Source organism: Apis florea, unplaced genomic scaffold (genome assembly GCF_048593485.1).
Source record: "Apis florea isolate Af1SG1 unplaced genomic scaffold, ASM4859348v1 contig_2980_pilon, whole genome shotgun sequence".
Classification (NCBI taxonomy): Eukaryota; Metazoa; Arthropoda; class Insecta; order Hymenoptera; family Apidae; genus Apis; species Apis florea.
Window position 1 is genome coordinate 791 of NW_028256683.1, and position 288,358 is coordinate 289,148.

General features: G+C 35.1%; 2 protein-coding genes across 2 annotated transcripts; one reads left to right on the forward strand and one right to left on the reverse strand.

Annotated features, from left to right (window-relative positions):
- Nucleotides 1-2,330: 2,330 nt before the first annotated feature.
- LOC100864914 (protein O-mannosyl-transferase TMTC1) lies at nt 2,331-239,239 on the reverse strand. The gene is made up of 15 exons (XM_012489393.3): nt 238,700-239,239; nt 139,635-139,812; nt 115,256-115,329; nt 106,624-106,755; nt 105,405-105,477; nt 99,756-99,859; nt 68,705-68,894; nt 49,914-50,035; nt 49,287-49,451; nt 48,152-48,265; nt 22,397-22,537; nt 19,394-19,593; nt 19,078-19,213; nt 9,276-9,405; nt 2,331-7,081 (listed from the first exon to the last, which is right to left on the reverse strand). The coding sequence occupies exons 1-15, from the start codon at nt 239,014-239,016 to the stop codon at nt 6,896-6,898; spliced, it is 2,262 nt and encodes a 753-aa protein (XP_012344847.1). The 5' UTR covers nt 239,017-239,239; the 3' UTR covers nt 2,331-6,895.
- On the forward strand, nt 52,170-66,185 carry LOC147657678 (uncharacterized). Its single transcript, XM_086907839.1, has 8 exons — nt 52,170-52,205; nt 52,620-54,329; nt 55,782-56,085; nt 56,314-56,682; nt 57,025-57,038; nt 59,319-64,609; nt 64,757-65,651; nt 65,764-66,185. The coding sequence occupies exons 1-8, from the start codon at nt 52,170-52,172 to the stop codon at nt 65,944-65,946; spliced, it is 8,802 nt and encodes a 2,933-aa protein (XP_086763965.1). The 3' UTR covers nt 65,947-66,185.
- Nucleotides 239,240-288,358: the final 49,119 nt, after the last annotated feature.

Below are 288,358 nucleotides of genomic sequence, written 5' to 3' on the forward strand. Positions count from 1 at the left end.
ATTATATAATCGATATAAGTAATATTTTCCCGCAAACAAGCGTATTCACCACATAGTTTAGCCTAAAATTCGATTAAATCGTATTAAAAGTAAGAAAACTTTGAACCGCTATAACTTCGAAGATAATCACTTTCGGTCGATGGTTAAAAAACCATTAGAAGCGCTGAACCTTGCCCTTTAAAATGCTTTTTGAATTATCCCGATACGATTTCCGGTTCCCGAGATATCGTCGTGTAAAGACGAAGGCATTTTTTAATCGTTTACTATCACCGTCCTTGTCACTTACTCGGAACTTTCACTCGCACCTCGTCTCGCTGACCTATTCCAAACTCCAGACAAGTGACAGACGCGATTCTTGGAAGAGCGTAGTATTTCCAGGAAAAAATGTAGGTCAGTGGGTCGCGAGTCCATTCATAATATCTTACCGCGTTAAGCGCTATGTAAACTTTGAGCCCCTATATCTCGGTAACCGATTGAGATATCGGGATAAAAAAAAAAGCGAATTCAATGGTATGGTTTGCTCTATTTTTTGAGTGGATTTTAATCCCAAAATTTTTAGTTATTGAATTGTAAATTATATAGAGATAGATTTAAAATTTACTTTACACAATAAGAACATATTTTCAATATATTAGTTGAATATTTGAATTCGTTTCAATTGCATAAGAATTTATAGTTTAGTGATAAATATATTAACATTCAGATTATTGAAAGAATTCTAAATATCTAGTTGGGTCCCTTTAATAGTTTTGATTTTGGTTTATCGCAGGATTGCCACGTCCAAAGAATTTTTCTTGCTGACTTTTCTCATTTGCTTCTAATGAAACAAACTGTGCAATGTTTGCAAAACCTTGACGACAAGAATCTTTAACAGGAAACTATCCAATGAAGCTAGGACCAATACGACATATTCTTTCCACTTCTTGGCTACCTCTCGAGATTCAAATGATAAATAAAATCAGATAAAACGAAGTAATAAATTATTCATATTATGCGATGTAATTTGCATAAAAATATACATAAATTTTAATTCGAAAATTCTTCCTTAATTTCAACATTATAAACGTGTAATTTTGTCATAAATCTTATTCCATAAAATAATAAAATAATAATACATCATATTGAAACTTTGTATTTCATTTTTTCATGTTAAATTTATTTAAAGTTACATGCACTACGAAAATTAGAAATACAAATTAATAATATTCTTCATTTTTCCCAATCAAAATCAACTTTCTTTCAATATAAACCAATAAATCGTATAATTCTCGAACGTGCATTTTTATGAAATGTATAGATGTATAGATAGTCTTCGACCAATTGCAACGAAAACAGTCCGCAAATTCGCCCTGTCCGGATCATCGAAACCACAATTTTGACCGAGCAGCTGTAATTAAACGGGCTAAAACTGGATAATTGATGAGGCACGTGTAGGACGAGAGGATCGGCAATATTGACGGGTGGTCGGATATCCGTGCATAAATCGAACGAATACTCGGTACATGTATATAAACATACACTTTATTATGATAATTTATAATTGCATTCGTATTCACAATGAATATGCGCAATAACGTATTGTAATTAGATGTACAAACTGGTCTATGAAGTAATAACCTAGACTAATCAAGTTTTGCGACTAATTATATACGGCCCACGTACAAATTAGATTCCAAATCGATCCGTCGTATCTACAAGTTATCGTTTTGTTTTTGAAAAGAATCAAAATCTTCGATCGAATAAAATTTCATTTCATGTTATAAATTAATAAAATTCTTTCTTTCTCCTTTCTCCTACTTTTGATGATTTTATATAACTATATAATCATCCGTCGAGATCGATCCGGAATCCCGTCTCGTTCGTTCGTTCACATCGTAGAATTCCAACGACAATCGATTCTTGTGGAATAGTCGACGGAAAACTCGTCAATCAGAAACTTGTTCGGGAAATGAAAATGCAAAAGTAACGCGACAAATAGTTTCTTGCGAATCGTTTCGAACTCTGTATTCCCCAAAAAACTGGTAGGAACTGAAGTGATTGGCAATCCATCAACGTACCTCGAAATGTATCGGTTTCGCGTTTTAGAAGCGTTGAGCCGTTTTCACAGACTTCTGTTTCCCCCCCCTTTTTTTTTTATCTTTATCGTTTATATCTTTTTTTTACAATATTAATTTTATTCTTTTTCAATTGTTTATACAATTTTCTCCTTTTATCCTAGGCTTTCGTCCTGTGTCTTCAAACGAATATATATATAACAAATATCTTCGGGAGTTTTGGAACGTTTTAAAAAAATTCGTATCTTTGTATAAGGATTCGTATAAGATTGAAAATGAAGCCATAATTTGTTTCTTTTTTATTAGTGTTGTACTGTACACAGTAAGCGATGAACAATCTCGTATGTTCGCTTATTTGCTGAGCAATTATTGTAACAATTTCGGTTTACCGGTTCCGGTAATAAAGCATAGCTATATAAATACTTCTCCGTTATCTATTCGTTACGATAATAAAATAACGTTTACATCGTCGTCTCGAGGAATTAACTGGATTTTCTTATTAAATTACATCGATTTCACTGCAATACCGTCTTAAAATGAAAGATATCGTCGTATCAGCTTCTTCGAGCGTTGAAACGTTTCAATTTACGCGCGCGCGCTACTTTTAAACGTTAATCTCGCTTCGAGGGCGCAATATTCGCGTTTGTGTGTACACTAGGTGTTGCGTGCCTGGACCAATGACGATATTATTCTTCGGCAAAAGTTGAAGATATTAATTACTGTCCATACAGTGTCGATAATAAAAATGAATGGAAAGTAATCAATTAAAAACTAATCATACTTGACAAACGTTTCTTTAAAAAAAGGCTATAATATATCGAGAGTTTTATCAAAAATACAATTTCTTTTTCTTTCTTCTACGACGATTTAATAATATTACAAAAAGGAGAAGAGAAAAAGAAAAAGAAAAAACGAATCCATACGATCCTGTTTCGAGATATATCCGATCGAATCGAGTTTTCCACGATTCAAATTTAAATCTAACGTAAACGTGATTTCCCGAAAAATATATCATCCACGCAGCAACACGACCGAATCGAAGCAACGTCTACGCTCGTGCTACGCTCGCACGTTTAAAAAAATATTTCATCTTGAATCGACCTTCATCGACCACCAGCCACCCCCTATCAACCTCTCTGCTCATAACCAAGCAACGAGATCGATCGTGGGCAGCGATTTCGTGAGGTAAATTGCTGCTTGGCCAGTGACAGTCTCTCCTCTTCTATTTCATCACCAACGTGCTTCGATTTGAACATTTCTCGACTCGAGAAAAAGGGGATGGGGCGGGATGCAAGGTCACGGGGGGAGAAAATAGAACGCATACAACGAAAACATGTTATATACAAATTCACGTCGTCGTTTGTGCATCTTGACGTACACGAATCTTATTTGAAGCTTCCGTTGCACGTTCTCTCTCTTTCTCTCGCACACACGCACCCACACATACAAACGTTCTTCCACTCGCTCCGCTCCTTTTTTTTTTTTTTTTTTCTTAACTCTCGAGAGCAATCGATTCGACGGCCACGCGAGAAAATTCACTCGAAAATTGTTATTACATACTCGAACGTACAATATCGTAATAATAGAGAATTATTCAATAAGCATCGCCAAATGTTTCGATGTCTGTACGAATTTTTGTTTCCGTTTGTTTTCTTTGTTAGTATACAGCGTATATACATTGGTCTTCTATTAAGTTTTGGCAACGTTTCGATGAAGGCGTTCGTTTTTTTAAAGCGACGATTCACGGAGGGGGTGGAGATCAACGAAGAAGGGGGATGAAAGGAGCAAAAGGAGACGTTTTTCTACGTCACTTTCGACCTCGTTCTAAACTTGGACATTCTGTCGGATCGAAAGATACACAAAGGAACTCGCCACGATCAAACTTCCTTTTAATTGAAATCCGTTTTTCGTTCTGACGTTTTTGTTTTTTCTTTTTTTCTTTTTTTTGCAACAATGTAACGGAAACACCGATGTCCCCACCGATTTACCGGTGGAAAGACGTCGCCACGATCGATTCGCTCTCTTTAATATAGGATGTCGAGCGAATCTCCCTTTCGTTTCGATTCAACGGTCACGGGTTTCATCGGTTCGTTTTAAATGAAACTTCGGCTGATTGGCCATGTTCGGCGACCTAGATTAAGACAGATTGGGTTGTTTTCATCCTCCAATAATCTCTGATATCATGTTTGCTATTCGATTAAGAAGTGAATTTATTAAATTGCTTCGAATGCTGAATATCGAAAAATTGGTAGATATATAAAATTATGGTATTTTTCTCCAAGATTTTTTTGCAAAAACGTCTTCGTGTTCAATATGATTCCTTATTCCAATTTAGTTTAGTAATAGTTTCTATAAAATTACAATTTAACTCAGAATAAAATTGTTTGTAAGCAAATGAATAAATATAACTGCATAAATCTTTTTCAACATTTGAGGTTGAGAATGTATTCAATATTCAGTTGAATAAAAATATTAATGGAACAAAAAAAATTAATCGACTATTCAACACGAATTCTTTAATATTGTAAGTACAAAAGAGATAAACGTCGAACAGGAACAGGTAAGTTTTTCATGACGAAGAAAAAAATATACAAATTCCTTATTGCTTAATAAAATACCACAAATATATATATATATATATACACATATACGATAAAATCTCGAGTTGCAGCAAATCGTGCTCTATCCAAACGAAATCGAAACATTGCCGAACAAAGCTCATCGAAGAAATGTCGCACATAATTATTATTATCCTTCCTTCCCCTTCAATCAACTCACGTTTCCTTAATCGATTTTCTTACAAAAAAAAGCCATATCAAACGGCTAGAAAACGCCGATTCACGTTTAATTAAACGCTAAATATTGGCACCGTGTTAATTACATACGTGCGTGTCCTGGTCATCCTAAGTCAAAACACGTAAGAAGGGAAACGATTACGGCTATAGGCGAATCGATTGTGTCTCTGTACGTACGCGTATATCTTTATACCGTCCTTCATCAATGCTGCTGTGAAAAATAAATTCGAGAACTATTATATCGACTCTCTCGATTATTCGTCGTCTACATCGTCTCGAAACGCGGACCAATGTAACGAGTCAAAGTCCATATTTACACGTTCACCAAGGGTTTTTCTGGTCACGGTTGTTCGTGAATGAAGGCATATTTCCGTCTCGTATAAATGAAATAAAGAAATAAGAAATAGTCTTCGAAACGGTAGGGCGGTAAGGAAAGCGCAGATCGGATGTTTTTATCCTCTCGTGTAATTTTATGCCGTCGATCGATCGTGTGGGCTCTTCAATTTTTTCCACCACGATGTTTTAAATATCGAAAAAAAAAAGGGGGGGAAAGAAAGAAAGAAAGAAAAAGATCGTTAAAATCGGTGAAGCTTTTCGAATCGATTCGCGGTTCAACTCGCTTCTCCAATTTCATGGATCGGAAGTTTGTGTACACTGCTGTTGCATTAATTTTTATTCCATACTTAATTAATTTGTATCGTAGAAATTCGATATTTCACCATATCTTTTTAACGATTTTACCGTTATAAAAATACACAGTTTCTTTTCAATAACAGAGTAATAAATCAGAGAGATTCTATATTTATTGTTTCCATTAATAATAATTCTATAATTAATAATTCTCTCATAGATATTTTTCCATACACTATACCAGTAAATATTGTTTCAATCTATGGATAAATTATATTTCAAACTTTCATTAGAACCGATATTATTTATTTTTATTTATTAGTTTAAGATTCTCGAACAAACTCAATTACCCAAACTCTTGATCGATGGTTATAAATCGTATTTTCGAATCTCTCTTTTTCTACGACACGTCTTAAGATTTTTTTTTGGGGAGGGGGGGGGGGGGGAAATCGAGGGAAAATTACACGAAAGGAACGCAACGACGAGTAGCATCGCGACGAGAGCTGTTTCTCTGAGAACGTCGAAAGCACACTCGAAGTACAGCGAATATTTATTTAAAAACATCTCGACGCTACTCTATGCATAGTAATAATTATATTACGGCCGATCCATAACATGTTAAGTGCGCGTAACGATTATCTCGAACCACGTTACTCCCCCATCATTGTTCCGTAGAACCTTTTCTTTTCTTTTTTTTTTTTTCCCTCGCTCGTATCGCTTGGTCCTTCTCCTCTGACAAACACGCAACCTCTCGATCGATCCACGATTTCACGGAATAATTTAAAGTACTTCTTTTAAATCGTGAGATTTGTCCCGAGACGTGTCTCGCGTCTAGTGATGAGATCAGACTGTGAGATAAGAAGAAGCATACACTTTATACAGAGCGGAAAGTAATTTCGAGTAATCTCGATTTCATGACTAGTCGTATTCATATATTCATCTCGAAACAAATCTCATTTCGTTCGAGGATCTTTAATCCTCTACGTTACCCGTGTAACTAATATTTCATTCTTATTTGATTTTCCCGCTGATGAAATTTCGTAATCGAAAGTAATTTGTTCGTAATAATTTGTAATTCGTGTGATTTTTCACTCAAAACTTATTTTCAAAAACTATAATAAATATATAATAAATATAATAAATATTATGATAAACTATTATACAAATAGGAAAATTAATCCAAGACTATCTCGACAAATCTTTTCTCGATCGATCCCGAAAAAGAAACGATTTTTGCGAAGAAACAAAAAATTCCTTTTCCCCTTTTGCTCGCATCGTTAGAAAGCAACCAAGCACGCCAACAAGTCTTGGAGTTGTTCGAGAACTCGTCGAATCCTTCGTTCAAAGCGAGACCGGGGGAGGAGGATGAGACACAGAAATCACAGGGGCGAGGGGTTAGCCGAAGAGTCTCGCGAGCTAGAGGGTCTCCAGGAGGTTCTGGACGAGGAGGGCGGGAGCGGTCACACGTGCCTTCCCCTTTCTCGACTGTCTACAGGTACGTACGTTGCAACGTGGCGCCCGCTCAAGCTGCTCCGACTTGTTGCTGTCCTGCTCGAGCTGTACTGACACACTGGCGACACGCGGTGTCGAACAGCCGCCCTCCTGCAACAGACAATTCGACATGTTTGAAGGGGAGTAGTGACGTTTACCCGCCCCGTCGAGCGTACACAAGCTGAAACACGCGTCGAGGGTGCTTAGATCGTGAATCGTGGCTAATCAACCCCGCATGCGGATCAACGCCTTTGACTTTTGTGCAGTGGCGTGTAATCGAACTATTTTTGTTCCTCGTTGCTCGCGGATAATTAATGGGTAATTCAAAAATCGGGTGGATTGTTCTGGATTGTGGATAACAGATATCGAATATTCTTGGAATTGGGAAATTTCGGAAATTTTGGAACAGAGTTACGAGAGAGTTAAAAAAGATTCTTGGGTTATTATTCGCAAAAATTAATTATTTCAAAAGTTTCGAAAGTTTATTCGGTAGACTGGAAATGGGGGAGAAAAGGGGGTTGCGATATGACGATTTTAAAAGGTTTAAAAGGTAAATGAAATGGATTTTTGAAGCTATTATTCGACGAGAGTGTAAATTTAAAATGATCGTAGAAACAAAATTATTCTTCTTACAGAAGAATCGATTTTATATTCAATATTTAGGGAAATTTATCTTTTCGTAATCGTGTTTGTATTGTTTCTTTGAATATTATAAAAATGTTTGCCATAACACAATAAATTATATCTTTTTCCAACATATAATATCTTTATGATATATAAAAATGTTATGTTATTTCATGGAAATATTATTTTAAATATATTGTTCGTAATGTTCTTTTAAGTCAAGTTCTTTTAAACGAAAAAAATTGTAAGAAAATACGTGTCTTAATTAAGAAAATTGTTTTACTAAACATTTCTAAACAAATTCTTTCTCGTTTAAATTCTACCATTTGACATTCGCAAAATAATTGCTTTTGTTTACAACAATTTTACCAATTTACTCTTTATCGATCACATTTCCAACAACTTAATAATCCATCGAAGTCACTTCGAAACCAAATCAGAAAAGAAAAGTGAGAAAAGGATAGATAGAATCTATAACGACGGGGATAAAAAGGGAAGGATATCCGTCGAGCGATCAATAGGAAACATTTTATCGAGGAAAATAAGGAAAGAAAATATAATATAGGGAAGATGGAGAAGAGACATCGATTCGAAGTGGCCAAGTTTCTACGAGTTGAATCGTTTACGACTGGAACGAATTGTTCCGCGAATGGGCGGAATGGAATACAAAAGGGGATGGAAAGGAGGGTCGAATCTATTTAATTAGAATTACAGCGATGCGAATATGACCGAGGAATCTCAATTAATCCTCGAAAGAGTTTAAGAGGCAGGAAGTGTGGACTCGCGGTATCCGGCAGACTAATTTGTTCGATTACCTTCGTCCCTTCGCTGGTACAGGGAAAAGCCCTGCACCTCTTACACGACTCGAACACGAAATGAAGCCGAGAGAAGAATGGTGGAAACATTAAAACGAGAGGGATCAAAGAGAAAGAGTCATAAAGCGGGGATCAACGTCTGGAAACTTGATAGAGACATAATATATAATATTGTGTAGCTGATCGTGTCATTTCATGGTGGAATCGATTCTATACGTTGAAAACGTGAACTAATAAATGATATTATGAATCGAAAGTTTTACAATTTAGCAGTTTAACGGGATGGGAGCCAGTGATTATTAATTATTGTTGTAACTCTGATGTTACATCGTGATGGCTCGATGATGTAGTTGTTTCATTAATTCCGTTGCACAGTGTTTCCGTTGTACAATGTTTCAACTACGTACTTTATGGAAAAATATAACGTGTATGTGTGCATTGTACCATGAAACAAATGGATAATGGTTTTACTTATACTAATGGATATATAGGGATAGAGTGAAATATATTATATTTTATACCTGAGTGTATTGAATTAAAGGAAATAAGTAACTAATTGATTTACGTAATTAATTTAACAGCACGAAGGAGGAAATTTTGTATATTTGTGTCGAAATGATATAAAAATTCGTATAATGAAGCATTTCTATTTTAATAATTGAAATTTTTGTTCATAACTCAAATAATGAATCCTTAATTAAGGTATCACTCTATATACGAGCTTTTTAATTTTACTTGAAAGATAAGTGAAACATTGTACATCATGAACATCTTATTATACAATATATACTTGATCTGTTTTTAACGTTACATTTATTTAAAATATACTAATTGATTTTTTGTGTACGAGGAAAAAGATTACTAACCGACAAGCAGATATTTCCTTGATGCTGATGCGCACGACGACGAGATTCACTTTGCAACTGCCACGCGCGTATGTAAAGATCACCGCGATATACGAGGCCGCCCCTTTTCGCTCGTAACATCAGGTGCCATCTGAAACGTAAATATACAAAATATATTTCAATCTGCCCCAAATACGATCAAATTTAAAATGATCTCTTCACGCGCGACAATAAATATTCACCTCGGCACATTATTTATGAGATCACCAAATTTCCCATATTTCTAGGATTTAGGATACATTCGTCCTCACGTGTCATTTGATATATTCGATAGAAGAAAATATTTTAAATTGAAAGAAATTATTTAATATATCATTTATGTGTAGATTTCAAATGTAGATGTTGTTCGGTATAAATCGATCGAGGAAAATTTTTAAAAATTTATATATATAGAATACATATATAGAATAAAGAAATCAAGAGTAAAGTAACAGTAGAATTTAACATCAATCATTTGTGATATTTAAATGAAATATTTTAAACTTAATCGTAAATTAATCCTTTCAATGTTTCTATATCATACTTTCTCTATCTGTTTTCAAAAATTTTTAAAAATTATAATATATATTCCGTTCCTTGATCGATTTCTCTCTCCAAAAAGATTTGAAGAAAGAGAACAGTATGGTTTATGTTCGTGCAGAAGTAAAAGAGTCTTTATTCATTTTTCCGATTTCGAACCATAAACGAGAAATTTCTCAACGAGATCGATGGATGATGATAATAATAATAATAAAAAGAACGCGAAATAAATTGCCATAAGATTGCAATTTATGCTCGCGTACACGATGATGGAGCTTCTGACGAGCGTTCACACCCTCTCGATAAAAATAAATTCGTAAATGACACACCCTTTTCACGCGTCACTTCCGCGAGCGCAGTTCATTCTCTTTTTTCGCGGCCGAGCGGCGTGTTTACGAGGCGGAAAAGAGGGTGAATATCAGGAGTCAATAGTCGAGGAAGGCAGGGAGGAAGTGTGCGCGATCCTTTATCACATAGTTTGCTCGCAACATTAACCTGGAACTCTTGATACTTTCTAACCTGAGAACGAGTTTGAGCGGAGATGAAGATTATTTAAAATCTAGAGCCTGTTGCATCCACAAATTATTAAGATACAGCTATTACAGCGAAGAATAGACTTTATATCTTTTGCTTATAAATTTATAAGAATTTTTTAATAATCTTTATCCAAAAGTTAATCGTTCTAAATGTTTAAATAGAAATATTTATAATAATATTGTGCAATTAATTTTTAGAAATAGAAATTCACAGGGACAAAATGAAACATTCTTTTTTTTCATCCTTATATAGTGTTTCATTTTAAATGCCTTTCTACTTTTTTTTATTTCTTTGATTCCAATCACTATCTTCTCCTTAAAATCATACATACGAGCTTATATTAATAAATAATCTGTAGATTTCGTTTTTGCAAATTATTATTATCATTAAAATATAAATATCAATCGTCACTTCATTAATTTCAATTACTAAGTAAGAAATCATTCGAACAAAAAGGATCCAAGAAACTTGCCTTGCTAAACGATTCATAGATGACTTTTGGGATGGTCCACGATAATTTCCATCGATCTTCGAATTTTCTCGAGCGTTTCATGTCGTACATTTCATAAAGAAATAAAAGGCAAGTGTATTCCAGCTTTCCTCGTACCATTAATTCCCACCTCCTCGTCGTTTGTTCTCTTCAACCTCTCAGTCGCCTTTTGCACATTGTTACCAAGTAATTGTTCATTGCTAACTATATCCCAGTTAATTCGCCCTCGAGGGAGAACAGTTACTTCCACGAAACACTTGAACTTTGCGTCACGTTCCTCTTTTTTCCTATTCCTTTCTTCCATTTACTCCATTTTCCACCCCTTTCGACACGGTCATTCCGGACCCGATGTGAAATTACTCTTTAATCCCACGAGCGTGCTGCCATCTCTGTAACGCATTCAGTTGAATAATCCTGATCGTTATCAAGATCGTTACCATTTATCCGGGAACAGTTAAGCTAACAGTTAAGTTTTCGAGGCAACGATGCCTAGGGTGCTCCTGTAATCGAATCCATCGCTAGTGAACGCCATTGCACATCCGTATTTCCCGCTTTCATCGCCATTTTCGAAATTTCCAACCGGTCGTTCCGTTAACTATTCAATTTATTTTTTCCCCCCCCCCGATTTTGCTTCCTCTTTGCTCGAGATTTCGGCCTCGAACCACGTGGATTTGACGCTCGATACGGAAATGTACGAGGAGTTTCGTTGGAGAGATTGTAGATAAGCGTATGATACGACAAATGATACGACAGATATTGAGTTTAAAATGTTGATATTCCGTAACAGATAATAATAAATTGTTCAAATAATGATATATAATCGAATTTAAAATTGAATTGAATGTAACGAAATGGTAATTGCTCAAAAATTTATTTTTTTTTCTTGTGAATCTTTTCATTCTTTCTTTCTTATCCTTTATTATTTTTTAATATATACAATAATGAATGTTCCTTGAAATTTTAATTTAAAAAGTATTCTTTTCCTATATTACAAGTATAATAATATACATAACACAACTATATTTATTAAACAATTTTTCAATCTTTTAATTATAAAAATATATTCCTCTTTACTTATCATAGATCACATAAAAAAAAATGTCATCAGAAATAAACTTGCCAAATTTTCTCTTCTAACAATATTCAAATATTTTCACTTCGAATTAGCAATTAAGCACCTTCGAAAACAGACGTCACGTAAATCAAAATTCGAGAATCAACGCGAAATAAATATATAGTAGAACGGCGATCGTAACGAAGTGGCAACGTGTAGTTTCGTTAGACCAAACGATATCGGCCATTTTGCAGCGGATGAAAAAACACGATTCTTCATGAATTATAAAATTGCCATTTACAGATAAAAGCTGCGTTCCGATGTAACGTGAGTGATTGAGCGCGAGATGATGAGAATGATGAAGTGCACGAGAAAGAAAAATAGCAGATATTAAAGAAGAGGAAGAAGATCACAAATGAGAAGAAAAGAGAAATAATAGAATTGTTAAATAATCCGATATTGTGTTCTTATGTTGTACACAAGTATTAATTACATTATATTTGTAAGAGAAAACGAATTGATTATATTTTTGATTTTCTGTATTTTATTGCTTTGTCAATCGTGTGAAATTTAATAACAATTCAACAATAAATTAAAACATTGAAGAAATATTGTTTTCATGAAGTTTAAGTCACTTGAATTGTTGTATATGTAATACTCTACCATTCTCTTATATTATGTTTAAATCGCTCAATAATTTCCTCATTTTTCTCTCAAAAATTTGGTTAATATTAGTAAAAAATATTAGACATATTGAAACTGTTAAAAAGTTTAAAATCACCAATGAGAAATCTTCATTGAAATTTAAACTTGTTGTATTGGAAAATCTATTTCGTAGAATTTTAACGTTATTTATTATGTTATGTATCGAAAATACTTTGGAACCATTTTTTCCCCGGTGTTTTCTCGAAGAACAGAATTTCGTAAATAAATTTTCCAAAAAATCTGCTCGCGTGAATATGTGCACATGCGATTTCAGGCTCGGCAGGACGAAAATACAGAATCGGAGGTAGCGTCAGTAAATTCCCGATTTATCAGCCCGACGAGCGCTTAACGCAACGGTGACGACGTTATCGTTGCCTATGGAATCATCCTCTGACACGGTGGCTTTCCTCGGAATTTATACGTTTAAAAAAGTCACGATACAAAGAGGAAGTTGCACGTCCAACTGGAAAAGCTTACGCCGCTTCTGGATCACATTCTGATTTATATTTTATACTCAAAATGTAGATCTATAGATATTATTTCGTTGTTTTAACGGAATTAAAGATTCATATAAATTTTGGCATTTTTGATAGTTCGTTTTTGAATTTTATTACACTATAAATAATTAATATTAAATTGTAATTAATGTTTCTTTGTTTCATATTTATTTCAAAGTACACACAGTATATTATTTATTATATTTCGAATTTTTCAATAAATAATAAATATTTAAATACGAGAAAGTAATATATATTATTTTGACAGAACAATGAACAATTATTTACTCTACTTAAAAATTTTAATATAACCAGTATGTGTTTTATTATTTTAAGTGTATTCTTTAAAAATATTATGATTCTCATGTTATTCTTAAATTTATGAAAAATGTCATTTATTAAAAAATAATTGAATCCAAAATAATTCATTTATAAATAAATATTGCAAATTATTAGTAATTATATTTGGCAAATCTTCATTCAATTTATATATCGACGTATTCGATTCTATCACGAATATTCCTCTGAAAAAAATTTTTTTAAATCCAAGAATGTGTGTGGATTTCAAAAAAATGTTTGAAAAGATATCGAACTAATATTGATAAGTTTTTTAATTTATCAGATAGTAAAATCATTTATATACATGGCATAACATAGGTAAACACCAATCATATTTTTGATAGATATCAAATCAATTTTCTCTCATATCATAACGCACAGAAATGTGTTAGTTCAGCACAGAAATGCATCTCCGATCGATATTGAATGTTTTTCACTGATTGCTAATATATAATTCTCGCTGTGAAAGAATAGATTCATCAATTAGACTAGAATAGATTTCCCTGCAAAATTTACAAGTGCAAAAGTTATATATCTCAACATAAAAGCATCGTAGTGTTGAAATTTCATGATATATCGTGTAAATTCTTATATTGTTTTTATCATAGACTTCAGCGAAATTCTAATATATATATGAATTACAATTTTTAAAGTTTTTGTGATTAGTATTTTTACATGACTACGATTTACGATATTTTTCACGAAAGAGTAAACAAAAATATATATATTTTTGAAAATCTATCCAATTTATTTGTATTATGTTTGTACTTTGAATTTTATTTTCGAAATAAATAACGTATAAAATATTAAATTTTAATTCTAGAAATAATCCTAATTGACATTAAATTAATTAAATTATCATTAAAGATGATACGAAATGATGAAAAAAATTTTTACATTGTGTTACAAATACAGTTGAAAAAAGCTGAATGATGAAACATCCTATATTACCTTTTCATTTGGAAGCATAAAATAAATATAAGTATATAAAATAAATATCGAATGTTTAAATGAAAATTTGATATGCATTACACAATATAAATAAATTTTTTCAGTAATTTAATTCCACATTGTGTAAATAGAGAGTGAGAAAATAAATTAGCTCGTGCTATACAATAAATCTGAAACAGTAGCTGTATATTTGAAACGTAAATGGAATCTGGAGCCAATCAACGAAAACCACGAACGATTTATGAGAAGTTAATCTGACACTTGTGCAGTCACTGCAAAAAGGAATCCAATCTATTGTGTATCGAAATAAATAAAATATAAAAATTTCGATAGCGTATCAAATTAATAACAATTCGACTAATCTAGAAAAATATAAAATCGGATATTTGGAAAAACCTAATCTTCCATATTTCTTAGACCCATCTACTTACATATAATAAATCCCCATAACACTTAACATCTCCTTAAATTTATAAGAAATAATATAAATATCTAGTTCTTATAAAAACATAATATGATGAATACATCTAATTATTTTCATAATAATATTTTAACCTTATAATAAATATTACTTAATATGTCGATACTTCTAGTATTAATTTTTTTTCTTAACATCGTAATAACGATTTTTTATAATGATATTATTCCATTAGCTATTCCTTTCTTTGTACATTGGGTAGAGAAATTTCTTTTACACAGTTCGGTGATAAGCATCGTTTAATAGCGCAACTTGCGTAACGATTACGCGTGCGATGATTTGTATTATATACAACAGAAGGCTCATAGTTAAACGTTGACCAATTCCACACTTCTTCTCTGATGAATAATTCATTCGCATGAATAAATCATGAGCCGAATGTAGTGAACAATGAAATGGTCGAAAATGCGGTGTAAGATTTGACAAATTTATCGTTTTACGGTTTATTTACAAGCGTACGTCACCGTGTGGTGGTTAGAGGCGCAATCCACTTAAACAATCAATATTTTCCACATTCAATGTGCACCAGTCTCTACGCTTCATCGTATTGTTATTATTATTATTATTATTTTATTATTATTGCACATCGAAATACCACGACGTAAAACCACGAGATCGTTTCCAACTTTTGATTTTCTCCGATCACAAAGAAAAAATTACTTTGTTTGATTGAAATTGATCGATTGTTATTATTGCACTTTTAAAATGAACAATTCTGCTCGAAAATGAATTTAGATAAATTTGAATTTTAAAGAGAATTGTTTTATTCATCCCAACATTATTGGATGAAACGGGGCGAGAACGATTACTTCATAGGCTTGGTCTTCTTTAAAGATGTCCCTCGAATATGTATGTATTGTAGGGATAATATTTATTCGTGAAGATATTTCCTTTGCAAATTTATTCTGGAATTTTTGATCGCCCCTAAAAGAAATTCATCGATGAAAGTCTTCAGAAATTTATTCTGGGATAGATAGAGTTCTTTTAACGTGTGCAAGAGAAATTCGTTGAATAAAAAATCCGTCCTCATTTATATTCTTCTGTAAATTATATTGAAATTTTTCTAAACATTCACGGTATAATAAAATTCGGTTTTAATTTTTTTTTTTTTTTTTGAAAAAAAAATTAAATAAATAAGATCAAATTTATCTGACGAGGAAGACACTGTTCATCAAATATATACCTAATAAAATTTCTGCAGAATACATTCAACGCCCAGAATACATCAAGACATTCGAAATTCCCGAGTACAGGGAACAATACAGGTTCGTTCGCTGCAATCCTCTAATCAAGATACAACCTTTAATTACTGTACCAGGCATTTTCAAACGAGGATTATCCTATTATCAATACGTGGCTCGATTCTTTGAAAAAGGTGACGGGCTAAACGAAACGTTGGCGAGATAAATCAACAAAATCTCTCTACCTTCTTCCAACGGTGATTAAGCCGATACTAATGAAAAAGATCTCTCGTAACTATCAACTGGACACAAACTGCACGCGCCGTTCCCTCTAATATAGACCTCCACGGCCAGAAAACAAAGAGGCAGACTATTGTAATTACTCTGTTCCACGAAAACTCGCATACACACACACAGAGGTGGAGGAACGCGCGAAATGGTTCTTCCACCGTTGTACGCTATCCGTTCGCACCCCTTTCGAAACCTTCGCCACCCCAACGCTGCTCATACCAACCCTGCGGTCTGCATGGCAGATTTATATTTGCATTTAAAATCTGCACGCTGTGGCACATCTGTCAAACGGTGCATATTGAAATCTTCACGCGTAGTGGTAGTTACACCGATGGCGTAGGTGTTGCCAATTTGGTTCGCCCTCTCCCTCTCTCTTTTCCTCGTCACTTTTCGCGTTGTTTCTCCAAAATTTAACCCCTCGACTCGTCCACCCTGGACCATTTATGGGCCAACTGGTTGACCACGCCTACGTCACACTGCGATATTGTACCGGGCTCGAGCAATTCTTGTATGATTCCAAACCCTCCCGGATGGGCCATCATGACTGTAATTTTTGGACGCATTGCGATGTTAAATTGCACCGCGGTTTTTTGGCCGTTCAAGGAAAAAGGAAATAAAGTTGAAAGGTTTGTAAACGTTGGTTGATGGTACGAACGTGTTTCTATAGCTCGTGCACATCCTATGTGTACACATATGGACAATGGAATTTACAGCTTTTTGAATTGTGATTCGTAAAAGTATCATGAAATTAAATTTTGCATAATCATATATCGAAAGTTAAAAAGTTTATGATTAAATATTTTTGTATTTATCTTATAAACAAGTCATTAAAAATAATGATCTATATCTTCATTTGCCAATCTTACTATTCAATCTTTCGTAGAATTCCTTTGTATCTACGTATATAATCATCAATGATTTATCTATTTCTAATGATTAATCATCCACTAATCGACACACACGCTAAAACTCTACATATTACTATCAAATATTGGTCAATCACACCCTGGTTGACACGAGAACCATCTCGTGAAGTGATTAAACTGGATGGGAACGAAATTTTTCATCGATCTACATCAAACATCTAGGTTTTCAACGTCAATCAACAATCCATAAAAACCCACTAATTGAACGATGCTCGTTCCTCATCCTATCTCTGACTCCAAAAAAAAAAAGGAAGTCAACGATATACCCAATCCTCTGAACTTATTCGATATAAAACTGACTGAACCACGTTGGCCTTTTATCGATTAGCGAAATTCGGAATCATAATTTCGGTCAGCAAGAAAGAATTGATTCTGCGTGCTTGCAAAAACACGATTCGTCGCTGGAAAATTTACCGTGGCTTTTTTTAAAGATGCTATTATATAAGATGCGCGGAAATTATGCAATTAGCGATGGATTCGAGTGTATCGCGAGTAAATTTGAACATTAACCAGATTTGTATTTTTTTATTCAAGTAATTCAAAGAAGAAAGGAAATATATTTCCAAGCAGATTCGAAACTTAATATACTTACAAATATTCATTCAAAACTATCACTGTGAAAATTAAATACTTAGCAAGTAACGAACAAATCGTTATACACATAAAAGTGAATCCTTGAATCGAATTTTAGATTTATAAGTAACTTTATATTGATCCCATCATTAGTCTCGAGTGTCGAGAAAAGGTAGAAAAGAAGAGGGAAAATCGATGTCGACACAAGATTAGTATCGACCATCCTGTAACTCTGTGTTCGGACATATGTATATGCGCGTGAAAGCAGAGGGTTGGAAAACTGAGCAAACGACACGATTGTCATTCAGGGATGAAAGTTTGTCGTCAACTTTGGAGAGTTGAAGTTGCTAAACTGTTCTGAGAATTTGTTTGCGCGCTTATAAGTGGCTGTATCGTGGAATTTTTCAGCAAAAGGAGATCAAAGAGGTTCTCAAGATTTCGTTTACTTTTGATAATTTATCCTTGAGAATTGAGGCTGAGCGATGATGGCAAATTATCGTTATTTTTTTTTTAGGCAGTAAAGATATGTTTACACATGGATAATTTTCGCGAAATATATCGAGTTTTGTGTCGTTAAGATATTAATTTTTGATACAAGTTTTTAATAACTGTACGAGATGCAAAATTCAGAATGATTAAATATAATCTTTTCTTGAAGAAATAGAATGGAAATTACATTACGAATTAAATAATGTTATAAGTAGAATTTGTTATCAAATTTTTGATTGATATCATAGCTCAAGTATCATTCGATTAAATTAACTTAAGATTAACAACGAGACGAAAAATTATATCCTTAATTATAATTTGTCAATTATCATCAATGTTCAATTAATATAATAACAGAATAAATTTAAGAGAAAAAAATTAATTTATATAATCTTTTCGTCATTTCTATATAATCTATCATTTTCAGACATTAATCATGAATGTCAGAAATTTAGAAATAGAAGAAATTAAAGTAATTCATGAAGTACTAAATATTAGAATTCATTTCTCACTCTGAAAAAGAACAATTATAATTTTCAAGGAACAAATGATAAAATCCTTAACGTGAGATGAGATTAAATTTTAAAAAAAACATCTACACATACAGCTTCAATCGAAATTCAACGTAGTATAATCAACCCCCTTTATCTCTTTTTCTCTTTCAAACTCATTATTCAATTCACCAACATATTTACAACAACGAGAATTGCGAAAATCGCAGATATTCACTCACCTAGTGATGAGCTGATGCACCCTTGGCCACTGACCCCGCGACCTCAGTATCCTGACCGTTCCCAGAAGCGACGATCTGTGCGAGGGCGAGATCTCCATGGCTTTGAGATAGTACTTGAGGGAGGGCAGCCATTTGCCTGAAGAGACGAACGACGATTTGGCGTGAGTATAAAGCGGTGGTCGTTACGCGGCCAGAGTTTAGATGTTGTTTCCTCTACTTTAAACTACTTTAACCCCGTACTTTGGACCGTCGCGACGGGAACCGTCGGCCTTTATCCCATTTTAAGCCATTTAACCGTTCCACCACTGTCACTTACCATTCTGGTACAGCCACGAAGCATATTCCGTGAGATGGTCGGGGCTTCGTGGTTGTAGCCGGACAACGTGTCGCAGAAGTGCGCCCGCTGTTGGACCGGTTGCCAACCTCGCCAGGACCAGATAGGCTGGTGTGTACGCTGGATCCAGGGATACACATTTTTGCAACATCCGTATACACTCCTCTGTCCTGTTCGTTTTCCTGGAAAACGAAATCATATCGTTTTAGAAGATCTTTAGGATTTTGTTTAACAGAGTGGTTTAATAGAGGCGATGAACTTTATATTTATTAGGAATCGAAATGAATATTCATATATATATATAGTGTCGAAAAATGGAACACCGATGACGTTTAAAATAAATGTAAATAAAGAAAATATAGAATTCTCAAGTTCCATAAGGTTGAGATCAATAAATTTGAAATTGGGTTGCGCTGAATTTTTAATGGAACCAATAATGGATCGCGAAATCAAGGCTCTAAGTTGCTCGATATAGTTATACTCAGGTATATAGTGGCTTTACAATCTATCAAGTGTTGTATTATAAATAGGCTAGTACAGTTCTTTTAAAAATAAATATCAATTTAAATGTATTTTGAGCCTATAATTTAAAAATATATATTTTTTTATAATCAAATTTCCAATTTCAGAGAATAAATTATAATGTGATGGTATTAGATTTAATTGAAATAGTTAAGTGTTGCTCAAAATACAAGGAATTTAACAGGAAACTTAATAGTCAATTTAATTTGTAAGTTGGTATAAATATAATGCAGTAAACTTATTAGTAAAAATTTTATACTTTATTCTTTTAACATAAAAAATGAGCACATACGGTTAATTTTGTAAATGGAAGAATTATGCAACTCGTTTGTGCTCAGTAATGATTTATTACCAATTACATTTCAGGCATGTTTCAACTGTGTTAACTATGACGACCTATTCCAATCATGTATGACGATCATTCTCGCGAACTGTAACATGATTACAATCAAGATATGAATGTCTGTACTTGCTTTTAACGCATTATGGACATCCCTGTACATCATTGTACATTCTGCGTGTTTCACCGTTCCGTGAAATGCCACTATCCATGACGCTAATTTCGCGTGAACTGGTTAATGCAATTTTCTCTAAATGACCAGCGGATTCCAAATAACCTAATAACATCTCTATGCTACTTGATCAAATTATATGAAATGGTAAAATATGATGTGACTAATCTTCATTTCGAAGAATAGAAAGTTATCTTATTTTTTTAACTAAATATTAATATACTCGATTATTTTGAAAAAGAAGTAATATAATTAAAGTAATCGATTTTTATTAAATTCTGGTATGGATTTATATGATATTGAAAGATGCGACGTATATTTATATATTATTATTGTATGTATTAGTTATGTATGTATTAATTAATATTGGTTATAAAAAATAATTAAATTTCGTTCACGTGATTTTGGTTTCAAGCGAATGACGTGCTAATATAATGTGATTTCAGTGATTTTCAATGATCGAAGAGCGTAAACAAAATCATTAAGATTATAATTATGATTAATATTATACTCTAACAGAAGCATTTTTCTTGTAAATATTTCGCCCGTAATTATAACGAATAATCTTTTTAAAAATATTGTCTGTCCATAAATCAACGATGATGAAAAAAAAAAAACAATAAGCGATAAATAAACAAGATAAAAATAAAAAATTATAACACATGCATTAAAACCAATAAGCGAGCTAATTCTTATTAAATCATTTTTTTAATAACAATTTAAATTATCGTACACGAAGAGGCATTAACATAAAAAAATCGAAAACTTCAAACCCCAAAATGTCGATTTTTCCATTTCCCTTTGCAACAACAATTCACCCACTACTCAAATCCTCATTGCTTGGCAAACTGAGAAACTAGTTTCACGGTTTATCGGCGAAACTACGTGGTTATCAATGATCTGCGAACGAGCTCGTTTCATCAAGACTTCGAATCCCGAGATACGCAACACGCTTCATAAGCTTGGTAATCCGCAGGCCGCGCTTCCAGGGATTTAACGGCGTAAAATTCCTTCGCGTTGGAAGGGCGAAAAATTTATGGGCATTGTTTTCCCTCCAGAACCAGACGAAAATAGGGTATAGGGGGTGTAGGGCGGCATCTAGTGGACGAACTATGGCGGGCGTACGCACGCACGCCTCGCCCCCACCGTCAATTAAACTTTAATTTATCAGGCAGGAGGCGTTAATTAAAGTTTAATTTTGACCACGCCGCCAGAATTACCTTGCCACGCTAAATTTATCGCGGCGCGTGTACTTCGGTATACCATTGCCTCGATATATCATTAATAAAGTGGAACGGCGGTGGATTTGGAATTCTTCTCGTAATTTTGTCCGCTCCGCGCGACGGGGGACTTCATTAGACCTCGGGGCATTCGGTCGAATTATCCTAGATTTTAACTTGTTGTTGTTGTTTTAACCGGTGCGCCTGTCTCTCTGTTTATTCCTCGCTCGAATGGATTAGTTTAGTTAGCTTTCGTTGTAAAATATAGATAATATGTTTCACAATTAAGGGGAAATTAAGAACCTAATGCGAAAAATTCGACGAAACTCTTTGAAATCCACTTTTGAATCATCTAACGAGCGAAACATCGAAAATAAGAAACTGTTCTGATCATATAGTATAGTACGGGTATAAAAGCTGACCAAATTATTGTCGTCAAAGAAAATAGCAAAGTAAAGAAGAAAGATAGACTTTTTTTTTATCTAGTTGAAAGTAACAGAAAATATAACATTTATTAATGAAATTAAACTTGAATTTGTCAAGCAAAAGAATATCATGTATGATCTATTTAAAGACACACGTTATCTTAACACGAGCCTTGTCCAATCAATTATTGATGAAATCATTTCAACTGTTAAAAGAAAACAGATCGAAGAGAGAGATATTCCGCATTTAACTTAATTTGTCGTTAAATTTATCAACGTGATAACTTTTTCGTTTTAAAAACTGACCTGTAAAGCTGGCCAAGATTGTAATGAGCGTTCACGTGGCCCGGTTGAGCGTGTATTGCTGCCAAAAAGTGTTGCTCCGCTTGATCGCCCACCGTGAGTGTTCCGAGGTTGTTATGCGCACTGGCGTACGTCGGCCACAGCCTGTAATCAAATAAACGCCGCTTATTTACAAAGTGATTAACGAGTGCATTGCCATGCATTTAATCGTAGAAGGGGGAGAGGGAATAATTCCGTTTTCCCTTCCCCTGCCCACACGAGCACATGTGCTCGTGTAATAATCGGCAATAGAGCTGATCATTGGAACAATTTTCGTCCTTTTTTGAAAATTTGCAAATTTGCCCAGTATCGTGAAAATATACGCAAACACAGCGAGGGATTATAGCGATTTTAATCTGGAATCGAGTTAACGAGAAGTAAAATTACGCCACAGCTGGAGAAGATAACACTTTTAACATTGGATTTTTATCGCACGAATACGTAATTTTTCGATAGGAGATAGATCAGAATAATAAAATAAATAAACTCATCTTACTAAATCATCGTAATAGGTATCGTGTTATTTTCATTTTTTGATCTTTATACATTTGTTAAAAAGCATTCTCTAGACAGGTTATCATTGCTACGAATCGAAAAACACGAAAGATCGTGTAAAATTCGTCATCAAAGTGAAACCATTACTAAGTCGAATCCGAATCATATTCACCCGAATTATTATCGTATCCGTTGCCCTAATCGATAATATCAGGTTCCCTGTATCGTTACATGGTGGATTGCTCGCATCAACCATTCTGTTTGATCAGGTAATTCCCAAACAACGTGACAGCGATGTTTTCGCTAGGACAAACCGTAGCAGCTGGTTAATTAACACAGCCAACCGGCGGCTTGTGCGCGGCCAAGGTGCAAATGGCTAACGAGCCGCCACCATTGGCCACGCTCGATAAGAGATAGCATCGTGCGAAGTTTCTGGCCACTCCAACGAAATTGCCTCCAACTTCTCGGCTGAAAGGGGGAAAACTATCGAAGAGGGAGGGGAGAGGTGCACTCTGAACCATAGAGACAAAGGCGAAACAGCGAACTCTCCGCTTTCAATCTCGCGGATTGAGGATTCGGGGGCGTATGTGTGTGTGTGTGTAGACACGTGTGTGGAAGTGGCATCGTGGTGGAATAAAAGGCGAACTTGCAATGGCGTGAAAGGTGAATTAGGTAGTTCTTTCGAGCGAAACGATTCAACGATTCGACTCTTCCCATGTGGACAGGATATTACGTTTCGTGGAAACTCCCTCTCGAAAATTTCCTTTATTACTGGACGCCCATACGGTTGACTGGATTTCTAGAAATGGATATCTATTTCTACAATATAATTATCGTGGTTTAATTATCGCGTTTGAATGGACGAGGAAATTAAAACGGCGAGGCTATTGTGATTCTTTGTAAATGAAAGTTTCGATCGTGTTCTGAATGGAACAGGTTTCAAAGATTTTTAATTTTAAGAGAAATTAATACCACGAAATTATCTTCTCGTGTAAGAAATTTTAGTTTATCATTCAGTAGTTTTCGGAATAAGAATAATTATACGCAGTGTATCTCGTTTATATCTATTATTCCAAAAAATATTTCGTACGAAAACTTTCGAGGGAAAGTCTCTTTTAAATTTATCACAATATATCTGCTTATTTCTCTATCCTTTTTCTATTATTATACGGTGTACATGTATACACGTAGATGTGTACAAGAAAATGTATGTACAACAATGGCCGGTATTTAAGAGCGGAATTCCACCTCTTATTTAATTCCACCGCACCCCCCTCCAATCCAATTTAGAGGTAATGCAGTTAGGGAAAATGTATTACGGTGGGAACGCGTTCTGACAAAACTTTCTTAACTTTCTGACGAGGAACGTATATTCTGACAGTCTGATTCTTCGAAGCAACGCAATTCATAACGCGAGGATTATAGAACAATATTATATTTCCGTGGGTGGAACGACACGATCTCGTCGTGATTTTTCAACGGAACTTCATGGAAACTGAATTAAACTTTCTTATCGAAATATAAAAGAATATTTCGTGGCTAAACAATCGCCGGAAAAACGAAACGAAGGGAATGGTCGACGTTTCTCAACGTTAACTGTCTTATAATTTTAAAGAAACACAACTTTGTCTTGTTGTTTAATTTGAATCGAGAAAAAAAAATTTAATTTATTTCGAAATTAACTGTTACTTTAATGGAAATTAACTTGGATGAAAGTTTAATTATTTTTGTCTCTGTTTATGGGATGTAGCTTATTTCATGTTATTCATTAGAAAAAAGATACGTGTTAAAATCCACTTCATTTTAGTTTGTTAATAAATATGATTGTATTTGTTAATATTTATCTGTTTCAATTTCTCGTTCAAAAGTAGAGTTAATATATTTATATAATCCCTTTTTATCCTTAAAGAAAGTAGAATAAAATTTGATTGCGTCCTTCTGGAATACTCTGTACTTTGAGAAATAATTTCCTTTTGAAGATTAAATAATTATTTAAAATTTGTTCAGAACGTATCGTAAAGAAATACATAAATAAAATTTGATAGATTAAAGTTTATCAAAGTTATATTATACATTTTTTGTAGATTCAAAGCAGATATAACTTTTTCAAATGTTTTTCGATTACTTTTTTATACATCAAAACTTAATAAAATACTCAAGAAATTCGATTTTAATAATTCATCGTTCGTTGTCACGCACAATATTCTTTTTTAAAATAAATCAATTGATAAAACATCGATTATAATATACTCAACTAATTCGAAGTTCTTCATTGATAATAAATGTTATTAACGGAATAATATTAAATATTATTTGACGAAACGTTTAATCATTAAATATTGAAGAATTTAACACATTTGTAAAATCAGTGATTTCATATGCAACAATAATACGATGATTTATTTATTTAAATCTCTTTAGAGAAACAAATAATGCAATCACACGAACATAATATAGTTCAAGCTCAATTAAATCACACCTATAATGGTGTACAGAGTGTTTCAAAAAAGGAGTGTTAAGAAGAGGAAATTTCTACAGAAATAAGTCGAGGAAAGGAAGAATAAAATTTTTCCTTTTAAAAAGTTAATTTTCAAAAAAGTTTTAATCCACATTCAATCCTTCTCTTCTTTCCACACTTTTCAAAATCCTTTTTTTCAAAATTTCAATTATACCAACACTGTCATTTTCAAATTTCATTTCAATTCTCTCCAAAATCAAAAGTCTCGAACAACGAAATCCTTTCTTTCCTTTTCGATTTAATTTTTGCGCGTAGAGTTAACCCCTTTCGAACCACTTGTTTTGAGAAATCCTGTACAACATACGTTCACGTCTGCAATCGGTAGAATAAGCACACCCCCATAATGAAGCGTTACCTTAAAGCGATCTTGGAGCAACGATACATAATTACAAAGCGTAGGAACCCGCGAACAGGCATAGGGTACGGGTAATGGGTCCAAAATGAGACCTCTTTAAATCACCGGCCACCTTACAAGATTCGAATGATTTAACTGCACGTTGGTGGCCGACATGAAACTTCTGCTGCGTAGTGTACACCTAAATCGCTTCGAAGCATGAAACTCTGCACTTAATAAAATGTCACTCGCACCCTTTCAGTTGCAACCCGTTGCTCGTAGTCAAGCACAGCGTAACCAGCTTTCATACGGGGAAAGTGAAATCTGGAGTTCCTTGTCTCCATTACAATTTAATTAACGCAATTGTAATTTACGTGGTGTTCTGATCGTTTTGATTTCGTCGATCTCGTTTATTTCGTTACGCATAAATTTGACATCGGTTGTTGGAGGGAGAAGTTTGAATAAAACGAAGAGAGATGAAATCAGTAAAAAAAGGAAAAAACTTAATAATTCATATTTTGAAATATAAGTTTTCACAAGAGAGTAATTCTAAAAAATGAAATTTTCCATCTTGGAGTTTATTAAATGTTTTCTCAATTCAATATATATTCCGAAGAAATGAAATTAGATCTGAAATAATAAATCTTTTACTGCAGATAATAACAATGACAAAAATCAAAGTAATAATATTTCGTGAATCATCCTACTATAGGTATGATATTAAAAAGAAACATAAAAAGAAATATATCTTGTAAACCATGAAATCATCTTACTATTCTCCTAAACTCTATCCATTACAAAAACCTCTTCCTACGCAATTGAAGAATAAAAGAACCTAAACCCCCACACGTGTTCCCCAATCGCGTGACATCTGTAAGCAGCAAATTGACTCGATCGAGACGTCGGGCAAATGTCGTTCCCTTATCGGCGTAATATTCGATATTAAGGGTAGCATCGCGACATACGGATCGTAACCACGCGTAATATCAGAAAGAGAGACGGAGAGAAATGTAAAACCGGTGTACAGGGAGAGAAAGGGAAGAATTCCTGGGAGGATATCTCGAGGATAGTTGTTTCGTAACGATGGAGGGGGAGAGAGGGTTTGTCTGCGAGAGCTCAATAAGGGTGCGCGCGAAGGTCGAAGGAGAAAGCGTAGGTGGAGGAGATGGGATCGTCGCGCGTGCAAGTTACACACAACGAAATGAAGAAAGCGGATAAAGGGAGGACGGAGAAAGAAATCCGGCGTGAGTGGATCGGCCAGCGTCGAAAAAGGGAGGGTATAATCCGAACGGGTATTCTATCGAGTCTGTGATGCATGTTCACGTTCCCGCGGTGAATCCGTTTTATTCGACGCGTTTCGGATGAATCGCATGTATATCCCTTCCTTTTTCTCCCGTTTCTTCCCCTTTTCTTTGTTTTCCTTCTTCGTTTTCCTTCGTTGTTGCTTCTCCTCTTGCATATTGCGCAAGATACGAACGATAGAATTTCTAGAATTAATTTAGAGATGAATAGTATTGGTATGTATGTAGAATATTGTATGTGAAATATTCTGTGTGTATTTGGGATGAATTTTAAAATTATCGTAGAATGAGAATCTTTGATATAGGATTTTTTAAGAATGTTGATTATGAGATTGAAAAGTAATTCCTCGAAAATGTCGAGATTATGAAGTGAAGTACAGGTATATATAATGTTTTTGATCATCGATCATATTGATTTTTTCGAACGAAATATTTCGAAATACAGGTTTTTTTCCCCTTTACCTTTGGACATTGTTCGGGGATTTTTTCTTTCTAAAAGTTTTAAAAAAGAGATTCATTGCATCGTGAAAATAAAATTGCGCGGAATTGTTCGCGAAATCCTATTAGTCCTGACGTTTGATGTGTATAGTTTAATCTGTTTATACGAACTATTCTTTCTTTTCTTTGAAATTTGCAAAGAACAATAATTAAAAGTTAGAAAATGAATTCAAAATGGATTTTTCAGATTTATTCAGAATTCTACTAATTTTTTTCTATAGTGGAACAGACGAGACGAATTAAACAGGTTTTTTTTTTTTTAATAAGAATAACGAAAAAATTAATGGAAAGAAAGAATAATTAGGAAGACGTAAAATGTCCTACAATTTTTCACGTGATAAATTTTACCAATAGATATTAATAAAACTAAAATGGTATGTAACAAAATACATTAATCCTTTGAGATCTAACTCTCTAGTCTTGAATAGACTCAGATAAATAAAATTTTAAACAGGAATTTAACTTTTATTGAAAAGTCGTATTGGCAGAAAATGAATTATGCAATAAGAAACTTTCGGCGATATTGGATTTCTCAACGAATATAGAAGTGTTTGTTGCTAAAAAAAAATGTGATAAATATTAGATTTGGGGAATATATAAATACCATATATAATTTCGTAAACCTCTTAATTTCTTCGTATCATTATGAAAAATTTCGAAATACAGAATCATTAGATAAACAAGAAACGATTACAGTTTCACACGAAGTAGAAACATTGAAAATCAACGACAGTAACATAAAATTATACTATCATAAATTTCATCGATAAATATACACGAGATCAAATTTGCCACATTCCTAAAACAATACATAACTGGATAACCATATCTCTGATTATACACTAGTCAATAATATAAAATAATTTTAGATCGTAGAACTATGCGTTATAATTTTCTCAGACAGCGTGCCAATTTTTCATGATATATGGTTATTGAAACTTTGCGTGAATGTGAGCGGCGAAAATCAATATAATATTAGTATCTTGGTCGCACTCCATATTTCTTATTTCAAAAAATACGTACTTGGAGAAGAAGATTGCTTAGAAACGAGATTTCTTTCCAAGGATCAAACGCAATCTTTAAAAATGGCACGGTTGAAATCTACGTACCAGGCGAGCCTGTAGAATTTTACATGCTAATCTTAATGCATCGATGATTCGAAATTCTGAAAGTGTCCCGTATAAATGTGAAAGTCGATAAACATTAAAATGTCTGATGTAGCTTTCGAATGCGTTATGCATGAGGTTAGTCGATCAGATCTATGAAATATCGAAAATTTGAGGGAGAAGTATATATGCTTTTATTTATAAATCTAATACAAGATGAATTTTTGGGATATACATAAATTTGGAATAGCTGCGAGAGGTCTGAATAGAAGAAGTCTGAAGATTATCTTTAGAGTTATGAGGGTTTAAATTTTTTGAAATTTTATTAGAATGAATCATGAATGGAAAAAAGAAAGAAAGAAATCGAAAGTACAATTGTTCTCTCTCTCTCTTGATACTATTTTTGTATTCTTTCATACCATTTTAATTTAAAGATTAAAACATTTAATTAAATTTTTAGATATCTCTAGCCAAACGTAAAAAGATTATTTATAAAATTATTATATTATACACTTTTTTGTCTTTCTCGTAATATTGCTTCAAAGGAAACATGTGAGAACTGGAGGGTTTCTGCCCACATTCATATAGTAGAAAGCATTAAAGCTTATCTTACGAAGAAGCGAGTATTTTCATTACGTCTTATCTCTTGACCGCTCTTCACAAACTCTGCTTTTACGTTTCTCGAAATGCTGTATTTCAGTTTTTGAAAACTTGAAGGTCTATTTCGAAAAGACCGTTCAATATGATCAAGATTATTTCGCTTTCGACTGATTACCGCAGAATTTCGAAAATTGATCGTGACAAGAAGAAGGAAGGGAAACATCATTTCAATGAGAAACGATCTTCAATTTTTAATAAGTATTTTCGCAATGAATTTAAAATGGAAACGAATGAAACGTATGAAACGGTTCTTAAAAGCAGTTTGAAAATCGGGAAGGGGGTGTCACTTGAAAGACTTTCTTAATAAGTTCAATTAAAGACGATTAACTACATTTGAAGTGAAAACTTTAGTCAGAATATTCTTTTCACATTTTTCTTCCTCCCCTTTTTCACTTCCTTTATGGTAAACGGTGAAATATCGTTATTGAAAGCATACTTTTCCATCTGAAAATCTTCTTTCACAGATATTTTTAACTAATAACTTCATATTTACCAGATCTTCTCAATCAATCTTGTGGAAACTTTTAATCCTATTTTAGTCAAAGAAATTGGAAAGAAATTAAAAATGTTTCATTTCTTAAATCCATTTTTATAATATATATACTGCATCTGAGGAAGAAAAGATATCATAAAATTTTATTATTTTGAAAAGGAATCCAAGTAAATATAGAAAAATTAGAATTCAAAATAATTTTTCAAATAAAGAATTCAACAAATTTTCAAATAAAATTATGTTCTATCAATAATTTCTGTATTAACTTATCACTCAGTAAATTATATAAAAAATTCGTTACATCAAAAATAATTAAACCATTTGAATTATCTAACCGAGAATTGTATCCAACTGACCGATAAAATATTTTAATTGTTCTCTTTAATAAAACCTGTCTGGTCTCTTTTCAATAAGAAAATACTATCGAAATGCACTTGACTTTCGGGAACATGAAGATTATAAATGAAATAGCGGAACCGAGGAGTCGTAAAACTTTAAGATTCCATCGGTTAATTTAACCTGTTCATTAAACTTCTTCATGATGCGCCTTCCCCATGAAAGATCTTCGAGGCTGGTAGCATGCCCGGGAGAATAACTTGAGATCAAGTTAAGAGAAAATCAATCGGCTGCAGTTCGAAACTTGGCGGAAAGTTCGCGCATAGAACACGCGTAGCAAAGAAGTTAAAAAGACGCGACAAATTTGTGTAGTTTCTTTTTTGCTAAGTTTCGTGATATAATTTTAAAAACGATTATCTTTATTTAATCCTTAGTTATTCATTAGAAACGTTCGTTTATTTCTATTTGGAAAAGATATTTATTAAAAAAAAAGGCAGTGTGTATATCATTTTTTAATCGCGTTCAACATTTCAAAAGAAATTTGATATCGTTCATTCCTTTCAATAACTTTTGAATATCGAATAAATTATCCAAAGTAAATTATGAATTATTAATTTATGAATTTCAATTTTTGATTTTGTTGTTGAAACAAAGCTGAAAGAGATTCGCGCCATAATATTGTTGATCATTTACAATAAGCCTCTATTATATTTCAATTGTATAAAGTACAAAGAGATAGCAAGTAATCACAAACAAGATTTAACAATTCCATACCGATTTTTAAATTTTTATTTAGTAACTATTGTTATGTTCACCTATTGTTTTCACGTACTATTGTTATATTTTTCCAATATAACACGATCCATGATGTTCACTGCTAATGACAATAAATGTTCCCATCAGTTAAACGAAACGAAATGAAACTCCAACAATAAACAGCAACTATTTTTCAAAGCTTCGTCTCCCATTTTTTTTTTTTTTTCAATTTCGTTGAATCAATGATGCATACAATATTTCAACAATATTATTTAAAAGCCGTAAGACTTAATCGAAGGAATTTATTTGAACTCGCCTACGAATGAATCAATTAATATCTTGTATCTTCGTTTCATTTTGTGCAAGGTGATAAGTAAAACGTCTTTATATATTCTGTATGATTAATTATAACTTTTTTAACTCAAAATTATACTCAAACAGATTGAAGTTTGTTGGAGGGATGCAAGAACTCCATATAATCCCAAATGAAATAAAGAAAAATTTGTTCTCTAATTTTCTGTATTAAATCACTACACCATACATTTACACTTCTCTCGATGCTCCAATAAAAATCTATATAAAGCCAATTTCTTATCACTTAACGTATCACTTTTCCCTCTTTGTTTCGAAAAATCGAAATCTTCGCAAGTTTCGTTCGAAGCATCGGTCAACTCCTTGCTTTCAACCCTTTCCATGAACTTGGAAACTGCTTATACATCTGGCCGAAAATATCCCCGGGCTGTATTCGATTCGTTGGAAGTTTTAATTAAATCCGCTTTGTCAAGCTTTCCAAGAGTACACGTCTTCCTTCATCGTCTTCTTTTTCCTTCCCTCTCGCGTTGGATAAAAACCGAGGCGGCCAGTCAACGAAATCTTTAGGCGAGATACGATTATCCGCGAGCAATTTAAGATATTGCAACCGTGTCTCGTGTTGCGATCGTTCTCTGCAATCGAACTTTTTGTTCCGCATGCGCGCACTCGCTCACGTAGTTGATCGTTGAATGCCACGAAACAGCGGAAGTTCAAGAACGGGTGGAACTAAGTCGTTCAGCAGAGAATCGGGGATACCGAGATCCAACTTAATACGTGACTCTTCGAATACAGGAGATCTCGATGTTGTACCATTTAGAGGTGAATTATTGGCGAGACAGGTTCGAGAAGCGTGCAACTTGGAATTGCAAGGCTACATCGAAAGTTGATTGTGATGCATATCGCGTGGGATGAATTGGTTATAGAGCGTAGATCGTGTAACGTTAGTATGTATACGTTAAAAGAGCTTATACTGTTTTCTTTTTATTATACTTATTATTGGATAACATGCGAAAGGAAAATAAAAGGAATGTGTTTCAGAAAAGAAGGATATTATAGGAAATAAAGGAACTAAAAAAGGAACGAGTAATTTGTTATTAATCCGTCGATTAGATTACAAATATATTAATACTTATATATCCAAGAGTACATAACACTTTCAAACGTGAGAAGATTTGATTTTATAAAATTGAATTTGAAGAATTGATTCACCATTATACATTTGTAATTAAAATTAAAATTAAAATTAAAACTCGAATTTTTCGTCTAAGTTAGATTATATTACAGCAATTATTGAATGTATTAAATATCTTCGTATAAATTTAAAAAAATTGTAAAAGTTGGTTGAAAAGTATTAGAAGCTGTTCTCTCAGAGATCAATAAAGATGTCGATTTAATTTTCCTTTTAATTAAATGGTAAAGAATTATTCTTTTAGTGCGCTGTAACTTTTTTTTGGGGGCGACTGTTAATGGAAAGGGGGGCATATCTTTTTAGATATTTCATTAAATAGGATAAAATACAATGAAAAAATTCTTTTCGAGAAGAAACTTTAGATAATGCGAAAAGAAGGCGAAGAAAATGGAAAAAGTCAGAACAGCGTTGCTTTACGAAAATATATATACTTGCAAAATAATATTCTTGAACTTTTAAACATTTATATTTAAAACAAAACTTTGGTCTCTTTGGAAGACTGACTCGCTTTCTGAGACACTTGGTTTGGTTACGTCACTATGCTGCAACTTCTCTTCGTAGCACTTCATAAACTAAAGAAAGAACGGAGTGCAGCGTTAATTATTTGAATGAAAGGCAGATGTGACAAAAGCTGAGAGCCCATAGAGTGTTATTATTATTGTGAGGCGGCAAGAGGCAGATTCGTAATTAGGAAAATGGCCTTGGCCGACAAATAATATATGACTTCACTTGGCAAACACATTTTTCAGAATTTAAATCGTACGAAAATAATATCGTGATTGATATAAAAATAGTATGAAAATTTTTTTATTACACCGAATACCTCTATGTTTATAATTTTGATGAGATTGCAAAATGATTCACAACAAAATCATTATGAGCCATTGCTTCGTTAAATTTCAATTTTTTAAAATTATAAATCTTTCCTTATTTAACGATGGATATAAATCCTCCTACTTCATAATATTTTCTTATTCTCCATAAGATAGTTATCATTCGACATCTGAAATCACAGTTAATGCAATATTTATTTTGAAATGTTTCCAGATGGAATGAGAAATACGTAGTATAGAAAAGGGGTGTGAAAGATAAAATGTGTCTGGCTACTCTCAGGAGGGAGTCACAGGGAAACCTCGATATTTACACGTCAGAGGATACAACCCCGGCAAAGTATCCGCAAGGGTGTCGCGTACCAGCAGTGTCTCTTTATTGGATAATAAATAACCTGTTTCATTTATAAGAAGGAGATAAAGTGTAGCGGAGTGTGTGTTCGCCGCCCCCCATGTCTCATCCCTTTCGCATACTTTTTTACATGAGTATTGAATAAGGGATACCATGTTTCTTTAATATCTGTTTATAACACGAACGGTTCAAACAGATTCGTACGATATATTTTAATCGATCTAAAAGCTAAAAATCGTGGATACACAAAGCGTGGAAAATGAGATTGAAATGAAATTGAAGAAAGAAAAGAATCGATAATGATTAAAAATATATTAAAAGTAGTTATTTAATTGATCATCGAACATGTTAAATTTGTTAGAAGAAATAATTACAAATTACTTATTCCAGTTTTACCCCGGTGTACGATTTTGCACGAATTTTTCCTTTACTTTTCAACAGTAATCCCGCGTTCCATTTTTCCATTTCCAAAAGGAAATTACGACAGGTTGTTCATTAATACAGGTTGGATGAAGTTTGAACGAAGTTGAAAGTGGACAATATGCATCACTTTGATGCCAATATTCGCATGAAAGATGAAAAATTTTTCTTGATAATAGCTCCATGTAGTTCGGTTCTTGGTGGACATCCTGCCGTAATTTTCGATAGAACGAGTTTATGGTTGCAGCAGATCGTAAAGTTAAAGCAACGACAAAGCTGGATAAGAGGACGGAAAGGAAGACGACGAGAAGGGAAGGATTGGCTGTATCCGACTTCTTATTATGATATAACGATGTACTACCATCGTCGTGTTATTGCGCATCAGAAACCATATTGAAATAGAAGGAACGAGTGTTGTGACAATTTTTCAACCACGTTTCACGTCTATATTTTATCGAATTGAATTGATTTTTAATCCGTTTCGAATCATACTTAATAGACTTTCTAATTTTGATATTCTAATGAAAATTTAAGAAATTTTTCGACAACTTCTCCACTTCTTATTGATAAATTTAGAAGCAAAAATTTGCAAATTTATGGTTAGCTTAAATTATTTGAACATTTCTGAAAATAGAATAAACGTAAATTCAGAAAGAAATAAAGACGATTATATAAACATTTATGCTCCTACTTAAATTTAATATTATTAGATTATTATTTCTATATATAATTTCGTAATTAAAATCTTGCATTTCAAATCCCGCAAACAAGAATATATATAATTAGAATTAAATCGGAATACAGCGTTAAAATGTTGGAAAGGGTTGAACTTAAACATTATCTCTGCCTGACAGGCAGATTAAACCTCCCCGCCTATTTATTTTAATATCCCCCTCCCCCCCCCCCTTGAAATTCTATCTTCTTAACGTTACAAATTCTAAGCCATCTATAGAAGATCAGTTATTAACAACGAAAATGAACTTTGAAGATTAAACGATTTTATAAAAATTATTTCGAAAAATAATAGCGGAGAAAACAAGTGGAACAACGAGGGGGAAGAAAATCGATGATTATTATCCGTCTATAATTGATAATCAATCCTCCCTTGTCACACGTAAAATGGATCATTGTCGTATTGGAACAATGATCAATGCGTGCCCTCTCGTGCTAGAAAAGACCGATGAATGTGTTATAGGCCTCTATTGTTCGTCCAGCGGAAACGCCGGTGAATAAATTGGCCTCACTGTTTCCACGACACCATACTATTATCCTGTATTGCCCCTATACATTCATCGTGCACACGTTGATGCTTAATATCTCGCGATTCTATTTGCGCGATACGATGGAATCAATACGTTCGATGGTAATTATTCTTTGGTTTTGTTCAGGAAACAAGGTGGCCGACAAACGATGGAAACTCGATTAACGGACGAAAGTTCGAAGGTGTGTATATTCGCATTGGCCACGATTAAACTCGTTTGTATATTCATGTATCGCTAATGTGATACGTGCCTCCATGTATCCAGCGTTTAACGTTTTAATGTTTCCATCCGTGTAAATGAGTATATCGGGTATATCGGATCGTGTCATCTCCTCCAATATTTATTGATATTAATCGTCGTGAATATTTATGGGGATTTTAAAGCTGCTTTAATTTGCTTTCCTTTCCAGAGAAACTACGTATCGTGTGTTTGTTACATTCACCCACGATTTTGCATTTAATAGTTGATTAGAAAATTTGTTCCCCATAAGAAAATAAGAAACATGGATCGATCCACAATTTACGCGATTACGAATAATACGAATATTCTTCGAGCCCATTATTATAATAAAAGATTTATCACTTTCAACTTCGTTCAAACTTTATCCAACGTATTGACGAACAACCTGTTATAATTTCCTTTCGTAAATTTGGAAAAACGAAACGCGCTATTTCTGTCTGAAAAGTAATGAAAAAGATTTTTTATATTTTTCGTCAATTTCTAAAGTTATCAATTTCGAAAAGTTAAGTCGAGATCAGACAAGTCGATAAACAATAAAACCCGTTGCATTAGTATCTCACGGGCAGAGTAGCTTTTCCGCCTCCACCTGAGCACACACAGCCACGAACGACAGTAACAGGAATTTTTATCGCGGCTCAACGTATTCGGTGGATTCTCCTCGCGCTTGATTTACTACCAGGCCACCTATATTTTTACACAGCATAGGTGTGCCTCGCGTCCCGAATAACAGTATAAAAGCGACGTCGTAAAATCGCAATCGTATAATGCGTTATCGCGATCGTAAGATCGCGTAATGCTCGTGTAAAAATTTTCCCTCCCGATGTATATCCATTTCTTTCCTCGTTGATATGCAAGCGACAACACGATGTAAACATCTCCCCTTTTCCCTTTTATTCCACCCTCTCCTTTCTCGTAAAAAGTGTGGGTGACGATTTACGTAGGGACACAGGTCCCCAAGACCTGTTACATGCGTTTACGATTATTGCCGGTGATCGTGAATTCACCTCGCCACGATCCACACTTATCGGGCTCGACGTTTAAAAAATGGCGACGTTTTAGTTGGATGAAACTTGTTGAATAAGTTTCGTGAAATCAGTGATACAGTTTCTCTCGAATTCCCCTGCGCTGCTGGAATTACTGTTTCATTATATATTCGGTGGGTGGATTAATTTCATGGAAAAATTAATCTTATATTGTTGAAAATTTATAATTGAAATATATTCGTAAGTAATATTTTATTCTTATTCGAGTAGAGATTTTAAAGAATTAATCATTTCGTAACTTTTCTAATTTTTGTTTGTTATCGTTGTAGTACTTTTTTATTAGCTCTCTAGCTCTTATTTATACAATTTTTCTTTTTATTTAATGAGAAATTATTCCATTTATACCTTTTCTTTCCTTCGTGACTTCATCGTTAGCATTATTATCTATACTCAGTCACATCAAAAGAGAATCATGATGTAAAATATCGATCATTTCACTTTCCAATTGATATAACAACAATAAACAAGAAAACTTCGAGAATAGATTTTATCATCCCTTAAATTTCCGTCCCCGATTTCCACCACGTCGAATTAAAAGCGAATTAAAGGCTCCCCTTCGATAATTTTAATTTTCGAGAAATAAAAATGAGAAATCAGGTCTGAACAAAAAAGAGAACACGCACGAAGACACGCGAGAAGAAGAGTTTTCCCCTGCTTCTGAAGCCAAGTGAATGAGATAAAGAACGATAAGAAAGGGGAGGGGAGACTCGTTCAGAGAAAACAGGGCAGCGCTTGACGTCGAATGAAAAGCAAACTCGAGTCGCCTCTCTCTTTCTCTCTCTCTCTCTCTCTCTCTCTCTCTCAATCCTAGCGGCGTTCCATCGATTGACTACGTATTTCTCTCCGTCCAGAACGTTTCTCATTCCTCCCCGACAATTCTCCAGACGCCTCGAACCCATTTCTTTCCCCCTCCGAATGCAATAACAGCCATCGAACGTAACCTAGAAACTTCTACGCGAGCGAGAAACTTCGATCACGCGTTCTTCTGCTCTCAATTATTACTGGACCACCGATCCGGTCAATCTCGGGCTATTTTAAATTACTTAGCCGATGCGCGGCTCCCCGCGGTGGGCAAAACTTGGCCGAATCCCTCCTTGGGGAAATTTCGGACGGCTGATCGAAAACTAATTCGTCGCTGTTGAGCGGATCGAGGACAATCGGCCAGCTTAGGGAACTAGATCCCCGCAGATCAAGGCTAATTTTAATTAACATCCGTGCGAAGATCGCGTCTGAGAAAGGGTAGTTTCTGTATTAGTCTCGTTCGTAGATTCAGATCATGGAACGAGATCTTCAAAGTTTTGTTTCGATTTCGAAGCAATAGGGTAAAGTCATTATTTGAATTTCATCGTCCACAGAAATTTGTAACGCGACAATTTTTTCAAAATTTCATTCGCTCGAAATAATTTCCCAATGGATTTATATTCCAATTATATCTTTCGTTTCGTTTCACTAGCTATATCATTCAACGACGCCAGTACGTAAGGAAAGTTAGCCTTCGATTCGCAACTCAGAAGATTCGATCGCGCTTAAAAAGAATAATTCGGTGGCCGAAAAAATCGGCGGGGTCGATTTGGCTGGAACGAAACAAGCGTAGGAAATTGGCAGTTAGTCGAAGGTTCAATTTTTCAGAGGTAATATCGCTCGACCAGGTTGCGGGCCGACGGTGAAAGGGCACGGGCCGGCAGGAAGTAGACAAAGAAAGGCCGAATGGAATGAATGGGACAGTCGGTGGCCGGCACCGGCCTAGGAAATGAGATCTGCAAGCGAGAGAGAGAGAGAAAGAGAGAGAGCGTAGAGGTCCAAGTGCAATTTTCATCCGGGTGCAGTCGTTCGCCTACGTTGCAGCTGCTGCTGTTCTCGCGTCTGCATCGTTTTTACCCCCCTCCTCCTATCCCGGGCCACGCTCTTCCAGTGTTTCTCTTTACTTTTCCACCCCTTCCGTCGTTGTGCTCCTCGTTCATTTCCACCGCGCCTTTCCTTTTTTTCATCGACGTCGACCACGTTTCGTCCGTGTTTACCGGATTGATTGCATTTTCGCGGGCAAATATTGCGAGATCGAGGGGTGAAACCGAAGATTAGCCAACAAATTGGATTAGAGACGGTTGCGGGGAAGGATAGTTACTTTGGATACTTTCGATCTTTTGAATCTCGAGTCGATATTTTACCGAAATTATTGTAAATAGTTGGATAGTTTGGTCGAAACTTGAATTCGTAACTAACTAGATCATTGAAATCAATTTAAAACCTACGTGTTTGAAAAAGGAAATGTATTCTCATCGGGAGAAATCATTTTTTTTTTCTTACTTTTAATATAATATAAATATTACGTTGAAGTTCTTGATTATTCTTCGAAATGTGTACTCTTCGCTGTTATCTTAAACAGTTAAGAAATTCAATTTCTTAACTATTTTCATTGATGATATATTTTTAATTTTTAAAACGTCAATTTCAGTAATAAATATTAACAAAAGTCGAACGGATCTTGTCTGATTTCCTGAGGTCTCGTTGCTTAGTGAAATCCAATTATATTCGTATTAAATCGTTCCCGTCAACGAATTAATGCACGCTACGAACGGGAAATAAATCTTCGTTCGTAGAACCTCGTTAGCGCGGTGAAACGAAAGGTTTTTAGAATCGCTTATATCGTGATATATGCACCACTTGTTTTACAATTGTTCGCGCTGATCCCATAACGACCGAATAATTTATTTTTTCGAAAATCATCGCACTGAAAATCAATTTTACGTTGCCATGAATTATAGATATTCATATTGCTGTAAATTGTAGCCATCGATATCTGAATCTGTTTCTTCTACAAATGTATAATAATATATAATCACATTTTTCATATTTTATGGGAAGATATATCCATAAAATAATATATAAATTTTGCATAATATTAATTATCCCGTTGGATTTTAATGAAACTTCTATTTTCAAAAAGCCCATATACCGTTTCAGCCATCAAATTAATCGAGATTAAAAAATGAACAGAAACAGATTTATCATCGCATTTCTTTATAAAATAAATCTTGTTCATCGACCAATTTCTATTATTTCATAATGCAGATTATCGTAGTACTTGTATGGTACAATTAATCATTAATGATGAAATCAATAATCACGTTATCCTCGACCAATTCAAATTTCTTCCATCGATTACTTATCTGAAGATATCTTAAGATACTTCGAGGCAATTTCCGGTCAGACACGTTGCCTTATGCGTTAAAACGCCGTGCATTAGCCGTGGTACGGTAAAAGGGGCTTAAGAAGTGGCTCGCGGTGTGCCGAGAAAGGGAGAAAAAGGGATGAAAAATGCCGGAGACCGACCCAAGGGAGAATAAGGGAGAAAAAGAGCAGAAGGGTCGAACGTGGAGAAAGGAAACAAAGAAAAAAGAAGAAGCGAGGCCACGGTTGCCACTTCACTCTGTGGCTAATTAATGCACTTTTGTTGGCTTCCTTGGCGGCCTTGGTTTAACGATTGCACCTCTATAATCTGGCGTGGTTTTAAGGCACGTCGCGATAAGGAAACGATAAGAAAAATTTGAATCAGTTATTTGGTAATACTAGAGAACTTTGAAATTATTTACAGTATTTACGTATGTAATAAAGAGTCAGATTTGAGTTTGTTCCAATTGCAATTACTTTCTTTTCTAGATTCTTCTTATTGGATCGTTGTTATTTCTTAATACTTTTAAACATTTCGTGTTTAATTTTTAACATACGATTCTTCGCCATTTATTTTATTTTTCTCTTGTTGAAAAGTTGAATAATACGTATGCAATGTGTTGATTGATATATTCGTGGGACATCTTTGGAGGATTCTGAAATGAATAAAGAAATTAGTATAGGAAAACGTTGATTGAAGTTTTTATTTAAACTTTTTTAAAGGAGATGAGGATATATATGAGATAGGTTTCTCTCTGTCACGCCTGTTGTCTTGCTCTGTCTTTTTTCATCAAACTTTAATTGCTTATAATTTAATAAATAAACTTCAACCAATTCTGTTTGGTTTACTCTTTAAAAAATGTTCCACGAATATACTATTTTCTCTGTTATTAATACACAATTTTCCACAAAATATATCGAATATACAATTTAACCAGGTATTTATTTGTAATCAATTGTATGGAAAATTGCTTTTTAATTAATTTCCCCATCTGCGTCTAAAATAAAGAAATGAACGTAGAATTGTTCATTTATTACATGTGGCATCAAATTAATTATATAATAAAAAAGAATATATATTTTATGTTTTTGAAATGAATTGAAAGAAATTGAACAAAATTGAATATTAAATCTGCAAATGATTAACATTCAGCAATTATGCTTATAAAAATCAATTCAGATCAAATTAACACTCGTTGAATTAAAAAATATTATTCGAAAGTACAACAATTTCAACATTAGGGAACATCACACCAAATCAAACAGACTCGATCAACATTATTTAATCACAAATAAAATTGTGTAAACGATATCAACTCCATTTGACAACGTGTTAATTAGCTTGTTACAATGCACACACACACATACACACCACTCGTGCACCTTTAATGAAAAATACACGGGAAACGAAAATACAAAGGAGCATATCAAGAACGCGTCTCATAGTTGAATCTGGTGAATTTTTGTCCTCGAAATGGCTCTCCTTCGTCTCTTTCTCGCTCTTTTTTTTCTTTCACAACTGCTACAGAGACTCGGATAACGAGATAGCCACTTCGGACGCACCAGTCCATGGAATGTTTCACAACGAATGAATATTGTGTACACAGAAACGAGGATGTTGTGTTTGTTCATTAGATGATTTAGAATGCGAAATGCAGTAGAATTGAGTACGAATGGAAAAGGAGGTTAACTAGACGAATTTCCTCTGTTTTAAAATTCTCACGATGTTTTTAAAACAGGAAAAATAATTTCGTTAAAAGATAAATTTATTATCGATCGAACCAAACGTTAGTTTATCTCTTCAAAATTACGATTAACAATCAGTGGAGAATTTCAACAATTTAAAAAAGAAATTTATAATAATCCGCAACAATAATTTGCAAAATAATTCTATGTACACATTCCTTCGTTTCGTGTATTAATTTACTCGATGGATACTCGATCTTTTCGAATAAAACATGACGTACAGTACCATAATACAATTCCACGAAATGAAACTATACTAAAAGAAAAACTAACAGACGATGAGCAAACATTATTAAACAAAGTCACAGCCATTCTTCTTTCCGATCTCGATTTGTTTTTCAATTAACTTCGATAGATGCTCTGTTTCATTAATAAACATTGTCTTGCACGAGTGAGTTCTGCAATGCAAAAGAACACGAGCGATAAAGCCGTGCAAAGATTATAAAAATGTCAATTAAAATTCTCCAGAGGAACTAGAATTCTTCGCTTTCGCGAAGAGACAATGGACTTCTCCTTCGTGTTTTCTCTTTCTCTCTCCCTCCTTTCCCAAAAATGATGACATCCATAGTGATGAGAGCTATCCCGAAATAGAGGCCAGGCTACGTCCATTCGACGAGGATTTTTCACAAAGGAGTCGTGTATTCGTGAATCGATTGCTTCGTTTCAAATTCGATCGAGAAGATGCTCGATATTTTTTTGCACGAGACTCGAAATCGAAGATACCACTTTGATTGAATTGTCACCAGCACAAACGAGGTATACAATAATAAATCGATTTTCTTTTAATAAAATGTGGAAGACAGGAGGAGCAGAAATATTTAGTATTTTTCTTATCGATGACACGTTCTATAAGTTGGCTATTTTAATAAGTTTGATTAAAGAAAGATTCTAGAACACGAAGAATTTAAATAAAACTTTGAAGAAAAAATGTTCAAAGTTTTTAAGTTAAATATCCACATATTGATACAAATAGTGTTATTAAAATGAGAAAGTTATTTTCAATTCTTTGTTCTAGGTATGTGAAATATTTGAAATTGTTGTAAGATAATTATATTGAATAGTTGTTCATATTTAAGATTTAAGACGAAGAAAGAATTGAGATAAGATGAAAATAAAAGAATAGAATATAGGACAAGCGTTTCTAATTCTAAAGTATTTTCTAATTATTGAATTGGAATTTTTGATTTATAAATGACAATTAATTAAGTGATTATGATGAAAATTATTCGAATATTTTATCTCTTTTTCATTGTCAAAATGATTGATAGAAATGAATTTTATCATAAATTTAAATTTCTTTAATGCAATCTCTTTGTATTTCAACGAATAATAATCATACCGAGCACAAAATTAATTAAATTTACCATAGCCAGGACAAAATTAAAATTAAATTTAATCAATTGCGTGTCATTTGAATATTTAAATCTAAATTTTTCCCCCTATATTTTAAATTTCGTGAACAGATCGAATCTTTTTAGTAGTAGATTGAATAATACTTTTATTATCTCAATTAATTTTAATTAATAAACCCATTAATTAATAATGTGTTTTCAAAAAAATATTTATTATTTATTAATATGAGTTATGAAATAATTATAAAAAAGAAGATTCATTGATTCTTAAACAAAGATTTTTCGTAATCTATCGATAAATTGATAATTGATTAACGTTAATATCGAATCGATATTCCGCTTAATATTATTTATACATAATTATTAATTATAAAAAAACAATATCCATCCATTAAATATATTTCAAATAAAATTTTTCACAATCATAAATACTTTTAGCGAACGGAATCTTCCCATTGCAGCTATTTTTTCAGAAAAAATCACGAGTGAAATATTTATTATACCCGGATCCAAAAGAGAGAGAGAGAGAGAGAGAAAAAAAGTCCAATTTTATTTCGAACTTCCATTTTCCGGATCGCAGCAAACATATTTATTTTTCTATCCTTTTTCATTCCATTTCCTTGTTTCTGCCCACCCTCCTTCCTTCTCGTCTTATTTTCACACACGTGGGTATATACGCTGTTCTCCAATTAAAATTATTCGTTACTCAAATATCATTCCCACGTTGAATCGCGTTTTCCACTTTGGAACAGCTTGTTTCGTTTTCCTTTTATCCATAGCGCCAGTCCAATCGTAAAAGTTTGATGTTTACTCTTCCAGCATTCCTCCTTTTTCTCATTCCACCTTTCGCATACGTGCTCCACTTTTTAAACAGATAGATTATTAATCAGAGATACGATCCCGCTATTCGTTACTTGATAGATTATTCGGTAGAGATTAACTTTGTTTCTCAATCAGTGGCAATTAGGAATTAATGCACGATAGAACGATCGATTTTCCGATATATTTTTATATTCATCTTGAGAGAAAGAAAATTTTGTGATATTATAAGCTCAGAAATAAGAAAGAAACGAATCGAATGCTGGTTTTCCATGTATCTTATAATTAATTTAATTATAATTATTCTACGTCCACGAGTTTCTATATATACATTTTGTAATAACATCTATCATAATAATAACTCAATTGCACCATATAATTGTACCCTATTACTTGCACATTTTCTTCTTGCCTACTTTACACTTGATTCGCTCACTTCAGACAAACTACGCAGACAACTCTAGGACACGTTCAGACGGGTCCACTCAAAATCTTGAGTGACCATACCTTTCACGCCTTCAAAAGGCGAACTCGTTCCAGACGGAGGGTCAACTCATTCCTGCAGAAATATTCATCCCTTCCTTCGTACAACTACTTTCTTTAATTACATCCATCCATTCTGTCACTTTTTAATTGACAAACATTAGCTTACGAAGTTAAAGTTTGTGAGTGTAACAATGTATTACACATTCTAAATGATATAATTTCAGAAATAATTTTTATAACAGAATAATGGAACCTTTATACAATATTTTATAATATTTTTCGTGTCATTACATTTTAAAACGTATAAAAACCTGTTAGTCGAATTCACTCGAAACTTTAAAGTAAAAGAAAATCCAGTGAAATCGTTGTTGAAGAAAAATACAGGATATATCTGTACAGAGTGAAAGGTGAGCTGCAGGTATCGAGATATCAATCGTGATTTTCTTTCGACCATTATATTTTCGCGTGCATTGAGCGCATACGTTGGACGCGCGCCGCAATACCGATCCTTCATCGTGCCGTCATGCTTGAATTATTTAATTGGACTCTGGCATTTTACTACGCCTGTAAACCGGCACACTAGAAACACGAGGGAGAGCCGTTTCGGAAATTCACGATTCGTTACGCTTCCTTCGTGCTTTCGCTTCTGCAAAAATGCAACGAAGTCTACGGCTCGAATCTCGAAGCAGATCGAACCGGGGAGAGATTTTTATCCTAGTGTCCCGTATTTTAAATGAATTTCAATACATCGAAACTTCTTATTCCAACTCCGATTTAATCCTTTTTCTCGATATATCCACTATATACAGTTAAAAAAACTTATTTTCTTCAAAAACGATCACGACAATTATTCGTATAACTTGCATCTCACCGTTTGATCGATCAAATAAGTTTCCTCGATCAAAAAATAACATTCGAATCGAGGAAAGAGGGTGGTAACGAAGATGAACGCGGGTAATATTTGGTCAGAAAAACGGATTTCTTCCTAACATGGAAACAGAAGGGTGGAAAAGAAACGAGGTGATGGCCTGGTTCGCGGCGGGAAGAACGCGGGATCGGTTCATCGAGGCGGCGACTTCAAAAGGATTCGCGCGAACGGGGAAGTGGAATTTTCATTATCGGAATACCAGTCACTGTCAGTAAACCTTTTACCGCTTTGATAAGCGTGGTCGAGCCACGGTGAAAGAGGACACTGGATGTAAAAAAGGAAGAGGGGGAGGAAAAAAGAAAAAGAAAAAGGAATGATCCGATGGATAAAGCTCGTCTTGCTTTTCGTTCTGACTAACTTTGAAGAGAAGCGAAGAATTCGTATTCTTGATTCGACGGCAACTGTGTTCGTCTTTCGTCCAAGGATGATCGAAAGGGATGGTCGCGCGAATCGAACGAAGATCGAATGCGTGGGACGCGATGGAGGAAACCTGGTTGTGTTGAAAAGAGGAATTTGATGGTGGCGATATATCGAAGAGATCTTTTTTAAAAATATATTTGTCAATCTTGCTACCTTCATCTGAGATTATCTTTAATCTTCTAATTTCTATTTTCTCGATTCAACGGATTGCAAGTTATACTTTGTACTGTGTTTATATTATAATTACACGGATTTCAAAATAATTATACTTATCGAAACGATGAAACTGTTGTTCTAGTGTATAGTTTCTAACTAAAGCTTTATTAATCGTGTAATATTTCCTATATCGTCTCCAAAGTTGCGTTTGAATTACATAACGAACAGTTTAATACATTTTATATAGTACAATATAAAATATGTGTACTGTACGATCTTACGATTGAAAAATTGTTAGAACACTTTATTTTCGAATATGTTTCGTGAAAATAAAATACGTATGATATTTACTCAGTTGTCTCTCACGAAAAATAATCTACAGACGTATTATTGTCTCTGTACCCGAACAACCATAAATCAATCGCGAAATCGCGATATATACGAAATACACGATTACGAATGTGTATATGCACGTACACGGGAAATGATCCTTCTTCTGAACGATTCAGTCCACGCCAAGATTAAGAACCGCGGTCGGTTTCGAGCGATTTCGGTTTAATGCAAATAAAAGTGGGCAGCCGCAAGCCACGAGGAAGTTGGCCGTGGCCCTCTTGGGGAAAGGAAGATCATAAAAGGGAGAAAGGATGATGCGAGTCGATACTCGTGGTAGCCTCTGATGGGGAAATTGAAAACGTTGTATGCGCTGTTGCTCGAGGAAATGTAGGACAAGCCGTAAATTTGGCCGGATGTTAAGCATGTGTTCCATGCCTCGGGAGAGGAACAACTTAAAGGATGTATCGAAATAATGACTCGAGGATTAAGAGACTAGGTAGAAGGGATTGTAAATCTTCTTTGTTTTTCCTCTCTGTTTTGCTATAGTTTTGTTAGTTTTGTTACGAGATGTAACGAAATGCATATTGAAAAAAATTTTGTGGGAATGTTTTTTATTATCGTTTTTTTTTTTGTTTTGTCTTTTATCAAGAGATTCAATGGAATACTAGCATGGTTATTTTGTAACAGAGACATGAACGCAATGAATTCTAGTTTCACAAATAAAAATTCGTTGCAAATATCAATAACGTTTTTTTTTTTTTCGGTCGTTTGCACCTGAAAGGAATATATTCGAATTTTAAATAATTTTTTTGTCTGAATTTATTCGGTCTATCATATTGATTAATATTAATGCGCAATTTCGCAATTGCGATTAAAAGGAACGAGACTTTATTGTTATGGAAACTATGCCTATATATAACTTTGCAAAAAGAAATTTTCTTTGATTTGAAATTGACATAAATGGCAATTGAGATAAATTTTTAATTGACAGGCAATAATTCGTCAATTTTAATTTTTAAATTCGTTCACGTGATTTCAATTACAGTCTTTTCTTCTTTAATATCTGGAATGCCAAAAAAAAAATGGAATCTGGAATGTCGAAAAAATAAAAAAAATATTTTTATTCATATGTAGGTGGATCTAGATCGTTAATGAAGCTTCCTCCAAATGAGCAATCCTCCAAATTATACGAATTAGTTTAAAATTGTAATGCTGGATTGCAATCCTCCAAATTAATCTGTACCCGAATAAGATGCATAAAGACGCGAGCTTAATTTTAACTTTTACTCGAAAGATATACTTCCGAACTAATTACGAGTCACGCCCAAATCACGAGGAAACAGCAGTTAATTTAAAACTTTCTCGTATGTACGCTACACGTAGAAAATCTTGATCTTCTTAATCTATTTTTTATAATCAAAGTAAAAATTCTGTTAATTTTGCGTTAACAAGATGAAAATCTTATTTCAATATTTATCATTTTAATATTCTTATTATTGTTCTAATTTTAGATAAACGAATTAATAATAGTTATTTATATAAGAATGAAAATTAATCAATCCTATTCACGAACGTGATGATTCTAAATAAACAACGATATAATTTTTAGGAATGAATACAATTTCCATTTAAATAAATCAGTCAATATATTTATCAATGCATTTTTATATGCTGCTTTTCATAGAATAAAAAGAAAAATATTTCTAAGCAAAAAACCAAGTATAGTAACGTGTGATCCTATAGGCATTTCATTATTTTACGTATGTCGATGATATTGACAATTTCTCGATATCGCTTTGTTCCTTTAACAAGCAAACGTGACAAATTTTCAAATAACGATGTCTATTTCTAACTATCTATGTATTCTCATCACTTTTTGTTATTGATAACAATAAACACTCCTAATTTAATATTAATATACCTTTCGCATTGAATTTGATTTCTAAATTTCGAGACACGCGAATTAAACTCACAATCAAAAAGGTGTATACACCCTCATCGAAGAATTATCTTTATTTGGTCTTCGTGCAAGCATATTGAAAAGAGAAAACTTAAAAATTTTCATCTGCTTGAAAAAAAATCTTCTTACCTTAAAATAATAGAATTCGTAGCAAGAAAAATCACATCTACGAAATCGTCCAACGTAAATTCTCTCGGGATACTCACCAAAGGGCCAATTGGTAATGTAGAATCGCACGGTTCGGTTGCGATGTGTCTCGCAGAAAGTTGGCAAAGTTGTAATGCATCTTAGCGTTGTGGGGAAGAGACCGTAGACCAGCCCTGCAACCAAGTGATTCGAGATCAAACAAGAGAATGATAAAGTTATCAAAATATTATGATAGGGGAAAAGAATGCAAAGACAGGATGAACTGTGCCTCCTTGATTGATGGATTCGATGCATTAATTAAAGTCGATACTGAATTATTATAAATTCTTCGTTCAAATGTTGATATAATAAATTTTCTTCCAAACAATCGTCATTTTCAATGATTCTTTTCCACGCTAAATATCTTTTATTACAAAATGTAACCCGTGAAACATCCATTACCGTGGTAAAAAAACTTCATATTCTAACATTTTTACAACCCCCCCAGATAATTTCTTTTTTGCGGTAATAAACTACTGTAGCGTTTCATAAAATGTGGAAATTTCTTTCTTTTTTCTTTTTTTTTTTTTTTTATTTTTCAAAAAAATTCCGCGCGAAAGCGTTTTCTCGGCGAATTTTAAAATATTCATAAATTCTTCGGATGGCTCCGCGAATAATAATGTACTCGGAACATTTTCCCTTTCGATTGAAATTGTTGGAAGTCAAGGTGAAATACAATTCGTTGTCGATTAATAAAGTATAAAAAAGAAATAAGATATAATAAAGAAATCGAATTATTGAGTTATCAACGAACATTCAAACGAATTTATTTTCTTCTCTATTGTTGACGCCATCGTTATCAGTCGGATGTTATGACAGCTTTTAGATACGATGAAAAATAATCACGTCTTGTTTCGATTTAAAATTTGTGCGTGATTATTCAAGATTATCCTTAGAAAAAGAAACGCCAATGTAAAAGGAATATTTGTAAATATCGTTCGCTCAGATGTATCATTAGACTGCAAATATTTATGCAAAATTTGAATGTACAAAAATACAGAATGCACATGACAAAATATTATGTATTTGAGGAATAAAATAAATCTTTATTTAAGCTTCATCGTAACCCATAAAAATTTGATTTTGTATAAAAATTTCCAATCTTTCCAATTTTTTATTTATACGCTAGTTTCTTAAGAAGATCGATTGACAAACCTGATCAGACTCTCTCTAGACATCCAATCTCTGTTTCTCAACACCGTTTTATAGCATCCTAGGAGTAGAAGAAGAACGATTCCCATCGTGATCAAACTTCTTCTACGTGGAATAGCCGTCCAGCTGATTTGCATCCCATACACGACCAGCAGGATCCACCCGACACTGTAAATATTTCATTTCTATGTTAATTCATCTGTATCTTTACAAGATACATCGTACTTTTGAATGAAAGATTCAAGAAATCGTATCCATATTAATAGAATATGGATTAAATTACATATAAATCCCATATATACCAATAATTATATATAAAAACAATCACACTACTTTAAAAATATCACTCTTAATATATTTCTCTTAATTTATTTAAACGTCGTATCGTGCTATCGACATAATCTCGCAATACATTCTCTCGTATTAAAATTATAAATATTCGATCAAAGAATTTTCAATCAAAAAGACTTATTATTCGATATCAAATTTCAAAAAGAAAAAGTAAATCTAAATATTCGCAAACATCCGTTCCACAATCTATTACAATTTTACCGAAATTCAATTGTTCTCTTCTTTCGTGTAAAAATACGTCACAACGATTACGACGTATGAGGAGAAATTGTTAATTACCTGGGCATGTAGAGTACACGTTCCGCGACGACGAATCCAACGGTAATAAAAAGATTGGATGCGGGCAGGAACGGTAGTACCAGGAACATCCAACCAAGAAGAAGAGGCGGATGCCTCTGTTGCTGAAAATGAAACGCAAGTTGCTAGGTTAGACGCGGTGAAAAGCGTTCTGCCTTGAAACGAAATTGCGTTCCCGTGGAATGTTGTGTCAGCCAGTGTAACCGCGTATTAAATAAACTTTCCACGAGCAAAGCACGTAATATCCGCGTATACATCGACGACTGAAATCGTGTACACAGACGCGTCAATAACATTTCGAGTATTTATCTTAAGCGTTTCGAGGAATATAACACATTGTACGACGTAAGAGAAATAAACTTATACGTTATTTATGAATTGTTTATTTCGTACGATGTTTGATATTCTGGAGTTCATATTACGCATCTTGAATCATTCTTAATATATTGTACATAATATATTGTACAATATAATGAGAAATGAGAAAATTCGTTTGATAGTTTTCAAAATTCTTAAAAATGTATGATTCTTCTCGATGATTCTTTTTTTTCCTTTTTAAGATTTAGGAACAATCATATTTTCCAATTTTTCTAATAGGTGACCTGTCCAATTTTTAATATTTCCTTGTAAAATAATTGTATTCTCTCAAGTTTTTTAATTTCGATGTATTAAAGCATTTCCTTCCATTTGATAATGCAAAAAAAAATTCAAATTTCGAAAACTTATCAACAATGTAGAAACATGTTGCTTAATATCTAATAGGAACTGCAAATTGATTTGCATTGAAACGATATTAATAAAGAACAAAAATAAACGAGATGAAAATAGTTCAATAAACGTTGACGTAATTGTCGTTGAACGCAATATTAATTACTCTCATATGATCAATTTCACAGGAAATGTAGATATATGTACGTAACGTATATATAATTTGCAAAATTAAAAAATTAACAAAGGCAAAATTATCCGTTTAATTAATTTCGTAGATTGAGAATTTACCATTTAAGAATAAAACTTCAACAAAGAAAAATTACTGCAAAATATTCGATGATGAATGGGAGCAAATTATTTCGCTTTCAATCTTAACATTTGCTTCTCTCATTTATCGCTTTAGATTAAAAAAGAAAGAAACAATTTCTTGAAAGAACTAATTCGAAAGCTTCTTCACGATTCTCACACTCTGCGAACAAATTTTCCTTTTCGCAGCAAAATTTTAACCGAACAAAGCATAGTTAACCCGCGAAACGTAATAACGAATCTTTCGACAACAGAAATTCTATTTTCTTGGCGGATACAAGGAAGGGATACGCTTCAAGATGGAAGCTACACTTCGTTAGATCGTTCCATAATTCATCCTTAATTTCCTTCGTTCAAAGAATAATAACAGAAACGAAGAATAACAGAAAAACAGAAGATGAGAAGATGTTACGAAACCTGCAACAATACAAAGAAAAGACAAAGAAAAAACTCGTCGACGGATAGACCAATCAAGGAATCGAAGTACACGAAACGCAATATCGGAGGAGGAGGAGTTCGACGATCGCGATCTCGAGAGGATGGAACAATAACGGACAAACAATAACTTGTAGAAAAATTAATTTCGAATAACAATCGGAGCTAAACGATCCACCATCCGTTTCTGGAACAACATTCCCCTGTATTCCACCGTGTTCCAGACTGTTTGTACAATTGTACGATCGGCCGGTGTATATAATCCACGTATCGCAAATCGAAACGAGTAATAGCATTCCAAGTTCTCGAAGAGAGATGAGGACGCCCGTCATCCTTTTATCCTCGCTCCTTTTCCACTGGGCGGCCGCCTCGCACGGGATTCGAAGCGAAACCCAGCAGGGAAGAGGCGTGAGAGAGGGACGGTTGGAGTGGTTGAACATAGCCGAGGAGGAGAGCAACGTCTCGAACGTTGGGGGAGAGGAGACTTCTTTGGGGGATGGACGACAGAAATCACGCCCGGCCAGGGCTGGATTAACCCGGCGGGAAATAGGATCAGTGGAGGAGGCTTGGAGAGGAACTGATTGGGGAGAGTCCTCGCTCTCTCGCTTCGCGGATAGACAGGTATGTTTGGACACGATGCGGATGATCAAAAGGCTCGCCTCCTCCCACGTTCGACAGCCAGGCACTTGATTTTCTTCCGGTTTGTCGGATACGTCGGAGGATACATCTTTGAAGCGATCGTTAAATGAACAGACTCGTGTTTTTTTCTTTTTTAAATCTCGTATAATGCTGGATAAAAGTCTTTGGACTATTATTTTGCGGGCAAATTTATTCGATATAAAAATTGCAAAAATTATCGTAACCGGCTGTACAGAGTGTTATTTATGAGACACGTATATTTTGGAAAATCGATTTTTAGGATTAACAGAAGTTTTAAGTTTAAGTATCTTTTTATCTTACATCTCTTAAAGATGTGCCATGAACAATTGAATATTTAATTCGTTCTAATTCAATCAACAATCGTAATAATTATTGTTTATAAAAATATCGAGATTTCGCTTAAAATAAGATTTGCAATGGAAAATTTGATTTATTTGATATACAACAACATTACATTATCCTTATAAAAAAAAAAAAAACATTTAATATACACACACAAGCATATATATTCATTGAACCGAATTCAAAATCACAAAACTAAACTTAAAATACACATAGAACTTTATTTAAACACAGGAATTGGATAGAAAAAAAAGAGACACGCCGCCTGTAATCTCTTTGCTGGGATCGAATCTCGAAGAAACGGAATTAAAACATGGAGATCGGAATCGGAGGTCATTGATCTCAGATCCTCAGAACGAGGTGGCGATTCGAAAGATTCTCGTGAACGCGAAGGAAAAATTGAGCGACGTAAAATCGAAAAGCACGATCGACGACGATTGGATCTTTTTCGTATTGCCGTCGAGATCAGGAACGCTGACGGAATCGTTATTCAGGCCGGCCAGCAATGGCCCCAAAATTGGGGGGCAAAGTTGGCGACAGAATGAGAAATGGTTGGACGACAAGGAGTTTCTAAACGCGAATAATAATAAATTCGACTACAACGAGGACGTTGTTGAAGCGAAGGGCGATCCTAAAAAATACGACGAACCCCCGCTTTCGGATTGGAATATCGACGAGAAAACTGGTGGGACGAATTTTGCATTGACGAAAGGGGGGAGGAATAAGCAGAGGTCGAGCAAAAAAAATGACGAAGATTATCGCGGCATAAAAGTCAACGTTGACGCGAAGAATGGGGAGACATATGGCGATATTTCGATCGATAACACAGTGAGTGATAAACCGTCGGCTGCAGAAATATCTGTGAAAATACCCGAGGCGCGATACAATAAAGCGACGATCCGAAATAACCGACCTTCGAACGATAAATCGCGTCTCGTTTCGGATCCGTTTGTTTTTCTCGCGGAATTGGAAGGCGGAGCAGCAAGACGCGGGGATAAAGGATCGTCCCGTGAATCAAATCCCGTGATGAGGGCGCGTCAAAATTCGGCTGACGGGAAGTTAATCGAGAGCAAAGTGGAGGAGAGGCGTGTTGGGAAGCGTGCCGAATTCTCGAGCGATGAATCACGTTTGAATAAAGAGAACGGCGGCAGAATGAAAATGGACGACGAGTTGTTGCGGATCGAGGAGGCGAGGTTGAAGCGGGGGGAGAGAAATTATGGAGAATTACAAGTGTCGCGATTGTTGGAGGAATTGTCGAATATGAGGAACCAGATGGGGAGGAATCAGAATCTGTATGAAAGGAATGAAAGGAATCTCGGCTCGAATCCCTCGCGTGTCGAGAGAATAGACGCGAGGGATGGTATCCGGGTGAAGTATGATAAACAGAAGAGCGCAGCTGAAACATCGATTCCTCTAGACGTGAACGAACGTGGCGGCGTGAAACGTCGGGAGCGCGTTGAAGAGAGATCGACGGTCAAAAACGGAAAGGTGGATGGCGAGTGGAAAAGGGAGAAGGAAGGCGATGAGCCGCGGAAAGAGGCAGTGAAGGGACGTGACGATTACGATTCTGATGAAAATGTTAAAGTCAAATGGACGTCTTTGAAGGGAGAGCGAGAAGCGATAGCTGACGTTGATAAAGAGAGATTGGATAAATTGGGGAAAAAGACGGTTGAAGGAGGGAATTCAGAAATAAGGGGATCGCAGCAGGTCGATATAAATAATAAGACAAATTTGAGAAAAGTTAAATCTGATGTGGAAAATTTAAAGGAAAAAGATAATCAGAAAAGAGAGAAACAGGATTCTAAGGTGGAGTATGAGGTGAAGAATCTAAAAGTGGATAACGAAGACAGACGAAAAGATGAGTTAGAAAATGTAAAGGGAGAGAAGTCTATAAAAACTGAGAATAGAAATGAATATGAGGTACCTGGCATAGGGCAATTGAAGGTTAAAAATGAAAATTCTCGAGGAAAATTGAGAGAGAAATTTGATAAAGAAAATTTGAAAAAAATAATTTTTGGAGTGAAAATTCCAAAAATTAAGGGAATTGAAGATTTTAATATCAATAGTGAAGATTTTAGATTAGAGAATTTGAATTGGATAGAATATAAAGGAGAAAATTTGGATACAGAAGATAACGAAGGAAATTTGAGAAGAGAAAATGAAATCGAGAAGAATATTGATAACAATTTAAACAGAAAAAATTATGAAAAGAGAAATAAATTTAAGATAAATGATGAGCGAGGACAAAATATTGAAATTGATAATATAAATAAACATATACTTGGAATTAAAAATATAGAGGAAGAGAAATCTAAAATAGAAGATAACAACGAAAAGCGATATAATACAATATTAAAGAGAAAGAAAGCAAATATAAAACTTCAAAATCTTCCGGAAGAAACATTTGATAACAAGAAAAAAGAAAATGATGGAAAAAATTTAAACAGAAAAGACATTAAAGAAAACAATAAAGACAAGAAATACATTGAAGTCAATAAAACAAAGAGACATGAATTTGAATTAGACGATATAAAGAAAAAAGAAATTAATAAGGAGGACAAAAATAATCAGCAAAATATTATATCAGATGTAAAAAAGAATATTAAAACTAAAAATTTGGAAAAACAAAAGGTCGATGAGAAAAATTTAAAAAAAGAAAAGATAGATATAAATGATTCAGAAAATAAAAATCCTGAGAGAATTAACAAAAATAAATTTAAATTAGAAGATATAGAAGAACATAAGGAGAAAATTTTGAACAACAAACATATTGAAGAAGAAAATTTGAAAAGAAAAGCGACAGAAAATGAAGAAAAGAAGGATGGAATAGATAACGTAAAAAGACACAGGTTAACTTTAAAACGTATACAAGGAGAAAAATTAAAAAATAAAAATATAAAAGAATATACGACATTGGATAAAACAGAAACAAATTCAAAAATTGAAATTCCACAAAATAATAACTTTAAAATAGAAAAATTGAAAAAAGAAGGATCTAAATCTATTAATCCCAAAATTGAAAAATTCAGGAAACTTGAGATAAATGCTAACAAATTTCAAACAGATAAAACAAAAGGCACAGACTATAACGTAAACGATTTGAAAACGAAAAAGAGCAATAATGAAGAAATTATAGACAAAAATAAAAAGAAAACAATTGATGAACAAGAAAAAAGTATTGAAGTTGACAATGCAAAGAAATACAAATTAAATAATGTAAAAGATGAAGATTTTAAAGATGAAAAGACTAGTGTAAAAAAAGAAAATAAAGAGAAATATGATAACTCAAAACTGAAAGAAATAATTGAAATTATAACTCCACAGAATCAGAAATTTGAAACAGAAAATTTGAAAAACGAAAGACTTGATATTAATATTCCAAAAATTGAACTGAAGGAGGTTAAGAAAGATGATAACAAACATCCAATAGATAAAATAAAATGGACCGATTATAACAAAGACAATTTGAAAACCAAAAAGAGTAATATTGAAGATACAATAAAAGTAGATAAATGGAAGGGAATTGATGAACTGAAAAAGAATACTGAAATCGATACTAGAAAGAAAAACAAGTCAGATGAAATAGAAAATGAAAGGATTAGTGTAAAGAATGAAAATAAAGAGAAATATGATAATTCAAAAGTGAAAAAGACAAGTACTGAAGTTAAAACTCCACAGGATCAGAAATTTGGAAGAGAAAGTATGAAAAACGAAAAACTTCAAATCATTAATCCAAGAATTTATAAACTTAGTGATATTAAGCTGGATAATAACAAATTTCAAATAGGAAAATGGACTGATTATAGCGTAGATGATTTGAATACGAAAGAGAATAATAATGAAGATACATTAGAGAAATATATATGGAAGGGAATTGATGAATTGTTAAGAAAAATTGAAATCTATAATGCAAGAAAATCCAATCTAGATAATATAAAAGATAAAAAGATAAGTTTATGGAATAGAAACAAAGAGGGATACAATATTTCAAATGTAAAAGATAGAAATATTGAAACTAATAATCCAAAGGAACAGAAAATTCCCATAAAAAATTTAGAAGAAGATAAAGACGAAATCATTAATCCAAAAATTGATAAATTCGAGAATATAAAGGTAGATGATATCAAATTTCAAGTAGGAAAGTGGACGGATTATAACATAGATAAATTGAAAACCAAAGAGAGTAATAATAAAGAAATTTTAAAAAAAGATAAATGGAAGAGAATTGATGAATTAAACAAGAATACTAAAATCGATAATACAAAGAGAAATAAATCAGATGATATAAAAGATGAAAGTATAAAGAATGAAAATAAAGAGAAATATGATAATTCAAAAGTGAAAGAAGCAAATACTGATCTTAGACCTCCACAGAATCAGAAATTAGGAACAGAAAATTTGAAAAACGAAAAACTTGAAATTGTTACTCCAAAAATTGAAGCAGAAGATATTACGGCAGATGATAACAAACTTCCAATAGATAAAATTATAAAAGAAGATAAATGGAAGGGAATTGATGAACTAAAAAAGAATACTGACATCGATACTGCAAAAAAGTACAAATCAGATGATATAAAAGATGAAAGGATTAGTGTAAAGAATGAAAATAAAGAGAAACATGATAACTCAAAAGTGGTAGAAGCAAATACTGATGTTAAAACTCCACAGAATCAGAAATTTGGAACAGAAAATTTGGAAAACAAAGAATTTGAAATTATTACTCCAAAAACTGAAGTAGAAGATATTAAGACAGATGATAATAAACTTCCAATAGATAAAATTATAAAAGAAGATAAATGGAAGGGAATTGATGAACTAAAAAAGAATACTGACATCGATACTGCAAAAAAGTACAAATCAGATGATATAAAAGATGAAAGGATTAGTGTAAAAAATGAAAATAAAGAGAAACATGATAACTCAAAAGTGGTAGAAGCAAGTACTGATGTTAAAACTCCACAGAATCATAAATTTGGAACAGAAAATTTGGAAAACAAAGAATTTGAAATTATTACTCCAAAAACTGAAGTAGAAGATATTAAGACAGATGATAACAAACTTCCAATAGATAAAACTATAAAAGTAGATAAATGGAAGAGAATTGATGAACTGACAAAGAATACTGAAGCCGATACTGAAAAGAAATACAAATCAGATGATATAAAAGATGAAAGGATTAGTGTAGAGAAGGAAAATAAAGAAAAACATGATAGCTCAAAAGTGGTAGAAGCAAGTACTGATGTTAAAACTCCACAGAATCAGAAATTTGGAACAGAAAATTTGGAAAACGAAGGACTTGAAATTATTACTCCAAAAACTGAAGTAGAAGATATTAAAACAGATGATAATAAACTTCCAATAGATAAAATAAAATGGATAGACTATAACGTAGATAATTTGAAAACCAAAAAGAATAATATCGAAGATACAATAAAAGAAGATAAATGGAAGGGAATTGATGAACTGAAAAAGAATACTGAAACCGATACTGAAAAGAAATACAAATCAGATGATATAAAAGATGAAAGGATTAGTGTAGAGAATGAAAATAAAGAAAAACATGATAGCTCAAAAGTGGTAGAAGCAAGTACTGATGTTAAAACTCCACAGAATCAGAAATTTGGAACGGATAATTTGAAAAACGAAGGACTTGAAATTGTTACTCCAAAAATTGAAGTGAAAGATGTTAAAACAGATGATAATAAACTTCCAATAGATAAAATAAAATGGATAGACTATAACGTAGATAATTTGAAAACCAAAAAGAATAATATCGAAGATACAATAAAAGAAGATAAATGGAAGGGAATTGATGAACTGAAAAAGAATACTGAAACCGATACTGAAAAGAAATACAAATCAGATGATATAAAAGATGAAAGGATTAGTGTAGAGAATGAAAATAAAGAAAAACATGATAGCTCAAAAGTGGTAGAAGCAAGTACTGATGTTAAAACTCCACAGAATCAGATATTTGGAACGGATAATTTGAAAAACGAAGGACTTGAAATTGTTACTCCAAAAATTGAAGTGAAAGATGTTAAAACAGATGATAATAAACTTCCAATAGATAAAATAAAATGGATAGACTATAACGTAGATAATTTGAAAACCAAAAAGAATAATATCGAAGATACAATAAAAGAAGATAAATGGAAGGGAATTAATGAACTGAAAAAGAATACTGAAACCGATACTGAAAAGAAATACAAATCAGATGATATAAAAGATGAAAGGATTAGTGTAGAGAATGAAAATAAAGAAAAACATGATAGCTCAAAAGTGGTAGAAGCAAGTACTGATGTTAAAACTCCACAGAATCAGAAATTTGGAACGGATAATTTGAAAAACGAAGGACTTGAAATTGTTACTCCAAAAATTGAAGTGAAAGATGTTAAAACAGATGATAATAAACTTCCAATAGATAAAATAAAATGGATAGACTATAACGTAGATAATTTGAAAACCAAAAAGAATAATATCGAAGATACAATAAAAGAAGATAAATGGAAGGGAATTAATGAACTGAAAAAGAATACTGAAACCGATACTGAAAAGAAATATAAATCAGATGATATAAAAGATGAAAGGATTAGTGTAGAGAATGAAAATAAAGAGAAACATGATAACTCAAAAGTGGTAGAAGCAAGTACTGATGTTAAAACTCCACAGAATCAGAAATTTGGAACAGAAAATTTGGAAAACGAAGGACTTGAAATTATTACTCCAAAAACTGAAGTAGAAGATATTAAGACAGATGATAACAAACTTCCAATAGGTAAAACTATAAAAGTAGATAAATGGAAGAGAATTGATGATAATATTATAAAAGATGCATGGAAGGGAATTGATGAAGTAAAGAAGAATATTAAATTTGATAGGATAAAAAAATATAAATCAGATAATATAAATGATGAGAAGATTAGTACAAAGAATAAAGATATAGAGAAATATGATGATTCGAAAGTAAAAGTAACTGAGAATATTGAAACTCCACATGAAAAGAAATTTGATAAAAAATATGTGTTAGAAAATAAATTAGAATCTGACGATGTATTCAGACCCAAATTAAAAAATGTAGTGGAAAAAGAGTCTAAAATAAAAGATAATAATGAAAAGGAATATATATCAAATATCAATAACGAAAAATTGGAAGATGAAAATACTTCAGAAAAGGAATTTCAATTACAGAAGCTGAATGAAGGAGATAAATTGAAGGATTTGAGGGAAGAAAAAAATGATCGGAAAATTTCTGCGGAGGAAGATTTGGAGATTAAGAATTCAAAAATTGAGGACAGAGAGAAAGAGAAATTTAGGTTGCAGAATAAGATTGGTAATCTAATTCAGAAGAATGAGAAACTTAAATCAGAGGGTTTGAAGGTAAAGGAAATTGGATTAAAAAATTCAAGAGAAAAATATATTTTTAAAGATAAAAAAGAATCTGGGTCAGTGAATTTGAAAAATGATAAGAATCAGCTGTCAGTTATTGAAAAATTCAAGCCACACCTTGATAATAATGTGCTATGGTCTTCCAAGGAAAATGATAAAAATTCTGACCAATCTGTTGTGAATGATTCGAATGCATCTCCAAAGAAAGAAGATATAATTCGATACGATGATAAGTATGAAAAAGAGGGAAAGAAATATGGAACTAATGAAAATTTTGAAGATTCATCTGTTAAAATTAGAAACGATAATAACTTGAAAGAAGATTTCTCGAACAAAGATACTACATATAAGAAGGAAGATTTGTACGTAACTCGTGATAACACGCTTGAAAATTCAAACAAGAGAAACAAATCAGGGAAACAGGATTATGAAGTGATATCTTACAAGAAGCCTTTGAACGAAGAACATAAAATATTCGAAAATAAAAGTACAAATAATAATGAGAAGCTTATTTCGAACGAAGAAGTAATATACAAAGATGGAAATGCTGATAAAATATCTCAATATGAAAACAAGTTAAAAGAAGATCTCATCGAGAAAAACGATGAAAATAGAATAAAGCAAGCAGAACCATCATCTGTTAAAGAAGGAACAAACGAGACAAGTAATATCCGTAAAAAGGGAAATGAAGAATTTGATAAAGAAATCCTTAAAAGTTCAAAAGTAGAAAATGATTCGTTAAAAGACGATGATAAGAAGAAAGATCTAAAATTGGAACGAACATTCGACGAAAATACATTGACGACGGATGAAAATAACGTATTAATAAAGAGAGAGGAATTACAAACAGTTCCTATATTATCCGAGAAAACAAAAGTTGCAAAGAAAAAGACATTTGGAAATGCTGGAACGAATAACAAAGATAGCGTGTTATCAGAACAAACAAAATTGGAAGATAAGAAACCACTTAACGATTTTGAAATTCATACAGATAAAAATAAAGGATTGAAAAATAACGATATAGACATCGCACGTGCAACGGAACAACAGAAATTTAATAAATTATCGAAATATAAGAATGATAATACGATAAAAACGACAAATATTGAAAGCAATCGACTTCCGAATGATATCGTTATTAATTCAAGACAAACAGATTCCGCGGATAAAATTACTGAGATATTAGGGAAGAATGGAAAGGAATCGAATAAATTTCAAAATTTAAATCGAACAACAACGGACTCGTTAGATATTACGAACCCTCGAGCAGGAAGTCTTACGAATTCGAAAGGAAACGAGGACGTATCTGGTGTGACTACAGTAGCACACGTAGCGAAACTAAATGAAAACAAAGCGCTTCACTCAAGCGAGGATGACACGTCTGAAGTGGAAACCAGCACCAAGAATAATTCTGACACGAGTGCAATTGTAAATAGAACTGCTGATAAAGGCCAAATCGAAATTCGTGGCTCAAGTGTGAATTTGAGCGAGTTAAGTGATATAGATGTTCATCCACCTGAGCACTCTGATACGCTTGGCAAGAAAGATAATCCTTCTCTTGTATCTCGTACAGTATCTGTGGACGACAATGAAATTGGTGAAAATAAGATTCCAAGAAATGAAGGATCATCAAATGTGGATGTTCGAAAAAAGTCTAAAGAGAGTAGGGAAGAAACGGGAAATACGAGAAAAGAATCAGAAAATATATTACCTTTAAACGATTCTAAAAAAATTGGAGAAGAATCTAAGAGAGAAAAGAAAATTGGGATTCAATCAGTGAATGAAAGTACGACTGGTTTAAGCAAAGAGAGTAATTTTGAAAAGATACATGATACTATTAACAAATTTGACGATAAACTTACGGACTCCACTATTCAAACTGATACGAAAGAGACGCTTAAGAAAGCAGATGACACATCGAGAAAAGAGGAAGGAAATTCGGAAAAGACAAAAGAAAATGAATCATCGGGATTAAATTCAAATATTGATATTTTACCTAAAATATTAATTGGAAACAAGGAGGCAGATCTGGTGGGGCAACGTGAAACAATGCCAAACGATGCAAACTCGAAACAAACAACCGTTTCATCCTCTACTTGGGGATCCAAGTTCCCTGGTAATAATGGTACCCTGGGGGAACGTAATATATCATCAAATGCAATTAATCAACCAGCCGAAGAAGAATTGGAGAAAGAGAAAATAACGTGGCGCGACGCGGCTGTAGATCATCCGCCTGAAGAGAATGATTCTGAAATGATTAATTTGTCATTTACCAACAACAGCAACGACGATAAAAATAAAATAAGGGATGAGAAGAAGGGAGGAGCCGATGAAAAATCGAGAACCGATGATACAAATTTTTCGAAAAATATAATCGACTTGTTGATAAAGAAAAATTCCAAGGAGCTAGAGAATTATTATAACGGTCGATCGATTGATAAATATGGGACAAACGAGTCGAGAAATCGGCTCGAAGAATCAAAGATCGATTCGCCCTCTTTAAAAGATGTTAAGAAGGAACGAGTGACGACGACGAGGAAGGATGGATTAAACGAAAAAAGCGGAGAAAAAGATGTTTGGGACGAAAGTGAATCGATTACGGGGGATTTGAATAAGAAGAAGGTGTTCAAAGAGGGATCCAACGGAGGGATCACTCAGGTGACTGAGAGTAATGATGTCACCGGAGAAAGTGAAGATTCATCATCCCCGTCGAAGGATGAAGTTTCATTGTCCGATTTAAGCGTGGAAAGTTTCGGGAAGAATGATAAATTGGGAAAGAAACAGCTGGATCTTTCGATCAAGGGCGAGAGAAAATCGGAAGATGGAGATGAAATTATCAGAAGCGGCACGAGGGGGAGTAACAAGACGCCATCTACAACGCGGCAATTAATCGAAGATAATGAACTCGAGCAGTTCCTCCCAACGAGTATTCAAACTGCTTTGAATACCAAAACAACCAGCCAAGTTTACCCTTCAGACGTGGATGAAAATCCAATTACATCTCGTTTACCTCAAGATGTAACGGCACATGCTTTTAATTGGACTGATAACGAACGATATAAAGAGTTACCGAATAAGGTAATTGCTCGGATACCCGAGAAAACACAAAATAATATCCAAATTTATGACAGTGCATCCCGTTTACCTAAATTAGAAACTGGGGATAAATTATCTAAATTGGCAAAACAGACGGGTGAGAAGAAGGTTGAAAACGCAAAGGAAAATGATGAGAAAGGAGAAAAATTCGATGTGACGAAGTTGAAAAATGTAGAAGAAGAAAAAGAGAAATCTAAGAATACTCTTAACGAATCTAACGATATTGGTATTAAGAATAATAGAAACGCATACGTCGATGAAATTGGGTCACTTAACGAAAGCAAGATTGGCAGTGATGCAGAAGATAACAGACGAGAAGGGAAGAATTCTTTGCAGGAAAATGATAAATTGAACGTTCAAGGGAAAAATATAGAGAGAAAGATAAATAATGAAGATTTAACTAATAATTATGATAAAAATCATAGATCTGAAATACTGACAGATGAAAATGTTGCAAAAGATCGGGATAATCTGTTGAAAAATACCAAATTAATTGGACGTAACGGCACACCTGAGAAGGAAGAGAAAAATTCTGTGTTGAAACTTTTATTAGGTAAAGAAAAAATAAAAAAAGTACGGGACGATAATGCTAAAAAATTACGTATTGGCGATGATAATAATGATAAAAGAGACGAGTCTAAAGAAGAGTCTAAGGAAGAAATAAAAATTATACCTGATAAATTAAATAAAGAGACGTTTAAGACAAAATTAAATCAACAATCAAAAAATTATAAGGATAAATTACCTTCTGCAAAATATAGAATAGCAAGACCCAATGAGAATTTAGATGAAATATTGGACGATGAAAGAGAAACGCAAATACAGAAAACTTTAACTGAATCTGAAATAGCGATAACTGAGTTACCTCGATTAAAACAGAACGAGGAAGAGAATAAAATAGAAGAGAAGGAGAAAACAAATTCTAAAGTGGGACGTACATCAAATGAAAATCAATCTTATAAAGCAATATATAACGCAGATAACGAAACAACAATTGAAAATCAAAAAGAATATAATATTGTTTCAAACCAGTTACATTCAACAGAGAAAGATTTGAAGAGTAAAGATGAAATATTAAAAGAACATGAAATTGAAGATAAACTCAATTTAAATACTGCTCCTAATATATTAATCAAACCTTATCACATATCTACTGTTGATAAAAATGATTTCGTAAATTCAGCACTGAGTGATTTAAATAAAAAGATCTATGAATCAAAAATAAAAGATCAATTGATCAATGATCAAACAAATTTAAAGAAAAATGCTGATTCAGATTCATCTATTAAATCTGATGCAATTAAAAATGGCTCCCGTTTAGATGACTTTAAAAATACTATACCTGAATCAAATATAAAGGATGCATTAAATTTTAACGTAAAAGACGATGCTCGCAATATTTTAATTAAATCTACAGATGCATCCAACGTCGCTAAAAATGAATTACACAATGAATACAAGAATTCAATTTTAAGTGATTCAAGGAAAATTATACATGAGCCAAAAGCAGAGAATGAATTAAAAATTGATATAAAAGACAATAATATATTTAAATCGAATGATACATCTACTACAATTAATAATAACTTAATTATTAAAGATGAAAATTCAATTTTAAATCATCCAAAACAAGTGAAGAATTACGAATCAAACGTAAAGGATCGATCAAGATTCGATTTGAAGAAAGACATTAATTCTGATATATTAATTGAACCTGCTACGATTAATGATTTAAACACCGATTCAATCTTAAGTGATACAAAGACTTATGAATCAAAAATACCAAAGGAATCGAAACTTGATTTAAAAAAAGATACCGACTCTGGAATACCATCTATCAAATCTCAGCACACATCTGCACCAATTAATGATTTAAATACCAACAATTCAAAGGATTCAAAGGACTCAAAGATACTTATTTTCAAATCGAAAATACCGAACGAATCAAAGCTCGATTTGAAAAAAGATATTGGCTCTGATACATCAGTTAAGTCTATCGCGATTAACAATAATTCCGATAAACCGACCACTTTCGACTATAAATCTAATTCAATTAATAATTCAATTAATAATTCAAATAAATACGAAGGAAAAGGTGACTCAGAAAATTTAAAACCAGTAAAGAATACAGACAATGATAAGAATTATGAATCGTTCCAAGCAGTACGAAATCAAGAAACACCTAATATTCCTAAACCTCTCGATCAACATTGGACCAGGATACTGCTCGATCAATCATCACCGACGAATAAGATTGCGACAAATAATCCTGCGAAAATTCCTTCCATTTCAAGCCCCGTACGTTTCTCCCTGGACGAGAAAGAAAGGAATCTTAAGTCGAGAGGCCCTTTGTCCCGTGTTTCTCAAACGACGCCATCCAACGAGATAAGCGTAGAAATTCCAAACGCTAAATTGGTAAAGAAACTGCAGCCCAGTTTCTGGAAGTTAGCAAAACCGCAGACAGGAATCGTGAATAAGAGCGAGCAGCCCGTCCCTGTATCTTTGAACGAGTTCAAATCGCGTCCCGATGAAAAAGATTCTGACAGATCGGTGAAATTCTCATCTTATACATCGCCGGGCAAAGTTTCGGGGGCCGGGGCTAAGAATGACGATTTATACACCGTTCTCAAATCTCTTTCCCTGTTTACACGTTTTCGAGACGATTCAAAGGATAAAAAAGTTCTGACCGCAGCGCACGAAGACCGCGTATCGACCACTGAGGATGCGCCAAAAGTTGGCAGCGTTGAAAGGATGAACGATAAATCTTCGAGCATACCTCAAGTAAGTATGGTTCGAGAAAGTATTATGATTTTTCTCTATTAAGAATCTTGCGACGCAGGAGCATTAGCAATTTGTTATTTGTTTTTTCGTTTTCTTTTTCTGTTTTGCAAAGGAATCAAATCGAGTGGATGTTTACATAGTGAAGCAAGCTTCCGAAGGACCAGTAAGAATCGCGCATATAGATAACACGAAACCTCTTGTTGTGACCAGCGAAGAGATTTCGAGAAGTTCGTACGAAAAGGTGATCGATATATTGGAAAGAAATGGAATTAAAACTGATATATCGGCAGCGTAATGACAAATGTTTTTGATTAATAATAAAATTGTTATTTCATGTGCTTAGCGTTTGTTTAGCAGTGATTATTCTGAAAATATACGAGTGTTATGATTAACGAGTCGAAAATGTAAAAAATCAGTTTCGCTTTTGCTTTAGTTCACGTTAATTAAGATTAATGGAGAATAATGGATTAAATCGTGTGTATTTTACGCACCATTAAACGCTATATTATACGTATCGCATTATAACGACTAAAATGTCGATTGTGTAATTATAAGTATTCGTAATTACGAAAAAAAAAAAATATTAAATTGTGTAAATGTTATTAATAAAAATTATAATCTGCAAGTTAATGAAAATACACTTTTGAAACTTGTCCTTCATTATTTTCCACGCATATCATCATTACCATAAATACAGAAATTTTAAAATAAATCAAAAGTAATTATTCTAGAAACGTAAATTAAATTTTTTTCCATTATATATATTCGATATATTCAAATTTAAAAAAATTTTTTTTCTTTCATACTAAAATTCGTCGAGAATAAATAAGGCCGAAAAAAGAGGAATACGAAACGAATTGAAAGGATTACAGGGCAGGAAATGCAAGGCAATGATAGCCAATTGTCGTATTTCAAGGGTGTGTTAGGCGCGAATCAATTTTGGATCAGCAATTTCGTGATCACAGGTTGTGTGTGCGTTCCAATTGATTCAACGGGATAAACGGGAAAATTATTGTCCGACATATTTGCATATCGTTCTATAATCATGGTAAATTTATAGCCACATTGATTCCGTAAAAGACATAAATGTTCTCTCTCATTGAAAAAGTGATTTATGTTGAATTCAATTTTCGTCTCAAGTATTATATATTTACGATTATACTCGTGCAAGAGTATTCTCCTTACATGTACAACGTGCATTCCCCATTATTATTTATTACAATATATTTATATTCGTGCACAAAATTCAAACTCGAAAAACGATCCAATTCCACATACTTTCTCGTCCAAACTTTCTCAAGACGAGAAAAAAAATCGCAAAACTACTGCGTGCACGCCGTAAAGAAATCCATTTCTCGATCCACGTCTCGAGAACCCTTCCCCAAACGTTTCCTCGAACCGCTTTACCCCCGATACACCACGAAACACTCCCCGCCATCTTGAAAGTGTGTCAAAGATGTGAGCTGAATGCAGACAATATAGCATCGAGAACAATGCCGAGGGGCGTTATTACAGAAACGTCCCTCAAAATCGGATGTTAGGTACAAAGATTATTGCGACGAAAGGGAACAAGGCCTCGTTCCTTCCAAGAAGACGATCCGCTTGCGGTTCCATCAACGTCACACCGTGCGCCCCCGATCACGATTGTTCTAACTGCCACTCTCATTCGTGTAAAATGGAGATAGAGATATACGTGTATGGAGAAGATGACGTTAAAACCACGCACGCTCTGGATGGATCTCTTTCGAGAAAAGTTGTCGCGCACGTTCTCGAGTTTAAAGGGGGCCATTACCGTTGAACGCTCGGCATTATCGTCGAACGAGCCGGAAAACCGTCGAGGTTGACCAGACTCGGGTCAGCCAGGATATATCGTCCTCTCGACGACGGGTCGTGGCCATCGTGAAACTTTCTTTATGACTCTCGAGGCAAGTACAGCTTCATCATAGGCCGGCTCGCCCGAGGGGGATCAGGGCGAAAGTTTGCGGCTCGTTGGCTGGCGTATTCGTGGGCGAAACGTTTAGCAGTGGAATGACTTCTTGCGGGCGATAACTGGCCGGTCGTTTAACTTTGCTTGTTGTTACATGCACGTGTGCGGCATTGGTACAACAGAGCTGTTACATCGTGGGGTCAATTAACCAACTTTCTTTTCGCCGGCGATGCGGAGGGGGATGCGGAAGCGGACGATGAAAGTTATTAATTTCGCGTTATTAATCGGTCGAGAGCCGTGTAATTTTGTTACGTTGTACCCTTTGAGGGTTATTAGGGAGGACAGCTGACAGCGTGAATATGCTCGTGATGGCTCGAGTTCCAAACAGGCGGGGGAAAAAATTGAACTCGCCTTGTGGAAAGTTTACCTTGTGGAAATTTTAATGGAGTTTTTCTTCAGGGAACAGGAGATGCACGATAGATTGCATTTTTATGGGGAAATATAATAATGTGTGTAATAAGTGATTTGTTGAATAACGGGGCACGATACTAAATTTTGTCTTTGTATACACCTTGGTTTTGCTGCAGCTAATAAAAATCTTGTACAGATTGATAAGGTGTTAATACAATTCCGTGCGTTCGATAAAATTTTATGAAGAAAGATACTATACAAAATTCCAACTTCTCTGTTTCCTATTTTTTTAAATTAAGTAAATTGGATATTTCTTAATGTTCATCTTCTTTATATTTTCTCAATGATGTTTAATTATATATACATGTTTATAAATCTTTATAAATTGTTCTATTTCAACGATAACGTGCCTTTAATTATAATAATGCAAATATGAACGCTCTCTTTTTCGTTATATTTCATTTAGGTTTACGGAATTTTGATAGAATTTTTCAGATTTGATCTGGTACTTTTTCGATTTCAATCAGTTTCAGATTTAAAAAGCTAATTATCGATCTTGACTCCATATCTAATCAAAATCCAATGTTTTTGCACAAAAACATACATCATTGATTTCCCTTTCAATACCGAATATTTAAAGAGACATCCGATTATGATATTATTCACGAAAGCCAAAGCGTATTTTTTTACCATATTTTTACATCGATATTCTTACCTCGAAGTCCGTGAAGGCTTTGTAGGTTAGGATCAGGCAACCGCCGAAGAATAGACAGGTGGCCAGATTTCTGGTGTCGGCCAACGAGGCAACCAAAGGAACGGATCCCATCTGCCAATCATGAGACAGCGTCGCTGGACAAAGTAATAACCAACAATGCAGGGCTGCCAGATAGCAAAACGTCAAGAATCTGAAACGAAAAAACACGGGTTGTTCTCGTTAACGACCTGATCGATAGCCTGGATGGAAAGGATAAATGGAGGTAAAAAATACAACATTGATATTTCGTATACGAAAGATTCTGGCTTGCATGATTTTCGCGAAGTAATCGCATTTCGCTGCGATGCTTGTGTCGCCGCCATGCTTCTGGCACGTACAGCTTATTACTATCCGAAAACGTCAATCACGTGTCGCTGGAGTGCTTGGTCGGACGTGTCAAATCCAGATCTCTCGGGACTGTACGTTAAATAGCACATTTTGCATGAATCCTTTTTTGCTCTAATTACAAAATTAATGCATATTTTATCTTACCCTTGGATACGGAATTTTCTCGATCCATGTTCCACTGTAATCGAATTAAAATGCTAATAAAAAATTAAAATGAACATCTAATCAAATTAACAAGAAAATATGAATCTCTCTCTCTCTCTCTCTCTTTTGAATTTTCTTGCGTTATTATTTCATATGCAACGATTTGATCATGATTATATCAATATATTATAATATATATATATACATATTCCATTTGAACAAAGAGAAGAATATTTTCATTAATCGAGTTATCCAGGCACATCTCGCCGTATTTAAAACCGAGGACGCGATCGATTTCAACCATCCGATATTCAAAGCATCCTCGATTCACGAATGCATTGAATACTCATAGTTCGTAATCTCATCATTCCACTCAAGCAATTATCTTCGATACTTGAACGATCGCCCAATTCAGCCGTCCCTTTGTATTCGAAGCTAGAAATCGATATCGCCTATCAACGATTGCCTGTTGACCACAATCTAACCTTTCTTTTTTTCTTTTTTCCTCCTTTCATCGCAGCTTACTCAACATCTTTCCTTCTCACCCCTCATATATCCCCTCCACGGTTAAATTCGTCGACGACACTTCGCGGAAACGAGGAATATTCGCGGTTCGATTGGAGGCGACGTTGAAGAGGTCGAACAACGCCGTTGAAGAGCAGGCCTCGAATGCTGACGCTGGGCTTCCATTTTCCCCGCCATCAGCATCCACCGATATAATCACCGATATAATGGCTGCTGGGCGTCCCGTGGCAAGTATCTCACCCATCTTCGAGGAGGTTAGCCTTAGTGTATCGTCGCGCCTACCGAGCGGCTTACTCGGCAACTCTATTGTTTGGTGTACAGAAGCGAAGGCACGCGATGCGCTCTTAAATATTCCCCCCTCTTCCAAAGATCATTAATTTCCTCGTCGTTGTGTTATTTTTAATTGTTGTAAGATACTGTGAAAATTGGTGGTGAGGCGATACCGGATGGATGGATTGGAACAGTTGGAAGAATTATTTGTGACTCGATCGTAAAAACATTTTGGAAATGTCATTTAGGGGGGTTGAGAATCATGGAAATTATTTTGAAGAATTTATAATCTAAAAGTATTTCAGATAATTATGGAATGAAAGAGCTGATATTTGATTTTTCCTTTTCATATTTATTACGTCATCCTGTAAGTAATGTTTATGTAAAATTATAATACAAGTTTTTATTTACATATAAAAATTTATTATGAATAATTATGAAAAATGAGAGATTCTTTCTTTTATTCCAAAACACCAATTTGTAAGAAAAATTTTAAAATAATTTCATTTCACAATATCTTAATTTTGATTTAGATTTAATTGGATCACTTCTGAAATGACACGACAAATATTATGCTGTTTAACGTGTCGTTATTATATACAGATAATAAATTTCACGTATGTTCCGCTCATTTTCTGAATTTAATAATGATTTAATAATTAAGCTAAGCAACGTCTATTATATTACATTTAACTTTATGACAGGATATATTGTACCAAAATACTAGGGTAGATACAATTATTCGAAACAAAAGAAGAAATATGAGAAAAGAGAGAAAGGAAATACAAATAAAGCTCGTGTAAAGTGTTTCTTGTTCTCGCTTTTTTAATTATTTGCTCGCATGTCGTGCAAGAACGATGTGCAAGAACAATCTCATTATACGTTAATTTAACAATAGAAAGTTGGTCGTATTTGTTTTAAAAGAGCTTTGTTTTTTGGATTATTAACACTCTACAAACAAGAGCGTTTATCTTCTATTGAAAGGGAAACACTAGTAGCAGTTAAAAACGTACACACTCATCATGTTCAAACATCACAATCCTCCACTTGATTATATATATTGGAATGCAGTTAATAATCCGCTTCAAATAAAAAGCGTAAACAGAAAATTTCTATTCAATACAGAAGTTTCACAGAAACTTCATTTTTTTCGCTTGTACAACAAGCAAGTACAACGAGCTACTTTCAAAGTATACAAGCCAAGTTTCTCATCAGAGAAGACTCATTCCATCAAATTACAATTTTATAAGTTTTACATTAATCTTTGATTTTCAGTTCGAAACTTCTACCTTAATATCGAATACTTATGTAACGTTGAGATGCTCTGTAGCTTCCTTTTTCTTGAAAGTAGAAGAAATAACGAAGGGAAAACTCATTTAAACATGCACTGTCGTTGCGTTTCAAAGTTAAAAAATTCCTTTCCCTCGACAATACACAACGAACCTTCTTATATCCTTATAAAACTTGAAGAGTAAATAAAGAACACGAAACTTCTTTTCAATCACTATTGAGTGTTAATTTTCAGTAAAAAATGATCATCATTTATAGCGACAATTTATAGTCTTTCATCAAAAATCGATTTGCATTGATCAATTATACTCTCTCGAGTCGAAAGAGTAGTATTCTGTTGCACCAAATTGGATAGAATTATGTGCTAAACAGCAACCAAGGATACGTGGTGCACGGGATACACGGCGCGGCGTCCAGAACTGCAATGCGGTACACTCGACTTCCTGCCGAGTAAAGATGACCTTCCGACTCAACTTCCGTCCACGGTAAACCGATCCGAGTTTGACCTCGTACAACGTGTCTTGTATTTACCCTTTCGTGGGTGGGATTTCCTTAATTTTCAACGTTCCATATTCCAGCTAATCCCTCAAGTTTGCTCTTGTTTCAAGACTAAATGCTACGATGAATATAATGGCGAGATATCGCGTTACATTTCTTAGGATGGTACGAGTTTTCGAGTCACGCCATTGTTAAATTGGAGGGATGATTTATATGAGAACAAAAACTGTATAATAAAGTTTAAATAAGAAGCTTCACTTTGTCACAGATTTTGACAGATGAGGTGTCTTTATGTATAAAAAAGGGAAATCCAATGATGCAAATTGTCGCATAAAGTTTTTGCGAGGGAATTTTCGATTTAATTCTGAAATCGGTGCAAACGATTCTGAAGAGAAATGCTAAACAAAATTAAGAAATGCAATGGAATAGATTCGTGTAATTTTGAGTGACAAAGAAAATTATTTTGCAATTTTTATTATTTACTAGTACTCTAGTAAATAATACTTTGTTCACAAGGATCGCTTATCTTGAATATAATAAAATAAAAAGCTTTTCACAGAACCATTCTTAATCTTGGAGTAAGTAAACGATGCGCAAAGCAAGACGAGACTCAATGTTTTTGTTTTACAGATGAAGATAGATGAATATAGACGGAATTAACTATAAGTCCAATGAAACGGACAGCTCTTTTATAAGATTTACTCCGTTTTGTGGAGAAATTGTTCTTTTCACGGGAAAAATGAACTGGACGATCGCAATTCTGTTGTTCTTTTCACGACATGCTTTATAATTAACGAGTTCTCGGGTGATATACGAGTTCTTTGATTGCCAGAATTATCTATTGAAACGAATTTTCGTACGAAATAGAGAAAACCGTTACTGCATTAAATTTTAAAAAAGATTCTTAAAAAATTGAAACATGATTGGAAAATATTCAACGTATCTTCTCTCACGTATTTCGACTCGATTCTTCTACTTTAAACATTTTTAAAATGAGAAACTTGCAATTTGTAAAAAAATTAGTTAATCTTCCGATAAAATATTCGAGCTTTTCCTTCGCTAGAAAACTATTTTCGAAATCCTCGCGAATATTTAATCACACAGTAATTAAAGTACACGAATTTTCTCGCGTGATTATTTTTTACATAACGCGAAAGAAAAAAAATAAAGTTAAACGATACACGAAAAATTTGAATATCTTCGAACGTGTTTAAAGTAATTTACGAATCTTTATCCGCGCAGATACTCTTAATAAATCGAGTTTCCCTCCCATTAAATCTCCACGCAGCCTTGCACGAGCGCCATTTTCAGCGGGAGCATCCGCTGTATTAAACACGAGTATTCCGTCGTAACGCTTTAACAATGCGTCTGTTCTTCAAATATTACGTTCTCGACCTCGTGCCAAACCGCACCGCCATATATTACCTACAATGGCGCGGAAGCACGATACACGTAGAGCACGCAGGGGATACGACGAGCAAGGATTTAGAAGGAAACACAACGACTGTTTACCCTGGTTAACGCTACGGGGGGGAGGGAAAAGAATTTTCGATGCAAACATTCCTCTCATCGGGGGAGAAAATGGAGCCAGATTATATTCCTCCATTCTGTTCTCTGTCGAAGATTAATATTTAAAGGCTGCCTGATATGGAAAACGCTTCGAGTACACCCCTGTACTTCAAGGATCTAAAATCTTTATGAAACCGGCTTCCGAATTCCGAGGAATTATTTCACTCTACACGGAAATTCTTTCGAGAATATTGAATTCAGTTAAAGTGTATTCCAAGTTAATTAAATTATACATACAACTATTTATTTCGTTATCGATAATATGTTGATATATGTTGATTAAACGTAGATTAAAAAGATACGTTGAATTTTGGGGGAATGTGCTTCGAACGATAATACGAGTGTTTGCATAGGTAAGTTAATGTGATTGATTCAACAACCCGTTTAACTTAAAAAAAAGAAAAATTTGATTCAATTCTAAGAGAGTTATTTTAAAACTAATCCGAGAGATTGTATATTAATATCTCAATAATTTTACCAAGAAACATTTCACACGATAATCGAAATACTCGATCCACCGCCATAATGAAACACGGAAAATTTCACTCGATGGAATATCGCGCTCGTTCTATAATATTTCATACCGCCACTTTTATTATGAAACAACCAATTCCAAGAACGAATCACCAGAAGGGAACAATAACTCTCAACTTTTCACGAACTTTTTAATGAATTTATTCCCCATATATCTCAGATATACGCCGTTCATTGATTTATTCGACATAACCCAGTAAACCACCCTTAATTCTACGTACACCGATCCGATCCACCGCGTCACCGGCATCCTAATTAATGTCCCCTGCCGGTGATAAAAAGCGGGTGGAGCGAAAGGGTTGCAAAAAAAAAAGAAAAAAGAAAAAAAAAAAAGAAACAATGACAATAATGTATTCCACTCGAGAGTGGAAGAGGCGATCCCCCTGCCCCTCCCCGGCGTATCATTTTTCTCGGCCTCCATTTTTATTTTCGTCGACATGATTAATGACCGCCGAGCTTAAGAAGCGTAGGGAAGAAAGGCTGGCCCGAAACGTCAAAATAATAATTCGGGGGTATACATCAAGCGCGTACGTGTCGGCCGCGGGATTTTCTTCGAACGTGGAGGGACGTTTTTACAATTCGTGGCCGACAACCAGTACGTTCACGTGCTCTGCTGGCCGTGATTTTTGCGAATACACAGGCCGGATATTGCAGGGAACGCAGCCGCGAACATACACGGGGGATTTATAGGCTTTTACTCGTTATTTGGAACGGATGCATATTGTTGCGCTCGTTTCGCGCCACGTATGAATCAAACGCGCGTGGAAAACGAAACATGAAGGAGAGAGAGAAAGAGAGAGAGAGAGAGAGAGAGATGGACGAGCGGAAATTGATTTATTAGGATCGAACGGTCTTAACTTTGGCGGAAAAATTTTTCGAGAAACTGTAGGAGAAATTATTTTAAGGCGAAGGATGGATGATGATTATTGCTATTTTGTTTTAGCGTTCGAATAGTAATTAAGAAGGTATATTTAAGCAGATATATCTAAGATTTAAGCTTTTGGTTTCTTGTTTCTAATTTAAATTTTCGAGATAAGGTATAATAGTAGAACGATTCAAGTGATTTTATTTCCAGAAACTTGTGTTTCGAAACTTGATGAGAATAATAAGATAATTATAAGAAATATATTATTTCTGTTAAAACTCTGTTGACTTCTTTATTGAAACTTATCTTGTGGATATTTCATAAAAAAAAAAAAAATGGGATACGAAATATTACAAATATCCGTGAAGGGATATAATTTTATATATTAAATATTTTATGTTTAAACCTGTACACGATTTATAAATATACCACTTTCTTCATGTTAATTAATTCGATAAAAGCAATTTAAATTTGTTATAGCTCTGCAAAGTAATCGTTCCTCGGATTAAATAAATCCGTAATTTAAATTTTTACAGTTTGACAAGTGTATTTTAAGGAAAATGTTTCAAAAGTAGTACAAATAAGGAAAATAAAAAAAAAAAAACAAAGAATGACGTACACACACACACACACACACAATAACTACGGCGACACGCGTTTGGGAAATTTAATTTACTCGGAACTTGAATTGCGCACGCTGGTGAAGATTTAATTTAATAAAATCTTCCGTGTCGGCGGGGGTAAAAATTAAATTCTTTTGTAATAATTCGAATATCAGAGTTCAATTGTATGCAGGTATTCGCAGATCGTGCGTCAATTGTGAAAATTCTTTTCAAACGTTCTTCTCGTCGTCAAATTATTAAATCAAATTTAAAATACTGAGGGAGTTCCGTTTAACTTTTAACTTATACATCGATAGAATCGTGCAATTTTAATTTAATACAGAGCGTGCAACGGAACGTCTGTGTGTACACAGTGACGATTGTAAATTTTCTTGATTAATAAATCTCGACTTCTTGTAAAATGAAATCCTTTTTTTTAAAATGACTTCTGTTTATATATATTCGATTCTTAACTTTAAAATATCGATGATGATTTAAGCGAATCTCCTTGTAACACGGTATACAAATAATTTTTGGAATTATTGTATAAAACTGAAACAATCTTCCGGATTGTTCGATCGATCGATCTGATTTTAATAAAAGTTCAAAATATACATGCGAATTATAACGAGAAATGAGAGTGAAATCTTCAAAGTTTCGTAATTTCTCCTTCGTAATTCTTTTTACAATAAAACGATGAAACAATAAAAATTAAACATTTGATTTCATCTCCTCAAAGATATTTCTCAATGTTTCAATAGAGAAAAAAAAATATTTTACGTATAATTCATTATATTCACAAAATTATCGAATTGAAAGAATTTCATCATTGTATAAATTATTATTTTGTCAAATTATTTAAAATTGAATCAGTGAACTGAAACACTTCCCCCCCCTTTTTTAAAATTTCCACTTAAAATAATATTCGAAGACGAAGAGGCTCAACTTCTTCCGCAAGTTCCGCCATCGAGGCGGTTTATGCGGGACTACACGCGAGCTCGAATGTGTCGATTAAAGAAAGAAAGGATAATCGCGAGAGATTCATGTACAACGTAATAACACGCAAGAAATAATGTTTATCGACAATATTTTACGATACTCGCCGTGCAACGTTTATTTTTGAAGAACCACACCCTCCCTCGTTTCCCTGCTATCGTTAAACTCGATTGCCATTGAGGGAATAAGAGTATGAGTTACAGGGAAGGTTGGAGAGCTCTAACAGGTAGCTTTCCAGTGGATTCGTTTGAAATTGGAATACAAATCGGGAAGCAAAACGAAGAGGTATTCCCGACACGTACGCGTATTATGAGCCCGGCCGTTTTATAGTAGCTAAATTTGAACAATGAGCGAAGCTATTCTCCAAAGTAATAAACGTACGTTGTGCACCTTTATTACGACGTATTAGCATTCAAGCGGTTGTATCATTCTTAAGTTTCGTAGACCGTGTATTCAACGTTTAACCGTTTCTGAAGATGTATCATGACTACTCGGCATCTAACGGGCTCGGTTAAATAAGGATAAATAAGGAAGAGACATCAGAGATATTGCTCTGGAATATTTAAACCCCTTCGTGATACAGGGTAAAGCACGTACTTATATATATATATATACACCTGGAATTGCCTCGATGCGCTGCGAGGAACGATTTTAGCGAAAAATGTTTCGGATAAAAGTTGAATTGTTTCGAGTGAGCCACGCAGTGAAATTTCCGAATTTTTTCCTCTTCCGCGAGCTTTAATGCATTTTATGAAACATTAAAAATCTTCTTGTTTATCGAAACCAGAAATGGGATAAAAATTTGAAAATCACAACGGGATTAACGTTCTGAACGTTTTGCTCGAATTCTGTATATCTCCAAGTTTTTCCATGTTCCAAGTAAATGTTAATTTAATCTTATCAAAAAAAATTAACTAATACAATTTATGATAATAATTATTGACGATAATTTAATAGAGACAAGCGTATGATGGCAACATTGCTAATGATTCAACAAATGTTGTTTCAAAATCAATTTTCATTTCTCTATTGATTCTTTTGTACTTCACTTCTTTATACATTCAATATTATAGAAACAATTAATGATCTTCTTATTTAATTAATCTTGCAGATTAACATTTATTTAATTCACAAAATTTTTGATTCTTGAAGGATACGTATTTCCATATTCGCGAATTCTGAAAAGATGTCAAGTTTGAAAATCCCTATCGAGAAATACCGATTATCTCGTGAAACGTAAATCGTCGCGATTGACATCTGTGAGACATCACGTTCACGAGATTTGTTATGATACGATCCATCTCGAATTATGGAATCTACTCGAGAGTAGCTGTCGTCGAACAATACTGGACGTCCACAACTTGTAGCATGTAATATAATGCAGGCTTGTAGAAATCGATACGAGATATACCATGCATCGTGTAACCAAACACTTCGTATTCCATTTCCATAGAAATAGATATGGAATACAATAGATCCACACAACACAAAGTAGGGACTTCATAACAACGTGCAACTCGTCGATAGAAAATATACTGTATGGATCGCGCAATGTTGAGCTTTATCAAAGTTACTTTGGTGACGTGACCCATTTCAGATACGCATCTTGTATTATATGCAATAAAAGGGATCAGAATAAGATTATTCTTAATTCTGATATCACACAATGCAGGCCTTAACGTAGCTCGAGAGCCAAAATGATTCAACATTATCTTAGCTCGATTAGAAAGAAATAATTCCTTTGATATTATAATTCTTTGAATTTCAGAAATAACAGCCTTATATGGAGACTTGGGACTAACACGATGCTCCACAACTTTCGAGTAGTTTTCCATGTTACCAGGATTCTGGAATTATGTGGATCTCGGAGACAAATGTAAGTACAAATATTAGAGTCATTATCCTCGAGATCTCTAAAGTGTTTAAATTTAATTTCTAGCAATTAAATCGCATGTGTATACATTTGAATAACGAGGATTCCTCTCGTGCTTGTTAGGTTTATACAATTAATATTCCATGAAATTAAATTAACCTCTTAAATACCGTGTGCTACATGTTGCTCATTCATAGTGATTCGCGTTAACTCGATAGTCTTGCAAAGCTGGAAAGACATTTCGTCAGGGGAATTTTTCTAAATGGAAAGAAAGATTGTATCACCAACTATGTATCGTATGATTATTTTCAATTCACGATCAAACCATTTGTAATTTTTTCATAATAAAATCCTAATCTACATTCGAATATGCATATATATATATATATTTTTTTTCAGCCAAGAATTGATTGATAAGAAGAATTATGAAAATCGATGTGAAGATAGTTTAAAAGTAATAAGCCAATCTAACCAAGGAAATAAGATGGACTGACATTGATCGTTTCCAGTATTCGTGTAGATCAATCGCAACTAGCGAAACCAATTGCAAAGTGAATACCTTAATCGACGTTTGCGTGATAACTTCTGAACCTCCTCTCCTCGATCGCAAGAATTTTGCACGTAAGAAGTTTGATCTTCGATCGCTACACACACATATTCGAATTCGTAGGAAAGCAATTTCCGGTTTGATCGCGAGCCTAGAGCACGTAGATGGCGCCATGATGGATTCCTCAAGGCGCATTTCTAAGGATCTGCTCGGCCAGCTGATGGCAAGATTAATCGAGGGCGGAATATCATGCTTCTTTCAGACACGCGAACGTTTCACAGTCGTTTTTCAACCGCGAATTAGTCACGTACGTCGAGACTAGCGCCGTTTTATCTTTTATTTTATCGTCTGAACGATGACGAGACAACTTTCCACGTCCAAGAATTTGCATAAATTTGGACGCGTTTCGTTCGTTCGAGGATTCCTATAGAAAAAGAAAGAGAAGAGGAGGAGGAAGAAAAAGAAGAAGAAGAAGAAGAAGAAGAGGGAAAAAGAAAATAAAACGTTAATGAAATTCTCGCACGGAATACCTTCGTTCGTTCGTGCTTCGTTCGCTACAATGGATACAGAAGACTCTTCTCGAAGAAATAATGTGGAAAATTTGCGAGAGATAAGAGGAATTTTACTTGTGCACGCGCTCCAAAGCTCAGCCGTATAATCTTGGTCCCTGGATGAATAGAAATAGATGAACGGAGCTAAGTACTGCCACAAAGTGTCTCTTATAAAAACCGTTCCTTTTATGAGATTTACTTCGAATTGCGGAGAAACTGTTCCTCCCACGGAGGAAATGAACCTGTTTTCAATTCTCTCCCTTTTTTTTTTTTTTTTTTTTTTTTGAAAAAGAACTTTATAATCAGCGTGTGTAAGATTATTCGGGTACTTTCAGAACGGGTTCTGCAAGGATTAAGATAAAGAAAGAAGATGGTTATATATAATAATTTAACATTTTGGAAAAAAACGTACGTATTTCGCATTCTTTCGCAGCCGTGCAATTATAATTATAACATTGTTGAAACTTGATATTGAACTGTGTCACGATAAAACGAAACAAATATATCTTATTTAAAGTGGAAATAAAAAATTTAATTTTAAACAACGCCACTTCTATTTCAAAAATAATCTAATCAACCAGTTGAAATAATATCCACGATAATTTACTGGCGCAACATTAACATTTATTCATCGAACGTTTGACCAATTTTCCATTGAAAATATCCCCAAATTTCTAATAAATATCGCGAAATCGATCCGTAGATACGTAATTAATTAACAATGGTTCGCTTTCACATCTTCGCCTCTGCGACGACATTTCATCGCGCAGAACGCGTAACGAAATTCCCAACGAGGGACGTGACAGGTCGAGGAATACCCGAAATAGGAAGTAGGTGGCCGGGAAACGACGCCGTGCCACGACAAGAGTGACAGTACGGGAAGAGGTCTCTGTAATGGAAGTTTATTGGCAATTAATCTTGTGGACCGGATGTACCCGCTTCGCCGGCCACGATACACTTCCGTCTCGACCGGCTACCGGTATAAACCGACGAGAGATGTATTGCGTCGTCGCACGGAATCAAACTTACATAGACTGTCACATCAGCTGTGACTCTTGAGTATAATATGTTAACGAGTCCATGTATATATATCACGGGTAAAAGGTTTGGAAACATTCGAATTTCAAAAGATAATTGTAGAAATGTAGTTTCGTAGCTGAGAAAGCGTTATTGAGTTTATTTTACGAATCATCGTTACAATTTCGAAAAGCACCCCTTTCAATGTAATAACTGCTTTAAATAATCTTTCGAAACTTGTGTTTCCATGCATTTTACAAATGTTACCAGAGCTGTGTAGCACTTGTGGGATGAAAGTTTCAGCTTTTATATTCGAGAAAATGTCAGGAATGTTTAATGAAAGGAGAAGTTTCGAGATTCGAGCTAAATACATTATATAGAATCGAATAAAGTATTTTTATATCACGATTGGGTACAATGTAGCTGAATCATTTATTCAAGCACTCTTGTTTCCAAATTTTTCTAACTTCTTTTATGCGACTTGTCTCGCAATCAAGATAATAACTTTTGAATACTTTTGAAAGAAAGATTTTAGAGGTTCTATCACCTGGAATCTTCGAATGACTTCGTTGAGATTTCTAAATCCACGGAATATAATTTTCTTTTCTTCAAGTGTTTTATCCTCAATAACGAAGACCCATATCTTAAGTTTCAAAGCTTTCTAAAGTCGGGCAGGATTGGTTGACCTCGTATCGTCCCTTTTTCTCTCCACCAGATCGATCAAATTCTTGTTCACATCGTTAAAAGAGACTCTCCCCTCTCAAAGATGGAATGGATATAATAGAAACGTAAAAGATTTTAAAATGAATACAATTTACAACACATATAACTCTCACGATACAATTTGCAGCACGAAAGATTATCTCAAACATTCTTCTAACTTTTTAAAAAGCTCTGAAAAACCTTTACTCTTCTCACTACAACCCAAATTGAAAATTCTACCGAACCGATCAACCAATCTTCGATTATTTTCATCCTAAGAATCCTCTCTTGAAGACCGAAAATATTGTTGCTGTTCCTGATATTTTCCATCCAACAGAGCAGGGAATAGAACCAATGAGAGATTGGAAACGCGGATCTTTCGTGCTCGCTTGGTGCATTAGGGAAATAAGACGGGAAAGAGAATTGTGCCCGATGAATGTTATCGACGACAAATCGGCCGGATTCCGCGGAAAGACCTTCTTCTTACGAGGCGGTTTCGCGTGGTTAAACGCCGTACCGTGACGGAAGAAATGTGTAATGACCGGTTGTACGGTCGGAGAGTTTTAAATGTTAGGTTTGGAAGCACTAGTTTCTAGGATCAGGAACGGTGGTTGGTGTGTTATTAACGGGTATCCGGGTAAATTAATCGTCTGATGGCGGTGTAGTTGGCGATGTGCGCGGAATTCGAATAACAATTCCCTTAACTTGGACGAGTAAAACGATAAGAGTGAAACGTCACGGTATTAGTATTTCCATTTTCATAAAAAAATGAACGTTTCAATTTACGGTAGCACCAATGAAACACTTGTACATGTTTCTCTTATTTTTATTTATCAACGAAATTATTCTCCCGTACGAATTTATCACGCAAGTTAATTTTTTTTATCACAATCTTCTTACGTTTCATACGAGGGATAGAAAAAATTATCAGAGAAACATCGCGTTTCTCCAGCATCAGAGGTCCGGTATCAGCGTTCCCCTTTAACCGGCAATCCCCCTGTGAAGGTGAAAAGAGAAATGGATCGAAGCCAAGAGTGGCGCACAGAGGTGTTGCTTGCAACTCGACTTGGAAGCAGCCCCTCCTTTCCACCCCCTTCCCCGCTCTGTGTCGCGCTACACCCTCTTCGAGAGTTCCTCTTCGAGAGAGGAGAGTTTTCTTCGTTCGGTCGTTAATGACCGCGCTCCTATTAATCCCCAACCCCCATCCGACTTTTAATTGAACGTGTACGCGAGCATCGAGTCTTGTCCACGGTCGTGAACAAGGGGAATAATTACCGGCGAGCCGAGGGGTCGTTGCGGCTTAAGCTCGAGATCTCCGAGACAAACATACAGAGGGGGGATCTCGTGGTTCAGACATCGTACGCGTATTCTAATCCAGACAAATTAATTGCTTCTGAGCTGTGTGTGTGTGTGTGTGTGTGTGTGAATAAGAATTAATTCAATTAAATTTTCCCCGATAGACATAGACTCTGGGTGTAAATTTTATTATCATATGTGTTGCTTAAAGAATATGTTGTTCTTGCTTGAAGAATGGGTGGAAATTTTTTTTTTTTAAAGATACAATAATAATTACAATTTTTATTTTATTGATTCTCTGTACGTTTCTGATTTTGTGATAAAGGAAAGAGAAGAAGAAAATTCGAAATATCGAAATCTTGTTCAATCGATTTTAATAATTATCGAATAATTATCGACTCTTCTGGACGGAATAATTTTCGAGGTTTTAACACTTAGATTGTTAATGCATCCTCTCGATTGAAACGTTCGAAATGTCAATAACCGATTTACAGTGCAGAATCGACGAGAGGGGATCATCCGCGTTATATTTGCTGATGGCCATTGAATATCCTCGACGTACACTATCAGTGAGCCAATACGGCTCAAATAGCGTATATCCGGTTTCAATAATATTTCCAGAATCGTATTTGGGAACTAACCACGATAGGCTGCCACGATCAAACTGGTTTATTATATTACATGGTATGTCAAGCAATAAGGTCAATTTCGAACTTTGAAAAGATGCCACGATTTTCCACCGTGCAATTATTTGACGACAACATGATTTCTTTGTTTCAAGCAAATAATGTTCACGATCTAATGACAAACAACAAATGTTTCCACTATTCCACGTATAATTAATCGCGTTTAATTTAAATTTGTTTGCACTGTTACATTGTTACGCATCGCGTAATCTTCTCAAAGTATTATTTATTACTTCGCCTGGATTTTATACTCGAGCTGAAATTCGCGAAAAATCTAATTTATTCGCGTAATAATTAAGGATTAAAATATTTCGCAGGCGGAGATTTTAATTTAGAGTTTTACAAACAGTATAGCAATTTGCTGGAAACAAATTCTCTCTCGCATTAAAAATCATCACTACGATCAACAAACGTAAACGTTTAACATTTTAAAAATATTAAACTTCGAAACTCTACTACTAATTATAAAATATTCGTCGGGTTAACGCAAGTATTTTTTTTTTAAATTCTAATTTAAATTCGTATAACCCTCGTATATCCCTTTAAAAATATTTCTTCCAACGAATTGATTGTTTCTCGAGTTAATTAAATCTCCTCTCCATTCATGGCCTCGTGTAACAGTTCAAGGTCTCGCCAAACGAGCTGCGTACAATGATACCGTACGTACACGTGTTTCCAAAGCAAAGTTCACAGCCAGGCCGCGCAGCAACGTGATGGCGCAAGATTTATTTGCATGACTATCGCGACGTATACACGTATACATCCGCGCGGATACACGTGCTAGATAAACGCAATACTTCGTGTCATCTGTCAGATTACAGCGAGATAACAGTTGCTAGACGCGGTATTGTCGTCGTTTATATCGGGAGAGCGATGAAAGGAGAGTCACCTGTAGTAAGAGAAAAACGGTTACAGGGAAACCCGAGTTCTTGGAACGAAAGAAAAACTTGCCCCCAACTTTTCCATCGCTTCCGCTTCTTTGAAGAACCCGAGGTCGAAAGTTTTTCGCGGTTGAATAGATGGATCGTTTTGCTCGGGCCGGGAAAAAAATCAGATTCGTAACTCTTTGAAATGAAAGGAAAACAATAGCCGCGAATAGAATTCATTTTCTCGAAAAATATCGTTGATTTAAAAAGTCTTTGATTTTTCAATATTTTCTCTGTACATGCATCCCATGCATATATCTTTGTTTCCAATTTCCATTGATTCTTTCTTTTTTGTTTTTTTTATTTCTTCTCAATTTATACACGAAAATTTCTCTTCGCTTTTCTTGATTTATAGAGATTTTCTTTTTTCCTGCGTGATATTATAATATGTTGTACCACAAAATCATTGTATTCGCGTCTACACGATTTGATGAGCTAAAAAAGAATGAACTGAAAGCGATACTGGAAAGAAATACAAATCAGATGATATAAAAGATGAAAAGATTAGCGCAAAAGAATGAAAATAAAGATAAAAATATGATAACTCAAAAGTGAGGGAAACAAATATTGAAGTTAAAACTTGACTTGAGGATCAGAAATTTGGAACAGAAAATTTGAAAAACGAACGACTTGAAATTAATTCTCCAAAAATTGAAATGAAAGATGTTAACGAAACATAAAACAAAATGGACAGATTATAACGTAGATCGATTCGTTTAATAATATACCTAAGAAATATTTTCCAAGACAAGGATTTATCATTCTGAATAATTTCATTTTCCATTTATATATATTTAATAAGATTCTCGTTTCTTTACCGAAATCAATTACTCGATTATCCAATTATTCAGAATAATAACGATTTGACAACACGTTTCAAGCTTGTTCAAAATCAAATTTCCATTGTTCCAAATATTCAAAAATCCTTCGAGTCACATCGAACCAAAATGATTTCTAAATCTACTCGACAACTCGGGTACAACGGATCAAAAGAGAAATCGATCCACCGACACGGTGGAAAATGTGTATTCGACGAAAAGTGGGGGCGATTTTCCAGGGAGGGGAGATCATTTCTGGAGAATAGAGAGAGAGAGGAGATGCCGCCACGAGCAGAAATGTGGGCGGAGAAGTACAAGGTGGAAGACGAAGCTGGTTGTGGGTAGTTCGGTAGGAGGCGAGAGAATTAGTGGGTGGTTCTCCACGCAGATAATTTGTGGCGTGCAATCCCAGCTATCTAGGAGGATAGCTAAGGCGTAGCTGCACCGTTTCGCAGTAATTTACTCGGCATCCTCGGGACGAACGAGTGCAATCAGAGTGGATTGACTGATCGATGAAGGGAGATTGTATCGCGTCGCATAATTCGAAACGGTTCTGTCTCGAAATCACAGCCGTGGAAGTATTTGCGCGAGGGAAGAAAGAAATAGAAATATCTGAAAGTACTTTTTTTAAATTACTACAAGATGTATAAGTAACAATGGCGCGTGTAAATATTTTTAATATTCGCTACGACAGGATAAAATTAATGCATCTCTGAAAAGTTTTTAACAATTTTCCTTTTTTTAACTTCGTAACATTACGAGAGAAGAATTTTAAATGATTAAATAAATGTGCAGGTTTTAACGTCCCGGAGATTATGTTGGAAAGAATGGTGAAAGAATTTTGAGAATGAATTTCACGATCCATAAAATCATCGAGTAAATTTCGCTTTCGTGAAGAGGAATTACGCGTGTATAAAATATCAGCACGTGTTGTATACGACGAGCTTATCACGGACGTGCAATTGATTTATTCCATTCCGTAAGTGGGGCAATCTGTTAAACGTCTGATCCCTTTGAAGATCGTCATACCTTTGTTCAACGCACTGCGTTACGTCACGTTATAATGAATGCAAGACGTCGACATGGATGATGATGAACACAGGTTTCACGATGCTACCAAATATTCGAGTTCTGCCGCTTGTCCACGCTGCATGGGATCCGTTGTTGAGGTATGTCAACGACATCCTCTGCGGTCTCCACGTCAGCCCCCGTTACGGTACCTGCGCGCAGGTAACCTCTCAAGGGGTTGAAATTGATAGAGAAAAATCTATGGAGTTTGATATCGAATTAACGCCGATAATAAAATTGTAAACATATCTCTACTCGAAGATTATAGGGAAGAACGTGATAAATAAATTATCAACACACCTTTACATTCAGAATTGAAGGGAAATTCATCAATACCTACTTTATATTCATAGCGACGCGATAATACCAATTGCCGTAATATCGAATAACTTTACGATAAAATTGCACAAAATCCATGCACCTATAATTAATTCCATCCCTTTGTCCATAACGAAAAATTCTCGTTATCACGAATACCTATACGAGAAAAGTTTGCGAAACGTCGCTCGACCCTGTTAAACTCCCCCCCCCTCCCAAACTCGTCGTTGAACCGAAGAAATTGTCGAGCAACAACGGTTAGAATACTTATCACGAGGCTCACGATTTATTTACACGGGCGCATTTATATCGGGAATCGCGTTCGCTAATATCCTTGACACGGGCGTGCACAGTGAGCCCATTCCACGCGTCCGGAATACCTAATATCGCGTACACCTCTCTCTCCCTCGAATTCCATACGAAATTTTGTATTACACCGGTATTCCCGGTGAAATATCGGCGACGTTGCTCGTAAATCGAGAATGGTAATGGGGCCCAGGGAGGGCCGCCATTATCCGCCGCGGCCAAGAAATCCCGCAAGGCGTTAGATTTATCCTGTTCAACGATGATACATTATTCTCGAGCGTCGTTAAGACTGCAAACCTAACCCATTACGTCGTTCTGTGACGTCTCATCAGGGAGTACGAACGACCCCTTCGCCCCTCTCTCTCTCTCTCTCTCTCCGTGCACTCGAAACCGTCTCTCCGCCAACCCCTTCCTCCCCCTCCCTCTGGCTTGGTAATTGAGTACGCTGCTCGACGATACGTGAACACACTCGTGGGAACCACGCACAGACGTAGACACCGAGCAACCCTCAGACGGGATGACGGTCGAGGATCGTGAAGAATTTACACTGCACAGTCGTTCCAACGGGTGTACAGCCGTGGCTTGGTATACCCGAGTGCGTGAAACGGCGAGCTAACGGCCACCACCCTTGCCCTCGCCTCTTTCCTACGATCATCGCGATGGTTAGGGAGAATGATTAGGGTGGAGAGTTTAGAAAATGGATCTTGAGAAGCAGGTTGAGAGAGGGTTTAGGTAGACGCGATTTTGAAGCGATTTCGTCTCGTGATCCGTGATAAGAATTATCGATTGGCTATTTGTTGATGAACAAACGAAGGTAGATGAGATTATTCGTGTATTATTGGAAATAAATTTTAAGAAAGGGATATTTTCTTATTGGAAAGGAAAGTTTTCATATTCAAGTTCAATTTTCATTAAACGTGAACAGAGTCAAGATCAAAAAGTGGAAATTTTGATCGATCTGAATATTGGCACGCTTGATAGATAGAAATGGGTAAAATTTTTATGTTCGAAATTAAGGATAAAATTCTGTTATTCAAAGCTTTTAACAACCACCAGCTGTAACTGTAACAGCTGATGAATAAAGTTATTACTCGAAGAAATTTTAATCAATTAATTATTTAATGCTCGACTTGGAAGGGATGCTGCAACCCTTGTTATTTAACTGTTCAACGTCTTCCATCCCACAGTATTATCAATTATTTTTTCCATTGACTAAATTACTCCATAAATAGCATATCAAGAAACGCGGAAATGAAACAAAGCTCTTGTATCGATGGTCAGATTCATAACCTACTTTCTTTAATAACTCAAAGCACAGTTCACGCTTAATAAATTCAAAACCAGCCTACCTGCGATATTATTTCATTACAGAAATTACCTTACCTCGATTATTCGCCCGTTACATAATTCCCAATCTTCGTGTGTTTTAACGCCACGGTTTTAATATCGCGCAACGAAGCCTGGAACAATCCTAACGCGAGGAATCGGCGGATCTTTTCTAGTCGTAGCCTTGAATGAGAAACCTCGAAGGGAGGGGACGATGCCCGTTGAGGGCCAGCCAAGCGGACTTAAGCAGTCCTCCCGCCCGCTGGAAACCGTAACGCCTCGTGGAAACGCGACCGGTGGATGAGTCGAGTGCTCACGTACGAGGCGAGGGCAGGGAGACAAAGTTGTAGCCCAAGACGACCGTGGGCGACGCTTCAACCTCGAAGCGTCTACTGTCTTCGGTCGAGGACCGGCTAATTGGATACTCTGTACCCGACACTCCTTCCTTTCTGCGAGTCAACCTATTCTATTCTTCTCGTTTTGTTGTTGTTACGTTTTCCTTCTCTTTCGTTTTTCTTCTCCTCTTTTCGCTTTCCGTCCCATCGAGTCGCTGTTGGTTCGCTCCGAGGGAAGCAACGATCAACCCCTTCGTTCGAGTGGAAAATCGCCAACCGCGAAAAGTTCGTTGGGTTCTCTCGATGGGTTGGAAATGGGTGGATGAAAATTGTGTATATATATATATATGAGATAACTTTGTTTCAAGAAAATCTTGAGGACATGCTGCGTATCTATTCCTAGATGTTTTGTAGATAAATTATCAATATACTCGTCAGATGGTAATCGATGCTTCGTTAATCAATTAATTGAGTAATAAGTCGGCGAATCGTGTCAAGATTTTTGATTAAGAAACGTGTAATTTCTTCCTTTTTCGTTATTCTAAAACGTCGGAATAAATGCTCGTCCCTTGTTGTTACAATACATTACACAACACGTCGATGATAATATCTATTGTTATCGTATAACACGATAGAACCGCTTCTTCTCTCTGTTTTATCACGCAAACCGTATTAAATCATGAAACGGGTAGCGTTCCACGATATAAGCGGGCGGAAAAAGAAATTTTTCGAACCGGCTGGAAACCTCTTTTTTCCAAGGAGAAACGCGCCAACAAATTTTTCATATCGCGTACGTATTCACGGCGGCAAAGTCAAAAAATAAGATTTTCCGCGGGCAAAGAGCGGCCGATCTAACGAGGCGGCCGCGTGCCCTCTTCCTCCCCTAATTCTTTGATGTCAGAGCGGCCCAGAGTGTGTAGTAAAAGTAGCAAAAACTGTTTGATATCATCTTCGTTCCTTTGTCCTGTCGCGAGGTATAAAATTTACTACCGCGGGGTAATAACTCGTCACGAGAAAAGGGAAGTGGAGCAAGGGGAGAGGGGGGGGGAGGAGAGGAGGAACATCGCTAGGCCCGGCGGATATAACTAATTACGTGCACTCAGTGGTGTCGTCATGCTACCTTTGTCGGGGGCGTTTTATCTCGAGCAGCGCCAGAATTTTCAGCGACCGAGACATTTCGTGTTCGCGTTCACCCTCGGGAGCCAGCCAGAAATAGTCTAATAGCGTTACTGTTGCCGCTCTTCTTCTTCTTCTTCTTCTTCTTCTTGCTTTAAATCGCGGGATCTCCCTCAAATCGAGCGTCTTTGTCTTCGTCGAACTTTTCGTTCCAAGTTTTCAACAGCGTTGCGACGATAAGGATTTATTGGATCCTCTTGTTTATATACAGGGTGATTCACGAAGTTGAATGAATAATTTGAGAGATGAATTTACGTGTCTAATTTTCTAACGTTAATAAAGAAATAAGGAGCCATACTTGACTTTATGATTTTCAGTTTCTTTCTTTCTTCGTGTTCATTTGTTATATAACGATAGAAAGGAGACTACATTTCTAAATAGTGAAATGGTGAAAAATAAATATACAATTCTAATGAATTGTGCTTTTATTCATAAAGGAATGTTGCATCGTTATTCAGCAAAATATCCGCTCTTCGAATAATATCGAATCCATTTTGTATAATATTCTTTCTGCTACATTGTTCGCTTGCGTGAAATACACAATAGATTTGAAATGTGACGAAAAATAAAATTCTATTTGGATCGAGATTGGATTGGTATTGCATTATATGAGTATGGTTACATGTATTTCAAGACAATAAAGAAATTTTGGGAGGTAAGAAAAGTATTTTATAGAAGCATGGGCGTTTTATAACTTAGACTTCTTTAACATAGAAATTTGTCCCTGATTTTGCCATCTCTTAAAGTTTTACTACAAACTCTCTCCTCCTCAGATTCTTTCCCTTCAACTCTGGCCCTAAGTTTTACTTTCTTTTTAAAGCTTGGCAAAAGATTCTCGAAAAATCTCTCTCCTGGTTATATTTTATTTGCTCCTAAAAGAAATCACATGTCATTTCACACAAGTATTCAGAAGCCATATTCGCTTGAGCCATTTCGAATATATGTCGCGAAGATTTACGAAAATTTGTATTTTACAATGGATTGAAACGTATACTTAAGATTCGAATATACAATTTTTCAATTAAATAATTGTAAAAGTTATTATATAATTGGAAAATTGATCTTTCATCGAAAATAACAAAAATAAACATGATACTCGTGTAAAAATTAATTTTCATACCTATATAAAAAATATTTAAACAACTAATAAATTTTTAATTACAGAACGCGAGGTGTAAATTAATTTGTACATTAATTATTTACAGTAGATTGTTCCTTCTCGAAATTCTTGGTGTGATCGCTTAAGTCGAGTCGTTGGATGAAAATTGTGCGACCCAAGATAACCAGATCCTCAAATATGGTGCATAAATTGCGAGAACTCGGTATGGGGAAGCACTCGTGAAAGAAAGAAGCATCTATGAATTCATACTCGAACTCGATGCGCCCCGAATACCCGTATAAAAGTGCCATTTAATCGTAAATTCGACGCCGGTGCTTAAATCAATGCCAAAAGATGTTTACCGGGAGAGCACTTACCGAGTTTTGATTCTTCCATGCCTATTATGTTTCGCGTTCTCAATGTTACTTCGATGCTATTGACCTTTCAATTGCGATACTACTAAATGATACCTTTTAATATCTGATTTAGTCTTCGACACTTTTTCTTTCTCTTTCTTATAGAAGAAGAGAGTATGAGGTAATATTTTCAGCAGATTTTGTTACGATTCTTAAATCAGTTTTTGAAACTTTCTATATTTCTTATGATTTTTAATTATTTTTGTGGTAATCGATGATAATTCCGAATGCACGTTTCGTATAACGAATCTTTGAAGCGGGAAGATTCTTTCTATTTATGTTATAATTATTGCTTCGTCAAAAGAAAATTTATTGTTTCAATAAAAATAATTATATATGTACACTGTGTATATAATATAATATAATGTATTTCACAAAGCTATATTTTACGTTTACGTTAAAAATTATATATTCATACCTTTTCGAATTTTCATCCGAATTAAGATTTATATAAAATTGAAGAAAGACAAAAGACTGTTTTATCGTAACCCGTTGGAAAATATATTTCTCATCATCATTCATCGCCATTCACCGGCGAATAATCGATAAAACAAATTACCCGCTATTCACTTAACTGCTTATCGCTTTTAACCCGTGCTATGCAGTTCATCAACCTCAAATGAATTTTTCCAACGAGATAGTTCAAACTACTGAAACGAGTTAAAAACATCAGTTTGAAATAAACTTTTCTCATCCCAACTATTCTCTACGTTTACACGGTGCCCATTCGAAATTTTCGAGATCGCAATATGTAGCCATACACACACACACACACACGCGCGCGCGCTTACCGCGCGTATTAACGCGTCTGTTCAAATTGTTGATCGTGTACCCTCTATTTTTGCAAAATGCTTCATAGAGAAACTAAACGCGCGGAGGGACAGAGAAAAAAGAAAGAAAGAAAGAAAGAAAAAAAAATACGAGGGGAATAAAACGAAGCGTTTTTTCACTGGTAAGAATTTGTTCACAGGCAACTTTTATTCCCCGCCATAAAAGCTTTTACGGCGAATAAATTTTTTTCGTTGTATCGAACGAAATTTATCCAGCCGGCGGAAATTTACGCGCAACGATCGCTACGTTATACGTACGATCACGTAACTCGGTCGTTCGTTGTTTCCGCGGATGGATCCCTCCTCTCTCTCTCGCGATAAATCAATACCATAAGAATTAATTCCGCGCCAACGATTTCTCTAACCGATCTTCGATATTTATGCGAGTCCCGGCGAAACAAAGTGTTATGGCTGCTAGATTGTGATCCTAGGGATCGGCCGATCGTTTCACCTCAAGATTTAATATGCGCCGGTTAATATTTATTTTAAAATGTACAACACGCCTCTCTCTCTCTTCGACGAAAGTTTGCACCGTGTACTCGCTCGGTCTATCTAAATCGCATTTCTAGATTTATATATGTATATGTATATGTATATATACGTGCAAACGTTGAATTTCGTTGGAATAAAATCGCGAAGCTAAAGGATATATATCGATTTCTCGTTTCGCGAATCGTTTCTCTATAATCACTCGGCGTGATAGCACGTTATCGAATTTTATCTGGATATTTTGTAAATTTTGTGAATTTACGCGTTTTCATATCGCGCCCATACTACGAGCCTTTTTATTATATGTACGTTTTATGGAATGCATATTTCGAATCGGAAACTATTCTGTCATAAATTTTTTAAAGCATTTTGTAATCACTGGAATTATTCGTAAATATTATTCGTAAAATGTTCGATGGAAGATCATTACTCGTTTTTTGAAATTCTCGAAAATAAATATATATATTTATGCAAGATAATGATTAATTGATAGATTTGCCCAAATTCGTCATAAAAATACGCTGCTCGTACGTAATATTCGATTAACGGAGTTAAAAATTTCAAAGAGATAGAGGAAATACTGAAGGTAATTCAGTTATTGTACAGTGATGTACACTTTGAGAATTTGTTGATCTGATTATTCGTAATTCAATGAAAATCTTATATGGAAATCTACAATTGTTCGTACCTTAATTGTCAAAGAAATTGTGTGCTTTGACAATCGGATATAATTCGTGTTTCAAAAACGAAGCAATAACAAATGTATTTACGTGAAAATTCTCTCTCTGCTTTGCGTGATTCATATTTTGCACACATTGCATATCCTTTCTGCGTTTTCGTAAATCATTGACATCTAAGACAACAACTCGTTCTATATTTTATTATATATATATATTGAAAATACTTTGCATGCAAAAGCTTCGAATTTTTGAAAACTACCATCTCCACACATTTTAAATGTGGAAGAAATAATTTTTAAACATTTCTCGAATAAAATTAACATAATTAACACTTGGATTTTTTCTTTCAACCAGAAACTCTAAGAAATTCGTTAACGTGAGAATTGTGAATAGAACAGATCGAAGCGTACCGATCACTTGTACATAATTCACACCGTGGTACATAGTCGTTAACGAGATAACAACTGGTCGAGAAATTCCTTGGATCGAAAGGAGTTAACGCGAGATAAAGGCTGACACGTTAAATGGACTACGAGAAAACGAGTTCCTCCTGAGCATCGAGGAAAATTAATCGTTTACTATCCGACGTTACATTCGATTCACGAATTTAACGCCTCGTCCAATTATCCAATCGCGAATAACGATCTCCAATTGTGACCATCTTACACAAATCTATATCCTTATATTCGTTTATTAATTTAATTCGCGAAGAGAAATTATTCTAATCATTTTCACGAAGAATTACACGATGGAAAATGTAAAATAAACACTTAAAGAGGATGTAATTTATTACACTATATCTGCAACAAGATTCTCGATGACAAAATTGAATGATTATAATAGATTCGAAGAACTATTAAGAGTAATAACGATTCTTTCCTATGATTAAAAATTCCAAATTTTAAATTATCATTGATATATCGTTTCTCTAACAAACGTGTGGAAGTTGAATTTCCAAGGAAGAGGCAGCTATGAAATATTTTGGATAAAGAAATATTCGAGATGAAGCGGCAGTAACGCGATATCGTTGATGCAAGAAGAAGATATATCGCGTGGAAAATTTGCGCGAAATTAATCGCTGCACCGTGGATACACGATACTCTACCCGGACACTCTTTTACAGCTTCGATCCAAGGGTTGCTCGACTTACAATCCCTCCCCCTCCTTCGCCGTCTTCGATATCCTCGAGTTCGCGAATTTCAACTTTGTTGGAATAGTTGTCGAGACCTGTTATACGCATCGTGTATTCTCAAGTTGAATACACGAAGTGATTTCAGAATGTATGGTGGAGGAAGGAAACGAGTGGGGTGCTAAAATTTTCTCGGATAATGGGATTTTTATCGCGACTTTAATCGCGAAGAATCCGATTTTATAAAATTTCATTATTGTCGTGGAATATTTTATACGAATTTTAAAATTATTTTAGAAGACGAATATTCATGTGGCATTCACATCTTAAAAGTTTTAGACATTTTCTCTTTCGTTCGTTTTATTTTACCACGAGATTCTAATATATTCAAATTTATTTACAATTTTTTAAAGTTTAATATCATTATGATTTATGATATTCGAATGATATTGCGATATATTTTGATTGTAGAGGAAAGAAAATGGACAAAATATAGAAAATTATATGTTAAAATACTCGAAAGAATTTTAATTCGTATAAAATAGTATAATTATCAATTGACATAATGTTTCAAGGAAAAGATAAAAACTATTTTAGAACGAAAATAAATTATAATGTCCATGAAAATTCCTCGTCAAGTTGAGTTCAATTTATTAATTACTCTTGGAAAAAGAAAATGTGGCTCAAAATATGGACACTTTGTAACAGTAAGAAGTTTGATATCAAGTTGAAGCTGCTTCGTTATCGATTTCGTCGGTCTCAAAACGAGTGAGAATATCGTGGAGCACGGTTGAACTTGCCTGATCTCAAATTGTAGTTCCGTGCATGCCACAATAAAGGCATAATTGCGGCATTTTGCGAAAATAAGCGGCGGTAACGAAATTCTCATTGCCTCAGCCATTTTGCCCAACACCTTCCCTCAATCTTGAAGCACGCTCGTTCTCTAAAGGGGCGATACTTACGCTCTAATGTTTTTTGCCAATCTACTTCCATACATTTCAGTCATTTTCAGCGCGTCATGACGGCGTGCAAACTTTTTTGCTTCAAATTGTATAAGATCCGAAAGACTAATCGGTGAAAATGTTTTTGGGGACAAAGTTATAGTTCTGAAGGTGTTTCTTCCCTTGAGAAATAGATTTTTAGAAAGATTTTGAAATATGAGCAAGAGTGATAACACAGAGAATAGCAAAGAAAATATAAATCAATTAAAAAAATGTATGATCACGCATGATAGATTATACCATTCAATTCTGAAGAGATGATAAAGCAACATCGGATCAAAATCTAAATAGAGAATTTCTACGAATGAAATATCACGAGGCTCGTTGAAAGCTCGTAGAAAGAAATCTGCTCAAAACGAACTTTATCGCTAAACTAATATATATATTTTCTAAAACCAGATTCCTAGAAGAAAAAGAATTGTTATTATTACGACCTAATAAAAGAGTTCCAACGATTCATTCTACAAAATCGAATGAGATAATAAGCGTGTATAAACAATATCTCATCTCACCGATAATTCTCTGTCACGAAAAAAAAAAAAAAAAATCAACCATCCCGACTGTCAAATATCACACGCAGTGGAATCTTCTTCGTCCTGAAAAATGTCGCGACCGCTGTTCGACGTAATGCCATATCCCATCCATCCGTGGCACGGCTGAGAAGTAATTTCGCAAATCTTTCTAGGTCGCGCGATATTAACGGACGGTCGGAAAACGAAATATCACGCTTGAATTTCCACGGCTTGCACCGTCATCCCCGAGACATGTGTCGGGTAGCGCGCGTGTGCCGCCTATATGAGGCCGGCAAGTGGCGAGAATCCTCGCGAGGGGAGCGCGGAAAATCCGACATTACGTGTATAATAGATAACTCGATGTATTATTTTATTTGCCAAACACTTTTCCATCATTTGCACAACGCGGATCGATCCGGATTGATAACGACAGAATATTTCAAGTTTTAATCTCAGTTTCACGATCTTATTCGATCACAAAAAGTATTGGAACCGCTGGAATTTGAGAATAAAATAATTTGTGAAGAATGAAGCTAAATAAGATTTTTTTCCACACTGTAAAGTCTGAAGTTTATTAATCAGATATTAAGTAATCTTTCAGAAATTTATTATTATATAGGAAAAATTAACTTTTATGAAAGTTCTTCATTTTATATACATTCGATAATAAATTAACCATTATCTACGTTAAAAACAATAACTTTTTTAAACACCGATTCATTCCAATCGAATTATTTAATTATTAATTTTTCTTAATTTCCTTTGTAAATTCAATTTTAAACAAGTTTTCGCGTTGTTAATTTTTGGCTTCATTATACATATATATCACTGCGCATATACGTGTGCATCATGGAAACGCAATAATGCCTTTAAGAATAAAGTCTCGTTTCCTCGGTAGGCTCGAATGATGGTAAATTTCGCGAAACGACGGTACATCCGGCCAAATTATACATCTCATAAAATATTCCCGGCCGGTACCTCGAAGCAGAAAGTATTTCGCATAATATCTTCTGGAGCCATGCGGAAGAAGGAGGGCGAGAAGAGGAAGGGGTTGGCAACCCCTGTCCTGGTTCGATCCGTTGCGGCTGAGAAGGAGGGAGAAGGAGAGTGAGGAGGAGGAAGAGGAAGAAGAAGGCTGGGCACGATACTCCAGTGAAAAAGAGAGAAAAGGAATAAATACAGGAGCAGAGCTCGAAGAAGAGAAAGAGCCAGGATCGTCCCGATACGCTGATACGGCGGAACGATGCGAAAAGAACGGCACAATATTTCAATATGCTAAAATTATCGAGCGTTTCCTCTCTCTGTAATTTTGTTTAAATAAAAATTTCCAATTCTCTGCCTATTTTTAACGAAATTAAAAATATATGGAGTTAAATATTAATTTTGCGAGTGTATAAGATGTGATCCAATCAACAGGATGGAATAAAAATTTCGAAAGCTATCAACGTTCTTTGAAAATTATTCACTACAACAATCTCCTTATTAATTTGTTCATTGTTTCATAAATAACATTTTACTCAATTCCTCCTAACAATTCCCAAAATAAATATCTTTAATTGTTGCTCTAAGATTTATCTCTTCATCAAAATAATTCTTAATCACAAGAGTAGATTTGCAACAAACAAAATTATTCCACAATTATTATTAATTTATGTTGTCTCACTCATTCAGAGCAGGAAATATTCGCGTGCTTATAGATGGCAGCGTACGCAATAAGCGCTCGATTGATCATAAAAATGGGGGCGCACGATTGAAAACGCCGTGTTCTTTCCTAATAATACAATTATTCTTTCGTGGACAGGAGGCAGGAAACAGGGTTGCGAACTGTTCCAACAGAGGAGCAGCGCGAAAGGAAATACACGACGTCGTATCGAGATATCGAAATGGAGCGTTACATCGCGGTTCTATTTTCCTCGGCCGCGTAAACCATCGCGTATTCCTTTCTCGTGAAGCGATAGCTACTCGGGGTCCAGTCGATATCGTCAGTCTTCGGGGAGATGGTGGAATCGGATTCGCCGGACATGTCCGTCCAACCGTAAAATCGAGTCGTATATTTTGGTATTTTTTCGCGGGGGGGATTCGATATCGCGTGCTTTCAAGTCCACCATTCTTTTTCTTCTTTCTTCGCGGCATGCACAGTGATTCGTCAAATGTCGTAAATATTGGATAAATGTGTATTACAAATTTATAACCATATATAGAGTGTGAATATATCTTCTAAAATTAATGATTTATGGACATAAATAGTTTTCTTTTTCGTAGAATAAAATCGAATGGTATCAATCGATTTGCATAAATAGAAAATATATGAATATTTAAGAAAAATGTTAATCATCTTCGCATCTAATGATTATTATTTCATCTCAATCAATCTCGAGGATTGAAATTGTGAAAACAAATGCTGTAATTTTATTCAAGTGCAAGAAAATTCACGCGTGTTCATTCAATGATTAAGTTAATCATCGCGAAGAATATTTAATTGAATAAACCGTGTGTCTGTTGAATTAATTGAGTGAAGTAGATTAAATACAGATATCGATAATGTTAATTGCGATAATTAGACATTGTTCATTTACATAAACAATGTATTTTTCTCCCACATATTGCCCTTTTTAAACTATAACCAGTTATACAGTTTTACAGTTATTATCAATTACGAATTTCACGTTGAATCTAATCAACTACAGTTTTCGATTATTCCAATTAATCCAACCGCGATACTTTCAATACAAATTCGATATGAAAGTTATGAAAGCCACGAATGTAACAAAGAATTCTTCCATTCGATTCTTCAAAACTCTTCATCATCGAGTTGTAAATGGGTCGACGAAACATGCGCGTATATATATATATATTCACACGGTTGAAAACCGAGACACCTTACAAACGGGATATCCCAAAGGACAGTTCGGGCCAAGGTAAACGAGTTTCAAAGGATCGGGCAAGCAAACGATCGGAAATCGAAGGGACGAAGCTCTTTCAGCCTGCTCTCTAAAAGCTCTACTCGCCCTCTGTGACTCGAGTAAAGAAAAAAAGAGAAACTTTTTTTTTTGAAAGCTGCACCCAGCTCTTTGACAGTCTCGACACAGCCCACGACTTCGACTCGCCTTCACTTTTCCATCCCTGCCAGGCTAAAAAGGAGGTAAGCAACTGAAAAAGTTGAAGGTGAGTCCGTCGGTTTAACCGTGACAAGAAGTTCAGAGAAACGTTGGTGAAGAATGTAAGAAGTTCGAGATATCGGTGAAAGCCTAAAAGAGGGGAAAAGTCGGACGTTTTTCTCAACTCGAGCTCAACATAGATTCGAGTCAGAACTGAAAGCAACGACGGTATAAACGATGGACTCTATCCGAGAAGCAGGAAACTGAGAGATATCCTTCGTGAACGAGTGATATCCCACAGGAAACGAAACTTGACATGGTGTTCTGTTTGGTTAGCCGCGGGGTGTTTCATTGGTTCGGACATTGGGGAAATACTACACTTTGAATCGACTATATATTGATAGAGGGTAGGAAAGGTAGATTCTCTTGGTAGAAGAGATACACAAAATGTCCCATTTTGACTCAGATATGTCTTGGAGATATCTGTGCTTTGCCACGAAAGAAAAATTGTGAACGGGGATACGTTCAATGACGTATCAATTTTGACACTTTGAGTCAAAGTAATACAGTTTACAGTATTGATAAAATTAATTTCTTTTCTCTTTCAATTTGATAGAAATAGAATAGAATTTCATGCTGGAATCAAGAATGTGAGAAAATAATCTTAAATTTGTATGATATTAAATGAAATTATTAAACTTATACTCTAGATTAAATATAATACGTGACGTATTGTTATTGTTTGAACATAAAATAATTTTCTATCTTCCCTTACAATTATATCGTTAAATATATCCCGTGGTATTCTCAAATACTTCAAAGTTACAAAACGTAAGAGTTAAATTAATAAATTTCAAAGAAAATTGTAATACGAATCTCGAAGGGAAGAGAGCAAGAGACAACAACGATTAATTTAAACGTAAAAAAAGAAAAGAAATTAACAGGAAAGGAATAGAATGTATATATAAATAGAATAAAATGTTGCAAAGTCGTCGTTCATTGTCCTTGTCATTTGCCATTTTGATTTTACACGATACCGCTTTCTACTTGCTAAACTAGACGACAACCGTATACGGTTTCTGTATGTCCGCAACCGCTATGAGTTTTGAAACATTGTAATAGGATTCCTCGTTACGACTCGTGTAACATAAAGGACTTACGCGAATACTCACCTCACGTGGAAACAGGGATGAAAAGCTGCCGGATTATCCTGAGGCGAGAACTTTGGTAGAGTGCCGTGAAGGAGGGCAAGACGTACCACCAACAACACACCAAACTGTAAATAAAAAAAAAAGAATCCTTTTTAACGATCCTCTCCGTTTATTTCGATTAAACATTTGCTCCCCGATTTTTTACGCGCCTCTCAACTTAGATTTTCAAGAATATAAAAATTTTCGAGATTAAATGAAATTAATTCTTTAAATGAAGCTCCAATTCTTTTTTTTTCGTTTCGTTTTTTATAATAAAACACGAGATAAAGTAAAATTTTAAAAGAAATGTTCAAATTTTCGTCTTTAATAAAAGTATTTTTACAATTCTAAACATGTATCACGATCAATGCGCTTCAACGCGATATCAAAATTTTAAAACAATTTATAGAAATGAGAATATGTATATGTATATGTTTAAAATGAAAAGATTATCCTGTTCCTATCTTCAAGTGAAATACTCTTTTTAATTTCTTCGGTATTTTTGATCTACCAGGCCAGTCTCACGCCAACCAGAGTATTCCACGGATTGTTTCTCTAAGATCTGCCGGGTTCTAAAACGCGAATTTTTTACCTGCCGTTTACACGGCTCGAAAGATGAATGAGAGCGAAACAAAAGAGAATCCAGATTGCGGAAGAGCCTCTTACTAGCCTTTTCTAGAGGAGGCTCTCGACTTGCGGCTCAATGACTCGCTACACTGCTAGAAGCATTGGAAGCTTTCATTAGCTGGCTTGGAAAACGGAAAACAAGAAAGCCCCGGGCTAAAAATCTCACGTGGATATACCCTATCCATACGAATTAATCGTATACCTCTTCGTTCCAAGAATAATGATGATTTCGTTAGATTCCTGCGTTGTACATTATTTCAGAGAATATTTGAACCATTGAAAATTTCGAACACTTAAACACGATACCGAGAATAAACGTAAGGTAAACTTTTTCCATTTGAAGTTCCGTTTCCGATAATCAAGCTTGAAATCTTGTCGAGTACACCGGTTGTCTTCGAATCTGGAGATGCAATCATCCGTCAAATTATTCCTTGCACTGAAGAACTGTAGAAACTTGCTTCATCCCATCCAACGGATAGAAAGCTATTCGACTATTTATTTCTATTTACTTTTCAAAAAAGCTGTAAGCTTTTGAAACTCGCCATCGATCTTCCATTCCAACAATACGTTTAAAGCGTGGACGACGAGGACGCGTGCGGTGTAAAAAAAACTAGAGTCATCGTCGTGCACATAGAGAGGTTCCTCGATGGCATTTCTGTCACGTGTCCGGTGCCAGTCCACTATCCCTGCCCTCCTCCAGTAGAAATCACTCTTTACGCCTTACTCCCCAACTTGGAGCACGTAGACCGCCATCAACCCTTTCTCTTTCCGCCATAAATTCCTCCACGCCCTTCTTGGACAGATGGAAAAACGAGTGGATCCTAGGAGAGGGTTTCCACGAGCGCGGACAATGTCTGCCAATCCAAGGTATTCATATTCTTCTTCGATCGTCGTACATGTACGAGCACTCGAAACACGTTCCATCTCGATGTCGAACGACTCTCTTTCCTCGCTAGACATCTTCCCTCCGACAGAGAGGGAATATCGTTGTCGTGTCGGTGACCCACCAGGGGAACAGAAGACAAAAATCCAATTTTGATAAATATCCAAAGCACGAGGAACCTCTATCCAGGAAGGGGTGGAATTCCCTTTTGTTGGTCTTTCGAGAAATGCTTGGGACGGTATTGTAATAACGCCTTCTGCACACCCGAAAATATATTTCTCGCGGGATCATCGTGCATTTTTATTCCAGGATTCGCACTTTTTATCGAGGAAATAAAAAAATTGGTAAAACGAGAGGATAAGTCAGAAATAGGATATTCGTTTTGTTTATAATATATAATTTTGAAATGGATTGGACTGCGATAAAGTTAGGTAATCTTGGTATTACAAATATAGTTGTTTAATGTTACGAAAAGAAGAAAGGGAGACATGGGGTTTTATCACGGGTTTGAATTGTCTTTTAGATTTATGCCTCAGACATCTGTGTGTACTTGAACGAGAAATGTACGTATCATGAAATCATTGCTCTGTATTTATGTATAAATCCTAGCCTAACATTTGGAAAGACTTTGTTATAAAAAGATATTCAATATTAAATATTTATTCGCATAAAAATTATATTAAATGACTCGAACATGTACGAAACTAAGATAAAATAATAAAATTAACGAAAGGCAAAAGTAGAGGATTCATTAATGAATCTAATTAACGCAGGATTGTGTGTTTAACGCATTATCGGATCCTCTATTTCGCATACCAGGGATCTGTTAATCAAACGAAGACGGTTCCCCCATTGATTCACCGAATGGAATTATAATTACAGCCTACAGGATAATTCAAAGCAGAGAGTTAAGATTTAAGCGGTAAACCAATCGACTAATAATAGACCTAGTGATGTAGAACCAGTCAACAATCTGCGTGTGCCCAATAAGCATTCGCTTATCGATTACGATTGTTACCACTCCAGGGAATCGTGACGTACAATCCGTGGTACAATCGGAAGTAAACAGTGTTTCAACAGTGTTGCATCGATAATTACCGGACAGATGAATTAATAATCTAATAATCTTAGAAGTTTGGAAAGTTTTTTAAACTCTAAAAATTTACATAAGAATGATCGATTAATTTCGTTAATTAGATCAATCAATGTATCGTTGTTTTAAAATATTCTCTCCATCAAAATCCATCATCTTTCGAATCTTCTTCCTTTTTTATCCCTCTTCAGTGTACAATCTTAAAACAATGTATTAAATTTTCCACACGAGGATTCAAGAACCCTAGGAAAAATTTCCACGAGAGTGGTTCCAGGAATAATATATCGTTTCCGGGATCGCCAAACAACACCATAACACGAAATTCACCGAGGTCCACCGTTCGAGGCTCAACAAATTCAACGCTCTTGAAATTCAGTGATTCCCCGAGAGGGAAAAGAACGTCGAGTAATCTTATAGAAGGGATGAGCGTGGCATGGAAGGAACGAGAAGGATGGAAACTCGGTTAAGGATATACGGGAGGGGCAGCGTTTCCTCCACGTAAATTAGCATAACTCGGCTTCACGTTTGGCGCAAGTACATCCTTCGATTTCCTTCCCGCGATACTTTGTATTATTCTTGGCGGAGGAAAGAGAGAGAGAGAGAGAGAGAGAGAGAGAAGGGGAAAAGAAATACAAAACTGTGGTTAGATCGAAAGTAAAGTAAAGTCGAGATTTGTTATTCGTACGGTTAATAATAATTCAACGTGGAACGTTAAATTAATCAAATCGGTGACTCGTTAATAATGGCATCGATGCCATTATTGGATATAAACGCGCGAAATTATTTCTTCGTTGGGAATTTCAACTCCCAAGTCACCAACTGGTGCATGCTTCTCTTAATTGATTACTTCATCGTATTAATATCGTATTAAACTCGTTTTCAAACGAAGGGAAAATGAATTAACGTTTCCGAACGATACAATCGGATCTAAAGTGTAAAAGCTTCGTCCTTTCGACGTGTCCAAACCCATATTGATTTTAAACATCGAGACGAATACGCGAAAATTGGTTTTTTCCGAAATAAAATAATTTTAATCACGAGCATGGAACACAAATACACAAAGTAGAAACAATTATTTCAATATATATAAATGTTCAATCACAGAACATTTCCACTTGCACGAACAAATGATCATATTTAAAATTAAGCAAACCGGATAATTCGCTCGAGAAAAGAGAAGAGAATCGACTTTCTCAAGGAAGCAACGATAAATCGTATCTTCATAACCACCCTCGTTCCTACCATCCCCTATTTCATTTTAAATCCTCGTGAGCCACGACCGCTTTACATCGTTGCACAGCCTAAGCAGTTTCCGCTGGGGGTCGGCCAACACGAGAATTCGAGGCAAGCGGAGTTTATCTTACGCGATCGTAAAAGTGAACTCTCGAATGTATCTGCGTTAACGATCGTTAAACTTACTTAAGCCACGAGATGCTGGAAACATCGCCCGTTCGACGATAAAAAAAGAAAAAAAAAGCTGGAGATCCCGGTCGTTGAGAATTAACAACGCGGATCCGAGGCCGTTCGCAAAATACATCGAGACAGGGAATTTCGAGTCTCGTTCCCCTCGGTCACGATTGCGTGTTTTCGCCATTAAAAGGCGCAATTTCACGACAATGACATTGTATTTTGATCGGCTTTATATCTCTGACAAGTTGAATGCTTGTGTAAAAATTTGAATTGTGAACCGAGATCTATGGAAAAAAAAATATAACAGGCATTGCGACGTTTAAAGAATGGAATAGATCTCTGTATGCTCTATTTACAAAATTTGATTTCGCACAAAAAAAAGGTGAGCACAGATTGTTATAATAAGTTGAATAGTATATCGACATCATATTTTATGACGTAGTACATTCACATATTCTTGATAACGTAATAGATTGAATCTACATTTCATGGTTATATTTTAACGTGACCATGCGTCATGATTTTTACTCAAACTTTAGACTACCATACCACAAATAATTAATAAAATTCAATCGGTTTCTCACTTTCCGAGCAAAAGAATAGCAAGAATCAGAAGTTGTGGAAAACAACTGGAGAGAACAATTACACAAAGTTTCGTTGAGATCATCGCGTTCGATGAATATTGCCTCGTCAATGCACGCGGAATACACATCCAACTAATTACCAAAGACAGAACTTGCGTCGATTTAGCATGCCGAATCGGTGGTACAGCCTCGAGGGCCGTTGCAAGCCGGAAACAAAGCGAGAAGCGCGAATGCTCGGAACAATATTCCCGATCGAGAGTAACGAAGGAACTTCCGCGAATTTTCCAACCATCTCCGCTCAAACAAAGCCGTATATGTTCGCATTATATATATCTTACGTTCTCGTGCGCACAATGAATGGATTTGTACCATCGTGTAAACGACCCTCGCCATCGTTCCACGTCGAACGAATTCATCGGTAAATATTTCCAATTCGAATTCTCTCGTTCGAAATCAGTGTATAAATTGTATAAAAAGAAAGTGAACTTGATTAACTATTATCACACGATAAATGCAATACACAATTGCTCGTCTCTAAATTCCGTTCTAAACTAGATTAAACGTCCGTCACGGTTTCAATTATTATCGACTCCGTGAGACGGGATGGACGGTTACTTGGATGGACTCTCCAAGAGATCTTTCCATTCGTTTCTGTCCAAGGCATGTCGAATGTAGACATTGTTGGTAATACGATAACGGCGAGGGTAAAACATGCTTCTCTCTCTGTCTAGCTTGGAAGATCGTGAGGGGCTTCCACGCACGAGTGACACGTTAAGAGGATTCGATTTTGTGGTATTTCTGCAACGAGGAGGGGGGAAGGCTTTCTTTTCTCTTATTGTCGTCGGACAGGCTAGTTGACTTGTTCGAGTGTTACTTATGAAATTTGATTTGTGTAATCGAGTTAAGGCAGATGAAAGACGTCTATCAAGGATTACAGGGTTTTCCGCGTATTCGATTCGAGATTTTATTAATAACGGAAAGGAGACAAATTGAAATTATTTCAATTAATGGCAATAGATAATGATTAAACTCACCGAAAAAAGTAGGGCGGCAGCTCGACGAGAAAAGTGTCTCGAGTCGTCGTTCCATCTCGCCTCGAAAATAGATCTGAAACACGAGGAGTTTCCTTTTTTACTCGTTCAAACATTAAAACAATTCCCCTTTCGAGTGACGGTAGCAGATAAAAATCGTGTTAACAATCGAACGACTCTGTCCACGAGAGGGGAAGCGATCGTTTATCCGAAAGACTCGATCGAGACGCAGTTATTCAAATATTTACGCCGCGATCCAGTTTTAAACATTTAATCCGATTGCGGTGTTTCACAAAGGCAGAGCATCGCCTTTGCCCCCACACTCCTCCCACATTAATGCAAATCTTCCGCGCGTAAATCCCTATTTTCCGCGCGTATGCAAAGAAGGGTGGCGGCCACATTCGCGTATTTCACGTTTCACGCTACATATGCCGCCCCGTGATTTTATATTTCATTTTGAAACGCGATTTTATCCCGGAATTCCGGCCTTCCTCCGATTCCTCCCGCCTGTTTTAATAGGTTTGGCCGGGCGTGGAGACGGTTTACGATCGTCGGCCGATCGCGCGCCGTTTGCCACCGCCGAAAATAACGACCCTGATTGTTTCAAATGCCCGAAAGAAATAATGGAGGTGCATTAAGGGCCTCGATGAATCGGGCGCGAAAATTAATGGATGTTTATCGTTGCCTGCGTATCGTTCCAAGCGTGATTGTCGTTTCAGAAATTGTAATTATAGGGATCATTAAGTTATTAGGCGGAGAAAAGTATTCTTTTTCCACTTTTTTAAAATTGATATTTATCTTTTAATTTATAGATGTAAGAAACTTGTACTCGTTGAATTTTCTAAGATTATTAACAATATTCGCGTGTAAAGTTCGCCTCAAACATTAATAATTATTACTTTATACGATATAATACAATTGTATTAGAGTTACAATTGAAAATTCACAAATTGAAAATAAAGTTTATCGCGACAATTTTCCTCCTTTGCTACATATTAAATCGATGCCGGCTTCAAATTATGCTATCGCGTCGTGTTATAAAGAAGAAGAAGAAGAAGAAGAAAAAAGAGAGAAATTAAAGGGTGAGAGAGGAAAAGGTGGCGTAAAATCGCGCAATCTACGAGCCAAGGACACGGTGTTACTTCTTATTTCAGGATTTATCGGCACGAGCTACGTGCCACGTTTCGAAACTGTTCCACGGTCGCGCGCCTTAAACGCTTACCTCTTGATTGAATGCCAGGAGCGACAGAGGTCGTAAAGAAGGTTTAGAAGCAAAACAGTAATGCCTGTTTCCTTGGCAAGCATTGACAGCGCCCCTAGGCACACGCTGCTCCATACATAAGCCGTCGGCTGCCTGGAACAAGAAACAAGAAAAATTTCATTTCAAGCATTTAGAGAATCTGATCGTTAAGAATGGAATCGTGTAATTGGTTGTACTACCATTAAAAAGCTTTTTAGTACGGATTTAATTGGCACGACCACGGTTTTGTGAATTTGTGAATTATTCTTTTTTTTTTTTTATTTAATCGTATGCCACGTAACACTTGAAAGGTATACACTCGTGTTTTTTAATTATAATTGATATCGTTGCCTTCAAGAATTTATTTTATCACGAGCTGTATTTCCGCAATGATCGTCGCAAACCACTAATTCAACTAAGACGTTAAGAATATTTTCTTTGTTTTTAACACGAGAGCGTAGCCGAGAATACACGTAATACACAACAAAGAAAACTTATGTACAAAAGGATTTGCGTCTCGCTTGGGCAAACTTTGTTTGGGTCGTGGCAGTAGACTAAGCTTCTGCTTACATATTTTGTCTTTTGGTATACTTTATGAGGATAAGGCGATGTTTCCAGCATGGCTATAAACAACTTAAATGTGGACCTATTCCTAATGGTATTTGAAGAAATGAATAATCTAACGAGGATTACATTTAAATCATTACATATAAAGGAATCGTTTTATTTTTATCTTTGGAAAATTTAGAAAAAAAAAAAAATATTCTGAAATTTATCTCATATCTTTAGTATTCTCTTCCACCTTTTACTTTATTTAATGCTTGAATTTTATCGTTGAATAAATTTTTTTGGATTGTAATATATTATGTGTATTATTTCAACTGACATAGTCTTCTGAGAAAAATGGAGAACCATTCTTTTAGTGACATATATGCATTGTTCTAGGTGTTAAACGAGCAGTAACTTCAGAATACTGCTGTATCATCTCTATGTTGGATCTAGCTATGCGAAGCAAGAAACAAGAAAAAATTGCTACAATTCTTTTAACTAAAAAAAAAAAAAAGGAAAATTGTACTTTGAATATTTCTTATATACATAAAAAAGAGCAGTATCTATTGAAGATCTTATTCGTGATAATTTGATGCGAGCTTTAAAATTTTAAGGAACAATAAGAAACTTTAGATAATCCAGTTTTTTTTCTAACTTACATTACTTTTCTTATTTACTATATTTTGCTGAAAAACAAAACGAGTATTTTATTATTCCTTCAGCAATGCAAAATAATTATGTAAAAGTAAAAATAATTCATATCATTTTATGTTTATCAAATGTTTAAAATGTGAATTATTTTATTGTATTTGTTATAAATTTGTTTGTTAAATTAAATTGCATATTTTCTTACAACATTCGTAGCAACAATGAATATTAACTTTTATTATCCTTGGAGTATACTTCAAATTTAATAAAACCGCATAAAAGAAAAATTAAGCGATATTAAATCTATCTCTTATTTTTTAACTTAATTAATATAACAAAAAACAACGAATAAAGAAAAAGTTACGTAAAATCTGTGATTCATATCCAAAGATTAATATTTTTTCGTATTAAACGTAAAATTAAATTCTATTGTTAGAAAATTTATTTATTACTTCAAGATAAAATCTCGGTTCTAAATAAAATTACCGTTGAAATTAAAAGATCGCTTGCGGAGTTAACGTATTCTGAGCAAAGTTTAACGAGAATCATTATACCGTATAATAAACTTGACCCATCTTTGTATCACACTTTGTATCGCGAATAATTATATCCATTCTTCTCGCGATACAGTCAAGTCGCATTGTGTGTTGTATCGAACAATCATGGAAAATAGTTTAAATGTAGCATAAAGGGAAGAAAATTGGAGAGAAAATTTTTCGTGATTCGCAGTGCACAATGGATTAATGAAATTCTGGAAGTTAAATTTTAATTTAAATCCACACCGTTTTATCGATACTTTCGCGAAATTTATAGTAATAAAAATTTCAATCCCTCTGCGAAACTCGTTTGGCAAATATAAGAAAATTCTTAAGGAATTTAAAAAACGTTTGGAAAAATTTCGAAGGTAATTCGAATTTGCATTTAAATCGCATTTTCGAAATAGAAGGACGTTGAATAGGAAAAATATCGAAATTAATGGAAGATCGTTGGAAAGTATAAAGAAAAAATATTACGATAGAAAAGTATAATTTACACAGAGTAGGCATTGTTTTAAATATATCTGTATGGAAATTCCAACAAATTGTAACAAATTTAAGGTTTACATACAGAGAATAATATTGAAATTTCACAAGTCCCCAGTAAAAATAATTTCTTTGGGAATAAAAAATTTGGAATTTCTGTTGATTGAACGTGAAATTGTGAAAGAGAAGTTTATAAGTTAAACTTATATTTTTCCTTTTCTCAAATGATATTAATAGACTGTGAATTTTTATAAAAAAATATCTTTTTCATAAATGTTTGTAGAAATAACCGATTATCCAATATGATATCAGAGCAATATGTTACATCATATTTTGTAGAACAATTTCCTTTTTTTCAGTTCAATTTTTTTTTATATAATTTCAAATTTAAATTTTTACATATCTATCTATTTTGATTGTATAAATATCTATAGTCTAGTTAATAAATTATGTGTTCAATATATACATATATAGATACATGGAACAAATGAAATGCTCAAAGAGATCAAATATTGCCATTCGTATCGAGAACTTTGAAATGATCAATTATTTTAAACAAACGAAATGAATGTTTCCTCTAAAAATGGAAGAACGTCGTATCGTTCGAGCTTTCGATCTTGTTCCAACAGATAACTAGAGAGATGTTTCAACTTTTGCTCGAGGTAAATTGTTATTTAAAAACTTTGTAATTTGTCATTTTAACGTGAATGATTCCCTTTCAGGGCAGAGAAAAGTTAAAGATATATCGACGATAACAATGGCATAAAGAAACTCTTGATCGTTTTTTTCGTTCCTCCGATTTCTCTCCCTCTTTCTTTCCCTATCGTGCTCGAGAAGCTAGAGTTTTACAAAAACTATTCAAACTTCTTGAAATTAAATTAAATTAGAATATCTTTGAAGCTCGGCATCGATGTGGAAACTTTGAAAAAGTCGAATATCAAAGCAGAAGGGAAACGTTCTGAACGAATGCGAAGGATAATTTTATTTTTAACGGCACAGGAAAGTGGAACAACAAAGAAACAAGAAAGAGAGAGAGAGAACAAAGAAAGGATATCGATGGTAGCAATCACGGGTTCGAGAACTTTGAAAAAAAAAAATATATATATATATATATATAAATATATTTCATGACTTTTCATTCGAATCTGTTATACAATAGTGAATTTTTTATGTTGAATTTTTATTTAAATTCAATTTAAATTTCACTCTTTCGAATTCGAAAATGTATATATGTTTTACGCTTTAAATGGAAATTCTGTTCGAAAAAGCATTGGAACAAGTAGAAAATTGTAATTTTAATTTTTAATTCAATAATTCTTCCCTCTTTTATATAGCAAAATTCATTATACCTTTTTGTGATTAACGAAGAGAGGAATAATTAAAATATCGTAAGAATTTCTTTCGTCTCAACAACATCGTTGAATATTTTTTTAATTATCTCATAATAAGTATGACTAAATAAAATTAGTCATACTTTCTTTACATTCAGAAAAATTATTTATTCGTGCAATTATTATTCCGGCCGGACGATATAAAGTTTTCCTTTTGAAATAATACAGAAATAATAATAATTTCACGGACAAAAGTAACGAATAAACATACTTCTTTCCCAACTAATGAATAAAAGAAAATTAATTGTGAAAACGGCATAATTGCTTCTGACAAAAAACAAAAAAAAAAAAAAACAAACAAATTATACAGAATAATTTATATATCCTGCTTGAAACACCCATCATTCAATCCATTTCGTCAAATAACATAATTACTCGTCGAAAATTTAAAATTATCCAATTGGACTTCTTATCTCCTATCTTTGCAGCCTAGATGGCGCCATATTCGAAGGATGGGAGGAAGCCGGAAGGCAAAAGCGCCGGCTATGGGTAAAAACAGGGAGGACGTCCAGAGCAGAGCGACGCGGCATTTCTTACAATTTACATCAAAGCTCCGTAAGTAAGATTAATGAACGGGTGTCGTAACGAGGCCGGGTGTCGAGTTCCGAGGGTGGGGGCAAAAACAGGCAGCCGTATGCCCGCGGAAGATGGAGGATTACGCGCAGAAATTATTACTTATTGGATATTCAGCCGGCAATTACCACGGAGGGGGGAAAAAGAAGTCGAATCGGAAAAAGAGCCACCGTTTCGCGAATTGTAAGTCCACGTTCCGACAAAAAGATGAACGGCCAAGGGTGAGATAAAGGTTTAAAAACGGCGAAAGGTCGTTGATCCTATGATTTATCGTGTTCAACAATAGATTCATCGCAATAGATGCATCGTTGCTGAATGCAACTATTCGTACTTGGGATGGAAGATTTCTTTATTTAACCTGTTCGATCGATGGAATGCTTATTTAAAAGGTTTCCATGTTTAAATATTCGTGGCAAGAGTTCTGATCGGCCAAATCTCGAAAAATCTTATCTGAAATAATCCTTATTGTTCCGAATTATACAAATAAATTATATGTGACTGAAACAAATGTATTGGCCATGATATTTATATTCGTGAAATAAATTATTAACGTAATAATTTGATTAATAATTTGGAACAAGATTTGATTTCATATTTTATTGAGGTTGCAATTATTGTAACAAGACTTGGTCCCGAGTTAAATAAAAAGAGACAAAAATAAATTGAAATTGGAATACATTAAATATTCATATACATCCCTTGGAAGTTATTTGGAAATTCTGCAAAATATTCAAGAATTTAAATATACCGAAGTTGAAATTTAATATACATCAATTTATTTTATTTAAAAATAACCGTTTCATTATTTTCATACGAAATTTTAATTTTAATTTTTTACCACAAAATGAAGAACAACAATTAATATAACGATATCCAACAAATAAAATATAAACGGTAATTTAAATAATTTAAATATAATAATAATAATTAATACGGAGAAAGAATTTCGAGGGAAAATTAAAATATATAATACATCAAACAGTTACATCCATGAATTTTTCACATTTAAGAATCATCGTTTGAAATTAATGTATTAAACGAATATATTAAAAGATTTCGATAAAACAATCGAAATGGATCATTGAGTGGAAGAATGTGATCAATGTAAATCATGATCCATTCAATTTCCGGATAAGTATGCGGCGAAAAAGGGGGATCAGTTTCGAGTTTAAAGGGTGGCAATTAACGCGAGTAAGGAGAAGTATCGTGGCTGAAAGGATAGCTAAACCAAAGCGGAATGGGAAAAAGGGGCGAATGGATTCCTTCGATTCCGAGACAACCGCTTTATCCTGCATCCAGCTGTCAATCGATCGACGTTACGATGGCTTTACTTTTCTTTTTCAATGTGCTTCGAATTGTTGCTCCAAGTTCGAAACGTTTGACAGCTTGAAACGTTGTGCACAGATAGAAACGTGACGTTTTTTGAAACGATTTGAACAGTTTCGAATTGCAGAAATTAAGTTTAAGTTGGCAAAACAGTCTCGCCGGTACAAATCTATTTTAACATTACATTGAAATATCCGATTCGAGAAATTGAGATGGAATTAACGATTTAGTTAGTTCGAATTTAGCATCAAGATTAATTTAGAAAAGTGAAAAACAAAAATAAAAGAAAATAAAATGTTTAAATATAGCTTTGTATGAATTAAAATATACCATTTACAATATTCATCAATCAGTGATGATTATATATTTTGGAGTATTGAAATGATAAAAAAAAACTGTATATATATAAGATTGGCATTGATTTAAATGTAAAATGTATGCAATTATTTTATAAATAATTTCCTCCTTTTCCTCCCATCTTTAATTCTAAATAAAACCTAGCCAAATTAATTCCTACAATTGAAATCGTTCAGTTATACAAAACAAATGACAAGAGAAAAATTTTCCACGCAACATACACAATATTCGATATAATCTCTATCACTCATAAAAAGAAGATATACACATTCTCTTCAAAAACATTCTTTTCCATTAGAATTCATCTTCAACCCAAGCAATTTCCCCTAATACGCCAACGATGAACGACTAATTACGACTTTTTGAATTCTCGAAAGAAAAAAGGAGGCCGTTATCCGAAAACTGAGAGATCTAAGGATCCAGCGCGAGCACAGTAATGTTCCCTCTAACGGTCGAATACGACGTTCAGTAATTCGACGAACGATGTCACTGATTTCGAACAATGAACGTTTGTTCTCAAACGTTTCTCTACCGCTTTCTCTCTCCCCCTTTCTCTCTCTCTTTCTCTCTCTCTCTCTCCCTTCCTCAAAACAAATATTCATTCGAGATTCATTACCTAAAAGGGTTGACACACTGACCCGATTCGACGGCTATTTAAACGGACCAGGTTTTCCTCGTCGTTTACGCGCTATGCTCCTTCGTTTCTCTCGATATACCGCGTATTTTACACAACTCGTGCCGCTATCTCGATATTTGTTTCTCTTTTTCTCCCCATCAAAGAGAGAGAGAGAGAGAGAGAGAGAGAGAACGCGCTCGAGAGAGTCTGTCTGGTTGATATCGATTGCGATGGGAGGGGTTGATTCTCCCTCATTTCAAACAGACCCCTGTTGGTTCGCGAGAAGGTTCAAGTTTAATTACACCACCGTCCCGTGTGGAAATTAATTTGAACGAAACGCTGTTACTTTCGTTGAATTACGTTCTCACGGTGGAGGTCTCGGATTCGAAAAATCGATCGTAACATTGGATAAAAAAAAAAAAAGTTCAAAGTTGGCCTTCCAGTGGAAATGGATTTTCAGATTTCAAATTATGTCAACGTATGTTTTTATTGCTTGTAAGCTTGTTATTGTTGCTACATCTTGTTACACACAAAAGTAATTAATAGTGTGTTGCTTTCTACAGGTAATAGAAAGGGTAAGGGAAAATCCATTAATCTTTCGTTGTGCTTCGTTTCGAACGCGCTGAAATGAAAGGAAAATAATCGAGACGATAACGGAGAACGATTTATTAACTTATCAAAGATAATTGATGAAACTATTCTTCTCGAACCGAATATATATTTTCTGAAGATCTTTTGAAAATATTCTTTTATTAAAAAAAAAAAATCCCTTCGTTCTTTTTCGAAGCTGCGTTTAAAATATTTGAAATTCCACGTATCATCCGTCTTTGAAGTAAAATCGAAAAGTTCTACGTATCACTTTGAAGATTTAGAGACAAACTTGGAAAGCTAACTTACAATATTTATCCAACCAAGGAGGAAATGACAAAACTTTTCAGTGTTCTCGGATATTTCGAAATGTTACATAAAATGTTTTAACTACTAAGGGAGTCGGTAGCTATTATTCATCTTATAGAAAGAAAAGCAAAAAAGAAGCAGCACAGGAAATAATAAGCTTAAAAAACTTCAAAGAAGCACATTAATATGGCAGGGGATGTCAATCCGACGATGTCAAACCACTCCCCTTCAAAGACCACTCCCCGTTTCAGTTAGCCGTTACATCGCTTACCATGCATAAGTCCGGAATCCTCTTAGAGGGACGATAAAAAGATTTTCGTGGTAAGTTCGCGGGATCGTGGCCGTAAGTACTTTATATTTTCACGTTTAAGGATCGATATAAACGACCGGGGGGCGTAATATAGGGGAAAAAGTTGGGGACGAAGCCATCCAGTGAGCTGGGACCATTGCTTCAGAGTGGATTAGTTTAGTTTATAATTTCCATACACTGGCCAGGCGATCATGAGAATGAATGGGCCACTGTTTTGACGTCAGACTGGCATCATGCCGACGTGTGTATAGTTACTAAAACGGTGCTATGGAATTACGAGTGTATCATGCCTCTGACACGCTTATCTCATTAGATTTCTCGCAACTTCGATAAAGAGAATGAAAGGAAAAGATCACAATCTTTGCGTAGATAATCTATGTGATGATAAATGAAAATATTTGAATATTTTACAGAAGACTATCTAATTTGAATGTAATTAATATGAATACAATTTAGATTGATAGAGTAGTAGTTTGTTCTATTTATATTTATAATTATTCTGAGAGTTTTTAAGATAAAAGATAGTGAATTTAGAGTCATATAGAACCATCCAAAGCATAAGATGATCTTTTTAATAATAGTATATATATATATATATATTTTTAAAAATAATAACACTCTACTTCCCACATAGTTCATCTTTATCTGATCAAATAGATATTGTGTATCATTGGCACACAACTTTCATTGTATTAATTGCATTGTTTCATTGTTTGTTCAAAATTTTATTACTATATTAAAATTTGTGCCATCAATGTAATCCTCTTGTATTCATTCTTTAAATTACCAATGATATTCTTTTTGTTTAGAATAGTGAATAAACAAAGGGAAATAATAATAATGAAGGTGCACGAGAAATGATAAAATCTAGGTCAGCGTCATTGCTTCGTGTTAAATAATCGTTTTAGAATAAAATTCCACTCACCCATGATAAGCTAGAAAGGACAACAAGAAGAAGATGCACGCGAGTACGTCTGCTCGTCCTACGATCCCAGTTACCTGAAACACGAACGAAATCATAATGAAGATCTGGCAGAATGCATATATTACGATGATGAATAATATATATATTGTACAAAAGTAATATAATAACAGTTCATTTTTGAGTATCACATATTTTAGTATGTAATCAATTAAGAATTATTTATTTATATTCCTAAAAAATATAAGCATATTTGATGAAATGGAAAAAGAATAAAACGTGATATAATTAGCCATGTATTTTCGTATTCATTAAATTGAGACGCTTGTTCAATTTATTACCATGAAAATTATTTATAGAAATAAATTTCACGCGAAATACGATGAAATATTTTTACGCTGGAGACTTATAACAGATATTATTTTAATAATGATATTGTGTCACTAAATTCGTATTGAAATCGAGATAATATCGAAATCAATATAAATATTATGAAAATTAAAATGATTATCAACATCTCTTCGTTCATTTCATATAATTTTTCTGACAATTTGTAACTCTGCTTTATTGATTACATATACTATATATTATACTATCATATACATTATTTATCGTAATCTAGTATATAATTTATTGAATACTTATTTTAATTTTTAAATTTCTAGCAATCATACTATATAATATTAAACGTATGAGAAACATATTTATACTAACTGCTATAACGATTTCTATTTTATTTATATTTATATTCATATGGCAATGCTTTCACGTTCGTTATCGCTCTATTTTATTTCAATATATCTCGTATCTCTTCGTCACGCGATAGATTTGTAGACGTGATCAACTCACGATAATATACTCCATTTGTTTATAATTCACGATTTATATTGTCCGCAATTTTATCCATCGTCAACATAAAATATTACGTAGTATATTATTGACATACACTTAATAATAATCCTTCATAGACACAACTTATCATTATTAGAACAAAATCTTTTGCTTATCGAGATAAAACTTGAATTTTGAATTACTAATTTTTTAAAATTACGATTTATCGTTCGACAGACGACATCAATAATATGGATCCTTCATGAAGTATTATACGAAGAATGTTCAAACAAAAAATGATCCTATTTTGGGATAAAATTTAACGATAATAAAATAAAGTAAAATAGAGAAGACCACGTTGGAAAACGAAAATTCAAAAGAGGGTCTCTTTCACGAGTGCAAACGATGACGAGCATGGCCATGTGAGCCAAAGAAGCGAGCAAATTGAAAGAGAAGAGGTGGCTGACAGTTATTGACAGCCACCAGTGAATAATCGAGATTCTCGAAGAATGTCTTGAAAGTTCCAAGGAGAGATCCAACATTCTCGATGATCGTCTCTACGTGTCACAGGACCATTGTCCTTCTTTGTTCCGTTTTTTTTTTATTCTGATCTATTCGCGAAAAGGAATTTCGTAGAATCAACGTTTCTAACAATTTGATTCCATATAATTTGATTCGAATATATGTAGTTCGAAATGAGGAAATCAAAATTTAATTTGATAAGCATAATAATATTTTAAAAAATCCATCGGTATAATTATTTTTAATTTAGACAAATTGTGTATGAGAGTATGATAAAAATTCGAGGATTGATTTCACATACTTAAAAAGTTGGAGAAATAAATTGTTCTACGTATAATTCATTATGATTCATATGCCCATAAATTTTCATTAAAATCGGATTTTTCGAGATACGTGCATTTCCTTGTAAAATAAAAGTATAAAAAATTCTGTGATCGATTGTATGTACTTTTTGTAAAAGATTCTCAAAGTAGTATTTATGACCGTTACTGTACATAGTTGTATATGTTATTAATCTTGATATTCAAAAATGTTGCTGGATATAAAAAAATGTATGGACCGTTCTATATTTAGATAAAAAATACAATTTGATAGTATTTTTGTTTGAATAGTTATCACGCAAATCCATTAAAATATTCGGATACTTTATGAACAATAACATTATGTACATTCTTCAAATAAAGAAAAATTATCACAGTTAGTTTCGAGTAACTAACTCTATATATCTCAAAGTATATATTTTAAGCAACAGAATAAATAACACGAAACCAATTAACTGAGACGAACAACGTACGAATTTTGCAAAAGTTCAAGTATTGTCGGATCTTTTCATTTGATTATATTAATTTCTAATATGGACGATGTGGTTTTCGAGAAATGATTAACGTTTGTCTGGGAAATTTCGAAGTTTCTCCGATACCATTAAATTTTCATCATTATTAACTGTTCTGTATGGCAATAAATTACGTCACGTTTAATGAAGCATCTTGCTACACGCGCTCGATGCGCTAATTTCATGCATTTTGTAGATGATTCAAGGAAGGATGGAAATAAAATCGATGCAGACATTGACGATCATGACTCTTAACGCGATCGACAGACAATAAATCATTTATCCTTTGATAAAACTTTTGAAAATAAATGGAAAGAAGGCAATAAAAATATCTTTTTTATCATAAGTATTTCACTTTTATTGTAGTCACTTTTATCAAGTATATACTCGTTTATGAAATTTTTTAAAAAAAAAAGGATACAAGTTTAAAAAGAATCTATATTCGAGAAAAACAAGTGAAATAACATGTTTGGTTTTCTAGCATTCAGATGTATGCCATGTCGAAAACAAGTTTATTTCTGGCAAACTAATAAAAGTTTATAAACGCATTCTACATGAAATCGATATTCCAATATCCTCTATAATCACTGCTTACAAATTTCATCATTTCAATATATAAAATACATCGTTCATTCGATCGAATTCATATTCAAATTTTTTCCACACTTCAATTCCATTATTATTATAATAATCTATCCTTAACCTTATCCTTAACTTATTTCGTGGGGATACGATATTATACGTAAGCGACTTATCACGTTTTATGAGTTATAACAACAATTCGAGGCGTGAGATTCGTCGCAGGTAAATGGGCCAAAACGAAATCGGTATAAGATAAACAACAAGTTGACGTTTTTCCTGTCCTCCGCCTTATCTACCCTAACCGCTTAGTGGAAGGAACTCCAGGAGGAGAATCTCAAACAATACTTCGTCAACGTCAAGAGGGATGAGAAAGGAGTCGAAAGTGGCCTAGTCGAGGAGCTATAAACGGAGGGGCTACTTAAGATAACAGAGATTACCCACCCTACATTGTGATAGATTCTTTCTTTCGCGCGCCTTCAATGTCCTTCGAATTGATGGCCAGGGATAATGGGTAATTTCGAAAAAAAGAAACAACCGACGAATTATACTAAGTGGCGATTCTTGTTCCAAAAATCAGGGAGGGCGAGATTAAAATTGATGATGAAATTAAAAACTTCGTCCGAACAATTTTGCAATTTTAATGTGAAAGTGAAAAAAATTCAAAAATCCATTTTGTTCTATAAGAAAACAGATATGTTTATATTTCTGGTTTATATTTTTGTTGTAATGGCAGAAAAGAAAAATCATCGAGATCATTCCATAAATAATTATCAAATACAATAATTCCTTTTTATTTTTGAATTACAAGACAAACTAAACCCACAAAGGACAAAAACAAAGATCAAAAATATTCTTCTTCTAGAACTTTCGAAATATAAACGACAAAATGATACCTAACATACCTAAACGAATCCTCGAGTTGTCGAAGATCGCCTATTCCCGCGGAAGGTTGGATTGGTTCGAGTAGGATGCCTATGCTCGATACGTTCGTTCAGTTTGCTCCAGTTTGTACTTAACCCAACTCCATTACCATCTCACTCGTTCAAGAGTTCTAATTGATTATATGAGGCGGTAGTTTCCGCAGGAGTTCGCTCGTTACTCGGAGCTGGCTTATCCATCCCTCCCCCCTCCTCCACCACCTTCTTCCTCCGTCTCCGGTTTTCTTCCCCGCGATTCCTCTTTTAAAGGGCGGGGAGTCGCGTTCCTTTTCCGCGCCTTTACTCGTAGACGCGCGTAATTAACGGGGGAGAACTCCGGTGCTTAGACTCGTCGAAACGGCCGGCTCCTTTGACTCCCTCCGCAACTCCGCCCTGCAAAGCGTTTCCCTCTTTGGATACTCGAATGTTCGAATACCAGGGCAAATTCAGGGGAGACGGTTTCATCGCTAATTTTGCCGCGGATATCGCGAATTTAGTCGGTCGTACATTCTTGATGCAGCAACGATGGAGAAATGTTTCGATGCTATTTTGCAGTGAGATTAAGTGACTTTTACTTTCACGCTTTTATTTTTTTATTTTTAATTTAAAAGTTGATCAAAGAGAAGAAAATTAACGAATTGCGTTTTATATCATAGCGTATAACATAAATATATCTGTAATTGCGATAGGCAAATGATTCTATTCTTCAATTTTTGGCTAGCCAAATTCAAGCTAAGATTCTGTGCTGCCTCTAGCGGTTGAAATTAGAAACGCTTTTAATTTTAATCGATTGAAACGACACGAAGAAAGGGGAACACGTGAATTTTTATAAATTAATAAATTTATAGATAAACATGTTGATTAATATATTTGTGTCAATAATATATGGATATGCATTATCTATACTGATCTATAACGTACAATTATATAATTATATATGTTATATAGATGGGTAAGGGAAGATCAAATGTGGTTAACCCTGTAATATCAATATTCCCGCAAGTTAATTAATTACGATATATTATACGTAATAAATGATAATTTGCGAAGAGATACAATGCAAATAAAAGATAGAATTTCAATAATAACAATAATGCGATTGAAATCAGGAATTGATAGAATTAAATTTTTGTAAATAAGATATAATTCTGGATTTCTGGTAACAATCGACTGTGGAAATAGGAATCATGAATTTTTTTGAGGATATTATTTGAAATTTTGACAACCAACTCAATTTCATCGTACAAATAAAAGAAATAAAATTCGTGAAGACATAATTGAGTCGCAAAGGACTTCTTCTTATCCTCCAGATAAGGCTCTTTATTATCTTCAGTACTATAAGAAACTACTGAAGTGAATATCATATCAAAGGCTTGCTGTGAATTCTTAAGAAAAAGCTCTCAAGGGATTAGTTAATTCGACGTTATCAGACTTGTACGCCAGACCATTGTCGCGATTTTATTAATCTGATAAAATTATTATATTATACGTATTATATGAAACGTATGAAAATTATTAACTGTTCGTAGTTATTATAACGCTTGATCGTCGTTGATTTTGTAATACCAGTGAATATTTAATACCCGTTAAAAGCTGGTTTACCCACAATCGAACATTTAACTTCAAGAAATTTGTTTTTCTAAAATTATTCAATATTGGTCTCAGCAGTTCTCTCAAATATTTTTTAGTCCTAGATTTTTATAAATTCAATGGATTTTTAACGAGATTCTAAAAATTAAAAAATGATAAAGATAAGAAAAGTTTGCCTATGATCGATTGATTGAAGGCATTAAACGATAGAAAACAATAAACATTTTATCTACGCCATAAACACGCAAATCGTCGAAAATACATTAATTCATATTAATATCACGTTGACCACTAAACATCGCGTTTAATTTATCTGAAACCACAGTACGTGTGGGTAATTCAGTCGTTCCAAAAACCTACTGAAATTCAATATCTGTTCCCAAAACCGTGACTCTGTTTCCTCATAGTGCACGGATATCGATAATGACAACGTGACCTCAAAAAACGACACCTCTAGACCTCCACGTGCCTCTTTGTCTATTCATAAATGAGACACGATTCGCGCTGGGAGGCATTAGCATAAGGTTCACGAGTATCAGGAGAGATGTCTTGGACGAAAAGAAGAGAACAGACGCGATTACCTTATCAGAATCAATAACGATTCCGTGAAGGAAGGAAAAAAGAACTTTTAAAGGACATAAAAACTACCTTTTATTAGATATTTTATAAAGGGAAAAATACAAATAATAATGAACGTTTTATTTTTTACTAGAAACTTTTAGAGTAATAATAAATAATAAAGAAAAATCGAGTGAGAAAAATTTGAGGAATTTCATATGGAATAATGAATAATGATTGTGTATAAACATAAATATTATGGAATTTGTAAAACTTGTAAAACTTTTTTTCTTATTATTCTTTTTATAATTCGATAAAATCGAATTATACAAGGATAGTATAATAAAGAATTAAGATAATGTTATTTTCAATTTGTCATTTCATTTTCAAGAAGACTTGAAATCTTCATTAAACGTGATATTAAAATTACTACATTGTTCTAATATAATTTATTTTATTGTTCAATAAGCATCTATTAAAAATTGTAATAAAATGTCTATTAAACAAAACAAAAGTATCAACGTCAAATGGATGATTGAAGTATAATCGTTAATTCAAAACTATTAATATTATTGATATTATATCCTGATGATCGAAATTTTGAATACCTGAATGAATATATGAGACAGGATAAAAATATTTCTATAACCTTTCCTTTTATTCTTTTATGAAATTGCCTCGTTTGGATAATTAACAAATCACACGTTTTTCCACGATAAATAACTTACGTTTCAAATATTCATTCCATCTACAGATCTTTTGATCTATGGAATAGAAGTAAATTGATTAAATGTTCTTCTTATTCTTCCTTATAAATTATTGCACGTTTATAACTGGCAGATTTACGAGCAGAAAGAGAGAAAGGATTGAAATAAACTTTGAAATATTCTAGGTTTCCCCTTCTCGACGGTGACTCGGGAATGTAAACTTATGATGGATATGGTTAAATAGACTCGAACCGGAGGATTAACGATCGTTCCATCCCTCGTACCCAGAACGTATGCGGTATCTTCACACAGAATTCTAATTCTACGTGGTATAAATCGAGTCTCCGCACAATATACAATTATCCGTGCCTTGTAATTTTTTATTTTATATCCGTGTGATATATGTATCAAACGATGAAAATATGTGTACTTTAGATATCATTAAAAGTTACAAAAAGAAATATAGAATGTTTGTAAAACGAGCAATTAAATCGTAATCAGTAAAATCTACACATTACGCAATTACCATAACTAAGTATTCATGGAAAATAAAATTTTTATGAATATAAAGAAATGGTGTTTGAATAATTTGCTTCGTTTTTCGAAATACAAATAATTCATACTAAATTTTTTGGACATTTTGTAAATCGGATATTATATAAATTTGGTATAAATATTCAGTGTAATTGTAACATAATCGAATAAAATTTTATATGGTTGATATTTTACAAAATAAAAGTGTGATACTATAAAAATATATCGTTTTTTCAAATTTCAAAATCAACTAATAAAGTAATTATTGACATAATTAAATACCACGAATCTATTACGAAAAACTAGTTAATAAAAATTAATAGATTATCACCGTGAAATAAATATTTGAAAGTTTACATTAATCTTCAAGCGAGGGAAGAACAAAAAATTCTCTCTAATATTCCAAAGGAAACTTTGAAATCGCGGTAAAAAAAAGTTGAATCGTTGACTTAACATATCATACCTTATTACGGGAATAATTTTTCAGAAAAATTGTTGGATCAGACGTAGCAGCGTACATTCATGTCGTCGCGATATAATTTATCACATTTCTCGAACTCCTGCAGAGTATAAACGGAAAACTTTTACCGGTGTACACAGGTTTTAACAGGAGCGAATTTTCCTCCTCCTGAAAGAGGAGGTATTACCACATCACACACACACACATCGATATAATACACAAAAGCAACGATGATGTCGCGTGATTCGCGGTTACGCGTTGCGGCCAATCCGCTCCTTTAATATTAGAGCGGTCTATATTAAACCTTCATCTTCTTACAAGCTGCCAACTCCATTCTCGACTGTATCCCCGGGTATAACGACATCGTTACCCACCCTCGAATTTCGCCCGCGAAAACCAGGCCGGGAGAAGCGAAAAGGCGAAGGAGATGATGGCGGCTAGGGAACAAACCGAGGCCAATAATCCTTACTGCTACAACAGGCTTATTAAGGACGTTAAAGCGTTTATAACGCGGCGGTTTGGAACGTGACAATATCGCCTACTTTCCCGTTTCCACGTCTGCCCCCATTTTACTCTACATTGTGACAACGAGGCACTTAACCTCATTTGAATTCCGTGACACTCACGCTCTGCCAACAGAGGGCGGTAATGGAATGGAAAATTTTAAAAGAGGAACCGCGTGTGCCGCGATTTCTGCCCCTCCCTGTTTTATTAATTGGGGGGGAGGGGATATAATGTTCGAGTTTTTTTATAAATCTGGAAATCTATCCTGTTTGTTTGTTTGTTTGTTTGTTTGTTGTGGTTTCTTTTGTTCCGGAAGAAATTCATTGAGCGAGAAAAAGATTTGAAATTGTTTGTGCGAATCAGGATATATATTTATATTTTTGTTCCTTCTTTCTTTTTTATCTTTCTTTTAAGTCAAAAGCTATTTGGACATTAAAAAATTACGTTAATATCATGCAATATCTAATGACTATGATAACACGTTTTGAATATAATAATGAAAAATCTTAAGTATCTTTATGCTATGTATCAAAATTATAATAATATCTATCCTTAAATTTGTTAGAAATATTATTTTTAAAAAAGTATTAAAAGTGTAAGATATATAATATTTATATATAGTAAGTCATGGTTAAGTTAATTGTAAATCTTAATTGCATTTAGAAAAAAGTCTACATAAACAAACTCTTCTATTGTCCTCTAATACGAGAAATAATTTATATCATTCCAATTTATAAATCTATCCTTCGTACGAACTAATACATATTATTACATACACAGAATAATTTCGATCTAGCTTTTCCTACAAACTTGTCACCTGTAAGTTCTTCAACTGTCAAATTCCACGAATCTTATAACATCGAATTAAATCTTTCTCCAGTAATAACCAGATTTCTGGCTATAACTACCAAGGACATTTCGTTAGATTCGTCCCATTCAGAGAAAGATTTCATTTTCGTGATGAGCATAAATCTTCCCGCGGAATATTATTGTCGACAAAAATGCCAGGTTTTAAGAAGCATCGCGCTATTCCATCTATTTCACCGTGATCCCATCGTTACGAGGAAATAGTTTTTACGAATTCTTGAACTTTTGAGCAATCTTGACATTTCTTTCTTTCCCCTCACAATTTTATAATTATTGGAAACAGTGTTGTTCTTAATTTATTAATTTTCAACAACTACTTTTCCGTAATACACATCGTTTTGCAACATAAATTTTTGCAACTTTTATCTCCTATAATATATTTAAATCCGATGTGCAGCATTTATTTTTGCGACAATGAAGTATCGTGTCCATCCGTTTTATTTATATTTACCACTCTCGAAAATTCTCATTTTCGAAAAGCCCACAGTCTCATTTGATCAATAACGAGAATGGCTCCTGTTAAATTTTATCTTCTTTCGCACCAGCATGATATTATATTTTATTCCAATAATTCATCGACGATAGACCAAGAATGATACAAATATCTCGGCAAATATTATTTTTCGATCACCAAAACTCTCGCCTCGTTTCCACCCGGTAACACGTAACTAATGCTCCCCCAAAGTCTCCTTAAAGCCGAGTCAACACCGTCTCTTTGTTCCTTGGAAAGTTCGGGCAATGTGGCCTCTAATGAAACGTCAAACCGCTTTAACGGGTCACAGGGATGACCACCGTCCGGGCGGCCATCGCTATTTCCTCTATTTGTCGCCAATTATCGTCCAAGCTTCTTCCCCCTCGTCGTACAACCTTCTTAAAGCTCTCCACGGAGGGAGAAAGCTCGCGGTCACTGGCTCGGCAACTTTTATAGAACAAAACACGGACGCTGCGAGAATGCAGAGAGCCGCCGACAAAGGGATTTCCGCTCGATACGTAATTCTGTCGATACCTCTTCCGGATGTAATAATGTCGCGACGTCGCACCAAGGCGATATCTACCGCCGATTTATAAGTTCAGATTTAATTTAAATCGAAGATGGAGTTCATAGGATGCGACGCTTGAACGGTTGCGGGGATGATAATTGTTGAGATATCGACGAATGGTTGGATCTCGAGGGAGGGGTTAATGGGGTTTGATGGAAGTAGAAAATTATGGTGGAGAGGGAGGATAGTATTTTTTAATTCTGTATTATATATGGAAATGTAAATAAAATTTCGCGTGATCAATCGAATTAGAAAAATAAGATATTTTAATGGATATCCTATTTTTGATTTATTTTACCATTATATATCTTATTTAATAGACGAGATGCGACTATGCAAAGAACTTTAACTATATTAAATATATTCTTGACGACTTGTAACATCGTTAAAATTGGACAATATATGTTCACGCTAAAATATTTTGCTCAACTCAACTCACATCCTTCGAAACGTAATTTATGAAAGAAAAATGAAACGTGCGCTCTTATGTATTGGAATATTACTTAATCACGAGCGTGGATCGAGAGAATTCTCGATGGGGGATAAAGGGATATGCCGCGAAATAAGGTCGGCGAAAACGATGACGAAGATAGCAGGGAAAAAGGAAAAGAAACGTGAGAGAAGCGGTGGAGAGGAAAAGGTGACGGTGGAGAGCGAGGCGCCCTGGTGGCAAAGCCCTTTCCCCAAGCAGAGTTGGCAGGCCTCTTTTCTTGCAACTTGCATAAAACCATTTTCCCAACCCAAGTCAAGACGGGCTTCTATGAAGTTTCTTTCCGTGGGCAACTAGTGTGCCGTTTCAGACGCTCGCCGCTTAGACTTCCGGTGCTTTAAGCTGAACCTTAAGCTTGGCCAGTTTGTAAGTAAAAGTATCGATGATACTTGCCAAAGCAGGTTGGAGAAGGATTTTCTTTGAAAAAAATTGTAAAAATGTTGGGATCAATTGGATCAATCGCAGCATACTTTGAAAATTATAATTTTCAACTTGTATGCATGGGATTTAAGTGGAACACTTTTGGAGGGTCGTTTCTAAATTATAAATAATTTGATCGTTGATGTCCAAGCATATCAATTTTTGCATAAATCAATTTCTGTTTGTTTTTTTGAACTTGTAATTGATGCTTCAAAAGTCTTCTTTTAAATAAAATTTTTCTACGATCGTATCTATTATTAGTATTAAATAAGTAATAGAATAATGTTGTGCAAAGTAGATAAAATATTTTATTAATAATTTCAAGTTAAAGATGATTTATTTTGGGGAAAAATTCATTCCATAAAAATTTTAATTTCACGTGAAGAATGTGCGATGTAAACGATGATAAATGAACTAATGTAATTAATCAGCGGTTTTGGAACAAAGTGATGCTCGCAGAGACCATTTCACTAACTTCGTTATCAGTAACATTTGAATCGCTTTCGTAACACCGTATAAATTTCTGCTTCAAAACTTGTTCGTATAATAATCTCTTTCGTTTCGGGTGGAATGCTTTCAAAACTTTTCTAACAAAGTGCATAATTGTGCAATTTAAGAATTTTCAAGCAAGTTGGACAAATATTTATACGCCTCTCCCCGAGAAATATCGTTCATTAAGATAATTTCCATCACAATAATCAATTTGCACAATTAATACTGCGATAATATTCTTAAAATTTCAGAATTTTAAAAATCACAAATATTACCTCTCACAATAGTACTCGAATCACTATATAGGAAACCACGAGTGACGATAATGATTGAAAAATAAAAAGAGGGTAAATTTATCGAGAAATAAATTTCTCGTAAACCCGTTCGCGTGGAATCGCAAAATTTATCTTTCAACTCGAATCACAAATTATTCCCTCGTATTACCATAAATTACCCGGCAGCACAGAAATCCAGTATAGAAATAAATTAATCGTGATTCATTAAAATAGTCACATGCCGGATAATATCAGTTCGCGGCACGGTTAATTAATGACTCCAATTAGTAGCCTGTTGAATATACAATCCTCGAACGTGGTAGCAGAGAGATTGCTAATCTTAATCGTCACCGAGCAGAATCAATTTCCTATGACGTCCAGCCATGAATCGCGCCCCCTTAAAAGTAAAACTTTGCTCGTACTGCAGCCTGGCCAACGTTATCGAGTGGAAATTGTTATCTGCGCAACAACTCAGCGTTTTACATATCAGCGTGATACCGGCGGTTGAATTATGCCGACTAACGCCCTCCTAGATAGCGGTGGCACCTTCGACCCTTCCACCCCTCCGTGATAAAGCGAGTTTTAAGGAGCGATATCGAAGGGTCGAATAAGAAAGATGATAACGACTTTTAACCTTATGGGGGATCGCTTTGATCGCGCTCTCCGCGAAATTGAAGCCTTTCATCTTTGACCGGCTCGATCGAGATCACTTTAATCGAATGGCATTACTTTTGCTAGTCACGCTCCTGCTTCTGCGTCCTCGAGATAATGTTGAGAGAAATGTTATTAACATACGGCTCCAGAGATTCAATTTTGTAATTTACCATTCATTAAGAAGGACGGGATCAAATAATTACTTTTGTTTGTTTAATCAATTAAATCTAGACTCAGAGTAGTACTGGCTTTGGATCTGCGTTTGCTTTAGGTTAATCTAACATAAATACAGTCCAAATCTAATTCCAACTGATATCGAATCTACTCGAAACGTTAGAAACGTGATACATTCTATTTAATACACTTTTGTGTATTATCTTCAAAATTATCAACCTTTTATGTAAAATAGATGTTTCAAAAGCCAAAGATTTGTAATTCTTTCGTCACACGATCATCGAAACGCTTGCTTTCTCCGAGCAGGACACTCGAGCATTAAAAGCATTCCATTGCTGAGTCTAAGTAAGGCCTCGATACCCGCAATGAGGCATCGTACGCGTCAACAGTAGCCAAGCAGATATACGCGGCAGCAAATTCGATTTGTGCAGGATTTAGAGTGTGAAAGCTGCTCTTTCTAACAAGAAAATTCCACGGTTATTCGAATCACGTCGAGTCTGAACCGTTTTCGCGGTTATTTTGTCTCGAAAAACCAATGCGAACCAATTCGAGGAAACAGCGAATTTGTCCAAAGTGTCGTCACGGATGAGTTGGCGGGGAAAAATATAGCTTTTCTCGTCATTTTCTATAGAAAGTGACGGGGGGTCTAATGCCCTCCCCTGGTCATCCCCTGGCCGCGCAAATTCCGCTCTTTCAACGAGCGCGAAACCACCACGGCAGAAAGGATTGCCGTGAAACAATATGGCGCGTGTGCAACTACTACTGGAGAAATGGATATATACTGGAAAATGGAAAGACGCGAGAACAGGAGGATTCAGGAGGTTGTTATGAATCGTGCAATCAAGGCTGCGAGCACTTGTGAGCCTGAAACTTCAGACAGCTGATGCCTCGGCGCTTCCGGTTGCTGTTAAAAGCGTTCACCAGGACTCGCAACTTCTGTCTGCGGGGCTCGATGGGTGGGTGGAGGGGGGATTGCTACGTTTCCGCGCGAACGAACCGTGTAATTTCGACAATTATCTCCCTAAGACAGCTTTGAATACCAACGAAAATGGTTACCAAATGCAAATAGTTTTCTCCATAGTTTTTCTTTTTTTTTTTTTTTTTTTTTTTTTTTGTATATTCGTACTTTCCACTATTTTTCTTGCGATGAATTTTAAACGTTTCTTAACGAAAAAAGAAAAGGTGTATTTGTCTTCTGAGGATTTTTAATTGAATAATAACGATATTATTATTATTATGAAATCGTTGTTACGTTTTTTATATTTTTTTATTTATATCGTGTTTTCGTATTATTCTTCTCTAGTTTTTATACTATTGAAAATATGGTCCAATAATCGAGTTTACATCAGCCTGATAATCCTGTATTGCTGAAGCGTTTAGCACACGGATTATAGAAATTCTACTGTTTCGTGATATCTCAATTCATGATTTATACATTATTCGAGATAAAACTGATATCAGACGAAACACATGAATCGTTTATTCGTATTCGTTTGTGTAAAGTATGCATAACATATGTAATATGGGAAATATATGTTTTCAGAATCCATCCAGTCTGCGAATAAAATATTTTTAAATGGAAGTTCATCGTATTAATTTATAGAAATGAAAAACCAGAATCGAAAAAAAAAAAAAAACAAACAGACGTTCAAACATTTATTTTATACCACGAACTAGTACACATTGCAGTAGAATTAATCGAATCGATTATCCAGAGTTTCGATTATTTTCCATTCTATTGTTAATTGCTATCACTAACTCTCCCTTCAAACTTCTCTCCATCTGTTGTTTATCATTTTTCGAGATTGATTAGACAGTTATTACAGATCAATATTATGTTTAATTACAACTGAATATTCAAAATAAAAAAATTTCCAATTATTTCTCAGTTTTCGAAACATCATAGATTTTTAGTACCTGATTTTGAAAGCTGCTCATCATAAGTTGTATCATATCGATCCTTTAATGCCTTCCGACTGATCAATTCACACGAAAGTATTCGAAATTATTAAATACCAATTTCTCGATCACAGGCGTCGTTTTTAATCGAATTAAAAAGCATTGATCGAAAACTACGTTGAAAAGTAGGCACGAACGGGATATCAAACGATATAAATCGGTTTGCAAAGTGGAGCAGACAGTTGTCGATTGTAAATTCGAGGAAGCCAACTTTGTTTAAACAGGTGCACGCTTCTACGGGCAGAAATTCTTTCTAGGAATGGGACAATATATTTCACCCGGTGTCCCGATGTCAATTCAAAGGGTGGAGGCGAATGACGCGGGGGCGAGAAGAAGAAACTTTTCGTCCACGCGAAACGAGGTTACCCTCTTCCGCTTTGAATCGACGTGAGGCGCGAATCGTGCACGGATTACGCGTCAACGGGCTCCCTGATTCCGTCAACGTGAATATTTCGCCACAAGATTTCGTGCAATCTCGAAAGAAGAAAGGCGGATTTTTAGGGGCAACGTTTCTCTCGATTAATTATCCAACGCGTGTCTGCAGGTGTAATAAAAAAAGGCAAATTATCCGCAGAAAGTGATTTTTCGATTGAAAGAAAGAAATCGGTGTCAAAAATGCGATAATCTCTTTTTTAAAAACTTTAAATATAAATTTAAAGCAGTGAAAAGATATGTGTGAACAAGTTAGAATTAAAGTAAATGAATTTTATACGATTTTTAAATTTCGAAATTTATATCGGTCTTCCTTTTATTGGAGGATTCGTATCGATGATTTGGAAATTATTCGTGAATATCTCTTTCTACGATTTGTACAAGCGTGTCAAAATAGATTTAATAATTTGTAAATAAGATGAGATTGCTTGTTCGAGTCAATATTATCATCAGCTATTTTCACGAAAAACTATATGTTTGTAAAACTTTATTTGAGAATACGTATATTGACTGGCATTATTCTGCTGATATTTATAAATTAAAATGAATTATAAACAATGTATATAATGAATTAAATTGACACGGGATTAGTTTTAAACGCGATTTCATTAAAATCAAACAATATGTATTATACAATCACTCTGATATAACAATACGATAAATTTTAATCTTTTCAAATATCTGGAAAAATATGGAGAAAATAGAAGACAAAAGTGATTGTTCAATCAAAATAAAAGAATTGCATTTTCAACTTTCTCCACGACGATTAACGATTAAAAATGACAATGCATGGAACAGTTCGAGCAGAGATAAATCACGATAATCCTCAAATTTAATCCTTGTTACCTGAAAGCTCGATTACTCTATTAAAATTAGGAAACCTTTAAATCTCCATAACTCAGAAGATAATGATTTTCTGCCAATAAATTAAAGGTTATTACAAATGTGGAATCACATTCTTTAATATGCTTTTTCATTCATTTCGATATGACTTCCATCTCATCTCACTTATTTCTGGAAGAACACATATATATATTTGGATAAAAATACATTTGGATTACAAATTTTCTTCTCACGTCCATTACAATGAAAATATCATCATTTGTGATCTCTTGATTGATTACAATTCCCTTCTCTTCCCTTCTTAAACCGATAAAAAGCAGTTAGCAATAGAAGAAACTTTCCATCCTTACAAAACCATCCACTTTCTCACATTAGAGAGAGAAAATCAAGCAAGTAAATTATAGCAAAATTCCAAGATAAACGCGTGTGAATGAATCAACTCGAGCCACACTCTTCTGTCCAAGGTTCAAAGACGCGGCCCTCTTTCGATCCAAATTCAACCGCGAGACTGGACCCGACGTGTAAACGATATCACCGACTGTCCATTGTTCCCCCACCGATAATTCTTTCCGCCTGGCCGGCGAGGAGCCGAGAAACTTTCGGCCAGCTTCTTCCCCCATAAATCAGAGATAAATCACTTTTAAACTCGCGCTGTTAACCCCAGGTCGTCCCAGCAAACGAGCAAAGTCGCGGTTCCCCGGGGAAATCCGGGGGAATCGATGGCCCACATAGATAATGAATACGTCTCGTGCAACTCCCCTCCTCTCTTAATACAGCCACCCACGCAAACGGGGGTCCAGCTCGTTCTTAATTAACATAATTCGATAATGAGCCGAGTCACGGTTATCGACGATGACAACAACAACGTTTCGTTAAAGGAAGCCTCGATCGAGCTTCCGCTCGATCAACGTCGGATAATTTCGAAAGGGGGAATCTCGTGGACAACGAAAGGGTTATTGAAATTGAGCGACGTCGTTCGATGATCGAATGCTTTCGAATGTGGAAATGCGGATGAATTTGGAAAGACTTTGAAAGCGATAAATTATTTCACGATATTGTGTAGAAACGTCGTATCGTTGGTTAAAACTAGGTGAGGTGTAATCGATGATCTCGCGTGGAAACTGATTGAAAAATAAATTTTATTCGTTGCATTTCATTTTGGATATTTGATACTTTCGAGGCAAACTCGCGTCGTTTTCTATAATCTATCCCACTCGGTACTTGTGAATACGCGTGAATAATTAATCTTTCCTCCTGTTCATTAATCGCAAATTGTATCCCGTTGAGCAAGGTGGTGTGCAACAAACAAACGTAATCGATAACAGTGAAACTATTACCGCCCACACACGTGTCACGTCAATCTCCCTCCCTTAACAGAGAAATTCAAACCAAGACACCCTCCGTGCAATCTAATCCCGCTTCAAAGAGGCTTGCCTGTTTGGATTATTCCAGCGGAACTTCTATGGTCCGCAGTTTCAATTAAGAGCTCTCGATCAATTAACCCGCGCCAAGATACAAATTAGTCGAAACAATCGAGTGTCGCGAATACGCGGTGACATTTAAGGGGAAACGTAATTCTCTGGGTTTATTATTTATTATACACGCGTATATAATTTTCGTCGAATAATTAAATAACAAATCTCACCATTTTATCCTGTGGATTTTTAAGGATCATTGAAAGATATCGATCCACGATAAAAGGAACGCGTATTTTTTCCGCTATCGATAGCCGAACGCGTTTTAAACCACGACGAGATAAAGAGGTCGTTCTCGAAGGTATATCGCTGATTTTATCTTCAATTTCCTCGCTATTTGCTCGTAATGCTCTGGTACTTCCGGTGGCATGGCCGCTTACACGTGTAGCGGTCTAAATGGTGGCTGTTGGTGGGCGATATCGGTAAGCGCGTTCAGCTTCCACTTTTACGAGAATTGTGAATTACTTTTAATAACGCGAGAAACGATAATTGGTAGTTTAAATGTAGAGAATCGTTAAGTTTTATTGTTACGTGATATGCAATTTTAACTGCGGGTATGAATTAATGAATCATCCCTTTTTCTTTCTTTTCTCTTTTGTTCTCTTGAAATGTAAAGAAAATTTTTTATTAGAAAAAGTGTACTCGAAAGAGAAAATGGATCTACTTATCGACACAAAAATACAACGTAAGAATAATCACAGAGATTAACTATTTTACAAACAACTAATTTAAATTTTTTAGTTTCATCGTTTCACAAAGTTATAGTAGAAATGATATTGAAAAATAAACGTGTCAATGTACGATATATATTTTAATAAAATTAATCTTTGTGAGTGAATCTATTGAACTTTTATGAAACACATACGTGAAGTATTTATTTTAAAAACTAACATTATGAAAATGCAAATCATAATAGATTACACGTGCAACAATTTTTTTATAGAATCGAACCACTTCATGAAAATAGAATCGATCCTTCGATTTTCAATATTCCTTTCCTCCTTTTTAAACGTAACTTCACTCAAATGCTAGACAAATACACCGACCAATATTTCAAATTATAAAATATTCAAACGCTTCTATCCTCGTTGTAAAAAATATTATCTCTGCATGCACAAATTTTCATTCAAAATCAATATATCCTTGTAAGATGTATGCACTTTACTATCCACGGCGAAACTATGGAATGTCGCAACAACAATATCGAAGATGAAGAATGATCCGCAAAAGGGATAAGCCAGAACGATTATCCAGAAGTATTCGTAAATTACTTCGTTAATGCGCGTCGACCCGGCAAGGGTCCTCCTCTTAATTCACCGCAAGGACCTCCCATTATCCTTATCGAGCGCTGAAATATCGCTTAGCTAAACACGAATAAGAACGTAACCGTGCATGCATAGAGGAGGTAAATGGTGCACGTCCGCGGCAATCCGTGATTACCTTGGCAAACCGTTTCTAACAGGGGACAATTTCGCGAACAATTCGCGAGGGAGGGGAAGGGGATTAAAAAGGTTAGAGGGGAAACAGGCGTGGCGAATCTGCGGGGATACCTCGAGAGATAAACGAGAGGATGAACGTATGGTCCTTTTTGTACGGCTCGCGTTTCTTGTCCTAATTCGTTTCCGTGATCTCTCTGGGGCGAAATTTTTTTTAATCAAATGACAATGTTGAAAGGAATTTTCGAGAGTATATGAAATATAAATCGGGGGAAAGATTAATTTCTACGATTATACGTATACACGTCGATGAGGTTAAAAATGAGGAGGCGTTAGTTCTTCTTGTTTCGATTTTTAAAAAATCTGTGGGAACGAGAGTTTGTGCAACGAATCGGAGAATTTCTTTCGATTTGATTTTCATTTTGCCGCGATGGCTTGCAAAAACAGTTTCGAAAACTTCGAGAAGACTGATTATCTTGCTTTTTTCTACCTTCCACGAAAGCTTATTTTTCTTACAAGTTCCTAATTGGATTCCAACACCGAAGAATGAGGTTGGCCAATCATTTCGCTCACGTACGCCCTTACCACACTTTTTCCCGAGCGTGAACGTGGCAATTGGTAGGATTTCGACATTGTAGCAAATTTTTTTCCATACTTCCTGATCTTGCTTCGAGAATTCTATCGAAAATCTCTTTACGATACAAGTGATGCGGGTGTAAAAAGAAAATCCTTAAAAATCTCCAGAAAGAATTTTGAAATCAATTTTTAAATCGAAAGATCAAGGAAAAGAAGAGCAAAAACTAATTTCTACAAAATTATTCCCACTGTGTTTCTGAAATAAAGTGAAGAGATTCGTTAAAAATTCACTTTTACGTACGAATGTATCGGAATGTATCAATACTTTCGACACTGGCAGCCTACTTTAAATTCGACTTCTCCTCGAACGCTAGTTCTCGCGACGCTACTTCCTGCCACTAAAAGTTCCTTTTAACCCGCGCGCAAACCGATTTTTACCGGATACCTCTCGTTCGATGATGCATGGCAGTTCTAAAATTTTTTGTCTCGTCTCGAGCGATTTTCAACCAAGGTAAAAAGAAGGAGAACGGGGGAAGAAGGGGGATAAAGTGGTTTCTCTTTGGTCGATATTAACCTCTAAAAGCGTATCTCCGTGAAAATATTCGTGAACAACATCGACGCCGTTCTGTCGAATCCTTTAATTTGCATCTCCCTCTCTCTCTCTCTCTCTCTCTCTTTCTCCAAAATCAAAACGAGTCGCGTCCTCTTCTGAAAATCAGCCAATCATCTCCGGAAGAACGACAGATATAATTTCAGGAATGAAAAAAAGATTACTTTATTATCGCTTCAACATTGTTTTCCATCGCTCTGAATTCGCGAATGACAAAATGATCGACGAGGAGAAGAGCTCGATAATGCTAAATTCTCGAGCGAGAAGATCTGTGATCGATCTGTGATTGCAAGTTGTTGAAATTTCGCGACACAAATGAACGTCATTTGACGCTACTTTCGATACGGTTCGAGTTACTAGAGCGGAAAATAAGGTAATTCAAAGGCAGGGACTCGAACGAAAAGGGGCTTAAAGGAGGCGTATCGATCGATGCCAGCTTTAATAGCCAGTGTTTATCGTCAATACGAAACTTCTCTCCAAGGTGGAAGCCTCTTATATGAGTAGCACGGCCCCTTATGCTCTGTCAGACACGAATCAGGGATACGCCTTTGATTACGAACGCCGGCTGAAGAGCCACGTACGTCTGGCAATTAGGGAAATATTTCGAGTTTCCTTCTAATCTAATTTTCCTCGGTTACGCAAACTGGGTAACGTACACAAACGCACGGCGTTCCATTACCGGTCAAATATCCCTGCTTTAGCAGCTGTGTGCGGATGATAATTACGTAAGCGTAATCAAGATCGGCGAGCATACTTTCATGATCGTTAAAAATTCAATTTTTCTCCAATTTTTAATCTGCGCAAATTTTTCTCTTATCTCGAATTCTGTGATCTTCCGCGGGGAAAATTAAAAGGCTCCTCTCAAAATTGATTCTATCAACAATTTTCTTCGTTCGAATGCAAAGAAAGCAAAGTTTGCCTCGTTCGCGAGAAGATATTATTGCGTTTATTCGAATCGTAAACGGAGGTTCGATTTATTTATACATTCTTTATTCGAGCATTCTTTCTGGTCGATTCGTCACGTCGAGCAACTAGCATCGAATCACTTCTCGTGAGATGTGCGATTTCAGCAATCGGAAAGGAATCGCGGGTTCGATTTATCAGGGAATCCAGCCTGGATCGTAGTCATACTGCTCTTATACAGATACAATCACGAAGAAATCGTGCAAAGAACTTGAGAATATAGTAAATCACTGACTTACTAATAATATTTACGGACACACGAAAGAGTGTTTTTAAAAAATAAACAGTAGCAGTACGAAAGAATAGCACGTATCTTTTTACGAGATTCTATATCTTCTTTTCGTAAATACGACGTTCAATCATCATCGAGACAAGTTCTTCTTCAACTCTTCTTCAACTTTGATATGCACACTTTCGCTCATTCATAATTCCTCCGAAATCGAAGAACCGTAGAGAATTATTACAGAAGAAAGAATTCGAAAAATCTGATACAGTAAAAAAAACTCGCTCCTGGAGTGATAATAAAATTAAGATAAACCGGAACACGCCACACCCTGACACGCGTTCACCCGGAAACGAGTTAATCCCTCCTCCAAGATGGAATGCTCGAGTCTAAACACCGAGCATTCGAGGCTACCTTCCGCGTCAATACGTCTACCCGGTTTCCTTCCAGCTACTTTAGCAATCAATTCGCGCAGATTGGAAAGGATGACCTATATCGCGCCACCCGCCACCCGTGATAATCGATCGATCGAGGAAATTCGAAGTCCAGGGACGGTCGGTGACCCCCTTTTAAACCTCTCTCTCTCTCTCTCTCTCGCTTCCCTTCCAAACCAGTTCATCCTTTGTTCGTCAAGGTTTACACTGGAAACAGCCGCTTCACTGCTGTTGTACTTAATTAACGCGCTACCTTTCACCGTTCGAAGGCTTGATCCGACAGCCAGAAACCAGCCGTGCTTTCACCGCTTGATCATTTCGGCAAACAGCGGACGGGCCGCGCAAACTGATTCGACAAGGAGGGGGGGGGGGGGGGCTATTGTGACGCGTGTGACGGGTTGGCGAGATCGTATCGCGTCGCGATGCGGAGAAATGGCGCGCGACTCGACTCGCAACAGGATCACAAAGATCGGACGGGCTCGTTATTCGATAAATGGTCGTTAAACGACGGTCAAAAGGCTGTCCGCCCTCTCTTGGAATTGGAGAGGATTTTCCACGACCGCTCTTGATTAACTCTGGAGAAGTAAATTTAAATTGGCGTTGTCGGCCTCGTATGGCCGAATTCGAGTGTGTATAGATTTTCATGGCAATTTCGAGCGGATCGTTTATGCTTTTTCTCTTTCTAAAATAAAGCCAAAACTGTGATTTTTGAAACGAGTAATTTGTATATAGCCTCTTTATTATTAATTGATTATTAATAATATTAATGTCTCGTTGTCGTGCTTATTTTGTCATTCTGCTGCCGTTCTCTCATTTTTGATGCTTAAATAACATCTATCTCTAAGTTTTGCAAAACCACTATTCACATTTCTATAAGTACAATTGATCCAGCGGTGGTGTTGTAGAAATGGATACACATGGTATAAAGTGGTAGACTATTAGACGAATGTTTAGGGATCCAGAGTGATTAACATTCACCGTTCGCAACCGTTGTTCGATCAAGGATTCAATCCGAAATCGGCTGTAATGATTTTGGTAAACAACGCCTGCTAGGGCAAACAGAGGGATCGCGAAACAAGAGGATGAATAGCAATATGATGAGGTTTGCCCAGCGAATCGAATGGGATGGACGAAGGCTGTAATTTCGATTGGAGGAGGTATAGAAAGCAAAATATCATTCGCAGTGTTATTAACGGCCCTCTATCAGCGAATCGAAATGTTTGAATTTGTCGTTCGTCCCTCTCCTCCCACGCCATTATAACGATAGTTCTTCCTTCTCGGAATCAGAATAATTTTTCGTCGAAACTGATCTCAGATATTTCAACAATCTAAAATTGTATCAATAAACAATATATTCTACGATAAACGTAATCATTTATACTCAAAATACCAACCAACTCAAGTCACGTCGTGAAGAAATAAACAATATAATTCCCAAAATGGTGTGCATACGTTCACAGAATTTCTTTCATATTTTTCGTTTGTTGCATCTCTGAACAGAATATAAATATAAAACGTCCCGAGTTGTCCGTTTAGTGAAATCGCCTCGAAGCATATCCAATTCTAATCCACGAACAAACGGACGACGATAAATCGGAGATTAAACGCGTTTATTTAACGTCGGTACAAGTTGGCCACGCGTATCCGACTTCTTTATCCGCGAACGTGACATCACAATAACAACAACGAACGCAACAAGGGGCCAATTCGCACGCAACGCATCGCGGTACACGCAACGATGCGAGCACGTTTGTGATATAAGCAGCGCGTGACCGGGAAAACGGATTGGTGCAGAACAATCCACGGTCGGGAATCGATACGAGGGAGGGCGATAATTTTACTCGAAAGCCTGCTTCTCGCTCCGTTGACGACGAGGAAAATTTCGATCGAGCAAATTATTGCTGCGTACGCACGAACGTTTCTTAGACGCAATTTCATTTCTCTTCTCCCCTCGACGGCACATGAGGGATATAGTTAAATGCAAATTTAAACGCGGAACTTGGACAAATGGAAAACCGTTTTCGTGACCGTTCGATCGTAATAATGCTAGGTGAAATAATTATGGTGGCAAATGGTGAATTATTATTAGACAAAATATATTTAATACGCTTGAATATGAGAAAAATCGTGAAAATACGTTTACCGTATTTGAAGATGGAGTGAAATGAAAATCGTTAAATGCAAATTTAAACGCAGGAATTAGACGCGGGACAAATGAATATGGCAAATGGTGAATTATTATTAGACAAAATATATTTAATACATTTGAAAATGGACGAATGGTAAAATGGTAATAATAGTGGTGAGAATTAAAATGAGGGAAGGAAATTGGAATAAATTTAATCCAAAGTTTATATCACTTTCTCTCCCTGAATCTACACAGCAGATAACCGAATAATAAATGAGTACAGTATCTCCATTATGCCCTTACACGAAAGCAGATTACGTACACAAACATAATCACCGCCGTTAAAGTTTATTGTGTTGCGCATCGTGCGCACATAATACAACGCGAACAAGAGACTTCCCCATCGATCACTCTCATATCTCTCAATCGGCTTAAGGTAAATCTACAACTACGCGAATCCGAAGATTTCGGATTAATTTCTGCATTAAGTCTCATCGAATTATCGCGTGCTGCAAACTTGATGCTCGAACAATGAATATTCGTAATTAGAGCGACGAAACTATTTCTCATTAGCTTCGAAACTTACAAGTGTACAAAATTGTATTCGATATTTGCGAGTAAAAATTATTTTCCGCTATACTTTATTGTATAATATATTCTAAAGAAAATGTATATTCAGATGCAAATACTATCTTCTCGTTAAATGATTAAAAAAATTGGATAATTGTATTTAAAGGCTCGTAAGTTTCGTATTTTGCTTCGTAAGTAATTGTACACCGTTATGGAACTTTGAAATAAAACGTACATTTGCGTATAATTTCATCACGACTGTTACAAGCTTGACAGTTACTTACCGCTTCAGTGTGTACAGGATGAGCAGCAAACAGCAAGCCTGTCAAGGCAGCAAATCCTGGACGCAATGATGCTACCGCTAGGCTCACCTTTGTGACCAAAACGCATGCAATGGCGTGTAGGGCAATATTCGTTGCGTGATACCAGCTTGTCGTTAATCCCGACATCAAGTAATTTAACCTGAAAAAGACAAAGACTGAATTACAATATATTTCGACAGTGAAATAACATTGTGATGGAAAATGGCAGAAATTAATATGAAATATAAAGTACGAAGATTGTAAGTATGAATCCAATATTCATCGTTGTAATTTATAATAATAAAATTCGGTTCAATTCGGTTCAATCGAATTCTCGAACAGAATATCAAGGGCAGAAATTCTAATTCCGATACTCGTAGCGTAGTTTCGTGGAAAACGGTTAATTTCGTTTGATTTCTAATTGATCGATAATTGAAACTATCCAGTCCTTCCAATAGGGACTTAAGTGAAATCAATGAATCGCGACGATAATTAGATAATTACAACTGCACGTTGTTAAAGTTTGTTCTGTCGTCAGAGGCGATTAAAGATTTGCAAAATTTTTCGAAAATACAAATTTCCGAATTGTTTAAAAATTAAATTTTCTTATGTAAAATTGTAAAAGTATTTCAACCTATTCACAATCAATTCGCAAAAATATTAATACTTTCTTACATTTTAATAAAAGTAAAAGAAAAGAAAAGAACGATTCTTAGGTATTTTTTTATAAATCTCAGAAATTATTAAAAAAAAAAAATTAAAAGAATCTATTAAAAATTTCGTTTTAATAGACAAATTGATTTAAAACTTTTCTCAACTATCTATATTTTTTTCCCATAAAAATTATCACAGCATTTCTCAAATACTTTTTTTCATAGAAATGAAATTTTCAACATGTATAATATTGACAAATTGAAATAACAAAGCAAAAGTTCGTATTTAAAAATTAATATTTAAGAAATTCTTCTTCCTATATTTTTATATTTCTCGATTTCACTATATATACATACATTGGCTTAGTTTCAATCAGTACATTGAAATAATTTATAACCAGTGAAATTAATTCTATCTCACTATGATTCTCAACCGTCCACATCATATCTCATCACGAGAGATTTAAATAAAATGATTAAACTAAATAAAAAAAAAAAAAAACATTCTTCCTAATACCGTCCCCGTCAATAGCTTCTCCCCTATCAACTTCCCATTCGAGAAATCGGGAAACAATGGGCGCAGCCGTTTATAAGTACAGAGGATTTGAAGCGCAGAAGCGTGACGAAGTTTCCGCGGAAATCCTCTTAAGCCGACCGAGATAATCGGATTGCAGAAAACCGCTCCATACATCCACTCCCTCGCTTCTGTCCATTCACCTCGAAAGATGTACAATTTCCTTTCCTGCCTCTCCTTTTCTCGTCCCTGCCCCCGCCACGTGTTTCACTTTTAATGAAAGTGCCTTACGAAACGGCCCTCCTCCCCCGTTCCACTTTACTCCGCCACGGTTATCGATCATCGATCACCGTTTATTTCCTTAGGTAGGTAGACAACGCTCGTCGATATTGCACGGGAGCATCGATTCCAGTTATGGAGGGAAGAAACTATGGTTGGAAGGAGCGAGGCTGGCACGATAGAAGAAATATGGGGAAGGAAAATAGGTAAGAGAGGGGAGGGAGGATAACGTCAGGACGAAAACAAACACGGCGGGTGCTGACGCGGTCGAGTAATAATTTTGAAAGTCTGCCGACGGCATAAGTTGGACGCCCGTGGAGGACACGAGATTGGCCCTGTTCCAGGTGTCAAGGATCCGGAGGAGGCGTACCCTGTCCTCGCCTTGGCCCTGGATCAACCGAGGAACTTGGACGTGTCAGTTGCAAATCCGTACGCAGATTTTACTGCGAATTTTATGGAACGTCGATGGCCGATCGCGATCCAACTTTTTGGCACGAAACTGTGTGCACGTTATATATCAGAGAGGGATAATTCTTTTTAAGAAAAGATAAGGCCTTGTTTCTTTTCGTCAGGATGGGATGGCAAATTTAATTTCTGACATTTCTAATATGTTTATCCTTTAGATTCCTTTCAAGGAATAATATTCTTACGTTCGTATGCAGGTTAAATGGCTGTCATAAATTGCCGTTGAAAATAAGTTCAGGCTAGTCGACGATCCTTAAAAATTGCATCGTTAACGCGTGTGATAGTGGTACGATGAATTGTTAGTTCTGTCGTAATGTCGAGGCTTTATGGAGATAGATGATGGCCTCGTGTAATGTTATTGAGGAATCATCGAGGAAATAATAACGTTGCGATCTCAACAGCGGTCGAAGTGGTTTTCGATGTTTTATTCGGGTATTTCGGGATCGTTCGAGGAATAGAACGAAAATTAGAGGAACGATTCAAAGTGTCATCGTTAAAATTCCAACGTTCCATCCGTGGATACGATGTTTAGCATATAAATTGAGATCACGTTTCGGTTAACGTGGTTTATTTTCATCGTGGCGCGGGGAAAGATCCGGCCGAAGATCGTGGCGGATCTCTTTGAACATAAAATATCATTTCATGAATAAATCTGTTTCTGGGGCGGCCCCTCATTCTTGACAACGAGCCACCCACAACGGATGGGTATTCACAAACGGGTGTCCTCATTCCCGGCGTCCATGGGTATGCATTTAGCAAACGGAGACCGACCAACGTTCCGAAACATTTCCCCGGCGCAATCTCGTTTCACAAGGCGCGAGGATGTACCGCCACTTGCATCGCAAAGGGTATGAGGGCTGCATATTTAGGATCTTCCTGTTCCTGCGCTTAAACAGCTTCCTTGACGCGCCTTGCCTCCGGTCTTGTTGTTGCGCCCAGACGCAACGTTGCTCCAAATTCTGCTCTCCTCCTTTGATTTCGCTTCGTTTGTTTACACGGGGATTATCCACCGAGAGACGATATCGATCTTCGAGTCGATCGTGTCGATCCAAACTCTCCAGATTCATCGAATTCGTGATAAGTTCGAGGAGAGCGTTTGAGTCGTGATTAGAATTTTTGAATCGACAATTTGTACACGCGGAATAACACGTGTTCTTGAATAATATATACTTCGAAATTCTTCGTTTCCTGAATATCTTCTCCTTCCCTCGAAATCTTGCATTCCACGCGACGAAATCTTATATGCATGTTTGCAAAACTTATTTATTATGAATGAATTTGAATTCTACGAGGTTGAATTATAACGAAGAGGACTACGTGTACAAAATTTCCGTGGAAGGAAATTCCCCAAAGGAGGGTTCGCCAAAGATTTTTAAAACTTCGCTTCCCTTCCATTACATCCCCTGCATTTTGGATTCCCTCGAAAAGGATAGGATTCTTTATCTTACGAACGTGGAAAAATCTGGAGGGATAAGATGAAAGAAAATTTTCAAAATTGTTGTAACGAGGAAAGAGAAAATCGAGCACACCTCTGTAATCCATCTAGATTAATGTGTCAAACGTGTTATGCGTTTCGTGCACAACAACATGCTCGATCCGAAACCGCATTCCATAAATATTATTGAATTCACCGATAAAGGGTGGAATTTAATATTAATCTATTCGAAACGAGAAGATATAAAACCGCATCGAACAATATCGCATTATGTGACATACATGCGGGATCCGTTTTAGAAATTTCCAGCGTATATATCCAGCGATACTCGTTCGATATTATGACGATCAATTATCCGGACAATGATGGAGAAATCGCATTTGAAATGACGTAAACGTATCCCACTAGCGAAACGAAACGACCTATTACGCGTCGCTCCAACGCTATCCAACGCTAATTATTGATTTTACAGGCCTGAAATGATCAATCGGCGGATCCGTTATATCCCACTGCTCGATACGTCAAACTGTCTGCGACAAGTTGAACCTCGGATTTAATTTCCAGATTTTCTTCGATGAAAAGCCACGATTCACGAACGGTCTGATTTACGATGAAGCGGACACGCGATAGCTATCGAATTTCGCTTCCAATCGATAGTCTCCAATCTCTTGATAATAATTCCTTACACGAAATCGAAAAATTCAAAACGCGACGCGACAAATGCCACCTCCCTCGCGTTTAATTCCATTTTCATGGAGAATAATTAATTGGAAAGAGAACCATCCCCTTCAAGACGAGTCAAATCCTTTCACAAATGAACAATTTCTACACCAGTAAACGATCTTTCGACCATCTTTAGGACACTGTTTCGTGCATCAATGCAAAATCGAATTGATTTGTGGTGATAGGAAAAACGAATAATTTAGATAGAAAGATGAGAAAGGCGGAGGAGGGTATCGCCAAGACGAGAGGATCCACTTGAACGCCATTCACAACGTAATTAGGCATTCAACCAATTCGGTCTTAAGCGCTTAATCGGCTTTGTTTCAACCTGACATCCTCTTAAACGCATGGCAAGCGAGCCCGGCCCGACTTCCTGGGTTCGTGCCACGAAGCCGTTACTTGTTGACAAACGGCGGTTAACATACTTTCGCCGGTCAAGAAGTGCTATCCCCCTCCCCCTCCCCCGTGAAATATTAAAACGTCGAGAACACGGTTAAGAAGTTGATTAAATTACCGTGGCCAGCCAGGAAACTCGAAAACGTGTTTACATCTTGAAGCGGGTTGAAACCTTGCCGAGGCGTATTGCTCGAACGCGTCTCGAAAACTGTTCCACGTTTCGTACACGTTGATAAACAAGCCGAGTCACGCAATTTCACGGCAGGTTGTAGTAAATATTTTTCAACCTCGAGGACGGGAGAAGAATGATAAGCGAGTATGAAATGTATTTTGACGAAATTTGACGTTTCGACGCTTCGCCGTAAATGCGTTCGAAGCATATTTTTCACACTGTACGCGTGATTTATCCTTTGTAATATTGTTTTGAAAATAGGCTGTTTATACTTAATTCGAATAGTCGAGTTTGCTAGAATTAGAAGATACATGTACATGAGAATACATGCACGAGAGAATCTTTGTGCATTTATCGAATATTTAAATAAAAATATTAAATATATATTTAATTATCTAACAATTGTCACATAAAAATTCTAAAACTTATCGTTCACAATGAATTATTAATCGTTAGAAAAATCTTCTTTCTCGCTTGCTTCCTATATCGACATATATCTTCTGAAGATTTACCGCGAAATTAAATAAAATTAATTAAAAGCTTATATTAGCAGAACACCGGTATAATCCTACTGTACAAACAGGAAGAAACGCGATGCATACAGAAAGAGAAGAGTATCTTGCACATCCGAAAGACAAAGACAGCAACGTTTCTACTACAAACTCGACCGCAGCCTCTTCGCCAAGTAAATATTTCGCTTCCCTCGTTATAACTCCTCCCTTCCTACTTTTTTCCACGAGCCGTAAATTTTATCAACACCGTCTCGATTCCCCTTTTCTCTCTCTCTTCTCCCCCTCCTGGCCAATATTCCAGCCTTCGCGAATCAATGGCATTCCGTGACCGCTGACATTTGCAAAGCAAGAATAGAATATGATGAACTAAAATTGTTATTCACAACCGACCGCAACGAGACCTGCTACTAACTGCCCGACCACAACTACCCTCTTACTACTGGGTAACCACGACCGGTTCTATTACTACTGTTTGACCATGCTCGCCGAGTAACTGGTAGTCGACCACCGATCGATACTTATTCCCACTCTTCCGTCATGCATTACCGCTTTCAAACACATGCATCAAGCACGAAGAAGAAAAGTTTCTCGTCGACGAGCCGTGATTACGCTCGACGCCTTCTTAACACCGTGTCACCGTGTATCCGTGTCCTCTTAACGAAGCCCCCGTGTGACGTTTTACGCGAAAAGGTAAAAAAAAAAAAAACGGGGCGAGCACGTGTTCTATAAAGCTCGGGGAAGGGAAAAGTGAACGACGAGGGGGGAGGATATTTTTAGGGTGAACGTGAATTTCAAGTCATGGTCATGGTGGATGAGTGTATACAATTAAGTGCTTCCGGTATATCATGGTAAAAAAATTGGCAGTTTTCGATATTCTTTCGTGTTTTTTTCTATTAAAATTTGAATGGATTATTGATCAATTTTTTATTAATTAATTAGAGTATGCGATTTAATTTGCGTTTTCTTTTATAGTACAATGGTGATATAACAACAGAACAACTATAATATTAAATGTATCGCGAGATATTTAAACGTGATTCAAACGTGATTTGATTTTTAATGATTTATATTATGCATGTGCATATTTGTTACCAATTGTTTCATAAAGACACGTGACGATTTAAGCTGTTCTATTCTTACTTTACACCGAGTTATTTTATTCAATAAATATTTATGAGTCGCCGCACAATTTTTAACGTTATATTGCGTAATTAATAATTAGATGTTAAATGATACACACGTTTGATCGAAAAAGGTTAGGTACACGAGATGAAAAAGATCGTGATAATTGTGTTTAAAGAGAGAGATTTATATGCTCGTCTTACTACCATTTATAGAAAAAGTTGGCGATTTTAGTACGAGGCTAAACCGATAGAATGGGATCGTGCATGGGTGGTAAAATTGGAATGTATATATATGTGGATGGTGGTAGTGGTGGTGGTACTGGATCGTGTCAGGAAAAACAAGTAGAATCGGATCGTGCTCGAGCAAACAAGTAGAATCCTATTTCCGAGGATCAGCCTTAAAGGAAAGTTTTGACAATACTTGGAGAAACTCTGACAGTTAATTTAATTTGAAATATATCTGTTTACGAAGATACCCACGATTCAATATCGAATATTCTAAATTTCGAAATATTCTGTAATGTTCTTTTTTTTCTTTTTTTTTTTTTTTTTTTTTTTCAGCACGGAAAGAAATACTTATATGGAAAAATCGGGAGAAGAAGAGAGACAATGGCGTTCGTTTCACGTGTCACAAGTCAGATAAACAAAATATAGTGCGCCGGAGGAGAAGGAAGTGATATATGACGACGGCTGATCAGACAAAACACACACGAATGCAACGCGAAGAGGATCCAGACGAAAAGCAAGGATTTATAGCTTAATTTCGATTAGCATCACTCGATTCGTGATACGCTTGCACTCTTAAAATGTAAAATCACCATAAAATTATTAATTCAACGAGACAAGAGGATTGCCAAATATTTTCAAAATTACAAAGAATTATAAAAAATTGAATTATACAGAAAATAGAAAAGCATTAAAGCATTACGCAAAATACAAAAATTTCATCATAAGTAACATTTAACAAAAAGCTACAAGCAGATCGTTACTTCAAAATGTCGTGAACGTGATAAGGACGCCATTCACACGCTCGTTCTCGCTTTATTCTCCTGCTACTAGAACTTTCCCTCCACGTCCACGGCAGATTTCGTTTCAAAATCAATAATTACAGCAAGCAATGGAAATCGAGCCAGCCAGCAGCTCTCCGTCCCTTCATATTCTCTTATATTCACTCAGAGAAATCGTCCTCGACCGCAGGACACGATCGTTCCGATTCCGTCTAAATCGTGCGCGGAATATGGTAGCACGGGAAAGGGCGCAGGTTACTATTCTCCTCCGGTGTTTCAGTGATTTAAGGAACGAGCCAGCTTCCTCCCAGTCACGTATCACCGGGAAAGTGTACGATGATATATATCGCTAACATTCACCGGCTTCGATCTTTCTTCTCTTTGTACGTTTAATAGCGTTTCGATGTGCCGACACGTGCTCGTGCAAAACGTACAGAACAAATGAAAGTATAATATAGATGGAATTATTGCAAGACGTATATATACTGTTGGAAAGAATTGGTCAGAGGGAGAGAAACAGGAAATTTGTAATTGTGGCTAGTCGTCAACACGTGTTAATCCAGAGACAGAGAGAGGTTGTAAAGTTGATCGAAACGATGAGATCTCAATCTCATATAAGTAATTACATCTTATTCGTATATAAAAAATTTCTTGTGGATCGGAGGGATGACAACACGTGATCAACATGGGATGATAAAATTATGAAAGTATCTCCAAGAATAATTTAGATTTTCTCTGTTTTATACGTGTTAAACCAGTGAACAAGAATGGTCCTTCACTCTTCCAGTGAACAGTTTCATTGTACGATATTGGCAGAAAAAATTTAATCCAACGATTTTTGTCGTTTATGTTGGCATTTTATTAATTTTGTTAGAAGAGAAAAAGAAACGAGCATTTACATTTCGCGTTTTATTCGTAATTTTATTTTCATGAATAGACCTCGTTATTTCTTGAATGGAGAAAATTACGAAGGGTTTTTAACCATTGTTTAGAAGTCTCCGGCCTGGCCAATTAATTATGAAAAATATAAAAACCCAAAGGAACAGAGGACCGGTCGCAACGTGGGCGAGAACCAAAGAGTAAAAATCCTCGACGACGGTAATAATGGGACGAAAGGGTTGGGTACGGAATAAATGACAGAGGGAAAGTAGTTGTGAATTTTATTAAGAGAGAACAATGATGCTTCTCCCGAATGAATGAATTCGACGAAATTTGTCAGACGGCGGGGAAAACCATGCGATTAAGACATGGTTGATCGAAAGCTAACGATGAATTATACATTTCTAAGAAAATGTATATTGCGAATGTTTCTTTAAACGAAAGTTTAAGAAAAAGTAAAATACAAGAAATATAAAGAAGTTTAAATTTCACGAAACTATATAAAATACCAATTAAACATTCCATTAATATAATAAGTTTTCGTGATATTATATCAATTAATTAGTAATCCTTATTCCTATAATTCCTCCTTCTGTCTAAATATCAAGTTATGCAATAGCAGTAACTATCGATAAAACATTTTAAAAAATACCGCTTGTTTTCTACAATTAATTCTTTCATTTCATCCTTGCAGTTTAAAACCCAATCTCGAAAAAGTTAAATTTCCTTTTCGAATTAAAAATCTTTACATCACTGCATAACAAAAAGGTATACGAAGATATATATCGAAACACTATCGTATTTCATCCATATCGCAATGCATCAATTCGGGGATAATCTTGTAAAACAGAATCCGTTTCAATCGAATCGAAACAACGATCTTTGGTAAACCATACAGCCATAGGATGATCATTCCTCTTCGTTAATTTCCTCTTCTCTCTCTCGCCCTCCCCCCTTTTCTTTCTTTCCATCGTCACCCTCTCACGGGTTTGGCTCCGCCACCCTCCCTCCTCGTTGCTACTCTCCGCGCGCGCACGCTATCCACTCTCCACGTAACCACGCATCGAGATCAGATAATGCCGTGAATTACTGCCGCTTATACGCCTTGAGTGGCGCCATATATCAGCGTATGCGCTTCATTCCTTTCCCCAGATTGTGTATTGGAAAATATGGCGTGTCCATGTCGAACATGATGAAGGAGCTTGGAACGTGGGGCGTGCACAATGTTCCTACGTAATGCCTAATAATGATTATGCATTACCGCGTAGAGGCAGGGATCGAAATTAAAGGTATGATCTGAAACGATTTCGAATCGATGCCCGCCCCCCCTCCCATTATTATGGGAATTAAACAAAATATCAGCGACGATTAACGACTTGGCTGGAGTTTGAACTTTGATGATTAATCAGTAAACGATATCAATTATAGAGATGATATTGATCGAATGTGTAATAATCTTTCTTTCACTGGTTCATCAATATCGAGAGAATAGAAAGAGGAATATCTTTGAAAATTTTTATTTATAAGGAAATTATTATATATATATCGGCACTTCAACACCACTTCAATAACATTCGGCTATAGCTGCAATATTTTCAAAAATATTCTCTCGTCACGGTTTCCTCATACGCGCGGCCAACAAATTTGCTAAAAGTCGGACGATCGTGATTCTCGTGACGCTCGTGGATATCCGACCCGGTTTTTTTTCCAAATTCTCTTCCTCGAGCATCAAAAATGAGTTTTTTCTACGATGTCTCGAGCGTCGTTCCGAATTTCGTTCAATCAAACGGATTGAAAATGTTGTCGAGGAGAGAGGATTTGGAGAACCTGAGTGAGGACAGGGGAGAGAGAGAGAGAGAGAGAGAGACAGAACACACTATTGTGTTTCATGCAACTTGAACGAGAACCCGTTGTCACTTTTTTCGAGGCAGGGTGGAACCGGGTCGAAAATGTCGGGAGAAATTACACGTCAGTCGCGACTGGGAATGCAGCCACGTAAAAGCTGATCGCTCGATCGAGAAAAGTGAACAATCCGAAATTGATCCGAATGGACGGTTTAAAGGGTAATTTGGAACGATGCCACTGATCAATGTTGGATGGTAGGCCTCTGATATCGTTCAACGAAAATCCGACTTAGAACCACCCCACCCAACCGTATTCGAGAACCGAGCGGGAAATGCTCCAAGCTTTGGTTTCATTGCGCCCAAATTAACCCTGCAATCGAGCGTGGTTCGTTAACCCTTTGCCATTCTATATAAAGCTAAAGTCGATATCCCATTTCATTTATTACATTTCGGTTTTAATCTAAGGAAATATAACGTTTTGCCCGGTGATGTAACGTGATCTCTACGAGATTTTCGATAATAAAAAGTGAAATTACTTTCATAGCGAAATTACTGCATCTGTGCTATCTTAAATTACTCTTTTGGAGAACTAATTTAACTATCAATATCATTGATTACATTCATTCGTGGAAATAATAATAAATAATAATTTTGGAAACAGTTTCGCCTAAACTACCGTTATTGTTTTGAAATCGTTCATTCCAACGTATCATCGGGATTTTCCATTCTACGATGCGTAAAGCGCGTTACGACTTATATTCGCGCATATGGAAGAAAATTAATAGACGAGAACAGGTTTTTTTTTTCTTCTTTAAGAAAGAGAAATTAAAAATTCATCGTTGTTAAAATTTTCCTATAATAGTTTTGATAGTTAACACGGTACCATTATTTCGTTTCACAGCAGAGAAACGAGTAGGTAGAAAATAAGACGTATCATAATATGAAAATAAATTGTTACGAGTCACGGCTACGAGGTGAGAAGATGAAGCTACATTAATTATGCAAATTAAGAAGAAGAATTGGTAGTAAAATTTTTAATGTTACGACACGTTGAAGGATGAAGATATAAAATAGTCCTTGGTGCTTAACCCAGATACATTTTTATCGAAGGAATTACGACTCAAAAAAAAAAAAAAAAAAAAAAGAAGGAAAAAAGAAAACTTGTAAAACGTTCTTTACACTTTTTATATCTCCTCCTTTATATCACGATGCATACCGATGTTAAATTCGTCGTAAGTAGGTGATAAAAAAATTTAGGTATTAAAGAAACCGTTCGTGTTATATATATATATATTTTTTTTTCTTTCAACCGTCACTTTTCAGCATATTTCATCGATGATTCCACGAATTCGATTAAAAAAAGCATCGGAACAATTGACGAGCACATATTTGATACTCTGCCTTGCAGAGAATAGAAACGAATCGACGATGTAAAACTGAAAGAATGACGTAAATTGAATGAAAATCGTACATTGCGAAATAATCGCAATTCGCTTTTCGCGTTATTGGCGGGGTTCAAGCGCTTATTGTCGTATCAAATGCATCGCGAGATTTAAATTCATAAAGGGGAGAATTCGTTATTATACGAAATGAAAAACAGACGGGGAAAAAAAAAAAAAAGGAAAATTACTCGAACTTGGGGAAAACGTTCTGTTAAATAAAAATCGTGATATCCGCACGTTTATCATTTAACCGCAACGATTGTTTCATCCCCGTTATTGAACATTTTTATCCTCATTCCAAAAGATCGTAATAACGCACGTCTACGATCGTTTAACGGTCACAATAACCGTTTAATAATTTTCCCCCTTTTCGATTCGAATTTATACCGTTTCTACCATTCGATTTGTATACGCGGGGAATTCAAATCGGGGAAAATTGTAATCGTGTGCGTATACACACGCACACACGCACACACACACATATATATACCGAGTATGGCGGACATCGTTTAAAAATTGAAAATAAGAGGAAAAGTTTTCTCCAGAAGCACGCATTGATATTAATCCGGTCTTAATAACCGATAATTACCTTTTGACCGGGTAAATTAGCAGCAAACAAAGCATCGTCGGGCCGCGATTATAACGAAGTTCAAACTAATTACACAATAATGTGTTCGACGAACGGTGAATGAGGGGGTGGGAATGAGGGGGGCTTCATTCATTGGTTTCCGGCCAGGCCAATAATTCTCAATATTAAACGTTAACGAGCGTGCAAATTTTCTATACTATATTTCGAAACCGAAATGAACAATCGCATCAACCGAATGCTGTTCGACCACGTCCCCAGCTACCATGATCGCGGTCATCCCGGAAACCACACGTTGTCGCCGAGTTAATTCGCGTGACATGTAAACAATTAACGAAAGGGACGAGAAAATTCTCTGGAAAATTAAATCGTTCGATCGCGAATATTTTTCGTAAATTACGTGGACGATGATCGATTATGATCGTTTATTATTAGATCATCTTATTCTTGGTTATTTTCTCGTACGATTTAAAGTCATCTGTTTAAGTACGTTTATAAATGTACGAAGGAAGATATTTCAAATAAAAGTTGTTAAATTTTTAGACGAATTTTTATTATATATTCACGTAACATATAATACGAGACAATATATAATTTGCAATGAAAATTCGCAATTATAAATTAATATTAAATATATATTATGGAAATATTCGCTCGAAGTGAAATTCTTGCCTACCTGCCAACATTACCACGTGAACACTTAATGCCTTCTATTTCACTTATTAACAACACGTCTAATATTAAACTGACGATGGCAGAGTGTACATACTGTTCAGAATTCGCAGAAGGTATACGTACATATGTATGTTTACATTTACTGTAGAGTTTGCGTACATATTAAATTTTCTCGTGTACAATGTGAAGTTCAATCTCGACTAAAACTATTATTTTCAGGTTTCTACCACGTATATATAACTCTCAGAAATATATATATATGTATATACATGTAGTTCATAGAATCCTAAGTTATTCGTGTTTTGTCGAAAAATACAAGAATTGTTTAACACGCATGCGAGAACATAAATATGTTGAAAGATTGCAATATTCTAAGATTCAAAAATAATTTCATTGATCTTTTTTTACACGATCCTTTCTTCTTCAAGTGTCTTGTCTATAGATAACTCCTATCTATTCGACAAATCTTTATTCGCTGTAACAACTTTTCAAGAAAACGTCCAACGTAACTATTTAAGTGACTCGAATATTTAAAAGTTAAATATGCACCTCTACGCGAATAACAATAAAAAAATTGAACAAATTATTTTGTGACTAAAAGATACAAATATTATTTACAGTAACATAAGAAAGACACTACTTTTTAATTTCTTCTAATAATTTTTAATTATTCTTCATAAACACAGATTAATTTTCGATTCGACCATAAAAAATTATACCTTAAAACATAACAACAACGAAAGAAGAAAAATCGTACACACCACTGCTTACCACGCGAAAAAAATTTAATCGCGCCTCTTTTTATCGACGCAATCAGAGAGGGACAGTTTATGAGCAGCTGATTCTCGATGGTCGAGCACAAAGGCGGCGAGGTCAGAACGCGCTCGTTCCGGCCACGATCGTTACAGTTGTAACGGCGCTGCACGAAAGTGCACGAAACCGCTGCCTCCTCGAGATTAATTGCGTCCCCTCCGGTGTTCCCCTCCGACCGGCATTAAACACGACGTTTCGAACGATCTCCGGTCGCGGAAGAAGGGGAGTGCAATGATAACGAACAACGAACGAAATTAGAAACTCTGCCCCCCTCCCTCCGTGTTCACGGTTTTTCGCTTTTCAACGCTTTTATTTCGCATCCCTCCTTTCCGTGGAAATGGAAATTTGGTTTATTGGGGGTGGAAGGGATCGTGGTGGCCTGGCTGAAAAATAAGAAACACAGCCGGGGGCGACGGGGTATCGCGCTAGAAAAGCGGCCACCGCCGACGATAAATTGAACGGAATTTACGGGCACGGGGCGAGATTGCTTACACCGCTTTTGAGAAAGCTATTCTTCGGTTGGTCTCGAAAGTGGGAGGAAATGTTCGGGCTTTAATCATTCTTTTCTTTCTTGCGCGAGTTCTCCAGCGTGTTCGCCAGTCTGGCGAAAACGGAATAAAAGAGGGGACGCGTTGAGTAATGGTTGAGCAGAAGTTTTCGCGTTTATATATATATATATATATATATATATATATATATTCTTCTAAGATAATTAGCGAGAGATTGTTTCTTTTCCTTCGGATCAATCAGTCACTCGTGTCAAGTCGATCGTTATTTATTTATACTCGCGTACGTATGACAGTTCATTTATAGTGTCATTTATCGTGCGGTAACCACAATTGGATAATAATTTCTAATATACACGTGTATAGAACGTGTATAATTAAATTTCGTGATACAATTTGATTAATCAATTTAGAATTTCACTCGAAATTAATTGTTTTGGGATCAAATTATGATTTATAATTCTATTATAGTACGTCTTTGCCAAAAATAGAAAATTGTTACTAATTCGATGAAATATGTATTCTTCCACTATTGTACTCTCGTAGAAATCAAAATTATTAAAGCAAACGACGAAGAGACAAGAGAGACAAATTGACAATATTTCACTTTTTAGAAATTTCACAAAAATTTTCGAAACTATTTATATACTCTGTTAAATTTACTTTTTTTTGCTAGTAACACAGATGAAATGCAAACTTCGGTTGCTTACACTTGTGTTTTAGAGATTAGGTGACACGATTATAGACGTAAAAGGTGTTTAAGTAAAAGATAGATATGAAGTATATTTATACATACAATCACGCAGCCATCGTTTAATTTATCTTACAGATGAAATTCGGTTATCCTACCCATTCACCTTTAATTTCCTTGCAGAAATAGGAAGGATCCCTATTATATTTATGGCAATATTCGAGCTGTCGTGTTGTTTCGCAGACATCCACGATTGCTCACGAACAACGTCAAAGGTAAAGAGTTAACTGATAACGATGGATTTATTAATGGACAATTACCGAGCAGCACGCTGAATTGTAAAGTAAATGCAACCATTTCACAAGCACCGTGAAGGCACTCGAGCAGCTCTTAATCATCGCGACCCCTCCATTCATAACGAAAGTAAGAGTATCCGACATTTCTGATTCTGAACGCTGTTGACTTTTACAATCGAGCCATGGCTCATAAAGCCGTGCACGCATGTACCGGAGGATTTACGACCATCTATGCATACGGGATGCGTTTCGTCTCTCTTTTTCAACGAGTCTGTCTCCCTCCCTCCTTTCTCCCTTTCCCGGTATTGTTTTTAACTTTATGACATCGAATTTTATCGAGTCAAAAGATATAAACTCGCAATCAGTCGAAACGTCGAATATCCTACCGCGTATGCTGATGTCTGTGTCGGTGGGACGTCATTGCTACGAGGTTGCATGAAATACGAACCCTTCCTGAAAGGAGCTGGCAATAATTCGACGACGACTTCTATTCACGATGGAAAACTTCCTGTTAGTCTTTCCCCCATTCTTGGCTACGGTTGCGCGGTCGTAATTCTTATGGTGTTTTTGAAAAGATCGAAAGTGCTCGTTGTTTTGTCAAATGGAATGGTTGTGTTCGACTTTTTTTTCGATGGTTTTCTTATTTATACATTTTTTATTCTTCTTTAAACTCTTTAGAAATGTATATTTTAACGTTTGAAATATAGATTTCCTTTTTTTTTTTTTTTTTTTTTTTATTAAAATTTATCTTTTTTCAAAGATTTCTGATATTACAGACTCTATTAGTCTATCATGTTAGAATAATTTTGATATAAATACATTCTCGATTTTGTAGAGAGCCTCTTCAATGCCAACATTGTAGTTGTGCTAGATTTTTGAAATGCACTGTTTAGAATTTATGAAATTCACGTTGAAATTTGTACTTTAATTAAGAATTGGATCACTTTTATCGTAATTAAAGAGATATAAATCTATTCAAACTTCAACGTTAATGTATTACAAGTCGTGAGATTATTTAATGTTTCAGTTCACGATTCATTAAATTTTTAATAGTGGGATTTGGATTTCAATTAAAGAATTTTTTTAGTACGGTAAAACTTTCACGTGACTTACAATTATTAATAAAGATAAAGATTATGATCGACAATTTTAAAATTAAAACAACTTTCGTGAACGAGATAATAAACCTTTCCTTATAATTTTACATCCAGACAGATAAAATATTTCTTCTCATTTTAATATTTCTAGACATGCGTTACCTTTTTACCTGGTTATTTCATTTGTATTTGATAGCTTAATTCAATTCGCGTTTAATTCGATATTATATAATCTGAAACGTATAATCGAATAAATTTATCACTCTATACCATGTTTAATTCTGAATTAATTAATTGATTGATTCACGTCACGTATACATTTTTTTTTATGTAAATAGGAAAAATAATTAACAAAATTAAAGAAATTATATCGTATCAAATGTTAAATATTTGTCTTTATAATTATATTAAAATAAAATCTCATTAAAATCTTTCGTATTATGAACAAATATACAATCAGTTCCAATCTTATACGAGTTTAATTTCATAATTTATATTATCAAAATTTGTTATCAATGGAATATCATTTCAACAAAATAAAATCGACCCTTGAAATTTCATTATTGTTTAAACCATATTATTATTTCTTCTTTTTAATAAAATATAACTTCACAATGCTGCAATATATATATATATATATATATATATATATATATATATATAGAAATAATAAAAATTCAAGAATCACCTTGAAAAATAGCATACGAATATTTTTGCATTCTGATAAGCAAATTTCAAATACTAAATTCGAAAGTTAGAAATATCGATATACACAAACAGCATATATAGCAATAAAATAAATCCTTATCAAAAACTCTTTTTAACAGAGAACAGATATGCAAATATGCAAATCAAAGAACGGATTACGAGAACAGAAACTCGGGAAACGGTTTGAGAACAATCTGCAAAGCAAAATTGGTACAGACAATTTAATCTGAAAAAAACTCCTTAAACTCTTCTTCTTCTCTGTAAAACGAAAAAGAAAAAAAAAAAAAACAAAGAAAATGTAAGACATTATCGAGAATTCACTCTCTCGTTTTACAAAAATTACGCTTTCGTAATAAAGATCGAGATAAGATTAGGAAGGTTCGTCGAAGGTGGCAATTAACGCGAACGAATTTCCCTTCCGTTCTCTCTTACGATTCTTAACTTACGAACGACATAAATCGTCTCGCCAGACAGAGACAGAGGTGGAGAAGAAGATAGAGAGAGAGGAGTGGCGCGGCGGCCTAGCGCATGCAAGCCGGGACATGTTCGCAAAGCTCGGGGAAGCTTTATCGTCCTCGAGTAATGGGTGGCTGTTTGCAAGGTGGAGGCGCGTATAAATTGCTTCGCGAGCGAACAGAACGGAAAATAAGAAGGAAAAAAAACGAGAGATGGAAAGAAAGGAAGAAAGAAAAAAAGAGAAGGAAGAAAGAGGGATGGTTAAAGGTGGATGAGGGGCAAGGTAACTTCTCTATCCTCGCAGGATATCCAACGCTGTTCAGGGGGAGAAAGAGACGTAGAATTTCGTGGGAAGAATACCTCCGGGTATTTAAGGGATAAAGTGACGGCCTGAACTAAACGCTTCTGCGTATACCGACCCGCCCCTCTTTCGCTCCCCTTTCTCTCTGTGAGCCGCGTGGGATGAAGGGACATCCATATGAAATAGAGGCGACAGTATCTTCTAGCGAATTGAAATACATTTCCAGGCCAGATATAACGAGGCTCTGTAGAGTAGAAGCGGGCCGTCGTGTACCAAGAAAGAGAGATCCTTCATCTAGAGCCAGCACGGGCGATAAGCTCGGCGGCCCTTCCCTTTCTTTATTCCTTTCAACCTGGCGCCAGTTCCTCCGGGTATTGTGAGACAATGGGAAACGTGGAAACAATACTAAGCCCTGTTCGGGATAGATTTCGTGTAATTTCGAGAAAAGGTCAGTCGGCGTGAACACGTCTCGAATTGTTCTCCATCCGTTTTCCACGTGTGTTTGGGGCCGGTTTCAGAGAGTTTCACCCGGTTTGAGAGAGAGAGAGAGAGAGGTGGCGGAAGTAATTCGAGACGCAGGTGGTAAAACGACTTTGAAGTTCTTACACGTATTGCACCCTTTTGCGGTACGTGTCATGCCCGTTTGTGCGAACGTGTGTACGACGATATTCCTGTGTTTTCTTTATTCACACGTTGATAAAGATTATTACAAATTAATGAATGAATAATTTATTGTTGTAGTTTGTACCGTACTTTTTTATGGTATCAATCGATTTGTCTCTTGATATTTTGTTTATAATACAACTTTCTACTTTGTATAATGAGATTAGTTATTTATTCCAAAAATCAAATCTATTCAAAATAGGATAGAGACAGTGATATTTTAACGATCCGTTTACGTAGAATGTGTGTAAATTAAAAATTTTATTTCGATTCATATTCTAATTATTTCAACTGATTAAATAGGAAGTTGAAATAGGTGAACAAGAATTTCGCAACGTGCGTACGTATTTCAACGCAACGAAAGGGGCAATAAACCTGGGCTAAAAGATTTTCAATTTTTTCCCGAGTTTCCTGGGTTGACCTAACTGTACGCCTGGTCGAGGCGAGTATTTTAAATTCTGAACGAAACTTCTGGCGAAGTGCGCTGTGTCAGCCTGGAACATGGACGTGTCACCTCTACCCGTCTTATTCTGGAGCCAAGTCAAGAGAAAGAAAAGAAGGAGGAGGAAGAAGAAAAAGAAGAAGGGATGGTGGTGGAAAAAAAATGTTCCTATTTTTCCTTATTTCACTTTCAAGGCATACCCATCACTTGTCTTAGAAAAGTTATATTGTTACTTTCGATTACGAAATAGAAAAGAAACAATATAGGAGGAAATAAACGTCGCAGTGAAGTGTTTCTAAAAAAATACTTTCTCACGAGCGTTCAACTTTACAGTGAATTTTCTACCTTTGTGCAGTTGCTACAGTATAAATTCATCAAGCATAGCTACAGCTTGGAAATTTAGAATTTTCATTTATATTACTACGTGGTAAAGAAATTCACAAGAAGAACCATGAAAAAAACTTAATGAAATTATATACGATAATATTCCACATATTTCTTCTGCTTTCTCTTCAAATTTATGTTAACTGTATATATGTTAATTGTAATAGAATTGTAAAAAAAAGTATTTGTTTGTACTTTTTCAACAAAGCTTCTTTTTTGCAATAATATCAAGTTTTAAATAATTAATATCTAAGAAATTATTAAATACTAATAAAATATAATATACTTGGATTTAATCAAATGTTATGTAATGAATCAATTTATCAATGACTGAATGTACAAATACTTTTTGTAATCACTGTAAACATTTAAATCTATTCATTATGTGAATAGACAAGAACGAGTCGATCATTAATTGAAATAAGCCTTCTCTGTTCCCTTTTATTTAAACTATATAACGTCGAAGAACGACAGAATTATCGTGATTTCTCTAGAAACTAAGACGTCACAAGTGATGTTGAATCAGTGAAACGGCACAACAAAATAATTCACGCGTATATAAACGATATTTTCGTAACAAACGATGGAACAATTTCGGGGATCGAAACAATAAAGTTAATGACGAAAGTCGTGAGACCGTGGCGAATCCCATTCTCCTCTTGACCTACAAAACGACAATGTAGAGACGTCGAATGCTCGACTTCCTCCTCGCAACAGTAAAAACTTCGATACAATCCTTCGACCCTCTTAGAAGCTGCCTTCGATACAATCCTTCCTAACCTTTCTAGAAATCTCTCCTTACTTTTCAGGTTATTCGCCCCGGGGGGTTGAACTTCTAAACCCTTCGTACGCCAATGAATCCACCCCCTATTCGTTCAAAGATGGATCAAAGAGAGGCTGGAAGGGGAATAAAATAAAAATAAACAAATTCTTCTTGTGGCGATAAGCTTCGTGAAAAACGGTGCTGCTCTAAATCGGTGGTAATTAATTGATCGAGGCACAGTTATTCTTAAAATCGAGAAATCTAGGTTGTTTGTTTCAAATTTAGATTGAATTAGATTCTCCACTTAGTTTTAAAAATGTAGCTAAAGACCAAATATATTACTTTACCTTCTTCATATTTATTATTTCTTATTATCTCTTAAGTTAAATTCTGAATCTTCGAAAATATATTTAAAGATTAAAGTAGAAGGATTACTTTCAAAATTTCAGCATTCTTCAGTTATGCACAAAATATTTTAAATTGCAATAAGACTTAGCATATTCTAAAATAAAGAAATTATTTTAAAAGATCCAAGATATTCTGTTTCAGAGTTAATTTCGTGTTAATTCATTTATTTCCATGAAAACCATTTCTTCAACGAATTTGAGAATCTCAGGGTCAACTATATTCTTCGGTGTTTGTATCGTATGACGGTTTTCGCAATCTCTTCGTCGTTCAACCTTCGTCCAGTCGACCGCCTAGAGACACTCTTATCTACGTGCTCCAGAGCGAAAGAATAAAACAAGACCAGACCTCATTATGCGAAGACTGACGGACCCCTCTCATCTCCAGCCCCTCGTATTGTCTCGAAACGCCTACGTTCTACGAAAATGCCCAGTCTCTGTACACCTTGGACCCTGCGCACGTCTGCGTTTCACCTGACGAACAGGCTATCTCTTCTGAAAGAGGCTCGTGGAATGGCATTGTATACTAAAATGCAGCAGGAAGAATTGCGCTTTCTCGGGATCATCGCGTTTCAAATTTTTCAACAGGATATTTCATCCGCGTCGTTTCAACCGTGTTGTTCAAAAAAACGCGAGTCTCAAGCCTAATTTATGGTAGAATACACAGTTTCTGCGTTTCATGAAAAAATTTAGTACGTACTTTTAGAAAGCTTCTCGTTTATACCGTTTTATTTCAGCTTTTTCTACGTTTGATATGACATTTCTTCTTTTTTTAAATTTCAGTCATCATTTGAAATCAATAGTTGAAATAGTTACAATCATATATATTTGAATAATCACGTTTTAGGATGTTTGGTAATTATCCGATCGAATAATTAAGAATCATTCGAAAAAGGCTAGTTGAAGATTACATTTAATCATTGTCAACAAACTGCTCCTTTCATCTTTTAATCCATTTCTTTTTCATCAACAAATAGTTTCCAGAAACGATAACATCCTTATCAACTTCTGATCTTTATGTATTCTCAACGTTTAACATTTTATTATCAGGGATGAATGCCAAGTGGGATTATCTTACGAACGTGACGACGAACAGGAAAAAAGAAACGAGAGGTAAGAGATAATCTAACTTCCATTCGATTTTACACGTGTTACCTCGAGACGGACGAAAAAGAGGAGGACAAGGAAAAGCGACGAAAGGTAGACGATAGTTTTATAGGCGCGTTACGAAGACAGGTTGAGGAGACGTTCTCGTATCGAGGGATCCTCCAGAATGTCGTCGATGGCAAATTGCTGTAGCGTGTCGATACATCGACTTCCATTTCTCCCTTTCAAACTTTCTCTCTCTCTCTCTCTCTCTTTCTGCTTAACTCGTACAGTCACCTTGTAGGTTTTCGTTACAACGGTTAGTGTCGCCGCAGATGTTACGTGAAACGACATCGCAGCTCGCAGTTTCATCCACGAATGTGTGAATTTCTGCTAAAATCCCGGTCCTCGCTGAATCGTGTCAAGGCGTAAAAACCTGCGCGTTCCGCGTGACAGAAAACTCGGCCATAAACTAATACCAAGTTGCAAGTGTATAGCATTTTGTCGTGCAACCGTGTCAGGCGTGAAAGTGAAACGAATAGAGTACGTTCCAATTTGCAACTAGATTTGAGCCACGATTCTGAGGGAAGCGTACATAATGCTCGTGAAAGAACGAAACGATTGTTGTTTCGTGATTGTTTCGAAAATTTGTGCTTTGATTCAAGGTGGTGGAGTGGTGTGTAATTGGTTAAAAATTGAATTCTTTTACCCCTTGCTTCGATACTCGAAATTGTATTGCAACGATAATGAGATATTTGAAAGTATTGAATATGAAACGCGTGTGTTTGTATGCGATATTAATTGATATTGTGTAATTTCGATTAGGTCACGATTATAGAATTTCTGATATGATATGATTATACGTCGACAGGATGAGTCGGGATAAAAATGTTTAATTGCTGGATGATATATGATAATTTCATTATCTATCCCGTTTATCGTTTCGATTTCATTTTATAATAAATTGTCATTCGAGGGAATTCATGATATTGCGAAATAAGATATAAAATGAAATATAGAATGTATCGTTCCGACTCGGATATTAAATAGAGATGATATAAACAGATTAAATATTCCCTTTTATCTTTTTATTTTTTGTTGCCGCTGGAACAACATTTTAAAAAGTGTGACGTGCAAACAACTAGTAAATCATATTATACAAATTTTAAAAGTGTAACGTGCAAACAGAAATCAATTAATTTCTCCAACCTATTTTCATATTTGCAAAAATATGAAATGACGTTAAAAATAATCTTCTTTTCAACAACAAATTTCGTTCCAATTTACACCTTTCACCGATAAAGTTGAACAAATATATAAAAAGGAAATGACAAGAATATCTACAAAATATTTATACTAAACACTTAAATATTGATAAAAAGCAACAAATATTCCATCCTGTTTATTGCACAAAAAAAAATGACTCTGAATTTCTCAAAATATTTCTCCACTTTCTTTCACACGTTTCTAGTACACACTCGTCGACTTTGATCGAACGAATACACTTAATTAATAGCTCTTGATCTTTTAAACAAGAGAACCGAATCCGAACTGTAAATTGTAATCCACTTATCATCACCGAGATACGATTCCACGACAATCGAAACGCATTGTTTCCCCAACGTTAGCGCACGACTATTTTAAACGCACAAGTGCAAAATCACACGGCTCTTTTTCTCAAACTTTTTTACAACACCAACCCCTTTTCGAGCGTGCGCGATAAAGGTTTCACAATGGACGTCATTATGGCGCGCCGCGGGGGGCTAAAACGTTGAACACATCGTCTCTACGTGGCCAGGAAGTTTTCGCATCGTCGGCGACGTGTCCGTTGGTCCAGCACGTTTCCCTGCCCCAGCTGCCTCGAAATAAGAGGATTTCCACGTTGCTTTTTCTGCACGCCCGTCGAGATACACCGTATTTACCTTCCCCCCGCTTTTGGGCCAGGCGCACGGATGGTGGAACGACGTAATTAGCGATTAAAACTTTCCGCGGCAATTTCTTCCGTCACGGATGGTTGACCGCGTTTTCACGGCCGGGCTAACCCGGATTTCTATCCCTCGGCCTCGCCCGATTTATCGGGCTTATTGCTGGCGCCATCTCCCTCTCTTCAAAACTCTCCTCATCGTTCCATCTTTACTTCCTCGCTCCTTTCTTATTTCTTAAAACCCTGTTGTTCCCTCTTTTTATCTCGATTGTTTCGATTTTTCTCGTTAGCTCTTTTTCTCGTTTGTAGCACTTGTTGCCTTGCGAAAGAGACAGGAAGATTTCTCCCCCCCGTTTTAATTCAGACTCGTTCGTAGCGCGACTGTTAACTGTTCTTGGGTTTTCGACGTTTCAGATATCTCATCTCGTCGGATATTTTTTCTTTTCTAATGTCGTGTGTATCCCTTGCAATCAAAACTATTGTAAAATGAATATGTAAATTATATTCGATACACTGTCGTGTAAAAGTTTTCCATATCGAAAATCTTTAGACGTAAAATTATTAATAAGAATTGACAGGAAATTCGATGTATATAGAAAATAGAAGATTAATATTTGATTTTGATTTTTTGATGTGACAAAATGATATATCACAAAAATTGAGAAGAATAGATAATGCAACGAAGATAATAGATAAAAGATGAGGTAAAATATCAAAGTTGGAATTAAAATAGCGTATTTTCAGGAAACTGAAATACGCAAAATTTGCAGTACTTAGTGGATCGTAGCAAGATTTCATGTTTTATCTTGTTTAATTTTTTTTTTTTTTTTTTTTGAACTTTATATCCGTCGCTCACGATATGAAACATTTAAACGCAATCGAAATCAGCTTTCGCCTGTTTCCTTTTTTTTTTTTTTTTAATTTTACAAAAAGCACACAGTGATCCACACGAAATGTTTTATGCGTGACACGCACGTTCGAAGCATTGAATTCTACGTCATAAATAATACCTGTATTTTTAACAACCGAAAGGAAACGTCGCACGAAGTTCATTTATTATTTCGGGGACAACGCCCCCGGGGTTGGAATAACTTTTATTACGCGAATGGAGCAAATTTTAAAATGGATGTGCAGTGCATAACGTATAAATCTATTACGCTATTTGAAGGTATCTTTCGAAAATTCGGAGAATCTTATCGATCATAAATCAAATATATTGGATTGCATATATATAATTTTCAAATATTCCGAATTTCGAGCGAAGAATGTAAATTGCCCCGACTGATTTGCCAAATAATTCCGCGAATGAGCGAACAAAAATTCAAATTCAACCCTTTTGAAATTAATAAAACATTGTTCTTTTACAGAAAAGAATTCGTTATTAATTAGAATAAAGGAATTAAACAGTGCCACGTATATATTATTAGCTTGCGCTTATTTATCATATACATAAAGATTTAATTACAAGATTTAATGCAACGATATAACAATATATAAATAATCGAAGACAATTAATAATCTTCCACGTCAAAATAAAAATTACTCTTAACGAGAATAAAACACGTTGCTCGTCCAATCAATGGTGGCAACAACGCCGGATAACTTTTCACCTCCCTCTAAACATACTACACGTAGCGCCTCGATGAACTATCTCGCCTCGAGTTAAAAAAAAAAAAAAAAAAAAAGCAGAACGACTTTCAAATTTCCAGCACGCCTCCACAATGCTGGCCGGGGGTAACTACCACCGTATTACCTCCGTGCTCGTACCATCTTTCCACGTCGTTAATAATACATGCGCTTATTTAAGGTCTGCGCTGTATATTGTCCCTCCCCTCCCTCTCCCTCTCCCCTTATCAGCTTTTAGCCAGGGGAGAGAGGAAGAGGGAGAGAGAGAATCGCGACGAAAAGAAATGAAACGAAAAAAAAAAAAAAGAAAGAAAGAAAGAAAGAAAGAAAAAGAAAAAAGAAAAGAAGAAGAAGAAGAAGAAAAAAGAAGAGATAAAAACGCAGAGATGAGTTTTAAAAAGTAGTGAGGTAGAATCTCGGTCGGATCGATGCGCACCCGTACAATCCCCAGCGTGATGACGTATAAATCGTGGTGGCCGCATAATATATCTGCAGGGATCACCAATAATTTCTGTCGCGCATGAGCGCGCCGGAAATGAGAAATGCTCGCGTTAATAATTCACAGTGTGGTGAACACGAATTTTCACGAGAGGGGAGGGAGGGAGGGAGGGAAGGCCAGTAGTAAACTATTAGTTCCAGAGCCGGGCCCTGTAATTTTAATTCGCCCCGCAGAAGACGACGAAAAGGATCTCTCTTCCTCCGAAAGGATCGGTCGGTCGATTCGAGGGAAGGCGTGAGAGAGAAAGACTACTAGGAAAAGAGAGAGAGAGAGAGAGAGAGAGAGATGTATGGAAGCGGAATCGCGTGTAACGTCCATAATACTCAGAAACTCCAATAACGCGAATACACGATTACCGATGTCGGGTGTTATCTTGGGATTAGCAGTGATAATAATAGGCATGGCTGGGCTATCGCGTTTCCCAAATGGACATCCTTCAACGACGAGGGAGAGGGGAAGTGGAAGAGCTCTAATTATCGATTATTACGCGTACGTACGCGGCGCGGGCCGATTTCGCCTGAGCCTTCATAGACACACCGGCTGAGAATCGATGATAATAGAAGGGATTCGACGTGACGCTCAAGGTATGCGTTAATTATCCGCTCTGTGTTGCCCGGGCAAGCTAAATATTTAACCGGATAATTATGGATGGGGGTTTGTTTTCAATTACAATCAGGGCGATCGTAGTAGATCCATGATGCGCCTCTCATTCAATGATACTGGATTATCGAGTACTCGTTGGATAGACGATAGATACGTGCCACGATATTTTAATTACAATTGTTTCGATAGGAATCGGATATATTCCTGTGATAATTCTATTCACGTATATATATATATATATATATATATATTCGTTATAATTGGGAACAACAAACAATGATTTTATTATTTATCTATGAAATAAATTGACAATTTTTATTTTGATGGAAGATTGGAATGGAAGATTATTAAATAGATTTTCCAACAATTGTCTTCGATTATTCATATATCGTTATATCGTTGTATTAAATCTTGTAATTAAATCTTTATGTATATGATAAATAAGTACAAGCTAATAATATATATAATATATATGTTTAATTCTTCTAATTTATTCTAATTAATAACGATTTGGAATTTTCTGTAAACGAACAATTTTATTAATTTCAAAAGCGTTGAATTTGAATTTTTGTTCACTCATATATATATATAAAGTTAGATTTTTATAAAGTTTAAAAGTAGAAAAGGATATGTATGTGCTTAAAAGGTTTATTAAATATAATTTATCAGTCTTTATTATAAATTTTTCCTCATTATATTGAAAATTATTCACTCGGACAAGTATATCCGTATCATCATACTAAATTATATAAATTATATATCTCGGTTTATATATATATATATCAACTATACATACGATATACAGTATATTCCATTTGCACAAGATGGTATCACGGTGATATCACGGTGCAACGTTTCATGAATTTATCAACGTATTCGATAATAAATTTATAGATATCTACTATTCCCGTAACTTCAACCAAATTCGAGTCCTTGTAACCGGTCCATGCCATTCGTATCGAGTAATTACAAGAATCGATTATATGGAATTTCGAGAGAAATCGAAATAACTCGCTCCTCTTTCTCTCTCTTCTTATGATACATGACATCTCAGAAGTTAACTTGGAACGAATTGGAAAAAACTTTGATTTCAGTAGCAGCAATATAATAAAAATTACGAAAGAAGGAAATCTATTTTTCTTTTCTTTATCGAAGATTTATATTTTTATCCTCCCCAATCCCGGATGAATCTGATAAATTTACAGGATAACCGGAGTACAATTTCCAAAAATCGACATGACGATCTATAATCTAATATTAACCTAATGCAATACGCACCGATCAACAGGATCACAATCGGAATAAACGAAACCAATTCACAATAGCTCGACAGAAATTACTTGCAATTAGTCACCAGGGATACGACCGATTATCGAGATGTGTAATGTTCCCAGTGATAATGTCCCCGCCTCCACACCATTTTACTCATGGAACCGCGCACCAAATTGCTTTCATTGCTAATATATCCACCGACGATACCGTCAGAATTTGAACGCTAAATTGCCGTGAAAGTAACCACACATCACGATAAAGGTATACAACCGAGTTAATCCGCGCGCTTTATGCGGCAACCACCGATGGAAAATAAAATAAAAGAAAAAAAAAGAGAGAGAGAGAGAGAGAGAGAGAAAGAAAGGAAAAGAGCAACTCGTGGACCGTGCATTATAACATCGTTGTCGTCGGTGCCGATGCGTATCTTTTGTGGAGGTCGTGGCATGCGCTTTGACATAATCGTGTTATCTTGGTAGCGCTGCATGCACGCACCGTATACACGTATAATTTATTATGCGGCCACGCAGCGTGTCGTTATTCAGGGGCCGGATATTTTCACTGCGCCGCTCAAATGATAACCGCGTTTGTTTTAATAAAATAGCTCGAGGATTAACGAGAATTCGCGGTTACAATTTGTTTGAACAAGTCCCGATTACCTCGATTCAAAAATTGTGATCAGTATTGGACAATCGAAGGAACAGTTATTTATTGATTTGTTCTTTTAACAAATTTTATTTTTTTGTTTTTTTTTTTTTTGGAAAATCTATTCGTATATTATAATTCGTGTATTTCAAATCGTTACATTTTACGTATCACGATAATAATAATCATGGAAATATTATTAAATTATTGTGATGACATGTTTCGAAAATTACATTTCAAAGAAATGGTGTGAAATTAAAATGTTTCGCCCGTGTTTTCGAACACATAACGAGATAATAAGGAGGATAAAAAAATTTTATTCTTGATTGTAATTAAAAATCTTTTCTTTTTTCCACGAAACACATCCTTTTCGACTTGAAAACGATGCACAAAAGATATCCAACAAACAATTTTACGTCAAATAATTACTGTAGACTTAAAGTTTCACGGAACGAAGATTCCCTTCTCGAAAATCATCCTCTTAGAGATCGCTATCAAGCGACCGACAATAAAATAAGCTTTCGAGTATTACTTTCGAATAATTCTAAATGGTATACCAACGTTAAAAATAATAATGAAAAAGAGGACAATAGGAGACCTTATTACAGGTGGATGACGAAATACCGTGCCTTTATGAATCTTCATAAAGACAGGATTTTCTTGTTTCGAGAAAGATAAGTACTCGCAGACAAAGCACGTGGACCATTACACGAGGAATTACAATGAAAGGGTGTCTGAGAAGGACGTTTATTGAATCACGATAAAGTGGACTATTCTTCATACTCTTGACTTCCCGAAGATCCCGTTTTCCACTCGAATTGATTGGCGATGGACTATCGATTTCGGGAAACGAGGGCACACGAACGTCGAGATTGAAATATTTCGTGACACACACTATTACATGAATGGTAAATGGTTGGAAATATATCGAAACGAAAACTGGATACTTGCAGATTAGATAGAATCGAAAATTGATCCTGATTTGAATTCTGACTGGGTGAGAATTCAAAATAATATTTCCCTTTGTGTTTTGCTAAATGTGGAAAATAATCGATTAAAGAGAAAGAAGATCCCTCGTTTGATGATATATTGATGAAAATAAGGATGAACGAATTCTATTATTTCGAATAATTTTTCGCTTAGAATAAATTCGACATATCGTCGAAACTATTCTAGGACACAGTAATCACTCGCAAAATACACCTCTGAGAACAACCCTTAACTCTTTTGTTCTCGAATGGATTTACACGTATATACATCGCCCTATCTAACTTTGATTGCATAATCCCGTGTAATTTAGCCTTCACAAGTCTTCCACGAGTTACGAGTTCTTTGTGGCTTTTCGTCATCGTGGCGCCATTTAAAATTGAGTCTAGGTGGACGAGGTCGAGCATCTTATTTTCAGGTAATAGAGGCGGATAACATCGAGACGAGAGAAATTGCGAGCTTTGTTCCCGTCAAGCAACCAATGAGTTCTTTCGCCAGGAATTTACCTCGAAGAAGATATATCCAATACTTTTCCACCTCGTTCCTTTTTCCTCCTTTTTCTTTTTATTTTTCATTTACACTTTTTCCGCGTAACATCGAATTTCGACGAGGTCTTTCATCCGATTTCGACGCTACGCGCGAGAATGTTGGCGCGGTGCAGTTACGAGGAGCGATTTTATACACTACTTCATGGCTGGAAATCAATCAATCGTTTAAAACTTAAAATCGAGAGATATTTTAGATTGGATCGCGCTTGGTCATATCGGATATTCTATTTCTTGGATCTTTTGATCTTTTTGATCTTTTTTATTTCGAAAAATTTTTTGATTTATAAATATATTTGGAATTTGGAATAATTGTTGACAATTTTAAATACATAAAGAGATTATTATACATCTGTCTTCGTTGTTTTCAATTGGAAAAAGAAGATAAGATTCATTCGTAATTATGTGATAAATTCGTCATTCGTGTGTATCGTTCTTAATTAACAGAATATAACGTTACATATAAATGGATGTTGTTAATAATTAATCATCGTATAATTCAAAATACGTAAAAATCGATAATATGTAGATGAGAGTCATTATATAAACATTGGTGTTTCAAAATTTAAATCCATTTTCATATCATTGTTTCGTACGTATTTCCTAGAAGCGAAGGTTGAAAAACAAGGTTCAGTTTTTAATATAAAGTTTCTAAACTTTGCGTGATATACACGGTATTAATGTGTACCAGATCGTATCTGTGTACATCAAGTGATTAATCCTGAAATGTCATAGGGAAACGATGCAAAAAGTTACGAAATATTGTATATATTTGAAGAAAAATCTATTTTACAAAATAATATTAAAATTTGTAAAATAATTTGAAGTGAAATTGAGATTTGCAAACAATTTATTTAAATTGTTGAATGGCACTAGAGAAATCGTGTCTTTCTACTCTAATTATCCCTTTCATACAATTATATCCTCAGATTTAACCACCATTGACTCAGTGTCTAAGGCTTGTTAAGGAGAAGCTTTACTGGTGAATTAACTACTAGAATGAGACGCACCATCTTACCTTTTCCCCTACCGTTTCATTACATTCATCACTCGAAACATGTTATAAAAGTTTCATTCAGAAACCACTCTTTTAAAAATTTACTTCAAGATCTACGCCAGAATCATTAAAGTAATTACCGTTATGCATTCGCTTTTCCTACTCTTTTGAATCGTTTGAAAATCATTTTATACTATTTTACCTATTCACAAATCTATCGTAAAAATTTATAAACGAGTTCGTAAATCATCCCAATTACCCAACATACAATTAATCTTGTTCAAGCATGACTGCATGACTATTATATTTATATTGCACTACTTGTCTCTGCAATTCTTCAAATTGATTCGTTCCACGTGGATGACGAATTATTAATCTATACCACTTGTCAGTCTATACAATTTCTCATTCCACTTGCTTACTTATCTATCTTATTATATTTTGTTAGAAACTTCACACAGTTATAGAGCTCTTTGTTGTGCATCAATTTATAAATTCATCATAATTAAATTCGCGTTCTCCCTTTTTATCTATATGAAGGAATATTTAATCCTTAAAAAAATTTCCAACAATTTTCGTCCAGAAATATCCTACAAGTAGTTACATATCTACGAGCTTTTCATCGATATTTTTATCGAAATTTTCGTAAAACTGTAATACCACAGATTCGAACCGTCTCGTTTCTGAAATGTCGACGAGCAGAAACGAAGAAGAGCCGTTATGTTAACGCGACACGCGCGTTATTGTGTGATTTAATCGCGAAAAAACATCGCAAAAACTTCACATCCTCGACCCCGCGAAATAAAGCAACGAGAATGAGAACGGCGTGTCGTTCGTGCGAGCATGTAGGAAATTCCTCTCTTCTGGTGACCCTCCTCCCCGGTTCACCCTCACCATGGCGAAGGAAAACAAGAAATCACGCGACGTAACACGACTTGACCAACGTCACGGCGATTTCGTTGCATTTCGTGGTCGGAGGAAATAAAAAGGGACGTGGGAGCATGGAAAATTGCACCACAGTTCGTGGAACAGGGGTGATGCTTCTTTTATGGGGGTCAGTTTCATTTGCTTTAATTCTTCCCTTTCCCTTTCCCTGAAAGGCACAGGCGCATTAAAAATGCGCATATTCTACGCCAGCTTCTTGGAAACTTGTGGAAAATTTACACGATCCTCGATACAGTAATTATTCATTGGTTTGTACTGGTTGATCGATGCTCGAGATTGATCGCGTGACAGAGAATTGTGTGCATTTGAATTTCTAGAAAGGGGGTGAAAGTCGAGTTTGTACAGTTTAGATTTAATGCACGAGAGAACACGTGGACGTTGTTTGAAGTGATTTTTAAAAAGAATAATAATATGAAGGCAATGCAAAAAATTTTTAATAACTGAAATTTTTTTAATTACGCATTTGGTATTAACGCGTGAAAGAATTTTGTTACTCCTTACTTAAGTAAAGTAAGTCAATAAATGAAAAAATAATTGGTATATTAAAATAATAAAAGAAAAAGTATATTATTGTTATACAACAATAGATATATGTTAAATCATAAAGTTACTAAAAGTTACTTTGTATCTGTTAAGAATTAAGACACTTTTGCTTGGTTATATTCCTTAAAAAAAAAAAAAGAAAAAAGAGCTACAAAGTTTCATGGTGTATGCTACTTGTTCAAAAAACTTTTAATGATCGCATATCGTAAAGCCAGTGCTTACCAGGTAGAGAAATCTTTTTTCTACTCTTTTTAAAGCAGAACATTTTCTTCTGCATGATACCCATTCCAATCCTCGTTCTTATTTTTCCACAATTTTTTCAACATAAAAAATATTTAACATCACAAACTGTACAAATTGATTAATCTACACGTAATATGGATATAAATAATTGATATAATACACTAGCTGTTAAAAATATTTCTAATATACACGTATGCCATAATATGTATTACCTAATTTCAATATACTTAACATTACTCATTTTGAAAATTGTTAAGATGAAATATATAATTTAATAAAAAAAAATTCCACAATGAAAGATAAAGGTACGAATATTTCTCACAATCACTATGCTCAATATATATGTTAATTATAGATGTTAAATTTTGGAACATTCATAATTAAAATACAGAATATTCAAGTTAATTAAAATATTTCTACTATCTGTCTCTTACATGTAACATCGAAAGAATTAATTCAACGGTTATTCAAACAGTAGAGTAACGTATAATTGATTTTATCGACGTCACTAAACGTGGGCCACAATTTGAACATTCACAGTGTGTGGCTTGAAGCAGGAAACATTGACAGAGGGTCGAGAGCCAAGGATACGAGACCATCGCGTCGAGTTACTAATTAATTATGTAAATAGCCGAGCAACATAATTAGCTGCTGAAACTTCTCTAATTATATTATCTACGTTCACTCTGGTGTGCTTGATAATATCGTGCGCTGGCTCGCATTATCGCCATCGTAATGAATTACGCCGTCTTATCGAACGTGTACACATAAACTTACAGAAACGCGTACACACACATCATCCCATTGGTTAATTATTTATTATATTATTCAGCTCGCTACCTCGTGAAAATTTCGAATTTTACCACCGTCGAATCGCTACCGTGACTCGTTGACGCGGGAAAATGTCGCGGCCAATTAAAAAAGCGTTTTTCCTTCCGTCGACGCGCGGCCGTCTCTTTTGTCCAGGCAATTTCCGGCCGACGTTTTATAAAATTTCATCGAAACGTTATAAACGAGAATCGCGTTTTCAACAACGAACAAATGAAAGTATTCCCGCGGGCTGTTATTACATCGTGCGCAGTTTTGACGTTTTGTTGCCACTTTCGCGACCGATTAGAAAAAGCACGGACGAATTTACTTGCGCGCGAATATAATTTTTCGATATTTCCCGTTCAAACTCGATTTTAACGATAAAAATCAAAAATAGTTGTATTACATCTCAAACGAATAAAATTTGATATTTACTTTATCTATACACCGATAATCTAAAATATTTTAGCCTTTGTTAAAACGCAATTCGATTAATCAGCGAGGCGTGTAAATTATTATCCATTATATATGAAAAAATAGAGAAATTAGTTTCTTTCTGAAAATTTTTATTTTCGGATAACTTGAAGATTTTAGTTTACTATCGTTTAATTATATGTAGCTTGTAATAATGTGCCGCATTTATTATTAATAATAATAATTGTAGTTTATTATCATAGAGAGGCGATAAAAATTTAAAAGAAAAGAAAATCAACCGATTAAGAGATTAAAAGTAAGCGTGTACACGCGTAACGCGCTTTCCGATTATTTCGACCACGTAACGACGCCCATATCTCGGTTAGATTAGATCGTAAATCACGATAGGCGTAATACCTTCTAATTCTTTCATTTATACAAGCTGACATGGCAGAAAATCTGAGCCACGAGGACTACTTATCGGCTTGTACATCTTAGCCTTAGACTATACCTATATGAGTAATAGTTCCGTCCTTAGATCGAGTAATTTATTGTTACAACGGCGTATTATGTGACAGGGGGGAAAGAATGGGCTGGTTGGAGCTGAAGGAAAAAGTTCCTCGGATGAAATGTTCTTACAAGAGGCAGTATTTTATAAGAGTATAGATTTTATGTTTCTTTAATCTTGTCTCTATGTATCTCGACTCGTCTCGAATCAAGAGTATTTTATCCCTTGATCTTTGTAACGATGCAATTAATTTGAAGAATTAATTATTATTAATCGTTGCTTAACAGGGATAAATTATCGAATCATTGCGTGAAAAGATCCAATAGAATTATCGGTATATATTGGATTACAAGTTATATTATTTTAGTGAAAATAAACAGATACAGATAAATGTAATTATATTTCTATTTATACGGTTCAATTTCAATTTTTCTAAAAGCTTCCTTTACGTTTTCTTCTTTACGTTGAAATTGAAAAAAATATTGGCCATTTAATAAAACGTAATATCGTAACGATAATACGATCAAGAAAATTAAAATTCTTAATTATCTAAAGGAGACATCTGCAATAAAATAGTCGAAGATACTTTTTTAATCATAAAGAAATAACTGATATTGATAAAGTATTCGCAGAATCTACAATTATTATAAATTGTTAATTTTACTTATTAAAAATATCATCACGACATTTAAAGACAATTTATTCTACCTTACAATAATTAAATTTCCGCATCGATACTAATTACGTATAATCCCCGCGGAGAGAATCTACTTCGGAACATTTGAACGGAAAAAAAAAAGAAAAAATTACGAAAGTTTCAAAGAAATATTATCTCATCGGGGGTAACATTCATTCGTTGCTCGAACGCAGGGAGCATCGGAAATTCTAATATCAAATCGAAGCGATTACGAAGAAAATTGAAAAAACTTTCGTCGAGCGAAATTGTGATAAAACTTCGACTCTCACGCGAACTTATCTAATTTACTTCATGCTTGGCGTTCCGCTTTATTCCGTACATTCATACCGCTAATGAATATCGATCGGGAAGAATTAATATCGCGAAAGTTTTTCCATGGACGATGGCTTAGAATCGATCGATTAGAAAGGGGTGGTGGATCGCTCGTGTTTCGGATTATAATCCCTTGCCACGACAAGGTAATAAGGCCTGAGACCCTTTTTCTTTTCCCTCCCCCATTTTGTTCTAAAATCCCGCGCACACATTGTCCTACAAGTTTATTATTCCAACCTGAAATATCTGCCTGCTGTTCCTCGGGGTAGCGGAGGAATCTCATTTACTCTATCTCCATCGTCTATTTCCCTGAATGAAGAGGAATCAAGAGGGGGAGAGGGAAGAGACACTATTCTGGCCCAAAGTACCGAGATTATACGATCGTTGAAAAATCAGAGATATATCCAGGTCTAGCGATACGGCCGTGGAAATCGTTGGGGCAGGGGGAGGAGGGAAAAATTGGAAATTTCACTAGAACTTGGGCGAATACGAATTCCACCCTCACTTACGGTGAACCCGGATGATCAATCGAGAATTAAATTCTCTGGTGAATGTGTTTACCCTGCCGCGTATCGAAAATGGAATCGATAAGCGTTAATATCTCTTTATCCCTATCTCTTTCTATCTCGTCAATCCTCGATTCTATTCGAGAGAGAGAGAGAGAGAGAGAGAGAGAGAGAGAGAGAGAGAGAGAGAGAGAGAGAGAATTGCTAAAATTGAACGAGTTTATAAATGTGGATTCAATGAGGTTGAAATGTAAATTAGGGGGAAAGAATTAGAAGATCGATGGATGATCCATCCAGCGAGTATATTATTTATTTTAATTTATTTCGATGCAAAATATTCCGAAATATTTCGAAAAATTGTGTGACTATTATACCCGGAGTTTTTGCGGTTTTTAAAAAAGTTTTAATGCTTTTTATGGAGAATACGGGTAAATTTTTCGTATTTTCGTAATGTTATTCGAGAAACGAGTTCTTTTTCCTAAGTGGAATAAGTTATAATTTTGTTTATACGATATAAAAGTGTGTAAAACATGAATTCGAAAATGTAATTCAAAAATTAATTTTGTACGTTAAATAAGATTGATCGAAAGACAAGTTTCTAGGATATTTCTATTGCAAAAATAAAATTTAATGTCGTTTCTACGTTTTGACAAAATTTCTAAAAGTTACAAATTCAAAGAAAATAATATTTAAGCAATGGAATTTAAGCAAATTTTGTAAAGCTGAAGGAAGATGATATTTATTTCAAATAATGTTCAAATAAATGGCCAATGTTTCTTTCTGCAGAGGATATTTTTCATCGAATCTTGAAAATAAAATGGAAAGAATAATGAACATCAATCAATTAGTAATTTGCAATAACTCGAGGCACTGGTGAGGGATTCGATATTCACGTTTATTTGGCTCATAAGGTAGAGTCGTCGATTATTATCACTTCCCATTACTATCTACGGTGCATCAGAAACCTAAACGGAGACCGTTCAGACTTGATGGCTTGCCGATCGCGTTATTACTTCGACTCCGGTGTCTATACAACCTCCATTATACTCTATTCGCATTGGTAATTACTACCATCAAATGCTCGCAAATACGATAGCTATCTTATTCAGCAAATCATTGATTACGAGCTTGTTTGTTTTATCATTATCGAAATTTGATACGCCATTAAAGAAAATCGAATCATTGATAATTTTCTGGCATATATAAATTTTTATAAAAATTTTTCGAAAAATTAAAATTCTGTTCCATGGGAAATAATTAAATCGAACATAATTTCGCCTCCATAATTGAAAATAACTTCAACAAACGAGAATTCCGTTTCTAAAAGATTAAACGCAGTAGCTTAAATTGATGGTAATTACAAAATTAAAAAGTTTCATTACAAATGCAACTTTCATTAGTATTTGATGTTTTATTTTCCTGTAGAAATACGCGATAATTAAACGAGCAAAACGAAATATAAGGAAATGCTAAATGATTCGAACAATCTAATCTCATTAATCAGTCATTCTTTGTTAAATGATTTATTCAATAAAAATGATGATAAGAACAGCACCACGATGTATATATGATGATTTTATAAACATATTTCGCCAGAACTGGACAGTTTAATCGTTTTCTCCTAGAAAATGCAGCAAACAAATTACTCTTCCTGTCGACGCTTTTCGCAAAGCTCTTTGAAAAATCACTTGATATCTTCATTTATTCATAATTTAGTTTATCTTCTTCAAACATAATTATAGGATTAGAAGTTATCAATATATTCAATATATATTTCAATTAGATTAGGTTAATGTTAAAATAATCGACTAAATTTCCTCAATTTCCTAATTCTAATCTCGAGATGTGTTAGATTATGTATCATATAACAGTTAGACACTATTGATGTCAGAATTGGCATTGCAAAGAGAATCAAAGTGAAATACTTTACGAGACTTGTAATCTGGAGTGTTTATTATTATTTTATAAGCAAAAATTTCAGATATATTGTCCACACATAATAAAAAAATATAAATTCGATTGTTCAAGTTGAACCTAAACTATAAATATACATTAAAAATATGTGGATATAAAAAAACTACGTATAAATTTAATTATATTTTGGCTGTTTTAATCCATATATAAATACTTATTTTTGGAAATTTTCTATTTCGTTATTGAAACCAGTATTCAGGATATATAAATTGTTATTTAAATAAAGATAATCCTCGTGCATCGAACAAAGTATTTATTGCACACGTTTATGAAAACTGACATCTGAATATTTATAACACGGAATCTATGTTAAACTGCATACGTTATTTTACCAAAAAAAGAATTTATATTTAGGTACTTATAAAGTTTTTTGGTACGAAAAAGTTGAATTAACTATATAATTATAAATTTACAAAATAATTATTAATGCTTATTATTTTGTATAAACTATAATAATCATTTCTTTTTATCAAGAAACGTTATTTATTAGTTTGTATCCTATTTTAAAAAATTATATAGTATTTTATAAAATCCAGTACAGGATTTTTCAGAATTTTAATTTTACAAGCAATTTACAAGTATTTTAGTAACATTTATTATAAAGTGATTTATATCTGCGACATAAATCTTGTCAGAGATTTACAATCAATGTAAATGCTTTGTTTCGCATCATAAATTTCTGTATCATATTCATAAAAAAAGGCAAATCATATTTACAAAAGCTATACTATATTTATATTTATAGAAACGCTTTAAAATTCAAATAGAAGTTTTTTTTGCACATTGTTATCGCCTTTGGTTAAAAGATTTACGTAAAACACGTAAATTTATTTAAAATATTTCGATTCACATTCCGATGAATATTCGACAATTCAATGAATATTTCGATAAAAAAAATTCAAGAATCTTTTGAACGTAATACCGATAATTGCATAATGGTGGACTGTTCCTCGAGTATTCAATTCCCGAACGAATATCTATCAACAATGAAAGCTTTTTTAATAACTTAATTATCTTTTTTGCGCCCGACATTTTAGAAAGCAATCAATTTCAATTTGATTTTTTATTAAACAAAACAAAAAAAGAAAGCAACGAATATCTAAAAAATAGCTTTCAACACTTTATTTCATTATACTTTTTAAATGTATCGCACATTTTTATGATGTGCTTTTAATTGAATTATCGTTGATGAAAATTCAAGTTTTATTATTTTTTTCGAAACAAAGATTGTATATAATTGTATCAACGTTTATTCATCAAATTTCTTTTTTTTTTTTTCGTGTTATAAATATTTCTGTTACTTCGTATTAAATATAATATAATTGTGTCGATCAAATGTTCCTTTGATCTCGCGGCTCTAATAAACTGACACGATGCAATACAAAATTAAATTTCCACCATTGAAAGGCTTTTTCAAAAGTTTATATAAACCATCATTCCGTTTCACGGAAGCGAGACACAGAGCTCTCTTAATTTTTCAATTTAATAGAAACTTTAAATTTTCGCAAATTAATTTCAAGATAAATATTTTATAATGATTGCAATCTAATTGAAATTTCCATTTGTAGGGAAAGCAAGGAAAATTAAAACAAAGATTAAGAAAATATAATAATAAAACGATCCTAACTCATTGTTAAAATATGATTTGATGTAACAATTATACGATTTGAATTCTTTATAACGTTTTAAACATTAATTTATGCGATGATGATAAAGATAAATATCCCGAAATTTTCTACGATAACGAAAGAAATGTATCATTCTCAAATGGAAAAAATCTATTAGACTAATTTTTCTCAAAATTAGTTAAGAGTTAATTGTTATGATGCCAAAAAATAAGAAATTTTATAATTTCGTATAATTTTAAATCGAAGATGCTCCTACAAAAGCATTACAATTAACTTAACTTTTCCAAGATGTACGACTCTCTTTCATAACCATAATTTATAAGAAAATATATAATATATCAAATCTCACGAATCTCGAAAACAATTTTGTTGCATAAAAACTATCGTATTTACAACTGCTTCGTAAATTTGTTAAAAATGATACATTTTTATTATACATATCGTTGTGCCTTTAAAAGATATTCGCAGGGAAAATATCGATATCAATTTTACGGATAAACGATTGAACGTTCGGATTTGAAAAGATTAAATAACTATTACACCGCGTAATTCCTTGAAAAATATAATATCGGTGCACGTTTTTCAACCATCTATCCACCGTCTATCTAATCGTCTCACGCTCCCTCCCGCGAGCTTATATTTCCTTCCAGACGAGAGGGCGTCCCAACAGCCAAAGGGCATATTAAATTTCGAGAAATCCGTTTCCCAGCGAGCAAAAATTCCTCGATGCGCGCGACAGGGTCGCGAGCAAAGCGTTGCCGAAGGAGGAATTCGCGATAAATCTTGCATAGTGCAGCGACAGGTCCGTGGCTACATGGGATCTGGTTTCATTTTCCATTGTACGTGAAAGGCGCGCGAAAACGGGTCGAGCGAATCGAGAAAGAGAGAGGGAGAGAGATAAAGTAACAATTTGTATTCGTCAGAAAATACGGAGGCCAGCCAACCCGCGTCGAATATTACTGCGCAACGTTAATTCCTCCGTGGAAACTTTCCCCTCGTTATCATTCATCATATTAATAAACCAAATTCTGCCCTTCTTCGTCGGCATTCGGTAGACAATTACTTGTCGCGAGGAAGGGTGACCGTATGCCGTCTCTTCCTTAAGCGGAGAATGTCAAGTAGGAAAATTTCTGGCGAGAGGATAAGTCTCTCTCTCTCTCTCTTTCTCTCTCTTGGAGTCGTGTCTTGAAAATTTAATTTCTTCCAATTAATTCGTTCCAAAGTTCTAATGTAATTTCAACGGGATATTCATACGACGATAGAAATTGGAACATGTTTTGAAACTTTTGGGTTTCAGAACTACTGATTCTATCATGGAAATGTATAGCGCGTTATTTACAATTTGAGAAGAATTTTTAAAGTGGAAGAAATTCCACTGTTGACGTTTAAAGAAGAGTTGAAATTGGAAATGGATACACGAATATAATTTTTTTTTTTTTTTTTTTTTGAAAATTTAAGCTACGAGAGACTACCCATAGTTTTCTAATTTAATATGCATATGTGTATAATATACATATGCATATTACTTTACACCGAGCTCGAGATATTTTCCGGCCCATTATAAAATTTGTGTACATCGTGTATACTCATTATAATGTGTGTAAGCATTTTTTTTTTCTGAGTATTTTAAAAGTAGATAATTTTCTACGATATATATGTATACGCGCTCTTTTTACCTCCATTATTATTACGAAAAATAATAACAAGTCTAATTTTCTTCTCTAGGCGAATTTGATGATAGCGAACTAAACCGGTTATGCTAATGGCTTCTATTTTTTTTTAACAAAGCTATTTTAAAATCACAATTTTGCTTTCGCAAATTGGCCATGTCCTCGATTTATTTTTTATTTCGAATTTACTATTAGATTATGTTCTAATTAGATGTCGCGCTGCAACAAAATTTTCATTGTCGTTCGATCGAACAAGAAACGAACAAAACACTCTCTGATGATCGCATTCAAATCGACAACGCGCACGATACGACAATGCGTGTGTCAAATCACATTGTTTATCAAATTGAAATTAGTTTGTATAGAAATTGAAGTTAGTTTGACGCGTTAAAATCAAACTTCCCCCTCCCTTCTTCCGATCTGAATAAATTCAGAAAAATTGAAGGGAGAAATTCTGATATTAATGCTAGAATTGGCTTTCCACCAATTTCCAATATCACGTATCCGAAGAAGCAACATCTAGGAAACACTTATTGCGGAAGTTGCGCGTCACTATACTCGCCAATCTTACTCTCCTCCTCGCAACTTACAGGGGCAACCTGTCGATCCACGTATTTTCTGGCAAACTGGATCCCCGACTGGTCGCAACTCGGTGGAGAGGAGATAGGACAAGGAAAGATGCAAAAGTGGATGAATAAGATCGAAAGCCCTCGGGGTGGCAGCGAGGGCAAGTTATCGCTGAGTGGAATAAAGGTGGGTGCAAAAGTGCCTTTCGATCAATCCCCTCTCCTCTCCCTCCTCCCCAACATCAAAGAAACGAAGACACCTCCGCTCTCGTGGGAGAAGACACGAGTGTATCGCGAGTGAAAGTAACGTCAGTTTCGGCGAGCGTAACTGCGACAAATAAAATCGAACCATAAACGTTCTTCTACGGGTGGAATGACAGAGAAGAAAAGGAAAAATTAATCATCGATGTCGATTATTTTGTTACTCGAAAAAAGTTTCTTTCGTTAAGTTAATTAGCGGATACTTAATAAATTTTCGAGCGGTATAGCCTCGCGGAAAGTTTAAACGCAACCGGTCCTCGATAACTCGCTGTGGAGGAGCTATTCATTTGCCTCGAAAACTATCGTAAACTTGTTAAAACTTCCCGTACCGCTGTATAATCGTTCACATATTAATTCCGCGTTAACCTACTTATTTATATAGAAATTCCGCTAGATGTCCTGCACAGTCGTAACGATGCACTTTTTTCCAACCGCTGTGTCGTTCCAGTGTCGTCATCCAATTTATAATTTCGAGTCGAATTATGAGGGGATTGGTTTCTTTTCGTGCTGCAAACGACGATATTTTCGGTAACGAAAGAAAGAAAGTTTAGAAACGATAAATATTCCACGATTTTCATTACATATTCAAAAATATATTATTAAAAAGTAGCATGTACAATTATACTTGTTATTGTTATTACTTATATTATGATGTACATATTTAGTATTATAAAGTATATATCGTATTTGTGCTCGTATAATTATTTTGTTATTTATCGCATAAGGTGGATTTTAGGATGCGCCAATAATACATTGCACTTCTTACACGGAAAAAGAAATTTATACTTTTTACCGTCATTACAAAGTCGTTATAAAATCATTATAAACTCATCATAACCAATACCAGTTTCGAACATATAACTTCTTCCAGTTGACACGTCTTTGTGTTTTCAAAAGCTATTCGATTTAATTCGATGTATTAACCTCTTGTTCCCTGCTACTTTTTCATCAGAAAAAAACTCTAGTTTCTACGATATATATATATATATGTATATATTATATCGTACAATTTTAATTTAATAACGATTCTTCTCATTAACAATTAAAATTAAAAATATCAAATTATAAATCCAAAATTCAGATTCAGTTTTTTTCTTCTTTCACATACAAAGGCACACCACTTTTCACATCCATTCGATACCACTTATCAACGAAATCTCAAAGGAATTCGAAGAAAAACGAAATAATAAATGAACAACGATTACAAGTCTCGTCGAATAAATCAAAGAGAGAAAAATCTGATCGCGTATTACATCATCCTCCTCCTACAATATTCGCGTGTTGAATCGTCACAAGCGTGGACGGCGTGGAGACGTCACGACACCCGTTAACGCATGTCGGCAAAAAAGTAGAATTCGTGTCGTATCTTCCCGCGACGACAGTCTCCCCCCCGCCTCTGTCGTTTCGTGACGAGAGCTGCGTGACGCTGGCAACCCTCCCCTCCCCATTAATCGCGGGAGGGGGAAGCCAGCTTGGCGGAAGGGTGGGGGTGGAGCAATTTACCGATTACCCTTAATTGAAGACGATGACTTAACGCGGTCGTATAACCGCCTCGGAATCGCAATAAACGATCTGTTCTGCAGCGTCGGCACCGGCGTCTACGTGACTTCGACGACAGCTCGATTAAAACGGAGGGGGGAGGGGAAGGGGGGAGAGGGAAGTATTTTATGCTAGAACCGGCACGTACCTCACCGCGCCCCCTGGCTATTTCCTTGGCGCATCTCTCGCGAAAGTGATTCGAACGATCGTCCTTTTCTTTTCTTTATCGCACTTTTCTATATACGGAGAGAGAGAGAGAGAGAAAGAGAGAGAGAGAGAGAGAGAGAGAGAGATGTCTTTGTAGGTATATGGTGTGTGTCGATGGGAAAGAAACGCGGCTGATTTCTTTCTGTTCCTCGATCGAAGGGGAGGTTTGAACTTCACAAGAGAATATGATTGAGAAGAGTGGATCGATGGGCGGGGTAAGTAGAATGCTTTGCCGCTTTCCGATGGAAGTGTTGCTGTGGCGAAGTGTGAAAATTTCTGCTCGAGATGAGAATAATAAAGATGAGGATTGGAAGGAGCGTGAAGTATATTCTATTTATAACATCTGTGTACAGGGGTATTTTTTATTAATCGTGGTGTAGAATATTTAAGAAGGAAATTTATCTTAATTTATAAATTAAGATTATAGATGTGTGTATTATATATATATATATATTTGATATTTTAAAAATTTATATGATGAATGAATATAAGGAGTTCGCGAAACTCTTGCATCTTGATCTTTTGTTCTTTTTTTTTTTTTTTTTTTTGGATATGGGCAAGTTTAAAAGTATAATGTGACATTGTATAACCTTTAAAGAGGCAGAAAAAGTAGCAAATGGGAAGTGCATCGAGATATCTCAACGTTAACATCTCGAATATCTTTTCACGTATCATTCTAAGAGAAACTTTTTCATTTGTGGATTGTACGGTTTTTGAACAGCTCGCACGATGGTCGGCGAGTTTTCTTTCTTTCTTTCTCGCGTCCGTTCTTTTCTTCCTTTTTCTCTTTCTTTCTTTTTTTTTGGCGGAGCTTTCAAGGGGCTCTTCATTTTTTTCCTCTTGTTGTACTTTTCATTAAAAATTGCGCAGCAGCTCGGCCGGAATGCGTGTGCACCAGAACTATAGCGTCTCGAGTTGCTTAGCCTATGCTCGGTAAAGAGACGAACAAGGTCTCGAAAAAAATTGTTTATTAACGCGTGAACTTGTGTAATAACGTGACATACTGTTAAAAGAAGAGATCGAGTGAGATCGAATGAAAATGTAAAGAAAAATTTGCCTCTGCTGCTATTAATATTTTAAGAAATCAATTAGGACTTCGCGGATTTAAAAATATCTTTTGTGAAAATTTAAATTGAAACATTCGAGAAATTCAAATTCGAAATTTAAACAGAGAGACAAGTCTTGTATTGGCAGTGAATTTTCGGATTTATAAAAATTCAAAATTAAATAACTCAACGGTGCTTAATATTTTTCTTAAATCACAATTTCATTCGTTATTTTCTTTCCCTTACTTTTATCCTACAGGTTCTATGCGTGTTGCTTTTATTCCTTGAATTTAATTTTAACCTCATCTCACTGTTTTACTTTCATTTACACACATCTGTACTCCTTCTTTCCATTTTTCTCCTAACTTTTTTTCAGGTTAATTAACAAAACTAATCTCACTTCCCCGGCAACCGTGAGATTAAATTTAATCGCCTCCCCTTTGTAACCAGGCCAAACACACCATCGATCGATTAAAAATCGTTCCCTTTTCTCGAATTCCTCGACTCGAAGAAGATAAACGTGGTTAAAGTCGAATTGCTCGTCGATCAATCAATCGGTCAGACGCTCATTAATCTTCATTCCAAAAGATCGAGTTGCAATTAAGCCAATCGTCCTCCACCATCCACGCGGAAGTTGGTCTAACAACTTCGAGGATCGCATCTTTCAGACCCTTTCATCTGAAAGGTACCACGAAACATGATTTACCTATTACCAACGCTCGAGATAACTCGTTTGAATATTTCTCCAACGACTTCTACGATATAATTCCTTTCCTAATTTCGCGAAATAATTCTCAACAAATGATTCCTATCTTGGCACAAAAAAAACCTCGATTAATTTCTTCGATTCATCGAATCAAGTGTATCGTTTAACGTATTCCACCAGTTCGAGCTATTATCGCGTGAAAACGTAGACACAGGTCTCGCACTTCCGTGCTAAATTCGACACGCAATCGCACGCATCGATTAATCCGCGACGAGGAAAAAAAGTCGACGTACGAACAGGATGCATTGGAGAGAAGTACGAGGAATAGAGAGAGAGAGAGAGGATGGTGAAAAGGGCAGTTACTAGGACGCCTGTGTGCACCCGTATGAAAATCAAAGGCTCGCTAACACGTGCAGCCTCGATTTTCTTTCACACCTGCAGCCCTATCAGCCGTTGATAATGCGAATCACATTGAGATGCAGCTAGGCCCCTGGTTTCAAGTGGCCACCTTTGAAGTGGCCGACACCTCCGTGTCACATCCTCCGCCGTCATTTTTAAAATGACATTATTCCACGGAAATTACATTTAACGTGAACAAGACGACTTTTGTTGGGCACGATCTCGTAAACTCGAGATTGGCTAACTTAGTTTTCGTTTAGAAGATTTTAGAATAATGCGATTGTAGAACGTGGCATTGTTGCCTTGTTCGAAAATTACTTTTATTACACGTGAGTGGAATATATATATATATATATATATATATAAAATGTACAATTAAAACGTACACGAGAAACATTGATGAATCTTGCAAATTGAAAGAGGAAAAAGTGTATATCTCTGTTTGCTTTCTTCAATTATAACTCGTTGTAATAACTGTTGATCTATGACTTCAGAGAAATTGATCGAAATGATAGTTTCAGTTTGAAAAATTAATGCGTTTTATCGTCGGTTTTTATTTATTTCAGTGTGTAGAATCCATATTTATCCGTGACCGAATATCATGCATATGTATATCGATGTAATTTTAATGAATCGTGGTTTGTTTAATGAGTGGAATGCTTTTATCTGCAAATTATTATGGTTTTGCGTTCACATGTACAAAGGGTATCGAGCTGCAGAGAAATCGTTCCAGTCCGGTTGGCAAAGACTCGCGATTGTTTAATGTACGTTTGGATCGTTTAGATTGGATTTTAATATGGAGTTTATACTCGACTAGATGCTGAATCGCTCGTGGATATAATGAATATTTGATAGATACGAAATTTAACTTTCATTACCATAATTCGAGAAAATGAATTCACGAATTTAGTTGAAATATTGATCTAAAAAATCGTACGTCAATTTTTTTTTAACAAATTGAAAATAATACACGTCACCTTTTTACACAATTTTAATCCAAAAATGGCCACTTATCAATGAACGTGATTTTTATTATTACAGAAAAATTACTACATACTACATAAAAACCTCTAGATTATAATTTAGAAACCTAGAGATTCCTATGTAATACCAAAAATTGTTAACGCAAAAATCCTTGGGATTCATCGTTATTAATATAATTATGCAAAACACGAATATCACGATTGTTAAGTTGCAAAAGGGTTTCCAAGTTTCCAAGTTTAGGGATCCCTGTATAATACAAAGCGATAACAAATAACAAGCTCGGATGTGAAAGTAAATAATAATAGAGAAGCTTTCAACGTAACGCGTCAGTCAGTTCTGTCACCGGCTTGAAACACGAAACTACCAAATTACATTAAATAGAGAGAAGTCTTTAATCAACGGTGGAAATCCAGTCGTAGCATTCTCTATCGCAAATCTCGAAGGGATTGCTTTTAACGGGTGGCAGAAGCTCCGAATCATGGCGCTGTATCCGGCAAGATGAATATTTGTCAGAACTTCTCACAATGTGTCATCGCGACAAATCAGACAGGATTGTAATGAACGCTGCGAACGTATGTACGTGACGAAAACAGGAAACGTGAAACAATATTGTGAAAATTATTGTTACTGTCTTAATTGATCGAGAAACAAGCATCAATCCTCAGATGTATTACGATATATATTGATATTTTCATGATATTTTATCATTATCGTACACGAATTGTTGTTGTTACGTTGTTGAAAGAGAAGATAATTTATATCTCTAACAACGATTATATTGCTTTTATCCTCTTTCTCCCTTGAAAATCATTTTTTTAAGATTTCATCAATATACAGTTATCGACAAAAGTTAAGTTAAATAAACTAATCATTTGTAAATTTCTGTATATTTTTTATCTTTATTTGCTTTTTGTGCAAGCATGTTCGAAAAAGAATTTATTATTGGAAGAATTTATTATTATTATTAGTATATAATTTGAAGCAGTTTATTTTATTCTTTGAAACTTGTTTTGTAATTAAGATTAGAAAATTTTATAATAGATGAATATTAATGAAGTAATAATTAATAATCGAGTCTCGAGATACTTTGTTGGCCCTCTTACGAATCTTCAATTTTATATGAAACTGAGAGCTTTTGTTCGGTCGGTTGTGAAGCCTTTTGTAATCAAACATTCGATTTTATGGAAGCGAGTGAATACGATGAATTTTACAGTTCAGGTAGAAAGGAAATTACTTGCAAAAATATAACTTTTGAGTTTATGTTGCTTAAATCATATGGATAATGGAAAATATTTAAATTTTCACTGACATGTAAAGTACTAAATTTTTGAAAGTATAATATTCCTTCTTCTCATAGAGCTATCATTATATTGTAATCTATCGAGAAATTATATTATCTTTGTTATAATTTTTTCGTGAATTACTCTCAAAAGCACGATGGATAAATTTTTCATATTCATAATCCTTTCCAGAATTAAATGAACAATTTTGAAAAAATTATGGCGCATTCCAATACCCATATTCAACATCTAAAACATCTTCTCCTCGAAGACATTCAACTCTTATTTGAAATATCTTCCACATTTCCATATTTCATTTCTCTACATTTCAACATTTATTTAGTGACAAGTGTTCACGTCAATTTTCGGGGCAAAATCGTTCACGAATGTAAGTGTAATAAACTCGTCTAACATTACAAAGGAAAGTTCGTTGAGGAACGATCTTCGTTATTAGCTAGACCCCCCAAGTCTTCTAACCGTTCTAATTAAATTTGATTTCTTCAAATAATCCCCACGCCAATGAATTCTATCCCGAAACGTTAACTAGTTCAATAACGCAAACTACTTCACGGAAACTACTCGAAGCTGAAACTGATAAAATGGAATACACCCAGAGATCCTAATAATTATTCCAGTTTGGCTGCACCTAACCACCGCTACAGTTACACGGCTCATGAAGACGGGATTTCGAAACGAGAACGAACGGGACTATCGAGTATCAGGCGCGTGTCAAACCCGTAGATTTATTCGGCTTACGTGCTTAAAGTCGGCCAAAGATATTATACAACCTTGCGAAATTTCGTCTTCGGGATCGGCCCGTGAAGGAACACGTACCGGTGATAAATTTATATATCCGCGTTTGTCTTTATCGAAGCCGATAAATCGAAACGTATTACGTATACACCCACCATTTTATTGACACTGCTTTGCTAATGGCCGGTCTACCGTTTCGCTCGCGAGAAATACCGTTGTACAAGTGGCACGTCTTTTAACAATGTCGCGATACGTCTTCCTCGCGGAAACGAATTGTACGATGCTCGTGTAATGTAACGGGAAACAAAGTGGAGGAATTGTTACGCGCCTCGAATGTTTCATCGCTATTGCTAGAGTAGTATCATTCGGAATTCAAATACTGGGAGATCTTTCCAATACCGTGTTTTTAATATCTATTAGGATATTATGGAGAATAGCTCGACAGTGGAACTTGTGTAATAAAGGAAACAACGACCAGAAATATTACGATTATTTCAAGACTATCAATTTTTTCTTCTACCATATATTCGCTTTCCAAAGTTTTTCACTTTTATCTCTCGCTATGATAAATGATTAAATATTAATTAACAGTATAAGTAATAAGTTTCAAAGTATCTTTAAGTGAATGAAAATAACTAACGGGACAGCACATGCAATAATTGTTTATCTTTAATATATAAATCTGAATAGAAGAAGAATACAGAAAACGATAACAAATATTCGAGCAATCGTTTTTTTTTTTTTTTTTTTTTAGACTGAATTAACGATTAGACAAAGCTTGCCAATCATAGATAGAAATTTCAAATAACAGACACGAGTATGAAAACATCGAATAGCCAGTTTTTTTTTACGGATATTTTTATTTTCAACTCACAATTGCGTTGTTATTTCTCGATTAAACTGTCGGCCGATCGCATCGTTGAAAAAGTGATTCGTTGCGTTTGACAGTTCGGTATGATAACGCGGCATATTCAATCGTTTGATTGTATTTTCAACAAAACAGCATTGCCGGCTACGAATTCCAAAATGCATCACCGTGAATTCGATTGTCGATGAGTCCGGTTATGAACGCGACGATTAAGCGAAAGTTAACGCACGTGCGTGGAACAAAAGTTTATGTGACTGTTAATATAATCTAAAAAAATCGAGTGTGTATCAATTTTATGAATGTTAAACGACTTTGTGTTTAATTATGTTACATACGTACGTGATCGTGTGATTGTTTACGCTTCAAAATGAAATTGAAGTGAATCAAAATGAATTAAAATGAAATAATTCTATTGTTATGCAACGAAAATATGTGTTGTATGTTTGATTATTGCATTGTTGTTTCCATAGAAATGACAAATTACATATTTGTTGCTTGAAAAATATTTTTTTATTTCCTACACATTTTAATTTTTAATATTCCGTGTGAAAAAGAAAACAAATTTATCATAAAGCATACGTGTAAGTATATTCTTTTTCAAGAATTCTTAAAATATTGATTGATACCATCCCCTATAAAAATATGTACAATAAAAAATTCAATTTCTGTAAAATTTAACAGAAAAGATGCAATACAATTATTCTACTTGATACTTGATAATACAATCAAAAAGTAATTTATTAAGTCTGTCAAAAAGTTCTATCGTGTTTCATGCATCTAGACTTACATCATGTTCGTTTTCTTATTACATTATTTATTATACGTGGCCATTATATCTCTATCCTTTTTAATTTATCAATAACTTTCAAGCAAATTTGTCAACTCACAACTTCCTTCACTTCGATTAACATTCAACGTTCGAAGAAGAAAAACTAATCCATTAAATTTATACTTTCTCTCTTCTTTCTGACCTTTCCAACTATTCACCATTTAATATTAACGAGACATCGTCCCATTATCACAATTCCATGCTTTCAAAAGATACATTTCCTCGAGATATCAAAGTTCCTAAGGATATTAAGAAAAATTCGAATCACGGATAGATTATAAACAGATCTGAACAAATTACGTTGGAGAACGTTAAAAATCGAGTTTGCAAAATTCGAATCCCGAAAGGACGAAAACGGTGCGCGTTATTTTCTAAAAAAAAGAAAGAAAAAAAAAAGGTACGCATCAAGTTTTTGCATCAATTTTTTTCACCTCTGCCATTTTCCAAACGCGTCGGTCTTTCTATTTGATTGCCACATCGGATATACAATTTCTATATACACCGACTATCCAAAAACAAAAAGATAATATTTTCAAACGCTGTATCCGGCACGTTGGAAAATATTTTCGAAATATTCCACACAAATAGGCAAAATTTCGCGAATATCCTAAACAATGTAGTGTGTGTGTGTGTGTGTGCTAGGTCTTTTCATGAATACGCACAGATTAATTCATAATTCATCATTGATCACGTGAAAAGTCGAAAGAATTGAAGAAGAAAAAGATTTGTAGTGTAAATGTAAAAATTTTATCCACGTTCATTAATAATTGATTATCGTGCTTGGGATGAGACTTAATTTAAAAGTGTCGAGTGTGATCGAATTTTCGCTGTTGAAATATCGTTCGTTGGAATAGATACGAGAAGAAACATAGTGTGCGATTGAAAATAATCGGTTTAGTAAAATTCTGTTTAATCAGAATCTGTGTAACGTCATTCAAGTTGATCGGCGTTCACCAGTTGTGCAAACTTTCTGTTCAATTTAATTAAGGTTTAAGCATATGCAGAAATTGCAATGTCGCGTAATTAACGAAGGAAAAGTGTATTAATTGGACATAATAATTAAATTTGGAGAATTTAAATAAAAATATTATATAAATACGTGTATATTTTAGAAGAAACATCTGAATAATCTCTTATTTGTTTCTAACACTCTAATAATTCTTCAGATGGAGAAACAAAATTTGTAGAGTTCAAGAGATAAACTTTGTTCGTTCGTTATTTAAAAAATATTTTAATAAAAATAAATGATGAACAGATTGTAGTTACTCAGTTTTTCCTCTCGATTTTTACACGTCTTACTACGTTTTCGTCGAATTCCAATTAAAAATTAAAAATATTCTATACGAAATTTACTAACAATTTCTCTTTACTTCGAGACCAATTATATGCAAAAATATCAATTAACGATTCAACTTTTACTAAACGTGATTACATATGTCTTTATCCTAATTTTCCCATCGGTGAATTGGAAAGTTTTAATGAGAAATCTACCGTGAAGAAAGTTTGTGCAACATGATGAAGGCTCGCAATACATCGTGTAAAAAATTATCGAACCACTCCACTTCTTTTGAAAGAATTTCTTAATGGACACGGGTAACTTTCCACCGGTATTAACGAAAGATAAAAGGTCTCTGCTACATAGAAAAATTAAAAAATTATAAGAAACGAAAACGAATATCGCGCAAAAATAAAATATTCGTAAGAAATATCCTTATGACCAAATTATCTAATGATTTGAAACATGCGAAAGTATGCTTAAATACGTTATATTTTATGTAACAAATAATATAAAATCGAAAATCTAGATTTACAGAGACACTTTCTTTAAATCAATATATAACATCTTGTTTAACTAAAACTACCGAATTTACATTGATTTGTGAAGATAAAGAACACCACTCTGATAAAATTAATCCATGATAAACAGATATAATTTTCTAATGAATTTAACCTCTGTTTAAAAGTACAATGTGTTAATGCAATTAGCTGGTACATTGTACACTACAAATAGCGACGAGATGGTAAATAACAATTTTCCAGTAATTGAACGGCGGTATTACAGAAAAGTGGCACTATTCACTTATTCAAATAAGCTTGTTAAAGTTTAATGCGGGCGAGCAACATGATATCGTAATCGTTGCAATCTTGCTGCGATAATTCGATATTTTCATTTTTACTAGCAAAATAGCACGATCACGTATATAAAAACATTGACTCGATATTTTAACTTCGATAACATTTTCCTTCTACCTTATTCTGGATAAACTGAACGGAAGCATTGAATCCATAAAAATTAACTTGATTAAATATTTTTTAAAGAAAAAAAATTACATCGAATTAAATAAAAAGGGATGTGAAGAAATTACATCCGAGATTATATAGGTAGAACGAAATTTCAAGCTTCCCTTATTTCCACAAGTGACTTCGTTTCAAAAAAAAAAGCTTATTTCTTGTTATATTTTGCGCCATTTAAAAACGTTTCATCCAAAAGCTATACACAAAGGACCGTCACGGAATGGATACAGAGAGAATTGAAAATACAAAGCCAAGACAAAACCTGGCTTTTCCCATTGAGAAACGTATTGAAAAGGTGCATTACATTATATCCAAACTTTATATCCGTTTAAAAAATACAAATAAATATTGTGAATTCTACCTATAGAAATGTAACATTCGGAATAAAACGTTCGAAAGGATCGATGAAACAATGGGGAGAAGGAAATAATGCTGGGCTACTGTAAAAGTAACAAAAGCAGTGTCCACAAAAGCGGAATGCATATCGGGCTAATTAATTCTAGCCCATAAGTTGCCTAATTTCAAAATTTGCTACCGTCCATTGTCACCTCGACGCCCCTTAATTTCACTTGCGTCGGGGGGCGTGCAACCCCGTTACGAGCAACCCTCCTCGATTATTAGACGCCATTAAACCTGCCGCGGCTCGTTCTCGGCCAAAGGATAACCGTATCGTCGAAAGTGTCCCGCAAAAGAGACTATGATCATAAACGTCGCCGCGAATGAACGAGATGTATGGAAAGCATGCACAATCGAATAGACTATAGCGACGCGTGCAAACCTCTCACGGTTCTCCTTTTCAGCCACCGGCTGAAGTGGCTGTATTCAATTTCCATGAACCAAAAGGATCAATTTAGCCCTCTCCGAGATGCAAATTTTATAATATGTATTCTACCCGAACGAAAGGGCGGAGGAGAGGAGGATATTTTATTTAAGAAAACATTTAACGTTGGATTTTCGTGTAAGTCGTGAAAAGAACACGGCGAAGCGAAAAAAGCATTATGCATGGAACGGGCGTTGGGACGCAACGTACTTGATAAAAGTACAACGACAAACGCTTCTTGAAATTTATTTTCCAAGTACTTTAATTCCTAATTCAAATTTAATTAAACGTAACACGAGTATAATAATACTTCTTCGAGAAAGAAATTCTTAGAAATCTTGTCCCATAACATATAAAATCACATCCCATCGAATATTGTATCGTTCAATCGGAAGAATACGATGAACAAGCCGATATTACATTCATGCATCTCGACAACCATAAACGTAGAAGGTGCGAGAGGAGAAGGGTGCACCGTGAAAAAGTGATCGGTTGAAAAAAAAACGAGGAAAATGACAATTACCCGTGGAAACAATTATAAAAGAAAAGAGAGGGGAGGAGGGGGGGGGAGAGGTGGAACGACGAGCATTCTCCGGAAGAATTATAACGGAGGAAAGAATAGATATAATAGTGGGGGGAGGGCGAAGGGAGAAGATGGCGACGAGAGGGAAAGGTTGGTGGTCGAAGAAAGAGGGACAAGTGAGAAGCGGGAGGAGGAGGAAGAATGGGGGAGGGCAGAGGGCGGTTTGCACAGCGCCAATTCATCAACCACACGACGGCCAGCAGGTCTGGCCGGCAGCAGACCGCGGCGAGCCATTTCATCGTTCATCCTCATCAACAATGCTTGCCAAGAATCTGGCCGGGTGGGAGGGGAGGTGGGGCAAGCCCTGGTCACGGAAACAATCCCGCCCGTTTGCCACACGATTCCAACGGAGACGCATTATTTCCATCTCTGAAAGCTCGATCTTATACTGCGCGGGGGAGGAGAGAGAGAGAGAGAGAGAGAGAGAGAGAGAGAGAGAGAGAGAGAGAAGAATTAAAAAGAAATCCTTCTCGTCGAGGAGAATGATCAGCGGGGGCCGTCGATTACAGACAGGGTAATTATTTCCGATGGAACGGCGGGGCAAAGGAACGGAAACGAATCGAGCAACCTCCAATTCCGGCGCACCTGGTAATCCGGTGAAAAGTAAGGCCGGATACGACGTGGCTCACGCTCGATAAACGTTTTTTCCTTTCCTTTCAAACGCTGTCCTGTCTTCGGGTTTCTTTTGCTCTCTGCTTTTCACCGCTTTTCACCGACCGCATCTTCGTTGCAGTTCCTTTCATCCTCTCTCTCTCCTCCTCTTCCTTCCCCTGTTCGTTCAAGCATAGAGCTTTGGCATCTTGCAAATAATTTGTTCGATGGTATTATGGATTTTTCTTTTTTCCTTTTGATTATAAAGTATATCGATAATGTTCTATTATATAGATTTAAGTTGAATTGTTTTATTAGTAATCTTGAGTAAATCCTGTTTTGAAATAAACGTCGAAGAGTATGAGAAAATAGAGTAGTATTGGAATGGTTTGTTTGGAGTAGAACGAGACGTGTACAGTCAGACATACGAACGGCCGTTTCCTTCCAATTAATACACTTGAACCTTTCTCCTTCGTATGTAAAATTTCAAGAGAGACATTTCATAAATTTCTTTAATTCTTCCTTTTTCTTTTCTAATCATTCAACAATTAATAAAAAAAGAATGATTTAACTCGAAAAATAATATTATTTCATTTTATTAAATCCGGTGTATTTGTAAAAAGAAAGCAAAAAATTTTACTTTCTACTAACTAACAATCTACGAACGGGCAAAAACGAAATTCGCAAGAAGCGAATCGAACCTTCAAAAAAGAATCCTTATCCCTTATTTACAGAGCAAACGCGAGAAACTAACCCCGTGAACGAACGAGTCACGTTCCTCCAACGAAGAATACGCTTTTCCTTTCCGCAATTCGTAAGCGTTACCACGCGCACAAAAGGGGCATAAATTTCCCCGTCCATTTGTCCAGCGCAGATTGTTGTTTCCCGACGAGAAAAAGGGGTCGAAATTCACCCGACTTTTTCTCCCCCCAAGAGACTAGGAATGACGAATAGCCACCGCTTCAAGATCTCCCCTGTTTCCTCTTCTGTTCCTCGTCATTCTCATCATCGTCTCATCCGATTTTTCGTTCTTTTTTTCTTTTCGCATCATCTTCTCGTTTACTTCTCCCTCTTTTTATTTTCATCGATCCAAGACGCAGTCAAATGCGCGATACGAGGATCGATGCGCGACAATGCGGCAACCAGCAACGTTCACCGTTCCGCTCTTTTGATTGAAACGGGTGACTTGCCAAAATATCGAGGTATTGTCGAGGCTGGGACGCATTGTGAGTGACACTCGGCCGGGCCACGCGGCGACGGTTTATTTTCCTGGCCAGGTCGGCGTGAAAAATGAAGCGGCGAAACCAATTCGCGTGTTACTCTCTTCGCCTCTTCCTCCTCCCCCTCCTTGAAGCTTGGCTGATGACAATGCGCGAAACTGGAGTCGAGCCATCGCTGCGAAATTAGACGAGCTTGGTAGACTGACTTTCCAACAGATTTTCTCTTTTTCTTTCTTTCTTTCTTTCTTTCTTTCTTTCTTTTCTCTTGCTCATTTCAGCCCTTGCTTTGCTGGGAGTGTATTGTTCCGAAGTTGAAGTGGAAGGGACGTAATTTCAGAGATGTCGAAAAATTTAGGAAAAATGACTGACCCGAGGGATATTTCTTTTTTTTTTTTTTTTTTTTTTTTGAAAATGTGAAGATAAGATACGAAAGAAAAGATTTTTAATCGAAATTTTTCTTCCTAACTTAACGTGGAAAGAAGAAAATAAATTTTTATTCGAAATAATATTATTGTGATTTCTTAATAATAAACCATAAGCAAAGAATTTATTTTGCAACCACTTAAAACCGACAATAAAAAACACTTCAAAAATATTCGCGTTCCACCACCGAATCAGCCGAAACGTTAAAACGTAAGCGTGACGAGGCACCAATATCCTTGAAAAAGCGGCGAAATATTCCCGATTCAACGACAAACTAAACCGCAGACCGAGCAAACGAACAATCGCACTCTCGCTCCACAATGCGAAGCTAACATTACCCCATGTAAACGTGTCAAAATTATTAACAATTATTTCTCCCCAACGACAACGAACAGGAAGGGAGGGGAGAATAGAATTTTTTTAGGTTAACTGGTTTCCCATATTGCCTCTATTTATACCGAGAACTCATGCGCGCACGTGCAACTCAGCCGCGCACCATTGCAAGATGAGATAGCGGGAGCTGGTGCAGCTGGCGATGGTTGGAAATTCAACGAATAACCGAAAATGTCGTTACGGGAGCGGGGGAGGAGGAAGGGCGGCGGTGTAGTGATTGTTATTACAGAGCCGCGATTATCGCGCCGCCACGATAGCCGGAATGAAACGCGGAATGCACGGCCGGCCGCGCGAAATAAATTCTTTCGAACGATTTCACCCAGGCGGCCTCGATTCAACGCGTGGCCGAACGTTATCGCACGGCGCCGGTGCGTAATCAAAAATCACGGGAGCAGCGTGAATTTTCGCCGAATTGCCGGCCCGCCCTCTCGCGGCGGGATTTAATCCGCTAATTAGACCAACGAGCGCGCCCACCCTTTGACGGGAAACGCGAATATTTGAGGGCAATGATGGTAATTCGCCGTGGAAGGAGCAACAGGGGCGCTGTTGTCGGTCGCTCCTTCTTTTATTTCTTTCGCATGTGGTAAAACGAAATTATTGGTATTGATTGAATTAAATTTATGAATTTTAATTTGGATATTTTTTGTTCTAGGAGAAGAGAGAGAGATAAATTAATTAAGAGAGGGAGAGAGAGAAAGACGAATTAATTATGGGAAGAGGGTAATGTTAGTTAGTTAATTTTAGCATTAATTTTCGAGCAAATTGTTCAAGTTGAATTTTATATCTTTCATTATAATTGTATATGTAATTATACAATTATTGGCTGTGAAATTTTCTTACGCATAATTTTCAAATCATTGAAATTAATATATTCATTGATCTATAAACGTATATCTGTTACAAAGTCTAATAATAATAAATATAATATAAAATAAATGAAAAATTTTTATTTCTTTGGTTTTTTTGTTAAATTATATTTTATAATTTTGAATAAATTAAAAAAAATGCACACATAAATAAGATATAAAATTAAACTTGAAAAATGCAGAAAATGAAATGATTTGCGAAAGTGATTATAAGCTAGAATTTTCAAAAGAACACAAGTATCAAGAGAAAAGTTTGATGGTGTAGACGATAAATTACAGAGTACCAACGTACAATGACTAGCCGACGAGATTTATGAATGGTATGTAACACACCGTCTCTTTTAATCTCTTCGTTAACGACGCCTATTCTCTCTATCGTAATTTATAGTAGTAACGTGGTTATTTTAAGATAATGTACGAAAATTTGTAGTATTGGATATTCGATAGCATTATTATATTATAAGAAATAAATAGATCTAAGGTGAATTGACAACAAACGATGATCAAACGTCACTTCTGAATTGTTCGAAATTCTTTTTTTTTTAATTAATTCCTATCTATTAAAAATTATAAAATAAAACTCGAAAAAAATAAATTATATTAGCAAATATTTTCTGTATTTCTTTAATATAATAAAATTATAACGATAAAAATACTATATTTTATAATTAATCAATCCAAGATTCAAGCATAAATGAATATAAGAAACTTCAATTCTGTTATTTTTTTACGAATAATATACTACAATACATCTAATTCATAAGATATATGCACAATAAATTCTTAGAAATTGTTTCAAAGACAATAAATAATTACTTTAGAATTTGGTCTTTTTGCAAAAAAGAAATATCAAAGACAATTTTTATCATCGAACAAAAATAAGACCAAATAGAGACATTTATACCGATCAATATTCAATATGTTCGAAGAATAATAAGATTGGTCAGTTACCTGTCTTTTTTCAGCAGAGACAGTAGTATTCAAATATCAGCGATTCAAAGGGTTTTGATGTAAAGATGCACTCACACGTAATAATAAAAAGGGTTGAAAAGGACTTACAGCAAAGCGACAGCGTTTCTTCACTCCAATTAAAAACACACACACAAACAAACAAACAACAAACAAGGATATCAAACACTTAATTTTGTTTACTCGTCACGGCTATTATATACGTTAACGCGTACCGCGATACTTGCGAGAATCGCGTACGACTCGTAGCCACCTAGTAGCAGGATCATGAATTAGTGGATTATGGATTAGCGAATTTATTGCTACTGTTCGGTTCATTTACGGATACATAGTTTATATTGTTAATAATCGATGGATCGAGAATCATGTCACAAACTAAATTTCAATATCATTTTCATTGATAAAATATAAATAAAATTAGAAAAAGAAAATAAAAAATGTATTATTTATAAATTGCTTATAATGTCAAGAATAACAATCAATTTGAAAATCTTTAAAGCCATACTTTTACATTTCAAATGAAACAAAGAAAAATTTTCAATGAAAAAGATTGTTTTATTATTAATTCTGAAAAAAGAAAGAAGATAATGAAAAACGTGTCGATAATTATTAAAAATTTTCTTCGACTATTAATATCTATTTCACTGTTATCAGTTTGACATTAATTCTCAACACGCTTTTCGTTTTAAATTTTTTTTTTTTTTTATTTTAATCTGAAACTCGCTTTAAAACAGAAACAAAATGATCCATGCTAAAAGAGAATTACGTAGCGTTTATTCTCGGCCGAAATGAAAGTGTTAATTAGATTAAAAGAAAACCATTGTTGTACGAGATCTGATGATAAAAAGGTTATTTCATTTCAAGCTCGAGTGTTTATCTTTCTATTTATTATTCAGTCTTTTAAGAATAGAATTATCATTTAATTAACCAAAGTAATTATAATTTAAAAATTAATCAAAATCGTTTTACGTAAATTTTAAAAAATTCTTCAAAAAATTCCTTATATATTATTCCGTATAATTAGAACAACAATATAATAATATAACTATGATTTTATGCATAATAATACTATCGAACAAAATTCCAAATATTGATTGAACACATACAAATATTAAACATAAATATTAATTAATCTTAAAAAAAATATATATATATACATAATTAACAAACAATTAGATATCAAATTTTATTGACCGCATCAAATTTCAAAATTAGTGGATATAGCGCATAGTTCAAGAGCAATGTCCAATTCTCTCGGGATCTATTTCAAAACGATTCTTACATTAACGAGTTCTTAATCGAGCACAACGCTTAGACAAAAGGAGAAATCAATTCGAGGACTCAGCCGAAAATCGAATCTCCAATAACTGTGTCCCGATATAAAGGCACGTACATAGAAAAGTACCATCGTCGAATGGATATAAAATACCACTTTGGTCGAGCAAGCCCGTGTACTCGATTTTCACGAAGTTTCGCTCCATATAATATCTGTCGGGATAACGATCTTGCCATGGCTAACGACTGGCAATTTATCAAGTCTCGATGAAATGCCACGCGCGAATATCCTCGCACCGTCATTGATTTTGATCGATTTCGATCGACGAAGGAACGAGCTTCGATTTCATCGTTGTTTCTTTTTTTTTTTTTTCGTTTTCCCTTTTTTTTTATCGGATTCCACATTCTCAAGCTTGCACATGTTTTAGTTTCGACGTACAATTAATTTCAAAATCCGAGCGAATATTCCGACCAGTTTTTAAACGGATGGAATATCGTTATCGAAAGTTAAGCTTTATTGGAAAGAGATTCGAAATTAAAATGTTTGCGTTCCTAACTTTTTAATCGTTCCTTGGATTATTTAGTAATTTTGGAAAATATTCGAATTTATCGGATGTTGCATCTCCATCCTCTGATAATTTAAAATTCTTAAATGCATTGATGACGTGACGTCAATATCAATTTCCCTCAAGTTATCAAATTACTAAAACGTTGAAATGTTTAATTTTACATTACTATGATAGGTAATTATAATCACGGGATCATGAATGAAACTTTTATATTTCATTCAAAGGAGAAGAGATCAAAATTTTGCCATTGAAATCACTCTTCGTTTTATCTCTATTGGCTGCCGAGATATTCAATAAAGATTCAAAGTGTTCATAATGCTTAAGATGGTCCAGAGATTATGAATGAATTCACGATCGAGTAACCTACAATCCAGATCTACTTTTACCTCAATAAACGTTATTACAATTACAGAGAAAACGATGAAACAAACTTTAAAATGTACAACATTGCAATATTCTTGCAATTGATCAAACATAAAAATAATACAATCAATAATTCAACTTAAAAATTACGCCCAAGTTATAAAAACTATTTTACACATTTCCGATCACCTTCTATCTTTCACATCTTTCATAAATCCCCAAAAAAATTTCCAAACAAAACAGATCAGGAAAAAAGCTGAACCGCTCGTCTGTCGTTTCAAATACAATTCAAAAAACTTATATCACGATACATGATACTCCCATTCTTATATTCTAAAAGTAAATTCACCGATCTCTCGAAGATATCATCCGCGCTTTCTCCAACAGTTTCTTCACCGACGGATGCAACAACGGTCCCATCGGTCTTCAAAGCATCGAGAAAGAAAGAGGAGAGAATATTCTCCCCGCGAATAGAGATTTCATCGAATCATTTCGCAACTCCGACATCTAATACTTTCGCCCGATCTCTCACGGTGGAACAGCCTCGCCGCTCCATAAATCAACCAGACAAAAGGGATGGGTTTGAAGCGCAGACAGAGGGAAAGTCGGGAAAAATTCGAACGGTGCGCACGTGTGTACGTTTGTATCTGCCTCCCCAATGTGTCGATACTGTGGCACCTCTTGATAAAAAGCCACTTGCTTTCTGAACGATGTATGAAAATCGTATCAACGCCGGCTCGACGCGATTGCGCAGATCGAAATCGCGATCCGAAACCGCATTATGCAAACCAGGCCGCGATACATTTTATTATTTGACGACGCGATATTAGCTTATCGCGCTATTATTACTTGGCCAGATCAAACACACGATTTGTTCGCACGCGAAATTTCGAACAAATAACACGATCGTAAATATGATCGGAACGAACGGGCGCGCTCGACGACGGAGTGTAGACACGTACTCTGAATAAATGTTGCAGAATATTTTGCTGTTTGACCAGCCAATATTGGTGTCGCGTGTTACAATCTGTAAGTGTTCACGGTTAGCTAATGGTTAAATATTTGCTGCCCAATGGGAGGGCTGTACGTCAAAAAGGCGATTTGTAACGACATCTTTCGCTCGTTAAGTTTCTTAAGTGCGAAAGTTTAGTGGAAGAGAATGATGCAATTAACGAGAGAAAAGTAATAATTTTGTATCGATTCTCTTTTTTTCATTTTAGCGATAAAGAAATTATTGTTCTCTGATAACAGTGTCTTTTGAATAATGTATAAATAATTACTATATCATTAAATGTTAAGAAAATATATATTCACTGTGTATTATTTATAGAAGAATCTTCTGCTTTCTCCATCTATAAACAGAAAATTGGATTATTGGAAATTTTACAGGCATTAAGTATTCAACGAGACGTAATTTTTGAATATTACTCTTTTAAATATTTCCTATTAAGAAAAATTTGAGATTATATTACGCGAGCAAATAGGTAATAGAAATATAATAAATCAAGTTTACTTATATCAAGCCTATAATAGGCATCAACGTTTACGCGTCCCTTCACTGTACAATGCGTCCATTATATATTTAAAAGACACGTTACTTTCAGGTCATCTCTTCAATCAGAAACTTCCGGATATTGTTCAGTGAATATAAAATAGAACGAGAGGCAAGATTGAGGAAGATATGCAAAGGAGGAAGGATAAAGAAGAAAAGGAAAAGCAGAATGATAAAAGAGGTTTGGCTGCGTAGATGGTGAAAAGAGAAAAAAAGAAAAAGAAAGAAAGAAAGAGGAATCGACGATTTTCTGTCGCAATATCGTATCGCGCTTCCGTGAGGTTGAGAAAAAGACGAGCTACGAAGCCCATTACGTCGAGGTCCTCGTAAAAAACGCGAGTTAAAAGAGTAAAAGCGCTTCATCGTGCTCGTGGAAACGTGAGGTGAGCCCTTATATAGAAACGTCGGCAAAGAGGCGTGGCTTAGCCCTATTTATGGAACTAACGTCGATAACGGCAGCTAAAGAGAAGTACACGTGAAATTAGAGGCGATTCCCGGATAATTCTCGCGTTGTACTTTTTACACAGGCAAACGTGTTTCACCGCGGCGACCATGGTGCCCTCTGGCGGTTTATCTAACGAGGTACTCGGAAATGTCCGCAATTGAAACGAGGTACGATTGAACTATGATGTTTTTGCCCTCCCCTTTCAAAAAATACAACGACGACTGGAATAGAATAATTATACTCGGAAATTGGGAATGGAAAATTCGTTTATTGGACACAGTCAATTGTAGTTATTACCAGGGTAAATCTGAACAAATCATCTATGTAATTTTTGTGACACATATCCTTTGTATTATTAATTTAGAATTATATATGTTGTGGAAAATTATTTAATAAGTTGCATTTATATAACACATTGAATTGTATGTAAAAGTTTCTTCTTCTTGAAACTCGAAGAAGAAAGATAGAATAAGATAATTCTATTTTATTACTCTAATTTATTATCATATATATATATATATATGAGATAGTTGGATCTTGAATTTTAAAAAGTTTCCAAAAAAAAATAAACAGAAATAATTTTAAAAGTTCTACAATGATTATTAATTCTGAAAACTGAAACGTTTAAAATTTAATATTGTGATATAAACATTCATCGTTTTACTCCTTCATCCCCAATAAAGACTGACGTGTTATAAACCCATTTAACCGAACTGCAACCACCGAATCCAGTTTTTGGCAACGTTCCTACAGGGATGCAAACGTTCCTACATTTCCTTTGTGCCACGATGACTGAGAGAAATAAGTATAACGTAGAAATATTTTGCCCACTGATTTACTAGCTCGTGTCACCACCTTTTTCATGCTGATACACGAAAGGGTGGATAAACTAATGGCGGTAAAGACGAGTTGCAGAGACAATTTTCAGACACAAGTACTATTAATAACTTTGTTATTAGTTTCCAACTAGATACTATAATGTATAATAATATTGTAACTCGCAAATGGTTCACTACATTTCATAAACACCGTATATAGAAGCTTGTTAACCGAATTTCTCTACACAAAGTTAGACTTATTACTCGATACATCGAAAAAGTTTCTTCCAATGACGTAACTTTAAATCGATCGATCACTCTAATTAAAAAATGCCAAACCATTAATAATAATTTTTCAATTTATTCCAAATATTCTCACTAATTCAACCCCCCCCCCTCCCCCTGTACTTTTAATCGATATAAAACATTCTTACATTACAGATAAGTCTGCGAACAAACTTTAAATAGTTTTAAATGGCAAAATGTTTTGGATAAATCATGTATAGCAACCAGCTTGCTCTAGGAATTTCCAAAAAGCTTCAAAAATTAGAGTTTAAGCCAATAACGGAGATGGCAGGTGTTCTTTAAGATATTCAAATATTTAAAATTCCTTTTAGTATCCAGTGAACATCGTTAAAGCTTCGTTTGCCCGCTATTAAGGGAAGCTTCATATTTACTCCGTGTCCGCGCTGCCTCTCTCAAGAGATGGGAAGGGAAGAAGTAACGAGTCCGTGTTGCGGAATCTTTAATACGAGGTAAACATCTTGAAGTAAAGCTTTGCAGGCCACTTGCTGGAAGAACGATGTATTTATTTATTCGCAAAGAGGAGAAATCGCATCATGATGAGAAAAACAACGATCATCTTCCGGATAATCCATAATTGGTATTGAAATTTTTCCAACATATTTTCTTTTCGATATCAATCTGGCCGCGGTGAAATTATAAATCAGCGTTAATTTAAAAATATTTTAATATATGTGTAATTGTAAAAATATAAGTGGTAATCATTTTTACATTGATACCAAAACAAATTGCAAACCAGGCTATATTTTGTAAGCGATGTATTTGCATATATCGAGAAAGAATCGAGACAATAAATCAAACTTTAATTATTATATTCCATTGTTAGAAATGGAAACGTAGTCGAAATATTCTTTTTTTTTTTTTTCAAAATGTAGATACTTTTAGAATTTTTGTGGAATGTTTCCTTAATACTCTGTATATTACACATGTTTTTGCTCATGAATTATAGTCCATTGATTTATAACTATTGTTTGTATTACTCATACTTGTATCCTCCAATAACTTTTAATCAATCTTCAGATTTTTCTCCAATTAGAATCCATAAAAAAGCACACCTTCTCACCATTTTCTCATCTTCTTTTTTTTGAGTTAAACAATTCTTCCTTCTACACTGTAAAACGTGTAGCGTATGTTTGTTATTAATTATAAATAATTATACGATATTTCCTCTCTTTCCAAACAAAAGAAACAAAACTTGTCATTCAAATGCGACAAGTCATCATTGTCCACGAAATCAGGTCGGTTTCCAATACAATATTCAAAAATTTCAATTCATCCTCCATTCGCGAAGACACTCCCACAATGTCCGGTTGCAAATGCAAGTCGCAAGCAGGGAGAGCTATGTGAAATTTTCAGAATGGCAGAATGCAATATGAACCTTTTTCGAGGCCGAACCAAGTGGAGAAATTCAATAGGAATCCGAGGTGGAAAGTCGTAAACACAATGTATCCTTTTTACGTGTGCAAACGCAATGGCGAATGCATTTTTCAGGCAGGGGTGAAATCTTCGCTTCCTTGCGACCAACTTCCGTGGAATCCTTTTAGTCAGCACTCCCCTTTTAATGTGTAAGAGGTTCTAGTGTCTTGGGCGGTGATCGTCGATGGCCAAATGGAAAGTGGAACGCATTTCTTGGTCGAAAGAATGGGGTAGAAAGTGAAGGTTCGCTGTTGGAAGCTTTGCTGAATAACAATGTAAACAATAATTCTGAATTGTTGAACTATTTGAAGATTATTTTATTAATTTTCTACGAGTTGAATAGATATTATTGAGACACAATAGAAATATTTGACTAGATATATGTAGATATATCTTTTACTTGTTCGAATTAATTGATTTTTGAAATGTGAATTCGTAATCACTATTAATTTATTATATTTAATGCTAATGATAATAAATGCTATGACAATAAATTATACTATTCTTTTCTTTTCTTACGACACAAAACTGCCCATAATAAAATTTTGAAATTATTGAGATCTAAAAATTATAATGAAAAAATTATTTGTTTAAAGACATTAACTCTAATATTACGAATTCGATCGTCAATCATTAAATCATATAGTGAATTCAAATATTGCATAATAAATTGCTCTTTAAGCATCTCTTTAACCGATATCAATATATGAATTCAACATGAATTCAATATTAACAAAATTGAACTACCTTAATTTTGCACGTCGTACCAAAATTTTCCTTTAGACGCGCCTCATGTTCCAATGTTACCACTCGCAAATAATTCGCAGCGAAACACAAATGAATGGGTTATTATGCATGATACGACGGGCGCGTTCGCGCGTATATTTGTCGATTGTAATCAGGTTTCCTATCTCAAACATAGTTAACAATCGAACGTGGATAATGCCGATGAAACTGAATAAATATACTCGAAAATCAATCATCTTTCTTCCTCGCATATTATTAATCAGCAATAAATCGCCGTTCCTCTATAATTTTTATCGCCGAGAATGTTACGCACCAACAAAATCAAATCGATCAACGTATTTTCAGGCAAACATCCCTCAATTTTTCAAATCAAATTTCCCGCATTTAACTCCGTATTTATCCATCATATCATTCCATACTCGTGAAAAGCTCGCTCGTTCATCAATCCTCGAAAAAGAAAAAAAAGAAAAAAAAAAAATTTTCACCAAAAATCGACCAACTATCCCTGCACCCGATAGCCTCGTAAAATTGGCCAACGATAAATCCAAAATAGAAAAATGGATCTGACCGAGCGAATAAATTTGTCAATCGTGCACACGCCCTTGTGCTACTCAGTTTCGAATTACAGCTAATATATCTCGACAAAATCCTTGTTGCACGCATTTCAATCGCGCCAATTAATTCCCTCCCCTGAAATTCACGGACCAATTATCGCGAAAATCGGTCCATGCTCGTCCGACTTTATGCCTCCCGCAGGGAAAATCGCAATATCCGCGCTCTGTTTCGCCACTCGTCTTCCGGTAAAATCGAAATGGAGGGGGAATCTTGATAACGGGGGGAGGGTGTACACGACAAGAAAACGGGTAAGCTCTCCGCTCACGTAACACGGACAAAGTTCATCCGTGGAACAGGGGTGTTGCGGGCAGAGTTAGGGCCGCCTCCGGACGTTCGTTAGAACTTGTTTTTGCCACCCTTGTCCACCACCACGATCCAAGCCAAGAGTGGTGCTTCTTCGACAGACCCATCTGCCTTCTCATCGTTACACACACGCCGCTACACCGCCAATTACGTCTTTTTCCGGTTTTCCCAAGTTAATGGAAAGAAATTGGGTAACGATTCTCCCGTCTCATAACTTTCTCTCCCCCTCTTTTTCGTTATCTTCACGGCTGTCGTTTTCTGCTATTTTACGTCTCTCTGCGCGGACTGATTAAAAATCAAACACCTAAGTTGATTTCTTCAAACGAATCATATTTTATTCCTCGTGTACAGTAAGTATCTGAAAGAAACCTCTGACGAAATATATCGTATGATCATTTTATTAAATGATGTCGAAAAGAATTATTCGATCAAAATCGTTAAGAAACACTCTAGTGGATACTCGTAATAAATACGCACAAATATTTACACTTTTACACCATGTCCAATTTGGCAAACGATCGTGACACGCTGCGTGACATCGTCCTCGAGGGCGAAGGGCAAAAGGAAAGGGGAACGAAGAGGCAAGGGGGAAGCGTGGAAGGGTGGAGAATAGGGTGGCGAGGCGACATGATTACTCTCGTCGTGGCCGCACCGAGCGAAACACGTACGTTTCCCCTTTATCTTCCTCCGCTGAAACACCATACGCTTAAGCCGGTTTCCCGCTTTGAACGAGGCGTCGAGATAAACGACCGAAAAGTATCCTCTCCCCTTCGTCGTTCCACGAGGATTTAATCACGCGTATTTTTACTACCTCGCTTTGAATACACGCGAGCAAGATTTAGAAATGCTCGTTTTAAATGGCCGAGGATCATTCGAAGTTTCCATCTCTTTGTACCCTCTGTGAAACTTGATAAATAATTTCTTCCTTCTTAAATATCTCGAATTATATTTCGATGAAATAATTCGTTAAGGAACGGACACGTAGAATCGTCGTGTTATACTTCCTTGTTTTCGTTATATGTCTTCTTTCTTCTGAAGAAATGTCATTCGCTTCTTGAAATAGATACTTTTATTCAAAAATATCCAAAAACTCCGTATTATATCCGCACGCAGAATCTTTCGATAAAGAAATTAATATCTTCATTTTCAAATAATAGATTTAATCCGTTAGAAGAAGAGACACGCGGGAGCCGTTTCGATCAGTTCGCGGTTATAGAATTCATTCTGACGTCCATACGTCTGAAAAAGGTAGCCAATACGTTCGTTCCCACGCGGGACTATATTCTCTATGATATACAGCACGTCCATTATAATGATAGCCTATCAAATGGGAAACTACGCTACAAACGATCTTGCAGCACTTGTAACGAAACGAAGGTAAAAATCCGTGCCGTGTGTATTTGCACGAATGTCTGATAATTCGGGACTATAACTCGAGCACTCGTCTTCTCTCTCACATTGTCTAATCCAATTAAATAAATAGCCCTAAGCTCGTAAATTATCTTAATATTAGGATAAATTTTAATTCGAAGAAAGAATTGTAAGATCTGTTCGAGAATTGAAGCATGAAGAGTATCGTGTTACAATTAATAATTCTGTTGATTAATATCGCTGATACCGGATGCGAAATAACAAAAAAAGCGAGAAATCGGATAATTTTCATTTGATTATATAGTCTGGCTCAGTAAATCTCAAGCTAATATTATTTTGCTTTGGATAAATTTCACGTTGAATTTATTAACACCGTCTATCTGTGAAATTGCGAAATAATAGATAAAGATTGATTTTTTTGCGAAAATATAATTTGGAAATAAGATATTCATGGACGAGACGAATTCGTTATGAAAAGATATAACAAAGAATTAATAAGTTGGCACGCGAAAATAAAAATAAGAATTTAGATAGATCTAATTAGTTATTTTTGATATATAATTGTTTTGATTAAAAATTATACATCTATAATTAAAATCGATATAACGATGATGTACCAGCTATATCTCAATTTCATTTATTCTGTATTTATATGTTCTGGTTTATAATTGTACGTGTATATAAAAATTTTAAGAGAGATGAATTATCGTTTTAAAATGAATATTTTATATGGATTATCGTTTGTCAAATATATATTAATAACGAATTACGAATGATATTTATATGGAGAAAATCTTCGTCTTTGCTCCAACACATTTGACTTAGCCAACTTATAATTAGTATCATTGTTCATCAACGGTAAGCTGTTCCATCTAAGTTTCCCTTGCCGTTGTATAAGTTAAACTGCACGTCACACGAAAACTTAATCTTGTATAATTAATGAATGGAAAGTATAAAGGAAAGATAAGAATTCAACTAACAAGATCATGATGTTTAGATAGCGTGATCATTGTTGTGACTTCTCGTTATTTCGAAGGATTAATTTGTACCAACAATTATTGTTAGCATAACATTTTATAGAATTTGAAAAATTATTAAAAAGTTTAAAAAAAATTTTTTAAATTGAAAACTTTCGCTGATATAAATATAATTCAATTATAATAAGAACGAAATCAAATTCAGAATTAAGCGGAGAACAATTCACAAAAGTTTTATTCTCAAATATATTCACACGCTTGTATTGTATAACAAGTGGAATATGTTTGGAAAATCGAAATTCCAGAAAGAGAGCGATGTATAAAAGTAATAAAATCTATGATCAATTAATTATCGACACAAGACAAATCTTCGAGGTGATCCCTTTATCGGTCGGCAATCGATGAATTTTTTAATATTCCCAATACTCGACGATATATATATATGTATACATCGAAATTATAATTGTGGAAATTATAATGGTGGCTCGTAATTGAGAATTACTTTGACGTTTCAAATACGGTTGATTTTCAATGGATTACGAGTTTAATAATCTATGATGAATCATTTCGAATTGCATTAAGAGACGGACTATTAAAACGTTGGGGATTATTGCGTGGTTATTGATCACGATCGAACAATCCGGCCGCGTTTAATAGCCGTTCAGATCCGTGCACGCGAAACAAATTCGCAAAACCGATTCCCCCGGCCAGTTGACAACGCGGCTATTTTCGCGTCGAGTTAATTAAATTGAAAACTACCACTAATAATTGAATCGTCCGTCGAACGGAACGGCTGCGTTCAATTGGTTCGAAGCACTTGTTCGAAATCGAAGTTTCCAACCGAGTGGATCCTTCGATTTCGAAGTCGCGCCGCGATGAAAGAGGCGTTTCTCGATGAAACTTCCACCGTGATTCCGAGAAATCTGGGAAATAATCATCGTAGATTACGTACTTCTCTCTGGAGAAAGGGGACGGCGTTGTACCCACTTCAATCGCGGGGATAAGTGTCGAGGAATTTGTTAAAACAACGCTTCATCTCACCGATTGTTAGAAGCAAGTCCTTCTTGTTATTTCGAAACCTGTTATTTAGAAATAAATATGCTGGAACGAAGAAAACAATCGAGTCGAGGCTACTTTGAATTTAATTAACGCGACAAAGTTGCATTCGAGACTTTTAATTTTTAATTCTTTAAGGTCGGGAAAGAAGTCAGCAGGAAAGGAGAAAAGAAGATGGGATTTCGTTCTTACGAATAAAAATTGATTCCAATTTTGCAGAATAATTTTGTTTAAGTATTCGTCGTTAGACTTCTTTACAAATGCACATTTTTCATATGATATATCTTGCACATTCGACAGGATTATAAAATATTCCTGAACGCGAGGATAATTTATTTTAAAACTCGATTGAAATCGTATTAATTGGCAAAAATCTATTGAATTATAACTCCATATTGTAATTCCATCATCAATCATTGAATGGTCGTTAAAAGCGCGGAAGCTTGATATTTAAAATACTTTTCCGTCATTTTAAGATTTATTTTCCATCGATACTATGCAATTGAATGTATCTAGTTGAGAAACAGGACATTTTATCTTCATCTCGCACAATTTATTATAAGAAAAGACAAATATAAGTAATACAGTGTTCTTTTTCTTTCATACAATAAATTTTACAAAATTAAAATTTTATATTTCTTTTTGAAATATATTATGAAATATATCTTCTATTGTGGAAAGCTATTCAGTCATCACGTATATCACGTATATCGATTAGAAACCTATAGTTACTGAATCTAAATTAAAATTTTTATCCCCCGTGTTCTGAAAATACTGATACTTCAAAACAGTTGAAGTCTATTCATAGATCATGAAACTACCCTTCTTTCTTTTTTAAAAATAATATCTACATTCATTCATTCTTATGTATACCTTTATTCGATGATTTAAACTCTATTTTCTTTTTTCCTTTCGTTCTTAATACTATTTTATTTTTATTATCTCATATTTCAAATAAATATTGAAATATTTAAACTGATTCACTTATCAAATAGCAAATCAAATAACAAAGTTATATCTTACTGTTCATATCAAATCAAATATTCAACATCGAGAATAAAGTATATAAAGTCTAAAGTATATATTTCCATAGTCAGAGATTTAAGAAATTTTATCTCAATATTCAAAATATCGAGAAGATTTAAATTTTTGATTTCAGTGAATTTCAACAAAGTTTTTTAATGATAAGATAAAAAATTTTAACTCATAAAAAAATATTGACAGAAAAGAAGATAGCATGATCACTGATTACTGATACGATCCCTTTCAGAAATCATCGTTAATTAAATTGTTGATGTTTCTCGTTGAGATTCGTTGCCCCATTTTCGAGAAATCTTTCATAAATTACTAAGGAACTAACGTAAAAAGATGAGATTAAGCTACTTTTACGAAATTCGTTATTGTACAATGAAACATTCCAAAAAGGATCAAAGTCAAAGAGAAAATTTGCTTTGAGCAGTCACATCAACAGACGACACGAATTTATGAGTTGAAATTGTAGAATTCTATGCAAATTTCCTCAAACGTCGGTTAATTGGAAGCATTTATATTCTCCTAAATTATGCTGTCCGCCACTGATTTCTAGGAAAAGGAAAATCAATTAAAGCTCGTTGCTGAATTTCATTCGTGGAAACGAGAAATTTTTCTGTCTATTTATATTCGATTACGTAATGATTATTAAATCAATAAAATTATTTGTAAATGATCGATAAAGATCGATATTGAAGCTAAAATCAAAATGATTTGATATCGGGTAAATTTTTACGGATTTAGATGAACACGATTAACCATACCTATCTAATATTTCATAATTAATAACTTTTTAGAATAATTACATTCTTCAAAAACTAAAGTCAAAAAAGAGAATATTTTAATACGTTTCCTTCTTTCACCAATTTTTCACATATAACAATAATCAAGGTTTAAACAAAAAAAACCTAACCTCGATCTCTCGCAGCAAATAATATCAGCAAAATATAATCAATTCCACAGTTATAATGAGAGCACGTTTCTAATTAAATAAAGTTTACCAGAAACCTCTTACGAACAATGAAACTTGTACCGTTCCTACTAATTCATCGTACTCTTTTCTCCTTCTCCTTTTTTGAAGATCCTTAAGATGTAAACGAAGAAGTACAAAGTTTCCCCTAACTTCTTTATTTCCACGGTAGGGGGCAGGTTGCACGAAATCGCGCAACCTCGAGGATCGAAGTAACTCGTTTAACAAAGCAGACTTTACGCGCGCGTGAAGAATACGATAGTATATTTCAAGCAGTTCGTTGCTTGACAGTTCCGGAATAATGTCTTTTAATGTTGGGAGCATCGGTAAGCGACGTTTCAAGCGGGCGAATTTCCTTCCCCTGAATGGAGTTGAAACTTTTCGCGAAACTTATAACGCTGAGAAACTCGTTAAGATGCCATGGACATTGGTATCAAGGCTCATTACCATAATCTGCAAACTAACTCCTTGAAACTTTCTGTACATTGATATATAAGGGTATGAAAAAATTATAACGGATCCTTGTCTCTTTTTCCTCTACGAGAATCGCTACGATTAACGTGTAATACTAATATCATTTGAAAGTAGAAGTCAACTCGAATTTATTCGACTATTCGATCAAAAATCCATAACTTCGATTCTGTTCGATACACATTTTCAAAATTATATATTTAAATCAATCCAAATTATATCAGATAACAGACATGCATAGATATCCCTGTACATATTTCTTTCTCGAACAATACGTATTTCGTTTTTCGTTCTCAAATATGTGTGCACGCGTGTATTAAATCATCCCTCGCCTCATTTATCACAAAACAATTATCACTTCTCCGTGTATCACTCGAAACGGTACTTCTCATTGTCTGCTTCAAGCACCGTGCACTCCAATGCAACAATCATTGTAATCCAACACAGAAGAGGCAACCGTATCGAGCACGCACAAAGATAAACCCGGCACAACCTGATACTAAGAGGAGAGAGAGAGAGAGGAAGGGATGGTTCACTGTTTCGGCCAATTACGAGGATCCAATTATCGATGCGGCGGCCACGGGATCAGATCTGATTGGTCGTTACTCACGCGGAACACGCTTCGTGTATTCGAGTCGCGTGCTTTTCATTCTTCGCCCCCCCCTGGACACGATGTCATACGTCATCGCCGGTTTTATTGCGACTCGACGCGGATGACCGTGCCACGCGGATACCCCCGTGGAACGCGGCATCCCCCTTTGATCGCGATTCGCGCATTCCAATTTCGTCGCACTTTTCGCCGGCATCGATCGCCGAATCCAACGGCCGTAAATCATTGCAACTATGCGAGTCAGCTGACCGCCACCGTAAATAATGCCCGCCCGCTGCTAAATCCATCCGCGTTTAAGATTTTGATTGAGCGTGGCATGCGCCCGTGGTATTTCGCTTCGTTTGTCCATCGAATCTGAATGAATCTCCCGCTTGTTTACGGTTTTTTCGCGAAAAAAAATCTCCCCGTGACGAAGTCATCGTTCGAAAGGAGAAAAAGGGAAGGGAGAATTACTGGATAAATGTTAGATGATAAGTTATATACGACAAAATTATCGTTCAATCTTATATGACGTGTTATAGCTATCCAGTTCCAGAAAAAATTTACGGGGGTAAATCGTGGCGAAAGAAAACTTGACAGGTTCGAACTTCCTGTGTGTAACGGAGTTCGAAGTTTCTCTATCCATGGCACGACAAAGTCGCTCGAATTTGCATGAAAAAGGAAGGGGTTTTCGAGCAACTGGTATATAAGCTACTCCCAAATGAATGCAAATTCTTCTTCGAAAGCCTCTCCCGATGAGAGGCAGGGAATTTGCTTACCTAAATATGGTGTTATTGTATGGAGAAGTATTGCCTCATCGTCACATTCAACGCGCAAGCGAAATACTCTGACAAACGTCCGAGAGTTCAACCGTGGCCCGAGTGGCATAAAATATTCATATTTAATGGTAATTTCCGTGCTTTGCACTTGACTGCAACTTTCCTGCTCCCTGGAATTAATCCCCCCTCCCCCTCTCCCAACCCTTGGTTCAAAAGTTGCCAAATTCAACGCCAATCGAATACGTCAAGAGGAGCAATGCTCGTAAACTATGGTAACGTGCGTGGAAATAAGCAAAGGGATACTTGGTCGTCAAGATTTAAACATCTTAAATATTAGAATATAGAAAAATGAAAGATGAGGAGAGATTTTTAGTGGAAGAATCGAAACTTATAAATTACAATTATAAAGTTTGACATGAATTGCAATTAAGAATTAATATTGGAATGTTAATGGAATCCCACTTATTATTGTGTTTAAACTATTTGAATATCATTAAAATTTAGTTTTCAATCAATCTCATAATAATTAAATATATTCTGATGATACAGATATTAATAGATGATACACATATAAGAATATACTTTTAAGATTATAACTTGACCCAGTTCTGTTACCCAGAAACATTCCATACATCCCTTTCCTTGTTAATAAATCAATAACGAATAAACTAACTGTGGAAAATATTCGCATATTTATTTTTTTCGATAAAATGTTTATTTACATTATATCGTAACACATATTATCCTATTAAATCGCATGAAATATATTTAGCTCTAATTCATTCACAAACGTAACTAATATAATAAACTTTGTTTAAAACGTAAAGAAAATATAATAATAGAAAACACGATTTCTAAAAGAACATACACCAAACTTCAAAACGCACCAAACAGAGATCCTAAACAGAAGAAAAGAGAAAGAAACGAGTAAGATGGCGTGCAAACTCGATTTAACTCGAGCCCTTCCAAATAATTGATTACGCCCGAGCCCGATCGATAATTGGCTGACACAGGGAGTACAAAAACAATTACTAGGCAGGATTAGGGATTGGCGTGCCGTGTGTACGGGTATAGAAGAGAAGGTGGTGGTTGATGGCCGTGGTGGTGGTGGCGTGCCAAGAGATAGTAAGCACCGATCGACCACGTAACCCCCAATCGGATGATCGGAAACACTGGTTTCAGACTCCTGCGGCGACTAAGCGCTGCAAACCTTATTGGCACGTCCCATCCCACAACCGATCCCTGGATTCCTCAAAACGCCGTGGACTGCGTAATGCGATCAATCTCGTAACCCCGAATAAAATTTCCCTGCGAATGGAATCGACCCTTTCGAATTGTGTAATTTCAACCAAACAGAATTATAAATTGAACAGTCTAACAACTAAGTGGATCAAGTCTCGATAAAGTATAATTGTTAAACGAGTTTCCTCATAATTTAAAGAATTATTTAGATATTTAAAATTTATTCAAAATACTACTGTTTCAATGAATCTACATTGAGTTTACGGTGCATCGGGAATCGCATAAATAAAATTTGCTTTAAAACGTTTAAGAAACGATTTAGAGAAAAGATTTATCCTAAATTTTAGTAATATAGGAACGATGATACAATCCTTCGTCCCAAAGTAATTAATGCGTAACATTGCAGAATTCGAATGCAAAGGGTAAACTAAATTCGAATAATTCTTTCGAACGGAAAGAGAATTTTGCCCCTGCAAAAATTTCCAATTTAATTTTCCATAAATACGCGGGGGACGGTATTAAACTCGCGCCAGAATCTAATTATAAGATGTAGAAAAGATCCCCGGTAATAGATCCCTATAATTACACGCGGACTTGCAAAATTGCGACCCGGTATTTTCACTTATCTCCCCGGGAACAGGGTGCTCTTACGGTATTCATTTCCCAATTTCCTGGCCGGCCAGGACGTAACCAAAATAACGAGGGATTTAAATTGCAAATATATGGAAGTTCCAAGCAAGCTGACACCCTCCTGGCTGACCTCGGCCAAGAATCCTCCGCGCGGAAAAATGGCGGTCGAAAGGACATCGACGAGGGGCCCCTCACCCCCGCCGATATCATCTCGCTATCGAGGGCGTGAAAAGGGCTTTCGACGACGACACTTGTGCTCCCCTCTCCCCAATATTGGCCCAATTCGAAAACGGTCAAACCCACCCTCGGAAGGGAAATGGATCTTGGCAAGAGCCCGGAATCGAATCAAACGTAATCCAGCTGACCGCAACGATTTCGACCGAATCGAAGCACGGCTGGAAATCTACGGTGTTCAAGTTTCGTGGCCTGGCCCGACGATTTACACCGAGCCTCGGTTTTCGGTCAATGCAACGGTTAATTTATCGCGCAAACAGGCCTGATGCACAACAGTGTTTAAGGCAATTGTAATAAATCGCAGGGCGGCCGAGATAAACCCGATCGAAAATCTCCGATTCCGCCGATTCTAATCTATTTCGTGCCGATTGCTTCGATTGTTTTCGCATCTACCAACTGGCCCTTGCTCCGTTAATTTCCGCCACCGTTTTTTAAAAATGAACTCCCTTAAAACCGTTCCTGTGTTATCCGTTATCGTGTATACACGGTTGTATATCGAATTTATCAGATTTATCACGGATTTTCGCACGATTCCATTTCAGAGAAATTCCACTTCCAATTCGTTTCGAGAAGTGTATTTTTTAACTTAGACACCGATGAGATAACGTATAAAGGTGTAACGAAGAATTTTCCTGAAACTTGAGAATGTCGCATGACAAAAGATCTTATCCAAGACAAGATTACTGGTTAATGCACTATTAAAAGAGCGCGATCCTTTAAGGTCGTTTTACAAAGAAATTTTCGAGAACTTTTAATCAATCACGGTAGAATATCTGCAAACTTTATAAATCTTAAAATGGATCTTCGTATTAATCTTTGTATTATAAAGTTGAATTTTCATCAATATATATATAAACAAATATATTTTAACGCTAAAATTCGCATCATGCCACTAATAATTATAAAAATTACGTGCAATTGTAATGTATATCTTTTCATAATCTGAATTACGTAACAACCAAAAACAATAGAACAATCCTAGAATGGAAATCGATTAACGTATACATAATTTCTATTATTAGCACTTGAAATTATGACACTCCCCTCGCAGACGACATCACAGAAATAGAAGAAGCTCTGTGCACAACTTCACACACGAGTGTGTCCAGTTTAGAATGAATAGCATAGTTCAAACTGGTTCAATGAAAATTATCTGGCGCAACTTCCTTCGAATCATCAGTGACCGGAAACGATGTTCGTTGAGCACGATACGCGCGAGGAAACGTGTGGTTACTATTCTTCGCGAACAATTCGCAGCTCTAACTCGCCATTCGCGAACGAAACAATCGAAATAGCCGGAGACGTAAGTCTAGACAGGGATGTCGCAGCCATCCGCCAGTGTTTCACTGTTCGTAGGTGTTCAGCTTCGCTAAGCTGCACAAATAACGTCGCCTCGTCCTCCCGCCATTGTTTCACGAGTTTAAACAGATTACGCCAAGCGTTGTTTAAACGTAAATCGCTGTTCTCTCTAACCGTTGAAGAACCACCGCAATCCAGCGAGCAATTCGTTCGATCTATGAAATACGATCGAAAATCGAGCTTTATCCACGAATAAAGCGCGATTTATTCTTTCGCTCTTTATGGAGAAAAATTAACACGCGCGTTGCAATTGCAATTTTGAAGAAGAAAAAGAATTAGAAATTGTGTTGGATTATATCGACGACTCTCAATATCTTTGAATATCAAGAAATTGATTTAAAATAAAATCAAAATATCAGAATAAAATGGTTAAATTCATTGTTGGCAAGAAATGACATCTCACGTTGAAAATGAAAGATCTCTCGAAATCCGATAAGATACAATCTTTCTTTCGAGAAATACACTTCCCCGAGAATGATATGAGACTCATGAATCGGAAATGTTGGCAGAAGGGACGAGTTTTTGGTGGTGGTTGAACGAGAGGCAACAGAGAGGCAATCTACTTGATCCAAATTGTGTAGGACCATGTGATAGCCGGACGAGGAACATTGGCAGGCAATAAGCAATTCCACGGAGATTTGGTCCATTAGAATGGTTAAATTTTCCGCAATCCAACTCTCTGTTCAGTTCTATCAATTGCTTGAATAAATTATTGTTTGTTTTCCCGTTTTTTAAAAAATGTAAGATAGCATGTTTCAACAAGAAAATCGAGAAAAATAAAGATCCCATTTAAATCGATCTACCCAATAAAATATTAAGGAAAATATCGAAAAATCTTTTAGATGAAAAAAATAAATGGTTTAAAAGGACACAGTTAAAGCACAAAAAAAAAAAGAAGATGAAACAGTTAATATCTACGATAATACGTTCGATTAATTCTTTAGAAGAAACAAGAAGGAATAATATGTAAAAAAGGAGAAAATAAAAATAATTTAAAATTTATCGAGCGAGCAAAAGATAACGATTCTAAAAATAATCTTTTATTATTAGATGTTGGATTTATCACGATAAAAACGTTCGTTTCGTTTCATTTATTTGAGGCAACATTGTGCACAATTATTGCTTTGTAAATTTTTTCAATTCAAACAAATTGATCTTTATAACGAATAATAATATAATACGAAATATCATAAATATTTGTTACACAATGATACATCAAGTGACATAGTAAATTCTTGTACATAATAAAAAATTTTTAAATATACCTTTTCATTTTAATTATTATGAAATTAATCAAGATCTTCACTTTTGTTTTCCACGATGTAGGCTTTGTTGAACGTTTGCTTTTAATTATAACTTGTAAGTACACTGGCATTTTAAATTCACGTTTTAAAAAGTCTTTTTGATATTTGTATTTCAACATCCAACATCCAATACGCATGCTCTTTTTGAAATAATGAAGTTTTTGTTATTCATTGATATTAAAAAGATTTAAAAGTTATGGAAATTTTATTAAATATTAACAATTATTAAATATACGAATAAATATTGAATAAATTATTTATTATTACTTGTTTGGTATTCCTTGTTAAATGTCAATTAGTAGGGCTCGATCAGTAGAATTTCATACAATTTCTAACGCGAATATATGGCTCGCGCTTCATTTGGTGCAATTGGGAAACGTTATTGAAATTCATTCAATAGCGTTCACAATTGAATAATAAGCAGAACTTATTAATTTAAGAAACTTATCTTTGTTAGTTTTTTTTTTTAATACTAAATTCACTAAATAACACTATTATTTATTTGCTACTTAAGTTATTTTGTTCTACAATACTTACTTTTATTCATTATCTTATGATTTATCTTGGAATTTACAATACATATCTGCTATTATATACAAATTTTAGATTCTTGCAAACTGTTGCTGTTAAGGAGCGAATAGGAAACAATAAATAGGAATATGGGAAACACCAAACTGATCAAGCTCATATCGTACGAGAGAAATTAAGGGTCCACTTGATCACTGGATCCAACAATTATATCTAACAATGCTTGCGAGAATCGAGATGGCGTTTGGAGCCTCCTAGTAGCGATGATCGGTACTACGAATCGGCGCACATGCCATGCAGAAGTTTGATCATGGACGATGCACTTTATAAATTTAATACACTTTATAAATTTGATGACTCGTGAATAACGTTCAGTATTAATGGGCCGAAAAATTAATTAAAATTTCGAATAAAATTACTTTAAATAATAATTTAATTTAAAATGCTCGAATAATATTTATTCATGGCTACTATAGTTGAGTTAATCTTAGCTATTACAGTTAATTATAATTACTCGATTCTCTGAATAATAAATTATTCAACCTGGTTGAAAAAACTTTACTTTCTAAACCGTTGAAATTTCCCATCCCTGGGAATATAATATAAAATCTAAAATTCTTCATGATCCATCCAAATCTTGAAAAACGGTAATTTCAAATATCAAAAATCTCGTAAAATTTAACATTTAAAATATCTAACTAAATTATATATTCCATAGCAGGATTAAATATCTCGCCAAATTTTTTGCATATACATGTATTACGATTTCCTCAAATAAAAGGTAGCCTTGCAGCGCTCTTTTTTAATAATGTCGCTTATTTCATTAAAGAAGAACAGAATTCACCGCGGCTATTGAAAACGACAGTTGTAATAGCAGAAAGAGAAAAGAAATTGGTGGGTATATTGTGGTGCATAATGAAGTCAACGTCGAACGACTCAATATCCACACGACGAGCCCGTAGCGGACCCTGAAGCGGAACGCTTCTGAACGAGATTGCCTCGACAAGAGGCCGTATATTTTATATTACTCGCTTTATGATTGCACAGGATTAACGTTACGACACGTCACTTATGCGCGATTTTACGATCGCGTATGAACAATGCCCATGACTTTGTTAATATTTGACGTCGAATTCGAGGTGAAAAAGAGAGGGCAACGTTTTTTTTCTACGATGATGCTTTTTAAGGTCTGCCTCTTTGTACGCTAATATTTTGCAATAATACCGAGGAGGAGATGAAATATTTTATTCAGCAATTATGTCCTCTATGTTTCATATTTAATATTCGAATGATTACATTACATCCTTTATGTGTTATTTTATTTATCTCAATATTGTGTATTGTTAATTTACAATTACATTTGAATAAAACTTCTCTTGTTTGAATCATATAATAAATTTTTGCACGAAATTGCCATGTATTCTTTTTATTCTTGCATTACTCTTTTATAAAATGATAAACGAGAAATCGAATCCGTCAAAACGAATCATTTCTTTTCAATAAAGTTAAATATTAACTATAAATTTTGATGCTGGAAATTAAAAATTTTTCAAAAAGTGAAGTTTGAAATCAATTTGAAATCAATTCATGAAATCTAAATACTCAATTAATAATAAAGAGACCTGTGTCCATCGAAGAGTTAATAACAAAATTTCTCTTTTATTAGCAATATTATTAATTTTTTTTTTTTAATCAATTTATCAATAGTTATAACAACCGACAAATATAGAAAAATTTTATGAAAAGAGAAATTTTATTTCTCTTTTTATTAATTATCATATATCTTCCAAAAAATTCCTTGGTTTACAAACATCAATTCTCATTAATCGTGTCATACAAAAAGATTTAAAATCTCCTATAATGCTTTCAAAAATTTCCCTCAGCTTTTTAAATCTTTGTAATCGCTACAAATCTACTTTCGGATTATCAAGAATCTAAGATCATAAGAGAAAAGAACATAGAGGTGCAACACGAAAACTCGTCTAGATTTTCCATCACGTGAACGAGTTCAATAATTTTCCGGGTTAACAGAAGAGTCGAAATTTAAGCGTTACGTAAAATGGATTTGCAAACGCGTATTATTTCATTATGTAACATCCGGTGTCGCTTGGACGAAATACAACTCGGAAAATATGGCCACGTTAATCCTATAAATTCAGCATTGACGGGAACCGTGCTATCGTCAAGTTGAAATTTGAATTACCATCATCGAATATTTGTAAACGTGTTATTTTTACGGTGATATTGTAACGCTTTTCCAAAACCAACGCTACACTGCCGTACGTGTTTTATTTTAAAAGATGCGAGATAGATATCCCAAAAATGATTTTCGACATTTTTGTAAACGTAATTTTAACTTCGAAATCATCTTACAAAATTCTTTCGCAACAGACAAAATATTTATACACTTTGATTACGAAAATTGAACCAACAAAAAAATAGATGATCGATAATCATAATGTCCAAATGATTGTAAATTAATTACAAACGTAAAGCGAATATTATAAAAATATATTGTTATAATCTTATTAATCGTATTAATTATTGCTACGTTATTAATGATCTTTATTATAAATCTACAACGGCAAACAAAGATACTGTAATTAAATTGGTTTAGACGAAGAATATATAAAGAGGGAACCGCTTCGGGGCTCGATCTGAAATTGAATTCGCTAAAATAAGCGGAATCCCTTCTGTTATCGATTACGGGGTGGGATAACGATCTGCCTCTGAACAGCGCGCCTCTTTATACGTAAACGTGACTTTAATTCTTAGTGCAGTGATGGAAACTGCGCTTTTATCTTGCCCTCCTTCTTCGAGAAAAATTGTGACCTCGCGGTCTGTGCAACTTGTGAAACGAAGTTGCCACGTCGCCATTACGTAGCATCATGAAAAATGTATATTACCTTCGCCTGTTATCTCGAAGCGGAAGAGAAATTTCTGGAAAATATTTTTCCACCATTCTCTCGAACCCGAGAATTATCGTTTTTTCAACATAATGAGAATTAGAATTAAAAATCTTTAAGGAAACGAAATACGAAAACAATCCAAAAATGTATAAAACTATACAAGGAATTTGTTTTTCTAATTTTTGAAGAACAAACTTTCCGTAACTTACACAACGAAGAAAGAATATAAACTACCAATATTCCAATATTCTCACGATCATCGATATATATTATTTTTAACGAAAGGACAAAGAACGCTTATACGAATCAAAGGAAGAATAACAATCACACCACGGATTAAAACCGCGAAAGAAATATACGTGCTCCCCCCCCCCCCTCGCACACTACATATTCACGCCGTCAGACAAAAGTAGCATAAACACACGAAATTTCGTTTTATTACCACGAGGATTCGTTAATCACGCGTCTTCGTCCGTGCTTCAAAACTATGAGCTAATTACACCAACGTAATTAAGTAATTAACTATCTGCCGTAGGAGGCTGCAAAGCGGCCCCGTTGCCTTAACTCACTCAACGAGTGTACACACACGCGTACATTCATACACGAGCGTACACACATATATATGTATATATATATATATATACGTACAACAGCTCATACAATTCCCAGGATTCGTCCTGCAGTCACGCAATTAAACCGTCCCATTATTCGGGGCCATCCACGTAGTAAATGCGCGTAATTTTGCCTGTTCGAGGGGCGGCGATAATAATTGCGGATAAATATTCGCGATTAAGGGTGTAATTTCAAGGGGGGGGGGAGGGGCTAGACGAGGGCGCGATATTCTCGCGCCTCTCTGACAAAAGTGCATCCGCAACGCTTAATTTAGAGGCCGGTGAATTTTACTGGCGAATTTCAACTGGCGGCCCCGTTTCCGCGAACTTTGGACGTTCGTCGTGTTGTGCTGAAACTTAAATTAATACTTGTGCGGGAGCGGTAAGCGGATTTAAATTGCGCGAGGAAAAAATTGGCCGGGCTGGAAGTAGGGAAACTCGTGTTGTGCGGTTCACGGTTTGTTTGCTCGCGTTTGTTCGGTTGTACAAAGTGATCTTTGCTCCTCAAAGTGGAAAAATTATGCGGGTGTGCGTTCTCCCGGGTGAATTTTCCAGGGGATAATTACAGAGCGTTAATAATAATTTGTAATATCCGCGAAAAGTGGATTTTAACAATTTGCGATCATCAGTTCCGAATTAGAGAAAAATCTTGTATTTCTAAAATTTGATTCAAATTCACTGAGTAATTGAATTCGAGCGTTGCATCATTGATGTTTGATTCTCTTGACTTTCTTTAAATTCGAATGATTTTTCTCAGTAGTAATTTATAACAATATTTAATACGGAACTGTGAAACGGATAGAAATTGAACATTTCTAAACTTGTCGCTTCTAATCTGGAAGAAAATCACAGACGAACCGTGTCACTCGTTTGCTTTTCATCTGCAATTGTCAACTCAAATATTAAATCTAGGAAAAATCGATTTATCGATAACATAGACCGCCTGATTGTCTGGTAAACGAAAGACATTCGAGTTCAATTAACCTGATTCAACGTTCCCCTATCCCTATAACTTTTACTATAATTTTCCAACTTTCCTCGCTGTTCGAATTGTTACACCATAATTAAAATATTATAACAAAAAAAAAATACAACGCAAAAACGTAATCAACAAACAATCACAAATTTTTCGATGCACAAAAGACTACGCGTAATTTAATGATAAACAAAAATCACAATTATAACATTTCAAACACTACTTACCCCTTCCTTACCACCCAGCAATATCTATATACAACACAATTCACAATCCATTATAAAATAAAAAAACCCACTCGTCAACAATTTCTTCGAAACACCGCACCGTTCGAATAAAACGAGTTCGATCATCCACGATATCAATAGATATTCGAGAGAAAGAGAGAGAGAGAGAAATTGGTAATTTCAAGTGTTTCGGTTGGCACGGTGCGAAAATAAAGGAGGGTGCATAATGGACGCGTCACGCCCAATTATCCGCAAGCTTGGCCGGCGACACGTCCAACGATTAGCCCGCAATAATTAAACGCTGATAATCAGCGTTTCTGCGAAGAGGTGGTCGGGAATAGGACAGTCGATGGACGGGGTGGAGAGGGGGCAGACACTTAATCGTTAATTAATTCGCTTGACGTAGGTCGGGCGCCTCGTGATGCCGGATGAAAATTATGCGTGCGACGAAGGGACAATAAAGTGCTCGAATGCTGCCCATCGTGAATATCGGTGGAGGATATCCCCGGCCGAGGAAAGCGTTCTTTAATGCGCGATCGAGCGAATGGCAAGTTTACAACTACGAGTCACGAAACCGGCGCACAAGTGGTCGAAAGCCGCGCCAGGATCTGACCGGTTCTGGCCGAGGATCCGAGGGGATCGAACGACACGTCCGCCTTGTAACGAATCGCCGCCCACCTTCCTTCCATTCGCGCAATTATTCAATGAAAACGAAGTCGAGATAGACGCCGCCAAGTCACGATCGATCGTAGCACTTCTAACCAGGGAACTTTCTCACGAGTGAATCTTTACTCTCGTTAGGGATGATTCCGAATGAAGAAAAGATCCTTTTTTTTAATCCTTTTAATTTAAAGAAAAACACGGTAGTTCGCGCTTCCGTAAATACACTTTTTACAATTTTTACCAATGGAAAATTTTAAAATGAAAAGGAAAACGAATTTGTTGTAACGATGATTTGTCATTTTCTACGATATAATTGGTATTATTAATAATTGTTTCGATATAAATATAAATATTGGAAATTTTTGGAGTTTTTTTTTTAATAATTTGCTAATTATTTATTAATATAGGTAAGATTAAGTTATCGTTATTGTTAATGTTAGTTGGTATTGTTTAAAATATTTTTTACTTGCAAACTTAATCTGTTACATTTTTCTAAATGGAAAAAAAAGCTATTGCACGAATATGACACAATAAAAAAAGTCAATATTAGCAATAGAAAGAAAAAACAACGTTTGTTATTTTATCTTCTTACCCCAATTTCCTCTCTCTACAGTTAACAAAGCTCTTGTTCGAAGAGCAAGAGGATTTTTCGACGAATGACGTACTTCAGAAAGATGACGTGTTCGATTTTTATTGGATCTTTGTCCTATTTTCACTTCACGCACTTTCAAACCGAAATGTAATGGCGACTCGAAGAGCGCCAAGTTTTCAGATCTGCGGCAACTGCGATAAAAAGATACTTTTGAGTATATCGTAATACGATAAAACGATCATACATTCGAGAATATTCGCGGTAATCGTATCAGGATAGTCAGAATGTACGATCCTTCGTTTTTTCCTTCGAAATCCTGTAGAATTTATTTGTCTTTTTAAAAGGGTTGCTCAAACTTATTTCAGAAATTTCACATGTATAAAGATATTAAAGTAAAATGTATGAAAACGTGATAAAAAATGGAATAAAAATTGTGAGAGAGGTAATTAAGGTAATGTACGATTCAATTTGGATATTATTTATAAAATAATTTGTAACAGATTAAATTGTTTAAATCGATATAAAACACAAATTAGTTGAGATATTTCTTTATTGAGTTAAGTTTTAAAGTATTTTTTTTTTTTTTTCGATTTTAATTAGATGTTCGTAATGTTTCATCGAACTTTTCAAAGTATTCCACAAAAAAAAAAATCTAATTGATTGATTTAAATCTCACACGATCCTATAGAATTACATCAAATTTCATTTCATCAGTAAGGATCATATCTAAATTAATCCCTTGTTAATCCATTTAAATTACTTACAATTTAATCATTTCCATATCCAATTAAATTACTTACAATCGTCTCACGAAATTCTTCGTTTCGTCGACGAATATTTATTCAACCTGTCACAAATTGCAACAATCGCCATTATATACGTTTCATCGATACATCACGTTCAACAAATCTTCCCTATCTCTCCATTATCCCCTTTCCACATTTTCCGAACATTTGCATCGAATCAGAGCGCACGGTTCGATTCCAAGCGTTCCTCGAATCGCTTCAGGCAGGCGGAACGCGTCACGAAAGTGCACAGCGCCCGTCGCAACAGCAACGGGTTGAGGCTCGATCGAGTGTTTATACGAATGAAAAGAACGTTAAAAACGCATTTCGACGTGGCTCAAAATCGATACTCTCCTCGGTTATATGCCGGTTGAATGCCGAATTAGCCCCAACCAAAATAAACGCGGCCCACGTTGCGTCACGGTAAACGCGTTTCAAACCCGGCTCTTTGTTGTTTCACCAAGCTTTTCGACAAAATCGAAACGAATTTTCGTATTATTCGTGCGCATACCGATGCATCGCCACCCAACTTTCAAACGTATTCAGAGACACGCTACGAACGATGGTGGAGAGAAACGACGGCGGATTGATCGCGTGTATGAAACTATGGAAACTTGTGCTACGCGTTTTAATGTCGCCACAGTGAAATTGATAATTCGGTGGATTTTAATATCGAGATGAATTTCCAATGTGCGAATAAATCTCACCGTTTATCGGAAAAATTAATTATATATTATATATATATATATATTGGGATGGCAATTCGCATGCAAAGATGTTTTAGTTTCGTTCGACATGGATTCGATACGTGTGCGTACGAGAATGGATCGAATTTGCATAGTTTTACATCTTTCAATCTAAACTTATCCATTATGATGATATCGAAAAAAGAGGATAAAAACTTTACGATATTTCCAATGCTTTCGAACCAGACATATTTAATATAGGGATGTAGAAGGTGGATAGAATACATCACGTGACGTATCTGAAAAGAGCACAATATTTCCAATGCCCTTTTCCAATAAACTCAAAGCACTATTCTATTCGCTATTCTACTTTGAATTTGTGAAACAGACTTTCACGCAGGAACGATAATTATTAAGAACGATCCATTTATCGATGCGTCTACATAAATTGCAAATTAAATTTCGATTCGTACCAAAAACACGTACGATTTCAAACTGGAGAAATAAAGTTTTCGATGTAACGAGGATATTAAGGCTAGTGACCCTTCCGCTCTGATACATTCGTGAATTGCTCGGAATCGTTACTCGAGTCGTCGCACGATCGCGAAATTTTTGCGTTTTTAGGTGGACAGGATCGATGAATATTCAGGATATTCCCCCTGCGGGGACGAGGGAGGGGGAGGAGGAGGAGAGAGAGAGGGTATCCGGAAAGTTTACACTCTCCGTAGATTCGTATGACCAAACTTTCCACGGCATCGATATTCTGTTGCGGTAAATGCAGCCGAGCTGCTCCGTTTCCTGACGACTGCATTTGCATCCATCGACATTTACGATTGCGGGAACTCGAAAATGTATTTATACCGGAAACACGATGGTTAGCGAGCCATTGTCGTCGTAGCCATTGCGGATCGATCGATTTCTTGGAATCTTTATTTGATATTTTCTGGAAAGATACTTCGTCGTTCAACAGTTAATTATATTTATAAAAAATGAAAGTATTATTTATGCGTTTTTGCTCACAACGGTTTCATTCTTCATAGTTTCTCCATAATTTAATTACACTTTCGAACGAAATTTTGAAGTGGAACTTTTCGTATTTGAACCAATAAGAATTATCAACAAATATTTATCAAACGATAAATTTACATTCCTTTGAACGTAAATTGAGATATCGAGGAAAAATGAAAATTTTTAATCCAAAGTAGATTTCTAATTCATTTTCAATCATTTCTCCTGATTCATTCTGAAAATGATATAAATCTCGTTGAAAATATATCACAGCAAATGTGGCACCAATTGTACGAATTTTAATTAAAACTTACGAATTACCAGGATAATGTAATTGTTATAGAGAAAAGGGCAGAGGCGCGACAATGCGAATATTCGAAGAGAGGAAAAAAATGATTTCTGTCTGGAAGCGTAACTCGAGCAGGGAATAGAAATCGATTCGGGAATTTTCCACGTAGCCATGCATTAATCATTTATCGGAATACGTAGAAGGACAAACTTTTTCAATACCGTGCTCGTTTCAATGGCGCAATAATATCATTCCATCTGTCCAGACTTCTTAAGAACGCCAGTTCCTCCCCCTTTTTCATCCCTCTTTCTCCTCCTTTCTCTCCTTTCCTCACGGATTTACGGGGTTTCGGTTATTACATACCCCGTGGCAAAGTTCACGAATCCAATAAACGGATGGATACACCTCGAGGAAGACAAATGCTCGCTTCGGATTCCTCGTCACGATCAACGGCGAGAGGACGGGTGCCCGTAATGATACCTTCTTGTCGTCTCCATCGGATTTCTCTCTTCGTATCGTCACTCGAAACGTCGAAACAAAGACGTACACTCGAGAGCCGAGGGATCCACAAGATCGATACGGAGACCGCAGACCCTCTGTGAAACGGGGGAAAAAAATATCACATCGCTCGAATAAGGGTGAGTTCCAGGAAGGGATGAAACAACGAAAAACCCGTTTCGTTTCTTTTTCGAAATTTTCTTCTTCGTTTTCACGTAATAATCGTCGTGATGATCGTCACGAGATCGATCTATATTTCTCTTTTCGATGATTTTGAAATATGCCTTTTCAAAGGCATTATTTGCATGCAACGATTACACATGTAAGAAAGTTTATGTGTACAACGGGAAGACGAGAGATATTTTCGAAGGAATCAGAGGGATCCAATCGCGTAGATTATTCTTGCAAAAACTTGTGATGATATTACGGTGGAACGAAAACAAGCAAATTAGAACGTGTCTATAGAACTCGAGACGTTTCACATTCTGCAAACAGCAATAATCTGGGAAACTAACAGATGGCGAGTGTAACTACTTTATTCGCTTTATTCGCAACATTTGTGAAATATCGCGTGTCAATGTTCATTGCCAAAAGGAAAAGTTCGAAAACTACTTTTCCCGGTTATACAGCTATATCAAACTTTCCTACTATTCCACTTTCGCAGATATCGATGACAATTTTCTCCTTTTTCTGGGCCAACTCGAATTGTAATAATCAATTTCCATAAATGGGATCGAACGATTCCAAACTTTTGATTCGATAATATACTTTTGTATAAACTGAGCTCAATCAAGAAAGAATTATTCAAATTGGCTTTGCCAATATTTCAAGATTATTATATAAATCACCGATGAGACAACTCTCTTTCAACCAGTTATTATTCCCCTCTCGTTATTCTTCATACTCTCGCACCGGTTTCGATCCTTTGAAAATTCCAGCCTCGGTATTGCGGCCGAATCTAAACCGCAATTCGATTGTCGGTGACGTACACGTACTCGCGGTGTAACTCACTTCCCACCGACACGAGTTTTCTACGTTACATATTCCGCGGACGTTTAATCAATGGGCGGCGCACTGTGTAAACGTGTTAAAGGGAGAATGATCGTTGTTGTAGCGCGTTCGCACTTTCGAGGACGTACAGATCGACACGGTGGTTGGAATTTAAAGCTGGAAATTTTTGTATCACGGGGATTCCTCGTGATTGGATTATATACGGATACCTGTTCTGCGAATTCCTTCGCGAAACAATCGTTCCTTGATTGATTCGAGAATCTATCACGTGTATGTAAATTATATTTAGGTGTTTTCTTATCTTGTCTTATTAAATCTCTGATTTAATAATAATAAATTCTTCCTCTATTTCTTTGAATATAAATAATTAACACGGTTAATCCAGTTAGATTTGAAAAAGAAAAATGATATTTTCATCTTATGATAAGAAATATACGAGTGTTAAAAAGATAGATAAATAGTTCTTTAGCCATAATAGATGTATTTCTTCAAAATTTAAATTTTTTAAAAATCTTCCCTTTTCTAATCGATGAAGTGCGTATATAATCTATAAATTAATAACCAGTTAACGAAACGTTATTCGCAATCTCACATATCTTCAAACGTATAATGTATTTCGTATTTAACAATTATAACACTATAATACTGCAAATGCACATTTTTCTCCATTATCTGCATTTCATTAGTTCTCTTGCGAAGGATCTTAAATTCCAAAACAAGTTACGATACTTGCTCGATAACTATCTTCCACAATTAATCACAAGTCAGGTATGGCCGAGCGTTAAGATGCGTAGAGATCCTAGGACGAAGGAAGAATCAATCGACGAACGTTCGAGAAATGTGGTGATCGGTTTCGTTAATGGGATATGGGTGAATGAGATATGAGGTCAGGTGGGCCGTGACGTAATCGAATTCGAGGTAACACACGTGGTAAACTGGTATAATGCAATATCGCACGTCTAAATTAGGGCCTGAAACGTAATCATTCATGCGTGTCAGTAACGCCATGAAACGAGATTTCGCTTCGGTGTGGGTCAAGTCAGTTTAATAATAATTATTCCCTCGCATACACGCTCTGCAACGCATCCTCGCTCGCGGTTTTGCTCATAAATTATCGGGCAAAACCTGAGAAACGTCTCATCCCGATCTAAATCGTGGTTTAATCGCTCTAAACGGCAAAATATCTTTAATGCTTAAGCTAATCAACGTTCAAATATATATCAAGTAGTTGAGAAACATTGAACCACCTTTCGTACCATTGAAATGATAATAGATGTAACGTTTCGAAGTTTTATCGAATCGATCTTGGAATCTGCGATGATAAGTGAAATGGAAATTGAGTGTTCAAGATAACTTCGATTTCAAGTACCATCTTGAATTATTAGCATCGAGTGAAAGATTAAAAGATTGTTGGCATCAAAGGAATCCAAGAATCGATATCAGTTTGGAAAGATTAAAATGCTTCGAGCGTGAAGAAAGATCGATGTTTAGTGATGATTTCAACTTGATGATGAAATAATTAAAGATTTTTAAGCGATCGTAAGTGAACACGATTCATGAAATATAAATAATGCTTCTCACTGGAACGACACTTCTTGAAATTTAATTCTAAAAAGGTATTAAATTTATAAGATTTGCTTCATCTTCCAAACATTCCATATTCGCAGTTTCTTCTAAAAATATTCTAATTCTTAACAAACGAGTTCCAAGAAATACCAAGTCGTTCTTTTCTTTTTTATAAAAAAAAAAAAAGAAGAAGAAAGAATCAATCTTTGCACCAAATTCGTTCCACAGCGTATCCTTGCCAATTTCTCACAAAACCGCCTTCCACGAACAAACTCGTTTGCCGCATGACGGAAGTTGAAGAAGCGCATAACCCGACTAACTTGCAAATTCCTTTCAACGGAAGCCATCCACTCCCCTCCCCGACAGTTCCATCGTGTGTCTTATCTCTTTTGGCGATTGACTGCGTCGTGACTGGCTGGCAAACGAAGCCCGCGTTATCTTCCAAAGCGAGCTTACGTGCACTTCAGGTGAAAAGCGATCGATAAAACTGATCTTCTGCTGGAGTTCGTTCGATGTTCGAGCCTTTTTTTCGGTGACGTTGCGCGAGTTTCCGCTTTCCACCCTCGATGTTACGCTTTCTCGTGTACGAGAGGTGCGATACCCCCTCCACCCTATCCGCACGAGAGATCGAGCAGAAGGATTCGTGTATGTGTTGGATAGCGAACCGCAACTGCGAAGCTCGCCTCGTTACTCCTCTGTTTGCTTCGGTCTCCGCTGGTGATAACGAGATGAAGCCGTTGCAGTGTGCATCGTCGAGCAGAGAGGCGTTTTTGCGTGGCCATTCCGAAAATCTAACGTCTGTTATTCTTGTCTGTTAACCGTTTAATTATGTATCGTTCACAGAATTGGAGAAAGTGTAACGAAACTCGTGGAAAGATGATAAATAACTTTAAATATTAATTAAAATTCATATTAAGACGTAAAATTAATTCAGTTAACGATACTTATTAATGATATTTAAATTCAAGTTAAATTAAATTACATCGATGGTTAAATCAATTCTTCCTTTACTATAATTCCGACAATTTTAATTTTATAATTATTTACGAATTTTTACACAAGTTTCTTTGATCTGTCAATATTTTGGTACACTCGACAATTATGCGTAGAAAGGTGTTCTTATTGCTGGCAATCCAAATCGCGTGAGATTAGAAGCGCGAGAGCAGGAATAGTCAGCAATGCGTATAGCTGGTTTACCGACTTCTGCATTGCGGCTTTTTAATCGCAGTTTCAATGCTATCCGGTTACGAATTAAACAGAATTCTGTTTTATAAATTTAAGTATATCGGGTCAAACTCTGTTAAATAATTCATATCGAAAATTTACGATATCAAAGAGCGATATAAATAACATTTTCGAAGGGAATATATAAAAATACGAAAATCTTTAATTCAGAGAAAATCATGTCACGAGATTTAAATTACATTTTAATTATATCAAAACGAAAATAATCTATTATTTACTTTCCATTCGCTCTACCTTCAACTCAATGATCGCTAGTAATCGTCAAAGTACATGCGAATGACAATTCACCGACTCTTTACATCCAGCAATCAAAGCAAGAACTCTTAAAAAGCAATCATCCATCCATTAAGAGCGGAAACCTGCGATAATTCGTCGCGTGGTCTCTCAATGAAAACTGTCTCCACGTCAAGAAGCGGATAAAGACCGGCACAAAAGCGAGCGCGCCCGCGCGCAACGAGTAAACGCTTTGTGGCGCTAGTTTCGCGGGAATAAAACACGCTGCGCCGACAATTTTTATTTCGACACGCGCTTAACTGGCTTTTCCTCCCTTTCCTTCTCGACGTATGATGGAACAAAGGAGAATCTCTCCCGGGGAACGATATGAGTTCCTACTTACGGCAAATGTGATTATATTGATCGTCATTGTGCAAGCACAAAAAGCGGCGCGCTCAAATAAATGGACGGGAACGAACGGTGTAAAAAAAAAAAGAAAAAAGATCGCGGATTCCAGCCGAGAAAAAATTCAGAGTGCGCGTTGAAATCGAATGAGAAAGAAACGAGTGGGAAAGAGAAAGGAGATCAAAACCTATTTTCGTTTTTCTTTCTTTTCCTTCTTCTTTTCTTTTTTCCTCGTCTTTTATCTTCCCTTTTTTTTTCTTTCCTTTCTTTTCTTTTCGTTTTATATTTCATCGGATGAGTGTAAATATTAAAATGCAACGACGCTCGGTTTAAATCGAGAGCAAAAGGGAAAACGAGATTTCGCGAAGCTTAATGGATCTTCGCTCTTTGCGGAAATATTTGCATTTCTTGATGATATTTCGCGTTCCTATCACGTGGTGGTTCTGGTTATGAAATATTGTGGGTTACGATAAATCATGTTTATCTGAATCTCTTTTTTTTTTTTGTCAACTGATTTTTTCGCAAAATTTGTACATTATCTCTTATTTATATTTTCCCCTATTTCTTTTTATATTTGTTGGATTTTTTTTTTTTTTGAAATCGAAAACAACGAAATAATTTCTACGCTTTTAGTTGTTAAATATCAATTTCAATATTTTTCCATCATTTCTGTGTATTTCAATCGATACAGATGATATTTATTTGAAATAACAATACATTAATCAAAACAGATCGAAACATTTTTCTTTCAACATTCTTTGAAACATTCGTACAAATATTATCGATGGTCACGATTTAACTTATATTTTGGTCGGAGTAATGATTACAAGACTCTACGAGAAGAATAAAGAATACGATTTATATTAGATATAAAATGTGTATCTATTCGAGTATTTGACAGTTAAGTTTATTCCTAACTTTCATACGAGATGAGAAAATTTATTAGAGAAACGAAACTTATATAATATTATCAATGTGTTATATTATTTTATAATATCTCTCATCTATAAATTCTGATGAAACATTGAAGATAATATAAAGAATTGAATTTCATAAAGTATTGAATATCTATATAACCATGGATATTGAATACTTCATGAAATATTTAATAATAAAGATCGACGAATAAAAATACGAAATATTAATAATAATAAAGATTAATATGAAATCAAATTTTCAATAAAATCAATATTATTTGGAGATCAATGATCTTATTTTCTTCCAATATTTTTCATTCTTCGTTTTATCATCATTAAATGAAAAATCACACTCATAGTTAATGACTTTGAATCAAAGTTTTATTGGCCAACGATTATATCTTTGTATTGTTTCCTATCGAAGAACCAGGACCAATTTCCTTCGTTTCTATTTATGAACGGGATAATCCAACGTATACTCGAAACTTTGCAAATGTGAGCTTCCAATAGTGCTTCCATTATTAAACTTCATTGTCGAAGATTTATACTAAATCGTGTTCGATGTTTATTCTCGATTTGGAAATCTTTTGTCGAACATCTGAACATCGGGAATACATTTGAAAATAAAATTTTCGAGAAGTTCGTTTTCGAAGTAGTAATTTTCACAGATGATTTTCAACTTAATCAAGAGCAAACTTTGAATTATAAAAATGTAGATACATTTAAGAAAAAATTTTCGAGAGTTGTTTTTCATAAGCGAACACTGAAAGAATGAATGATTCTTGAGAAGGGCTCAGCAAGCAGTAACTTTTACTTTCAATGTAGTATTCGTTAATGGAAAATAATTCAAAAGCAACATTTGAGAGTTTTATTCTTAAATATATTTATATCGTAGTTTTCATTCACAGTCAGTGGAGTCAAACAAAGTTTAGTATGTTCTGTTCATAAATTTGAGAAATGCTTTTTATTTTTTTGCAAAATATAATAAATTTATCGTAATATCTATATTTCCCCCAGATATTAATAAATCTTTAATACTTTTTTAATCGAATATTTGTTTATAGTGCTCTCTCGGCGACTTTTTAAAATTTATTTTCCCAAAAACGAAACCACGAACAAAACGCTTTATTGCGTGTTTTTCAATTTGTTTTCACACGAGAAATTCTCCCTTGTTTGGTCGGACATGTTATGTTATAAAATGATATATCGCACTGCGTAATGTATACGTGTAATTTTGGTAAATAAAGTTTAAACTATTACACGAGATAACGGTGAAATAAAAATTGAAACGATATTTCAAGTCGATATTTCATAATATTTCATACTAATTTTCTCTTTCTTTTTGCATATATTCTCGTATACTGTAACAAAGACAAAATGAAAGCAATTCTTCAAGCTCCAAACATAGATAATATTATAAGATTATTATGATCGATCAGAAATTGAATCAGTAGAAATTCTTTTAAAACGATCATCTCAATTATTTTGCTATCACCAATTCTCTCTTCGCATAAATCATAAATTTAACTTTTCCTTAATCACAGTCTCCCTCGAGTGATTATATTTTCTCCATCATTACTTTCTTCTTATAAATGACTATTAGTTACGTATTTCTTGAACTAAAATTTCAACATCCACATCTACGATATCACGCATAAATTTATTTAATCTCACGAATCCAAACTTTCTCAAATTCAATATTTTCACGCGATAAAAAAAAAAATAACGAAAAGATCGATATTTCAAGCTGAGTTTCGATTACATATTCTCGGTGGCCAGAAATTTGCAAAGAGTGGCCGTCTCCGAAGGGAAAGTGTAATCGTGCAAACACACGGTCGAGGATCGCGCGTGGCCAAGTTGATGGCCACTCCAAGCGAGAGAAACGTTCGAAAATCCCTGAGAAACTCGAGCGAGGGAATTGCGAAAGCGTGAAAGGTACGGGTCAACCGCTCTGAATTTTCCGGATCGTCGCTACGTTTTCATTCCTCCGGAACTCGGGGCTCTGAAAAGCGAAATATATTCCAAGCGTCGTCAAAGTTTCCTGGACAATAAAGAAATCAAAATGGTGGGGGAGTTGCAAGGAAAAGACACGAAACGTGCACGTGTATATGTGTATGCGCGCGAAGGAACCGAATTGTTCGGGATCTTTGACCCGTGTATAATCCGTAGGTAAAGCACCGAAAGAGAGTAATCGGCGCCCAGGCTTTGCGACACAAAAAAAGAATAATTATAAATATATGGCTGCGCTCTTTTTCCAACTGCTGGATATTCTTTCGATGCCCGTTTCAGTTCGCGTGTCAATAAGCTTTCGCTTCGAGATATGAAAGAGCCATCAACGGTCCGACTGGAAAGTAATTTTTTCTCGCATACGTTGCTTCCTTAATGGAAAGTGCGATTGAGTATAATAAATGAATCGAGATGATTTTCTGTATGTTTCGTTTTGTAATCGTAGCTCGAACCAGCTTAAGCATTTTAGACAGTAAGATTTCTCTGTACAACGTTCCGCGTAACTCTATAAACCCAAACTGAAAAGAAAAATAGTAACTATTTTTCCTTTTTTAAAAATTCCACTCAAACCAAAATACCAGCCCCGTTCACACCAGTCCCGATTTTTGCATGTATAAAAATCGTGAACGTGAAATCCATTTCCTCTGAAACTGGCAACTAAAACCCATCGTGCATTACAAAACGAAATAACTTTCCTGCTACTACTTTTACGATTTCCAACACATCTGAACGATACTCGCAACGAGAATAGCACGAAGCAAAATCGATATTTAAAAAAAGGAGAAGAATTTTAAAAAAAACGATTAGATAAAACTCCAGAGAATAATCACGTGTTATTTTCTTCGTAACCATATCCAAATCCAATATCCAAAATTTCTACTTTACATTGAAAAGAAGAATCTTGGAGATGAGAAACAACACTTGATCGTTAATATCCCACAATCTTAAGACGAAACGGAGCCCATCGTTAACTCGTCTTCTCTCGATTCACTCTCCTCGGAATTATGGATGCGTTCCACCTTTTAGAAACACGAGGGCTCCCATGCTATAAACGCAATCCACCCTCCATCCACCCCTCCCCTCCTCAGGAGCAGAATATACGAGCCGACCCGTCTCTCCACGTCGAAGTTGGCAACAGCATCTGGAGCGTTAAGACGAATGAGCGATGTGCCGGTGTCTTGCGGTATGATGGATCGCCCAATACCAGCCAATATGCAGTATTGCGCGCGGAGTGTGGCAAACTGGTATCCATGCATCAAATCGGCGCTCAGACGGGAAGCGAGCGGTCTGCGCGCGTTTACAGGATACGGTGTAACAACGCGCCGTGTTGTGTTCACCAGCTTCTCGTGGTCAGGTTCTTGTCCACCCATCCCCATGGCCACCCTCGAGGGCGTGCTTTAGGGCGGCCATACGGCGCTTACCCTGCTATACCGGATACGCATCCACAATTTTCCGTTCGCCATTCGTAACCCATCGGTGAATCGATGTTACGTGCACCCAAACTGGTCGAGAAATCGTAGATGTCGCGTGTATCGAGGGAGGATGGCGTGTCTTGCAGGATAATTACGCGGTTGTGTCGCGTAATAGCTTGGTTCGATGAAAGATTTTGCTTTTGTTTTTCTTTCCTTTTTCCTTTCCTTTTTCTTTTTTTCTTTTGAGCAAATTAAGCGGTTTAAGGAATCGAACGACGGTCATGTTTTTCGTGGTTTTGTAGTTCCAACGCGAGGAACATTATTCGAGGAAGAATGGTATTGTTAGTTGAAAAATTTTTAACGTTTCTTGGACAATGAGTTTTGGAAAGTTTTTTCATTGGTATGATGATTTGTGCCATGTTTCCGATCGTCTATTTTCGATATTTAACTCGTACTCGAAGTGTAGTTAAAAGTAAAGTTGGAAAGTGGCTTATGTTTTGGCTAAGAATTAGAATTAAGAATTATCGTGGAAAGCGTTAATAGTGAAAGCTTCTTCAAATAATATCGAGTTAAATTATTTTCTAAAATTTGTATCGAATGATCTACAATTGCAAAAAGTCAATTCAACGAGTGTTGTTATTTGATTATACAAAGTTTTTGCTTAACTATTCTTCCTTTCATTGTAAATTAAATATGACCGTTACAGACGATTCTCATCATTAAAAATTTCGTTATCTATAAATATCTAAACGAAGTACCTTGCGACGATTCAATACACGTTTCCTCATCAACACTCTACAAACTTTCATAAATTTCACATTAATTGTACACTGCATCTGCAAATAAAACTTTCAAACTCCGAACCTATAACTCGTCACACATCGATATTACTGTTATAATGATTAAAATTACTAAATTAAGCAAAGATCTCTCAAATATTAAAATAATCATGTTGTAACATCGTTGTTGTAACGCGTAATAAATGAAAATAATAAAATTCTAAAGATAATGAATCTCACTTTCAATAACCGCGATCAATGTTCTCGATTGACACTTTTTAAAAGTGTAAATAATCTTGATAATCGATTCTGGTCGATGAACAATAAAAATTCCCAACGTGCAATTATTCCATTCGCGATAAGCCAACGGAACGGCTTACAACGGCTTATTTTGTACTTCGTAGGTTTAATCATGAAGCAGGAACCAGTGTCTATTAATTGTGGAAATGGCGCGTAGCGAATTCATTTTAATAATACCATCGTTGATTGCCATGCTGCTCGCGAACCACTTGCACAGATTTTAATCGATCTCGAGTTTTATTTTTCCCTCCTTGCTTTCTTTTTTTAATAATAACTTTATTTCGCCGCGAGAAAGCGCCTTCACCGCCATCTTTTATTTCGAAGACGTATATAAAAGTATATATCGCGATGACAAGAATCGCGAAAGATAAGGAATATATAATCTAGCATCTCTCTTCGCAAAACACCAACACTCGAGTTGATTTAAAATGATATCCGCGTATTCAGCTTCAAGTATCTTCCAGTGGTTTGAAAGATACGCTACATACGCTTATGTGTATTTATATTATTATCAAAAAAAGCTTCCATCATCGAAAGATACCAAAAACCAAAAACACTCTACGTTTATTTTTACATAGATACCCTGATTACACGTTCCGTTCGCAAGTCAATTCTTAATCTTACAAAAGTACGTAGAAACCGGCGATCATCGAAGATTCCAACCTAACAACGAGTACGAGAAGCAGCGTGTCTGAGAACAAGCTGGTGGAAAGGAGGGAGAAAACTTGGCTGTCGACAACTCACCGAAACGTTAACGTTGTCAACGGTCTGTAACTCTTGTGGCTGTTAACGTCGCGCATAGGCGTGCCCCAAAAATCGTTGTTCAGGAGGCTGGTCAAAGGGGTTTGAGCGAGCACGTCCTTGTTCCTCACCACCGCGGGTATATCGTCGTGCACGAAATCACCACCTAACGCGTTCAAGTAACAGGCGACAGCGACCAAAGCGACCGTCGCGTAAATACACCACACGGGCGGTTCGTTCCCCTCCGAGTCGTTGCATCCGCCACGGCCGACCATCCTTCTGCTGCTCTGGCAGCAGCACCCGTTATTGCGTCGTCTCATGATTCACAGTTCGCGGAAACCGGCGCGCGAAAACCGGTCAAACGTTCCTCCGCGGTCGGCGGGGATGAAGACCGCACTTCTCATGGAACCCGCTTCTCCTCTCATACGTTATCGCTATCTGCCGCGCCGATAAATCCTCGTCGAGCGTGGCCACTGTTCACCGTGGCGCGATTCGATCGATGATCGCATCTCAAACACCGCGATGACCACGACAACGACCGCATCCACCGGCCTTTTTCCCTTCCCCTCCCCTCCCCTCTCTCTCTCTCCCGCTCTCCCCTCCCGCGTAGAGGCGTGAAACTCGAAAGCAAATATATTCCCTCGCCGCCAGGAGCGTGCGTCCGCTGTTTACAGTGCTCACAGTAACGACGACCGTTCCACGGAATTTCGAACTGGATGAACGTTTCCCGAAACGATCTCGTTCATCCTCGGTCTCGTTCTCGATCGAAAGGAACGCAAAGGGAAAATTCGAGGCGCGCGAGTCACTTAGTTAGTTTCTTCGCTGTTCCACCGAATTCCCGAATGCCACTTTGAGCATTCGTGACGAGGTTGATAAATGAATGCGGACGTACGTTATTTATACCGGCCGGCCACGTCCAATGTGTCCGCTCTAAAGAGAAACGGGTTTCGCGCAACTCGATTGCTCTTCCACGGTTCTAACAGTTCTCATGGCATGGCTCTCGTTCGGTCGAGATTGTCCCCGCGGGAGAGCGTTCTTCCACTTTTCAACCCCTCGCTCACCATGCGTTCCAACAGCTCGTCACGGGTATCCACGACCACGTCGCGCAAACGACTCGATCCGACGAAACTGCCGATGCCGGAACTGCCGCGATACACCATTCCAGCGAACAAAGACGGCGAAACGAACTCGCGTCGATCGGAAAAAAGGAAACGAGACGAACGAACGTGTTCTCACTAAGCGTTTTTCGCGTTTATAATTCTCATCGTGGGACACACTGGCACTCCTTTCCACAGTATCCACTTTGTTCGACGAGGATTCGATGCTTGTTAACGAGATAAAAATCACTTGCTGGTCGATTATTACTTGGTACTTACACGCACTCCACTTAACCGATCGAATCGCGATACAACACCAAGAGGTATTCCACATCGAACGATACGGTTTCCTTTAATTTCTCTCTCACAGCCAATCGACGGATCCTATTCTCTTTCCGAACGTGTCGTCGTGAGATCAAAGAGAAGCATCGGTAAAAGGCGGATGCACACACGAGAAAACGGGTGTACGACCCAGATACACGGCATCCTGGCCGGGACGACACCTCTATCGCCACGACTTTCCCGTGCATATAGATCTATACAAGCGATGGTATCTGGCGCACCGAATCCCCCGCAGTGACGCCCCTCTTCCTTTTCTTTTTTCTGACCCTTCACGCCTCTCAATTCCTCCTCCTTTCACCTTCCTTCTCCCTACAGGAGGCTGTTTACCCCCCACGAAATTTCAGATCGTCGAATCTCACCCCCTTTTACACTTCGATCCTCGCACTGTCCCCACACGATACACCCCTCGGTTGGAACGAATCCTTCCACTCGAGATACGCTCCCTACTACTCCACGCGCGAGTGCCAGTTGACGAATCGTCCACCACCTCCCTTCCCCCTCCACGATCCTCCACTATCCCCTCGTGTCCCGCACGACGACGGACCGTTTACGCCGTCCGAGGAGGCAGCGTTACAACAGGTTGACGCATTTGACGGATGAACGAGAGGAGAAACGCGCGCATACGTTACGAGCATACGGGCGACCAAGTACAACAGACCTAGAAAATTTCGTCGTTCTTGGCCCCGGATCGTTATCTCGATCGTTCGCGGGGAACGATCCGGATCGATCGAGATCGATGTCGAGAACTGCACATCACGAAGAACGGTACACGCGCGTAATGGGAAACAACGCACTCCGCGCCATTCGAACGAACCGATCAACCCCTTCTTTCGAGTCGAATTCGAGCGGGTCGTCGCGACGACGATAAGCGCAAGACTAAAGAACGACGGCATCCGCCCGGTTATATACCCGGCGCACTCTGACCCGCAAAGCCGCGCCCGCGCATCAGCCACCCCGGGGCCTTTTCCCTCTTGCCTTCCACGATGTCTCTCTCTCTCTCTCTCTCTCTCTCTGTTTCTCCCTTTTCTCGGCCAGCTTTCGTTGCCCTCGTCGCGTGCTCGCTCTCGCGTCGCGAGCCTCGTGTTTGTTTACTTGCATCTTTTCCCGAAATCTCACATTGAAATCGAGTAGTAGAATTTGAAGAGCCACCAGGTGGGTGGTGAGTAACGCCAATAATGGACTGGAAGTTTCTCCTTGTTTTCTTCGGTGTGTATAGATTTAGAGTTTGTAAGAGCGGAGGAATTGGTTAAGTTTCGAAAGGAAGGATGAAAGGAAGATTAAGATATATATTCTTGGTGGTTGTGACTATGCTGTGTCGTTATTTGAGTCATCGATGGAACGATGTTAAATGGATTAAATTTTTATGGGGAAAGAAATGGAGTCTTTGGATATAGAGATTTGTTTTTCATTTCTTATAAAGAGTGTAATGTCTTGTAGATTTTTGTACGTTGAAATTTTCCATAAATGACTGGCATTATGTGTGATGGATATAATAGAGAAACAAAGTTGATAGGTAATAATGCTTGGATGATAATAATAGTGATGAAAAATTGATCCAGTGTGGAGCGATGAACCGTAATGCTCAAGGGTGTTTAAATCGTTCGGAATTATAAGAGTTTTTTTTTTTTTTTTTTTTTTTTTTTCAACTGCACGAATCGATTTTGCCACAGCAAATATGAATTAATGAATATTAAATTTCCCACTTTGTAAACTTTTATAGAAATAATAATAAGCCCGAAATAATATTTTGATGGTATAAAATAATGAAATGTAAAATTTAATAATTTAATTTAATACGTTTGAGGTTAGAACTTAACTTTTGTTGTACAAAAAAAAATTAACAACGCAAAGTTGCACAAATATGTTTCTCCTATGTTGTAAAAATTTTAAATAAATATATTTATACGTATAAATTTTTTTCTGTCACGACATGTTTCATCTATAAATCGTATAAAAAAACATACCATCGTTAGAATACATAATGATATTTGTGCAAACTTGTATATGATTTTCAATATTTACAATCGAATTTTATATTTCATTTCGTATAAGAGAGAAATTTTTAAAATTTATCTGTAAAATATAATTTTAGTAGAAAAATATTTTGTATATCTTAGTTAGAAATCATAAAAAAAATTCTGTCGAAACAATGATCATTTTAATCCTTACACAATAGTAACACTTTTTTTCTTTTTTTTTAAATTTTAACGAGATACATTCCATTTTTCTCACTTGGTTTTCTTTAACCGTATATTTTAAATATTGCTACATTTTTCTGAATATAGTATATCCAGATGCAACATCATTGCTCTCTTTCCTTGGTAATCTGACGCACAATTTACCTTAATTACGACTCTGAAAATCTCCGTTTCTCGTTTCACTTACGACTGCTCTCATTCGTTTCGTATTTTTCAAATTTCTATCTAAAATTAAGTTTATAATGTTATCAATTATATCTATACAGTCCGATAACTTGTTTTTAATCTTCCAATTTAAACTACTTATTCCTTATTCCTTTTGTATAAAATGGAATAAAACGAGCAAATACAAACGTACAATACAAAACTTCAATGAACATTATACAATTTAAAAATACAATACTAACTATTAACAATCAAGTAATATTAAACAACTGTTTTACTAGCTTGTTTAACTTTGATTTAATTAATATTCACATTTCACATCCTCGAGCTTCCTTCAATTTAAATATGTGGTCATCGAAACCAAAATTTAACCGGACAAAATGATTAGAGGTAGATAATCGAGTTCTTCTTCTTAAATATCGCATCGAGGATTACGAGGATTAAACGGAAAAGCAGAATCGATGATACTCGAATCAGTAAAGGTAATGGGGATTCAAGCTCGTTATGAGAACGATGATGCGATAAAGTGGTCGTTGCTGCATAACAAAGTGTTACACGATCGAGAACACGTTTCATCGGTGGTTCGTTTCCGCGACATTCTTTCCCTATCGATCGGTTCGTGGAAACCATTTGAACAGCGTTCAAATACGCTTAAAAAGTCGAATTAACGATAAACGTTGGACAGCTGTAATCGTTACCACACGGGCGACATCGTAAAAACGATACCAGGTTGTAAAGAAAGAACATGGGAACGTTGTGGGGGAAGAAAAGAGGCGCAAAGTGGATCGATATACCGGTTTTTCGACGCCACGCGTCGTCGTTCCACGCCGCAGAAAAATAAGCTTCGATCGATCATGGAATTTCGGCCTGTCGAATGTACAACGTTTTATCATCACAACGATTTGCCGAGCCAAACATCGGCGCCGATCCGCGACGATATTGCTCGCGTCGACGGTCGATCTTTTAATCTTGCGTACACGCGGCGTGCATGTAACTAAATAACCGTGCGATCTCCGTCATGAAAAATCGGGGAAATTAATGCAACGTTTCGGATTCCATTCCATCGCGATGGAGATGATGATAATCCGTTTTGACGAACTGGTGACGTGGATTTTTGAAAATTTGAAACGAAAATTGGAATTCTTCGTATTCGAAGAATTATAATGCTATTTATTTGTTGACTTTTCGCCAATTCGAACGATCATCGAAAGAAATAAGATTTAATTTACAATTATATTTACGTAATTCTAAAGATATTGATTATCAGATTGTGGATTTTTCTAGAATTAAAATATAGTAAAAACAGTATATTATATTATGTAAATTGTGCATCTGGATTTTATATTTGTCGATGCTCTCGTGAATTTCGATGATTTTTTTAAATAAATTACAAAAGTTTGAACATTTTTTTGTACACATATAATCGGTTTTAATTTTAGTTTTTGAAATACTACAATCAAAGATCCTGTATTTATGCAAATTAAAACATACGTAATGTAAAACATATTATTTTATGAAAATTTCGCTGGATATTAATTAACTTTCGATTTTAAACAAGATCTTTAAAAAAATCTAGATCGATCAACCTTCGATTATTTTATGTTCCAATCATAATATCCAGAGACAAATAGATTTATTTATTTCCATTATCGATCAACAGCAATATTACCTAACCTAAAAATTAAAACACCAATTATCACCAAATACTGTGCTCTCCACCAAGTTGCGTGTACGATTCTGCGAAAGATCACAGCATTGAACAATGAGAATTCATCAAAACATCGAAATAACGGACAATGGTAGGAGATCCTCTGGCTTTGGATAGGCAGCTTGGCCCGCCGCAATGGAAACTTTATGGACAATCAAAGGTGGAGAACATTGGGCCGGTTAGAAACACGAGAGAGAACGTACATTTAATTAATGTAGTCGCGAGGCAGACACAATGTACACACACCGTGGCCCACGCTATTCTTACGCCATTTGTACGAGTTAGCGGTGCGCGTGCACGGACCGGGGTCCACATCCACGGACGTTTCGCCGCTCTATGTATACAAACTGTCGAATTCACCGCAAAACTCGTGCATCTCGTGGCGCAACTGAACTACCCAAGCGACTCGGGAAAGGTAGTGTCCGCAATTTCCGGTAATGTCGCGCGAGAACGCTTTGACGAAGTCCGACACCGAAACTCGTGTTCGCGATATCCTGGGAAAACCTCACCCCTACTTCGCCATCCTACTTCCCTCTTTATCCATCCTCAATCTCTCGCTTCCTTGCCAGTCACCGGGAGGCGGAATATCGCCGGCTTACGAGAGAAAGGCGTAGATGTTCGCGAACCTGCAATTCCGGGCTGAATTTCTACCATCTACAACCGACGTAATCGGAACCCTGCCGAACATGCGGCGTCCTTTTACATCAACCCACCACCATCGTCGAATGATATCCATTGTTGGACCGCTCTTATGGTCCGTTTGGTCGGCGGGATTATTGAAATTGTCCGTGGTTCCGTTAATTCTTCGGATCACTGCGGAGAGAACATTCTCCGAGGTTTTTCGGGGGGATTGTTCCTTTTGTGTTTCCGCTTGATTGAATTACGTTGATTCGAGAGTAAGTTTATTTTGATTAATTAACGTTAACTTGATGATGATGATTTTCAATTTCTCGTGATATCGACGATGTTCGTTAATTTTTCGATTTAAAATGTAAAATGTATTCGTTCGAATAAAATTTTCTTAAACTTGAGTTTTAACCGTGTATATATAAGGGAATGAAGCGATGGTACTTCATATTAAATCTCAAATTGAAGTAAACAATTACGAGCCTTCGAGGAAGATATTTTAGAAAAAAGTAGGATGAAAGTTAAGGAAGAAAATTGATTAAACGTGACAATGGACTTTATACACACAGGTATTAAATCTTCGACCACGGTGATCAACAACTTCAATAGATTGGATTACACGCGAAAGGCGTAGATGTAAGTTTAATGGCGAAAAGTTTCTTGAGGGAGGTGCGATCCACTAAAATACTCCGGAAAATACTCATTCTTGAGTCAGCAAACATCCTCAACAACGAACTTTAACAACAAAATAGCTTTTTAGATGAGAAAAATTACACTATTATAAGTTAGATTGTTCATTATCCTCTTTTAAAATAACAATAATAATAATATTTACATAGAGGGAAATTTAGATACAAAAATATAAATCGTATAAAGATTAAGAAATTGATCCTTATTGATCAACCGTTAAATACCATGATAAAAAGTCTTATCTAAATATTTCATGTGTGAAAAGAACGCACGTTTATTATTATAGAACACTGTTACAATTTTTCTCAACAAAAATCTATTTACAAATCCTATCCTACATTTCACTTCCCTTCCTATCGACAACCCTGCACCCAACGATATAACCCTGTATATAATCCCCGTCACTTTTGCGTCACAATACAAACCAACGAGTCATAAAACGGCAGCATAAAGTGAACGAGTGAACAACGATCTTACGCGTACGGTCGCTCGTCATCGACGAGTCTAATCATCGGATACAATCAAGGGGGATCCGGTTCGATCGTTTCGAGGCTTTGCTCGACCGTGTTAGAGCTTGCGAAGTGGCTTAAACAACGGGCAGACGGTGGAGTTGACGCAGGTGATTCGAAGTTCCTGAGAGCTGGCCAAACATTGATACCCCCGGAATTCGACCTAATAAATTCCCGCGTTTCTTGTGATTGACTTGCCGTTACGCCCGCAACCGTCTTAATCTCTGATCAGCGGCTTAACACCCGGAGAAGATTTGCCAACGGAGAGGGAGGAGGAGGGGTCACGAAGAAGGGATGAAAAGCGTGATAAGGGTCGGCCTCTTTGGAAAGTTTCTGGGCCGGCGACAAAGGTACGCCGGATAAGCCGGATTAAGAATGGCCTTACGCGAATTCGTCGAATTATCTCCCCCTTGGGGGAATAATTGCGCTTGGCAACGTTCTCTATCTCGAACACTCGTCGAAAGGGAATCGCGTTACGAAACGATCTTTGTCCGAGGAATTATTCGATCGGGGAGGGCTCATCACGAGTTCAACGAATCGAATTTTCCAAATGGTGGTGGATGACGAATTGGAGGAGAGATACCTTTCTTTTCCTCGTTCTCGAGAAAAATACGTGACAGGATATTTGATTTTTCACTTAGTAATTACTTAAAGGATTACATACTTATTACGATTGGAGTAGTATCTTGTATAATATTTTCTTAAGAAAGATTATCAAGGACATATAACGAGTCGAACGAATTTTAGCATTAGGGATGCTTTTCATAATTGAAAACTCTTATCACGATCGATTGCAATTTTGAATTGTTATACGCGCGCTCGAACATATAATATTTTTGGACGACACTTGGAGCAACGTATCGATAAATCAACCGGGCGGAAATGAGGACGCGGGACGAAAAGACAGGACGCAACGCGAATTCGACGCGAATCCCGTCGGTCCACTTCTGCTGTCTCCTTGTCGGACCATTTTCCACAGATTATTTACGACTCGCAATTTGGGTCGAATACCGTCCACCCACCGGAATTCACGCTCGTTTATCATGCGAGGAAATTATTCCTAATTTAATGGGAGGACATGGCCGTGCCGGGAACTCGTCCCTATATGTGAACTGAAACGATGCGGTTACGATTTTGAATACGATTGTTCGATCGAATTCGTTGCCCGCGGAATTAAGGTAGAAACGTTCTGCGTTATTTAAAATATCGTGCGTCGATATTAATTCTTTATACGAATTTCGTTTCATTTAATCGTTATATTATTATTATTATAAAGTATATAGTATATACTCGAACATATTGTAAAAGACATTGAACTTGTAGAAGATAGGAGGATGCAATTTTTCATTGCCATATTATAATTACCTTCGAATAACGAGAAATTTATCTTTTCAATAATTTTATATCGAATAGTTTCTATACCACGAACGATAATTCATCGAGTAATTTTTTTTATTGAAAAATTTACACTTTTGATTTGAAAACGACTCAAGAAAAATTAAAGAAACGCATAACTTTCACAATATTTTCTAATATATCTTCTTTGCCCGACGAATTCTATTTCGTAATAAACTCGTACGTTATTTTTCGTGACAATAAACTTTTTTACTCTTACCATATACATTTCGTTTCGTTCTCAACACCTATTTAATTCGATTGCTCGATCCTCCGGTGAAAGATACGAGAACAAGGAGAAGCAAAAAAAAAAGGGGGGGAGGGGGGAGGGGGAAGGAAAAACAAAACAAAACATAACGCACAAACTCAAGCAATCCTATTTCTCTCCACGTTGCGAAAACGATATTGTTCAACGCGACTCGAACGCTCGGAAGTGTTCCAGATCGATAGAAATTTGATTCCCTTCGAACAGAATTTTCACTCTATTACCGTTTCGCTCGCTACTCTATAAAATTTTCACTGCGACAAATTCCATCGATTTTGAATAAACAAATGCTCTTCGATCCATTCCCAATCTTCCCCCCCCCCTCTCCCTACCCTTCCCTTTCCATCCCTTTTCATCAGTTTTTATCTAAAGCTTTATCCAAAATGTGCTCGAATACGAATAAAAAGACGGGTATGGAGCTAACATAATGTATATTTATCGCAAATTGTTTCTTCGGAATATTCACTATTCCATTTCCCCAATATTATCGGGCTGGTTATTATTCCGTCCATTTTATGTCTACGGATATAAAAAGTTAACTACGATGCGTCTCGTAAAGCCAACTGGGATACCTCTATCTCTGCGCACTTCACATCCGATAGGTAGTTAATACTTCAAATAAAAAAGTCTGCGCGCACGGAATTCAAAGGACCGTGGTGTATTTCATCTAGGATCGTTCACCTAACGAGCAAAGTGTCTATTCACCGGTGTCATTTTCACAGGATATTTACACGTGAAACTTCGTTAAATCGTTTCCAATTTCCTTTCACCTCGCGCTCTTGAAAAAACTGATTCTTTTTGCGAGCTTGATTATAATCTTTATATCTTTCATGACGTAAAGATGTAATCTTCAAATATTATTCAATATAAATTCTTTTCTAAAATATTCGTTAGAATTTTTTTGTAAACTTAGAAGTAGAAATAGCGTCATTCTTCCTCCATCATCGTGCTGTCTCGTTTTATCTAGTGCAAGATAAAATTACTTAAAGAACAATCTTCAACAAACATTCTTGTTTATCAATTTTCTCCCTTCGAATTTCCTAATAGGAATGATTTTGAACGAATGAAATGATCTATCTGTCTAAAATTCAACTTCGGAGTATCATTTCATTCGCACTCTTCTTCCTGTAACTTTAATAAATAATAATTTGAATTTTTATTGATTTATTAATTATAATAATTATAGTATTAGTTAGTGTGGCTTTTTTAACATTATTGGAACGTGAAATTTTAGGGTACATCCAAGATCGAAAAGATCCAAATAAAATTTTATTAATAGGTTTATTTCAGAGATGCATTAAAATTATTATCAAAAGAATGATATTTTTTTAATTATTCAAATTTATTTAACTTTTAAGTCCTATTTTTGATATTTTTAATATCTTTAGTTCCTTAGTAAGAAATTAATAAATTAAAACAATACGTAATGGAACTTTCGAGTGAGAAAATATCCACGGATAAACGTTCCTCGGATACTGGAAAGCTCTCGCTGTACAAATAACAGAATGGAAAATCTAAGATCTAAGTCTCTAAGAATTTACCATCTCTATACATTTGCCACCCACCACGCTAAATAAATCCGTCTTAAGGAACTGTATTCGCCTTCCTCCACAGAAAGTTCTCCTCAAGTCGCGTGGATGGAGGGGGAGGGAGAGTAAGAAAATTTTCTACCACTCCGAATCGCTACGAATCGAAATCCACGAAATTTCTTTTACTGGAAATATCCGAGGGCCGGTGAAAAGTTCAGGTTGGGCGAGCGATGCCCGATTTCAGGCAATCGAAGAGCACGGTGAAATCTTTTCAGCATATCGAATGGAACTCGGTGGCGAGATGGTGGGTACGCGTAAGTGTGTTTACGTGTTGAAACATTCCTACAGGCATGCAGAAACTTCTTGAAAGCTTCTTGCCACCGTCCAATTCGGGATTAAACTTATGTCGTACATATCCACCGGCCACGTCCTGTCCTATCCCGGAACTTAACGCCGCTTCTCCAGACTTCCGGGCTTTGTGGCTCTTCCGGGAGGCGACCCACGCCTCGACCAAACTTTCCCCGCGAGAGGATGCCGCTTAAGTTTCGATCTGCTCGCATTATAAACGTTTCTATAAACCGGCGACACGAGGACGATAACATCTTAATCTGCTACGATTACTCGAGTATCCCTTATTTACTTTCGTGTGTAGACAACATTTTTTGCGGCAATAAATGTATATATGATCATTTTTTTTTTTTCATTTTAATAACGTGACGTATTATATCGTCGAATTCTTCTTTCTCTTCCGTTTCTATTCTTATCTGTTACTTATAGAGGAAACCATCTGCCACAGATTCGATATTACCGAATTCAAGTTCTTCTTTTATGTAAATCAAACGAAAAAAGAAATACTTGAATTTCTTTACATCAAATCTTATTCTTTATATTTTATTTTCGAAATTATAATATAAAACGATCTTTGGATACACTTGTATTCTACTCGTATTACGAAGATTGATAGAAAAAATCGTATGCAAATTCGATATAATATCGATGGTGGAGTTTGACTTTTAAGACTGATTAATTTTCCTCTTATTCTTCAGAAACTAATTAATTATAGAAAATAAATAACTCGTCGGAAATTATTATATAACTTAATGTTGCTATTATCATACGTTGATTATTTTCACCACCACTTTTTGGATACACTTTTCAAATTACGCATTATTTCCATTCTACAATTTATGATTATTTATATCGCACGATACGTTGCTGTTCGTATAAAGATAGAAAATTACTTCGTTTCTCGGCAGATGCTTATTTTTCACTTTACGTGAAAAGTCCTCTACCTGCATCATCTCTGCCGCTTCTAGCAAATTTCAAACAAAATCAAATCTTCGTCTTTCTCGTGGAAACTCGCCTCGAGTCAGGAGTTTCTTCCGCGATTTGCATATTCCTTGCGTACGAATTCGCGGCGAACCACACGAATCCGGTGACAAAATGTTGCAACGACACATCCACGATTTCTGACATCCAAGAAATTCCAATAAAAGTATAAAGAAGAGATTGTTAAAATAATGGAAATTCACAAAATTATTGAAAATATTAATTTCTTGGCATACCGTTCACTGTTGCCAATAGCAAAATAATATTTTAGATCCACATTTCGTTCTCATACGATAATACATAATGATAAAAAGCTACTCGTCTTAACTTTGCAATTAATCAATTGCAATAAGATAACATAAATAACATAAATAAGATAAATAGATAATAGGAAAAAATAAGAACAGAGATTACGATCTAATAGAGAAGATCAAAAAATCTACATTACAAGATTTTATTGTATATAATTATGATACTTTAAGATTATCATCATTGACACATTGATAAATATATCAAAATAGAAAACTAAAATCACGATTAAAGGACGAACACAGTTATTATTACTATTATTAAAAAGAATAAAACGTTGTCTAAATTAAAGAAAGTTAAATTAAAAGAAAAAAAAAAAAAAAAAAAAAAGAACCGGATATAATTAGCACAACGGACAAGTTCTTTTCCGAGACCTCTCAGAATCTAAAATTTCATTACACAATTCCAAAACTTCCAATTAATTTTTAATAGAGAAACTTAAACGTAGCCGGAAACTAAATCAGATTCGCATCAACTTTCATCCCGTGAAAGAAAGAGAAACGCGGACGATCGAGAAAAAGGTGTAATAACGAGCGGGGCTAACTAACTAAAAGAATCGATCCTCGAACGAACGAACTCTTCCCCGTCATCAACCAACAAGTGTAATACGATTGTCCCACCATTTGTCAGAATCCACGAGCGTGGCAATGAATTCATAGTCGAACCCTCTTTGTGTCGAAGGGCAACGAGGGCCGTTCGAATCAAGCTGGAATTTTAAGGTATAAAACTTTCGCAATTATCGAACGTTCGGTATCCTTGAAAAGTTAGCCGAGTGCCTATCCATGGCGAACGACGATCGCCATCCCCCTCGTTACTTTTCCCCTCCGTCTTTCTTCGGCCAGAATGGCAATCTTTTTGTTCACTCGCCCCTTCACCCCTTTTGCTCCTTGCCTGCTCCACTCCGGCCATTTCGATCGAGGAGGAAAGTGTCGGAATGCGCAATAAAGCGGCGAAGGATCGTGGACGCGTACAATAGCAATCGAGAGACAAAGGTTTTTCTATAAATCCTCCCGGTGACATATGACGCGCGGCCATCCCCAATTCGATTATTTCGTTCTTGGTCCTTCTGATTTTTACGTTTGTCACGGTCACTCGATACTGCTATGCCATTTTTCCCCGGACGGAGTAGTAGTGTATTTGCTTTGAAATAATTCCTTTCCTTTAGATAAATTTGAGAATAAGAATAAGTAAAAGGTATACATGGATTTTGTATTAAAAACGGTTTTAATCAAAATGATATATAATTGTTAAATTTTAATTCGATTATTCGAACGATGAGAATTTCGATAAATAGATTGAACGAGTAGTAGGAGTTTATTTGAAATTTCTAATAAATGAATGGAATATGTATTATGGATTTCTCACATTTAGAATGGAATAGTATGATTTATAATATGAAAATTAAATGTGGATATGTATGTGAATGTGTGATATCGTTTTAGGATGAAAATAATGAACAAGTTTATGTTGCGATATAAATGATCATTTAGTTAGCTAAAGGAAGAGAAAATAAAATACATAGAGACACGATCGACTGATTCGTTTGTCGACGATCAGTTTTCACTAAATAATTTAAACGTTTCGTCAGTCTGGCAATTAGATGATTTAAATAAAGTTGAGCGACGAAATGTAATTAAATTTATTCGATAATGAATTCGTATTGAAATATTTGTATAAATAATGGTGGAAATTCGCGAAAATTCAATTGTTTTGTTAACGATTGTTTAAGTCTTGCATTACTATTATCACTATTATTCAATATTTCAATTAACATATTTATTTATTCTGGAGCAAAACGTCACAACGTCCATTCTAACTTTTTGTTCAAAATGAAGTGAATTTTAAAACAATATATAAGCTGTATAGATTCTATCTTGACTTAATTTAATAATCAGTTGATAATTAACTAAGTGTCTATTACGTTTTACCCTTAAGTGAAAGTAATGGAAAAGGTTAAGAGTGATAACGAAATTAACAGAAATAAAATTAGATTTTTCTACACAATTCATTTGATTAAAGTATAGAAAATAAAAATAATGAAAATTATTTTGAATAGCATTCGAACAAAAGTTATTAAAAATATACATATATCACAAAACGAAAACAACGAATTAAAAAGGACAAACAGCATTACGATATTAAAAAATTCATATCGGATATTATTTGCACAACGTATAGTAAAAAATAATGCAAAGCGAATCTATTTCCATGGAAATATCGTGCCGCTTGCCAAATGAACTGATTGCCGCGAAATTAATGCATTCAATTGTACACAGGTTTGCAATTGCAACTGTTTTAATTATATTGAAAGTTGCTTGTGGTATGCTAGAATCCAAGGTTGGAATAACTAACAAGAAATTTTCAAATTTGTAGATGAAAGAAATTCCTTTTTTACGAAAGTAATTTTCTTGTTACATTTGCATAAAATTTGCATATATGTAAATATTCTAAAGTTTCATTTGCTATTAATTTGTATCAATGTTCATCTCGAATGATTTTTAATATCTCATTCAAGTGTCGTAAAAATTATATATTAGTAAGAGTAAATTAAATAGTTTGATACTTGTTACAAATGTTAGCAATTATTATTATCCTCGATTATTTGTCGATTTCTTGCTATCGTTTGTTTATATTTAGAAAGAAAAATTTCGTAACATTGTATCTAATCATGGAAAAATAAGTTTCTCGACAATACTATGAATAAAAAAAAAAATAAATTAAAAATCAACACAAAGAATCTCTTTCTTTCTTTAAAAATAATCGTCCGACTATGATTTTCATATTCGATATAATATCCATTGATAGACGAATAACAAATAGAAAGTAATTTTCGAAAATTAATTCGAAAATATTTTTCTTAATTATATCATGAATATCCGAGAATAATCTTTCACTCTTAAAAAATTATTAAAAAAAAAGCAACTATTAAAATTTGCAAAAAGTTTCATTCTCAAATGCATTCGAAAATATAATATGACAACATAGACTTCTTTTTTTCCCTATATACTTATTTATTGATGTATACTTTATTCCTCATCCCCTTCTCTCTCTCTCTCTGTTATCTCGATTATCAAAGAGAATCAACGAGAAATCAGCAAACCAATTGCAATTATTCGCGCGTACACGGTTACTCAGATCCGCGATAGAACGAAACGAGAGGAAGACGCGATTCAGGAAACAATATACAGTATCAGGGAATGCTATCGCATTCCCGGTATTGTTTTGCCAAAGAGGCGAATTCGCGTTTTATCACGTTCGCTGTTAATACGCCGAGTAATGCGCTCGGAACGATGTATTTCGATTTAATGCCATCTATTGTGCGTACGTTTGCCGTCGCCATTTGTCTCGTTGATTTCGTCCTCGAAAATGGCGGAGGGTAGAGGGCGCCTCCGTCAATTAGCGCAAAAATCGTTCGACGGCCGGTTACGAAATCGCAGCTAATTTCGTGGCCGACCGAATATCCCCCTGGCTTAGTACACCAGCCCATTGTACACCGTAATTGTTTTCGCGAATCGTTCCATTCTCTAATCGGATACGACCATCTCGTGTGTCATTATCGCGTTGAACTTACGATCCGTTCTTCTTTTTACACGGTTAGTATGCGTGTGAAAGAGCATTGTTGCGGAGTGATTTATTTTGTACCCTTGGAGAATACATACGGGTGTATTTGCGAAACGAGTTTGTTGCATATTTCGACGGTGGATGATAGAGATTTTTCGTGGTAGATTGTTAGGCGATTGTGCGAACGATAGCTAATCTGTTTTAATTAATCAGTATCTAAAATTTTCAACGTCGTTTAATTTATAGCTTTAGTAATCGTGTGGAAATAGGATTTTAAATTTGGTAGCACGTATAACGCTGATGCAAAATAAAAATGATTTAACACAGGATTGTATTGCATTTCTTATACGAATGATTTATTTTTATTTCTTTGATCATTGTTATGATGCAAAGTAGAATTTCAAAATGTTGTTTAAATGTTCTCTCTCTGTCTTTCCCAGAATTGGAATAATATATGCAATGTTTTATTACATTTTTATCCCAATAAATGTTACGATAGAGTCAACTATATTTTACGAACAAAGGAAGAAAATATATTTGCGCGAATGAATAATGAAATAAATCGATATAAAATATTGTATAAATACAATATTGTTCACTGTTTCACAGTGATATAGATCCGCGTTGATCCTTTTTATCAACGTTCTACTTAAAGTACGTGCGATATAAATACGTGTTAAAATTGCAATTTTTAATTTCTAATATTATTAATTTTAATTAAGGATCGATACGGCAATGGTATTTTGCGATGTTGATGATGCAATTTGAATATTTTTTTTTGTATCCAATATAATGACAATTAACATAAATAACGAAAAAAATTACGAACAATTATCTTGAATATTTTTTGATTTCAATCCTGAATAAAGTGATAAATACATTGGAAACCTCATACTATTCGTTGAGTAATTGTAGCAACAGGAATAAGACAAATTAGCTCTACGAGATTAGCTCGACATAGTCCCACAAGATTAACGTTTACACGCAAGCGATTCAGTCGCAAATAGATACTATGAAATTGCACCATTTATTATTCAGCTAAGATATTTGTGCAAGAAAATCGATCAACATTCTTTTATCGCTATCTTACTCGATTATTTTAAAAATCAATTTCGAATATAGAATAATAATACTTCATAAATATATTATATGGAATATTGATGAAATATTTTCAGTTTTCAATTGCAACATTATGAATTATCTACATCATGTAATGGAAATGATAGAATAATTATTTTACTTTAACGTAAATAAGATAAAAATTAAATTAATTATCATTTGAAACCTATGACTAAGAGAATTAAGTTTTAATAAAAAAGATTCTCTAATAACTTTAACCCTCTCTGCAATAACGACCCTTGTTTCCAAAACATCATCAATCCTTAACTAATCCACTCACCGTTGCAAACGTTATCCTCTCGAGGAACGTTTCTTACAATTTCATTTGAGTTGAGAGAACGTAACGCTCTTAACGAAATCTCGCTTATCTGATTCCCAGAAAGTTTAGACGCAGCAAGAAAAACGTCACGAGGCGAGAAAATATCGTGCCATGCATCAACGTGGAACGAGGTGAATTCCGTAACTTAATTAAAAGATAATCAATTCGAGAAAACGTGGAAACGGACTACTTTGGACACGGCTACTACGGGATAGATCAGAGAAACGCATAGTTTTCGAATCTTATTCGATAAATGCAATTACTTTCGGGATCGCGCTGGATTCCAGGAATAATTAAATTGCCAAATCAGTTTCGCGCAGCGTTTCAAGCGAGCTTGAAACGATGATCTTGGAACACGACGAAATTTCACGATGTTCATTGTGCATCACGAATTTCGTTTTGGCAAGCTATACTTGAAATGAAAGAATTCCGTGGCCAACAGCTAATATCAAATGATATTTCCTTATTGTGAGAAAATTGTACAACATTTTTTATTTAGGAAATTAGATTATACGTTATAGTGATATGCATATGTACAATGTATCGATATCGTTCGTAGAATCTTTGGAGAATCGATTTTTAAGGGCGTATCAATAATTGATAATACAAAAATGTTAATTATTAAATTATAAATACTTGAAGTTTACGTTAAATGAAGAGAGAAGGAAGATAAGTAAAATTGTTGTTGTAGTCTGTCTCGCTCCATCTAATACTAGAAATTATTTCTAATTTTATAAGTAAACTTCATTTTTGTATATTAATTCTTATTACTTATTTTTGAGCTTTAGAATTCATCCAAAAGTGTATTAATATATTATACGTAACATGGTAATTATACAGTGCATAATTACTATTATTACTATATATAAATATTAATTAATAAAAGATGTAATATACATCCTAATGTGTACAATTTGAACGACAAAGAAGAGCTTGTATAGATAGGTACAAAAATTCTTATAAACTATTGATATACCAATCTAATAATAGATCTAAAACGTTGAATTATCGCTAATCTTCTCTGAAAGTCTTCAAACGTACGTTTCAAATGTCAAAAACTGGAGCAAATTTTAATCCATCTCTATAATCCTCTGTCATTCTTCCGTCACCTTTCTGTCGAAGAATTTAATTCGTTAATTTCTAGTTTCAAAGCATCACAATATTTTCCATTATTATTAAACCGTCCTAACCTCCGTGTCACCGCCTTCAACTTCAAATTTGAAACAAACAAATGAAACAAATTCATAAATATAAAAATCAAATACTTGTCACGTCGTTCTCCTTCCTTCTCCCTAACGCGGCATACTTTTTTTTTTTTTTTTTTTTTTTTTATTCAATTTTAAATGGGACACCGAGCAAGTGTTGTCACACGCGAATGATTTCAATACGAGGCAGGACATCAAAGTGGAACACGAGGGGGTAAGAGTAGTATTTTCCACTGAGTCGACGTCTCATCGACGCTGCCATTGAAAAGAAGAGACGAGCTTCGAGCAAGCTCTTGATTCCGGCGCGTGAAAAACACCGCTTTACGAGACCCGTCCATCTCTGTCCGCGCCCGCGATTTGCGAATGGGAAGGCAAGTACGATAATGGCAAATTTTATGAGAAAGCAAGTCGATGTAATTTAGAAGTAATCGACAGTTTCACTGACAATTTCCCTCTTGTAAAACCGATTTTATATACCGCGTCGGTATATATCCTTCGAATCTATAAGAGAGTACGTTCTTTCTCTCTTCTTTTTGACATCGCCCCAAATCGTCCAAATAAATAAGTTAAGTTTTTACACTTACATTTATTTTTCTAGGAGAAGATATTTATTCGTTAAAAAAGTAGCACATACTGTTCCAAATAAAGTGAATATATCGTTGAAAGTGATTGCTTTATAAACGATTTCAAGTGAATTGGAGTAAGTTATTATTCCGGTAAGTGGTAATATAAAATGCATTAAACGTTGCTTCGCTGTCGCGTTTCTTGTGAACTTGCTTATCAATTCATGAATCTATATTCGAAAAATGTAATAAAAGAAATATTCGTGATAAAGAACGTGATAAAGATTATTCGAAATTAATCATTTCTTTCTTTTATCAAGAGGATACAATAACAAATTTTCAAATGAATCCGAAAACAATTTGATCGAATATAAAGTTATCTAAATATATAGTTGGGTTTGAAAAAGGGAAAATTTCGTTCGATTGGTGCAATGATGTTGCAAGTAAAATCTATCCTTTCACACCGTGCACCCAGAAAGAGTTCACACAGAAATCGTTGCGAAACGATATGGGCGAGTCACGAGCTTTCTTCATAAAAATCCGCGGAAAGAGGATTTTATATAGGGCAGCCCGAAGGAAACTTGGGAAAAAATAAAGATGACTTCGACTGCGCTCCCGTGAAATTGAGTTTTGCACACGAGAACTGAGGAACACGAGTTCCACGTGCATACATAAACGCGTTTACAAATTTCACTTGCGACACGTTTCTACTTATTTACGTTTTGTTACTTTCACGCAGTATCAAGATAATTCTACGTGTTCCATTAAACGTTGTAAATTTTCCTTTTATATGTTTCCCTTTATAACTGATGTATACATCGTTGTAAAAATATGTAACGCGTGTTAAAAAATGTCGATTGACAAGTTGTAAGCCTGTTTGACAATGTAACGTAATATATGTACTTTTACAATTGGAAAAACTCAAATAGAATTTTTTACAGATTTCTTTTTAAATTTAGTATTTTGGATGAAAATATATAAAATATATTAATGTATATTATATATAAAGATGTTTAATATAATTCCTAATATACATGTAATGGTATATTATATTAATTTATTAATTCTTAAGATCAATTAAAGAATTATATTAAATACCTCTAAATATTAATATACATTCAAGAAGAAATTTCACAAAAAACAAAATACTAAGTGTTCAAGTGTTCTTATTTCTTGTAAGATTCTAATGACTCTAAGCTATTAGTTATAATAAAATATTTGATGTCAATTTGAAGAATAATCAATTTGGCTTCGCATAAGAGAAAGTATTTACCAAAGGTATAATTTTTCTTTTCTATTCTAAAGTGTGTATCCGTATACAAATTTCGAAAAGAAGAAGAAAATAATTAATTTTATCGGATTGAATAAACAGTAACAGTTGTAAACCGATATCAATCGAATAAAAAGCTAACAACAAGGAGCAGTGATAACTGATATCAACGCGTCCCTACATCGCACTTAAGCCGCCATCGCACCTCTTTCCTTTATCAGATGACCCAGTTTGCTAACTTTCTTCCTGGTACCAGTAGACGTATCTCCGTAATAGATTTACCCAGACTAAGCTGTGGAGATAGCAGCAAGCCCATCTACGATAAGGCTCGCCTGTTTTCTATTTAGACTGTCGATATTATATGCAACTGGCTATTTATGCTCGCTATAAAATAAAGTCATGTAATATTCTTCTCGGGTAAAAATGTGTGGTCATTATTGTACACTAGTTCAGTTAGTATTTTAGATCATTTTTTTTACACTTCATGTTAAATTTTTGATAAAAGGTATTTGCCTTATTTACTTTGTAATAAATTTTTAGTAAAAAAAAAAAAAAGAAAAAATAAAAAAGAATAACAATAGGTTTGAATTCCAGAGATTTTTGAAGCAAGAATTTATATTCAATTAAGAAGAGAATAAAATGATAATTATTTCTGAAAAGAAATTTTTTTATTCCATAATTATTCAAAGTCCACTTAAAATGCTATGTCTGAGTTATCTAAAAAGAGATGTTAAGAGTCTGAATTTATCCTCTCCAGTTTTTGATTTGAATTGTTTTTCAAATAATACTTATTAATAATTTAAATTCGATTTCATATACAGAATTTTTTTACATCTACATAAAATTTAGAGAACTTTGTATTCATAGCACACGACAAGCCTTCACGAAACGAGATATAGATGATACGAAACATTCAAGGAATTCAATTTAGATAATGCTCGATTCGTTAAATTCAAACACTGATAACGCCAAATACATTAAGTATAATGTTGATATCCACACATGAAATGTTATGAAAATCATTATTTGCATATTTGTCTATTCATTGATATTCGGATACTATACTGAACCTTTTAATTTTTTTAATTCTTATAAGTAACACATATAGAATATAAAATGTTTTATAAAAATTGTGTAAAATTGATATAAATAGTACGACTATATATCTGGACTTTACATAAATTCTGAATATTAAGAAACTGACGTATAAGTAAAGATAAAATTCGATCATGAGAGGTTAAACGATCGAATAATTTGGAAAAGTTACGATAAATAGAATCCAAATCCAAATTCATTTCACTTTGAAATTTTTCGTATACGATTTTGAAAATCTCAGAAGGAGAATTCTATGGAATCGATAGAGATTATTATAATAATTTCTCCATATATAACCTTTTCCTGGAGAAATTGAAAATCAAAGATTCTGAACTGAAATTGAAACTTCACTCAATGAAAAATTATAAATGGATAATTGAGTATGTGACTATGTTCGATATCTTTGCAAAATATAATAATATAATAATAGTATAAATTTGCCAATCAATTTTATAAAAAATATTCTCTAAATATCCTTAATTAAAGTGTAAAATAAATAAAAATATTTCATCGTAATAAATATAATTTGCCAATTCTAACTTTATTTATATTCATTATAAAAGCAAAAAAAAAAAAAAAAACGAAAATAAAAATTTTAAAGATAAAAATCCGTTCTTATCCTATCACTCACATGCAACTAGAATTAAAATAGCCTGGGCTAAAATTAAAATATCAAGTCGTTGAATTTTTACTTTACGTGGATAGTTTTAAATTATCGATAGCCATCAGATAACATGCATTATTCGCAGTGGAATTTGCGTTTATTACGATGATTGTAGATGATAGAGAGACGATCGTGGCAAGGAAACGCATAGAACTGAGAAAATATTAAAATTATTTCGAATCTCTATTAATTTCAAGTTCCACGGTTCAATTTGAATCGTCGAAATGCAGCGAAATATAGTTAAACAGGTTTTAATCAAATTGCCAATTTGACTAAAATTTTGAATCTTTTTTTTATATTGCACCACGCTTAATCAACCTTTGATTTTGACAATTTTTCAATAGCTAATTTTGAATCAATATTAAATATATCAAATCCAATTGAATTTGAACGATAAAGATTCTAATTTTAATCTTATCTATGTTTATAAAAATTAATAAACAATTAAAAAAATTTTTATACAAAAGTGTTAATTATTTAAAATACAATAAATAATTAATATATATTTTACATTCCTCGTTCGCAGCATTGTATTAGCTTGTACCAACTGATATAAAATAATCCGAAATTATGCCATATTTCCATTTTTCATCGATTGAACGATAATTCCAACCATTGCTTCGGCAAAAAATTGTTGGAACGAGATTAAAAAAGCGAAGAAACAATCTAACCTCACCGCGTCATCGATACGGTTGTACTATAATATATGCAATACAGAAAATTCGATCGTTCGTCGGAAAATTTTTATTTCCAAACCATTTGAAACGCAGCCCGCGATTTACGGACAGGGGAGAAATATATTCTCTCGTCGTCAAATTTACCTTTTTCCCGTTCGCGCTGAGCGTGAATTAGCGAATTTTGGACACGCGGATCGTGATTGCGTACATTTTTTTAAAAGGTGCTATCGGATTAACGGGTCGACGCTTCATCCTAGCGCAGACATTTCAGACCTGCCTTCGGACATTCGGGTGGAAATCAGCGATTCACCGTGCACAGGCCATAAAACACGATGCGCATCCTATAAAAATATCCGCAAAAAGTGGCGTGACCGTCGACAGGCCCGCGCCATTTTATTTCCGACGATTCGCGGTTTACGGAACATTATTCGAGATTAATTCCGCGCTTGGTCACGTGCGTGTCATAACTCTCATTAATCTTCCTCTCATACTTTTATTCCTTTTCGTCCAAACATCCCCAACAATACGATTTCACGGGGTGGGGTGGGGTGATCTCACAGGAATTTTCAAAGAACATGGTCTGATATATGGTCTTGTAACAGGAATACGAGTATTCGATTGCACATCGGATCGATTATTGTATCCTCGTATAATTGATTAAATTTTATTTAAAAGTCTGTTTGATCAATTTCGTATTATTCGTATTCAAGTTTTGTTCCATTATTTCGAAGCGTGGTGCTTCGAAATTCGATATCCGATATCTTAATTGACAAGAAAAAGTAAGGTAAATTTATCTATTTAGTTCTTGGAAACAGAATATAATAATAGCTTGTTGTCATATTCGCTTATGATTCACTTTGTAACATTTCAAATAGGCATATATTTATTTATATATTAAAACAAGCTAAGGTTCTTGGAATACGAGCAATAACGTATCAAAATATAATATTAGCTTGTCATATATGTTTATGATTCACTTGGTAACATTTCAGGTAGGCATATTATATTAAATATATTTGATATTACGTACCATTTTAATAATTAATCATTAGTGAAGCTAATCCAATTTATATTCCCTTTGGATTCACTTTTAATCAAAAGAATCTCAATACTTTGCCTTTTTACTAATTTTATAAAGATACGATAAAAATTACCAAGAAAATGAAATTCGAAATTCACTGTCTGGGAGAAAAACGATAATCTGCTTGTGAAAATTTTACTATTGAATTCTAAATTTAAATCGAACGTTTCGTTATTAGTTAAAACAATCGAAAAATCAAATTAAAACATTTGTATTTTTTTTTAACGATGCAAAAAGAGAAAAATTTCTCAAGTCGATTATCGATGTATGAGCTCATTCATGTACGAGCCTACGTAACCTCTTCTAAGCTTTATTTAAATAAAAAATTATACACGACAAAGCTAATCGCGACAGCGGAAGCAACGCGTTTTACGAATGAACGAACGGATTCCCATGATACAAATTCCACTCTCTGTACGTGTACATGACTTATTAATCCCTTTGCGACCCCCCAAACAAGAGATACCGCGATGCATTTTAATTAAACGCAATCTGCACGCCATGAAATCGACTATAGTATGGATGAACGATCGTGAAAGCTCTGCGAAAAATAATTCAAAAGTATCATTGAATGGAACAACCATTCGAAAGCATTCGTCATAGATCCTTAGATCACTCTGTAAATATTCATTCTAATATATTTCGCGATAAGATAAAAATATAATTCAAATAGGAATTAGTTCCTTATATAAAAATTTACAAAGATCTTCGATCGATGAAAAGTCATTTTTTAAATAAACAAAAAAAAAGCGAATAAGTGAATTTGAAACAGCAAATTAAAAAATAACAAATACACGTCTTATTGAAATCGGGATATACAGTGACGGAGTGCATAACAAAGTTTAAAATATATGGAAAAACATTGTTTAAATTAAAACAAAATTAACTTAAAAATCGACTCCATTTCATACGATTATCCCCTTCATTTCATATTATAAAATTGAACACAATGCAATTTCGTTGCGTGTTATCGAAATTCACTTTCCAATACTTTTGCAAAATCCAATGTATTATCCAATTTTACATCGTACGGCTAGACGAAATTTCATTTTCGCCTATTCAATCCGAAATACCACACGTAAGAGATCAATGAAAACGCGATACAAATTAGCTACAAGAGCCCGTAATCACGTGGAAATTAATTATTTCACCGTGTACAAAATCATAAAGCCGGATATGACGATACGAAGCTGATCCACGGAAGAAGGGCAACAAGAACGATTCGTAAGCACCGATGACTACGACGCTACGAATCGCGACGGTTGTTTCGCGATGTGTCAATTAATACTCGTCGAGCAGACACGTTTAATTTGCGACCAGAGGTGGCAGCACATAATTCACTCGAGATGCTCGCACGCAACGGGACGGCGTAAACGAACAAGCCCGGAAACTCGAACAGGCTGAATGACAGGGTGTTGGCGGCAGGTGGCGAGACTAATAGGACCTTTCTTAAGGTCGAGTTCAACCGGATTGGAATATGAAGCGGCACCTATTTGAATTAGGGGCTCGAGTTTGCTAATGGGGAAGCTACTTACGATTATTGCATCAGTTCGAATATCGCGCCATAAGCGCCCATTCGCTCGTGTAATTAAGGATCGATAGGAACGGGGGATTTTCAATTCTCAATTTTCGAATATGGACATGCGAATGTGTGTGTCGAACAAACAGTTTATAAAAGTATTTGAATGTCATCTTAGAGAAAAATTTAAATCTAAATGTACGAAGCGATTCTAATGGTAGAAAATTTTTTTACCAGGGGATGAAATTTCGAACGCAGTAGAGGATAAATTCGCTTACAGTGTTTGAATTTCTTTATGAATATTTTTATTTTTATTATGAGTTTTAGAGAGAAAGTCAAAATATTGTAAGCAAAATTATGTAGATTATATTAATATCGTTTAATTATATTTATATTAATATATATATATATCTTAGAGAAATCTTTAAAATTCAACTTTCAATTTCGCGAAATAAATTAATAATAAAATTTAAAAATTTTGAAGTGAAGGCAAAGCTATCGTGAAATCGATTTTACACTTTCAAATTTTATATTTTTAAAATTTTTCTTCTAACTCAAAATTACAAGGTAACGTGATTATGTTACAAAGAAAGACAGACAGATCACGTACATGTACGAAAACTTTGCGTCACATTTTTTCGTACAGCTTGGATACCGTATACCGTTTCGATCTAGAAACTATGCGACAAAGTAAGTTGAAACAAGTACTTTGTACTATTTAAGTAGGAAAACCGCTTATATGGCTTTTGTACCGAATACCGGTTTCGAAGGTTAAAAGAAACTTCATGGAGTGGTGTCTCGTAAAAACGGTCCATAAAAGTGGTGCTATCGTTGCGAAGTGCGTCTGTAACTGACGTGAAGGTCCAGTCTGCTGCAAAAATATATTTTACCCATGCCATGCCAGCGCAACATGTCTCTGCAATACATTATATTGCGTTACGTGTTCTCAGACATCAAAATGACATTTTTATTCGCATTTATCAAATTCCCCGTTAAAAACACGACGGATTAAAAAGTTATTTATTCTCCTATATATAAAACAACAACAACGTCACACTGTGTAATCATGAGAACAATCCGTTGAAGAACGGATAGCTCTCTTCGAACGATTTATTTCCACGGTTTTACTTTAATAATTAAATACAAATATAACATTCAATAAAATTCGTTCAACATTTAGTTACTCGAGTATTATCGAAAATGATTTCAAATTTCACAGATACATTTTGAACTGTTATAAAATGATTCCACTTATGATCTTTACTTACTTTATCATTCCTGATATCCCGCGATTTCGTATGCAACAGTCTAATAGATACATCCCATTTCGATAATTCCAACGAAACTCCTTGCATCAATGGAAATAGACGTGTATAAGGTACGCGTATTTGTCAAGAATCGTACGGCTTGTTGGTTCAAAGCTCATCAACGGTACATATGTTAATTACCTAGGGCAAAAGCTGAGGCAACCACGTTCGACTGGCCGACGTATTACACAATGTACGTTTGCAAAGCCGCATTGCATACCAAAGTGACCAAAGATAATAACAAGCCAAAGTAAACTGATATCGATCATAGGTTACAGAGCTGAATGGAGCTCCGAATATCCCGCGAATAATTCAGTAATCTTGTACGCAAACAATAGCCACTGGCAAATTTGGCATAAGTTCGAAGTCTGCCTTGGATGAAATGAATCGTAACACAGATGATAAACAGAGTTGATTGAATTTTTTATCACGAATCGATATACCGTTATTTAAGTTAAAAGAAAGATATCGTTCGAATTGACACGAATGTTCGCCTAAAATATTAAATCATATGTGTTGTATGTAAAAAAAAAAAAAAAAAAAAAATGATAAATAATATATATCGAACTCTTAGAAATCATCAAAGTTCCATACAGACATTTAGCGTATTATATCCAAAATATCTTAAACTCTGTTAAGAGATAAATATTGAATAATTTTATCTTACACACTTTCCAATGTTAAATGTTTAATTTGAAGGATCCAATTTGATCTGTTTGCGGTTCGAGGATCTTCTTCTTCGTTAGAGAAAGAATACTCTACATCTATTTGCTGTGCAAACAATTTCTACCTCTATTTTCCTTCTTTCAAAGAGAATCACATCCATTCAAGAATAAGTATCCGTAAAATTTACGAAATATAAACAAAATCGAAACACAACATCGATGTCCATGAAATCTCGTTCATCGATAAATACGAGAATAATTCGCAAGAGAAATCTGGGAGGGGTGGGGGGAGGGGGAAGAAAAACCCATACATACATACATACATACGAGGAAGCGCAATGGCGATTCGATATCAACGACGATTCCACGAGAGGAAAACAGGTTTGCGAAGAGTGAAAGGAAAAAAAGGGCAGCGTCGAGCTGCAAAAAGCGCAGAGGAAATAGAGAAGGCGACTCGATGGTGGTGAAAGAAGGAAGCCGGATGGCTGGCGGGTGTATTAAGACGAGAGGGAGGGAAAGATACGCTACATATCGCCATCGGTTTCGTTCGCCCGGAGAAACTGCGAAATTTCCCTCGATGCTTTTAACGATAAACGCGACGCGCCCCTGCCGTGAATGTTATCTCGCCACCTGTCAACCCTCATACCCACCGCGAGCACCGCCTTATATACACCGCCTTAACGTTGCACTTACCGGGCTATCAGATGTTACGCCCGAGACGTTAAGGCGCCGTCGTGCACAGATAATTTGCGTGCAGAAACGCGAACTGAAATTCATACCTTCGCCGAAACCAGCGCGTCTAGCACGTGTCGCACGGGCGGATTCTTAATTACGTGTCAATATTTCTCGAGATTTCGATGCTTCGAAGAATAGACGTAGCGAGTAATTGGAAGGGAGCATTGATTTATTACGGGGAATCGCGTCAATTCGGTGAAAACTTGTTGCGAGAGGATTCGTAATGGACAGAGAAAATGAGACGGATTTGGAATATTAATATAAGAGGAAACGGTGTGTTGATCATTCGTGCGATGATAATTGTAACTTTGATATTCGTGATTTGAGATGAATGAAACGTCAATTTTCAAAAGTTGAAATGAAAAATATGGTAAATCGTTTTATCTGTGTTCGTTCTAATTTTATGTGTTGTTTGCAAAAATTTGAAATGTAACACTGTAGATTTTAGGCTTCAGTTGTGTTGCTAATTCGGAATGAAGTTACAAATAAAATGATTGTATTTAACGATAATTTTGAAATATAATTATGTTGATTATGTTGTAACAATGGAGAGTAGTAGATTTTGTGGAAATTAAGATTTCAGAAATCAATCAATTTTTTTTTAAATATTATTCGTACAATTTGAAATATGTAATAGTTTATCAATTTCCTTACAATTTGTATAAAATGTGGCATGTGCTCCATTATATTATGCTCCATTTCTTCCACTATCTTTTCTACTATCTATAAGAATATTCTTTCCTTTCCTTCGAAAGTTGAAATTACGATATTTGTGTACAGCATCGCGATACAATTCAATATATCTCTTGTAGGAAGACGATTCGTTATTATTTAATTTTCCTTTCTTCTTCTCCCCGTGGTATCTTTGATGACTACGTTTATCATCAAGTGGAAAGTAGTTTTCAAATTCGTCTGAATGCGCGCGCATCGTAAAAGAGTTTTATAAAATTATCTTGGTTAAAAGTGAGATTTTTTTTTTATGAAGTCGCCGCGGTGGCCGTCATAAATCATTCGATTACACGGGCCAGAAAGAATCTCGTAATGGGAATTTCTGAAAAGTTATATTTTTTTTAAGGGAGCATAATCTATGGATGAAAAGGGGTGCGTTTATACCACAGAGTGGGTCCATGCATTTTTTCGAACGTGCATTAACGCCGGCCAAATAGCTTTATAAAGTAGTGGCGCGGCATTTTTTTCATCAGGAGCAATTAATTAATTGGACGTTCTTTTGATGCACCCATACCGCTCACACCATAAATTACGTTTCCATTCCTCGGCTCTCAGATGGGGATCCTGAGGGGCCGACATGCATTTTTTAATGCATCAAAAATCTAATTCACCTTCGAGCTGAAGTATAATGGCATAAAAAAAAAAGAAGCTGAGAAAAACGATATTGTTATTAATTTTAATGCGAGTTACTTTTGCACAATCCGAATCACTTTACCGGTTGAAACCGGAATTGTTTGTCCGCATTCGCAGTGACGAAAACTTAACGAGCAGATATTACGATGGGATAAACTTTTAAAAGTGGAACGTTTTGGTTAGTTTAGCCTAGATAATGAACTGGCAGCCTAAATTGTACGTGGCATTGTTGCAGATAAATTTTAAATATATTATTTTTATCAACACCTTGTGTATCTATCATTAAAAATACACTCATCTTTTATCTCAAAAAAACGCGGAAATGTATTATTTATTATAAACATTTTTTACTGGTGAAATAATAAAATGTTTTTCGCCATTTAAAGAGATGATGTGACTTAAGTTAATTCAAATAACCAAGAGAATCTTCTTCGAACGCGACACTGTGTAAATAGCTGTAAATCGCTAGGGGATGTAACCCACCTCCACCTCTTTGCTTTTCTCTCTTATCTACATTAATCTTCTCCCCCATCGAGACACACAGTGCAAAAGAAAATAAGATTGATGAACAGCATGGCTTAATTAATGCGGGGCATCCGATGTTAGAAAGGTACATCGAGGAACCGAGTCGAGGCTGAAGCTGAACAGGGGGTTGATTCATATTTAAAGCTTGGATCTTAATGGCATTGTCGCCATTCATTCACCACCAAGGCTTTGCCTTGACAATCGTCAACGATACCAAGTGTATTTGGGTCATATTTAAATTGAGAACCACGAGAAACAAAACTCGAGAGAATAAAAAAAAAAAAAAAAAGAAAAAACATGAGAAGATGTTCGTGTGTCGTCGAATGGCTAAAATAAACGCTCGTCTATCTCGAGCGTTCATTTTTTCTGACCTAAATACTTCGTTGTTCGTTTCGTTTCCACGATCGAGATTTTCGAGAGACGAAACGTGTGAAAACTATTTTTTATTTTTCCAGATATTTTTTCACGCCAAAATTCTATATCTATTTTACGAATTTTGCAAAATTGATGTTTCGTGCAATTTATTGAAAAAATATCAAATTTCAACGGTTAATAAAAAAAATCTCAATGATTTTATATAATAACATATTTTTGGCAAAAATCATATTGAATAGTGTGATAAGGATTTTACTCAACGATTCTTTATTAAAAAGTTATTAGCTTAATCTAATTCAAATCTTCTCCTCGTGAAATCTGACTCAATATACATTGTTTCAAAGAAAAGTTTTTGTTAATAATTTTCTAATCGACTAAATCATAATTACAATTAATTTTGTACACTTTTAAAGCGTTTGTACGTGTTGCATATTGGTATTATTATTTAAACGATATTCGACTTTCTTATTTGTATTAATCTCGTTATGTTTGATTTTTGCAATCCGGATTTCTTAACTTTTATATTCTATTCTAAAATTAAATCAGATTAAAAGAGAAATTTCTTCGAGTAGGAAAGAAGAGATATCACGTCGTATATTTTATATTATCTACAATTCATAAAGAATTGTACAATCATAAAAAAATAGATTTTCTTTGCGACGTTCGCGTGTGTGTTAAAAACAACTTATCAATTTTACCGAGATTTCGTTTTTATTCCTCATTTTACTCGATCTAATCGAATAAGGAGCCGAATACGATGAAAATTGAATGCAAATATCGTCGACCCAAAACGAAAGGAAATAATCAGTTTTCTCGATGGAAACGATAAATGGAATTACCAGATTCTGCAAAAGGGAACAACTAAAATATAAATGGATTATGAAAGATAGATACCAAAATTATTGGCCCTGTCCCAATAAAGGGTATGATCGATCTAACGACATTATTATTCTACCCGGTATCGTTTCCCAAAATCAACAACTGTTCTGATTACACGACAATGTAAATCCATTTCTCCATTATTCGTTCTCGATTTCTAAATATTCATGATTTCCCAAAAAACCTTACAATCTCTTTCGAATAACTTAAAAAAAAAAAAAAAAAAAAAGAAAAAAATTTATGAAAAGATTTTCTGTAACATAAATTTCTGAGAGGCAAGAAAAAATAAATGTTTCTTATAACAACGATTAAAAATTGTCAAAAAAATTGTTGAAAGAAGCATATCTGCATTTATAATTAAAAATATCTGTTCTTCATATCATAATTGAAATAGTCTCGTCGCATTTTCTATTTTTACATCCCTTATTGTTATGTCAATTCAATCTAAAAGTTTAACGACAGATTAAGTAAAGTAAAAAGAAAATTAAGAGTTAATGATGTTCGTTAGCGTTTGGAATCAATCCGGAAAACTTCAATCTTGTAACCTGTAGTTTAACCAAGAACATGATATCTTCCTTATGTCCGTGTAATTTACACGCTATACAATCAAGTATAAGTTACGAGTTACAGATAAAGCTTCTTTCAATGAAGGAGCAGGTTGCTTTTGAGCCGGCCAACATCGCACTTACTATCCTGGACAACATAATGCCGGCGTGCCAAGGCAGTGAAAACACGAATGCAGGTGGGAAGAGGATACACGCCAGAGGATATCCGTCTTAAGAGTACAAAGGTTAACGAGAATTCGATGCGAAGAATCCGGAACACGAAGAATATTCCATGGATTTCAACAACAATTTATTTAAATTACAGAGCAGGAAAAATCTGTTCAACTATTCAATAGCTTGTTAATTAATAAAATGTTGTTAACACTTTTTGTTTCTAATTTATCGATTATATATATATATCGATTATTGATATTTATTAGCGATAGAGTTTGTTTAATATTTTATTGCACGTACATTTTTATTAAAAATTAATTTATTTAATCAGAATCATCGCAACGATTTATTTTTCCTAATGAGATAAAAATTCTATTATTTTAAATAAATCTGGTAAAAGATTTTTTGTTGAATTTTTATAAAATACATCCCTGATATTTTGAACATTATAAATATATTATAATTTTGAATTTATTTATCAGAGGAAATTATATAAACTTAAATATCTTTATACTTGATTATTAGAAATTTACAAAAAATTTGCAATTTTGCTATTGTACTTAATTACGCAGAATAATAATTTAAGATGTAACGAGTGAAATGATAATAATGTACAATAAATAATATAACATTTGTACAAATTTCAATCATTACAGGGAAACACTACGTCAGCTAAAAAAGGAAAAATCAATGCATCCATGAACACATTGTAATCATCTTTACAGTTGTTGTGTGTTGATTTAAGAATTTCGCGTCTATTTTCTCGAAACCGTGTTGGCGAAAAAGGAAATGCAAGTAATGCTTTTCGAAGTTTGATTACGTATATCGACGGTTCTCCAAGAGTTGAGAGAATTTTAGAGTGGGGCCAGATCGCGTAGTTTTATGCAATCAAGCGGCCTCGAATCTCGCCAACGGCACTGAAACTGTAATTTGAACTTTGCGCTTTTCGCGCTCGAAAAGCAACCGAAAGAAGCTGATTAAGTTAAAAATTATTTCGTACTCTTGCCACTATCGTTTGGGAAAATTTGTCTGCGCGGAAAATATCACGAGCAGTATTCGGTTAACCATTATTGAATATCTATTAGGATGCAATTGAATAATATTGTTGTTATTAATTACTTATTATATTTGCTATTAACAAATACTCCGTTCTTAAAAATTATATTTTAATTTAAATTTTTTATTTTCAGTCTTTCGTTGTTTTTAATATAAGATTGTAAAAAAAAAAAATTATAAAGTATAATAATGATATTTATTTATGATAGGAATTAATATTTGTAAATTTGCAAATTAGTTGCTTCGATTTAATCGATGTTATTATTAGACTGCGAACGTTTAATTGCAAAATCAAATTTTTATAAATATGATTTTAAAGAATGGAGTTTAAATAAGATTGTCTAAAAACAACATCCGAATAATCAGATTTAATAAATTTTCTGAAAGTAGAAAATTAACATAGATAAAGCACGATCGATAAGTAATACTTTTGACTCTATTGCAATCGTTCAATTACATCGATAATTTTTTTTATGAAGATAGACGAAAAATCATTATCATTCATTGTTAATTTTCTTAAAAATAACTAAATACACAATGAAATACTACGTTATTTGTCATATTTAGAGAAATTTTTACATTTTTAATTGCAAACAAAAATTTTTCGATAAAAAAATCAATCTCGTCAAAATATAATATAATCTTTGTTAAAATGTATCTTTTCGAAAGATACATTTCAGATTATATAGAGGGGAAGTCAAAACGTAAAAACATTTGGCAACTAGATCCAACCGTCTACATTCGTACGTAATACGTTTACACGATTATTACGAAACTCCGCGTCATTTTCTATTCTGGTCATTCGTGGCCGCGTCACTGTACGTGAAATTCCGTAATAAAGTTGCTTTGGAGAAGCAAGGTATAATCGAAATGCAAAACAGTTTTCATCATCGAAATATCAACGTTGCACGTCTGAATTTTCGTGAAACTCGATGAACTTCGTATCAGTTACATTGATAATTTTGGAATAATTTTCGACGACCCGTGAAAAAAATACGAGATTTTCTGTAAGAAAATATAAGATGCATATATCTTACATTCTCCTTACTCGCCTGTTCAACTGCGAAGAGGAAGCTTTATCCTCGATACACTCGGGATTCACAGGAAACGGTTTTCCCTGTCTCGCGTCACGTGTCGTATCGATTGATTGCAATAGGAAATTTGTCGGTGAAGCGTATATAAGCTGTTGCACGCTTCGACTGTTCCGCTCAATAATTTGTGAACTAACGATGTTGCGTAATTTGTTTGGTTGTATTAATAATTAACATTTCTTAAAGAAAATGTTAATTTTTAAACAATGGAATCTCAACTTTGAGAACTTTGTTGCATATACTCGACGATTCGATAAACTTTGATTTAGTTAATCTGTTGTGTGAACTAGTGTCTGAACTGAGTTTCGCTTCGATTATATAAACATTATTATATGAAATAAATTTATTTACGTTTTTCATTTCTCGAGATGAATATATTGAAACTAAATGTAACGTAATTTAATTCATAATTCATCGATAAGCAAGTATTTTTTCTAAAAGATCAAATAAAGAAAATTTGTTTCTCAATTTTTATTTATAAATATGCGTTTCGAGAAATAAGCTAGATGGAACGATATTGAATCCAATTATACGGATACTGAACTTCCATTTGAAAAGAAAAGTAATAAGGAGAAATCAATGGAGTTTTATTATATGAACGATCTAATTATATGAACGAACTACTTGTCTCGACAAGCTCGTATAAAGAGAGATACTTCGTACAATTGTGAATCCGTCTGAAATTTGTTTATTCTTCTTAGCTTAAAAATTCTAACAAATTTTAATTATTAAATAAATTATACTCAATCCTTAACATATTAAAAAGCATAATAAAAAAATATACAAATTCGAACTAAACATATTATTTCAAGATCGATTTCTATTAACTATCGATGAAAGAAACGATAGAGAGAGAAAGACGTTTCATCATTTGGATGGCGCAAGCACGGGTGGGTTTATTCTACTCGCCGTTTGAGAATGAGAGGAAATGAGAGTAAAAGAGAAAACGGAGAAAGCGTGTCAAAGAGTCTCTTCGTGTTACCTTCATTCAAATAAAGCGTGTATTTTTCTAAGAAGAGGGCGTCGGACGTAATACAGTTTTTTTTCCCCGCCTCCCCGTTCTCCTTCGATGATTCTTCTTAGCAGCATCGACCATTCTATGGGATTTCCTTTCATCCGCGCTCCTCCCACGACTGCGTAGGTATTTTCCTTTGCAACTCGCCGTGTTCAGCTGGCAGGCAAACAGACTTACACGTATTCTAAATGGAATGCTTGCTCATTTTCATGGAAACGGATATGCTTGCTCGTTGAGAATGGCAAATCCGTTCTACGTTTTGTGTCCATTTCCTTTGATACCATGCTTCGAGCAATAATATTTTAAAACAATGTGAAAAATCGACGAGCAACTATCTTTTTTATTATTATATATTATTATTAATCGAAGGCGATAATAATTTTAATAACTGTGCCAACGATCGCATTATTCGAACCGCAGCAATTTTTTTAACACCAATTACACTTATCACCACTGACTTATTACCTCAAATAAAATCGTTTGACATCGAACAGTTTTCCAATACTCTAATTGGAACCTTCTTTCCGCCGCAAAATCGTAGCTACAATTTCACCGCCGTTATTTCACCACCTTAACATCAGATTTTAACGTCGATATCTCGTTTGCTTCTCGCCACAATCATCCATCTATTCTACCGGATTACGATAATCTGCCACTTCGCAAGAGATCCTCTCCGTTCCTCTTCCTCTCGATTGGACGAGTCGCAAAACAAATTTCAGAATAAATAATTGAGATAGAAATAAATCTGTAATTTAAGTCTCTTCGTACATCGAGTGTCTTTATTAATCGAAAAAAGGAGCACGCATTTTTTTTTTTTTTCTTTCTGGCAACACTCTGGTGACTTATTGCCTCGGCCAAAGCTTTTAAAGTTCTCTCTAATCGTCAGGCCGGCGCACGAGTTCTCCCCTTGCTTACTCTCCACGCCCCGCCGTAGCCCGCCGCTCGATTTTTCAACAAGCCAAATACTGAAACCGCGCTTTTCTCGCGTCCCCATGCACTTTTATTTTTATACCATTCACCTCTTGATTTACGGGGAATCATTTCCGTTCGAGCGAGAGATTATTATCGTGTTTGTAAAAATTTATCACGAAACATTACCATTACTTTTTTTTATTTTTTTTAATTCGATTCAGCGAAACTGAATTATTATTTAAATACGATAATAAAGTTTTTATTATTCGTGAAAATGTTGTTCATTTCTTAATTAAGTTTGAATTAATTTCTTCCCCTAAAATATCATTTACTTTTTTGCGTGTCATTTTATACGTGCAACTTAATCTTTATTAAAAAAGATTTATTAAAATGATACGGCGAAGGTTGTATTCCGATACACCAGGCCGATTAAGGTGTTCGTGTGCATGTCTATGATCATTAATCAAACAACGTAAAGGCAAGGAGGAGAACACGGAAGAAATTTTAAGGCTATGTATTCGAGTAGATCGAAATGGAAAAGTGAAGTACGTTGTGATCACGATAATATAAAATAGGTGTTAATGTTAAATGCTACGATAATTATAAAGAACGTATACAACGCAAGAAATCGTAAGGCATAAATGCAGAGAGAACAATTCTCACGTACGATGAATGTTAAAAATATGATCTTAATCCAAAAATTGCCTGTTTAATTACCAGTTTGAAACACCATTTCGCTTTATTGTATATATATTTACTCGCCATTAACACCAAAAACACTGTATACATCCTCAAAACGAAACTTCCATTTTGGAATGGTGCCATGCGGACGTCACACGATTACAGTCTATCGTTAATCGATAATAAGATTTAGGATTTAGGACTCTGTCTCGAAATAATTTGATACTCGAGCATCATCCCGCGGTTGATTTAATAATTCGATTAATAATAGACAAAACAGGATGAAATTCTTAAATCGTTTCTTGCCTAACGTCCAATCAAAGGCAGAGAAGCGAACCTCAAGTCAATGGGCCCAACTGAGAAGCGAATGAGTAATTAATCTCACCTGATCCTCCTATCTACATAAGCCCAGATTACCGACTACCTGGTGAACGAGACATCGATGAAGCTTAGTTTAACTAAGCTACTAGATAGAAACAAGACTACACTTACTTGGCCATGTTTTCGAAATGCGTATATTAGGAGATTAAATTGACCTATGTTGGAGATTAAAATGGCGGTACGTATGGGTGCATAATATTGCACAATCATATTAAAGGATAAAAATGATTTAATAAATGATTTACTGATTCTTTGGTATTGCTTTGTTTTTATTAGTATTTTAAAATTTACAGCTCTTACCTGCACATCATTATTTCTATTATTGCACGATACCAATTAATCAAGATCCAAATATATTAAATTTCTTATCATTTAATAATACCGACTATTAAAATTTGACAATATGAAAATGAATTATCCGAATTAATCAATAAAAAACCGAACTATTATTATATATATATATATAAACTGTCATACCATAAAATTAGATGGAACACGAAATCTCAATCGAGAATTTTTTCCCGAAGGCTGATTTCACTTCGTTGAACGATAAACGATAAGATTGCAATCGTGTCTCATCCGTATCGTCAAGTATCCCGGATATATATGGAGGGGTTGCAAGGTTTTTGCAATGTCTCCATTGTCTCCCGCCGTCCATAAACGTCATCGTGGAAACGTTTCGTGTCGTATTCGAAACTCTCGTTTGTATCTAGCGCGCTTTCAACGCCTCGAACGTCTGCCAATAAATCGTAAACGAACCATTTCCCCCTGATATAACATATGGGCGCAAATACTGTGCCGTGATCAACGATCCCCGACTAGATTAATAATAGCGATCAACCGCGATCCCTAATTCGATTTACCCCGTGAGTGACGGTTTCGCTCTTAATATCGGGAGACTACCGATTTCATATCGAGTGTCAACGTTACTCTCGTTATTGGCAATCCGATAGAAACTGTTGGAACGCCCCTGGTCGACGCGAAAACGGCTAAGGCTATGGTTTCAGTGGACGCCCACCCCCCTCGATGAACTGTCGCGAATAAACAGGAGAACAACGAAACAATAGATGGATTCTTGTTGGTGTGTATGCGTGTGGATGAACAAACACACACGCCAGTTCGTTACATGCCGTTATTGTTCGTGCGTACGATGCAATACGAATATTCGAACGGAAGTTTTGTTTGATTAGATGCTGTCGTTCCAATGAATATTGAAAAGTTATCGTTAAGTAAATTTTTGAATGTCGAATGAAATATATAGCAATGTTTTTTGGTATTATTAATGCTGCAAATCTTCTTCACCTGTCCACTTGAAGATTGCTATTGTAGTGTGCAATTTTTTTTCTTTTTATGAAACTTTTTACAATATTTGCAATCTTGTAATCTTAGTATAATCGTAATCTTGTAATATTGTGTCAGATATCAATAAAAAAAATTGATTGTAAATTGATTCCACTGATTATGTTTTTTCAAACTGTTAATAACTCGCTCGAACTGTTAGAAGCTCGCTCGAACTGTTCATTCTTAATCAACAGTGGTACTTGTGAATAGTACTTGTGAAATAATAAAATAAATACTACAGAGTATCAGAGTAAAATTCTTAACCAACTTATTTATTTTATAAAAGTAATCTCTATCGTTCATTGATTCAGAAAAATTGAATCGTCTTATCGGTATCAATCGATATGAATATCGCTCTTGAAAATTTAAAATGGACTTAAGTGGAAATCACGCAGAAAATATCGAGTTTGGTAACGGATCAGGTGTCCACAGTATTAATTTGCCGGTAACAATTCCGTCGTGCGTCCAAAGTTGCCCCGCCATCCGTGAAATTGCGAGTACCGCGGCTATCGGATGGCGCAACCCCTAAAATTTTTATTTGGCGTTTCCAGTCCACGTGCCAGCGAAATTTAGTTGCGCGTAAAGATCCGATGGCCGTTTGATCGTCTGACATCCATCGTCTCTAGCCGAAAGAGAGGAATTCAATTTGAGAGATTGTCTTCGCGTGAATGCATCCGCTTTTGTTCTGTCTTCTCGTTCCCTAATATCTTCTAACGAACACGCGACAACTTTTCTTTCGTTGCTTGCTTTAAAAATTATTATTATCACGCCATTAAAGAAATTTAAGAAACGACGACGTGAATAAACGATAGAAATTTCATAAAAGTCTTCTTTGAAGCTTTCGCGTCTCGATAAGAAAGCAAATTGTGAGAAAATCCTTCGAGTAATCGTCATCAAATCAAATTTATCGCGAAACGATTATTTATTTACTTATTAAATAATGTTCAAATATAAATGTTATTTTATTATGATAACGTGTCACGCTACTTTATTATGAAAACATGATTATGATAACATGTCACGCTATATTTTTACGATAACATTTATGATAAAGAAACTTCAAATAATTCATTATTAATTCTATTGTTAAACTTATATCGCAAGCTTGATATCATATCTTATAAACTCGACTGACTCGAAATATTAATTTTAATAAAACAATATCGTGGTCGTATAGATAAGAATTTTCACAAAATTCGTAAACACATTTAATTGCAATCGCTGCAAACAACGTATTTAATTATCACAAATATATTATATTTGAAAAAAAATAGTTTTCAAACTTACATACGAATACCGTATTCGTAAATTATCGAAGCGTATTTACACATGTGATGGCATAAAGGAGGAGGGAAAAAAAGGAAAGAGGCGATTCGCTTCGAAGTTACCACGAACGATGACACAATCCTTTATAGCGCACACGAGCGGTTAGAAAGATTTGATTGGAACAGTGTGGAAACGAGCGTGAGACAAGACTGCGCCAACGAATAAACGAACGAATCATTGAATATTCAGGTGGACAGATGAACCGAACGGATCCATCTGTGAATATTCAAAACGTTCCCCTGGCTACGATAAAAATTATTCCGTCTGGAGGGAATATAGTCGTGTTTCAGGGATCAGCATCGCCAAGACATTGATTCGACGTGGTATTGATTGCGTGATGAATTCGGAATGACTTGGCTCTTCAAACAAGAACGATTCATAAATAGGATAGTTGACTGGCTAAAAAAAGGAGAAAGAATGCTTCGTTCAATGGCTCGTAATTCCCCTCTCCGTATTCGATTAATCGAATTCACTTTTGCCACGGTTGAAAAGTTATGGCAATAAAGGGGGCGAGTATTTAACACTCTTAACTTAGGGAATAACGCGTCGATTAAACGTCCGTTAATTAATCGTCGTGAGATTTCGTGTGGTGTATTGTATGGAAAGTTTTGAAAACAAATTTTTAATCAAATTTTCTTCGCAAAAGAAAAAAAAAAATTCTTACTCCACAATGGCTCTACGAAAAATTTGTTTCTATTTTATTTCCTTTTAACTCAAAAATATCATTATATATATATAATTAATTAACAAACATATGTATATAAAATGTTATCTTTTATAATATGCTTGCTTTATCAACGAGTCATATTTATTTGCAATTACATTGTACAGTATACTTAATTAACTGAACAATAAAGAGATTTTCTTCGAATCGCCAATTGGTTTCTCAACCTTCCATTAATAAGTAATATAAACATCCTGAATCAGAAAAAAAGGCGGAGAAACTCTTTGTTCGAACGAAAACAAACGCGTGCAATTTCACGTGGGAATAGAAAGAAAACTAACAACTAACAAAAGGCGGCGATATTTTTTTCTGTTAACCAACCGTGATCGACGCTGGAAACTTACTAGGTCCCAGGCGTAACGAATCGTGTTGGATGTTCGCGCGCAAACACCTCAAGGGCATTTCGCCATTGGCAACTGCGAGGATTAGGGTGTTCGAGCCGTAAGAGAAGCCGTACTCGTGGGTCGACGTAATCAACTGAATGAGCAAGTGACTCTAGAGAACAGCGTAAGCCCGTCGCTGGGTACGAGGTTGGTCCTCTCCAGTGTGGTCATCTGAATAAACCATGAGTAGTGCCTTAATGACGGAATCGAAGCTACAAACGGTTGGTGCCGTGCTTGAATCGCTCGTGCTCGACGACACAGGTGGCAGAGATAAATTGCGGCACGGTTCTACGACGTGTTAGGTTCGAGAAAGCCGAGCTTGCATCGAGCAGCTTGACTCGACGCAACGTTTAAGCGTGACTGACCAGTGATTCGCGTGACATACCGTAAGAATTATCGCACGTTTCGTGATTGATCGCGATTTTTGTTGCGTATTGGTTGGTGCGTGTCAAAGAACCGATCATTAGGGATCGTTAGAAATTTAGAAGGGGGAGTGAAATTACGTGAACTTGATGCTTAAGTCGACGCCATTTTATGGTCGGCCGGGGAAATAATGGCGTAATTGCTGAGCTGGTATATATAAGTTTTAGATTGGATTTCGAAGAAGTTATTTTTTACCATTAAAGGAACCAGTATATTTTGATTGTTAGAGCAAGGCGCGAACCGACTAATGATTAAAAGTGACTAATACTTTGATTCAATGTTACAAGTCATAATTAAATAGTCTTCGATGAAACATTTTTGATTAATCGTGCCATGATTGTATTAATCGTCAATTTATAGAGACGAATATTTACATAAAAGTGTACAATAACGAACGTCTTTTGAATATTTGAATATTCGCCTCACTTTAATCATTTTTAAATTCTGATTAATCATATTGCAATATGGGCTAATATTCATTATTCGTCTTTAATAAAAATTTAGCCATTGCTCCGTTACTCGATTTTATATAATTCACAAGTTACTGTAATTCCACTATTAATCACATCTTTAATAATATGAAATTCCATTTGTAATGCAAAAATTTGTATTTTACAAATCCGATTATATTATAATTACTTTTTAACATTTAATATGATAATCGCGAAAAATATTGTCCGTCCAATGCATATAAAGAAGCGGCAACAAAGAAACACGCTCAAAGTATAAAACACTCTGAAATATTTAGATTCGATCCCACTCTTCACCGTTTCCATAAGAAAACACGCTATTTTAAATAACATTGTGTCTCTTGAAAGCAGAGTAAGCAAAAGCAACATCGGCGAAATGAAAAAAAAAAAATTCTTCATTTAAATAGATTTCTTTTATGATGCACACACACGGCAAGCCGGTGCTGCCGGATTCTAATTAATTGCCGGCCGCGCGATCCTCATTAACTGGGAAAGTTCATATTGCTTAAATTACGGGCTTAATTGTCTTACACCGATCCGCTTTGAAACATCAACGCTCGTAGTTCACTAAAACGGCGACTTGTTCGGCAACTTCCCCTCCCTTTATTCTCCCCTACTCCTTGCTACAAAATAATTAAAATACTTCAATTAGTCGGTTGCTTACTTTCCCGGCTGAAGTTCGTTTCCTTCGTGGACAGGGAGAGGGATGCATTCCATCACATCGGGAGAAACTTGTTCTAAAAATCGATCTTCTTACACTCCTTTTGCACGATCTTGTTGTAAGTATGAAGAACCGGAGACCGAAGGGCGTATAATATGTCACTGATGAATACGAGTTTAGAAATAGAGTGTTAAATACAGTGGAAAGTTTCTTCTTCTCACGTTAAAATGAGATTATAGAAAATTAAGTACAAAAAAAATTACGTTTTTAACTTTGTTTCTTTTTCATATCGACAATTAAAAATCAACGAGAATAAGTATAAGTTCCATATTTTCCATTAGGATAAATATAGGATAGAAAATATCAATGCGATTCAAATTGTACGATACACCTTAGCTTAAAACTCGATTAAACCGTATTAAAATTGGTTGAAAAATTTAAATCATTATAACTTCGAAGATAATGATTTTCGATCAATGGATGAAAGATCGTTAGAGGCGCGGAAACTTCCCCTTTAAAATGCTTTTTCATTTGTCTCGATACGACTTCCGGTTCCCGAGATATCGTCGTGTAAAGAGAAGTGTAATTTTTAATCGTTTACTACCCGCGTCCTTGTCGCACAATCGGATCTCTCGCTCGCGCCTCGTCTCACTGACCTATCCTAAATTCCAGACAAGCGACAGACGCGGGAAAAAAATGTAGGTCACTGGGTCGCGGGCATAATCTATATCTTAAAACGCATGAAAACTTTGAATCCTTGTATCTCGGCAACCGATTGAGATATCGGGATAAAACAAAAACTGAATTCATTGGCGTGATTTTCTCTATCTCTCGAGTAGATTTTGATAATGAAATAATTAATTTCTTCTCAAGCTTTTTGCACAAGAAATTGAAACTTCATTTCTGCTTTACATTTATATAACACATTAATATACGTGTGCTACGTAAATGAGAATAATATTATAATTTTTGCTTCAAGTATTAGCCAACAAAGAATCTTCTCTCAAGTGATGCAGAGATGAAATGATGAAGATTCATATGATCGAACGAAATAGAATCAAACTTCAATCGTTATTATAATCTCCAAAATAAGAGAGATCCACTCGCTCGTCCAACCTTCGACGAACTTCACCCATCCTCGTATCATCCTCAAGCAATTCTCGCAAGCAATCTTTTTCATTCTCCTCCGTCTTTTTATTCTCGCGGCACGAGATATAATTAACCGTGGATTCCGCGATGGGATTACGTTTCCCCGTACCGTTTTCGACTTAGGGCGCGTATATTACGGGCCAAACTCAAACATAATATCTCGGCAAGCACTCGTAACTCCATTTCACGGGGGCCACCGTGGAACTCGTACATCGGCCGCCCTCGCTCGCCCTCAAACATCCCGCCGCCGGCTCATCCCTCCTCCTTCCACCTCTTGGCCGCACCAGTTTGACAGATGTTTAATATTACTTGAAAGTTTTGAGTTGTACCGACGATACTCGTCCGTGGATGTGCCTTCGAACACGTATATACCTTCGTGAACACGAACGTTCGGCCACCACGTGGAAAGGGTCATGAACCTTGGAAGGGATGGTGTGTCTGGGTGTGTGTGTGTGTGTGCGTGTTTGACCGCGCCATCAGCAAACTACGAAGGTGAATATTTTCGGGGCATACGTCACCAGTGACCTGGGATTTTCGCACGACCGATTTAACACTGGTCTTCTTTCGCGGCTCGCAGTTTTTGTCGTCCGCGATCCATCTAATCACCTCTTAATCCGTGAATTATGTTGCGCGATGGAACGAGATTTTTACCTCGCCAGCTTTTCGCCAATACCCAAATTATTTTAGCTTGCGCGACCAAAGGAAAGGATTGAGTGTATCCTTTGAAGTTGGTCGTATTCTTAAAATAGAGGAACGTGAAAATGTATCTTTACCTTTTTCACGAAAGATTTCATAGAAACGAAACGATTTTTGCACGATTTTTCACGAAAGCGAGCGAGGTTAAAGATGATCTTAAATCTTATATTCGACTCGCCGTGTGTTTTTAACTTCAATGTATTGAAATAATGTGAAAGACAAGAAAAAAAGAATCGATAAATTTGTCAAGTTTCTCTCTGCTGTAGCTTACAATTATTTACAAAAATGCACAATATACATAATAGAAAATTATCGATTTTTCTAAATCATTGTATGTTTATTGCGCTCGGCACTGTATTTTTCCGACATGGAACAGTTGGATACAAAATGTTGAATGAAAATTTCAATCCGTCATCTTTTCAGTTTATACTTGTATAGTCGCAATATTTATAAATTTGCATACTTCGCCAATATAACAGAACATAGTATAGCGCGGTATAATTATAAAACAGATAGCAATGTTCTGAATGTTGCTATCGGACCGAAAATTATTCGCAGGAGAGAGAACTTTTCCCTAGTTGAAGAGAGAAATGAGCGTATGTGTAATTCGAAAAGTAATTAACATTTCCTCGATTCGGCCATAAAAATCGTATAAAAATTTTAAAAAGTCAGAGCAAACATATATATACGAATTCTTTTGGATGTTTACAGTTCAGTGAATTGAAACATTTGAAACAATATTTAAAATTTATATAAAAAATATATATATGTGTGTGTGTGTGTGTATAAAATGTGGATTTTTATCGATTAAAAATTTTTCACTTGAAACGTGAAATGCTCGATAAGCTTAACGAAGCTTGATTCATTTGACAAAAAATTTCTATCATTAAGAAATCATTACATCGTGCCAATCTCGGATCTGTTAATATAACAAATATTAACAAGGATCAAGAAACTTATTGATGAAATATTTGACAAGTTTCCACCACGTTATTTATAATATAGCCAATAACTTTGGACCGTGTTATCCTCTTAATAATTATTTAACAATTAGAATCTCGACTTTGCTTCGAATTACTGTACTGTACTGTATCCCATGTCTTTTCAAAGTTGACATTAAACTTAGAGGGAGTTTCTGTTGCCAGGTGTACATACAAGCAATTTATTATATTTATGAATGCGTAACACTTTGTGTTCGCATTTACACTCGCACAACCATAATATTAAATATAAAATTAATTACGGTAAGCTTTTGAGCGAAACACCGAACGAATGTTTCAAGTTAAATTATCACGAAAATTGTTTCTTGTGTTCATAGAAGATGAAATTCTAAGGTAAAGTTTTCAAGCGGAACAATTTAATTAAATTTTGTGCTTGTTGTCTAAGAAATTTATTATATGATAAATAATCCGGTGAACTGATGCATTTTAAGTCGTTATTAGATCTTCGCCATTCTTTATTAGCCCATTATTCTTTGGTGAGCAAGCGTTCCATTTCTTAAGGTGTAAAAAAAATTATTTATATCAATGTTACTAAATTCTTCTTTAGTATTGAAAAGATAGAATAGAAATCGTGCACATTAGGACACAGAAAATAGAAGAATATTTATTGTTTAGTTAATTAATAATAATTAGTTAAAATCATAATCTCTTTTGAATAGAGAATTAAACAAAGATCGTCATTGTAGAATGGCATTTCTACAAAATCTCATTTTATACTTCTGAATTTAATTTTCCTCGATAAAAATAAAAAACTGGAAACTATCTCGTAAAATTGAAGAATTCAAAGTATTATTTCATTCTTGAAAAATATATTCTTTTTTCGTTAAATTGAATCACCAATAACTGAACATTCTAATCCATCATTTAAATTTCAAGTTCTTTTTTCTTTACGATCGATAACATGTTGTATGTTTTCGTTTCTTATCGTATGCAATCGAATCAGATTAACAAGGTGAAAAGACAGATGCGTCACACATATAGAAAATATCAGACGTCACCAATTTGCAGACCATATCTCAAAACTGATTCCAGATTCATCAGCCGTGATAACACCCAAGCTTATCCGATGCAATCGACTTAACTCGAGCCCGATAGAACTTTCACGAAGTGGCTGGAAAATTCCACTGCAGTCGCAGATCTTCAAAGCGAGGAACGAGGATTCCAAATTAACATGGCGCGGTTCCGTCTGCGAAGTTTTGCATTCTACGTCGAAACCAGACTTTTGATTTCCTTCTGACCGAATTTCCATTTCGTTCCATTTCGTTTTGAAATTGAAAATAGCAATAAATAATTCGGATCCAGAGAGAAAATAGGATGTTTATACCAATTATTATATCTTTGGCTCATTTTTTCGCAAAATAAATATGCAGATTTCGATTTCGATTTCAATGATCTTGAAATATATTTCTTCTTATACGTCCTCCTTTCGAGATATTCACAAATATATATTTGCCACTCACTCGTTACATCATTGTACGTATATGTTCAAGATATATAAATGTTTGTGCGTTTTACGTGAGAAATTACGTATACAGTTAATTCAATTTTTTTTTTTCCAAGTTATTCCGTTCATTTAATCGTTTATACTTTCATAAGATGTACTGTTCTGAATGCCTTTTTTTCTACACTGTATTAAAATCAAAGATGGTTCTTATTTCGCATAATTCCAATTAGAAAAATCTCTTATTTCTTTCAATTTGGACAAATTTTTAAATTTACGACCTACTCTATCATGAATCTCGTCAAAGGGAAAGAGGGAGGGCCCAGATAAATGGAACCTGAGAAATAAAACTTTCCTCGTTTTCTGGCGGCGGGCGGGTTATAAAGAAAACAAATAATTCGAAAATTGCCACGCGCAAGTGGCAAAGCTAAAAGGAAAAGAGTTTTAAGGAAGAGAGATAAAGAGAAACAAGGGGGTCAAAGGCAAGGCGTGTGTGCTCCTGACGTTCCACGTCAAGGAACTTTCATCTTTGCTTTTAAAGGCATTCCACGATGCATTATGCAAGGTGACAAGATTCTAAGAAAACGAGGGAGATGAAGATTCTCGGTCGTTTGTGTTGGCTTTTCGTCGTTCTGTCCTCGTTCCAAGGATCGTTGCAACGATACGTATCGTCTTTATCGTCGCTTCATCGAAGAAAGTTGTTTCAACCCTCCGTGCTTCGGATCGACGATGGTGTGTATAATGATTCAAAGTGTCGGGGACTTAAGATCAAACGGGAATCCTTAATTCTCGAATTACGAAATCTTTGAGACGGGCTAAGTTCGAAGGATGCTTCTTCCGTAATATTCTTGCCGACGTATCGATTAACCCCTTTAAACTTTAGATGCTGGTTTCTTCGGCGAGGTTTTATGCTAAATATTTGGCCGATTGGAAACTTTTATCGTCCAACTTTTCTTGCGAGAAAAATCTGTACAATACTGTGTGCTTGAGGCACTATAATTTATTTGTAAAATTAATTTTTCGTCGATCAAAATTATATTTTTTCATTTTGCTTGTTTTAATGAAATAACGAAACTGGCATTCAAATGTGCTAATGTGCCAAGTATTAACAATGAAAAATAACATTGAGAATTATTCTCAATATTAATATAATTTTTGTATTGTATCAAAAGTTAATCTATTATAAAATGGAATATCGTATTTATCATACTCTTATCGTTAATTACATTTAAAATGATGATGTCTCAAATAGAGCGCGAGCAAAGTGCTTTTTCGAACGTTATGAATAATATTTCGGAAATAAATCCGAAATTAATCATAACTCGAATTTGTGCAGTGTATGCCATTAAGTTATTAGGTTCGTAAACTTGTCTTTCATTTGCAGAAGATGCTCTCGTTTCGTTTCTCGACTTTACGAAGTTAACAATGCAATTCACATTACGTCTGAACAGTATTGTATCCGATTATTCGTATCTTATCTACTTATCTACTTGAAACTTTACTTCATTTCAAATTTCATATATAATCCATATTTTAATTTTATAATTTTCTTTTTTTTTTTTCAATCAATCAATCATTTTTGTTACATTAAAAATACTTCATTTATATAAATGTAATTATATATGATATTAAGGAGCAAAACATCTCTCTACTTTCTCCATACTTTTCAATTATTGATTGTCATAACATATTTCTTCAACTTTAAACAACACTCTAATAAATCCTATTTATATTATTAATCAAATTGCGCACAAAATATAAAGAATAATAATATTAAAATTATAAAATTTGTTTATTAAGTATTTCGAAAAAAAGGTATACTATGCCAATATTTGTATTTCGTTCCTATTAAAAATATAACATTTCATACGAAGCTAATAAAAACACAAATTTAAAAGAAAAAAAAAAAAGAATGAGCCACCGATATGTAAAAGAAATATTTAAAAAAAAATGTAACTAAATAAATTTGTTATCAACGATCATAGGAATCGTCAAAATTGAGGCCATTATCACCTTCGAAGATTCCTAATGGAATATCTTCGATCTAACTACGATCCCTTACATATGTTTGCGCATAAATTGAGTTACAAGGCCAATTGGGCGAGCATGACACGTGTCGCGTGTCACGCGTGTCGGGCGTACTGCACAGCTCGAAGGCATTCGATGCAGCCTTGTGCATTGTGTGCAACGCGATCGGCGCGACAAGCTACGTGCTAGTATGCATGCATTTTTGCATAGAAGGGTGCGTGCCTCGCAGTCTCCTTCGTCTCACGTATATTCGATATGATAGATTCCAGAAAATTCCATTGGTGGCTTTTGAAATTAGATTCGCAAATTTTTGAAAGTAATTTGGATATATGTTGCGGTTTTCAAAATATTTATAAATCAAAAGTTATAAATCACGAGTTAATTATAATTTATTAGGTTACCCGTATAATTAATCACGTCTAAATTATATATCCTTTTAATTTGGATAAAAGTTATTGATGAAACTTTCTCTTATTACATTCTGTAATTGGAAACACGTGTATCTGTGTATATTATTCAAATAATAGCTCAAAATAGCTATTAATAAGTGATCAACACTGTTAATATTAATGCGGTATACATTATACTTTTGGTCAATCCTCGTTATCCGTTAAATGTAAATTTCCAACGAATTGAATCGTTGCGTTTGTTTATGAGGGATTAAATGTTTTTGTTTATAATCGCGGTAAATTGTTTATTCACCGAAATAATCACGGTATATGCTTTTAATTTATGTGATATTGCTGAAACTCAACTTTCGCAAGATATTCGTTGTGGTTAACGAGGAATTTTAATGAAATAATTATACAAAGAATCATGGAACTGGATAAAAAAAAAAGATATCTCGTAAATATCGTCTGTTATTTAATTGCAAATTACGATTTAATATTAACATGAAAAAATATTCATAAAATGGGTGAATATATTTTCTAAATTTTCTGAAGCGCAGTAACGAAATATATTCAGTTTTCTAAAACTAAAACATGTACATAATTCGTGATGATACTATATTATTTAAAATTGTACAAGGATCTTGGTAACGCTATTTAAGATTCGACTATTTTGTGAAAAGATCAAGTG

Coding starts and splice junctions, on each gene's coding strand:
- LOC100864914 (XM_012489393.3), bottom strand. CDS start 239,016: ATGAGACGACGCAATAACGGGTGCTGCTGCCAGAGCAGCAGAAGGATG. Junction 68,895..99,755: donor CATCCCTGTTTCCACGTGAG/GTGAGTATTCGC, acceptor TTTTCGTTTCAG/ATTCTTGACGTTTTGCTATC. Junction 7,082..9,275: donor AAGGAAATATCTGCTTGTCG/GTTAGTAATCTT, acceptor TGTCTGTTGCAG/GAGGGCGGCTGTTCGACACC.
- LOC147657678 (XM_086907839.1), top strand. CDS start 52,170: ATGCTGGATAAAAGTCTTTGGACTATTATTTTGCGG. Junction 56,086..56,313: donor TCAGAAATTTGGAAGAGAAA/GTATGAAAAACG, acceptor AATCCAATCTAG/ATAATATAAAAGATAAAAAG. Junction 65,652..65,763: donor AATCTTCGAGCATACCTCAA/GTAAGTATGGTT, acceptor TGTTTTGCAAAG/GAATCAAATCGAGTGGATGT.